Source organism: Heptranchias perlo, chromosome 1, assembly GCF_035084215.1.
Source record: "Heptranchias perlo isolate sHepPer1 chromosome 1, sHepPer1.hap1, whole genome shotgun sequence".
Classification (NCBI taxonomy): Eukaryota; Metazoa; Chordata; class Chondrichthyes; order Hexanchiformes; family Hexanchidae; genus Heptranchias; species Heptranchias perlo.
The window spans coordinates 109,712,076-109,990,874 of NC_090325.1; the positions used below are offsets into that span (position 1 = coordinate 109,712,076).

General features: G+C 44.8%; 1 long non-coding RNA gene across 2 annotated transcripts; it reads left to right on the forward strand.

Annotated features, from left to right (window-relative positions):
* The first annotated feature begins 36,690 nt into the window (after positions 1-36,690).
* Positions 36,691-179,225, forward strand: LOC137339191 (uncharacterized). 2 transcript variants are annotated; one of them, XR_010966623.1, is made up of 4 exons: positions 36,691-36,818; positions 86,417-86,683; positions 94,537-94,714; positions 179,156-179,225. It is a non-coding gene; the product is annotated as an uncharacterized lncRNA (long non-coding RNA). The 2 variants fall into 2 exon arrangements; XR_010966624.1 differs by lacking the exon at positions 179,156-179,225 and adding an exon at positions 117,572-117,652.
* Positions 179,226-278,799: the final 99,574 nt, after the last annotated feature.

Genomic DNA, 278,799 nt, shown 5'->3' on the forward strand with positions numbered 1-278,799 from the left:
TATGCAAGGCCATAAAGAGTCTAAACAAAGATAAGAGCCACCCCCCACATTCCAATGGTTGAGATCATTGCACATGGTCTTAACTGAGGTACATCAAAGAGACCTAGTATTGGATGAAGCCTAGCAACAAAGGGAATGATTGGACAAAAAGTATGACACTTTCCCCCAATTCTATGTCCCGTTGGTCAAAAACAATATAAAAAGACCACCTCGCAATGAGAACAGACACTGCAGTCAAAGAGCTTGAAAGAAGCTCTGCTTACAGGAAGGATGTCTGAAAAACAAAAACAAAAACAAAGACAAAGACAAAGACAAAGACAAAGACAAAGACAAAGGCCTCAAGACACAAGGAGCTGATCACCTTTGAACTGCCTTGATGCAAAACCCATAGTTTAAGGTATATATTGCATGATTTGCCTGATGTTTGTATGAATTGTTAAATCATTAAATAATCATGTTGTGAACTACTAAGTGTATAACGGGTAGAGTAAGGTCATATGTATTGTTTGATTTTTTTTTCTTCTTCATGCATGCTCGTATGAATTATAACAGCATTAAATAATTACTTTTGATTAATGAAATTACCGTGAGTATGACTTTCTTTGACTGACTATTGTCCAGGTTCAAGAATCACTGGAAAATCAGGTTTTCCCTAAAAAGCTAACTGATAACAGCTAAGTTACAATACGTAATCAGGGACTGTGACTCACCCATATAAACCAAAGTCTGCAGTACTCTGCAATAAAATCCAAATATGAGAATTTCAGTGTAGTGTATTTAAATGAAGTAAAAATCATCATCACTCTTGATTTCCAAACCTTGGCAATTCCACCAGTGTAGTGATAGGTGATGGTGTATATTCACATCAAGGGACATCCTCCTTATCCCAAAAAAAGCGGCTGAAACTAATCTTGATGAAAACAAGCCTTCACATAAGACAACAGTTGGATGTGACCCCGAAAATCTCTTTTGAAGAACCTGAAAAGCTTTAAAAGCTGAATTTTAGCAACTCCTCTGACAATGCAGCAGCCTATGTCAGCCTACAGCAGGACCTGGACAACATCCAGGCTTGGGTTAATGAGTACCAGATAATCTTTTTAAAAATTCATTCTCGGGATATGGGTATTACTAACAAGGCCAGCATTATTGTCCATCCCTAGTTGTCCTTGAGAAGGTGATGGTGAGCCGCCTTCTTGAACTACTGCAATCTGTGTGGTGAACGTGCTCATACAGTGCTGTTAGGTAGGGAGTTCCAGGATTTTGACCGAACGGCGATGTATGTCCAAGTCGGGATGGTTTGTGATATGGAGGGTAACTTGGAGGTGATGGTGGTCCCATGAACCTGCTGCCCTTGTCTTCCTAACTGGTGGAGATCGCGGGTTTTGGAGGTGCTGTCGAAGAAGTCTTGGCAGGTTGCTGTAGTGCACATCAACGCCTGGCAATGACCAACTCCAATAAGGGAAGAACCAATCACCTCCCTCTGACCTTCCATGGCATCACCATGGTTGTGTCCCCCATCGTTAAAACCCTGGAGGGTCACCATTGACTGGAAAGAAACTTAACTGGATCAACCATCGTGGCTGCAAGATTAGGGCAAGAAAATGGGTACTCTCCTGATCCACCAATGCTTCTCTTGCATGTACAAGGCCTAAGTGAGGGATTGAATACTCACTGCTTGCCTGGATGAGTGTAGCTGCAACAATACTTAATGAACGCAATGCCATCCAGAACAAAGCAGTCCACTTGATCAGCACCCCTCTGCCACTGGGGCACTGGCTGCAGTATGTACTATCTACAGTATGCACTGTAGCAAATCACCAAGCTTATTTCGACAGCATCTTCCAGTCCTGTGAACCCTATCACAAATAAGGACAAGGGCAGCAATGCCCTAGGAACACCATCACCTCCAAGTCACACACAATTTTGACTTGGACATCAACCCTTCACCATCACTGGTTCAAAAGCCTGGAGCACCATTGTGGGAGCACCATTGCTACAAAGACTGAGGCAGTTCATGGAGAAGGTCACCTACCACCTTCTCAGAAAAACTAGGGATTGGCAATAAATATGGCTTTGTCAGCATCTCCCATATCCTAAGAACATTTTTTTTTTAAAAAAGCACATTTGTTATATACAACTTCTTTAGGACAAACACTAAATCAAAAATATGTGTAACTGCAACCCTCAGAAACCATCAACTGGTCTTAAATCTTTACTACCCCAAGTTTGTGCTCAATCGTCAGTGGGGGAAAATGGTTCTGACAGCCTGTAGTTGTTCTTTCCAAGTGATATGATTGGCTTATATTGATAACCTATAATCCCAGTGAAAAAAGCTGACTTTTCTTGTGAAATGCTGGCAAGCTGACACATGGGTTGAAAAGCTGATGGTTGGCATGCATGAGATTGCCACAGGGCTTGGGGCCACATTAATGGGTGCCAGCAGCCACTGAACTTCTGGCCACCCTTGAAGTGAACACCATTTTTGTTCCTGATTTAATTGCTTTGGGAGTCATATGTCTCTTTCAAAGAAAATAGCAATTGGAGCCAAAGTAAAGCTTTGTGAAGCCAGTAAAGAATAATGGCCTTTTTACAAGGAAAGGGACATCCAAGAGTATATATTTTTTAATGTGGGCCTCCCTGAAGCCCCTGATAGAAATGAGCAATTAGCATCTGGGCTGCTCAGACATTCCAATGGCATTATGGGAAGGCCCTTAATCGTTTACAGAGGGTGTGGCATTGATAAGCCTTGCACACAGTCTGTGCACAGGCATCTATCATGGTAGATGCTTCCCACTCACCCTTATCGAATCGAGCATGCAGTAGGCCTCACATCCATGCCTAATTATACAGGACCAAGATCATTTGAAACAGTTTGACTGAAAATATATTAAGCAGATGAGACCAAAGCAGTCACTTCAATCTAATTTTCTTGTGTCATATAAAAATTTAAAGATCTATTTCTTTTTTGAAATTTTAAACAGAAAGAGAGCACTCTAAGTCTTAAACCTAGACAGTTTTATAACATTGCAAACAATCAAGAGCAGGTTGATCAGCTGTAGACAGATCTAAGTGATTGGGAAGTTGGGCTGATATATGTCAAATAAAATTCAGTGTTGACAAGTGCAAAAGTGATGAGACTAGGGAGGAAGAATAAACATTGGACTATAAACAAAATGGCATTAGTTTACAGGATACAGCACACATCATTGAAACTCTCTACAGAGTGTAGCAGCAGTAAATAAGGCAAATAGGATCTTTTTATATAGCACATGTAACAGGTTGTGATACTGTGCTTATACAGTGCATGCATTCATCCTCAGATTGGAGTACCATGTGCAGTTTTGGTTGCCATATTACAGGAAGGAAATCATGGCACTGGAAAAGGTGCAGCAAAGGGCTACCTGTCTGATACCTGACATCAGACACTTGAACTACAAGAAAAGGCTACAGAAGCTTCCCCCCAAGTCAACTGAAGTAACAGTTGTGACAGTGAACCTATCGGGCCTATTGGATTACTGTCAGCGTCCTGCGACATGGGGTAGTGTTGTGGATGGGTGGGAACGGGTAGCTGAAGTCTGCTTAACTCACTCCCTTACAAAATGGCAACTGATCATAAATTTTAAATTAAAAATATAACAAACTTTCTAATTTAGCAGAATCCTAAAGGTCGAATATTAGAAATTGTATATATACTGGAAAAGGAAAAATTTGGGGAAAGGGCGGGGAAGTGGGACTAATTGGATAGCTCTTTCAAAGAGCCGGCACAGGCACAATGGGCCGAATGGCCTCCTTCTGTGCTGTATGATTCTATGATTCTAAGCTGAGTTTGTTTCCAGTAGAGAAGAAAAGACTGAGAGGGAATCTTATTGAGGTCTTCAAGATCCTTAAGAGCATCAACAAGTTGAATCCTGAGAAACTATTTATCATGGCCCTGTTAACGAAGGGGCATGGGATGAAGCTCAGAAGAGGGAAGGTGACTGGACAGATCCGATATAACTATTTCAAGCACAGGGTGGTAAATGTCTTGGCAGACTGCCCAGCGAGCCGGTCAAAGGTGGTAACATTAGTCATTTTAAGAAGGAGTTGTACAGGCACTTGGTGAGAAAATCAACTGAGGGAAATAGTGAACTTTGCATTCTGTTTCTGAACTCTCGGGCTGGTCAGAGGCACTAAAATGATCCTTTTCAGTCCTGTACATTCCTTTGTTCTCATGTTCTTTGCATTTCTAATATGCTTTCTAACATGTTTTAGCAAATTCCTATACTTCTCCCATATTTTGGAATTCTCTACCCCCAGAGGGCTGTGGATGCTCAGTTGTTGAGTATATTCAAGACTGAGATCGATAGATTTTTGGACACTAAGTGAATCAGGGGATATGGGGATAGGGCGGGAAAATGGAATTGAGGTAGAAGATCAGCCATGATCTTATTGAATGGCAGAGCAGACTCGAGGGGCCGTATGGCCTACTCCTGCTCCTAGTTCTTATGTTCTTTCATTTTTTTCCAGTGGGCTTTGTACAATTTCCTTTCTTAGTCTCAATTTAATTGACCTATTCAATTGAAAGGATAATTAAAGGAATGGTGGGGTCAATTAGGGACAAAGAATGAACTCTTCTTGTGGAGGCAGAGGGCAGGACTGAGGTACTGAATGAGCACTTTGCATCTGTCTGCACAAAAGAAGAGGATGAAATTAATGTCACAGTGGAGGAGGAGGGAGTGGAGATATTGGATAGGATAAAAATAGATAGAAAGGAGGTGCTAAACAGGTTGGCATCACTCAAAGTTAACAAGTCACCCAGTCCAGATGGGATGTATCTTAGGTTGCTGAGGGAAGCGAGGGTGGAGATAGCAGAAGCTCTGACCACAATCTTGTAATCCTCCTTGGATATGCGAATGGTGCCAGAGGACTGGAGGATTGCAAATGTTACACCCTATTCAAAAAGCGGGAGAGGGATAAATTTGGTAACTACAGGTCAATCAGTTTAACGTCAGTGGTGGGAAAACTGCTAGAAACCATTGTCAAGGACAAAATTAATTCTCATTTGAAGAAGCATAGGTTAATAAGGGACAGCCAGCATGAATTTGTTAAAGGCAAATTGTGTCTGACTAACCTGATTTGAGTTCTTTGATGAAGTATCAGAGAGGGTTGATGTTGTATATGTGGACTGTCAAAAGGCATTTGATAAAGTACCACGTAACAGACTGTAACAGAGTGAGAGAGTTGTATCCAAGATAGGGGTATCACTTTAAGAGGTTGTTGACCTTTGATCACCTTTAACGACTCCCAGCCTTTACTGTCTTTAACAATTCCCAGCCTGTCAGTATAAAAGGCTGGGAAATGATTCTGTTGGAGTGCGGAGCAAATTGAAAATGATTACCAAGGTCTTTAATTTTCTTGGTTAAAAACAGTACAAAGAATTAAAGCAGACCTATATGCAGGATTATCTATACTTATAGTGAGGAAGGGTCTCTGGACAAGTGCGGGAGAGAGAGAAAAACTATGAGGGACAAGTGGTAAGCAGGAAGGTACTACCTGCCGCTGGCCACAATATTGTACAATGTAAGGACCAAATGTGGATGACTAATCCACACGGAGATGTGTGAAGCAGAAGGACCTAAGATAATACAGGTGACTGGTTTGATGTTGTAAGTAAAGACCCATCGGGGATGAATAAACTAAGCTGATTTGGATACCATAGACTGCGTATCTAATTCACTCCTGGGTCCTGGGTCAGTAACAGCCTGTTACATATGATGTCAGAAGTGGAATTGTGTCTCCAAGACAGAAACAGAAGAGACCAACTCAAAAATGGAAATGCTTGAGGAAATATTTTGAGCTGAAGATAGGGAGCAACAGGCTCAGTAAGATGAGATGAGGAGGGAGTCTGCTGGAAATTTTCAGGAGACCTCCAATTGGTATGAGGAGTTATGGAAGCCCAGAAATGGTTGCAGAGGAAGGTCTAGGAAGTCCGTCTGTAACAGTCAGGAGGAAAACGGCATCGACTGGGTCCTCAAATTGCAAGCCCAGGGGGAAAACACACCCGGAGCTCTGGGGAGGACCAAGTTCAGAGCCATCCAACTAGCCAAGGAGGTGGTGAGTCTGGAATTGCTCCAGGAGGAGTCGTGGTAGGTGGTCTCCCTACGGGCTCAGTTAATGGATGGGAAGAAGAAATTTAATCAGAAACTGTCAGAAAGTCTATCCAAGAAAGCAGTCTGATTGACGAATCTTTCCATAAGAAGAGTATAAAGACTAGCCTGCAGGAGAAGGGGCTGGATTGCAAGAAGCTTCAGGTGAAGCTGTTGGCCACCGAGGCATTGATACAAAGAGTACAAACCGAATTAAGTCAAGAGTAGGGAGAATGACCAGAAATGGAAGGGAGAGTGGTTGGAGGTGGAAACCAAATACCACCAGCTTTGGTCCAAGTTCAAATCGATGCAGCAACAGAAAGAAAAGAGCAGCAGAATGTCCAACTACAGGGCGAGGTCAATCAGCTCCACAAGAAGCTTCTGGAGACCGAGTGGCATTTCGGCGAAGTACAGGGTAGCTTGAAAGAGCAGAGACAGCTGTTGGGCGAGAAGTTGAAGGAGCATTAAGTGGCTGACCTGCAGCTACAGGAATAAAAGAGAGCGCTTCACAAAGAGGAGAAAAGTCAGCTAACCACAACCATCACCAGCCTAGAGCAGTCAGTCCATATGATGGTGGATTAGAAGGAGCTGCTCGAGCAAACTGTGTGGGTTCAGGAGGAAAGGCTGACCGGACAGCTAGACGTGTTGAAATAGAGATCATGATGCTCCACAACTCTCTGATGCAAAATGACATGGAGTTGGAGGAGGGGGAGGAGGAGGAGGAGGAGAAGAAGCTGAGGTACCAGCTGGCAGAAGACTCACAAAGCAAAGAGCGGACGGCCCAGCAAGCTGATCTCAATCTCTGCCTGAAGTTTGAGACCCTTGAGGAAACCCTGAGGGCCAAAGAGGATGCACTGCTCAGTTTTGAGAGAGAGATGGAAGCCGACAGAGAGAGCAAGTTGCAACAATCGGCTGTGCTGAAGGAAGAGTCGAAAAGGATTTGCAAAGAGAAGGCTTTTGTTGTCATATAGTACGAAATTTTGAAACAATATAAGACATTGAAGACTGAGAAGAAGGCTGAACTAGAGATGCTCACTAAACAGATTTGGGCTTTGGAAAGTAATCAGATGGGCATCGAAGATCTAGAGAGAGGAACGAGCTGGCGCAGAAGATGCAAGCGTTGGACATCGAGGTTGCAGAGCTGATCTCTTAAAACCAGAGTCTCCGGTCAGCCTGTGAAAACCACAACCATTTGGAAGAGGTGGCAGCTCATCACATGAAGCTGAAATGCCAGCTGGAAAAGATCAAGAAGGAATCCTCTGGGGTGAGAGGAACAAAGTGCAAGGGTAAAACCTGCAGGTTTGCCAGATGGACAAAATCAAGGGACAGATGCAATCTGCAGGAATCAAGGGGAATGGGGGACAGTTGCTTCAAGATGGAGGATGAAGCCAAATGCTTGCGGTTGGAAAAAGCGACTCAGTATAGCCGAGGAGCAGCAGCTGGAGCTGGTGTGGTTGAGGAGAAACCCAGAGAGACCCGTTCCAATCTCTGAAAAACCCAAGGAATGGGCTTCATGGCCACCACTAGAATTTGTTCACGATATTCTAGGATATCTAAGAGTACCTGAGGGAAGAATTCAAGGAGGAAAAGTCCAAAAATAAAACATCATCAGAGGCTATTAAGCACTGGAAAGAGAAAAAGAAGAAAGCTGCTCTAGACCAGAAGGACGGTCAGGTGGATATAATAGCAACCGAGGCTGTTAAGCAGTGGAAAAAGAAAAAGAAAAAAGTCAGCCCTAATGAGAGCGCTGAAGAAACGCAGAGGGTTGTCTCTGAGGTGGTAATATTATCAGAGTGCCCAGCGGAGGAGTCCTTTACTGAACAGTGAACTGAAATGGATTCCGCAGTCTCACAGTGGACTGAAACCCCTGTGACGACCGCAGAGGGCAACCATGTGCTGGAAGACTGGTGCCCTATCTCAAGGTAGAAATCGCTCAAGCCCCTGGCTTATTGCTGGCGATATGTAACAGTGAGTGTTGTATCCGAGATAGGGGTACCACTTTAAAAGGTTGTTGACCTTTGATTGTCTTAAAGACAATTGCGGCTGGAAATCATTAAACCACTCCCAGCCTCTGAGAAATGATTCAGTTGGAAAGAGGAGCTTGGAGAGGAAGGGTCGTTGGATGAGGGTTGTAAGCAGAAGACCCTAAGATAATGCAGATGATTTTCTGGTTTGATGTTATAAATAAGGACCCATCGGGGTGAATAAACTAAACTGGTTTGCGTACCATTGTCTGTGTACCTAATTCACTCCTGAGTCAGTAACAGCCTGTTACACGCTTATTCAGAAAATAAAAGTACATGAAATTAAAGGGACAGTGGTAACTTGAGTTTGTAATTGGTTACGGACCAGGAGGCAGAGAGTAGTGGTAGGGTCCTGGATGGATGGCCCTAGGGGTACATATTCACAAATCTTTGAAAGTAGCAGGGCAAGTTGATAAGGTGGTGAAGAAAGCATATGGTATACTTGTAAATAGGGGCATTGAATACAAAAACAAAGAAGTCATGCTAAAACTTTACGAATCACTGGTTAGGCCTCAGTTGGAGTATAGTGTACAATTCTGGACACCACACTTTACGAAGGATGTCAAGGCCTTGGAGAGGGTACAGAGGAGGTTTACCAGGAATGAGGGATCAGTTATGCAGAGATTGGAGAAGCTGGGATTGTTCTCTTTAGAGCAGAGAAGGTTAAGGGGTTTTGATAGAGCAAATAGGGAGAAACTGTTTCTGCCAGCAAATGGGTCAGTAACCAGAGGATATAGGTTTAAAATAATTGGCAAAGGAACTAGAGGAGAAATTACTTTACATAGAGTTGTTGAGATTTGGAACACACTACCTGAAAGGTGGTGGAAGCAGATTCCAAAGGAACTTTCAAAAGGCAATTAGACATGTACTTGAAGAGTACTAATTTGCAACGTTATGGGGAAAAAACTGCCGTCTGGGACTAAATTTGACAGCTCATTCAAAGAGCCAGCACAGGCATGATGGGCTGAATGGCCTCCTTCTGTGCTATATGATTCATCGATTTTGGAGGATGCTTGTTTAGCTTACACATTTTTCTTGGATATAGTTATCTTGTGTAGTCAGTGTAATTTTTTGCCCAATTTTCTTCAACTGAAATATCTTTCATTAATATTTCCCAATTAATTTATTTTGTTTTATTCCTTCAAAGTTTGCCTTAGAATCATATATTTTTGTTCCAGTTATTAATGGTGCTGATTATCTTAAATTTAATCAAGCTGTGTTCATTTGTTCCCAGAGATTCCATTATCATATTATGGATGCTAACCTAATCACTAGTAAGAAATATATCTAGATATGACCCAGTAGAATCCTGGACAAATTTGGTCAAAAGCAGTCTTGTTGGATATTGGAGTCTGAAAGGAATCACTAATTTCTGACAAACATTGTTTTCCATTTCTTTTTTCCCCATCTCTCTTAAAGGCACTGACTCATGCTGGAATTTTTTTTTATTCGTTCATGGGATGTGGGCGTCGCTGGCAAGGCCAGCATTTATTGCCCATCCCTAATTGCCCTTGAGAAGGTGGTGGTGAGCCGCCTTCTTGAACCGCTGCAGTCCGTGTGGTGACGGTTCTCCCACAGTGCTGTTAGGTAGGGAGTTCCAGGATTTTGACCCAGCGACGATGAAGGAACGGCGATATATTTCCAAGTCGGGATGGTATGTGATTTGGAGGGGAACGTGCAGGTGATGTTGTTCCCATGTACCTGCTGCTCTTGTCCTTCTAGGTGGTAGAGGTCGCGGGTTTGGGAGGTGATGTTGAAGAAGCATTGGCGAGTTGCTGCAGTGCATCCTGTGGATGGTACACACTGCAGCCACTGTGTGCCGGTGGTGAAGGGAGTGAATGTTTAGGGTGGTGGATGAGGTGCTAATCAAGTGGACTGCTTTGTCCTGGATGGTATCGAGCTTCTTGTGTGTTGTAGGAGCTGCACTCATCCAGGCAAGTGGAGAGTATTCCATCACACTCCTGACTTGTGCCTTGTAGATGGTGGAAAGGCTTTGGGGAGTCAGGAGGTGAGTCACTCGCCGCAGAATACCCAGCCTCTGACCTGGTTCGATCAGTGCTGGCAGTCCTCCTGTGTTTTACTAAAGTGCCCATTCAACATGTGTGAGCCTTGACAGCATGTGTTGGTAAGCTATTGAACCGCATTGAGCATCACAGCCAAGCCTAAACTAGTCATCACACATTGTACAGACACCCACTCAAGATCATTCACTGGATAGCAATTAGGCATAGGAATCCCACCAGATTTTGTTTCCCTGTCCCAAGCATAGATAATACTGTACAGTTGTGCAGTGCTGATTGTCAGAAAATCTTCAATTTAACCTCATTATATTCACTAGTTCCTAGGTTCTCTGCCATTTCTGGGAGATTCCAACTTGTCTTGTAAGACATCTTGTGCCATCAGGGACCATTGAGTCAGGGGCAGGAACTTCCTACGTTGGAAGTTCCTGCTCCGTTGGTTCGGTTGGGATCCAGCGTATCTGTGGAGACTGGTGTGCTGATTGAGTTGAGGCTTACCGGCTTACACATTAAAGAATGTGGGCCCCACCAACAGAGTCGTCCTGTCCACAATTTGTTTGACAAACCGGATCAGCCCCCTTGCACAAGGGCCAAGGAGGACATGGCTGGGGTCACGAGGTAAGGGGAGGCTACTAGGCAATTTCCCATTCCAACAGCAAGTGAACACTGGAGTTTCCTGCCCTGTGGGGGAGGTGGGCACTAGATATGCGCTCATAGTACCATTTGAGCCTGCCTGCCCCATGCAAATTAGGTGCCCTTCCACTGAACTTGTAGGCTCTGGTGGGGACAGAGCTGGAGGGCATTGGTGGGCATGATCTCAGCATAACCATTGGGATCCATCCCAACAAAATTCAGGGCCATTATTTTTGAATTCATTTACGACATCACTACAAACAGCGGCCTGAGCAATTTTTTTCCTCCATTATGTGCAGTCACTGCGCCAAGCAAATCAAGCTAAACTTGCATTGTTTAAATATGTTTGAAGTAAATGCATGAACTGGTATTTGTACCATATCACCAATGTCTAGTTATAATGGGATCATGTCCACATCCACTGTGTGTATTGAATTTGGTCTTGATTTACTGTGGAGGTGCTAATGTTAGAGTAGATTTCCCTAAGTTGTTTATGTTCTTTTTAGCTTTTGTGAAACCAATTGACCAGTACATTAATTTAGAATGAACTCTTCTTACTGAATTTAACACAGCTCCTAAAATGCTATTGAATTGCAATTCCAGTTAAGATGTGAGCAAAGCTTAATTTGAATCCTTCTAGAAATAAATCAGTGTTCCAGCCACCAATAAATGACAGTGTTAGTATGAATTTGTTGCTTGATGACTTGAGTTGAATATTAAACACTAAAATGTCTTTTTACCTCCTTGAGGTATTACAGCGGATTGGACATGCCTGTCCTAACAGATAGGGAAATGGTAGATGGCATAAGGGGTCCTGACAGCTAGAAGAAATAAATAAAATACTGTTTCTAGCTTGGCTTGTGCTGCGTTCAGTGTGTTGTCTTTGATGCATCTAACTTTCTTGGTCGATATGAATGGTGAATTTCGTGAACTACTTTCAGTTACTATTTGTATGAAGCTTTTTACTAGGTGGTGTTGAAGTAAAATACGCAATAGCTGTATTCCAACAACTAATTTTAATCTAATTGTAAGGAAGATATTCACCAATTTCTGCATGGCTGTGTTTATGAATTATTACTGTATCTCATCTTTTCAACCCCTTCATCTAGGTTTCTCAATTTAAAATAAAAACTCAGCAGTGTAATGTGGCAGTTAAAAACAGATAACATTGTATGATTTAACAAAGGAATTGATTGTCAAAGTAAACATTATTGAATCTGTACAATGAAGTAGTTGAAGTTTAGATTTTATCCAGTTCTGGTCTCCATACTTTTGATATTATCAATCAAGATTTTTAAGCTCCAGGGAGAAGATAGATCAAAGGTGCTTCAGTTGCTCTCATGACAGCAAATAAGGTTAAGAGGCTTAATACAAGCAGTGAAGCTAGTGAGATGAATTTAAGTTCTTTGTTCTGCATGTAAAACCGGAGGTCATAATAGCAGGATACTGAAAATAGGCAAATAAGGAAATTCTGCATTGATTCTGAAGAAATGGAAATACATAGAAGTTACAACAAGGAAACAGGCCATTCTGCCCAACCAGTCTGTCGGCATTTACCCTCCACGCAAGCAATTAGTTCTAATTACCCAACCCTTTTTCTTCTGCCTATCCAATCTAATCTGGAATGTTGTCCTAGTTTCTACCTCAACCACTAAACCTAGCAGGGAATTCCACATCTCAACTCTGTGTACAGAAATCTCTCCTACCTTCTGTTCTAAATCTTTAACATTTAATCTATGGCCCCCCCATTCAACCCCATAACTATTGGAAATAGTCTGCTTCTATCTAGCCTGTCCATGCTTTCATAATGTTAAATACTTCTTCTATCCTATCATCCTGTAGAAGGTGTAAAGTCACTTTGGTTTAACACTGCATGGAGTGTAAATCCAGTCTGGTATCAAGTATGGTTTATAAAGTGCTTAGGACCCCTTGATACTTTTTAAACCTACCTTCCCTCAACTGAAATGTTTTAGAGAACGAAGATTCTCTCCTCCCTGTACTCTAAACATTTACATTTTTAACTCTTGGAAGAGAGCTCGTCTTATGTGTGTATTGGGCATATGCAGAGCTCTCTGCTAAACAGGATAGTTAAAGGCAGCAACTGGTTCCCTTGGCTGGAAACTGAACTGCAGCTACCAATCTTGGAGTGGCCACCTATTATACACCCAGCCTGAATTTTTCTGTCCATTGAAGTCCATGAAATGGAATACTGGGCAGATTTTCTAATGAGCGGCTGATCGATCAACTCCAAATTTCCATCCCTGCTGAAGTTGAAAGTTACCCCCAAGGGCTCTTGAAGTTTACCCACAACCAGGGGTAAGGCTAACTTGCCAAAAATTCCCTGACATATCCTTTTCCCTTTTTAAGACAAGGATGTCACAGTAACACCCTCCAGTCCTTTTACATAATTCCTCTTTCCAAAACATTTTGAAAAGTTACTGTCAGTGCCTCCCCAACCTTCGTCAATATTCACACTCAAGTACAAGATAGCTCTTCCTGTAAGTGGTCACTACATTGACTATCTTTTACTGATATGTGTTTATAAAAACCCTTATTTTTCTTTTTCTTTTGATTGCCAGTCTTCTTTCATATACCCTCCAAGCCTTTCTATTCCCTTGTACACTTTTGATTACAAATTTTTGCCTTATTCCAATCTACCTTAAAGTCCCCCATTATTACAACTGTTCCCACTGTAAATCTTTCTAAATTGCCTACGAGTCTCATCCTTTCCTTGGGGGGGGCGGCGCGCGCAGGCAGTATCGGCTCCCCCATCAGACAAACCTGCTGGGAGCCGGATCCTGGGCCAGACGAGACCCAGAAGGTAAGTTGTTTTTAAAGTTATATTTCAGATTTTCTTGTGGGGCAGGAGTGCTGCTCTGAGCCTCACAAGGAAGCAATGGGCTTCCCTTGTGCTAGGCTACCCCTTTTTTATCCTCCCAAACCAATCGTGGCCAGACCCCACTCCTCCCCTTCCAATCACATCTACAGCCTTCCCCCCCACCCCCCCGACCCTTGTTCCCACGGGTCCCCAACTGCAGCCTCCTGCCACAAATTCCGCTCTTGCTCGCCAGCCAGATAGTCAATCTAGTTGGGTGTCGGGCAGGACTCTGCATACTTTTAATTAAATGAGGCTGTGTTGTTAAGATCAGCAGGGCCTCCATATCGCCGGCTTTACCAGGTTCTTTGCCTGCTACTGGGTTCCTCCCCGCCTCACTGTTAATATTGGGGACCATGTCTCCTCCCTTTTTTTTCTCCTGAAAATTAATTTCCCAATCTCACCTTGGCTGAAGCCAAGTTCCCATCAAGGCTACAACTTTCAAGTCCCTCCTTTCTAATTAGTGCTCCCAGTTCTCCAACTTTTATTTCTAATGCTTTGTACATTCACATTAACACTGCAACTCCAATCCATTCATATGCCTTAATTCGTCTCTTTTTCTCCCCCTTGTTCTTTCCTTCACTATCTTTCTGCTTACTCATTCTCCTATCTGCCCTAAGGTATGTCACTGGGGGTGAATTTCCATAGGGTTCTCCTGCTCATCCATCGTAACTTCAGTGGAAGAGCCAAGAAAATGCCAGAGATATAAAATTATGGCGAACGAGCGGTGGAACTCCTGCAAAAATCTCTCTTCAGCTTTCATTTTCCTCATGCCTCCGTGAAGCATCTGGGAATGATTTTCTGCACTAAAGGTGCTATATAAATGCAAGTTGCTGTTGTGTATATCAAACAATAATGACTTGTATTGCCTGTGTATACAGATGCTTGAGAAATATTCCAGGTAAGAAAGTCATAGCAAGGTATGCAAACCAATGTATGGAAACAAAATTGAAAAATAATAGTAACTTTTGTTCTCTGAATTCCAAAGGAAAAGTCTATGTGCTGGTACCATTGACATTATTAAAAAAAATTGGAAATGTCAACACTGATTCACTTCTGAATTGCTTTAGTTGTGCGCAGTGAATTTGTTCCTGCAGTCACGCTCCAAGGTGAGTAAGCGGATGGGGTAATGTTGCAGCATACGTAAGTAAGGAAGCATAATTTGCAGGCAGAATCTGACCTGCAAGTACTGCAGCATGTTTGCATTCATTTATTCTGATATGGTGCTGAGGTTAATGAAGTCCGAAGTGATATGGATGCAGCTTCTATATGAGGCAATACATCACCTATGCTTTATGGGAAGTGAATTGCAATAAATCTCAGTGCCAGAGTTGTCTTTTACCTTCCAGTGCTGTTCTAATCCTGTAATTAAATAAGTTTCTCTATTAATATGATAATATGTGCAAGGTTTATAAATGCCAGGGGGTCTTACATTCAAGCCTTATGAGAAACATTTTGTTGTTGATGCAGTAATCTTTGGTCAGAACAAGTATGAACTGACAAACAGTGCTTCTATCTGCATTTTAGGACAAAGGACTTCTACATTTTAGTCTACCAAATAACTGTCGTCACGGTTTTTTCTAAAGTTGTTCTGATTTATGAAATGTTTTGTATATTTTTCTAATTTTTTATATTGCATTTTCAGAAATAAGTCTTACAAATGTGCAATAAAATGAGGCATATTTTCTGACAGCTTAGACAATTCCTTTTAATGCTTGAAGCGATTCTGAGCATGATTCACCAGCCCTGATTTTTAAAGGAGGGGAGAGGGTGCAGGCACGTTGTGCGCGAGCCCCGATGCGGGCGGTGCACCTGGGGAGTTCGGGGACATGGAGGCCTGGCCGATATTAAAGGCCAGGGCTCATTACCATTCCTTTCATCGGATACCCACCTGAACCCGACCAGATACATTACCTGGCTGGCTGCAGCCGGGGTCCCATGGGATCGGTCCCTGGCAGTCAGGTGGGGGGAAGGGGTTGAGGATGATGGGGAGAGGGGCAAGGCTGAGGTAAGGGAAGCCCAAGGAGGAGAACTGTTGGACCACAAGGAAAACCAAACATAAGTTTAAAATTTACTTCCTAGGCCTCTCTTCTGGCCCCAATCCACCTCCCAGCAGGTCTGGCCTGACTGGGAAGCCACCACTGCTGCCCCGCTCAGGCCTCCAACTAAAATTGTAGATCGGGTCTTAATGAGAACCAGGCCAGCTTGGGGCAGGTGCCCTGCTTGTCTGCAAATATTTGGACCCGTCGTGAAGGCAGCAGGATTGGAGGGGGTAAGTCTTTCCTCTCATTTAACTGTCTCCTTCTCCCCCTCTTTTTCCCCAACCCCCCAAACCGGCCCAGTTTATGCCAGGTGGGGGGAGTTAAAATCAGGGCCAAAATGTTAGTCAATTGACACGCTTTCTAAAGAGTTACGTACTAGTCCACAAAACATTAAAATGCAATGTTCTAACTAATGTTCTCATTTACACTTCCTGTACTTAAATCAAAAGTGACGTGTATAGTCCTGACTGTGAAGTATCTGACTTCTGTGAGGATGATTGATTTACTGGGTGCTATAGTGCTTTGCTGTACTAAAATTAAATAGATGTTGAACCTCAATAAAATGGGTATGGTAAAAAACACAATCAATCACTTCTCTTTTAGGGCCATGAAATGAAGATCGTTTGTCAAATTTGGTGTTTAGCAGGCATGGTTTATGTTCTAAATTACTGTACATGTATTATTTATCAGGATAATGGTTTTATTTTGTTTTATTTGATATGAAATTCCTGGTTAATGTGGCCTTCCCCTTCAGCATAGATCATACTAAAACTTAGCTGCTTAATAAAGGGAGGGGGGATATGATTTTGATCATGACACCAGATGATGCCAAGGGACCTTTTCCTCTGAGCATAGAGTCTCTAAGTTTGGGTTAAATGAAGAACAGAAGGACAATTTATGAAAATGAATGCACACATACAAGCCAAAATGAAAACCTAGAGAACCAGCAGAGAAAAATTACATATTCATCATAGGATGAATTTAAAGAGATGAAGGGTAAATTGATTAGAAATACCAAATGAAATATGCATGTTAGCATAGGCATTGAATTAATCAGTGTTGACATGGAGATAAAATAGATGGCAACAAAGAAGGCTGCTATAATACATCAAATATCAAAATGAGTCATTTTTCTGGTTTCTATAAATTGATAAAGGAGTAGAATTCAGAATTTGTAAGATAAATATAAATTAGCAACTCTGGAAGATCATAGTTAGCCAGACAATGAATCTTGTGGTTGCAGTTGGAGTCTGCATTTGGATTTGGTAGGTGATTAGAGTAGTTTGGGGATTGAATTTGCACTCATATAGTCTTGCAAGTAAGGACACATCTGCCATACCACTTGTGCAATGGGCTTTTGTTGAAGTAATGGGGTGTGCAATCACTGCTCATTGCATTTTCTCCTCTCAAAATCGCATAGCATCTTCGATCATGTGGCACGAGGGTTATTGCTAACCCTAGAGAATCAACTTAAAAAAAGGTGTTGATGTAAGGAAAGCAGCACATCTAATGAGCATGGCTGCATCAAGCTGAGATTAATGCAGTGAAGACATTTTATTTTGTTAGTTGCAATAGTCATCTGGTGACATGTGACAAACCATATTAAATTTTAGCTACAGCAGACTAGCTTGTACAAAGTTTTATTTCTGAAAACATTTAGCGTATATATCGATTTAATGTAAAACCAATTCAATAATTTTCAGGAGATCTTCACAATCATTGAATCAAGTTATATTAGTAAACTAATGGCAAGAGGATTAGCCTAATGTTGACCGTAATTTAAACGTGGAAAGATTTAGTGAATCAACCAACTGTAAAGTTTCATATACCGGATACAAAATATCCTAATGGGCACAGCCAAAGGGTCCCTTTTACTGCCAAGAAAAAGAAATATTCTGCTCATATTGTGTTGTAGCCCTAGCTTTAGGTTTGGCGTCAGTTAATTGGGGATAGACAAATTACTGGGCATGTGATGAATGTATTTAGGTGGGAACATAAGTCACAATTGATTGGCTGAGTCAAACAGCCTATCTCTAGGTAATGGAAACTTTGAAAACTGGAGAGTAGATTTGCACTCCTGGCAAGTGCTACCTGTGATGGACGTGTATGTCGGGAGTTCAGGCAGGGAGGCCAATGGGCCCTACAGGATTTTCAAGCCATTAATTTTTTAGTGAGGGCTGCCCCTAGTACATACAGCAAAGGGTAATGGTCGATGGGTGTGTTTGTGACTGGAAGGCTGTTTCCACTGGGGTTCTGCAAGGCTCAATAATAGGTCCCTTGCTTTTTGTGGTGTGTGTGTGTATATATGTAAATGATTTGGACTTGATTTGGGGGCACGATCAAGAAGTTTGCAGATGATACAAAAATTGGCCGTGTGGTTGATAGTGGGGAGGAAAGCTGTAGACTGCATGAAGATATCAATGGACTGGTCAGGTAGGCAGAAAAGTGGCAAATGGAATTCAATCCAGAGATATGTGAGGTAATGCATTTGGGGAGGGCAAACAAGGCAAGGGACTACACAATAAATGGGAGGATACTGAGAGATGTAGAGGAACAAAGGGACCTTGGAGTGCATGTCCACAGATCCCTGAAGATAGCAGGACAGGTAGATAAGGTGTTTAAAAAGGCATACGGGATACTTTCCTTTATTAGACGAGGCATAGAATATAAGAGCAGGGAGGTTATGCTAGAACTGTATAAAACACTAGTTAGGCCACAGTTCTGGTCATCATGTTACAGGAAAGATGTGATTGCACTAGAGGGTACAGAAGAGATTTACGAGGATGTTGCCAGGGCTGGAAAATTTTAGCTATGAGAAAAGATTGGAGAGGCAGGTTGCTTTCTTTGGAATAAAGAAGGCTGAGGGGCGATTTATACGAGGTAAATAAAACTATGACAGGACTAGATAGAGTGGATAGGGAGGACCTATTTCCCTTAGCAGGGGGGTCAGTGACCAGGGGTCAAAGATTTAAAGTAATTGGTAGAAGGATTAGAGGGAAGCTCAGGAGAAATCTTTTCACCGAGGGTGGTGGGGGTCTGGAACTCACTGCCTGAAAGGGTGGTAGAGGCAGAAACCCTCAACTCATTTAAAAAGTACTTGGATGAGCACTTGAAGTGCTGTAACCTACAGGGAAAGTGGGATTAAGCTGGATAGCTCTTTTTTGGCCGGCACAAACACAATGGGCCGAATGGCCTCCTTCTGTGCCGTAACTTTCTATGATTTGTAAAATCTAGCCTTGTCTGTTTATATACCTCTTATAGTAGTCCCTTGCCTTTAAAGATGTCTATTGCTACATACAATCTACTGTAAGCAATTAACAGGATGCCATTTTAGAATATGTTCAACTGAATCTAACAGGAGTAAATGTTTGACTCAGCTAATCAGTTATGACTTATGTTCCCACCTAATTATGTTCATCGCATGCCCAGTAATTTGTCCATGCCCAATTAACTGATGCTAGGGCTACGACACAATATGAGCAGAACTGTTTATTTTTCTTGGGTGCTAAAGAAACCCTTTTGCTCATTTATTCCTAAATTCAACTCCTTTTTTGTAAACCAGTCTACAACACTCTTTAAACTTTTTAACCCCAATGAGATTGCATTCAATTTGGGTCAGGGCAACCCTAACTCCATGCGATTTTCCCAAGGTTTATAGTGAGGGCTAGCAAATTTATGCATGTTACGTCTTGACAATTGATTACAGCTTTAAACCCAAAAGAGAATTCTAGCCGGTCTTTATTACTTTGACGTGATTGTCATGCTCTTCAGTGCCGTATAACCCTGGGAGTATGGAAGACATCCTTTATTTGTAGGAGATGCTGACTTTTAGATGAGACGTTGAACTAAGGCCCGATCTTCCTGTTCAGGTGGACATTAAAGATGCCATGCCACTATTCAGAGAAGAGCAGGGAGTTCTTCCAACATTCTTCCCTCAACCAACACCGCCAAAACAGACTAACTGTTCATTTATCTCATTTGTTGTTATTGGGACCCTTTGCCTTGTTTTTCTCAAACAGGCGGTTGCTTTTGCGTACATGACAGCAGTGATTACACTTCAAAAGTAATTCATTGATTTATGAAGCACCTTGAGACAGTTTGCGAATGTGATAAAGCACTATAAAATAAAAGATCGATCTTGCTTCAGCCATGGCTCAGTGGTAGCACTCTTGCCTCTGAGTCAGAAGGCTGTAGGTTCAAGTCTCATTCCAGACACCTGAGCACATAACCCAGGCTGACACTTTAGTGTAGTTCTGAGGGAGTGCCACACCGTCTGCCCCCTTGGGTGGATGTAAAAGATCCCATGGTATTATTTCAAAGAAGAGCAGAGGAGTTCGCCCCAATATTTATCCCTCAACATCACTAAAACAAATTATCTAGGCATTATCACGTTGCTGCTTGTGGGACCTTACTGAGTGCAAATTGGCTGCCATGTTTCCTACATTACAACAATAACTACACTTCAAAAAACACTTCATTTGCTGTAAAGTGCTTTGGGATGTTTTATGAATGGCGTAATATAAATGCAAGTCTGTCTTTCTTTTTCAAATCAAGTGTGGTAATATGCATTCTCACACATTTCTCTATACATGCTTACTCTTTTGTTAATTTTTAAAATGCTTTTATTTACCTAATTAATTTTCAGTCCGAATATTGTGGCAGGAAGGATGGGAGTGATCTGTGCACAGGTGACAGAATTTTGAGTAAGAATACCATCAGGAAACACGTTGTGTAGACCTAGATTTCCTTGAAGGTTCTCCTGGACTTTTGTTTGAACTCTGTTGGGAATTTGATGGAACCCACCAGAATCATAGAAAGGTTACAGTACAGAAGGAGGCCATTTGGCCCATCGAGTCTGCGCCGGCTCTATGCAAGAGCAATCCAGCTAGTCCCACTCCCCCAAAAGAAAAAGGCAGGGACCCAGCTCCAGGACCCCATTGACTCTGGAAGTTCTAGGCAGACCTTATAATGGGTGGAACCTCTTACAAGGACAATGATGCCAAGAGCCAGGGATAGGAACTCCTTACACTGGAAGTTCCGCTTTAATGGCCCAAAAGGAACCTTGTATATTACAAGAGGTCAGCGCACTAAGATGAGGCAAACCAGCCTTCTGATGGCGCAAGTGGGCTCCACTATGGACATGGGGGCCTTCATACAAGGGAAGTGGCTAGGTTCCCTGGAAAAGTCACATTTTATATTTTTTTTAATAAATTGGATTAGGCCCCACACAGGGCTGAGAGGAAATGAATAGGTTCTAGGCCATCCCCATACAAATGAGGTGTCCTTTCACTGCACCCTCAACTTTGGCAGGGTCAGTGCTGGAAAGTGCGAGTGCGATCCCAGCATAACTGCCAGGATCACCGCACAAAGATTTTTGGGGCCATAGAATTGGTACAACACAGCACACTGGTTGAAATCTGATTGAATGATATTAGTAACAAGTGTGGGCTATGCCTTTGTTAAAATGGCATACAGAGGAATTGCAAACTAACATTAATCCTTTTCCTACTCATGTACTGGCTAGGCACAGTAGTATAACTTGCTTAAGGGCAGATTTTCTTCTTTTGCATTAGGGTGTTAACTAATCACCTTGGTAATTCCATGTATGTTTTCATAACTTTACTAATCTGCATATAGAAGGGAAAATCAGAGCCTGCCTAATTTTCACTCCTTTTAAGTTATAAGCCAGGAAGAAGATGGTTGATCTGAAGAAAGCTGTTAAGGTAAAGCTGCAAAACAGTTTTCAATGCCACAAAGTGCTGAACCATCTTGGAAGAAGTAAGATATTGCAGAAACTGAAATCTCAATTAATTCAACAGTAGTTCAAATATTGGCCATGACCACATAGCAATGACAATTTTTAATCACTGTAATCCCTTAGAGAGTGCTTTTCTCCAAATAGTTTCGTCATGAGAATGAAGGTTAGGGCTGGATTAAAATAATGAACATTCAAACAGAAAAAATATAACACATGCGAAATAGGATCAATTGTGACATAAAATAGAAAATGAACAAATGCTTCAATTTGACCTTAAGTCAAATGTTAGCAGACTATCTGAAATCTTACTGTGCAGACTTGCTTACAGCTGTATTATATGTCCCCACTGAAGCGCCTTAATTTTTTTTTCTCTCAGGAAATTCATTTGCATTTAAATGATTAGGAATAATTATAAAAAGCAGAGTGCTGTGGAGTTTGAAATTAGTTACTGTCTATGTACAACAGTGTTATTAATAATGCCATTTTGAAGATCTTTGGCGTCTCCAAATTTATTCAAATTAAATTCTGTCGAAGCACAACATGTTCTAGAATTATGTGACTATTATCAGTTTTAACACAAGGGGGAAAATGAAGTCATTTATATTTCTATCATGTCCTTACTGAACTTGGTTTACAACGCCCAAAGAGTTTTTCCCTTCTATATGTAGATTAGTAAAGTTATGAAAACATACATGGAATTAGCAAATTGTTCTCTAAGATCCTAATACATTTATAATATATCCCATTACAGTACAAATCCAATAATATAATGGCTGCCTTCAGGACTCATAGATTTTGTCCCAATTGTATTTAAAGATTCTGCAGGAAATCTTTAATCAGGTTTTTTTTTCTAATTAACTTTTGTATAAAAAAGCATTCGCTGTAAAATAAGGTTTAGCCGGGGAGGGGGGAAAAGAAGGGAGAGCAGAAGATGGGAAGCTATTGGGATGTCATGCCTGGAGAAACACATGGGGAAGATTTTCCTCCTTTTTGGCTTCAGTGCCAAAATACTGCCAAGACTGCACTTTCATTAGCCCTGGTGGCCTTGCTGTGGCCCCACCCAGTTTTCCTGGGTCCAACCCTTTGCTGATTGTGCATGGGCTCCCAGCACTATTTGCACCTGATATTGGAAATCAACCTCTGGGTTGGAAAGAAATTCAGTGCCATTGCAGCATTCAAGTGTCTGCAACAATAGAAAGTAGTAGGGCATCCATTCTGAATATTTGCTTCTGAATATTTGCAAGCTGCAGATGATGCCTGAAGCTGAATCATTGGGCAAGAGCTCCCAAGTTCACTGAGTGCTCCATGGAGGTTCTATTGCAGAGATCAGGAACAGGCAAGATGGACTACTTGAAGTTCATAAATGTACAAATGAGAATTTTAACTACTTATCTGTTTCTCTGTTCTTTTCATATGGAAAGAATGTCCAAAAATGCAATAATTTATGTTAACATCAAGCACTTAAGTCTATTTCATAGACAACAAAAACATCTCACTTTTACCTTATTGGTTATCAGGAAATAAATGTATCAAGGTGGAATCTTGTTGTAAATCTTCCACACAATCTGGTCAGGAGGGCAATGAAGTCCAGTGTGATGTCATCCCTGTTCTTACAGACGTGGGCTGCCTTATTTGGTTGCGTCCTACAGGAGTGTGTTCAACAAAGGAACCAGGCAAACGACCTCAGCTGATCATGTCTCTTGATTTGTTTGCTTGAATTAGCAGTTGACATTCAAGGCTTTCACAGGACATGCAAATCTTATGATGATGGAAAATAAGTCTCCTTGCTAACTCTTAATGTTGATAATTTAACTCCTTTCTATTTGAAGCAAAGAGCCACAGCAATGTGATGGAGTGCAAAGACTTCTTAAATCTGAGCTGAAGAAACAAAACATGAAAATAATCCCTGTGGGAGTATCAGGGACAGGCATGTGCCACCGATCAGAACTACTTAATGCTCTATTTATAGTAGAAAAAGGAGATTGGATTCATCCTGAAATTCAACCTGTACTCTTAAATTCCAGTGCTGTTGCAGAACTGAGAACACCAGCTTCTGGTAATTCTGAATCTAGTTCTCATGTGACTGTCAGCCAGTTGGACTCACCTACCCAGACCAGGCTAATTCCTATGTTTCAGTAATTTCCAATGCAAATAGGGATATGGGCAGAAATTACTCAAATCTAGCATTTTTGTACATATACCTGTATTTTCACAAGGGTGGTGTTGCAATAATTAGGAGGATAAAAGTAGTTCCTGCAATTCTTCAATATATTTTCCTTGCTCCCCCAATTGAGTCCTTGGTCCATACACTCAACCCCACAGTGTGCAGCTGAGCCATACAGACCAGGAAGGTTCCAGGTTGATTCCCCCATCTATGCTAAGGTAGCTAATCACCCAAGGCACTGATCTAAACATTGCAATTGATCTTAGTGCCCTGAGTTAAGGAGAACTAAGTCAACTTGGGTTCCCAATCCTGGTTGCTATCCAGCTCCCCAACCTGGAAATATGTATGTGTGGCTTTCAGGAGGCAGCAAGAAAGGTTCAGCTGTGATGCTTCCTGTGGTAAATCTCTTCTTGGCATTCAAGTGCCAGTTTTAGGAATGTCACCAGCCAGGTGCACACATCGAAAAAGTATTGGGGTGTGCAGCCCAGGATTTATGTCCGTTGATGGAAAATCATGAATATGCCCCAGTAACATTGAAGTCAATGGGAATCAGGGGGAAAACTCTCCAGTGGCTGGAGTCATACCTAGCACAAAGGAAGATGGTAGTGGTTGTTGGAGGCCAATCATCTCAGCCCCTGGGCATTGCTGCAGGAGTTCCTCAGGGCAGTGTCCTAGGCCCAACCATCTTCAGCTGCTTCATCAATGACCTTCCTTCCATCATAAGGTCAGAAATGGGGATGTTCGCCGATGATTGCACAATGTTCAGTTCCATTCGCAACCCCTCAAATAATGAAGCAGTCCGAGCCTGCATGCAGCAAGACCTGGACAACATCCAGGCTTGGGCTGATAAGTGGCAAGTAACATTTGCGCCAGACAAGTGCCAGGCAATGACCATCTCCAACAAGAGAGAGTCTAACCACCTCCCCTTGACATTCAACGGCATTACCATCGCTGAATCCCCCACCATCAACATCCTGGAGGTCACCATTGACCAGAAACTTAACTGGACCAGCCATATAAATACTGTGGCTACAAGAGCAGGTCAGAGGCTGGGTATTCTGCGGCGAGTGACTCACCTCCTGACTCCCCAAAGCCTTTCCACCATCTACAAGGCACAAGTCAGGAGTTTGATGGAATACTCTCCACTTGCTTGGATGAGTGCAGTTCCAACAACACTCAAGAAGCTCGACACCATCCAGGACAAAGCAGCCCACTTGATTGGCACCCCATCCACCACCCTAAACATTCACTCCCTTCACCACCGGTGCACAGTGGCTGCAGTGTGTACCATCCACAGGATGCACTGCAGCAACTCGCCAAGGCTTCTTCGACAGCACCTCCCAAACCCGCGATCTCTACCACCTAGAAGGACAAGAGCAGCAGGCACATGGGAACAACACCACCTGCACGTTCCCCTCCAAGTCACACACCATCCCGACTTGGAAATATATCGCTGTTCCTTCATCGTCGCTGGGTCAAAATCCTGGAACTCCCTTCCTAACAGCACTGTGGGAGAACCGTCACCACACGGACTGCAGTGGTTCAAGAAGGCGGCTCACCACCACCTTCTCGAGGGCAATTAGGGATGGGCAATAAATGCTGGCCTCGCCAGCGACGCCCACATCCCATGAACGAATAAGAAAAACAATTTACTACTATGCGCTCCTTCTGGGAGCTCGAGCTCATAATTCAGCTCTTGAGTCCTGTCTAGGCTTGCTCATGAAGAAAAGCCCAGAGGGCAAAGTACCTGGAGCCATGGAATCATGAAGCACTGGAGTGGAGGTAGGTGATAATATTGTAAGGTAAAATTAAGAAAAAAAGAACTGGTAGTCGAACAGAGACCGCAGTCCGTGAATCAGAATCATGGGGGGTAATTGTAATCTAACCCTCTTTTTGGCAGGAAATTGACAGGATTGGATCAACTGCCTATTTTACATTCCACCCGATTTTATACTTTCCATTGATTCTAATCCCATTAACCTGCCCTTTATATTCTTTCCTTTCAAATACTTGTCCCGTTCACTTTAAAACTGTTACCTCCAGGGCAATAGCCACTCATAGTAAAACATTCTGGCCCTGTATTTCCAGAGGGATTCTGCTGATTTCCTGCTGTAACTTTGGCAGAAGATCGGAGGAACTCCCAGTGAAATGGTGGAAATGGCTGAAATGCCCATTTATGCTGTTGCTGTGGGAGATCCACCAGATCAGGACAACCCCTGTGGAGATTCAGTGTCTGCGTGTTCTCCCAATCCTCTGAAAAATCTCACTTAATTTCCCCCTTCATTCTTCTGGTGATATACCTTCTTATACTGATCCCCAACTAGGGGAAACAATCTTTCATTATTTACTCTCTGAGACTTTTTAAATTTTAAATCTTTGATTCTCCCCTTGATGATCTATGTTCTAGTGAAAAATATTGTTAGGTAACAAAATGGTAAATGTGTGTGACTCAAGGTGGGGGGGGGGGTAATTTTAACCCCCAAGAACAGGTGGGTTGGGGGTGGATGAGAGGTTAAAATAACAGCTTTTTGGAGTGGGACCGCATCCTGGCTCCAACTCGCCCACTTCTGGGTTTAACCCAGGTAGATTTGTATGCATATGCTTAACAGACATCAGGAAGTCCCGCCCCCACTTAAAGCCAATGGGCCGATGCTTAAAGGGGTAATGCACCTCATTGAAATAGTTGAGGTACTTAATTCTTTGTGTATTGGAAAACTTAAATGAATTTTACCTTACCTGTTCTGGTTTCCCATCGGTTTTGATTCATGTCGGGTGAAAGCAAGTGGGAAAGGCTGAATCCATGAGTTAGTGCCTTTGTTGCACTGCTTGTGGCCCTCGAGGAGCAGGAATGCTTTTTCCAGGCCCAACGATTGGCTGCCCTCGCCACCTACCTCCGACTCTACACCTGACCTCCGATCTCTAAGTCGCAGCATCAGACTCCCCGATGTCCACCTCCCCGGCCCATCCGATCCCCGGCTGATGCCTGCTACCGCAGGCCTTCCTGCCCGACAGCCAGCCAGCCTGTTAAGGTTGCGATCTAAGATCGTGACCCGTCAACTTATCTTCTGGGTTTCGTACCCGAAAATCCAACCACCCCCACCCCCCCTCCCCACCCCGGCTCCCTTCCTGGTTCAAGGTCAAAATTCTGCCCATGAGCGCTGACTGCAGTACCATTTACATTGTGAGAGAGGCATCGCCTTGTTCTAAAATTGGATTGAGCGATTCTGACTGAAATCTCTGCACTCTTGCTGGACTTCACACAAGTATCGCCAGCTGACTTCACCCAATTCAGCAAGGTCAGCTTGTGAATATAACTAGAATAGGCTGCCTGTGAGTTTTTCTTGAGGGTAAGGAGCATTAAGATCAGCAGGGGCAGGATTGTAGGAAAGTGACAGCTCTTAAACATCAAACATTTTTTGGCAATGGTAAATCTGCAAGGACAGGAATGGAAGGTGGCCAAGGGAATGTGGCAGAACTGCCCGTTTTGACAAAGATACCTTGGATTCTTTCCTGTAAGAAAAGGGTAGCCATATTTGGGGTTGAGAGAAACCTTTCTTTGCTGCCCATTGCACAGCAAGCATAGCTGGAGTCATAGATCGAGGAGCAGATAAGTGAAAAGATCTCTGGCCTGAGGAAGTGTGCCAAGACAAGGGTGACCAGAATTTGCCAATCCTGAATAAATTTATGGTCCTAGCATACACAACGTGCATTTTGTATTCCTAACTTGGTGCAGCATCAGCAAAGGAACATGGGAAGCACCAATGCAATCTTTCACACTTGAACTTCCATGTTTATAAATCTTGGGGCTGGCACTCAAAAATATTTCTGCTTGTCGTGGCCCCAAATCAAACTGACAGCTGAGACTATTTGTATGATATTCTCTCTGCTCTTCTAGACGCTAAGAGTTATATGGCTTTAAAGGAAAAGACTGCCCATAACCACAGGAAAACAACAAGGATTGACATCTGCCCTCCCACCTGAGAGGTCTCAACAGAAATGAAGAAGTGGCCCTGCAAGTAACTCGAGTGGAGTTGATTGAGGGTGTGAGTCAAGGACAATTTACTGGCCTGTAGCCCAGCAAGGCTAGTGTCCTCTTCACCTTCAATCTCACTCATTGAGATCCAGACAGATTCTGCACAACAATAATATGGCACACATATGTGCACTTCCAGCACAAAGCATCAAATGCTAGGAGCAGATATCAGGAATTCAGGTGTGTAATTCCCTTTCGTGCCCATTCATACATTTTAGTTCTACCCCAGACTTCTGTCCACAGCTATTTCATACAGACACCATACTAACCTATATGCCTTTGCTCTTTATTTAGAGCTCCCCCTAAGATAATGCAGTTGGCACCAGACATGATCAGGAAACCCATCCATCTCATTAACACCCGAACACGCAGTTGATGTGCAGGCACCAGTTCGGATACATCCAGCTCAGGGGATTCAGATAGGGTCAGGAGGGAGCATAAGGTGAAGCAGGTGAGAGGAGTAAGCAGAAGTGGCAGCAGAGGAGGAGAAACAGTTGAACAATTACATAGAATTTATAGCACAGAAACAGGCCATTCAGTCCAACTGCTCTGTGCCAGTGTTTATGCTCCACACAAGCCTCCTCCCACCTTACTTCATCTCACCCAACAAAGGCCTAAACCCAGCTGCAGGCTCCAAGGCTCTTAACTTATGGGGTTTGTCTATAGAAGGGAACTTGGTAATGAACAGAGTCATTTTATGCAGTCCTTTGAGAATGTTTAAGCACTTTGCATGGTACACAGAAGGCTGACTGATTTGGCAAAAATCCACAGTGGTGAGTTGAAAGGATAAAAGAACTTGCATTTATATAGACTTTCAGGACATCCCAAACTGCTTTATAGCTAATGATGTACTTTTGAAGTGTGATCGCGGTTGTAGCAAAGGGAAACGCAGCAGCCAATTTGCACACAGCAAGATCGCACAAACAGCAATGAGATAAATGGCCAATTAAACTGTTTTAGTGATGTTGGTTGAGAGATAAATATTGGCCAGTACAATATTTATCTCTACTCTTCTTTGAATAGTGCCATGGGATCTTTTACATGCACCTGAGATCAGACGGGGTCTTTGGTTTAACGTCTTATCCAAAAGACGGCACCTCCAACAGGTCAGTGCTCCCTCAGAACTGCACTGGTGTGTCAGCCTAGGTTATGAAAGGATCTGATAGTGTAGAAATTTAATGCTATGGTCACCTTCACAGCCATGGGCAGAGCTGTGGTTTGGTGAAAGCTGTCCGAAGGTCGGGTTTGACAACAAGGCATAGAACATAAGAACATAAGAAATAGGAGCAGGAGTGGGCTATACGGCCCCTCGAGCCTGCTCTGCTATTCAATCAGATCATGGCTGATCTTAAACCTCAACTCCACTTTCCTGCCTGATCCCCATATCCCTTGATTCCCCTAGAGTCCAAAATTCTATCCATCTCAGCCTTGAATATACTTATTGACGTATATAGCTCGGTAACTGCCTCCCTTATGAAACATAGAAGATGCAAGTAGCATTTGACATTTCCAGATAGATATGCCTAGATTAAAGCACATGGGGGTATATTTTTGTGTGTCTGCTTCCATCGAGCAGGAGGAAGGTGCCTGGTGGAATTGGTGCGAATGACAATTTTCAAGGACAAGCTTCATTAGAATATTTCCAGTGAGCTGCCAGCACTGAACAAGTGCTGAGTGGGAGAGAATCCGGTGGCTCTGCCACGGAGCTGAGCAAGAAGTAGGATCTTAAAGTGAGGGAGGCAATCCTGAGGGTGGGGGGTGGGGTGTGGAAGAGAGCATGGATGGAAACAAGCAAATTGCTCAGCATGGGAATTCCTTTAGACAGTCATATGGCACTTACAGCGAGTGAGAGGATTTTTGTGAAGCAAAGAGGAGGAGCATTCCTGGCCCCACAAAAATCAGTGCCGTAGTATTTTTTATTATATTTACAGTGGCCTGTAGCATCCGCCCAGTCTAACATACGATTTGGATCCTTATTTGCATATTTAAGTGGGCTCCATCCATTTTCGGGTGGGAGTGCTATTCCCCTGTTTCCTGGCTCACTTCAAAATCATGTGGGGCTGGACGTTGGCAGGAATGGGGCGGTAAGTGCTGTGCCACAATTTTAGGCCTACAACTGTCCCATTCTCATCTGAAAACAGGAACAAAAATCAGCTGTATGGTTTCTGGGACATGGGCAATGGGTGTTAAATGCATCAGGCACAATCACACCTTCCTTTCTTCACTCCAGAAAAAACTTCCTTTTCCTCTTAGGAAGTGTCATAGGACTGCCTGAAGGAATTCCCATACTGACCAATTTCCTTGCTGCAAGTGAAATAGCAGTTGTCAGCAAGACTGTCGGGGAAAAAAGTTTTGCAATGCTGTGGAAAAATACCAAAGAGCAGCAGGAAGTAATGTAGAAAAGACAATATAGATACCCAAAAAGCAAAAACAAATCACATTAAACATTACAGGAAAAAAAAGTGTGGTACACACAAAAAAAATTCTAATCTAAAGACCTGATTTTAGGTTTATATCTAATATTTATCCATCATAAATTCAATTCCAAAATTACCTGATAAAACTGATACTGCAGCTGAGGTGTGATCCAGCCAGTTGCTTTTCCGTGCTTGGCACAGGGAACTCTTTATCTTCTCTGTACTCATGAGAAGCATTAACATAGGGCTCACCTTTAATCAACTGAGTCATGATCAGAGGGTTTCATTGGGCAGGTGCTGCTGAGGATGTAGCTAGGAACGAACATCATACTTTGTGAAAACAGATGTGAGCATTTATTATTTATTTGAAGTATTTTATTTATTTCTTCCAAAATCAGTTTGTTGATTAAACCTAAAATGTTCTGACAATGAACATTGTGGTTTGTTTTTAATCCAGTAAAGTACATATTTTACCAGCAGCTGATAAATTCATGGGGAAAAAAACCCTAAAATTAGGGGAATCTAATCATAAAACAAAAGTATTGGTGTGCCCTCTGGATGATTTAAAATAAATAAACATAGTAAATAAATATAAATGCTTGTATGTGTCACTATATTAGAAGCATAATCACAGGAATCATAAAATAGATGCAGGCACAAATATAAACATGACATTCTTCCAGCCTAACTGCTGCCATTGGAATGCTGAGCTTCAATTACAGTTTTGCGTTTCAGCATGAATGTGCTATAAGTTCCCTGTGCGTAAAACTTAAATCCTGTTCGGAACATTGAGACTGAAAATCTGTGGGCAGGCGCACCCAACATACCGACTGAGATGCGCCTGCCTGGAACCTTCGTCGCTGATCTCGCCACTGGAAGGGTCTTTTAATTAACGTGTATATAGCAGGCATCCATTCCACTAACCATGCATCTCAGGCCCCAGAAGGCCAGGAATTCCGGCCAAAGTCAGTCAATATGGCCCCCTCCCAGAAACAAACAAATATGCTGCCTATCTCACCCTTTGTAAAGGAACCCAAAAACTCTCTCAAATTTTGGGCCCACGTGCTTTGGTGGCTTGGTATGCTGATATCCTGATGTAAGGCCAGGCCCCCACATATCCAGGCCCCATCTTAATTTCTGGCCTTCCAGCGCACCCCTGCTGAAGTTACAGACTGACTATAATGGTCTGTACTTGGCTGTAACTATGATTGGCTGAAAACCCAAACAACCGCTTTGGGTTTTCAGCCCCAGCTGGAGGTACCGACACTAAATTGAAAGTTGAATTATAATTATTTATAACATGACCAAGTTGTCTTTGATGCTTTTGTGTCATTTTAGTCATGTTATCAATATGGAGATACGCAGATACGTAACACTGTTAGACACCAAATCAAAAATTATTATGACACGTGTAAATTCTAGCCTTCGTTGGTAAGCGATCAGTGGTATAGGTCTGAACCAGACTGTTAAGAACTTTGGCGTCCTGTTCAACCCCAAATTGAGTTTATGACTCCATATCCTCCCGATCATAATGACCACCTTAGACCCCCGTAATACTGGCTGCTTCTGCCCCATCTCAGTACTTCTGCCAACAAAAAACCACATAGTTGCCTTGGTCACCTCCAGACTTGATTCTCCAAAGATCTACTTGCCAGCCACCCATCCACAACCCTCCATAAACTCCAGCACATCCAAAGCTCTGTTGTTCATATCCTATCTCATACCAAGTCCTGTATGCCCATCATTCCTGAACTTGCTGACCTATATTGGCTTCTGGTACCTGAGTGCCTCAAATTTAAAATTCTGTCCTTTTGTTTAAGTCCTTCCATGGCTTCATCCCTTCCTATCTCTGTAACCTCGGCCATCACTACAACCCCCTCCCCCAAACTCTGGTATCTTCTGCAATCCCCTTACCTTCACCCCATCTTTGGTGGCCATGCCTTCTGCTGCCTAGGCCCCACTCTCTGAAATTCCATCCCCCCTCCTCCGACGCCCATGTTTAACCCCTCTGTCTCTCCACATTCTTCTCTTCCTTTAAAACCCACCTCTTTGATCAAATTTTGGTCAGTCCTCATAATATTTCCTTCTTTGGCTCGGTGTCTGTTTTCCTTACACCTCTGTGAAGCACTTTGGGATATTATCCCCATTGAAGGAGTGCTATAAATGCAAGATTGTTATTATTGTTGAACACCGGTGCTCTGTATGTACACAATACAAAACATCTCCTGGCACGTAAGAAAGAAAGAAATTATTAACAATTATTGCCCTGAACAGTGATTCCCTGGGGACTAGTGATTCATAAATAAATGCAGGTTCCTGTTATGCCCCTTACAGTTTTTTTGTGACTATTGGGAGAAAAAATTCTTTAAGTAATGGACTTCTGTTATCCCTGATGTTGAGGAGTATTGTTTATGTCAAAATGAGTACAATCCCCAGCACAATTTGAAGCTATGATCCTATGCACAAAAACCATTGTAATTATTTTTTTCTTGGCCACTAGCCTATCCATTCTTGAGAAAAAGCCACTTACTGTAATTTTTCTGCTTTATTCCAAGTTGTGCTTGCCAAAATGATGAAATGATTAACTCCGAATTGGAACGTGATTCCTGTGAATGCGCAGGATATAAAAACTTTGTACTTTGATTACCTGATCCCAATTGCAGGACGTTTAATGGAATATTTGTGGAAACTTTCCAGTCACCATCGATGGAAGCAACGGAACAGAACAGGCAATGTTGTAAAAATCTGTGGGAATCTATCTCATCAGATGTTCCCCTACTCTGTATCGCTAAAAAACAGATGAGAGCTTCATTTTAATATTTTAGTATATTGCAATGACATGCTTATTAACACACATTCAATTTCTCATGATTCTCACCAGGAATGTGCTGCGTCTTGAGTTTGTCTGCAACAAATAGGCCTTGGGAACAGGCCTGTTCAACATTTACAGGGGAACCCAACATATTTCTCCCGTAAATGAGGAAAAAAAATCCAAAAAGTAAAATTTATCTTTAAATATTTAATAGCATCAAGTTTAATAGGAGACTGTTCCACATATAATCTTTGGGGGAAGAATTTTTTTTCCAATTGCTCCAGGTTGGTAATTTTGTATGGTTCTCTCTGGCTCTATAATCATAGTTTAGGTAAAATATTTTTCTTACATGTACTTTGTCTATTCTTTCATTATTTTAAAGATCTGAATCATGGCTTCTTTCAACTTTAGTTTTCTTCATAGTGTAGAGTTTTGACTTCTAGGTGGGAATTTCAACTCCCGGGCAGGAAAGTGGCCTAATGAATGACCATCCAGTAATGCCAGCGGGAGGCCCAGCCGACTTTAATGTCCGGACCTCATTAACATGCCACTGGTCAATGTCCTGACCAATGTCGGTGGGAATTGGCAGAATGTCAGGCTACACAGACACTGTCCGCCAGGCCCAAGGTAAGTGCAGGGACCAGGGGTGGGGGAGGGTGAGGGGGGGAGGGGGGAGGGGGTTGGAGGAGGCTTTGGTGGGGGGGGGAATGGGGACGGAATGGGGAGTTCAGCACTTTGTGAAGGAAAGGGATGGGGAGTCTGGGCAGGGGAGGACTGCGCTGTCCTTGTGGGGCCCGGAAGAGCATTCCTGCTCCTCCTGGCGTTACAAAGGAAAGTTTAAAACTTGCCTAGAAAGACCTCTTTAGTCGGCAGACAAAGTTTCAGTTTTCATGGCTGGCCGCTGCGGGCACTTCACTTACTTCCAGGTAGAGATTGACATAATAGGACTCCAGTTTGCATAAATGTATAAGGCTCCCGCCTGACTTGGCAGGCATATAAGACGCCCAAAAAATCAGACATTTTAAAATTTCAGCTATTACATTACATAGAATGTACAGCACAGAAACAGACCATTTGGCCCAACAGGTCCATGCCGGTGTTTATGCTCCACACGAGCCTCCTCCCTCCCTACTTCATCTAACCCTATCAGAATATCCTTTTATTCCTTTCTCCCTCACGTGTTTATCTAGCTTCCCTTAAATGCATCTATGCTAGTCGCCTCAACTACTTCTGGTAGCGAGTTCCACATTCTAATCACTCTCTGGGTGAAGAAGTTTCTCCTGAATTCCCTATTGGATTTATTAGTGACAATATTATATTTATGGCCCCTAGTTCTGGTTTCCCCCACAAGTGGAAACATCTTCTCTACGTCTACCTTATCAACCCATTCATAATCTTAAAGACCTCTATCAGGTCACCCCTCAGTCTTCTCTTTTCTAGAGAAAAGTGCCCCAGCCCGTTCAATCTTTCCTGATAGGTATAACCTCTCAGCTCTGGTTTCATCCTAGTAAATTTTTTTGTACCTTCTCTAGTGCCTCTATATCCTTTTAATAATATGGAGACCAGAACTGTTCTGGTCTGCTGAGTGGGAATTTTATCCACCGTATTTTAATGCCCCCCCCCCCCACCTGGGTCCGGTTTCCGCAGGGCAAAGGGAGTTAAAAATCCCACCCTAGTCTGAATTCTGTCTGGTCCACCAGTGTCCTTTTAGAAGAGAGGGTCCCAAAGCTGTACAGAGTATTCCAAATATGGCTCTACCAATGTGTAATACAGGATTAAAGTAACCTGTTTTGTATTGTAATTATTCCCAGTACCTGATTATGATATGAAGAAAAATTAGATGATTGTCAATTAATTGAACAAAGGTAAACCACCCATCCCAGTGCTGCCTTTGCCATATTTAAATATGCATAAAGTAAAAACCTATACATAAACTAATGAAAAATATGTTTTGGAGATTACTCAGCTATTTAGGGTCCTTCAACAACTGGGCAAAGTGGATATGACCAGGCCACTGTTTTACAGTGACTAAATAAATCAAACTCCATTGTTGTTACATTTGATTCTGGAATTTTTACAATGTTTTGAGAATCACATTTCATGTTTCTGTCCATTTATAACTAGGGCCACTTGTTTATATTAACTAAAATGTCAAGTTCAAAAGCAACAATTTGCTTTTATATAGTGCCTTTAATGAAGTTGTCAGCCTTGGCTCAGTGGTAGCTCTCTCACCTCTGGAGGAGTAAGGAGGAGTGAGGCCATGAAGGAATTTGTCAACCAGGAAAGAGAATTTTGAATTCAGGATACTGGGGGATGGGAAATCATTGGAGGTCTTCAAGGACAGGAGTATTAGGGGAACGGGACTTAGCACGGGATAGAATACAGGTGGTGGAGTTTTGGACGACATGAGATTATAGGACTTTCTGGAATTTTTACTGGTATTTTGGGGATTGTATTTCATGGTTCTGTGCATTTTAATGTGTAAACTAGAAAGCAGTACCTTTGGTCATAATCAGTATCAAAATCTTTATCACTACATCACTTAAATGTGGAATATTTCCTTATTTATTTTCAGTGTCCTATATTAAAATACATGTAAACAAAAAGCAGTGTAATTTTGTTTTGGACTAGAATGATTGGATTTATACTGCAGCTCAAAATAAATGAAGTTGGCTATTGCTGAATAGGCTTCTCCAACCTCTTTTGATGTGTACAAGTAAGAGTGTTGGCAGTGCTTCTGATGCCTATTGAAATCAATAGGGAATGAAACTATGTCAGTTACTGCATTCTGATGATGTCACCTGCACACTGCTGCTGCGGTTCAGCCAGTGAGTATCACTGCAGAATTTTAAAGCCAGCCTTCATTTTTTGCACTATTTAGCATCTTCTGCTTTAAGAAATATTTGTTGTGGGCTGGCTCATCATGCAACAAGCGATAAGAGATTTGCAGCACTGAAATAAAAATAAGGCAGTAAAATCGAACCTGAAACCATTAACAACAATTTTTTAAAATTCTGATAGAGATTGTATTTTATGGAAAAAATTGCAGAAGCAATGCAAATCTTATTTGTTGCACAAAATTGGTGAACCAATCGGCCAAAATAAGCAGACTCACTGGAAGATCTGAGCAAAACAAGAGTTTATTCTTTCTAAAAAAAAAACTGAAGTTAACGTAAGCTGAAATTCTCCCCACTGTTTTCTCAGAGGCTTTGTCCGGAATCTCCCCATCACTTTTAATTATTGCTGAAATACTACACCCCAGTTGTCTCTTCCTTGATCTGAATTTTTCTTTACAAAAACCGTAGGCAGAATGCTGTGTCTAGCAGAGAACCTCTATTTTTGGGTGCAATACTGGAGTAAATAAAATGGAAGATTTGCTCCAGCTCAGTTGCTGAAGGTACTTTGGCTCCCCTCTAGCAGTAATGCTCGGCATTCACATTTGTGTTATGTAAAGCAGAAATGGTGGGAGCAATTGAAGGGGGAGATGTTGGTCAGCCATCTTAGTGCTAATTTTACAAGTCTTTTCCTCAAGCAATGTCATTTTAGTAAAATGAAGAACATCTCGTGTGTGTGTGTGTGTGTGTGTGTGTGTGTGAAGTGTTGCAATAGCATTATGAATTGCATTTTAAAAAATTGGTTCTATTCTCAGATCCCAGGTATTTCCCTGACCTATTTTGAAATGAGCCAATTTACATATCTGAGAAGCAGATGTGTTCAGGAACCCCCTGTGCCCTATACAATGTGAACCCTTCTGAACTTGCCAGTTACTTCTCAGAGTAATGGTAAAGAAATGAAGCAGAAGAATGTGGGAGCATCTTACAAGGTAGCATTACCACCAAGGGGTTCTAATGATGTCATGAAGCTGGAACTGATGGCAACTGGAAACACTGACCAAAAACATGAACTACTTTGAATTGGTGAGTTATCTCTCGTCTCTAACATGACAGAAGTCCATGTTGATCAGAATTTCCCCTCCATGTTATACAGACTTTTGCGTCATTACATAGAATGTACAGCACAGAAACTGGGCCAAGCCGGAGTTTATGCTCCACACGAGCCTCCTCCCACCCCTCTTCATCTAACCCTATCTGCATAACCTTCTATTCCTTTCTCCCTCATGTGTTTATCTAGCTTCCCCTTAAATGCATCGTTGCTGATTACCTCAACCCCAAGTTCCACATTCTAACCAATCTCCTGAATTCGCAATTGGATTTATTATGACTATCTTAGTTTTGGTCTCCCCCACAAGTGTAAACGTCTTCTCTATGTCTACCCTGTCAAACCCTTTCATAATCTTAAAGATCTCTATCAGTACCCCCTTCAGCCTTCTCTGGAAAATTAGTGTTATTGCTACCCATTTTCCACCTTCACTTTCAAATATGTCTGAAACAAGAAGACAACTGATTCCTGCTAAAGTTTAGATTTTTTAAAGTAGCTCTTCCAGTCCGATATTTTCTTATAATTAGCTGATTTCTGTTGTCCTAAATATTTGAGAGCGGTGGGAGGGGTCATAATTCCATTTACCGTACTGTAACTTATAGGAACATAGGAACAGGAGTAGGCAATTCAGCCCCTCGTGCCTGCTCCGCCATTTGATAAGATCATGGCTGATCTGTGATCTAACTCCATATACCCGCCTTTGGCCCATATCCCTAAATACCTTTGGTTGCCAAAAAGCTATCTATCTCAGATCTAAATTTAGCAATTGAGCTAGTATCAATTGCCGTTTGCGGAAGAGAGTTCCAAACTTCTACAACCTTTATTCACTAATTTCATTCTTATAACTTCTCTGAGAATAACAATGGGCATGATTTTATCCTCCAAGTTCGGGTGGATTGGGGGCGGGGAGACAGTGAAAATAGATGATTTTAGGAGCGGTGAATGAATCCCGGCTCCAAGCCGCCGACTTTTGCATTTGACCTAGATGCATCTGGGTGCGCGCACTTCAGGGAGCCGAAAGTCCTGCCGGCAATTAAAGCCGGTGGGCCGATATTTGAAGTGACAATCAAGAGACTTTAACTTGTTAAGGGGTTTAATTTTTAGTGTAATGAGGCAGGGAAACAATTTTAACTCTGCCTCAACATGTCTCCCGTGGCCTCTGGAAGACGCCATGGAAACGGAGACGAGTTGCAGCCAGCAGCCATTTGGACCTTAGGGAGTCTAGAACTAGAGGGCATAGTCAGAGGATATGGGGTCGGCCATTCAAGACTGAGATGAGGAGGCATCTCTTCACTCAGAGCGTGGTGAATCTTTGGAATTCTCTACCCCAGAGGGCTGTGGATGCTGAGTCATTGAATGTATTCAAGGCTGAGATAGATAGATTTTTGGACTCTAAGGGAATCAAGGGATATGGGGATCAGGCGGGAAAGTGGAGATGAGATCGAAGATCAGCCAAGATCTGATTGAATGGCGAAGCAGGCTCGAGGGGACGTATGATCTACTCCTGCTCCTATTTCTTATGTTCCTAAACCAGTGATTGACACATGTGAATAAAAGGTGAGTTTTTGCAGTAGGACAATCAGTTCTCTCAGACAAACCTTTGGCTGGGAGTTCTGTGTGTTTAGACTGAGATTTCTTTGTTCACATTCAGAATTCTTGTGTTCAGACATATTCACCTACATTTTAGACCCCCTCAGGATGGGGGGGGGGGGGGGGCGCAATGGATTTATTCAGCAGTACATCTGAGGAGGAGGCACATCACCATTCACAGCAGGCACGGTGTGCAATTCTGGGACTTGCAGCTCCACAAGACAGTGGTGCGCCACAAGAACCTGCAGAGAGGGGAACAACGGAAGGACGAGGTCGCAGGAGCCACTACCCACGTGAGAGGGTGTACCGACAGAGGCTGAGCTTCCTGGGCCTCTCCAAGGAGCAGGCTCAGATTGAGTCGCCAGGTGATCGCAGACATCTGCACGCTCCTTCATGAGAGCTGCTCCTGGCTGGGCCTGGTGGCAACGCATTGCCCGTCGCAGTTAAAGTCACCACTGTCCTCAATTTTTTCACCTCCGGATTCTGCCAGGACGTCATCGGTGACATCGCCGGGATCTCTCAGTCATCTGCACATAAGTATATACGACAGGTCACAGATGGCTTGTTTGCCAGGGCATCTGACTATGTCAACTTCCCCAGCAATGACATCATTCAGACTGCGAGGGCAGTGGGTTTCCACTCTCTGGTTGGCTTCCCATGGATACAGGGTGCAATTGATTGCACACACGTAGCAATCCAAGCATCTCCACCTGAGCCAGGACTGTTCATCAACCGAAAGGGATATCACTCCAGCAATGTGCAACTTGTTTGTGACCACCGGAAGAGGTTTCTGCGGGTGTGTGCCAGATTCCCTGGCAGCTGCCATGATTCCTGTGTGAATCCAATATCCCGGCCTTCTTCCAGGCACAAAACAGACTTAAGGGCTGACTTCTTGGAGACAAGGGATACCCCCCTGCAGACATGGCTCATGATACCTCTGAGAAACCAGCGAGGCACAGCAGCGATACAACAACAGTCACATCACGACCAGGCCTGTCATTGAACAAGCCATAGACTGCTAAGATATGTTTCAGGTGCCTGAATCGATCTGGGGTAGCCCTTCAGTACTCACCAGCGAGGCTGTGTAGAATAATAGTTGCATGTTGCGTCCTGCACAACATCGCTCAACAGAGAGGGTTACCAGTGGCTGAGGTTCCACGCACTCATGAAGCATCCACATCTGCCATCAACATGGAGGAGGACGATGGGCAACCCATTGGCAGAGCAGCATCTCACCTGGCTGCTCGTGATGCCAGGCAGTCACTCATATTTGATAGAATCTCATAAGGAGATCTGCAAAGTGAAGATAGTCAAATACTTAGACCATCTGGAACGATCACCACCAACACCCCCCACCCCCCCGCCCTTGCACAAAACATTCCTATAACCATCCATACACCCATTGTAAATGCACCCACAGAGTGGCATCAAGGCCCGCTGTTCGTGATGAAGCACATGAAAGGGCGCTTTCACAAAAGGGACTCAAGAATGGGCAAGACATGGCAGTGGTGGTGAGAATTAAAACATTTATTGTGCATCTAACAAAAACTAAATATAAATGAAAAACATGACATTCACTCAGACACCCTTGTACATACCCTTTGTGATTGGGAGGGGCGGGGTGGCAACGGGTGAGACACGGGAGCGCTTTGAGTGGAGTCCCCTATCGCCATCATCCCTCTCCTGGGCCAGGGCCACATCACTCCCACTACTCTGCTGGACAACAGCTTGGAGGACATGTGTGATGCCTTGTAAGGCCACTTCTAATGTATCTGTCAGCCTGTTTAAGGTGGCAGAATGTTATAGAGTTATACAGCACGGATAGAGGCCCTTCGGCCCATCGTGTCCGCACCGGCCATCAAGCCCAGTCTAATCTAATCCCATATTCCAGCATTTGGTCCATAGCCTTGTATGCTATGGCATTTCAAGTGCTCATCCAAATGCTTCTTGAATGTTGTGAGGGTTCCTGCCTCCACAACCCTCTCAGGCAGTGAGTTCCAGACTCCAACCACCCTCTGGGTGAAAAAGTTCTTTCTCAAATCCCCTCTAAACCTCCCGCCTTTTACCTTGAATCTATGTCCCCTTGTTATAGAACCCTCAACGAAGGGAAAAAGCTCCTTAGTATCCATCCTATCTATGCCCCTCATAATTTTGTACACCTCAATCATGTCCCCCCTCAGCCTCCTCTGCTCCAAGGAAAACAAACCCAATCTTCCCAGTCTCTCTTCATAGCTGAAGCGCTCCAGCCCTGGTAACATCCTGGTGAATCTCCTCTGCACCCTCTCCAAAGCGATCACATCCTTCCTGTAGTGCGGCGACCAGAACTGCACACAGTACTCCAGCTGTGGCCTAACTAGTGTTTTATACAGCTCCATCATAACCTCCTTGCTCTTATATTCTATGCCTCGGCTAATAAAGGCAAGTATCCCACATGCCTTCTTTACCACCTTATCTACCTGTTCCGCCGCCTTCAGGGATCTGTGAACTTGCACACCAAGATCCCTCTGACCCTTTGTCTTGCCTAGGGTCTTCCCATTCATTGTATATTCCCTTGCCTTGTTAGTCCCTCCAAAGTGCATCACCTCGCACTTTTCCGGGTTAAATTCCATTTGCCACTGTTCCGCCCATCTGACCAACCCATCTATATCGTCCTGCAGACTGAGGCTATCCTCCTCGCTATTTACCACCCTACCAATTTTTGTATCATCAGCGAACTTACTGATCATACCTTTTACATTCATATCCAAGTCGTTAATGTAGACCACAAACAGCAAGGGCCCCAGCACAGATCCCTGTGGTACCCCACTGGCCACAGGCTTCCAGTCACAAAAACAACCTTCGACCATCACCCTCTGCCTTCTGCCACTAAGCCAGTTTTGTATCCAAAGTGCCAAGGCACCCTGGATTCCATGGGCTCGTACCTTCTTGACCAGTCTCCTGTGGGGGACTTTATCGAAGGCCTTACTGAAATCCATGTATACCACATCCACTGCGTTACCCTCATCCACACGCCTAGTCACCCCCTCAAAAAATTCAATCAAATTAGTCAGACATGATCTTCCCTTGACAAAGCCATGTTGACTATCCCTGATTAATCCTTGCTTCTCCAAGTGGAGACTAATTTTGTCCTTCAGAATTTTTAATGTTGTTCATTCTGAGTCCACACGGCCGTTGCCAGGGCCCGAATGGACTCATCTACGAGCTGTGCTTGAAGTGCCATGGAGACTGTCATTCCCTCCATCGCAGACATTCCCACACGTACCTGCGCCACCAGTCCACCAATGCTGGAGGTGAACTCCTCCATCCTCTGTGCTAATGTGGAGACTGACTGTGGCATGTCTTTCAGTATGTCGTAAAGGTGCTGCTGTATCTCGATCATTTTCCTTTTCAACAATGGCCCCCCGGGGTTCAGCATCTGTGCCCAGCTAAGAAGAGCTTGGAGAGGAGTGCTCTCACTGACGCGGACTCTCCACAGCTGCCCCTGCCACCAGTGTTTGCTCGTGCTCACTTGTGTATGGTAACTCACCAGGTGATAACCCAACTAACTCTCTGTTAGGATGCACTGAGGTGTGAGTATCTGCGCTGGTGGATGGCACACTAAGATGTGACGGTGCACCCTCAGAGAAAGGGAGCTCCTCCTGAGAAATCGCCCTTGTCCACCTCTTCACTCCTTGAAGGCCCTGGAAGAGAACATACAACAATATTAAGGATCATTGCATAAGTAACGTTGCGATAAGCATACTGAGGTATGCAACAGGTCAATCATTGATAACATCAATTCATTTGTGTGATGGATGTTAAAGTTCTGTCACCAGACGTTTGTGGGGTGCCAGTCTTGGCATTCCCATTGGCCAGGCACTCCGTTCAGCTGATGTCCAAGGCTGTCTCTTCTGCCTCCGTGAGGCCACTATTTGTAGTGGGCCCCCTCCAGTCCGACTCCTCTCCTTTGCATTTTGTGCTCTCTTCTCCTACAAGAGGAGAAAGTACAAATGAGTGAGGGTGACGGAGTCATCCAATGGATGAATTGCTTTGGGTGAGGCTGACAATGAAACGGATGCATCAGAGGCTGACTACCAGACAAATTGATCACATTGCATTTGGATTGGGGTGAGTGGGAAAGGTGGGTGCACAAATGGGGAGGTGAGAAAGTGCACAGAAAGTGAAGATAAGTTGACAATGAGCTTTAAGTGAGTGTGAACAGTGATGTGATGGAGTAGGCTTCGCAAGGCAGAGTGTGAGGTAGGGGTGGGTGTGGGGGGGTGATGTGCACCACAGAATGCAGGTGAATCATTAACTACTCACTTTTTCTGACCTGGTTAGGTCATTTGAAGCGCTTCCTGTACTGTACCCAAGTGCGGGATACATTGCTGCCGCTGCTCATCTCCTCTGCCACCTCGAGCCAGGCCTTCTTGGTGGCAGAGGCAGGGCATTTCCTTCTATCCCCCAGGTACGGCATGTCCCTCCTCCTCCTCACCCCGGCCAGTCGCGACCCAAGTGAGGAGTCACTGAACTGAGGTACTAGCTTGGTCCTGTGCTGCTCCATCTCTTTAAATTCCGTCTTTCACTCTCAAAAGCCATGCTTGCATTGGCCCTTTAAATAATCCACCTCCCAGCACGTCGTTCGGGTGCGCAGTCCGCCCGCTGGCCAGCGTGGAGTCGCCAAACCTGGAAGCCACATTAAGGGCCTTCAATTAAGTCCGATCGCGTGCAAAAAAAGGTAGGAACATTTTTTCTGGGTTTCCCACGCACACATTGACCCCCCCTGCTGAGATCTCGCCGCCATGCTAAAATCATGCCCATTGTGTCAGCAAGAAGGCTTTTTGCCAGCGGAGACTGCTGGGAAAGGTGTATGACATTAATTACACTTCAGGAAGTGTGCTGACTGTGAGTCAGCAGGATCCCTTCTTTCCTTTTAGCTGACTGTACCCTGAACAGGCTTTGCCTTTTTTCACTGAAGATTAGATTACTTTTTTCAGCAAAACTACAGCTCCAGTTATCGGCCAATTTATTTTTAAAGGTTGCTTGCATTTTACTTTTTCTGGGTTTTTACAAAGAAGTTTCATAAATCAATTCCCAAAACAAGCCAATAGTCAGTGAAATCAAATAACGCACTAAAAAAATGTAGCTGTGTAACCATATGAATATCACAACATTGACAGAATTATTGTTTGGTTTTAAAGAATAAAATTTGTTATGACAACTGAGGCTTTGAATTAGATAATGATACGCAGTTAATGCTCGAAAAAGGAACTTTTCCTTCATATTGCAGGCCTTGACACATAATCCAGCCATCTCAAGTTGCACAAGCATCCGAGTGTTTCTGACTCATGGAGACACTGATGGGATCAGCAAATCTATTTCTGTATTTTCCTAGGATGTTACATATAGAATAACATTTGGTTTGGAATTTGTTACAAGCTTGCAACAGAATCGAGCAATGCTGAGCACATTATAAACCACAAAAGCGAAGCTGGAGCTGGAGCTGTTTATGAACGTCACCTGAGCCATGAGGTTATGTTAAAACCCGTAACTCACTTCAACACATAAGCCCTGATATTTAAGGGGAGGCAGGGAGGGTGTGGGGGAGGCCGAAGAACCTGACAAGGCCAGGGACACCGAGATCCTGCCGAACTTAATGTAGGACCTCATTATCATTTTTTTTGTTCCGTTTCCTGCCCGGCAGCCTGGCCAAACTGACAGCCTGGCCAGTGGCTGGGATGGAAAACCAGAGGCAGGAGGCTACAGCTGGGGATCCTTGGGGAAGGTCCCTGGCAATCGGGAAGGGGGAAGTTCGGCGATCGGGGCTGGGGGGGGGAGGGGGTGGTGGCAATCGTGGTAGACAGGAGAGAGAGGCTATCGAGGCTATGGTGGGGGTGGTAGGCAAATGTGGCAGGGGGGAAGAGAGAGGCCGCGATCGGCAGGGGTGAGGCCGAAGGCTTCCTTGAGAGGCCAGGGCAGCACTCCTGCTCCTTCTGGTCAACAAGGAGTGCTAAAAAAGGCTCTTAACCTGTGGAGCCAGCAGCTCCCGCCTTCCTATCACTTTTGAGTTTCCCAACACCTGGGAAACCCATACAGCAGCAGTGAATTTTAAATTGGGCTCCCAATTGCTTTGTGAGAGCTTGATTTAAATATGTTAATGAAGTGTCCACGGCGGGCCCCTCGGACAATACGAAATGTGGTGGGCGCGTGTGTGGTGTGTTGGTGTTCCTCGTATTTAAGTCTTTAAACCCCACCGACCCTCTCCCACCCGTCGTAGTGGGGTTAACATCGAGGCTATAATGTATAGTGAATTAGTTATTTCATATCATTTATGTTATTTTTATTCCGTACAGTGGGGCCGATTAGGGACCAAAAAGGAGATCGTCTTGTGGAGGCAGAGGGCATGGCTGAGGTACTAAATGGGTACCGTCCCTCTGTCTTCAGTAAAGAAGATGCTGCCAATGTCACAGTAAAGAAGGAGGTAGTAGAGAAATTGGATAGGATGAAGATAGATAAAGAGGAGGTACTTAAAAGGTTGACAATTGTAAACAATTTTACAACACCAAGTTATAGTCCAGCAATTTTATTTTAAATTCACAAGCTTTCGGAGGCTACCTCCTTCCTCAGGTGAACGATTTGGAAATGAAATCCTCGAAATGAAGTCGCATTTATAATTCACAGAACAAGCATTCATTTCCAAATCGTTCACCTGAGGAAGGAGGTAGCCTCCGAAAGCTTGTGAATTTAAAATAAAATTGCTGGACTATAACTTGGTGTTGTAAAATTGTTTACAATTGTCAACCCCAGTCCATCACCGGCATCTCCACAACTTAAAAGGTTGGCAGTGCTCAAAGTAGAAAAGTCACCTGATTCAGAAGGGTTGTTGAGGGAAGTAAGGGTGGAAATTGCAGAGGCTCTGGCCAGAATCTTCCAATCCTCCTTAGATATGGGAGTGGTGCCAGAGGACTGGAGGATTACAAATGTTATACCCCTGTTCAAAAAAAGTAAGAGAGATAAACTCAGCAACTACAGGCCAGTCAGCCTAACATCAATGGTGGGGAAACTTTCAGAGACATTAATCCAGGACAAAATTAATTGGCATTTGGAAAAATATGGGTGAATAAATGAAAGCCAGGATGGATTTGTTAAAGGAAAATTGTGTTTGACTAACTTGATTGAAGTAATAGCAATAGTTGATGAGGGTAGTGCAGTTGATGTTTGCATATGGAATTTCAAAATGCGTTTGGTAAAGTACCACATAATAGTCTTGTTAACAAAATTGAAGCACATGGGATTAGAATCATCGAAACTTACAGAACAGAAGGAAGCCATTCGGCCCATCGTGCCTGGCTCTTTGAAAGAGTTGTCCACTTTAGTCCCGCACCCCAGCTTTTTCCCCATAACCCTGCAAATTAGTCCTTTTCAAGTACATGTCCAATTGCCTTTTGAAAGTTCCTATGGAATCAACTTCCACCACCTTTCAGGTAGTGCGTTCCAGATCTTAACAACCCTTTGTGTGAAAAAATTTCACCTCACTTCCCCTCTAGTTCTTTTGCCAATTATTTTAAAACTATGACCTCTGGTTACTGACCAACTTGCTGGAGGAAACAGTTTCTCCCTATTTGCTGTGTCAAAATCCCTCATTATTTTCAATTACCTCTATCAAATCTCCCATTAACCTTCTCTGCTGTAAAGAGGCCAATCCCTGCTTCTCCAATCTCGCCACATAACAGAAGTCCCTCATCCCTGGTATCATCCTGGTAAACCTCCTCTGCATCCCCTCTAAAGTCTTGACTTTCTTTCTAAAGTGTGGTGCCGAGAATTATACACAATATTCCAGCTGAGGCCTAACCAGCGATTTGTAAAGGTTTAGCATGACTTCCTTGTTTTTGTATTTAATACCCCTATTTACAAAGCCAAGCATGCCATATGTTTTCTTAACCGCCTGATCAACTTGCCCTGCCACCTTCAAAGATTTGTGACTATGCACCCCCAGGTCCCTCAGCTCACGCACCCACCTCAAACCAGTACCATTTACATTATACTACCTCTCCATGTTGTTCCTCCCAAAGTGCACCTCACACTTATCTACATTAAATTGCATCTGCCATGTGTCTGCCCATTTCACCAGTCTGTCTATGCTGTAGATACTAAATTGGCCAAGGGACAGAAAGCAGAGTAGTGGTGAACGGGTTTTTATCAGACTAGAAGGAAGTGTGCAGTGGTGTCCCTCAGGGGTTGGTGTTGGGACCACTGCTCTTTTTGACATATATTAATGATCTGGACTTGGATACACAGGATGTAATTCCAAAGTTTGCAGATATCACGAAACTCAGAAAAGTAGTAAACATGAGAAGATTAGTAATGGACTTCAGGAGGACACAGACAGACTGTGAAATGGGCAGACACATGGCAGATGAAATTTAATGCAGATAAATGTGAAGTGATTCATTTTGGAAGGAAGAATGAGGAGAGGCAATATAAACTAAATGGTACAATTTTAAAAGGGATGCAGGAATAGAGTGTGGGTGTATGTACACAATTCTTTGAAGGTGGCAGGACAAGTTAAGAAGGCTGTTAAAAAGGCATATGGGATCCTTGGCTTTACAAATGGAGGCATAGAGTACAAAAACAAGGAAGTCATGCTAGACCTTTATAGAACACTGGTTAGGCCTCAGCTGGAGTATTGTAGCCAATTCTGGGCACCACACTTTAGGAAGGATGTTAAGGCCTTAGAAAGGGTGCAGAGGCGATTTGCTAGAATGGGACCAGGGATGAAAGACTTCAGTGACTTGGAGAGACTAGAGAATCTGGGGTGTTCTCCTTAGAGCAGAGATTAAGGGGAGTTTTAATAGAAGTGTCCAAAATCATGGGTTTTGATAGAGTAAATAAGTTTCCAGTGGCAGAAGGGTTGGTAACCACAGGACACAGATTTAAGATAATTGGCAAAAGAACCAGAGGCAACATGAGGAAAAAAAATTACGCGGCGTGTTGTTATGGTCTGGAACGCACTGCCTGAAAGGGTGGTGGAAGCAGATTCAATAATAACTTTCCAAAGGGAATTGGATAAATATTTGAAGGGGAAAAATTTGCAGGGCTATAGGGAAAGAGCAGGGCAGTGGGACTAATTGGATAGCTCTTTCAAAGAGCTGGCACAGGCACGATGGGCCGAATGGCCTCCTTTTGTGCTGTATCATTCTATGTTTCTATATCATAGATTATAGATTAGCTATTTTATGCCAGTTATATTGGTTAGGTTATATTTGCAATCTTGCCGTCCTATTCGAGTCCAATCTGATGTTTCAGCCTCATATCCTCTCCATCACTAAGACTGTCTACTTCTACCATCGTAACATCATACAAACATACGAATGATGACAGCCAGGAAAAGACCCTCTGGTCCATCCAGCCTGTCCCACACAATTGAGATACCTTGTGCATTTCAATATACACACTCCACCCCACCCAAAACCATCTGATCTCCTGGGAGAGGTGAAAAAACAGATAAAAACTCAGGCTGATTCGGGGGGAAAAAAAATTCTGGGAAATTCCTCTCTGACCCCCATGGGTGATCGAAACTACTCTAGGAGATCACTCTGACCCTGATAATTCTATGCAGTGCCTATCTTTTGTAAGATCTCCACCCCAGCCAGAAACAGGTCCAGCTCTCGCTTGAAGGAATTCAGCGAATCAGTGTCCACCTCACGAGCCGGCAGTCTGTTCCAGAGGTCCACTATTCTCTGGGAAATGAACCACCTCCAGACATTCAACCTAGATCTGATCGTCTACAACTTGAAATTGTGACCCCTGGTCCTCCCTAATGTATTTAGTTGGAACAAACTGTCAACTGGAACACAATCTAATCCTTTTATCATTTTATAAACCTCAATCAGATCACCCCTAAGTCTACGCTTCTCTAAAGTGTAGAATCTCAGCTCTTTTAGCCTATCTTGATAACTAAGATGCTTTCAACTGGGAATTAGTCTACTGGACCTCCTCTGCACCCTTTCCAAAGCCTCAATATCACCCACCATGTGAGGAGACCAAAACAGTGGCCTGGATTTTAACTTGGAGCCAGGAAGAGTGCGGGGGGTGGGGGGGGGGAGGTTTATCGGATGCGAAGCCCGGATGTGGGTCGGAATCTGCGATCGCAACTTAAGTGAAGGTTACAAAATTTACTTCCGGGTTTCACGCCCGGTAGCCACATTGACAAAATCGGGATCTTTGGGGGTTGGATGGGGTGGGAGGGGGTTGCCAGGGAGAGATCTGGATCTTTGGGGGTTCAATGGGGGGGGGGGGGTTGCATGGGGCGGGGGGAGGTGAGCATTCGGCCATTGTTGGGGAGGTGAGAAGTCGGACATCGGGGGGAGGTGAGAAGTCGGACATCGGGGGGGGAGGTGAGAAGTCGGACATCGGGGGGGAGGTGAGAAGTCGGACATCGGGGGGGGAGGTGAGAAGTCGGACATCGGGGGGGAGGTGAGAAGTCGGACATCGGAGGGGAGGTGAGAAGTCGGACATCGGGGTGGAGGTGAGAAGTCGGACATCGGGGGGAGGTGAGAAGTCAGACATCGGGGGGAGGTGAGAAGTCAGACATCGGGGGGAGGTGAGAAGTCAGACATCGGGGGGGAGGTGAGAAGTCAGACATCGGGGGGGAGGTGAGAAGTCAGACATCGGGGGGGAGGTGAGAAGTCGGACATCGGGGGGGAGGTGAGAAGTCGGACATCGGAGGGGAGGTGAGAAGTCGGACATCGGGGTGGAGGTGAGAAGTCGGACATCGGGGGGAGGTGAGAAGTCAGACATCGGGGGGAGGTGAGAAGTCAGACATCGGGGGGAGGTGAGAAGTCAGACATCGGGGGGGAGGTGAGAAGTCAGACATCGGGGGGGAGGTGAGAAGTCAGACATCGGGGGGGAGGTGAGAAGTCGGACATCGGGGGGAGGTGAGAAGTCGGACATCGGGGGGGAGGTGAGAAGTCGGACATCGGGGGGAGGTGAGAAGTCGGACATCGGGGGGAGGTGAGAAGTCGGACATCGGGGGGGAGGTGAGAAGTCGGAGATCGTTGGGGAGGTGAGAAGTCGGACATCGGGGGGGAGCTGAGAAGTCGGACATCGGGGGGGAGGTGAGAAGTCGGACATTGGGGGGGAGGTGAGAAGTTGGAGATCGTTGGGGAGGTGAGAAGTCGGACATCGGGGGGAGGTGAGAAGTCGGACATCGGGGGGGAGGTGAGAAGTCGGACATCGGGGGGGAGGTGAGAAGTCGGACATCGGGGAGGAGGTGAGAAGTCGGACATCGGGGGGACTCAGACTTTGAAGGGGGGTTCGGCCAATCACGGGGATCTGATTGCGGCAGGTAAGCTTGTTGGACCTGAAGGAAACACTCCTGCTCCTCCTGGTCCACACGCAGTGCAATAAAGGCACCTACCTGATGAACTGGTTGGTCTCTCCTTTTCACTGGCGAGATTCACGAGCCCCGGGAAACCCACGCTGGAGATGTTAATTTAAAGGTCAGTAAAATTCAAATTAAAAAGATCTAATTAACATCTCATAAGGACGTTAATTGCTCTGAAAACTACCTGCCCGCCTGAACTAATTAAGGTCCCGACTGTGGCGAGTAGGTTACTTGCACGCATCCAAACGTGCCTCTGTTAAACCTGGAAGTGGGCGCGTGGAGTCGGGTTGCGGTCGTGCAAGAAAAATCAATTATCTTAACCACCCACCCATCCCAACCCACCTGTTCTTGGGGGTTAAAACTCCCCCCAGTGTTCCAACTGAGGCCTGACCAAGGTCTTGTACAAGGACTAAATGCTTTGTCTTGTAGTCAATTGTTCTATAAATGCACCTCAACACCCTATTCATTCTAGCTATCACTTCACTGCATTTCTCATGAACCTATAGAGATCTACGCACTAGAATGCCCAGATCTCTTTCCTTCTCCACTTGCTTTAATGCTTTTCCCTGAAGGGTGTATGTATGTTGAGCATTTGTCCTGCCCACATGCATAACACTGCACTTTTCCAAATTAAACATAATTTGCCAGTCACAAGCTCAATCCCCCAACACATCAAGATCCACCTGAAGCAGTCGAGCATCGTCCACAGTCCTGATACTCGCACAGGTCTTGGTATCATCTGCAAATTTTCAGATTGTGCCCCCAACACCTACATCTAGATCATTAATAAAAATAGTAAAGAGCAACGGTCCCAGTGCCGATCCCTGCAGGACACTACTGGTAACCGGTCTCCAATCAGATCCAAATCCATCTATAAGTATTTTCTGTCTACGGCCTTCCAGCCAGTTCTCAATCCAACTCAATATATTACCACTAATACCGAAGAATTCGATTTTGTAGAGAAGCCTCTTGTGTGGTACCTTGTCAAAAGCTTTTTGGAAGTCAAAGTAGACAATGTCTACTGGGCTTCCCTCATCCACCATCTTGGTAACTTCATCAAAAAATATATTCATATTTGTAAGACATGATCTTATTGAATGGCGGAGCAGGCTCGAGGGGCCGTATCGCCTAAACCTGTTCCTATTTCTTATGTTTTTATGTTCTTACATCGCCCGTCTCCGACCCTGCCTCAGCCTATCTGCTGCTGAAATTCTCATCCATATATGTGTCACCTCCAGACTCAACTATTGCAATGCTGTCCTATCCAGACTCCCAACCTCCACCCTCCATAAACTTCAACTCATCCGAAACTTTGCTGCTTGTATTCCATCCTGCACAGTTCTGCTCACCCATCACTTCTGTCCTTGCTGACATACATTGGTTCTCGTTCCCCCAACACCTCCAATTTAACATTCTCGTCCTTATATTTAAATCCCTTCATGACTTTGTCTATTCCTATCTCTGTAACTTCTTCTAGCGCTACAACCACCACCTCTCCAAACTCTGTCTCTGGCCTCTTGTGTATCCTCCCTCCCTTCACCCCACCATTGGCGTTTGTCCTATCAGCTGCTTAGGCTCCACACTCTGGAATTCCCTTCTTAACCCCTTCTGCTTTTCCACTTCCCTCTTTTAAGACCCTCCTTAAAACCTACCTCTTTGACCAAGCTTTTGGTCACACCTCCTAATGTCTCCTTACTTGGCCTGGTATCCATTTTTTTAAAGTTATGCCTCTGTGAAGTGCATTGGGAAATTTTTCTACGTGAATGCGCTATATAAATGCAAGTTGTTGTTGATAGATAATGTATAGTGGGTTACTTTATTTAAATTATATCAATTAGGTTATTTTACATAATGTTTGGTTGTTAATTTTGTACTCACTGGTACTGTTTACAGGAGATATTACTTTTGGTGTGATTGGCCTGGATTTTCCAATGCTATCCCGCCTCAAGTCAGGTGGGATAGAATCAGAAAAGGCAGAAAATTGGGTGGCAAAGCCTGCCATTGCATTCTTGCCCCGGCCTTCAATTTTCCATTCCCCAGCTCACCCAAGAAAGCCATTATCTGCCCCTTCCTTGCCCAGTGAGGACGTGGGGCCCCAGCAAGCTGCCCCATTTCCCTGCCTTCTGCTTAAAGAGCTCGGTCTGTATATTTTAGTGAAGCATAGACTCTGGGGCGATTTGATCGAGGTTTATAAAGTAATGAATTTTAAACAGTGAATTTCACATCATCCCTTAATCTCCTCTGTTCCATTGAAAACTGCCCCATTTTTTCAAATCTTTGTTCGTATTTGTATTTCCTCGTACCAGGTCGCATCTTAGTGCATCTGTGCTGTTCCCTCTTTATTGCCTCAACATTGTTCCTAAAGTGTGGAACCTAAAACTGCACACAGTACTCCAACTGTGTTAAACTAAGGTTTTATATAGATTCTCCATTAAATCTGAACTTTTATAATCTATACCTCTAGCCATAAAACCCACCTCAATTCCATCAATTATAGATATCTGTGCAAACTGTACTGTGCACTACCCCCAGCTGAAAGGGCAGACACGCAACTTGCTCCCAAATATCCATTAATAGATGCTTTTATGTTGCATTAAAACCTGTGCTAGCAGCGTATGGGTCTTTCACAAGCATCTCCAATCCAAAAATAAAGTTGTCGGAATTTACTAAGACTTGCAATTGGGAAGCTGTGCCTTTAGCAGATTCTAGCAACTTTATTTTGGGGTTACAGATAGCTGTGTGAGATCTGCATATCATCAGCTGACATCATTATCACATATTAGTGCAACATTAAAGCAGCTATTGAAGTGTATGAAATTGATGGAATTGAAGGGGGCAATTTTAACGGGAAACTGACAGGATCAGGAGCAATGCCTGGTGAATTAGGTGCAAATTACCCCCGAAGTGTATGAAACTGACTCAAAACTGACAAATAACCCAAATTGTCTGATTGCAGATCATTTTGGACAATCAGTACCATTCAATTCTCATCTCTAATGACTGAAAGATGTTGCTTTATGATTAATTACTAAGATGTACGGAAAAGGAACTTGAGTTGACTTGTCCTTTGGTCTTCCTTCCCTTCCTGTGAAGGAGGTGCCTCTGCTCACCACCTCACTACCATAACACAGCAGTGATTGGTAATTCATGATGTGGCAAATGTAGCCTTGAACCTACATCCTACCAGTTCATTGGTGATGTATTTTTCTAATGCCAAGTGCCATCGTACCACACTAATAAATTTCATATCATTAATCTACTGATCAGCTTCAATAAAAATGATCAGAAAGCCATTACAGGAATAAATACAGAAGATGTATCACAGGCCCAGTACTGCCATTATTAACACCAGGTGAATTCCTCCTGTTGATAATTTTAGCAAGAAAGTTGCTGTGAGTACAAAGTGGGAAATCCCTTCATGGACTCCTACCAATTTTATCAACAAAATTATCGACTGGAGGAATTATAGCCCCCGAACCAGAGAAGTGAATATTGTCACTGCAAACTCATCAATGCACAAACATTCTGCATATCTGACAAAACAGTGAAATAATAATGAAAATGTTTCAATGAGGGTAGCCCAGCAGATCAGTAGTGTTAGACTATCATAAAGTTTTTTAAAAATACAATCAAGGTGTTAAATGTGACAATTTCAAGCCTACCCCCTATTAATGCAGCTTCTTCTCATATGAAAATAATAGTTTTCAGGAAGCTCTTCATTTAATTATAATAATTTGTCTCCTGTTTGTCACATGGTGTAAGCATGCTCTTATAAATAGAACATGGGCTCTCCCCTTCTGTGAACACTAACCGGTCTGTAATGACAACAGCCCTAAATTTACACACCTATGCTGAACCAGAGCCTATTTACATAGTAAACAAGGAGTGGCGTGTGTCATGATACCACGTTTTTATTTACTATATTCAGTTAAAATTAAAGCTTAAATGTATCAGTTATGTTTATATATTATCTAAGATATTTTCCTAAAAGCCTGCTAGTTTCTAATGAACATATATAATGCAGTCAGATTTTACAGTGAGAATGAATTTGAGCAACATCTGAGGGGGCAGTGGAAGTTCAGCTGGGGATGCATGTCAGCATGAATTGCATAAGATTAATTTTTTGAAGTGTGTTTGCACATGTTTGGATGAAGTTGAAACCTTGCCATGGGTGGGGAAAGGAAGGGTGTGAACTACATAATGGAAAACCCAACTGTAAAATTTAATCGTTACTGCATCTGAATGCAGTCCTCATTGGTAAGAAATGCAAACTGCATGATATTCATTGTTACAAACCAGCCTAACAAAAAAAGTTCACAATCTGCTTACCCAATGCAAAGCATTAAAAGTATCACATCTGCTCCATGAACAGTCATCTCTGGTGCACAAGAGCCACAATGAAAGTAAATGTTTCCTCCTTAGCCCTGAAATTATGCCATGGGATACTAGCATCCAAATCCGTAACATATTTGTTTAAAATTCCCCTCGCTGCTATTTTAGCTGGAATGTTCACCTTGTTAAAATAAACAGATACCTCTGCTAAATTCCCAAAGAAAGTTCAGGTGAATGACTCATATGTTAGTATCCCACTTTCAGGGCCTTTGTCTACTTACATGTGTTCTTAAATTGTTTGGACACAATGATGAAATTTGTATCGTACTCAGCCAACAAGAGGGAAGATTTCTGCTGCTTACTGTGGGGGTGATTCCAAGATTCAGCACTTCCAGTGGACAGCTGCACTTACAGGAAGCACCTTGTAGCCCATGATTTTTCATTTATTAAAAATAAGGGACAGAAAATCACCCACGATTTCCCAAAATGTACTCCCCACAAGTGCTGTTTTACAGTTGTAAACAATTTTACAACACCAAGTTATAGTCCAGCAATTTTATTTTAAATTCACAAGCTTTCGGAGGCTACCTCCTTCCTCAGGTGAACGATGTGGAAATGAAATCCTCGAAATGAAATCGCATTTATAATTCACAGAACAATGCTTGGTGATTACAGACAGTTTTTTCAACTGCCCGTTGCCAAGGCAATCAGTGTGCAGACAGACAGGTGTTCCCTGTCAGGTCTCAGAATATACAATGGGAATATACAATATACAATGGGAATATACAATGTTTTACAGTGGGAGTGCCAGATTGTGGAATCCTTTATGTGTTATCCATATAAACATAGCAGGAATATTTCCTGTGTTTGGTGTTTCTAGCAAAATCATTTAAACATTCTAAAAGAAACAGGTTTATGACTTTGCTTAAAAATAACTGTCAGAGGAAAGATTCCTGCTGTGTTTACAATATCGCGAATATATATATGCTCAGTCAGTGATAACTATCAGCTCTTTGCACCGTGCTGCTTATTCCTGCGAATGCGGATCAAGCTAAGAGATAATAGCACAAGAGAATCTTAGGTTATGTAAGGCATGAGTCAGAATAATTTCCCCAGATTCCAGTGTGCTCCAACCACACCCTCGACCTCACCCACCACAACCTACATCACCATATTTGTTGTGTAAACTCTTTTAAAGAGATATTTGTATTGTATTTAGAGAGTTTTCAGGTAGACTAACTCCCTGTTTATTGTGGCAAATGGAATTTAATGAGGACATGGGACTGCCGATTGCTTCCTGAATCCTTTCCTATTTGTCAGTATATAACAAATCTTGACCCTGCAGAATTCATGAAATCCACTGTTTCTTAGTTCTCACCAGTTCAAATGGAGAGAGGGCTCCACAATCAAATTTGCTGAGATGAAATGAATTAATATGCCAGACAGCCCACCAACCTCCCAACTCCCTGCTTCCATCTCAGATGCTTTTAAAGTGATTTAAACAGGACCTTATTCATGGCTCCTCTTTGAAAGGTGACCAGGAAAGAAGTGGATGGGCATGTGGGCTGGCATCAACCATGTTTTTTCGCTGCTGCTACCTGAGCTTTTCCTTCCTTTGTTGCCGAAACCTGGTTGGGTATAAATGGGACTGTTTTACTAACAGGTAGTGCATCACAAATGCAGCTCCAAGCTTAAACAAAGGAGCCTGCCCTAGTGACTCCATAGTTATCTGCACCACCTGGTGTGGTACTCACTCAGTTATAAAGAGGAGAAAGGTCCCAGGTTCAATCCCTGGTCTGTGCTGAGCTAGTTAAACTCAGCCAAGCATTAGTGCCACAATTGATGCAGTGTCTTCAGCGACGTGAGGGAAATGCTACCCAGGGTTCCTATCCATACATACGAACATACGTACATACGAATTAAGAGCAGGAGTAGGTCATTCGGCCCCTCGAGCCTGCTCTGCCATTTGATAAGATCATGGCTGATCTGATTGTGATCTCAACTCAACTTTCCTGTCTACCTACTATAAACTTTGACTCCCTTGTCAATCAGGAATCTATCTAACTCAGCCTTAAACATATTCAATGACCCTGCCTCCACCACTCTCTGGGGAAGGGAGTTCCACAGACTCACGATCCTCTGAGAGAAAACATTTTTCCTCATCACCGTCTTAAATGGGAGACCCCTTATTTTTAAACTGTGGCCCTTAGTTCTAGTCTCTCCCACAAGGGGAAACATCTCCTCAGCATCTACCCCTTCTAGTCCCCTCAGAATCTTATATGTTTCAACAAGATCACCTCTCATTCCTCTAAACTCCAGTGTATACAGGCCCAACTTGTCCAACCTTTCCTCATAAGTTAACCCCCTCATCCCAGGAATCAGTCGAGTGAACCTTCTCTGAACCGCCTCCAAAGCAATTATGTCCTTTCTTAAATAAGGAGACCAAAACTGCACACAGTATTCTAGATGTGGTCTCACCAATGCCCTGTACAACTGTAGCAAAACATTTCTACTTTTATATTCCATTCCCCTTGCAATAAATGACAACATTCCATTTGCCTTCCTAATCACTTGCTGTACCTGCATACTAACTTTTTGTGATTCATGTACTAGGACACCCAGATCCCTCTGTACCTCAGAGTTCTGCAATCTCTCTCCATTTAAATAATATACTGCTTTTCTATTCCTCCTGCCAAAGTGGACAAGTTCACATTTTCCCACATTATATTTCATCTGCCAATTTTTTGCCCACTCACTTAACCTATCTATATCCCTTTGCAGACTCCTTATGTCCTCTTCACAACTTACTTTCCCACCTACCTTTGTGTCATCAGCAAATTTAGCAACCATACATTCGGTCCCTTCATCCAAGTCATTGATATAGATTGTAAATAGTTGAGGCCCAAGCACTGATCCCTGTGGCACTCCACTCGTTACATCTTGCCAACCTGTTAGCTAACCAATCCTTTATCCATACGAATATGTTACCCCCTACACCATGAGCTCTTATTTTGTGTAGTAGCCTTTGATGTGGCACCTTGTCAAAAGCCTTCTGGAAATCCAACTACACCACACCCACAGGATCCCCTTCATCCAAATTGCTTGTTACTTCCTCAAAGAAATCTAATAAATTAGTCAAACATGATTTCCCTTTCACAAAGCCGTGTTGACTCTGCCTGATTGCATTGAGATTTTCTAAGTGCCCTGCTATAACCTATTTAATAATAAATTCTAGCATTTTCCCTATGACAAATGTTAAGCTAACTGGCCTGTAGTTTCCTGCTTTCTGTCTCCCTCCTTTCTTGAATAGAGGAATTACATTCACTATTTTCCAATCTGATGGGACCCTTCCAGAATCTAGGGAATTTTGGAAAATTAATACCAATGCATCTGTTATCTCTGTAGCCACTTCTTTTAAGACCCTAGGATGAACTCCGTCAGGACCTGGGGACTTGTCAACTTTTAGTTCTAATATTTTTTTCAGAACCCTTTCCCTGGTGATTGTAAATGTTTTACGTTCCTCCCTCCCTTTCACCTCTAGATTCACAATTATTTCTGGCATGTTATTTGTATCCTCTACAGTGAAGATGGACGCAAAATATCTGTTCAATTCATCCGCCTTTTCCTTATTCTCCATTATTCGTTCCCCAGACTCACTCTCTAGAGGACCAATGCTCACTTTACTTATTCTTTTCCTTCTTATATACCTGTAGAAACTCTTACTATCTGTTTTTATATTTCTCGTTTGCTTTCTCTCGTACTCTAATTTCTCCCTCCTTATTATTCTTTTAGTAATTCTTTGCTGTTTTTAATATTCTGTCCAATCTTCTGACCTGCCACTAATCTTTGCGGAATTGTATGTTTTTTTCTTTCAATTTGATACTATCTTTAACTTCCTTAGTTAGCCACGGATGGTATGTTCTTCCCCTAGAGTCAGTCTTTCTCACTGGAATGTATCTTTGCTGAGTGTTATGAAATATCTCATTAAATGTCGGCCACGGCATCTCTACTGACCTATCCCTTAACCTAATATCCCAGTTCACTTTAGCCAGCTCTGTCTTCATGCCCTCATAATTGCCCTTATTTAAGTTTAAAACACTAGTCTTAGACTTACTCTTCTCTCCCTCAAACTGAATGCGAAATTGAATTATATTGTGATTACTGCTACCTAGAGGCTCCTTTACAATTAATTAATTCTCTACATTAATTAATCCTATCTCATTACATATTACCAGATCTAGAATAGCCTGCTCTCTGGTTGGCTCTAGAATGTGCTGCTCTAAGAAACTGTCCTGAAAGCACTCTATGAACTCATCTTCCCGGCTACCTTTGCCAATCAGATTCTTTCAATCTATATGTAGATTAAAATCACCCAAGATTATCGCTGTTCCTTTCTCACAAGCCCCCATTATTTCTTCCTGTTTACCCGGTCCTACAGTGTGGTTACTGTTGGGGGGCCTATAAACTACTCCCACAAGTGACTTCTTGCATTTACTATTTCTCATCTCAACCCAAACTGATTCTACATCTTGGTCTTTAGAACTAAGGTCATTTCTCTCTATTATACTCATGTCATCCTTAATTAACAGAGCTACCCCTCCACCTTTTCCTAGCTTCCTATCCTTCCGAAATGTCAAGTACCCTTGAATATTCAGGTTCCAGCCTTTGTCATCTTGCATCCATATCTCTGTAATGGCTATCAGATCGTACATGTTTATTTCTATTTGAGCTGTCAATTCATCCATTTTGTTACAAATGCTATGCTCATTCAGATACAAAGCCTTTAGTGCTGTCTTTTTACTATTTTTGCAACCTCTAACCTTATCTGCTGGTGCACTCTTAAGTTTGCATGCTGTGTCCCTTCCTGCACTCTCTGATTATCATTTCCCTTATTGCTACGTTGCTCTCTTGCCTTATCTTCTTTCTTTAATTTATCACATCTTCCCTTACTTGATCCCTCGCCCCCACTATTTAGTTTAAAGCCCTCTCTACCGCCCTAGTTATATGATTCACCAGAACACTGGCCCCAGCACGGTTCAGATGAAGCCCGTCCCAACGGCACAGTTCCCACTTTCCCCAGTACTGTAGCCAGTGCCCCATGAATCGAAACCCATTTCTCCCACACCAATCTTTGAGCCATGAATTTAACTCTCTAATCTTATTTACCCTATGCCAATTTGCTCGTGGCTCAGGTAATAATCCAGAGATTATTACCTTTGTGGTTCTGCTTTTTAATTTAGGCCCTAGCTGCTCATACCCCTAAGCAGAACCTCTTCCCTCATCCTACCTAAGTCGTTGGTACCTACATGGACCACAACAACTGGATCCTCTCCCTCCCACTGCAAGTTCCTCTCCAGCGCAGAGCAGATGTCCCGAACCCTGGCACCAGGCAGGCAATACAGCCTTCTGGACACTCGTTCTCGGATTCAGAGAACTGTGTCTATCCCCCTGACTATACTGTCCCCTACTACCACTACATTCCTACTAACTCCCCCGGCTAGAATGGTTGTTCCTCTGGAAAATGCACATGCATGAGCATAGGTGTAGGCCCTTTCCACAGTCAAGCACTCACCATACAAGCTCACACATAAAGAATTGGATGAGGAACTGGAAGATTTCTGGCTCCTAAGGAACCATACCAGCATGAATCACTGCCTTCAGCAGAGGAAGGGAACAAAGGAGAGAAAATCTGGGTGGAGAGGGGTGGTGAAGTATTGAAGATTGCTTAAACACTGAAAATAGTTCCTCTTTAAACTTTGCTAAAAGTCAATCAGAATGTCCACTGGAGGTAATAATTAATTGAAACAGAGTACACATCTACACATTTGACATGAATGTATTTTTACCAATAGACATGACTATTGAAGTAATGATGGTCACATCACTGTGTGCAGTATTGTTTCCAATCCTGATAAGGTGGGGGTTTACAATACATTTTACCAGATGTCAATACTCCTTCTTTAATCCTCCAGGACTCAAATAAAACCCCAAATCCAGCAACAGGTGTAAATGAAGATCACAGAGATGAAAGGATAATGGCTCTGCTCCCTAACATCTAAACCGTTAGCAAGTGGTCCATATAGTTCACTGTATCCTGCCTACTTCAAATACTGATTGCACTCAACTAAAGCCAAGGTGCCCAGCCTTCAAGCTTTCTCTGTAAATCAAAATGCTTTGAATGTAGTTTTGACAAAATAGGGAGATTTCTGTATCTTACATTATACGTTTTTAGATAGGTTGAATCTGATTTAAAAATGACTTCAGCCAACCACATCTGTAAGGGAATTGCACTAGGACTGATAAAATGCGGTCCCAACACTGAGCCCTAGGATTGCTGCTCCTCAGGCACTTGCATGCACCTGTGCCCCACTGAACTGACTTTGTCCAAGTGGTACGGTCAGCTTATTTGAATATTTTTGCACCAGTCCCAGCAATTAATGAGCTGGTAGTACCTCATGGGATGGAATGTCAAATGCTACTGGCTAATGAAGGGCTGATAGCTGCTCTCAAGTGCCACCATTTTATTTAAAAATAAAAATGATTTGGGGTACAACAACCCCTTTCATGGATTGGTTATAGAGCACCAAATAAGCAAGGTGCAGGAAGAAAAGATGGCCTTGCTGGAAGGAGAGGGTCACTCAGGAGGAAAAAGCCAATTTTTTTCTTTGGTCATCCCCTGAAGTGCTCGCTTCAAATACGCACTGCATCTGGAGCCCCATTCAAGCGTTCCAGCTGCATTTTCAGAAGCCCCTAATTTAAATAAAAGTTGGGGTCATAATGAGCCTGGTGCACAGTAGGTGCACTGGCTCTGAGTGCCAGCACCCAGTGAGAGTCTGGAATACCAACACCGAGCAGCACGTTATCAGTCCCGTTGATTCTGTGACAGTGATGATCAGCACATGTAACTGTCCAGTGTATTAAAGAAGAAACATCTATCTTAGAGGCATTTTCTTTGTTTGCTTTGTTCAGAAATGAATTAAATAAAAAAATTAGTTTGTGACCAAGGCAGATAATTTGAAATGGTGAAGTATGTTAACATTTTGTGAAAGCTAGATTATGCATAACTAATCTAGTCAAGTTCTTTGGACAGAGTCATTGAGGTGATGGATAGGGGAGGGTCACTGGATCTTCAGAAAACATTTGATAGATTTCACACAAGAAATTGCTAGCTGAGGCTCGTGGAATTAAAGATAGTCTTGTGGCATGGTTGGGAAATTGGTTGGAAGGCAGGAGGAATGGAGCTGGGATAAAAGGGACTTTTTCAAATTGGTAATGCTGGAGCCCCAGCCTTTCACTATATATGGACTTGTGAATACAGGATAATATATCCAAATTTGCAGATACTAAACTAGGAGATGTGAATTGTGAAGAATATGCTTTCTTGAGAATCCAATAATAAAAAAAATGGAGAAAAAAATGTAGCTTTTTTCAGATACCAATCTTCTCTAATGATCTGCTGGAAAAAAATCAAAATCAACACACAAATGTCATTTGCTGGCTCAGAAGCCAATTCAATAAAGTAGACACAAATCCAAGAGCGCCCTTAAGCTCCACCTTCAGTTAGCTCCAGCAGGGAATCCTCCAGCTGCTGCTTCACCTGGCACTGACCCTGCTGCTTAGCCATTCCCATCCATAATGATGTCGTCCAGCTTTCAGGAAACTGCAGAATTTGAACCTATAAGATCATGTTTTCCTATGCTTTGTGCCCAGGGAAAGATTATTCCCTGGGCACAAAGGGTCTGAGAGGCACAGGCAGTAAGGACATGGACAGCTCAAGAAGGAAGTGCCCTATTTTCTTTGCAGGTTCAGCAAAGGGCTTTCAGGGCTGAAGGCCTCTTCTGGTTGGATCACAGCCAAAAGGCCCCACGATTACTGCTGTTGAAGCATGGAATGCTTTGTCACAGGAAGTGGTTGAGGCAGAAACCATTGCATCTCTTAAGGGAAAGTTGGATAAATATTTGAAACAAAGGAAGATACAAGGCTATGGAGAGAGTTGGTGCAATTAGTTTTGAATTGCACCAGCAAAGAACTAGCACAGACAAGGTGAGGTGAATGGCCTCCTCCTGCGCTGTAAACTTATATGGTACTATGGAAATTGTGAATGCCTCACATCCCTCCTTTCATCCCTTATTTTCTCCCCCAAATAACACAAAAAGAGAGGAATCCCCATTTTCAAAAAAATAATCTGAGAAAAATGAATACTGAAAATAACACCCAGCACAAAGCGAGAAAAATGCCACTTTGCACTGCAGTTCCAGGCAGCATTGAAATGCTGGCTTCCTATCTATTAGGAACATTGCCTATTTTATATGTGTGAATTTAGTGCACAGCACATTTCCAATGAGAATCACAGAAAATCGCCCACGTGCTAAAATGCATCCCATTGCAATGGATTTAAATATTAAATTGAAGCTCTTGGGGCAAAAATTCATCAGGCTGTGATACTGGCCCTCAGGTCAGGATTACGGCCACTGGTGCTTTTCAATGCTGACCTCAGCAGAGTATGTGGAGTTGGTGGAGAACATCAAATTAGCCTGGGAGCAGCTGGTGGCTGGGATGGTATGGATGGATTTTTGCCACCCATGTGCCCCAGGGGGCCCCACAATGTGGCATTGCTGACTGGGCTGGGACATGTCAGAGCCTTCTCCCCCCACTCCCCCCACCACCATAGAAAAGCAAGATCTTGCCAATGGGTCACTACATAAAAAAATGTTTTAAATAAATGACCTTTTCAGGGGTTCAGGCTTATACAATGTGGGCCCCACTTCTGCCATCCATACGACAGGTACGCCTCTGTCTTTTGGGTGTACCATCTGACATTTCATGAGGCGATGCATCCTTAGACCGAGTCCGCAGGAACTCCTGTCCTTGGGAATACCCACTCTGCCCCAGCTCCTCCGCATCACTCGACCCTTACAAGACCCAGTGGAAACCCCCTTATAAAGCCAACATATCCAGGTCCCATACCGGCAGCCTACTGTCACAGTTACAGTGGGAGTTTGCCAGAACAGCCAAGGAATTTCAGCTCCATTATCTGCTTTCGGCAAGACCTTCTTAGAGTCATCTTAAGGTTCTCCCACAGTGCTGTTAGGAAGGGAGTTCCAGGATTTTGACCCAGCGACGACGACGGAACGGCGATATATTTCCAAGTCGGGATGGTGTGTGACTTGGAGGGGAACGTGCAGGTGGTGTTGTTCCCATGTGCCTGCTGCCCTTGTCCTTCTAGTGGTAGAGGTCGCGGGTTTGGGAGGTGCTGTCGAAGAAGCCTTGGCGAGTTGCTGCAGCGCATCCTGTGGATGGTACACACTGCAGCCACAGTGCGCCGGTGGTGAAGGGAGTGAATGTTTAGGGTTGTGGATGGGTTACCAATCAAACAGGCTGCTTTGTCCTGGATGGTGTTGAGCTTCTTGAGTGTTGTTGGAGCAGCACTTAACCAGGCAAGTGGAGAGCATTCCATCACACTCCTGAACATTTATATAACACACTCCAGGGCATTTATATATAGGATGAAAAGTTGTGGTTCCAGCACTAATCCCTGGGGGACACCAACTGTCAATCTGAGAATGTCTCTTTTGTCCCAAGATTTTGCACCCTACCCTCAAACCAATTTCCTGTCTTTGCCACAAAGTTGTCTCCAATCCCACGTGCCTTCATTTTAACTCATAATCTTTTATGCAGAACCTTACTAAATGCTTTCTGAAAATCCATGTGAACGTTGTTTGTTAATACTTCATAAACCACCTCGGTGGCTCTGTTGGAGAATACTGTCCCATGTCAACAGCTGCTTTCATCTGAACAACAGTTTTAGAACAAAAAGTTCCTATTTCATAAAAATAATAATAAATAAGTGAAAAAAAGAAACTGGTGATGAGTTGATGATCATGGCTGGACAGTCCAAGCAATGAGAGGCAAAAACAGAGAATGGGTGATTGAAGTCTGCTCGCATGGATGCTCATAGTGCAGCATGAGTGGAGGCCTGACAGCAAGTGACCTATCTAACCCTAACCCAGGGAATGGTGAATGTCAGAGGATGGGAAGAAAGGAATGTTATGAGATTGAACTGAAACATTTTTTAACAAATCAGCAAAACTCCAAAGATAATAAAAATAAAGAAAGCCAAACTCCAGGGAATGGGAAGAAAAAAGTCGAAGAAAGAAAAATAAAGGAAGAACTTACATTTGTATCGTGTCTTTCAGGACCTCAGGACATCCCAGCAATGAAGTATTTTTGAAATGTGGTTATTGTTGTAATGTAGGGAAACTGGAGGGGAAACATAAACTGAAAAATAAAAAACAAAAATTCAGGTAAGGTAATATGAAACTACACTGCTTGGTATGAAGAATGAATCATACATTCCATAACATTAATTTCTTTATTAACAATTGTCAAGTGACAGAAAAGAATGAATACTCATCCATTGTAATCTCTGAAATGGAGGAATAACATGGAGAAATTTCACACAGGAATGCAGATGACAGATAAGATCAGTTAATATTTCTTTAATATATGTATATTCATAGTGTCATAGTATCATAGTAGGTACAGCATAGGAGAAGGCCATTTGGCCCATTGTGCATGTGCCGGCTCTTTGAAAGAGCTATCCAATTAGTCCCATTCCCCTGCTCGTTCCCTATAGCCCTGTAAATTTTTTCCCTTCAAGTATTTATCCAATTCCCTTTTGAAAGTTACTATTGAATCTGCTTCCACCACCCTTTCAGGCAGTGCATTCCAGATCATAACCACTCGCTGCATAAAAAAATATTTCCTCATGTTGTCTCTGGCTCTTTTGCCAATTATCTTAAACCTGTGTCCTTTGGTTACCGACCCTTCTGCTACTGGAAACAATTTCTCCTTTTTTACTCTATCAAAACCGTTCATGATTTTGAATACCTCTATCAAATCTCCCCTTAACCTTCTCTGTCCTAAGGAGAACAGCTTCTCCAGTCTCTCCACACAACTGAAGTCCCTCATCCCTGGTACCATTCTAGTAAATCTCTTCTGCACCCTCTCTAAGGCCTTGACATCCTCCCTAAAGTGTGGTGCCTAAAATTGAACACAATACTCCAGCTGAGGCCTAACCAGTGTTTTATAAAGGTTTAACATAACTTCCTCGCTTTTGTACTCTATGCTTCTATTAATAAAGCCCAGGATCCCATATACTTTTTAAATAGCCTTTTCAACTTGTCCTGTCACCTTCAAAAATTTGTGTATGTGCACCCCCAGGTCTCTCTGTTCCTGCACCCCCTTTAAAATTGTACCATTTAGTTTATATTGCCTCTCCTCATTCTTCCTACCAAAATGTATCACTTCACACTCCTTTGCATTAAATTTCATCTGCCATGTGTCTGCCCATTTCACCAGTCTGTCCATGTCATCCTGAAGTCTGTTACTATCCTTCACATTGTTTACTACATTTCTGAGTTTCATGTCATCTGCAAACTTTGAGATTATACCCTGTATACCCAAGTCCAGGTCATTAAAATATATCAAAAGGGCCAATAGTTCTAATACTGACCCCTGGGGAACACTACTATATACTTCCCTCCAGTCTGAAAAACAACAGGTCACCACTATTCTCTGCTTTCTGACCCTTAGCCAATTTTGTATCCATGCTGCCTTTGTCCCTTTAATCCCATGGGCTTCAATTTTACTAACATGTCTATTATGTGGTACTTTATCAAATGCCTTTTGAAAGTCCAAATGCACATCAACCACACTACCCTCATCAACCCTCTCCGTTCCTTCATCAAAAATCTCAATCAAGTTAGTCAAACATGATTATTCTTTAACAAATCCGTGCTGACATTTATTTACTAGCCTGTACTTTTCCAAGTGCCAATTAATTTGTCCCAGATTATTGTTTCTAAAAGTTTCCTCACCACTGACGTTAGGCTGATTGGCCTGTAATTGTCGAGTTTATCCCTCTTCCATTTTTTGAACAGGGGTGTAACATTTGCAATCCTCCAGTCCTCTGGCACCATCCCCATATCTAAGGAGGATTGGAAGATTGTGACCAGAGCCTCTGCAATTTCCACTCTCACTTCCCTCAGTAACTTAGGATGCATCCCTTCTGGACTGGGTGACCTTTCTACTTTGAGTACTTACAATCTTTTAAGTACCTCCTCTTTATCTATTTTTATCCTATCCAATATCGCTACTACCTCCTCCTTTACTTCTACAATGGCAGCATCCTCTTCTCTAGTGAAGACGGATGTGAAGTATTCATTTAGTGCCTCAGCAATGCTCTCTGCCCCCACAAAAAGGCTTCCTTTTTTTGTGTCTAATCGGTCAAACGCCTTCCTTTGACTACCCTTCTACTATTTATATGTTTATAAAAGATTTTTGGGTTCCCTTTTATGTTAGCTGCTAATTTAGTCTCATACTTTCTCTTTGCCCCTCGTATTCACTGTTTTATAACTCCTCTCTACTTTCTGTATTCAGCCTGGTTCTCTACTGTATTATGAACCTTACATTTGTCACAAGCCTCCTTTTTCTGTTTCATTTTAATCTCTATATCTTTAGTCACCCAGGGAGCTCTAGCTTTGGATACCCTTCCTTTCCCCTTCGTAGGAATGGGTCTACTCTGTACCCGAACCAACTCCTCCTTGAAGGCCCACTGTTGTTCAATTACTGATTTGCCTGCCAATTCTTGATTCCAATTCACCTAGGCAAGATCCCTTTTTAACTCACTGAAATTAGTCCTCCTCCAGTTTAATATTTTCACATTTGATTGTTCCTTGTCCTTTCCATAACTATTCTAAATCTAACGATATTATGATCACTGTTCCTCAAATGCTCCCCCACCGAAACATGCCCCACTTCATTTCCCAGAACTAGATCCAGCACTGTTTCCTTTCTCGTTGGGCTGGAAACACACTGTTCCAGAAAGTTCTCTTCTACACATTTCAGGAATTCCTCCCCATCTTTGCCCTTTACACTGCTACTGTTCCAGTCTAGATTGGGATAATTGAAGTCCCCCATTATCACTACTCTATACTTCTTGCATCTTTCCGTAATTTACCTGCAAATTTGCTCCCCTATCTCCTTCCCACTATTTGGTGGCCTATATTATACACCCAGTAGCATAATAGCTCCTCTATTGTTCCTTACTTCTAACCAAATAGATTCTGTCTTTACCCCTCAACTACATCATCCCTTTCCAGTGCTATAATAGTTTCTTTGATCAATACTGCCACTCCACTCCTTTCCTTCCTTCCCTATCTTTCCTGAATACCTTGTAGCCAGGAATATTAAGTACCCAATCCTCCCCTTCTTTGAGCCAGGCCTCCGTTATTGCCACTAGTCCCATGTGACAGCTTGAGCCTGCAGCTCACCAACCTTATTTACCACGCCACATGCATTAATGTATGTGCACTCCAAACTCATCTTAGTCTGCCTCGCATTTGCCCTCTGTCTTATCCCTCCTATTTCTGAACTCTTCTTTACTGTAGCGCTATTTATCCCTCCCAGTCCTCTGTGCACCTTGTTTCTCCTCTCTAATGTTTCATCCTGGTGTCCATCCCTTTGCCAAATTAGTTTAAACCCTTCCCCACAGCACGAGTTAACCTCCCTGCGAGGACGTTGATCCCAGCTCTGTTGAGGTGCAACCTGTCCATCTTGAACAGATCCCTCCTACCCCAGAACTGGTCCCAATGCCCCAGGAATCTGAAGCCCTCCCTCCTGCACCATTTCTCCAGCCATGCATTTACCTGTCTTATCCTACTATTCCTATACTCACTAGTGTGTGGCATTGGGAGTAATCCAGAGATTACTACCTTTGAGATCCTGCTTTTTAACTTCCTCCCTAGTTCCTGAAACTCTGACCGCAAGACCTTTTCCTTCCTATGTCATTGGTTCCCACATGGACCACAACTTCTGGCTGTTCCCCTTCCCCCCTAAAAATGTTCTGCACCCTCTCAGTGATGTCCTTTACCCTGGCACCAGGGAGGCAACACACCATGCAGGACTCACGTCGGCAGTTGCAGAAACGCCTGTCTATCCCCCTGACTATCAAATCCCCTATAAGAACTGTATTTCTTTTGCCCCAATGTGCAGCCGAATCTCCCACGGTGCCGTGGATTTCCTCCTGACTGCACTCCCCTGAGGTGTCAACACTGTCACTGGTTTTCAACACTGAATACTGGTTTGTGAGTGCCACACTCCCAGTGGACTCTGCACTGTGCCTGTTCCTCCCAGTCTGTCTGGTGGTCACCCGCTCCCTCTCCGCCTGAAAACTCTGTAGCTGCGGGGTGACCACCTCCTGAAACGTGCTATCCACAAAATTCTCAGCTTCCTGTACGCACTGTAGTGACGCCAGCCGCCCCTCGAGCTCAGAAACTCTGAGCTCGAACTCGAGCAGTTGGTGGCACTTCCTGCACATGTGGTTTTCCAGGACACACAAAGTGTTCTGGAGTTCCCACACGGCACAGGATGTGCATGCGACGGGCCCCAGCTGTCCTGCCATGTTAGCTAACAGTTATTTAAAATTGTTTGTGGAGCTTTAAGGCAATTTACAGTTTGTCTGTCACTAAAACACTGACCACTAAAAAACACTAACCAACCACTAAGAACACTAACCAATGAACTAAATACTTACTGACTTACCCTCGATGCTCCTCCTTGTCTTGTGACATCACTTTTTGACTTTTTCTTGATTTTTTTATTTCTCGCGCAGCTCCCTTTATTCTCCTCTCAGCCCCTTCTCCCGAGCTTTATTCTCCTCTCAGCCCCTTCTCCCGAGCTTTATTCTCCTCTCAGCCCCTTCTCCCGAGCTTTATTCTCCTCTCAGCCCCTTCTCCCGAGCTTTATTCTCCTCTCAGCCCCTTCTCCCGAGCTTTATTCTCCTCTCAGCCCCTTCTCCCGAGCTTTATTCTCCTCTCAGCCCCTTCTCCAGAGCTTTATTCTCCTCTCAGCCCCTTCTCCCGAGCTTTATTCTCCTCTCAGCCCCTTCTCCCGAGCTTTATTCTCCTCTCAGTCGCTTCTCCCGAGCTTTATTCTCCTTTCAGCCCCTTCTGCCGAGTTTTATTCTCCTCTCAGCCCCTTCTCCCGAGCTTAATTCTCCTCTCAGCCCCTTCTCCAGAGCTTTATTCTCCTCTCAGCCGCTTCTCCAGAGCTTTATTCTCCTCTCAGCCCCTTCTCCAGAGCTTTATTCTCCTCTCAGCCCCTTCTCCAGAGCTTTATTCTCCTCTCAGCCCCTTCTCCAGAGCTTTATACTCCTCTCAGCCCCTTCTCCCGAGCTTTATTCTCCTTTCAGCCCCTTCTCCCGAGCTTTATTCTCCTCTCAGCCCCTTCTCCCGAGCTTTATTCTCCTCTCAGCCCCTTCTCCCGAGTTTTATTCTCCTCTCAGCCCCTTCTCCAGAGCTTTATTCTCCTCTCAGCCCCTTCTCCCGAGCTTTATTCTCCTCTCAGCTGCTTCTCCCGAGCTTTATTCTCCTCTCAGCCCCTTCTCCCGAGCTTTATTCTCCTCTCAGCCCCTTCTCCCGAGCTTTATTCTCCTTTCAGCCCCTTCTCCCGAGCTTTATTCTCCTCTCAGCTGCTTCTCCCGAGCTTTATTCTCCTCTCAGCTGCTTCTCCCGAGCTTTATTCTCCTCTCAGCCCCTTCTCCCGAGCTTTATTCTCCTCTCAGCCCCTTCTCCCGAGCTTTATTCTCCTCTCAGCCCCTTCTCCCGAGCTTTATTCTCCTCTCAGCCCCTTCTCCCGAGCTTTATTCTCCTCTCAGCCCCTTCTCCAGAGCTTTATTCTCCTTTCAGCCCCTTGTCCCGAGCTTTATTCTCCTCTCAGCCCCTTCTCCAGAGCTTTATTCTCCTCTCAGCTGCTTCTCCTGAGCTTTATTCTCCTCTCAGCCCCTTCTCCAGAGCTTTATTCTCCTCTCAGCTGCTCCTCCCGAGCTTTATTCTCCTCTCAGCCCCTTCTCCCGAGCTTTATTCTCCTTTCAGCCCCTTCTGCCGAGCTTTATTCTCCTCTCAGCCCCTTCTCCCGAGCTTTATTCTCCTCTCAGCCCCTTCTCCCGAGCTTTATTCTCCTTTCAGCCCCTTCTCCCGAGCTTTATTCTCCTCTCAGCCCCTTCTCCTGAGCTTTATTCTCCTCTCAGCCCCTTCTCCCGAGCTTTATTCTCCTCTCAGCCGCTCCTCCCGAGCTTTATACTCCTCTCAGCCGCTTCTCCTGAGCTTTATTCTCCTCTCAGCTGCTTCTCCCAAGCTTTATTCTCCTCTCAGCCCCTTCTCCTGAGCTTTAAGATTATTCTGATCTTATGGGGGGATTTTAACTGGGACCAGGTTTCATATGGGTGAGCATTAAACCCCCACCAACATCATTAATTTGAGGCAAACCTCAACCTGCCAAAATGGATTTGTGATCTTGTCATCCTTTCAGATCAGAAATCTCAGTGCTAACATTTTCCCAATGTTCACAGTTCTAACATAACTTACCTACGATAGGGGCTGGCATTCTGCCCTGGGCTCATGCTCTGTGGCATCTTTGATAGAAATAACAGCATGGCTCTGTCAGTGATCAGAGACTACTTCTGAAGGTTAAAGTTTTTGTCACAGGGAGAATGTGTAAAAGGAAGAGAAGCAACAGCGGTGTAACATCTTTAATATGGCAGTAATTTGAGTTTAGAAGCATGTATTACCTAATTGTATAGAAATCGCTAATCATGATGTTGAAGTTAGACAGTGTTTATAACACACAAGTGCTTTCTGAAAAATATTTCACCCAGCGGTGTCCTCTGAGCTCAAATGAATTAAGCTCCACACACTTTATTTCCTGGAAAGGGAACAAAAAGAAATTTCCTCCAACAATTCACTAAATGTGTGTCGGAGGTGAGGGGGTGGAGCTGCAGGAAGTAGGGTGTGACTCCATTTTCCAACTGAAGAGATTCAGAATATCATTAAAATTGAGAAAACTGGCAGCTCAGCACAAAACCCACTCAAAATGCGAAGTGTTGTCTGCGCCCTTACACATAATTAAAGTGAGGCGTGGCCTTTGTGGAAACAGATTTGTTTCTTTGAAAGAAACCAGAAGGTTTGGAAGGCACGAGCACTCCTTGAAGAATAAGTGTTGTTGGGCATTCTGTATGGTGTTTAGTTATTAGAAAGGATTGGCTTTGTTGAAGTAGTTCACCATTTGTGCTAAAGCCTAAGCTTATGATGGTACAACCTGAGGGTGGAATATTATAGCAGCTAATATAAATGTGAAGAATGAGACAGAAAGGACCATGATTTTTTTCATCAGCATCCCATCGTTAGCACCTCCCTTTCAGAAGGTTGACGCAGTGCCCTAGTTGCAGCAACTGCCCTTGAATTTGCAAGTTTACATTTTCTCCCCCCCATATTATGACTCGCTTGAAACAGCCATACTCTGTCTGGAATGTGTGTACACATTCTGCATGTCTGTAAATATTCAAACAGGCAGGGTTTGGATTTTCTAGGTTTAGAAAGACTTCAATAAATCAGCTAACATGCGGTGGCCTTTTTGGAACTGCTGATGCAGCCAGATGCCATCAGCTCTCCCAACTGCTGCATTGACATTAAACAGTTAAGCCTTCATTATCGCATTGCAGAACCAATCTCTACAGTACATAGATGTAACAAAGGGTTTTTCAAAAACTAGCCATTTGAGTGTGGTTTTGAAAGAGAGAGGGACAGTGCCTGAGGACAGGTGATATACAATATGCCTGCCCATATTGTGATGATATTTCAATTATGAAAATACATAATTTGGTGTATTTTATTATTTGCACCATAGCAAAGCTGAATACCAAGGATGCCTGTTCACCCCTAGTGCCCAGGATTGTTATAGCAGTGGAGGGAGGTGTTTAACATTTAAAGCCTGGAAAGCAGGTAAAGTCATCTGCAAGGCGATCAATTGCAATGGGTTAGGCCAGAATTTGAAAAATGTAAATTTTTTTGGTATCCTTCAACTGGCAGTGCAGAGGCTGCAGGCTACACTATGCTGAGAAAGACCTCTGAGGCATGCTGCATCCAATTTCTGTGCCCACTCCATTTAGACTCCCTGACAGAGGCATGAAGAGTGTCTGCAGCATCATGCAAGATATACTGGCTGACATGAAAGATTTCATATGTGCAGTCATGTAAGATGGCTTTATTTAGATCTACCGTGGAGGGCATGGCACCTCAAGACCATCTACAGACTACCCTCCCTTCCCTATGAGAGATCATAAACACTGCCATGGGTTCTCTCAGGAATGTTCTAACTAATACTATGACCACTCTGGGCTCCAATGCCTGTCCTGGATGGGTTCTCCATGATAAGGCATTGGCTGGACAGAACTTTACAGTAGATCCCCAGTAAAGAGGTCATAGAATCATAGATTAATAGAATGATACAGCACAGAAGGAGGCCATTCGGCCCATCGTGCCTGTGCCAACTCCTTGAAAGAGCTTTCCAACTAGTCCCACTGCACTGCTCTTTCCCTATAGCCCTGCAAATTTTCCCCCTTCAACTATTTATCCAATTCCCTTTTGAAAGTTATTATTGCATCTGCTTCATCCACCCTTTCAGGCAGTGCATTCCAGATCATAACAACTCACTGCGTAAAAAAAATTCTCCTCATTTTGCCTCTGGTTCTTTTGCCAATTACCTTAAATCTGTGTCCTCTAGTTACTGACCTTTCTGCCACTGGAAATAGTTTCTCCTTATTTACTCTATCAAAACCCATCATGATTTTGAAAACGTCTATCAAACCTCCCCTTAACCTTCGCTGCTCTAAGGAGAACAACCCCAGTTTCTCGAGTGTCTCCACGTAACAGAAGTCTTTCATCCCTGGTACCATTCTGGTGAATCTCCTCTGCACCCTCTCTAAGGCCTTAACATCCGTCCTAAAGTGTGGTGCCCAGAAATGGCTACAATACTCCAGCTGAGGCCTAACCAATCTCCTATAAAGGTTTAGCATGACTTCCTTGCTTTTGTACTCTATATCTCAATTTATAAAGCCAAGGATCCCGTATGCCTTTTTAACAGCCTTCTCAACTTTTGTCCTGCCACCTTCAAAGACTTGTGTACATATACCCCCAGGTGTCTCTGTTCCTGCATCCCCTTTAAAATTGTACCATTTAGTTTATATTGCCTTTCCTCATTCTTCCTACCAAAATGAATCACTTCACACTTCTCTGCATTAAATTTCATCTGCCATGTGTCTACCCATGTCAGGTCCCATTTCAGATCCCTATATTTGCTGAGGAACTGTCCAGAAGTATAGAATCATAGAATCATAGAAAGGTTACTGCACGGAAGGAGGCCATTCAGCCCATCGAGTCCGCGCTGGCTCTATGCAAGAGCAATCCAGCTAGTCCCACTCCCCGCCCTATCCCTGTAGCCCTGAAAATGTTTTCCTTTCAAGTATTTATCCAGTTCCATTTTGAAAGCCATAATTGAATCTGCCTCCACCACCCCCTCGGGCAGTGCATTCCAGATCCTAACCACTTGCTGTGTAAAAAAGTTTTTCCGCATGTCACCTTTGGTTCTTTTGCCAATCACCTTAAATCTATGCCGTCTGGCTCTTGACCCTTCCACTAATGGGAGCAGTTTCTCCCTATCTACTCTATCTAGACTCTTCATGATTTTGAATACCTCTATCAAATCTCCTCACAACCTTCTCTGTTCCAAGGAGAACAACCCCAGCTTCTCCAGTCTATCCACATAACTAAAGTTCCTCATCCCTGGAATCATTCTAGTAAATCTAGAATCTCTTCTGCAGTCTCTCTAAGGCCTTCACATCTTTCCTGAAGTGCGGTGCCCAGAACTGGAGACAATACTCCAGTTGTGGCCAAACCAGTATTTTATAAAGGTTCATCATGACCTCCTTACTTTTGTACTCTATGCCTCTATTTACAAAGCCCAGGATCCCGTATGCTTTTTTAACTGCTTTCTCAACCTGCCCTGCCACCTTCAACGATTAGTGCACATATACCCCCAGATCTGTCTGTTCCTGTACCCCTTTTAGAGAAGGAACATAACAGGAGTAGGTATAGATGAGGGAGCTACCTCTTGAACCAACGTCATGTCTGCCTCACTCAACCCTCTTACTCAAATTACCCAAATTGAGTTAGAAAGCAGGCAAGGCCAGGCAGTCACCACAGTAACGGACACTGCTTTAGTAGTTGAAAGGACATCTCATGAGACTGACCAGTGGTATAGAGCCACCATTATTCCAAGAGTGATCCTTTAAGTCCCAGCAGGCAGCCACCTCATTTCTTCTTCCCCCTAGGCTAGTAGCCAGAAGGAACACTAAATTAGATGCAAACCATACACAGCCACCAATGGGGACACACCAAGGGAGAAACACTAATTTATAATACATAAGGCATTGTTAGGTCAGTAAATGTTTTGAATTCTATTTCCAATTTGTCGATTGAGTTCATTTATAATGGGGCTAATTCTGAACGAGGAGATGAATGATGGGCATGCATGGTAAATGAGGTCAAGTAGAAGATATTGGTGGGCATAGTATTGGTGGTCCAGTTCATTGGCAGGACTTCTTGGGCAGTGGTAACTTTTCATTTTAATTAAAATTGTTGTCAATTAGACTTTGCCAAATTTATCTTCTTGCCTGCTACTCTAGTGAAGTAACTGACTCTTCTGCCTCTGGCTCATTTCTCATCTTTACGACCTGCCTGACGCTCCTCTTCCACTTGCTGCTCGGTGATTCCTCTTCTCGGAACAAAACTGTGCAATATGCAGCTTACTGCTATAATTTTGGTTACTTTTGCAAGGTTATACAATATGACCTGTTAAGAAGAGGGATCCTTGCTTTAACATGCCTACGGAATGCTCTGTTTATGTCCTTGTGAAGCCATGCGCCTTATATTTTATTTCAGCTGAGGTTTTTGAGTTTTGGACTGATGCCATGAGCAACAGCTCAAAAGGATAAATTGGCCACTCAAGGTCCACCTGTTTAGATATTCTCTGAATTAATGGTGCCACTCTAGAATGTCATAGAATAAGTGCACTATGACTTTCCAGGGTAATTACATGATGTGGTGCTTATGGTCAAACATAACCTATACATTAATCAAAAGGAACCCCTTTCATACTCATAAAAGCTATAACCTTGGTGAAAGGAGCTTTTTGTGCTACATGGGTTCCATTGATGAGGATCTACACTCTAGGCATACTAAAAAGTGCAGAGTTGTCTCCTGCTGCTGGTGGCTTTCTGTGGTGGCTTTCTGGTGGCATTAGCCCTGACAAGCAAGACATCAGTGTTGTGATGCCTGCAGTACCAGACTGCAGATAGGACTGTAGGGTATGGCATACTTCAGCTCCTGCCTCCTGGTGAAGCATAGGCAGTGAAAACAAGTCTCTTTGGACATGCCCAAGTAATTCTGGTGGGGTCCATAGTCCCACATCCTTGGGTAATGATGGTTCACTGTATGCTGCCTCAGATGCAGAAGTGGCTGTCTCCACGCACTCTTGTGGACCTGCTTCGTGTCATCTAGCTTCCTGAGAACAAGAGAATTTCCCATAGGCATGTTTGTCCTACCAGTTTACCGTGCTTAAATAGACTTTAATTCCCTTTAATACTAGCAGATGAAAAGCCAAGAGAAATAAACCAATCAAAAATGCAAAAATAAAGTCAAAAATCCCCAAAAAGCAATTCACTAAATTAAATGGAGAAAAGAAACTCACACACCTTTAAGAAATTTACTCTCAAAGGCCTGGAAGTGATTTGGAAAATTTGCCCATTTATACAGGTCTTTAGCGATGACCATAAGAGATAGGAGCAGGAGTAGGCCATTCGGCCCCTCAAGCCTGCTCCGCCATTTAATGAGATCATGGCTGATCTGATTTTTACCTCAACTCCACTTTCCTGCCCTTTCCCCATGTCCTTGGACTCCCTTGCTGATCAAAAATTTGTCTAACTCAGCCTTGAATGTATTCAATGACTCAGCCTCCACAGCTTTTAGGGGTAAAGAATTCCAAAGATTCACGACCTTCTGGGAGAAGAAATTTCTCCTAATTTCTGTCTTAAACAGGCAACCCCTTATTCTGAGACTATGCCCCCTAGTTTTAGATTCCCCATGAGGGGTAACATCCTCTCAGCATCTACCCTATCGAGTCCCCTCAGAATCTTGTATGTTTCAATAAGATCTCCTCTCATTCTTCTAAACTCCAATGAGTATACCAATGAGTATAGACCCGACCTGTTCAATCTTTCCTCATAAGACAACCCTTCCATACCCGGAATCAACCTCGTGAACCTTCTCTGAACTGCCTCCAATGCAAGTATGTCCTTCCTTAAATAAGGGCACCAGAACTGTACGCAGTACTCCAGGTGTGGTCTCACCAGCACCCTGTACAGTTGTAGCATGACTTCCCTGCTTTTATACTCCATCCCCTTAGAAATAAAGGCCTATATTCCATTTGCCTTCCAGATTACCTGCTGCACCTGTATGTTGACTTTTTGTGTTTCATGTACGAGGACACCCAGATCCCTCTGTACCGCAGCATTTTGTAGTATTTCTCCATTCAAATAATATTTTGCTTTTTTATTTTTCCTCCCAAAGTGGATGACTTCACATTATATTCCATCTGCCAAATTTTTGCCCATTCGCTTAACCTGTCAATATCCCTTTGCAGACACTTTGTGTCCTCATCACAACTTGCTATTCCACCTATCTTTGTATCATCAGTCTTTCATTTCTGGGGCAAACCATGTGAAATGCCAGGTAGGTAAGAGCAATTGTCATTTACCTCATTTTGAAGGCTTAATGAGGTTCATTTGTGCCAGCAGCAAGAGTGCCCAACTATCCCAGCACAGCTTGGCGCCCAAAAAATGGGTTAATCCAGAGTAGACATAAGGCCCACTTGAGGGATTTTATAAACCCCCTCCATGTGCGTGCATGACTAGCACATACCATTGAAATATTTACTCCTAGATTTCTATATAGCTTTTAACTCTGTCACAATAATCACTTCCAAACAGCTTTGCTTTAAAATTTGACAAAACTTTTGAATAGTGTTTTAGAGATGCACAAATTGCAGGGCAAATTTTCCCCTTCGGTTACTGGTAGTTTTGTGAGCTGGGAGCACATATTAGAATATTAGGTACAAGCTGTCCATGTATTTACCCCGTTTCTTCCTTTATAGCATGAGCTAAATAAACCACTGCGCTGTATTCGTGCTTCTTAAACAACACTTCCACCTTCAGTGCCCCAGTGTAGAGTTTTGCATGTTCCCTTATGATTTCCCATCCAATGGAAAATTGTGGGGGATGCGCTTAAATTCTAGATATGGGTTTCAGTGTGTGAAACTCTGCACTGGGAGTGTTGAAGATGTGAATTTATCCTGTTGCTTTGATTACTCCCACTCCCCCCCCCCTCCACCGATAATCCGCTGATAAAGATAGTGGCCGTGAATTTTTGCAGGGTTTGCCCTGATTTCCTGCCATAACTTTGGTGGGAGATCGTCGGAACTCCAAGAGAACTGCTGTGAACGGCCGATTTCAGCCAATTACGCCTTTCATCTGGGAGTTCTGCCAATCTCCCACCGAAGTTATCGCAGGAGCTTGGGAGAACCCCGCAGAAATTCAGGGTCACTTAATGCTAGCTCTCCAAACTGGAATCTCTATTTTAGACAGTCTGATATAAGTGGATCCACTGTGGTTTTGAATACCTGTCCCAGCAGTGAGATATTGGCAACACTTACTAATTTTAATAACTTCTTTGTCAATGTATTTTTCCCAGTCCTTGAAATTCTAAATTCAATGGACTAGTTTAGCTGCTACGGTTTGTCATTACCAGTATCATCAGCAAAGTGCACTAGTCCATCTGGCAATGCTGCATCAGAGAGCCAGAGCTTCTGGATTATTGCACAGATTACCAAATGCTGCTGAAATGTATGTCAAGGACATCTGTGCATCAACAAGAACCTTGAAAGTCATTAAAATGGAGCACGAGCCAAACTGACTGGAGAAGGAAAGAAGTAGAACATTGCCTGTAAATAATTCACAAGGTTAATAACAAGTCAGATAGTTCTTTAACTAGCTTTTTACCTCTGGAGCAAATGCACACATAAACTCGAGAACTGGCTGGTATTGTGGCGTTTTTCAGCCTGAGTAAACAAACTGGGTGCAAGGTGGTGCAGTGATTAGGAAAATATGTTTTGATTGTGGATAGAGATTAGGAATCCAGCCAGAATCCTGCTGTGATTGCAGTGGAAAATTCCACTTGCCAAATCAGGTTACCAAGCAGGCATTAAGCAAAGTAACTCGCTGGTAAAAGCACTTACTCCCTTTGTTATTGATCATTCCCTGCTTCTTGCCCTCTTCATTGCCACAGATGCTTTGTTATCTGTTACCCCTTTCCCTATCCTCCTCTCCTTAACCCACTTCTCCTCACACCATCATATTTTGTTGTCTTAGGAATGATTTCCAAAGCTAGACTTTAAATTATAGTTTTAATTAAAGTTGACTTTGCGCTGTAGATTCTATGTAATTCGATGTAAAAAAAATCAAGTTAAAAAGTCATATCCAAGGTGTTAACCTTGGCTCAGTGGTAGCACTCTTACCATTGAATCAGGAGGTCATGGGTTCAAGCCACACTCCAGAGAATTCAGCACGTAATCTAGCCTGGCACTTCAGTGCAGTACTGAGGGAGTGCTGTACTGTTGGAGGTGCTTCTTTCAGTTGGGACATTAAATTGAGGTCTCTCAGGTGGAAGAAAAGATCCCAGGGCACTATTTGAAGAAGAGCAGGGGAGTTCTCCCCGGTGTCGTGGCCAAAATTTATCCCTCAACCAACATCACTAAAACAAAGTTCTGGTCATTTATTTCACTGCTGTCAGTGGGACATTGGCTATGTGCAAATTGGCTGCCGCGTTTTCTACATTGCAAAAGTGACTACATTTCAAAAATTGGCTGTAAAGCACTTTGGGACGTCCTGAGGCCATGAAAGGTACTATATGAATGCAATTTATTTCTTTACTTTCTTTTTTACTCTGCTTATCAAGTATCAGTTTAGACTTTTTCATTGCTCTTCTAATGGCTGTGAAGGCTGAAAAGAAAACTGGATCCCATATTTTTCTCTAACACCAAGAGAACAGCACTAACTACAACTGCACAGCAGTCCCTGCTTTTTTGAGGGTGGAAGGAGAGGGGGGGGGGGTGAATATAAGGCAGAAGAGGGGCTTATGTTGGCATATTAGGTGGAATAAACAAAAGAGAAAACAAGCCTCTGTATGGGTCTGTCATTAACAGAGAATCTCATTTAAAGCACTGTTTCAATAACGTGCCAACCTATCTAACCTGTTTTTGTAGATCTCGCCAAGATACTGATGTACAGAGGTTACTCCATACTGTAGCCTTGGTGCCTAATTGTTACGGCCAAGTGCACATTTGGATTAATGGCTGACATCATGGGGCGAGTTACTTAACTGATTAGCAACAATTGGGAATAAAAAAGTTGTTAGCTGTAAAATCCCCTGAAGTGAGTGCCTCTCAAGCAGTTAATGTATTTGATTTGACTGCGCACACAACTATAACACGTTATGGTGCCATCGCACTTCCGATTGCTTCAGGCCACAACACTTAAGCCAAACAGCTTGTTACCTGATTACTCCAGTCGTCCTGGAAAATTTTGCCCAGCCCTTCTTAAACCTGCATTCCTACAAACATTTTATAGTGCTCAGCTTTGTTAAGCAATCTTCTACATGTACTGGGTAGAATAGACATGTTGGCTGAGTAATATATCCCAGATCAAGATAAACATTTCTACCACAGAATGGGGGGTTTGCAGGCTTCCCCGTGGTGCAGAGTGCCATTGACTGCACTCATATTGCCATGCGTGCTCCAAATCTGAACTCAGCATATTCATGAACAGAAAGGGATTCCACTCCCTCAATGTGCAGCTGGTATGTGACCACACCCAGCGCATCATTTTTTAAAATTCATTCATGGGATGTGGGCGTCGCTGGCAAGGCCAGCATTTATTGCCCATCCCAAATTCACCTTGAGAAGGTGGTGGTGAGTCGCCTTCTTGAACTGCTGCAGTCCGTGTGGTGAAGGTTCTCCCACAGTGGTGTTAGGTAGGGAGTGCCAGGATTTTGACCCAGCGACAATGAAGGAGCGGCAATATATTTCCAAGTCAGGATGGTATGTGACTGGGAGGGGAACGTGCAGGTGGTGTTGTTCCCATGCACCTGCTGCCCTTGTCCTTCAAGTTGATAGAGGTCGCGGGTTTGCGAGGTGCTGTCGAAGAAGCCTTGGCGAGTTGCTGCAGTGCACAGCAGGCATACAATGAGAGCTATGCTGCCACATGGAACACATCACAGAGCACACCGTAGACATCTTCAAGCAACGCTTCTGCTGCCTGGATTGCTCTGGAGGAGCCCTGCCTTACTCAGCTGAATGGGTATCAAGATTTGTTATTGTAGGCTGCATGCTGCACAACCTCACCATTATGAGGGAACAGCCCTTGCCTCCGCCTATCCGGTGAGAACCTGAGCCAGAGGCAGAGGGAGAGGAGGAAGAGGTGGAGGATGAGGAGGAGGAGGAAGTGGAGGAGGAGGAGGAGGAAATGGAGGAACAGGCAGGGAGGCAACAAGGTAGACAGGCCCTGTCTGTCAGGGCTCTGTGTGATCAGATGATTAATGAGCGATACCAGTAACCTCAACAACACCTCCCCATTCACCAACAGTCCCACACTTCTCCCTTCCTCTCCCACATGACCATCAAATCATCCTCCTTATGATTACACATTGCTTCCTCCCTCAGCTCATAGCAGAAAAGACAACCAACACCAAATACAAATTCATAACCACATTTATAGATTTACACATGAAATGATTCAAATGAACTGAGACTATTCACCCCCGTACATTCCCTTAGTGTCTGTCGTTCGTGTGTCTTTACCTTTTCTAGTGCTCCTACGAGATGCATCCTCAGTGGCTGGAGCATGGGTGGTGGAAGGCTGCTGACCTTCAATTGAGGAGTGTGCAGATGGCCTTGGAGGATGACCTTGAGCAGCTCTGGGCCGGGAGGGCCCGGCTTCAGACTGCAACATCTTGGCATGGGCTGGAGCAGTCTGGCCTGGCTGGTTAACAGGCAACAGCAAGGGCACTGGCGGAGTGGCAGGGATGTTGTCATCCTGAGAGAGGACAGCAAGTTCGTCTTCCATGGCGCCACAGCAATCCTGGTGATCAGCTGGAGAACAGATTCCTGGAGTGCTGTGACGCACTGGAAGCCCCGTTCCACAGTGGAACCCAGAGCCATGATAGCAGCAGTCTAAGCTTCAAATGCAGCAGTCAGACCTTGGATGGCAGATGTTTGTGTGCACAGGAAACTGTGACATCGGTCAGGAGACACTGTATCATGGTGAGTTCCATAGGTGCGTTGATGGAGGTGACCACCCGTTCCACGTGGGAAAAGATGGGCTCCAAGCTCTGCGCAAAGCCCTGTGCCAAGTTGGAGCTGGACTCCTTCATGCCCCTTGACATTGTGCGCAGGCTTTCTGGCAGATTTCCCAGTGCATCAAGCATTTGGTTGTGTACGCCCATCAGTCTTCTTCTGTAGCCTGGCCCATCGAAGTGATTATCTGACTCCTCGGCAGCAGAACTAGCGAGCTGGTACCTGTGGTATCCGTTCCCTCCGCCCCGGCTCCTGTGCAGTTGTACCCGGTGTCTCACCACGTGCAGATCCTTCCTTTATTCTAGCCACCAAACTACGCGCAATGTCAGTCTCTGAGCTGGTGGCTGCGAGTGTAAGATCGAGTGACGGTGTGTCTGCATTATCACTGTCATCTTCCTCTTCCTCCTATGACTGTGCTGGTTCCAGTTCTTGGGTATCTGAAATGACAAAGGGACACGGGTTAAGTTGTGGTGAGGGGAGAGGAGAAAGTAAGACGTGCATGCTGACACCATCTGCAGCACGTGGGTCAGAAAAGATTGTGGGATGAGGGAGACGTGGGAGGCGAGAAGGAGGATTAGGTATGCAGAGACCCTCATCATCGATACCTCCAGCACCGCCAGTTGCCATGGCCGCAGTGACGGCCAGCCCAATGATCGACAGCACTGTCTCCTCCATGGGGGTGAGGACGTGTAGGCGGCCTGTTCTCCCCCAGTTCTTTCCTGCTGCCTCCTGTTGTGCACCATCTTCTCCTGCAGGAAAGAGGGAAGTGTATTGGTGAGTATCCTGTAAGAAGTTTGGGTGATGTGGCTGTCATGGTTGAATAGCTGTTAGTATGTGTGACATAGGAACCTGGAATAGGAGTAGGCCATTTAGCCCCTCAAGCCTGTTCTGCCATTCAATGAGATCATGGCTGACCTATGACCTAACTCCATAGTTTAGCCATACTCCATCTTAGCCCATATCCCTTAATACCTTTGGTTAATAAAAATCTATCAATCTCAGATTTAAAATTAACAATTGAGCTACCATCAACTGCTGTTTGTGGAAGGGAGTTCCAAACTTCTACCACCCTTTGCGTGTAGAAGTATTTCCTTACTTCACACCTGAAAGTCCTGGCTCTAATTTTTAGTCTATGTCCCCTAGTCCTAGACTCCCCAACCAGCGGAAATAGTTTCTCTCCATCTACCCTTTAGTTCCCCTTAATATCTTGAAAACTTCATTCAAATCACCCCTTAATCTTCTAAACTGTGGGGAGCACAACCCTAGTTTGTGTAATTGCTCCTCATAATTTAACCCTTAGAGTCCAGGTATCATTCTAGTAAATCTGCACTGCACTCCCTCCAAGGTCAATATATCCTTCCTAAGGTGTGGTGCCCAGAACTGAACACAGGACTCCAGGTGTGGTCTAACTATGGCTTTATATAGCTTTGGCATAACTTCTACCCCCTTGCATTCTAGTCCTCGAGATATAAAGGCCAGCATTAGCCTTTTTGATTATTTTCTGTACCTGTCCATGACATTTTAATGATCTATGTACATGGACCCCTAAGTCTCTTTGGACCTCCACTGTTTTGAGCTTTTCAATATTTGGAAGTTACTCTGATCTATCCTTTTTAGGTCCCAAGTGGATGACCTCACATTTGCCTAACTTGAAATCCATTTGCACAGTTTTGCCCATTCTCTTAATCTATTAATATCTCTCTGTAATTTTATGCTTCCATCTACATTGCTTACAATGCGGCCTATCTTTGTGTCATTGGAAAACTTGGATATGTGGCTCTCTATCCCGTCATCCATTCATTAATAAATACAATGAATGGTTAAGGCCCCAGTACAGATCCCTGCAGGACACCACTAGTCACATCCTGCCAATTTGAGTACCTGGTTGGTATAGTACTGGAGGCTGGCATGTCCAGTGAGATGAGGTGTACCAGCTTCTAGAGGGGTGTAAGTGGGCGCCACTGGTTGTTTCCAGGCCAATCTAGCAGCCTGAACCCGTGAAGAATGGTGACTTTTTTAAAAATATCTTGATTGCCTCCCCACCCTGACACAGGGGTCTGAAGTGAGGCCTAGGCGAATCCCCCACTCTCCTGATTTTCTAGCTGCATGGGGCAGGCAAATGCTGGAGATGTACCCATAGTGGCCCTTGTACCCAGTGGCTCCATGGAAATTAGGATCCTTCCCACTGACCCCGAAAACTCCCATAGTTAAAGCTGATGGGCAATGGCGGGTGCGATCCTGGAATACGTGCTAGAATCACGGCCCAAGAATTTCAGGGCCATTCTATTTATTCATGTTAAACAAGAAAGAAAAAAAGTGCCTTTCAAGGCCCGAGGATGTCCTTAAGTGCTTCACAGCCAGTTAAGTAGTTTTGAAGTGTAGTTACTGTTGTAACGTAGCTATGAATACTTTCATATGGAAATTCCTGTTAGTTTAATATCTAAATTTCACAATTTAACATGTGGGAATTCCATATGATCACTTTATGTGCACTGTTTTGTTCCACTTCCATAATCTACCAAACCACAATAAAGTAAAAGGAAAAACAATACAAAATAACTATACTGCACTGCACTCCAGTGGGTCACCAAAGAATATGTATTTTAATCCTACTGTTTGTGGCAACATAGGATTTCCTCAGTGCTCCTTACGGGAAGGGGTGGGGACAGGTAAATCCACTTCATTGTGCCAGTGCATGAGACGTGGCACAATAAGGGCACCTTGGAAGTTGTGATTCTATGTCATTATCTGTAATAGTGGATGAGCAAAAATTTCCTCCAATTAAATATTGGAAAGACCGAAGCCGTTGTCTTCGGTCCCCGCCACAAACTCCGTTCCCTAGCCACTGACTCCATACGTCTCCCTGGCCACTGTCTGAGGCTGAACCAGACTGTTCGCAGCCTTGATGTCCTATTTGACACTGAGATGAGCTTCCGATCACATATCTGCTCCATCACCAAGATCGCCTACTTCCACCTCCGTAACATCGCCCGTCTCCGCCCCTGCCTCAGCTCATCTGCTGCTGAAACCCTCATCCATGCCTTTGTTACCTCCAGACTGGACTATTCCAATGCTCTCCTGGCTGGCATCCCACCTTCCACCCTCCATAAACTTGAGCTCAACCAAAACTCTGCTACCTGTATCCTAACTCGCACCAAGTCCCGTTCACCCATCACCCCTGTGCTCGCTGATCTGCATTGGTTCCCGGTCCGGGAACGCCTTGATTTTAAAATTCTCATCCTTGTTTTCAAATCCCTCCATGGCCTAGCCCTTCCTATCTCTGTAACCTCCTCAAGCCCTATAACTTTTTGAGATCTCTGCGCTCCTCCAATTCTTGCCTCTTGCACATCCCTGATTTTAATCGCTCCACCATTCGCAGCCGTGTCTTCAGCTGCCTAGGCCTTAAGCTCTGGAATTCTCTCCCTAAACCTCTCCGCCTCTCTACCTCTCTCTTCTCCTTTAAGACCTTCCTTAAAACCTAGCTGCTTAACCAAGCTTTTGGTCACCTGTCCTAATATCACCTTATGTAGCTCAGTATTAAATTTTGATTAACAACGCTCCTGTGAAGTACATTGGGATGTTTTACTATGTTAAAGGTGCTATATAAATGCGAGTTGTTGTTGTTGTTGTTGTTGTTGTTGTTACTGTTGTTCACCCTAGATCTGATCTTCAAATCCTCTTCATTACCAACATTGCTTATTTCCACCTCTGAAACAGTGCCCATCTCTAACCCTACCTCAGCTCCTCTACCACTGAAATCCCGGGGGGTGAAATTGCCCTTCGGCATTAGTGCAAAACAGATGCTAGTGAATCGGCAGCCTCTTTTACACCCCGCCCGATTTCTTTTCCATTAGAAAATTGGGCAGGGTGTAAAACAGGCTGATGATTTGCTATCGACCATTTTGCACTACCACTGAAGACCAATTTCAACCCCATTATTCTCACTTTTGACACCTTTAGACTTAATGGGATAGATGTTGACTTTGTCTGTTAGTGTAAAAGGGGTGATAGCGAGTTGACAGCCCATTTTACATCTCTCCCGATTTTCATTTCCATTGAAGTCAACTCGCCCATTTTACATTATCGCACAAAGTCAAGATCTACCCCAATTACTCTAATGCCCTCCTTCCTGGCCTTCCATTCTCCATCAATTCCAACTTCATCAAAACTCAGCTCCCCAGATTCTGTCCCACTCATCCATCATCATCTTTCCCGGTGAGCTACATTGCTTCTCTGTCCCTCAACGTATTACATTTTAAATCCTCGTCTTCATTTTCAAACCCCTCCATGACCTGACCACATAATTGCAAACTCCTTCAGCCTTATATTCCTTCCCCCACAGCCTTCTGACTATGGCCCCTTGTATATCCGTTGTATCCCTTTGCCGCAGAGTCTTCAGCCATCTCAGTCTCACTCTCTAGAATTCCCTCCCTAAACCCTTGCACTTCTCCACTTCTTTTTCCTTATTAAAACTTTTTAAAACTCATCTTTTCGAACAAGCTCTCGCTCAACTCTCCTAATCTCTCTCTGTGTCTCTGTTTCTGTCCTCCCAACTATATTCCACCTCTGAAGATGTTTTTTACTGTTGCTATGTAAATACATGTTGTTGTATAAAATAAATTGGTGCCATGATGCTAATAATCTTTAGTTTTGACATTAGCAAAAATAACTCCTTTTACATTTGTACATACATCAGAAATTCGCCTGCAATTTACTAATAGTACAACTAAATTTTGAATACACAGTGAATATTCTTACTGGTGATTCCCACTTGATTAGAAGCAGGTCACTCACTCGGTGAGTTGACTATAAACTGTACAAATAATGGTAGTAGTGCAACTGCTTGTCCTCACAAACCAGTTCTTCTGCTTCTTCAAATTGCATAAATTTAGGAAGTGTGAAAATCAATTGTACTTATTCTACTTTCAGATCTCTGTGTTGATGGCGTGTGAGCTTCCCAGGACAGTGCACGCAAGACAGGCTGTCATGTGGTGCTACACAGAAGTTGTGGTGCTCCACATTCTGAGACAGTTATAAGAAGCTGTGTGCAAAATCTATGCCAATGGTCAAGAGGCCGCAGGAGGAAGCAGAATCTTCCCTCGAGGAGGTGTTTATTGCAGCTGGAGCATTTTCTTTTTTATTTACTAATTCCAAATATTCAAATACCCTCAATTTATGATCTTCTGATATTTGGACGTAAGTGGAACCATATGTACATTGATTGATTGAATAGAAAATTAATATCTTTTATAAAAAAAGAAGAAAAATAAGATTAAAACAAAGATGTCCTTTTTGGTCACTTTTAATATAAATGGGCCAAATCTTACGTTTTAAAATCCCAGTTCTGTACAGTAAAAGTATTTTTATTGATGAAATAGTGATAGCAGAATGTCTTTAATGATAAAGCACTTCACTTGGATTAGTTTATTGTCTCATTCTGTCAGAACAGACATACTCCCATGAATATAATTTGAGCAAATTCAATTCAGCAGGAAAATATTCCTTTTACCAGACTTTACCTATCTGCCTACCTAGGCTGTAATTCAGAATCTTTGAAATGAAACCTTATCAGAAGTAGAGATATTAACAGATTAAGCGAATGGGCAAAACTGCGGCAAATGGACCTCATTGTAGGCAAGTTTGAGTTACTTTGGACCTAAAAAGGATAGATCTGAGTACTTTCTAAATGGTGAAAAGCTTGAAATAGTGATGGTCCAAAGAGACTTAGGGGTCCTTGTACATAGATCATTAAAATGTCATGGACAGGTGCAGAAAATAATCCAAAAGGCTAATGGAATGCTCCCCTTTATATCGAGGAGAGAAACTATTTCCGCTGGTTGGGGAGTCTAGGACGAGGGGACATAGCCTAAAAATTACATCCAGAACTTTCAGGAGTGAAGTTAGGAAACACTTCTACATGCAAAGGGTGGGAGAAGTTTGGAACTCTCTTCCGCAAACGGCAGTTGATGCTAGCTCAATTGTTAATTTTAAATCTGAGATTGATAGATTTTTGTTAACCAAAGATATTAAGCGATATGGAGCTAAGGCCAGTTTATGGAGTTAGGTCACAGATCAACCATGATCTCATTGAATGGCAGTCCAGGCTCGAGGGGCTAAATAGCCTACTCCTATTCCTATTTTCCTATGTTCCTATATGGAAGCCTCGAGCTCTGATTTATAACCATTCAATATATACAGTTACTGTTTGCTCAGTGAGATGACACCATTAGGTATTGTTGGACCTGAAAGGTAATGTATAAAATTTTTTGTCCAATGATTTGTTAACATGTGATGCAATCACATTAATTTACATTGTGGAAATTGCTTTAAGCCTGAAATGGGTGCCCAACTGGAAGGCCCAAGGTTGGCCCAAAATTGGGCCTCGGGCTTCATTAACATTAGTTGGGCGAGCTGCCGGTGCTTGTCGGGCCTACACAGGCAGCTTGCCCATTTTATAAAGATGAATTTTGGGCCACTTCCTGTTTGAATTCCTCCAAACAGATTTCGATTCATAAGAACATAAGAACATAAGAAATAGGAGCAGGAGTAGGCCAATCGGCCCCTCGAGCCTGCTCTGCCATTCAATAAGATCATGGCTGATCTGATCCTAACCTCAAATCTAAATTCATGTCCAATTTCCTGCCCACTCCCCGTAACCCCTAATTCCCTTTACTTCTAGGAAACTGTCGATTTCTGTTTTAAATTTATTTAATGATGTAGCTTCCACAGCTTCCTGGGGCAGCAAATTCCACAGACCTACTACCCTCTGAGTGAAGAAGTTTCTCCTCATCTCAGTTTTGAAAGAGCAGCCCCTTATTCTAAGATTATGCCCCCTAGTTCTAGTTTCACCCATCCTTGGGAACATCCTTACCGAATCCACCCGATCAAGCCCCTCCACAATCTTATATGTTTCAATAAGATCGCCTCTCATTCTTCTGAACTCCAATGAGTAGAGTCCCAATCTACTCAACCTCTCCTCATATGTCCACCCCCTCATCCCCGGGATTAACCGAGTGAACCTTCTTTGTACTGCCTCGAGAGCAAGTATCTCTTTTCTTAAGTATGGAGACCAAAACTGTATGCAGTATTCCAGGTGTGGTCTCACCAATACCTTATATAACTGCAGCAATACCTCCCTGTTTTTATATTCTATCCCCCTAGCAATAAAAGCCAACATTCCGTTGGCCTTCTTGATCACCTGCTGCACCTGCATACTAACTTTTTGATCTTCTTGCACTCGGACCCCCAGATCCCTTTGTACTGCAGTACTTTCCAGTTTCTCGCCATTAAGATAATAACTTGCTCTCCGATTTTTCCTGCCAAAGTGCATAACCTCACATTTTCCAATATTGTATTGCATCTGCCAAATCTCCGTCCACTCACCCAGCCTGTCTATATCCCCTTGTAGGTTTTTTATGTCCTCCTCACTCTCTACTTTCCCTCCCATCTTTGTATCATCTGCAAACTTTGATATGTTACACTCGGTCCCCTCCTCCAAATCGTTAATATAGATTGTAAAGAGTTGGGGACCCAGCACCGACCCTTGCGGAACACCACTGGCTACAGGTTGCCAGTCCGAAAATGAACCATTTATCCCAACTCTCTGCTTCCTGTTAGATAACCAATCCTCCACCCATGCCAGAATATTACCCCCAATCCCGTGATTCTTTATCTTGAGCAATAATCTTTTATGTGGCACCTTGTCAAATGCCTTCTGGAAGTCCAAATACACTACGTCCACTGGTTCCCCTTTATCCACCCTGTACGTTATATCCTCAAAGAACTCAAGCAAATTTGTCAGACATGACTTCCCCTTCGTAAAGCCATGCTGACTTTGTCCTATTAAATTATGTTTATCCAAATGTTCACCGCTACTGTCTCCTTAATAATAGACTCCAAAATTTTATCCACCACAGATGTTAGGCTAACTGGTCTATAATTTACAGCCTTCTGCCTACTACCCTTTTTAAATAAGGGTGTTACATTAGCAGTTTTCCAATCTTCCGGGACCTTTGCCGAGTCCAGAGAATTTTGGAAAATTATTACCAAAGCATCCACAATCCCTACTGCCACTTCCCTCAAGACCCTAGGATGGAAGCCATCAGGTCCAGGGGATTTATCCGCCTTGAGTCCCATTAATTTACTGAGTACCAATTCCTTAGTGATTTTAATCGTATTTAGCTCCTCCCCCCCTAGAGCCCCCTGTTTGTCCAGTGTTGGGATATTCTTAGTGTCCTCTACCGTAAAGACTGAAACAAAATATTTGTTCAGCATTTTTGCCATCTCCATGTTTCCCACCATTAATTTCCCGGTCTCATCCTCTAAAGGACCTACGTTTGCCTTAGCCACCCTTTTTCTTTTTATATAACTGTAGAAACATAGGATAGCACCAAACATAGCATAGCACCAAAAGGGCCCTAATCAGTCAAAATTATATTCTCCAAGACTGTGACCATGATACGTTATCGCTCCTCGGCTTGCTCGACCTCTCTGCAGCCTTTGCCACGTTTAACCACATGATCCTGCTCTGTTGGCTCTCCTTCGTTTCCAGATTGATGGGACTGCCTTTGCTTGGTTCCACTGTTACCTGTACGATCATAGACGGAGCATCTCCAGCAATGGCTTCTCTTCCCACCCCCGCAGTGACATCTCGAGAGACCCCCCAGAATCTATCCTGCCTTCGTCATCGATATACTGCCCCTTGGCAACATCATCTGCAGACATAGGATGAGCTTCTACATGTACAGCAATGACACCCAGCTCTATCTCATGACCGCCTCTCTCAACCCCTCCACTACCTCTGTGCTGTCAGATTGCTCGTCTGACATCCAGGCTTGGAGAAGTTGCACTTTCATCCAAATAAAACACTAAATGGACTACATCTTTCTATGGAATTCCCTCCTAAACCCCTCCATGTTTCCACCTCCCTGTCCTCCTTTAAGACCTCCTTAAAACCCACCTCTTTGACCAAGCTTTTGATCACTCCTCTTAATATCTCCTTATTCGGCTTACTGCCCAATTTAGAATCATACAATTATAGAAAGGTTACAGCACGGATTGAGGCCATTGGGCCCATTGAGTCCGTGCCGGCTCTATGCAAGAGCAATCCAGCTAGTCCCACTCCCCTGCCCTATCCCCATAGCGCTGAATTTTTTTTCCTTTCAAGTACTTATCTAGTTCCCTTTTGAAGGCCATGATTGAATCTGCATCCACCACCCCCTCGGGCAGTGCATTCCAGATCCTAACCACTCCCTGTGTAAAAAGGTTTATCCTCATGTCACCTTGGGTTCTTTTGCCAATCACCTTAAATCTATGTCCTCTGGTTCTTGACCCTTCCGCCAGTGGGAACAGTTTCTCTCTATCTACTCTGTCTAGACCCTTCCTGATTTTGAATACCTCTATCAAATCTCCTTGCAACCATCTCTGTTGCAAGGAGAACAACCCCAGCTTTTCCAGTCCATCCATGTAATTAAAGTCCCTCATCCCTAGAATCATTCTAGTAAATCTCTTATGCACCCTCTCTAAGGGCTTCACATCTTTCCCAGAACTGGACACAATATTCCAGTTGTGGCCGAACCAGTGTTTTATAAAGATTCATCATGACTTCTATACTTTTGTATTCTATGCTTCTATTTATAAAGCCCAGGATCCTGTATGCTTTTTTAACCGCTTTACAACCTCCTTTACAACTCTGTGAAGTGCCTTGGGACATTTTTCTATATTAATAGCATTGTATAAATCAAGTTGTTTTGTAAATTTACCTTTTACTAGTTTAACTCTCTGTCCCCTTGTCCTACTCTCATGGTTTAGATTGAAATAATAGTTTGGATCAACTTTACTATGCTGTTTACTATTTGATATACTTTTACAGGGTCAGCTCTCAGTCACCTCCTTTCAATGCTGAACAGTCTTCCTCATACCTAAATCCTTGGGATTAGGGCTTAGTTTTATGTCTCTTCTCTGAACCGCTTCCAAAGCTTGAATGTCTCCCCTGTGGCTTGGTTACCAGAACTGGACACAGCTCTCAAAATATCATCTGACTTGCACACTATACAGTTTGAACATGACTTATACCCTATTCTTTGGGATATATGGTTCAGCACTCTACTATTGCTGTGCAGCGTTTGGACATGCTGAACATCGACTCTAAAACTCGTAGCATTTTTTAAGTTTACGCTTAGTTATTTCAACAACATTTATGGAGTACTTACGTTGCCCATCTTTTCTTCCTGTGTACCGTCTCCTCAGATTGGTATTATATGTGAATTTGACCAGTTTGAATTGCAATTTGTTGTTACTTTCACTCAGTAAATGGACAATGGGAAGGGAAATACAAGTTTTTTTTTCAGATACAACTACTTTGTTGAGCAATGCTTATTGAGATTTTTCCTTGGGTGAAATACGCTTTATGGTTTACCTCCTTACCAATCATTTCTTCCAATTAATTTCTCCTCTCCACTCCTGAAGCCATTTATTCCTGTGGAGTATGGTTCTATGTGCACCAATACCTCATCCAAGTGGCCATTCCTCATGTGGAACTTGGGCATGGTAGTGACGAATATTGTATGAAAATGGTCAGGGAGGCTTATTGACACTTCCTCACTCTGACTTGATTTCCCTCCTTCCCTCATAATAGGACCACTGCTGGCCACCCTTTCCTCAATCACTGTTTGGTCTCCCATCCCATTTCCCTCCTGCCTGCTCCTGTTATTACTGCTCCCCAGGACTGCCTAGTGGGAGGTCCCAGTAAGCCCAGGGTAGTGGCGGTAATGGCCCTGAAGTGCAGCACTAGAGGGAGAAGGCCTAATAGAGGACTCCTCTCTGCCCAATTTGTCTCCCTCTCACTTAGCTGTCAAGGTCTTAATCTCTGCGGAGGCCTACAAAGCTGCAACTTCTGTAGTTTCTGGGGCTTTTCTGCTCCTTTATGGTCTCTTGCCATCTCTTGTGCTACAGGAATGTCCCACTACAGTATCGCTGGAGTTTCCTCAGCACCGTTGGGCTCCCTCTTAGTGGCAGAAATCCCGCAGAAGCCCGCCATGCATGGTTAATGAACCTCGAATCAGGAAAGTTGGTTAGGGTTGCGGCAGTGTTGAAGGGCCAGGCAGAGGTCCTGCTCTGCCAGAACACTGCGGCTCCAAAGGAAAATCTATGTCAGGAAGTCAATGTCAACAGAATGTTTGACAATGGTGGGCATCACAAACAAGTCCTATCCTGTCTTCAACGAATGTCCATACTTTTCAAGAGGACTCATTGGATAATGATAAACAGCAGGAAGTCAGACTGAATTTTCTTTTCTTAGCTTAGTGGCATTGAGGCCATAGTAAGCAGGCCTTCCAATACCTCAGCTGAGAATCATTAACTCATCACAGACTAGGAATCATACCTGGAACCTCCCTAATGGCTTATTACCATGTCAGGCAATATGTTTACTTTCTTATTTTAAAAACGGAGGGGAAAAAAAAGCAAGGGCTGAGGACTGCGGTGTATTCGGGGTAAAGAGGAGGAAATAGAACAAGAGCACAGTGTTATGGAGTGTGACTTGTGGATAGGGCACAGTGTTGTGTAAGATGTGTGGATAGGACATAGTGTGCTGGAGTATGACGTCTGTGGATAGGTAGCCTAGAGGGAATTTCACTTTCTCCAAATTTCTAACTTAATCCACTGAAAAAAATCCAGTATAATATTTTTTAAATGACCTTGCACTCCCATTTGTACCAGTCACATGTCATTATTTAACCTTATTTTTTCCTTCAGTGTATTGTAAATGGCAGGACAAGCCCCATGTGCATTTGTACCGTTTCAATTCTACATCCTACACAAATGAGGTCTGAAACTGACCCCATAAAATCTGTAAAGATGTCACTGATACCAGAAAAGTGTCCCCCTCAAGCAAGTTGAATAGCATTTCTGAATGTTTAATGAGAGTTGATGTCCCAGTTTCTAGCAGGGTGCAGCAGCAGATACATCACACAGGCAAATGAAAACCTATTGAGGACTGGGTGCACTACATAGGAATGTGTTGTAGATGAGTGAAGGAGAAACGTGTGACCCCCAAATGTTGAAATCACAATGGACCGATATTTTCAGTCAGATGGTTTTAGCTTCACTATGATATCTAGATGTGTCCTGGCCTCCTTTCTGAACATATTCCACTCTCTTAACACATGGTGAAGGTCATATAAGAGATAAAATAGTCTTGGGGCTGATGAATGGCTCTAATATTTTTGAACATTGTGAAAATGAGTTGTTCTCCTTCTTGGAATGCCAAAAAATCTAATTTTATTTTGAAGACAGAATATTGCCTGGGAATCTCACCAGTCAGTCAATGATTCATGCTGTTCCATGCTTTACAAATCTCTTTGGGCCCTATTTTCCACTGAGTGAGCACAAGGTTTTACTGTATAAAAAGATAAATTAGATCCTGACCAGATAGATTATTTATTGCTGGGCAGAATGACCTACATACAATTCAACACTGCCAAGAATGTGGCTCCCACTTGTGGTAAAGGTAAGGGGAGCCATCCTGCTCCGGTAAGAAAATTAGGGGCAGTTTGTTAAAATAAATATGTTGGAGTATATTTTGTTCTGGATGTTAACATTAATGTGATCATAAATGGGATTAAATTGGTGAGCAAGATGGCAACTCAACAGAATCATCTTCCATTATTACTGTTGGTCAGTAAACGCATTTGATAAGAAAATCAATTTAGAATGTGTTGTGTAAAATATATAAATACAAATTGCATTGTTTGTCTTAGAATATAGGGATAAATTTAACAAATTTGAGGCTTTGTTGCAAAGCTTTACTTACCAGAAGCACATATTGGGAACGAGGCACTGAGGTCAGTGAACACCACAGGATTATCCAGTCTACTGCTGAATTTCCGATGTATGCTCCTGATGGGTGAAGCTCCATGCTGTAAGTGAGAATTCGTAAAATTTACCCTCGTATTTTTGTTTGATCATATAAATCATACAGCCAATAGCTACTGTAAAGGAGCAATCCAATCAAGGTATGAGATTAACCAACATTCTTTTTATATATAAAGGTATTTTTTGCAATCAAGAAATCAAAGCATCAAGTTGAAAGGGAAAAATGAAAAGACAACAACTACAACTTAAACATAGAGCTATTTTAACATTGCAAAACACCTCAACGAGGAGGGATTCGGATACTGAGAAGGAATTGGGAGAAGAGTTGAAGAGACCAAAGACGAGTTCAAAGAGGTAGGTTTTGAGGAGGCCTTTGAAGTTGGGGAGAGATGTAGTAAGGTGAACGAGCTAAGGAAGAGAACTCTGGCAAACAGCGCTGTGATGGCTTTAGGGCCATGCCACTGGTAGTCGAGTGGAGGAAGGGAGGGGATGTACAGTAATTCAGAGCTGGAATGCAGGGCTGGAGGAGGTAGAATGGTGGAGTAAGGCCTTGGAGAGGTTTATGATCAAGGATGAGGATTTTGAAATCAATGTATTGGTGAATGGGGAGCCAGTGAGGTTGGGATGGACTTGGATGATTGGTGAGTGGGATATGGGATAGGAGCAGGTAGTGGAGCTCTGGCTGAGTTGGAACTTGTATAAACAAGGTAAATCAGCAATTAATAATTAGGCGATGCCAAACTTCAGTTTTAAAAGCCTAAAGACTGTAGGAAAAGAAAGACTTACATTTATAGAGTGCCTTATCACCTCTCTGAAAAACTTTGCAAAGCACTTCGTTCAAAAATAAGTATGGTAGTATAGTGTACTGGTTATAGTACTAGACTAGCAATCCAGAGGGCTTGAATTCAAATCTCATCATGGGAAGTTATGAAATTGAATTCAATAAATTTGATAAGATGTGGGCTAGCAGCAGAAAAACTGCTGAATGGTCGTAAAAATCCAACTGGTTTTAATATCCATCAGACAAAGGACCCTGTCACCCCTACTTATTCTGGACTACATGTGACTCCAGTCCCACACTATATGGTTGATTCTTACTATCCTCTGAAATGACCAACAACCATGCTAAGTAGAAGGCCAACCAAGCACCTTCTCAGAGCAACAAGGGATGGACAATAAATGTGGTCTTGCTCGCATTGCGCACATCCTGAGAATAAATAAAAAGTACAATTAATTTATATCGTAGGCCAGTGCCTGTTGTTATGCAGGCAAATGCAACAGCCATTTTGTGAGGATAATAGAAAGAAAGACGGCTCCCAGGACTCTATCAATGTTACTCTGATCCCAGCTCGTGCCATATTTCTGATTTATCCTCCCTCTCTGTGCACTGTGCTCATAGACTCCTCACAACATTATGACATTACATGATTCTTACTGCTCAGTGGTACAATGTGATGGGGCTCTGACGTGCCATGCTTCCAAGTTATTTCAAGCCAATGGGCAAGAACTTGTGTAGAGCAGCGTGGCAACGCTCGCCACAGCTCCTGTGAATTAAATTAACGAGTGTATTTACTCCGGGCTCTGTGGCGTCGACTTGCTTGATTTTGAACTTTTAAAAAATTGTGCGCTATCAACTCAGTCTGAGCAGCATAAGTTAATGCACATGGAACAGTCTGTGAAAATAGAAGACACACCCTCAAAACCTGTCAGGAAGAGAAGTCACGCCCACAAGCAGGCGAGCAGACTTCATTCCTTTAAAGTTAGTATTCTGGAAGTCATTGTAAATAAAAATGTCCAGATAACTGTTGTGTACAGAATGTTTCCACTTAACTAATTGTGTCTTCTATTAGAGTTTGCTTTAACACTCATGCTGACTGACAGGTTGTTTGCAGAGATACATCATTTGTCTCTTGGTCAGAATAGTCTTCTGCATCTGGTTGCTGCTGTCTGTCTTCTCCTGTCAGCTCTATGCCAAGACCCTTTTGCAGGACAAAGTTGTGCAAGACACAGCAGGCAATAATAATTTTGGACACCTTGGTCAGGCTTTACTGCAGCACTCCCTGTCAGCAGTCCAGGGATCTAAACCTTTGTTAAAGGGTGCTGATGTTGTGCTTCACCAAGACCCTGGTAATAGCATGTGTCTCATTATGTTACTCTTCCTTGGATGTCTCTATGCAGCAAGTGCATTACCTTCAACTCCCACAAGTGTCCATCCAGTCTTCATGGCTCGTGATATAATCGTGCACGATGAATGAATCATGATAGCCAGGCATTCATGTACATTATTATGTACCTATGTTCACAGACCAGCTGCACATTCATGGAGTAGAACCCCTAACTGTTCATTGGAGATAGGAGCCTATATGGCCGCATGTGCAGCATGTTTTGGGCACGTGGGCCTAGAAATTGGATGGTGCCTCACCCATTTTTCAGGTGCTCAAGCCTCCAATATGGTGGGTAGGAAGTGCATGCTCATTATGAGCCAGAAGTGTGCCACCCGCCATATTGGTATAGGCAAAAAAATAGGCGTCCAGGTCCTTACCTGATCGTGGAGCCGGGAGGAGCAGGAGTGCTCCTCCCAGGTCCACATTCAAATCACGCGGGCTGCTGCTGCCCACTGTTCCCCCCCTCCTGTCCACTGATCGCGACCGCGGCCCCCCCCCCCCCCGATCCCGGCCATTGCTACCCTCCCAGATCTCGACCTCCATTTGCTGCCTCTCTCTCAATTGCCCTTCTCCCAGTCACCCCCTTCCCAGTCACCCCAATCTCCCAGTCGCCCCCCCTCTCCCAGTCTCCTTTAAGGATTTAACTAAAGACTTTTGCCAGAAATGCAGCGGCCCAACCTTCAAGAAATCATCGAGGTCTCTTCGCCGGCAAGCAGCCTGGGGTCACCCACTAGCTGTCCGCAGCTTGCCAGTTTGATGATAATGAAGCCCAAGGCCCAAAATCAGGTGCACCTTGGGCCTATTCCATTCAGGCACAGTGATCATTCTCAACGCCCCCTACATGCCAGGTATCCTCTCATGGCAGTTGGAGTCCTTTCTTTTTGAGGTTGCTGTCACCCTTTTTCCACCGGGCATGAGGCCTGAAAATTCAGCCCATAGTTTTCAGCCTATAGCTCTTACTGAGGAAAAGTACGTCCAGTAGAGCCTCACTTAATAATACAATAAGAAGAATCAAGTGAAGCGTGTGTGAAGATTGAAAAATTGCACTTCTATTCCCAGCAGACACATGTATACGTAGAGATGTTGTTTTTGTCTCAAGCAACCAAATTTCCACTGTATCTTTTGGTGGCTTTGCTTCAACCCCCTGTAGTTTCATATCCTTAGGGACAAGGTTTACTGTGGCAATCAGTATAGGCAGTTGTCAGCTGCTCTCCTCGACTAGGCCTCAGCACTTTGTGCAAAATCCAAGATTGGTTTCAGTAACTGTTTTGTTAGTGACAGATACGCTTTATCGTACAACGCATATGGTGGGTTAAATTGGTTATCCCCCGAAAACAGGCGCTGGGATCGCGGTGCACGATTAACCCCGCCCGTTAGTTGCGATGCAGGCAGCACGTAACATACGTGCTTGCCTGATGATTTCAATGATTGCTGCGTGCAGCCAGCACTACCTGTGCTGCTGATTGGCTGCACGCACCAGCAGGGGGCCCCGATATCGGGAGTGACTGACACTACTTAAAGGCAGACTGCACCTCTTAAAGGAGAGGTGCACTGTGGCCATAAGAAGTGCTAGAAATGCTTTGGGAAGTGAACCTGTGGTGGAATATACTGAGGAATGGCTGCGCTGGTGAGCGAGCGGCAACAAGGTTCTCGGACGGTGCACTAAAGGCCTTGGTGGAAGAGGTGGACAGAAGGATGGGCATCCTATATATGCAGGGGGGCAGGATGCCCTCCAGAAATATGCTCAAGAGGCAGTGGGAGGCTGTGGCGGACGAGGTCAATGCCAGGAGCATTACTCCACACACATGGATGCAATGCAGGAAGAAGTTCAAAGATTTGACACGAGTGGTCAAGGTGAGTGAGTTCAACCAGCCTCATTCACTGCTCCCCGTCCCGACACCTCCTGTCACCCACCTACCAACAAACCTTTTCAATCACTACTCAACCCTATAAATCAGATGCTGCATCTCACCCTCACACATTACCACTGTTGCAAGCTGCACACCCACAACTCACAGTTCACATACACTGGCAGCTATTCAACCATGACAGCCACATCACCCAAACATCTTGCAGGACACTCATTGACACACTTCCTGCTTTCTTGCACGAGAAGGTGGCGCATAACAGGAGGCAGCAAGAAAGGACGGACAGAGGACAGGCACGCCTACATGTCCTCAACCCCACGAAGGAGATGGTGCTGGCCAACATTGGGCGGGCCATCACTGCGGCCATGGCCACTGGCGGGGGTGCTGGAGGTATCGATGATGAGAGTCCCTGAATACCTAATCCTCCTTCTCACCTCCCATGTCTCCCTCATCCCACAATCTTTTCTGGTTCACGTGCTGCAGATGGTGTCAGCACGCACGTCTTACTTTCTCCTCTCCCCTCACCACAACTCAACCCGTGTCCCTTTGCCATTTCAGATACCCAAGAACTGGAACCGGCCCAGTCAGAGGAGGCAGAGGCAGACGACAGTGATGATTAAAACATACCGTCACTCGATCTTACACTCGCAGCCACCAGCTCAGAGACTGACACTGCACGTAGTTTAGAGGCTTGGATAGAGGAGGGATCTGGTGAGAACTGGGCGCAAGTGGGCAAGAGCCGGGGCGGGGGGAATGGATACCACAGGTGCCAGCCCACCGGAGGGTGAGGTCGCTCACTAGTTTTGTTGCAGAGAAGTCAGATGATGACCTAGATGGGCCAGGCTACAAAAGAAGGCTGATGGGCCTACACAACCAAATGCTTGGTGCACTGGAAAGCCTGCCAGAAAGCCTGCACACAATGCCAAGGGGCATGGAGGAGTCCAGCTCCAACTTGGCACGGGGCTTTGCGCAAAGCTTGGAGCCCATCCTTTCCCACATGGAACAGGTGGTCACCTCCATCAGCACACCTGTAGAACCCACCATGATGCAGCATCTGATGACCAATGTCATAGCTTCCATTGCAGCACAAACATCTGCCATCCAAGTTCTGACTGCTGCATTTGGAAGCTCCGACTGCTGCTATTATGGCTCTGGGTACCACTGTGGAATGGGGCTTCCAGGATGTCATAGCAGTCCAGCAATCTGTTCTCAAGCAGATCACCAGGATTGCTGAGGCGCCACCCCTGGAGAGTGGCATTGACCTGTTGTCCTCTCTCAAGGTGACAGCATTCCAGCTCCCACCCCTGCCATTCCGCCAATGTCCTTGCTGTTGCCTGTTAGCCAGCCAGGCCAGACTGCTCCAGCCCATGCCAAGATGTTGCAATCTGAAGCCGGGCCCTCCCGGCCCAGAGCTGCTCAAGGTCATCCTCCAAGGCCATCTGCACATTTCTCAGTTGAAGGTCAGCAGCCTTCCACCACCCATGCTCCATCCGCTGGCGATGTATCTCGTAGGAGCACTTGGAAAGGTAAAGACACACGAGCGACAGACACTAAGGGAATGCACAAGGTGAATAATATTAGTTTGTTTGAATCATTTGATGTGTAAATTTATAAATGTGATTATGAATTAATATTTGGTGTTGGCTTTCATTTCTGCAATGAGCTGAGGGAGGAAATTTGTTTGCCCTAGTCGAGCTTGCAACGCACAAGCTCCAACTGGTATTTTCGGGTCTTAACCAGTCTAACCAAAGGCCCTTAAGGGATTGCTGGGGGCTGCTAAAAAAAAGGCACCAAAAACTACCAAAATTTCTTTTTTTGTGGAGTTGGAAGGAGTAGGAGTGCTCCTCCCACCTCCACAAAACAACTGCAAAATAAATTTGTTGCACAGTCATTGGAACACGAAGGGCACTAAATTGGACCGTGTAGCGCCCGTTGTTTCGGTGCTACACGGCCTCTCTGACATCCAAGATGGCGTCATGGATGCACACGCACGTTTCCCGTGTGACGTGCTCTGGACGTCATCCTCCTCCACTTCCTTCTCCATCTCTTCCTCCTCTCTCTTCTGGCAGCTTGTCCTGCTCTGCGTGACCTCTCTTCATTCTCCCAGTCATGTTCAATTCCCAGGGGAAGCCCTGGCAAGCCACCCATGTCTGGAAGCAACCTTGTTCAGCATACTATTTTAAATGCCACTAACAGTACTGCAGGACCAGCCTGACCACACTATAATATTGCAACTTTCTCCAAGTATAGGAAACTTCCACAAGCGCCTACAATTGTACCAGCAGCCAGAATAAATAATCCAGCAACTAACCTGTAACTCCTGCATGCTCCCTTTAAATAGTGCTGGTGGGGGGATCCTTCTTGCCCTTTAACTCCTCTTCAGCTGTGTGCAGTTAGGACAGTGCGTTGGCTGGAGCAAGGAGTTCGAAAATGCAGCCGGCTGCTTCAATCAGTGTTGCACACTGATTTACGTCATAGTCTCTTTAGTCTGCATGCTGTCAGTGTTCATTAGGTGCGCATGCACAACCACCTTTACCAAGATGGCGTCCTGCCGTTTTCGGGGCTTGGAATCTGCGTAGCGCCTACAAAACAGGTGCTGTGTGGCCCAATTTAGCTCCCCACAGTCTCTAGAGCAACGGGCTATTATGCTCTGAGAGCTATTTTGTGACTTGGAACTAGTGCCAATGACGTCAAGTAAACTAGTTTATGTAGGTCATGAATAACATTGAACACATTTATATTTTCACTCTTTTTTCATTTCACTCTTTAACTTGTTTTTAGTAACATAAAGAGCTTAGGTATATAGGACGTAAATTACTAATTGTATACACTAGGGGAGTTAAATTGGGCCATGTAGCACCCGTCTTTTAGGCACTACACGGCCAGCTAAGACTCGAAAATGGAATCCCAGACTTCTGACATGAAGTGCGCAGGACGTCATCTTGGTGAAGGGGTTTGTGCCCGTGCCTAATTAACACCGGCAGCATGCAGAGTAGGGAGATCATGATGCAAATCAGTGTGCAATGCTGATTTGAAGCCACATTTTGCAAATCCGCACTCCAGTCAACCCCCTGTATTTACCTCACACAGCTGAACACGATGTGAAACGGCATGTAGGTCTCTCCACCACCGCTATTTAAAGGGATCATGAAGTACTTACAGGTTAGTCGCTGGATTGTTTATTCTGGCTGCTGGTGAAATTGTACATGTTTTTGGAGATTTCCTATAGTTGGCTAAAGTTGAAGTAAGTATTCTACAGGAAGTGGTCTGGATGGTATTGCAGTACTTTTTGTGTCATTTAAAACATTGTGCTGAAAAAGTTGCTTCCAGACATGGGTGGCCTGGTAGGGCTTCCTCTAGGAATTGAAAATAACTAGGAGAATGAAGAGAGGCCACGCAGATTAGGACAAGCTGCTGGAAGAGAGATGAGAAGCAGGAGGAGGAGGAGGAGCAGGGCACTCAGCAGGAGGCCATATCCAAGGAGGGTCACCAGGGACCAATTCTCTTATCGCAACTTCAGCGACGACCAGTGCATCAAATGTTTTTAGTTCACTAAAGAGGTCATGACTGAAATCTGTCAACTGCTGCAGCCACAACTACAGCCTCAAAACAGGACATGGACACCATTGCCTGTGGCTGTCAAGGTGACCGTGGCTTTTAACTTTTATGGCTCTGGGAGCCAGAGCCATTTCAGGCTGCTGCTGGAGATATAAGCAACATCTCACAGTTTGCAGTGCACTGCTGTTTAAGGGAGGTCACTGAGGCTCTCTATACAATGAGAAACACATTCATCTCATTCCCTCTTGCCAGAGACAAGCAAGAGGAACGAGCACAAGGTTTTAAGCAGATTGCAGGCTTACCATGGTACAGGGTGCCATTGACTGCACACACATTGCCTTCCATGCTGCTCATCTGAACTCAGGCATCTTCATGAACAGAAAGGGATTCCACTCCCTCAATGTCCAGCTGGTGTGCGACCACAGGCAGCGCACCATGCAGGTCAATGCCCACTATCCTGGCAGCAAACGTGATTCTTTCATTCTGCGACAGTCCTCTGTTCCACCTGTATTTGAACCAACACGGCAAGTCAAAGGCTGGCTACTGAGCGACAAGGGTTATCCTCTCATGAAGTGGCTCATGATTCCAGTCTGGAACGCACACAGCAGGCTTACAATGAGAGCCATGCTGCCACAAGGAACATTATAGAGCACACTATCGGCATCCTCAAGCAATGCTTCTGCTGCCTGGACCGTTCTGGAGGAGCCCTGCAGTAGTCAGCTGAACGGGTTCAAGATTTGTGGTAGTATGGTGCACAACCTGGCCATTATGAGGGAACAGCCCTTGCCATCATCTATCAGGCGAGAAGCTGAGGAGTATGAGGAAGAGGAGTTGGAGGAGGAGGAGGAAGTGGAGGAGGAGGAGGAAGTGGAAGTGCAAGAGGAAGTGGAGGAAGAGGAAGAGGAAGGGAAGCTACAACGTAGACTGGCCCTTTCTGCGCCTGTAGATTTGATCTAATCTAATCTACGTGATCAGATTATTGATGAACGATACCAGTAACCTCAACTACACATCCACATTCAGCAACAGCCCCACATTCCTTCCCTTTCCTCTATCACTGACCATCACATCCTCCTCTTTCTGATGACACATATTGGTTCCTCCCTCAGTTCACCACAAAAATAAAACCACCACCAAATGCAAATTCAAATCCAAATTGATCAATTCAATCATTAAATAATGCATTTAAAATGAGACTATTCACCCTTGTGCATTCCCTTAGTGCCTGTTGTTTGTGTGCCCTTACCTTTCCTAGTGCTCCTAAAAACATGAGAACATAAAAAATAGGATCAGGCTGCTCAGATTGACCCTGCGGTGAACAAAGGATAGCATGAAATTTTAGGTTTAATATTGGGCCTATTATTAGAATGTCGGGAGACACTTCTGACACAAGGTGATCTTGAATTTGGTTGGGCCACAGTTGGAGTATTTCATGCAATTCTGCTCACCCCATCATCAGAAAGATATTAGAGCTGTGGAAAGATACAGCAAAGATTCACCATAACAATATTAGAAATGAGAGGTTTAGTTATGTAGAAATGGTCAAGAAATTAGGGCTCTTTTCCCTGGAACAGATATAGTTAATGGAGAATCCAATAGAGATTTTCAAAGTAATGAAAGGGTTTGAGAAAATAATTAGTGAAAGATTTTTTCCACAGGTTGGCAAGGGATATAGAGATCTAAATTTAACATTGGTACAGCTGTTTTATGGACCAAAATCGAGAACAACAATATCCAGTTTAGCAGCGCAGAGGCCTGCGCCTTGGGTTTCCCAATCCTTCCGGAATGACCAGGCGTTTCCCAGAATTGGGGGTTGTTCTCCTGAGTGCTATCTCCAGCAGCCTGGGAGATCAGCAATTTAAATTTCCTGCCTCAGTTAAAAGTGGCATCAACTGGGGAGCCTGACCACACCTTGTGCAGTGCAGGAGGATTCTGGCTATGGTTTCAGGGTGAATATCTGCGGGTTATAGGATTACTACTAGTTACAGGTCGGATATCGGGGCATTACACCTATTACTACCAGTTACATATAGATTATCAGTGAATTATTGTATTACTGTTGGTTATGAGGGGAATCTGAGTGTTACCTGGATTGATTCCTGGGATGAGAGTGTTGTCCTATGAGGAGAAATTGAGGAGAATGGGCCTGTACTCTCTGGAATTTAGAAGAATGAGAGGTGATCTCATTGAAACATATAAAATTCTGAGAGTGCTTGACAGGGTAGATGCTGAGAGGCTGTTTCCCCTGGTTGGAGAGTTCCCCTGGATTTTAGTAAGGCATTTGATAAGGTCCAACATGACAAACTGGTCAGAAAGGTAAAAGCCCATGGGATACAGGGAAATGTGGTGAATTGGAACCAAAATTGGCTCAGTAACAGGAAACAAGGTAAAAGTCGATGGATGTCTTTGTGAATGGAAATCCATTTCCAGTAGTGTGCCACAGGGCTCAGTGTTGGTCCCATGCTATTTGTGGTATATATTAATGATTTGGACTTGAATGTAGGGGGTATGATTGGAAAATTTGCATATGACACAAAAATTGGCCGTGTAGTTGATAGTGAAGAGGATAGCTGTAGACTTCAAGAAGATATCAATGGGTTGGTGGAGTGGGCGGAAAAGTGGCAAATGGAGTTCAACCCGGAGAAGTGTGAAGTAATGCACTTAGGGAGGGCAAACAGTAAAAGGGAATACGCAGTAAACGGGAATATATTGAGAGGGGTAGAGGAAGTGAGATACCTTGGAGTGCATGTGCACAGGTCCCTGAAGATGGCAGTACGGGTAGATAAGGTTGTGAAGAAGGCATACGGAATGCTGTCCGTTATTAGCCGAGGTATAGAATACAAAAGCAGGGATATAACGATGGAACTACATAAAACGCTGGTAAGGCCACAGCTGGAGTATTGTGCGCAGTTCTGGTCACCACATTACAGGAGGACGTAATTGCTCTGGAGAGAGTGCAGTGAAGATTTACAAGAATGTTGCCAGGGCTTGAAAATTGCAGCTACGAGGAGAGATTGGATAGGCTGGGGTTGTTTTCCTTGGAGCAGAGGAGGCTGAGGGGTGACTTGATTGAGGTGTACAAAATTATGAGGGGCCCAGATAGAGTAGACAAGTACCCGTTTCCCCTAGCAGAGAGTTCAAGAACTAGAGGGCATAGATTTAAGCTGATTGGCGGAAAGATTAGAGGGGACATGAGGAAAAACTTTTTTACCCAGAGGGTGGTGGGTATATGGAATTCGCTGCCCGAATTGGTGGTAGAGGCAGGGACCCTCAACTCTTTTAAAAATTACCTGGACCTGCACCTAAAGTGCTGTAAGCTGCAAGGCTACGGACCGGGTGCTGGAAGGTGGGATTAGAATGGGCACCTGGTTGTTCTTTGAGCCGGCGCGGACACGATGGGCCGAATGGCCCCCTTCTGTGCTGTGTCTTTCCTATGGTTCTATGGTTCTATGGATAGTTTAGAACTAGGGGCATAGTCTCAGGATAAGGGATTGGTTATTTAGAGAGGAGAAATTTCTTCACTCAGAGGGTTGTGAATCTTTGGAATTCTCTACCCGAGAGGGCTGAGGTTGCTGAGTCATTGAGTATATTCAAGACTGAGATCGATAGATTTCTGGACTCTAAGGGAATCAAGGGATATGGAGATCAGGCGGGAAAGTAGAGTTGAGGTCGAAGATCAGGCGTGATCTTATTGAATGGTGGAGCAGGCTCGAGGGGCTGTATGGCCTACTCCTGCTCCTATTTCTTTTGTTCTTATGTTGCCACTTTACTATTAGTTATCAGTGCAATTCCAGTGAGTCACCATTAGTTACTGATGGAATCAAGTTCCTCCTACCTCTGGTTTCCCCTCTTCCCCGCCCTCGGTTTCCCCTCTTCCCCGCCCTCGGTTTCCCCTCTTCCCCGCCCTCGGCCTCCCCTCTTCCCCGCCCTCGGTTTCCCCTCTTCCCCGCCCTCGGTTTCCCCTCTTCCCCGCCCTCGGTTTCCCCTCTTCCCCGCCCTCGGTTTCCCCTCTTCCCCGCCCTCGGCTTCCCCTCTTCCCCGCCCTCGGTTTCCCCTCTTCCCCGCCCTCGGTTTCCCCTCTTCCCCGCCCTCGGTTTCCCCTCTTCCCCGCCCTCGGTTTCCCCTCTTCCCCGCCCTCGGCTTCCCCTCTTCCCCGCCCTCGGTTTCCCCTCTTCCCCGCCCTCGGCTTCCCCTCTTCCCCGCCCTCGGTTTCCCCTCTTCCCCGCCCTCGGTTTCCCCTCTTCCCCGCCCTCAGTTTCCCCTCTTCCCCGCCCTCGGTTTCCCCTCTTCCCCTCTCTCGGTTTCCCCTCTTTGCCTGCTCACAGATAGCCTCCTGGTTCTTGGAACTTGACGCCCTTCAGCAGCTGGCACGAAACCACAAGCAAATATATTCAACTACAGGTAAATGCAATAACATTTGTAGATATCATGTGATCAGGTATCACATGGTCAGAATGTCATGTGATCAAACCTCTAGGAATGCCTTGAACCAGAGTTGGCAACCCTACCTGAGCCTGATCTGCGTGGAAGCTCGGGCCACAGATAAATTGGTCGGGGCCTTTTTTAGGCGCCCCTGACAGCTGCCTGAAATGAGCACAGGCCTCATTTCAATATTGATATCAGGCTCTTGCGCCCATTTTAGACTCAGACTACTAAATTTGTTTGCCCTAGTCAAGCTTGCAACGCACAAGCTCCAACTGGTATTTCCAGGTCTTAACCAGTCTAACCAAAGGCCCTTAAGGGATTGCTGGGGGCTGCATAAAAAAAAGGCACCAAAAACTACCAAAATTTCTTTTTTTGTGGAGTTGGAAGGAGTAGGAGTGCTCCTCCCACCTCCACAAAACAACTGCAAACTAAATTTTTTGCATAGTCATTAGAACATGAAGGGCGCTAAATTGGATTGTGTAGCGCCCGTTGTTTCGGTGCTACACGGCCTCTCTGACATCCAAGATGGCATCTTGGATGCGTACCCACGTTTCCCGCGTGACGTGCTCTGGACGCCATCTTGGTATAGGAGTTAGCACATCCGCAAATACCGAACGCTGGGAGCATGTAAAGTAGGGAGAAAATGCTTAAATCAGTGTGCAACACTGATTTAAAGTAATAGACACCATTTTCAACCTTAATGCTCAACTCAATGCACAGTCTTAACCCTGATCATCTGAATGTGTCTTACAGTGCCTGAAGGTACCCCCACCAGCGCTATTTAAAGGGGCCATACAGGTGTTGCAGGTTAGTTGCTGGATTATTGCTTCTGGCTGCTGGTGAAGCACTCTTTTCTTACTGTGAGTTCCTGGACTACATTTGAGAGTGGGTTGGCAGGTACTGCCTTACGGGTCGGAAAGTTATAACCATGGTTGAGTAACATTCCTGCCAACCATGGGTGGTCTGCGAGGTCTCCCGCTAGGCATTGAACATGACTGGGAGCATGCAGAGAGGCCACGCACAGCAAGTCAAGCTGCGAGGAGATGGAGAATGAGGAGGCGCAGGGCACTGAGCAGGAGGCTCCACCCAATGAGGGCCTTCCGGGACCAATTCTCTTACCGCAATATGATCGAGGAGGATTGCATCTGACGTCTGAGGTTCACCAAGGAAGCCGTGGACCGAGATCTGTCAACTGATGTGGCCACAACTGCAGCCTCAGAGCAGGGCGAGGACAGTATTGCCTGTGGCCGTGAAGGTCACCGTGGTGCTGAATTTCTACGGCTCAGGAGCATTTCAGGCCTCTGCTGGCGACATGTGCAACATCTCACATTATGCAGTGCACTGCTGCATAAAGGAGGTCACAGATGCACTGTACCAGATGAAGAACAGGTTCATCACCTTCCCTCTTGACAGAGACAAGCAGAACGAGCGAGCATTGCTGGCTTCCACCTGGTGCAGGGTGCCATTGACTGCACGCACATTGCTCTGGCACCACTGCCACTCTCCCAGGGTGGCGCCTCAGCAATCCTGGTGATCAGCTGGAGAACAGATTGCTGGAGTGCTGTGATGCCCTGGAAGCCCCGTTCCACAGTGGTCCCCAGGCCCATGATAGCAGCAGTCTGAGCTTCAAATGCAGCAGTCAGACCTTGGATGGCAGATGTTTGTGCTGCAATGGAAGCTGTGAAATCAGTCATCAGATGCTGCATCATGGTGGGTTCCACAGGTGCGCTGATGGAGGTGACCACCCGTTCCATGTGAGAAAGGATGGGCTCTAGGCTCTGCGCAAAGCCCTGTGCCAAGTTGGAGCTCCAGTCCTCCATGCCCCTTCCCATGGTGCGCAGGCTTTCTGGCAGGTTTTCCAGTGCCCCAACCAAATGGTTGTGTACACCCATCAGACCTCTTCTGTAGCCTGGCCCATCGAAGTCGTCATCTGACTCCTCTGCAGCAGAACTATTGAGCGACCTTGCTCTCCGGCGAGCTGGCATCTGTGGTATCCGTTCCCCCCACCCCGGCTCCTGCACACTTATGTTCGGTGTCTCACCACATGCAGATCCCTCCTCTAACCTAGCCGCTAAAGGACGCACAGTGTCAGTCTCTGAGCTGGTGGAAGCAAGTGTCAGATCGAGTGACGGTGTGGCTTCAGTGACCCTCCCCCCTCCTCCTCCTCCTCCTCCTCGGACGGTGCCGCCACGTGTTCTTGGGTATCTGCAATGACAAAGGGAAACAGGTTGAGTTTTGGAGTGAGGAGAGGAGCAAGTAAGACATGTGTGCCGACAGCATCTGCAGCACATGAGTCAGAAAAGATTATGGGAGGAGGGAGACGTGGGAAAGGAGAAGGAGCATTAGATATGCAGAGACCCCATTCATCGGGACCTCCAGCGCGGCATGTTGTCACGGCTGCAGCGATGGCCCACCCAATGATCCGAAGCACTGTCTCCTCTAGGAGGGAGAGAACCTGAAAACGTGCCCGTCCACCCTCAGGTCCCTTCTGCTGCCGGCTGTTATGCACCACCTTCTCCTGCAAGACAGAGGACAGTGCGTCAGTGAGTATCCTGCAAGGTGTGTGGGTGATGTGCCTGTCGTGGTAGAATAGCTGTGTGACTTATGAGTGGTGGTTGTGTGGCCTGCAAGTGTGGTACTATGTGCGGGTGAGATGCAGCATGCCGAGTGCAGCATTACGTATGGATGGGCTGTGTTTGTTAGTGTTTGGGTGACTGGGGGTGTGATGCGTGGCACAGTGGTACAGTTGGTTGGATGTGCCACTTGACACTTGCATTCACTCACCTTGACCACTCCTGTCAAATCATTGAACTTCTTTCGGCACTGCACCCACGTGCGTGGTGCAATGCTCCTGATGTTTATTTTCTGTGCCACAGCCTGCCAATGCCTGCCAATGCCTGCGGAGCTGCGGTCTGGAGGGCCTCCGACCACCCTGCGGGTACATGTCGGCTCTCTTTTCGCCCACGCCTTCCACCAGGGCCTCCAGAGCATCATCAGAGAAGCGTGGAGCCCTCTCTCGTGCCGGTCCTGCTATTCTCCATCTGGCCAACTATTGGCCATCTTTCCCTTCTCCAAGTAAGCTGTGTACCTGCCATTTGAAATGTCCACCTGCACCTTTAAGAGGTGCAGGCTGCTGATGATGTGCGCTGTGCACACCCCATTTCCAACTTCCTCATTCTTCGTGCAGCCTCTCAGCAACGCGGGTAGCGCTGGCTGCAGGGAGATATCATGATAATTAGCAGGCAGCATGAAGTTTGCATGCTGCCTACGTAGGGTCCATCGGGCGCGGGGTACTAGCACATCATGCTACCCCCACCCGAAAACGACCCTTAACGAATTTTTCCCCTGAAATGCTTTAGCAGAAGTGACTACTTTGATTTTCTTCAAGGGTCAGAGATGAGTTTCTCAGAATTTCTCCTAAATTGCTCTTAGTTATTTTTTCTCTGATTTTTGCCTCTCCCAGGAGATTGCAGGCCAATCTTATATCTGGCTGCACCATTTATGGATCAGATGACCTTTCCCTATCCTTTCTGTATGTATGTATTTCAAGGGAATTGGATAAGTATTTGAAAATGAAGAATATCAAAGGATATGGAAAAAGGATAGATGAATGGGATTAGAATGGATAGCCCCCATTGAAGAACTACCACTGGCACAGACTCAATGGGCCAACTTGCTTCCTGTGCTGTAATTTTATTTGATTCTATAATATGAACTGCTGAAACCTAAGGCTTGGATTCATGTTTCTCATAGATAAACACACACTCTGGACTCTGTGAGCAGTTCCTGTCCTGGAGCTGATTGCTCAACTTTAGGAGATTGTCTTTATCTGCAGGTTCATTCACTTGAAACTTTATCCCTGTAAAGGTTAATAAATTGCTGCAATCCAACAGCATTGGATTCATCACTTTCATAAATATTAATATCGATATAAGGTCTGTGTAGCTCTGATGAAAAGTCACATTATACCAGCACAGACAGCTATAGTGAAATACATACACTGAATGTCAGAATAAATAAAGTAAAAAATCTTTCTTGTGCAATCTTTTGAGGTGATTGCAAAAGAGATTACGGTAGCTCTCATTTTATAAGCTCATTTGAAAAGGTAAATGAATTGCCTATTAATATCCTTTACATAGGAACAGGAGTAGACCCTTCAGCCCCTTCAGATTATTCCACCATTCAATCAGATCAGGGCTGATCTGTACCTCAACTCCATTTACTTGCCTTTCCTCCATATCCCTTGATACCCTTACCCAACAAAAATCTATCGATGTCAGTCTCGAAAGTTTCAATTGACCCAGCATCTACAGCCTTTTGGTGAAGAGAGTTCCAGATTTCTACTACCCTTTTTGAGAAGCCTACAAATAGCATCTTACTGATCAAATATAATTCTCAATATACATGTAATAAAGCTCTCTCTCTCTCTCACTCTCTCTAAAAGTTATGTTATATACGTGCCAAAACCTCCACCTCATTCAGTGGATTCTCAGTATTCTGCCATCCACCCCAATCCCAACCATCCCACACCCCGCAGCTAATGGAAGTTAGCAGATAATCAAGAACCCCCCTATATTTAGTCTGACATTGTAGCGGGATGTAGGTTGGACTACATGAAAGAATGCATGCCGGGGAGATCAGAGGCACCAGAAACAGACTACCAACCAATACCTGTCAATCTACCACTACACTATCTACTGGCCCTGACACACCTACTTGACAATGACCATGGATAAAAGATTCTGCAGGCTCCAGGTCAGCAGTGGACCACTTGCAGAACAATTTCACTGCTGCTAAGACACCTACAGCCAACCTGGACCAGAAGAATAGCACTTGTCAGGGTCTGGCATACTCAACTTTTTGGATTCTGCCTCCTTCCAGATTAGCAAAGGAATCATTTGCACTATATGCCGATGTACTGGCCAATGATGTATAAACAAAGTGATTGCTGCTTCTGTCGGCACAGTTTCATTTAATTTTTTACTGACTAGCACCGTGACATAGCTGTCCAATGTCACCGTACTGTTGTATTTCCTAAAGCACAGGAATTTCTTTATGGTCTCCACAATGTTCTTGCTCCTCCTCCGCCAGTTACTCCTCAACTTGTATGTCTTGATTACATAATTGCTTCTTCTGGTTCATGGGCAGCTATGCTGCTGCTTGCAAACATTAGTGAGAGGACGCAGCATGCTGGCTTTTCCTGGCCCACTGGCATCGCTGGCAAACTGCTGTTCCAAGCCTACAGCAAAGGGAGAAATGTTACAGTGCTGCTTTCAAGAGATACCATCAGAGCTCACAACATACTAAATGTGTGCTGTTTGTGTGTGTGCCTGCATAACAGTGATAAATACTTACAAACTGGATGATACCAGTCTGTAGCTTAGGAGAGGCCTGCGGATTCAGCAAACCGTGGATGGTTTCATAGACAAGGTTGTCCAGAGTAGCTTCCTCAAATGGAGTCTAGAGTTTGTCATTTTGAGCTCTCCTACAGTTGAGGTGTGTTGACCTATATTAAGTGTCATGTTATCATGCATGCAGAGAAGTAGTTTTGACATGTTGTAAGTTGAAAGAGCACAAAAAGAATGGTAGATATGCTGAAGCTGCAACCCATCTTTGATCTCATTAAGTGACCATGCATAGTGCTTTTATGTATGAAGCCTTTGAAGATGTGAGTGTGACAATTTTTCCAATTGTAAGTAACAGCTGTAATATATGCCCTATGGGTATTCATGGTCAGAAACAAAGAGGGGAATTTCAATCCCCCAGGATGGGCAGGACAGTGGTGGAGCGGGGGGGGGGGGGGGGGGGGGGGGGGGGGGGGGGGGCTTAAATTGTGAAAAATGGGAAACCCGATCCATCCAGCTGCGAAGGTGCCAACTTCCGGTTTAACTGGGGCGGGTGAGTAACCTGCTCTCAACAGGCAAGTCGGCAGTTATAATATTTAAATGAGGTTCCGTGGCTCAGATTTTGTCAGCAATTTGGATTCAATAGCTGTGGGCGAGCTTTTCCAGGGCTCAGGAAATTAACAGCTAAAGGGAGGCGAGAATTGTCGGATCCAGCAGCTAAGTGCCGGATCCAGCAGCTAAGTGCTTTTGTAGCATTGCTTGTGCGCCAGGAGGAGCAGAAACGCTTCCCCCGGCCCCCCTCCCCGTGATCGACTGATCCCCTCCCCGCGATCTTCGGACCCTCCTCACAATCCGATCTCCCTCCCGGCGATCTTCGGACCCTCCCCACAATCCGATCTCCCTCCCCGCGATCTTCAGACTCTCCCCCACAATCTTCAGACCCTCCCCCATGATCCGATCTCCCTCTTCACAATCTTCAGACCCTCCCACATGATCTTCAGCCCCTCCCCCACAATTCAATCTCCCTCTCCACAATCTTCAGACCCTCCCCCACGATCCAATCTCCCTCCCCGCGATCTTCAGACCCTCCCCCACGATCCGATATCCCTCCCCGCGATTTTCAGACCCTCCCCCACAATCCGATCTCCCTCCCCGCGATCTTAAGACTCTCCCCCACAATCCGATCTCCCTCCCACGATCTTCAGACCCTCCCCCATGATCTGATCTTCCTCCCCCCGCGATCCCTCCCCCGCTTAATCTCTCCCTCCCCGCGTCTTCATCCCCCCCGTGATCTCTCCCCCCACCGCGATCTCTCCCCTACTACAATCTCTCACCCACGCAATTTCTTTCTCCCCACTGCGATCTCTCCCCCCGGTGATCTCTCCCCCCCGCGATCTCTCCCCACCGTGATCTCTTCCCCCCGCGATCTCTCCCCCCCACGATCTCTCCCCCCACCCCGCGATCTCTCCCCACCGTGATCTCTTCCCCCCGCGATCTCTCCCCCCCACGATCTCTCCCCACCCCCGCGATCTCTCCCCACTGTGATCTCTCCCCCCCGCATTGTCTCCCCTACCGTGATCTCTCCCCCGCGATCTCACCCCCCTGCAATCTCTCCCACTGCAATCTCCCCCCACCCCGCGATCTCACCCCTCAGCAATCTCTCACCCCCATGATTTCTACTCCACCACAATCTCTCCCCCCCCCCCCCCCCCCCACCACTGCAATCTCTCCCTTCTCTCTCCTCTCGTTTCCTGGCTGCAACCTTGTACGGCAGGCTTTCTTGCCTGGTAGCGGCCAGCCTCTCAATCTGGCCGGCTGCTGGGCGGGAAACTGTGTACAAAAATTCTAATGAGGTCCTGCTGCTAAATTCAGCATGGCCTCCGCCTTCCCCATATTTCCGGGCTTCCTGGCTGCTGACAGTGACCCTTGCTCCCTCTCCGTCACCCCGTAAATATCAGGGCCAAAATGTCTATTAGGTTGTGTGAAGGCTTGTAATGGGCCAGCAATAAATGTGCAACAGGTTTTCCAGCAAAGCTTTATGTCACACATGCAAAGGCCTTGTACATGGTGAATTATACTGTTGGGCAGGCTTTCCTTGGAAGTTTCTTTAATGTGGCCCATCTTCTTTTGCATCTGTTTCTGTGTCTTGAGGGTAGTGTGCACAGCATTAGGCATAGCTGCCATTTCCTGCCAGGCATATTATACTGCTGTCCTCTGAGAGTGCCATGGAGGGCAGTGCATCAATGTTATTCAGCTGCTTGTCCATCTCACCAACCATCAAACAGGTTTTCCAGTGCAGCAGTGTTTTAGCACTTGCCCACAGACTCCATTGTTTGCCTTTACATATATTGTGGCAGCCAATGTTTGCCCTATACAACCTTTATAAAAGCTTATCCTAATATATATCCCCATATATATGGCCTGCTTACCTTACTGTCTTCCTTTATGCTTCCCCAGGATTACACTTGCACTCAATTTTGCATCTCCCTCTTTTGGTGAACTTAAATTTGTTCCCTCCCATTACTGACTCAATAACCAATGGAAACAATCTATCACTATTTACCTTAAAACCCTTCCTAATCTTGAACATAGGAACATAGGAACAGGTGTAGACCATTCAGCCCCTTGAGACTGTTCTGCCATTCAATCAGATCAAGGCTGATCTGCACCTTAACTCCATTTACCCACCGTAGTTCCATATCCCTTGATACCCTTACCTAATAAAAATCTATCGATCTCAGTCTTGAAAGCTCCAACTGTCCCAGCATTCACAGCCTTTTGAGGGAGATAATTCTAGATTTCCACTACCCTTTGTGTAAAGAAGTGCTTCCTGATTTCCCTCCTAAATAGTCCAGCTCTATTTGTAAGATTATGTGCCCTTGCTCTTGATTCCCCCATCAGAGGAAATAGCTTCTCTGTATCTACTCTATAAAATCCTTTAAACATTTTAAACACCTCAATCAGATCACCTCTCAATCTTCTATAGTCAAGGGAACACAAGCCAAATTTATGCAACCTATCCTCATAACCCCTGGTATCATTCTGTCGAATCTGCGCTGTACCCCCCTCCAAAGCCAGTATACCTTTCCTGAGGTTTGGCTGAATACAGTACCCCAGATGGGGTCTGACCAAGGTTCTGTACAACTGAAGCATAATTTCCAACCCTCTGTAATCCAGCCCCCTTGAGATAAAGGCCAACATTCCATTAGTCTTTTTGATTGGTTTTTGTACCCGTCTCTTAACTTTAAATTATTTGTGTAGGCCTCTATCAGGTCTAGTAAAAAAGACCTAACTTCTTAAGTCTTTCTTTATAACTGTTTCTCATCCCTGTTAACACCCTAGCAAACGTACACTGCAACTGTTCTATCATTTTTATATCCTTCTTATAATGGAGTGCTCAGAATACTCAAATTGTGGCCTAGCCAAGGTCTTGTAGGAGTTCACCATTACCTCTTTACTTTTGAATTCAATGCCTCTAGAAAGAAAACTAAGGATCCTATTCGCTTTTTTCTGACCTTAAGGACAGCAAATTCTACTAGGGACAGGACATCCAGATAACAATTACTTATCCTGCTAGATCGAAAATCCAGAAAAATCCATTGAAACTACTCAATTGGATTTTAGCAGAATTAAGCAAAACTAAGCCTGACTTTCTTGATTGATTTTGCAGATAATTGAGAATGCAAAAAAGCAGGAATGTGGACAATCAGGGTTCTACTGCACATGACTAATTTGACTCTTTACATATTTGTTTGATGAATTTAATAACTTGCAAAGTACATGAATTACCAAACCAGCTGTACAAGACGTCATAATATAGGGTTTCAAAAATAGAAAATCAAATTCACAGTATTCAAATAAAAGCAGTCACAACAATTAAAGCCACCAGCTTCCTTTTTGCAATAAGCTTGTCACTTACTGGAATGAGTCTTTTTGGCAGATGGCCATTGTTGATAAAGCACCTGTGTAAAGTTTACCATGCAAACACTGCAAAAGGCCAGGAGAACTGTTCCTTTCCCCAGAGACAGTGCTTTGCATTACACTGCATTACACGAATGTGTCCAAGCGACAGTACTGCTAAGCACTGCTCCAATTCCAATTAATAGCACTGAGAGCTTTTGAAAGCATCTCTGTTCACTTGGGGTATGAAGTGTGGGGTAATTTCACCACCAGAAAGGCAAAAGTGGCGGCTATTCTTTAAGATTTCCATGTGATCGTGTACATACAGCATGCTTGTGAATGTAATGTTTTTAATAAATATATTGAATAATGTTTTCACATTTTTCTTTAATTTAGCAGAGTTACCATTAAATGCTGGTAAAAACACTGCACTATCAGCACAGAGAGGAGCAAGAGGGCATGGGGTTGTTAATTTGGTGCCACTAACTTCACCATCGCTGTTATAGTGGCAGAAGTTTGGCACTGTTGGGTCTTTGAAATGCCAGGTTTATCTTGACTCAAGCCCTGCCTAGTGGGAAAGAGGAGCCAAACAACATGTTTATTTGACTCTGTATGCTTCTATAAATAGGGTTTCAGAATATCTGAGTGCACTCTAAAGAAATGAGTTCATTTTAGTTTCACTTCTGCTCGTAAATGTGGTTCCATATTCTTACAATTCATAGAAAATTGCATTAGGAAATAGTAAATTCAGGTTGTATTTAGTTCATATATTTGTTAATGATAACATCCCACAAATTATTGTTGTGGTTATTCCAAGAGTGAGCTATTTCTTATGTTTTTTAATGGGTCAGTCTTCAAGCAAAGGATTTGGCAAATTTTGGAGTAGAAATTTATCTTGGACGATAGCAAATTGGCTGCTCATATTACACTCTGCCCAATATTGTTTTCCATGACTTCAATGGAAAAGAAAATCAGGCAGAAGTAAAACAGGCGGCCGATTCGCTATCCCTCCCAAGATGAATTTCTATCTCTTTGATTTCACTTGGAAAAGAAAAAAGCCAGAAGACCCTTGCCTTGTATTTGTCATTATACCCCAGAGTCACTGTATATATTTTGATGCGATTTATATCATCACATTGTGTAGTAACAAAAAAAAGGTGGTGATTTAAAGAGACTAAAATCTATTAGAAATATGAGTCCCTTGTGATAACATTCTATGAGATTATAACGGCATCTTTCGCAGTCAATTAAAAGATGCTCAAAAAATTGAAATAATCTGCTGAAATTAGTAAGAGCTTAGTAATGGAAGTTGTGTGAATTTGAATTTTGATGATGTTAGAAAACACACACAGGCTGAATGTGTGTAATTGTCAAATATGAACATTCAATTTTAATAGAGATAAAAAGAAAAACTGGAAATCGGAATTAAAAATAGAAAATGTTCAAAATATACAGTGGGGGGATTTTCATGTCCCTACTGCCCTGTTTGCACTTCAAAAGGGGGCAGTAGTGGGAGTAAAATAACATGACTGGTTGAAATGCTGACTTGCTGCTTGGTTCCCACACATTCTGATTTTCGGGTGGACCTCGATCTAGGTGGCCAGAGCGCCTGCCGGAAACAGGAGGGGGCCTCATTAATAAAAGAAAATTGGGAACAGATGATGCAGTTACCACCCCCCCAATGATATTTTCATTTCTGGCCGTGTTTCTCTTGCCAGCTCCTGCTCCCGTCCACAAACCATGGGTGGTACAAGTTGGGAGACCAACATTTCTAACACTATTTAAATGGATTATCAGCTGCTTTTAGGTAAAACTGTAGAAAATTTTGGGAGACATTTTATATTACATAGTGTTTTTTTTCCTACTTAGACGATTTCAAAATGCTCATGGTTGCAGTAGAACGATCTGAACTCTTAAGGGGTTTCTGGCATCGCACTTTTTTCTTCACAGGAGTCCTTCTGGGAATTCCACTCTGGCAAGAAGACAAGGAGGAAAGGCAACAATAGGAGGAAGAAACAAACAGAGCTGCAGCTGCAGGGAGAACAAATAGAAGGCGGCGAGCTCAAAGGAATCCTTACCCTCCCAACAGAGTTTATAGGCCCAGGAAAACATACTTGCAATTCTCTGAGGAGCAGTGCATAAGGACGCTTTGTTCCTCTAGAGACACTGTCATAGAGTTGTGTCACCTCCTGCAACAAGACCTGCAAGCCACTGCCACAACTAGCACACCTTTGCCTGTTGCAGCCAAGGTCACTGCTGCCCTAAACTTCTTTGTCGCCCGCTCCTTCCAAGCTGCCACAGGGGATATCATTAATATCAGTCAGTCGGCAGTTCAGCTTCTATTAAGCAGGTGATTGATGCTTTGTTTTCTAGAGCAAACATTTTCATAATTTTCCCCATGGACAACAGAATGAAGCAGGATAGTGCTCTGGGATTTGCACAGATTGCAGGCTTCCCCCAGGTCCAGGGTTTCATTGACATCAGCCCTGTTGCCCTGCAGGCTCTTTCACATGACTCCACTGCCGTCATGAATCACAAGAGCTTCTACTCCATTAATGGGCAACCATTGTGTGATCACCAGCATCACATCGGGCAAGTTTGTGCCTGTCTTCCCAGCAGCTGCCACGACTTGCTTATATTGCGGGAAACCTCCATCCCCCCCACTCTTTGCCCTGCATAGCAAATGAGCGGCCGGCTGCTTGGAGACAAGGGCTATTCCCTGCACATTTAGCTCATGGCTCCTCTCAGGAACCCACATTCAGCATCAGAGCTGTGCTTCAATCAGATCCATGGGTCTGAAGATCATGAAGCCCCTATCCTTTCAATCTCCAAGACTGCACAAGGTGGAGGAGATGGTTGAGCCCAGAGTCTGCATTGACATCCCTGAGAGATGCTATTACCGGTGCCACAGACACCTGCAAGGAGTACCCAGTTGCAGAGCCCATTGGGTTGACTGCACGCTCCATGGTTGACTGTAGCATGTTGATGCCACATGCCAAAAACCCTATACAAGCTGCTAGTCAACTCCTTGACACTCTCTGACATGTTGCGGAAGCTCCCTGGCAGGTGGTTCAATGCAATTGCTGGTACACATAAATCATCTTTCATTTAGAGGCTAGGCTCATAGTCTACTTCTATGTCCTCTTCAGCAGAGCTAGGACATGAGCTGGCCCTGCAGTGAGCTGTTTCCAGGGCCATCTTTTCTACCTGTACCTGCTTCTGCTCACTTGTACTCAGTAAATCACCAAGAGCAGACCCCGCTAACTCACTATCTATACTATGTGGGTTGCCAATTTCCGTGCTTGCACTTAGAAGTGTAAGAGTGGTTGATGGTGCATCTTCTGGAGGGATCTCCTCCTCAGTCTGTGTGACTGGAATGCCGAGTCATATGATGAATCTAGAAAAATGGAGAAGGATGTAGCTGCTCGGGTAACCAGTAGCAGATGTGGCAGTGCCTTGTGCCACCAGGCTGTCATGATGAGGTGTGAGTGAAAGAGTTGAGTAGAAAAAGAAAAGGAAGGAATGATGCCCAAACGCCCTGCTGTGCCTGGCCTCCAGCCTGGCCAACTCCAATGCTGCGTGCCCTCTCTGTGCCAATGATGTAGATGGCAGCCTCTTCTATTGGTGTCTGTAAAGTGGCAGGATCTCCTCCTGTTCTGGCAGTCTTCCATCTATTGTGTGCCAGCTTCTCCTGCAAGAAGAGTGAAAGCAAGAAGAGTGAAAGCAAGAGTAAGACATAAGTTAATATGTGCCCTGTTTAAGAATTTTAAAGATATCTCAGATAGTTTAGCATTAGTTTGGCTGATGACAGGAAGAAACAGCAAGTGTGGACAAGAGGGAGAAGTTGTTGTGAGGGCAGAAGTAGATTTTGAAGGTGTGAGTGCAAGTAGAAAGGAGGTGCAGTGATGTTTTTCAGCTGACTTGAAATGGGGAAGAGAAGGATTGATGGCACTAAGGCTAAAGTAGGGTCCTGCAGGGCTTTGCAGAAAGTGTGAGGGATGTGAAGAGGAGTCTTACTTCGGCAGTCCTGGCCAGATCACTACATTTTTTCCTGATGGCACTGACATTTCCTGCCACATTTCTCTATGCCTGCTGACTAATTTGTCTTGGCACCCGTCGCCCAAGGTCATTTGGTCAATTGGACCTTCATCAGAAAACTTGGGGACCCTAGTCGAAGTCATCTTGTCTGCTACTGCACAATCTTGTTGCCTACTATCCACCACTGTGAAAAGCACCTATCCTTTAAGATATTGCAGGATGCCTTTAAGTAGCGACTACCCTGTCGGATTTCCCAGCCCCCAATTAGGCAAGTTGCCTATAGAGAACACTTTTCACGCTGGCAGCTTGACGATTTACGTTAAATTAGACCTGGCCACGAAAATGGCATGAGCCCTATGCCAATTCCTTTGGGTGGGCGCAGTGCATGCCTCACCCCGTTGCCCACCTGATATGTGCTTGAGATGAAAATTACCCCCAATATTTCTGTCAGTATCTGAAAAGAGTAAAGAAAGGTTAATGTTTTAGGGGCACCTTTTGTCAGAATTCTCATTACAGTGTGATCCCAGCACACCTTCCCCTGCCTCTCTGCTTTCTGGAGGGACTGTTGCCTTCGTACCACCCTTTCCCAACTATCCACTACTGGTTGCTCTTCCGGAGTGCTGCACTGTCGGAGGTGCCGTCTTTCAAATGCAACGTTAAACTGAGGCCCTGTCTGCCCTCTCAGATGGAAGTAAAAAATTCCATGCCACTATTTTGAAGAAGAGCAGGGGAGTTCTCCCTGGTGTCCTGGTCAATATTTATCCCTCAACCAACAACACTAAAGTAGATTATCTGGTCATTTATCTGATTGCTGTTTGTGAGGCCAAGCTGTGCACAAATTGGCTGCCACATTTCCTACATTACAACAGTGACTACATTTCAAAAGTACTTCATTGGCTGTAAAGTGATTTGGGATGTCCTGAGGTTGTGAAAGAAGCTTTCTAACTGCAAGTTCTTTCTTTTTTCTTTCCTATGCAACTGCAGCAGATGTAATACCTGTCCATTCATTTCTTCCCAAACCATAGTCTGGGGGCCCAAACACTCTTTCTATTGAGACAGTGACTTGCATGTACTTTTTCCAGTCTAAAATACTGTGTTGTTCTCATGGTGCATTCACTTCTATTGTGAGGAGACCACATTCCACCGATTGCATGCTCACCCAATGGAATCGGCGTGGGGCTCAAGATATTTTCATGGCCAGGTCAAATTTAAATTAAATTGGTGAGCTGCCAGAGTGAAACGGGTTCCCTATAGGAAGCTTGCCCATTGGGAGGGAGGGAAATCCTGCAGGGCAGTCGCTACTTAAAGGCATCCTGCAACACCTTGCAGGGAAGGTGTTCTTTCACATTGGTGGAGGACACCACGGGCTTGATTTTCGCACCCACGATCGGGTGCGTTGGTGGCGGGGGCGTTGCGAAAATCCGGGATTCCCGGGGCGGGTCTGGTGGTACTTCAGGTCGTTTACAGACCTGATTGACCTGATATTTTAGGAGGGGTGGGATTTTGAAATTAACTGAGACTGTTTCCCGTACTGGGGGAAACACTCCCAGTTCAAATGGATGTGTTGCAGCCATCAGCCTGTGGCAGCTACAAAGGTTCATTTGACAGGAGGGGGGGGGGGAAACCTCACTCATTGCAAGTGGCCACTCTTCACTTTGGACAAAGTTTGGCCTCCACCACCCTCCCCCTAACAATAAAATTCACCAACTTGCACACTTACCCCGGTGTCCAGACACATTTACCTCCCTTGCGGACCCCCTCAAATGCACATCTTCCGGATGGGGGCCGCCGTAGCTGCAGTCATGACCTCCTCGGAGGACGAACAGCATCACCAGCCTCACCGGCCACGCCGTGCACCTCTGACAAATGGAGCTCCACAACACAGTGCTGTGACACATCCACCTGCACAGGAGGAGGGAGGGCAACTGCAGAGAGAGATGAATCGCAGAGGGCACTACCCTCGCCACAGGGTCCACAGACCGAGGCTCAGCTTCCTGGACCTCTCTGAGCAGCAGTGCACACGGAAGCTCAGAGTCACTCGACATGTAGTCGTGGACATCTGCAGCCTCCTTCATTCCGAGCTGCTCCTGGCTGGCCCGAGCACCATCTTCTTACCTGTCGCTGTCAAAGTCACCACTGCCCTCAACAACTTCTCCTCCGCATCCTTCCAGGGTGCCACCGGGGACATCGCCGACGTCTCTCAGTCGTCAGCACAAAAGAGCCCTGCAAATACACCTACACCCACTCTGCAGTGACACAATGGGTGGCATCAGTTCTAGGTCTTCATAGTGATCCTCAGGAAAGGGCATTATTGCACAAACCAGACAAGATTCGCAAAGACGTGGCAGTAGTAGTGATAATATAATGTTATGTGAGTTGATCAGAAATTAAATATAAGTAAACACCATGACAAACCCTCAAACAGCCTTGTGCATCCCCTTCATGCTCACAACACGTTTGCCTTAAGCTTCCTACTGCACATATGTGATGCATGCCCTGTGGCTGCAGCACAGGTAGTGGCAGGTTGAGTGAGGCTGACTGTGAAAGAGATGCATGAGAGGGTGAGTATGAGATAGAGCCATGAGATTGTATGAGGATTGGGTTGAGTGGTAGTGGCGGGATGAGTACTGGCGAGGTGAGTAAGTGCAGGTAAGATGAGGATGAGTTTTGAGTGGGTGTGAGGGGTAATGTGATAGAGTAGTGTTGGCAGAGAAGATGGAGATGTGGGGTGGGGGCGGTGATGTGGCAGACGGAGGGGAGGGGAGGGGAATGAGTAAGTGTATTCACTTCGGCTGACCTACTTAGGTGATTGCAGCGCCTCCTGCACTGTATGCAGGTGCGTGATATGTTGGTGGTGCAGGTGACCTCCTCTGCCACCTCGAGCCAGGCCTTCATGGTGGCAGAGGCAGGCCGCTTCCTCTCGCCCGCCGGGGGGAGGATCTCTGTCCTCCCCCTCCTCCTCACCCCATCTAATGATACCTGGAGTGAAGCATCATTAAACCTGGGAGCAGCCTTCCCCCTGGGCTGCTCCATGCTGTAATTTTTCCTATTTTCTGCAGCATCAGTCAGTGGAGGACTGCCCCTTTAAATAGGGCTCCTCCAGCTGACAGATCTTGTCCGCCCGCCGCGCAGCTTACCAGCGGGAAACCCGGAAGCACAGGTAAGTGGATCCAATCAGCCTGCGATTCCGTGCGGAGCACCCTGATTTCACCGGGCGCGTTACCCACGCGCCCAGTCGACCCCCTGCTGAGAACCCACCGCCCTGCTAATATCAAGCCCCACATGTCAATTGGGTGACTGCTTTGCTAAACATTTTCATTCAGTCTGAAGCATGTTCTCTTTACCGTCCAGTGGTTCACCACTTCAAGCCCCCTTCCCATATCACGCCCACCTCTCAAACTTTGTCTCTTACACTGCTCCAACTGCATTCAGTGCAAAATTCAGGAACAGTGACTCATCCTTTTCCTGGGCACTCTGTTCTGAACTTTAGCTTTAGCAATTTCTGATCTTAGCTGCCTCCCTCTTTTTCTTACCAGATTTTTGTGTTCACATTCTACCATGCTCCCCTCTGTTTTACTCACCTTTTATCTTTCTAATATCTTTTCACACTCTGACTGAGATGACATTTGGATATCACCTAACATTTTTCACCCTTTTCTAGCAGTTTCTAGAAAATTATTTTTATTTGTAACCATTTCTGGCACACTGGTAGTACTACAATAAGGTCAAAGCAGTTTGGAAATAATTTGAACTAAAACAATACAATAGAACAAACAAAAGGATTATATTCCTCATCCATTCCCACAGTATGTTTAAAAATGACTTTAGACAAGTCAGATTTAAAAATAGATGTTGTAGGACATGTTGCAGAAATTTTCATTTGTCAAATACTAGCTTTAGAAATCCAAACAATTGCTCTCTATTCTTTGTGTCTTTCTTGGAACACTTTCAGGCAAAAAGAGGTTACAGTTTTGTGGTATTTCATTGCCACTGTTCTGTGGGCTTAGATGGCAATTTCTCAGTCCAGTGGGAATAAGCTCTGAAGCATATTGTTTCAGATCAAACACTAGTAATCAGCGGTGGTGACTGTTGGTGGTCCCAAAATTCATTCAAAGTTGTCTTCCATGTTCCACTCTGATACTGACCCACAGAATAAACTGTCTCGAAAATCCCAGTGAACTGCAGGTGAATATTCGCTTCTGTGAAAGTCTGTGGAATTCAGAGTTGTTCCTCCTCGTCTGGTCTCAGATCAAACGGCCCAGATTTTGAATGCACTGTTGCAAATGATTAAAATGTAAACCAGACATCAAAGAGGTAATTTTACAAATTTGCACAGTCAGCGTGGAACCTTGCTCAGCGGGAATGTGAATTCATAAAATTACCCCTTAGAAGTTCAATTTTTTTAAAATAGAAGTCTGTTTTTTCGACTTAATTCTATGTCCTATGACATTAATTACTAAGCTGATTACAAGTTTTCAATGAGTTTTCACCAGGAAGAATGAAAGAAAGAAGAACTTTAATTTATATAGGGCCTTTCCTGACCTTAAGACTTCCCAAAGTACTTCACAGCTAATGAAGTACTTTTTGAAGTGTAGTTACTGTTGTAAATGGATGGAAGCACAGCAGCCAATTTGTGCACAGCAAGGTCCCACAAACAGCAGTGAGATAAATGACCAGATAGTCTGATTTTTAGTGATTTGATTAAGGGAAAACTGTTGGCCAGAACATCGGGAGAACTCCCCTGTTCCTCTTTGAATATGATGTGGAGATGCCGGTGATGGACTGGGGTGGACAAATGTAAGGAATCTTACAACACCAGGTTATAGTCCAACAAATTTATTTTAAAATCACAAGCTTTCGGAGATTATCTCCTTCGTCAGATGAATGAATGAAAAGGTTCTCAAATCGCATATCTTATACTATGTTGGGACAGCATCACACCAATCAAAAGGTCCCAGTACACTAGATATACATTGTGTCTATTACACAGGCAGGCCTGTGTAATAGACACAATGTATATCTAGTGTACTGGGACGTGCTGTTCTCCGTGACTGGCCTGTTTGAATAACAACGACACCTTTTGATTGGTGTGATGCTGTCCCAACATAGTATAAGATATGCGATTTGAGAACCTTTTCATTCATTCATCTGACGAAGGAGATAATCTCCGAAAGCATGTGATTTTAAAATAAATTTGTTGGACTATAACCTGGTGTTGTAAGATTCCTTACTTCTTTGAATAGTGAGATCTTTTACATCTACCTGAGAGGACAGACAGGGCCTTGGTTTAAAGTCTTATCTGAAAGACAGAATCTCCAAAAGTGCAGCACTCCCTCAGTCCTGCACTGAAATAGTACATGTACTCAAGTCTCTGGAGTGGGGCTTGAACCCATAACCTACTGGCTCAGAGGCATGAGTGCTACCACTGAGCCAAGGCTGACATTTCAATAGCAAACAAAACATTTGAATTTATATCATGATCCATTCCCTGCCCCAAACCCACTCTAACCCTTGTTTGGTTTTGGACTAGACAAAAGATGGTGACACTTGTGAATCCAAGGTCTCTCACACATGTGAGCAAGTGCCCATGTTATTTATTGCCAAGGGGAAATGTCCTACGTTTAAATAAAAACAACTGTTGTTTCAGCTGGCTTCCCTGACACGAGGTGATTTAGAGCAGACATTTGACTGACAAAAACCCTGATCCCTTAACAGGGAAACAGATGCCACCTCCATGGATCCCTAGTAGCTGCTGAATAGTGTGTCTGCAGAAGTGTCACATCCCAATCATGAGAGCAATATTTATTCTGTGTTGTAATTACCTCATAGAGCTCCTAAATCTATTTAGGATATCATGGTGCTAGTTTGACAACAGGAGATTATGAACCATGCTGGAGAACCATGTTATTATCTGCTAAAATCAATCAGTAATGTGAAGGTATAAATAAATTAATTTGTATAAGAATGAAAACCAATTGCAAACATAACCTTTCTAACAGCCTGAGTGTATAATAAGGTTTGATATTTGAAAGTAAAGGTCCTGTTCTAACATTAATGAAATCAATAGTTGAGCTGTTGTTATTGTATCAACTATTACCACGATCTTGCCATAAGTCATGAATTCATCTTCAATGTTATTTTAATTATTTTAAGTTTTGGTATTTACCTCTTTGATTTCTTCTCCCAAATTACCTGCAATACAATCCGCCCACATCTATATAGTTGCTATTGACAATACACCTTTCCTGATTAATTTTGTCTCCCTACCACAGCTGATTTTGCCCAAAATTACAAACTGCTCCCAAGGGGAGCACAGGTATCAATATATATCACTAAAGGCTGGGATTTGAATTCAGGTCTCCCGCTTCAGAGTCTAATAGAACAGTCAAATCTTGCTTCATCTCAAAGTCATTTCAGTAAAATGTGCAGGAATGAATTGCAGTGAAAAATATCTGAAGCAAGTGTTCATACATTTTTTTTTATTCGTTCGTGGGATGTGGACGTCGCTGACAAGGCCAGCATTTATTGCCCATCTCTAATTGCCCTTGAGAAGGCGGTGGTGAGCCGCCTTTTTGAACTGCTGCAGTCCGTGTGGTGAAGGTTCTCCCACAGTGCTTTTAGGTAAGGAGTCACTGAATGAGATGAGTCAGTTTAACCCTTTAAGTACTGAGTATAATTCATGGCTTTTTGATTGTTCTTTTTACATACATGATTTTGTCATAGAAAAAATGTTTGCCTATTTTTCTCTGATCTTGATGAGGGGACTCATGCTGGTCTGGCGTTGCCCCAGTTGAAATATAACTGCCAGCATTGCAAAGTGAACTTTTTGGTCTATGCCACTATAGTTTCAAAAAATTCCAAAATTTATGTTTTTACTGTCAGTAAAAGACTGGCATAAGAGTTTCCTCTTTATTATTAAAAATTTCACAGACTAGTTATCTGAGCTGTGCAGTATAACTTGGTACTGCTGGCTCACACTGCTTTAAAAGCAGGTATCTGCAATATAACTACAACATAATGCTATAGTGTTTTCTACAGCAGCCATTTATTAGGAAGCTGTGATTTAGTGGATGAAAGCACTCTTCTGTCAAGTGGGGCACATATTGCTGCCTTGTCCACCTGAAATGCAGCAATAGTCTGTCATTTAATACTCCATCTTGTGGCCCTGCTGGGAAGTCGAGACAAGCTTATGTGGAACAGCCAAGCACAAATGTTGGCTGCTGCTGGAATATAAACTCACTGAATGGGTAATCTAGATCTTTATTTGCATCTACATACTGGTATCATGTGCTAATGCCCTCATTTTCAATGGCCTGAACTTTTAAATAAAAGCAATCATCATACTGTATCACATCTCCTCTTATCCTACCATTTAATGTCATAAGACTTTATGGAGCTGATTTTCACTGCTTCCGCCAGGCAGGAATGAGGCAGTGGCGCTCCGAAAATCACGACGCTGAACTCACCGCCCCATTCCCGATCCGCCCGCTGCCATTTTGTTTGGGGCCTTCACAAGTTTAGCCCAGGCACCTGCCAGAGGTAGGTGGGAGCCTCCTTCTAGTATTCAAATTGGGTCCTATAATGTCAGTAGGACCCTAATGCCATTTTCACACCAAAAAGTGGAAGTAACGCCCAGTGCTGGACCCACCCTGTAGACTAGGTGGTATAGGCAGGAAATGGCCATTTTAAGTGCTAGTTAAAGGGACATTCACCTGCAAGTATCTTTCTGGAGAAAGAGGAGGAGCAGCAGTAGCAGGTGGGGGAACCGCAGGGAGCTACAGTTGGGACTGTTAGGAGTCCACAAAGGAGGAAGGCTGTTTGCAGGTGCCCTTGTCCTGTCTGTAGGGTCTATAGGCCCAGAGTCACCCAGTTTACTGAGAAGCAGTGCTGTCACCAACCTTACAGCAAGACCTGCAACGCACTGACCCAATTGGCCCTACATTGCTTATGGCAGCAAAAGTCACTACGATTCTCAATTTTTAAAATTTTGGACAATTTCCAGGTTGAAGCAGGTGACATCTGTAATATTAGTTAGACTGCAATCCATGCCCGCATCAAGCAGGTAATTGAAACCCTCATCTCAAAAGCCATCCAGCATATCACGTTCCCCTTGGACTCCAGGAACCAGCAGGGAATTAGGATTTGCTACCATAGCAGACTTCGCCCAAGTTCAGGCTGTGATTGACAACATCCATGTAGTCATCGGGGCACCTCCCAGTGAGCCGGCAGCCTCATGAACAGAAAAGGCTTCCACTCCCTCATGTTTAGCTGGTAAGTGATCACCACCAGCACATCATGCATGTCTGAGCCCGCCTTCCTGGCAACTGTCATGACGTCTATATACTGTGATAGTCCTCCATCACCCCCATTCTTTGATCCCACAGAACATATCAGAGGCAGGCTGTTTGAGGATAAGGGCTACCCTTTTACACCTGGCCCATGACACCTCTGTAAACCCCATGCTCACTAGTTGAACAGAAACAACCTGAGCCATGGGACCGCTAGACCCATCAGCCAGCAGATCATTGGACTGCTCAAACAATGCTTTAGCTTCCAGGACAGGACTGGGTGCTTTCTGCAGTACAGCCCACAAAGAGTCTCCTGGATTGTGGTCATCCACTGCATTCTGTACAACTTGTTGTGCAACGGACACAGCAAATGGAGACTGCACAGCATGAAGACCTTCCGCCATCTGAAGAGAAAGACTCGATGGCAGCAAAAAAAGATGGAGCAGAAGCTGGAGTGCAACACCAGCCTGCAGCCAGAGCTCTTTGGCAAATCGATCGACTACTGCTTCCCCTTGCCCCTCCCCCACTCCTGCATTAACAGTCCTGACCACCATCTCCCCCACTCCTTTCACCCTGCAATAAAGAACTTTCAAACTCTGACCAACAACGATATACATGACACCTGACATTGAAAGTCAATAGCTACCACATGGATGATCATGTGAGAGCCCTTGAGACGCTCATGGTCGGTGACCTCTAGGAGCTCAGTGCTCTCACTGATCTGAGGGAGACCAGACTGTAGGAGATATGTGATGCAATTGAAGCTCCTATTAGTACATTCCCACAGCCTTTCGAAGGTGGTGGAGATGGTGGATCAAAGAGCTTGAATGGCACCAATTTGAGTTTCAATCAAAACTGCAAGAGCTGGTGGTGCAGTCCTGTACAGAAGGCCCGGCTACAGCATCCATAAAAGTGACCACAAGCTCCATGGTAGACTGCAGAGCGCTGATGCCCTGCACCAGAATGCCACACAATGGAACAGACTCCTCCATACTCTCAGATATGGGACTGCAGCTCCTATGTGGGTAATCCAACGGCCCGAACAATTGCTGGTGCGCAGAAAGCAGTTTTCTTTTGAAGGCTGGGCCCTGAATGATGGCATCTCTATGCTCTTCAGCAGAGCTAGGACCTAAGCTTGTCCTCCGACAAGCCATCTCCCAGGATGTCCTTTCTATCAGCTCCTGCTGTTACTCACTACTGCTGAGTCATTCAGTCTGCGCAGACCCCTCTAACTCACTATCTATAGCACCCAGGGTGCAAAGTTCTGTGCTGGTGCTTCTTCTGGAGGTTTGCCCACTCTGAGTCTTCTGCTACGGAATCTGAGTCAATGGATGGACCTAGAAAAGGGGGAGAGGGAACAAGGGTTGGTATGACACAGAAAGGTTAGGCAGGAGCAATTAATTTGCAGGGCTATGCAGCACCAAGTTGCCATGCTGCCTGTATATGCGATTGCTTGAGGACAGAGAAAAGGTACGAGAAACAGGCAGACACCCTGCAGACAGCAGCCTCCTTGAGCTGCCTGCGCCAAGGATCTGCAGAGCTTCCTCCTTGATCTGCGTGAGCACCTGAATGGAGGCTTGCCTTCCCCTGGTTCCGGTCCTCTCCCGTTTACTGTGAGCCAGCTTCTCCTGCAGAAAGAGAGGGAGAAAATTAGTGAGTGGCTGTTGTAAAGAATTGTGCAGATGTGTGAGGCATCTTCATATAGTGTGCACGAGAAGCAGCAAGTTGTGAGCAGGATGGAAAGATGGTCATGTGCAAGAAAGTGGCTCCAGTGTGAAATGTGAAAGCAGTTAGCAGAGGAGTGAAATGCTTTTGATTTGTTACCAGATAAAAGTAGAATGCCGTTTGTGCCTGTTGTGAGGGCAATAGCAACAGGTGAGTGTGATTAGAATGAGAAGAAAGGTTGGTGTAGTTTCTCCTTGTGATTGAAGGAGAAGTATGATGAATGGGGCAGGAATACAAAAATAGAGCAATATAAGCTAAAGGGTACAACTCTAAAAAGGGTGCAGGCACATAGAGATCTGGGGGTATCTGTGCACAAATCGTTGAAAGTGGCAGGGCAGGTTTAGAAATTGGTTAAAAAAACATACGGGATCCTGGGCTCTATAAAGAGGCATAGAGTACAAAAGCAAGGAAGTTATGATGAACCTTTATAAAACATTGGTTCGGCCACAACTGGAGTATTGTGTCCAATTCTTGGCACTGTACTTTAGGAAGGCCTTAGAGAGGGTGCAGGAGAGGTTTACTAGAATGATTTCAGGGATGAAGGACTTCAATTACGTGGATAGACTGGAGAAGCTGGGGTTGTTCTCCTTAGAGCAGAGAAGGTTGAGAGGAGATTTGATAGAGGTATTCAAAATCATGAAAGATCTATACAGAGTAGATAGAGAGAAACTGTTCCCATTGGTGGAAGGGTCAAGTACCAGAGTACATAGATTTAAGGTGATTGGCAAAAGAACCAAAGGTGACATGAGGAAAAACCTTTTTACACAGCGAGTGGTTATGATCTGGAATGCACTGCCTGAGGGGGTGGTGGAGGCAGATTCAATCATGGCTTTCAAAAAGGAATTGGATAAGCACTTGAAGGGAAAAAATTTGCAGGGCTACGGGGAAAGGGCGGCGGAATGGGACTAGCTGGATTGCTGTTGCAGAGAGCTGGCACGGACTCAATGGGCCGAATGGCCTCCTTCCATGCTGTAACCATTCTATGATTCTATGATAATCCTGATTTGGCGCGAGTAGGGTGGATTTTTGAGTGGGTCCCATCTATGCTGTTCCTGTTCCAGGAACGCTAGAGTTTTCTGCGGGAGGGGGGAGTTGGGTGGGTGGGCGTGGGGGTTGGGAAGTCAGCTGGTTTTTGAGTCCGGCCCCTTGCAACCTGATGTCGGGAATGGAGGCAGGTTAATGTGGAGCACTGGAATTCCTGCCAGTCCCATCTCTGGCGCCCCCAACGTATGTACGCCTACAAGAGGCAAACATTCAGTATTTCACCATGCTGAAGTGGCGAAGGCCAGTTTGCGTCCTGCAAACATGAATTTTAGAAAGGCTCAGTGCCTCACATTAACGGAGGTTCAGGGCAAGCCATGGAGATAGCAACTTGGGCCAGATTTTGTACATCTCTCCACCTTCTGCTGGACCTGCTGGCACTGGATCCAAGTGGCTGTCCTCTGCTGTAAGTTCTCCCCCAACTAGAAGACGTCCCAGCTGTGCTGATACTTGTGTGGGCACCCACTATGTGCTAATTGCACGACCTCGGGAATTCCAGTAGGTTCAGGTACGGAAGTCGTGGCAGAATGGAAGTCTCGCTTCACCATAGGTCCAGTGTTGGAGCAGGATCATGAGATTTTAGACCCAATGTCTGTTAGTATTTGTTAGAAAAAAGCACTTTCCTTTTCCGAAATTCAATTATAATCAATAGAAGAGCATCAGCCTTGATAACATGAACTCACCCACCAGGAGCATATATTAGAGTCATTTCAGTAAAGTCCCGTGTCGTTGGTGGGTTTTCGTATTAACCCACAGGTATTGGAAAATCGCAGTGTGCTGCCTACCATTTCCCATCCATAGAAATCAATGGACAGAAATCTTTCCGATAAGCACTTGTTGTGCATAACACCCTATCGGGTCTTACAAGATTTGCCCGATTGGGAACTGGGGCGTATGCCCCTAATGGATGGAAAATTGAGATTAGAAGTTGCACCCCAAATTTCTGATACGTGTTCCCTGCACCGAGAGCTTTAACTTATGAAATTACTCTATTATATGAATTGTGTAATTTATGCAGGATATTTTGTCTAAAAAAAAGATCAAAATTAGATGGCTCTTGTTAACAGCTAAGATATATTCAGGTGTTTTTTTTTTCTCTCAGCCAATTTTGTATTCAAAACTTAACTGCTATGCAAAATTTCTGTTTCTTTGCCAGATGCCTCATTAGCTTTATATTAGACTTATATTAAGCAGTGATTCTAATTGGTGTTATGCCTGCAAAGACAGTAGAATAACAGGGGACACTTAGACGATAAATGAACTACAGAAAATAAACAATGCTGTCACTTTACATTTTCTTTGGAGGATATCTTGATTTTGTTTTGCTGTTCCTCCTCTGCACTTTAAATCACCAGCATTGTCTTTCTTGTAGAAATGAATACATATTTTTGTATTACTGGTGTCTGATATAATTTAGCTGGAGCAATCTGAAAGCTGTGGCTTATTTTATAATCACAGTCTAAGCCTAGAACCTACAAGAACAGCTGTACCATTAACTGTGAAACCAGTTACACTGACAGTGCATGACTAAAATCACACTCAGCAGATTTAATAACAGTAACCTAACTCTAGAGGGGCTCTTCTACCTTAACGTTGTGTATTGCCATCTCATACGAACAGGAGGCTGATGCAGATCAATAGTCCAACATCACAGTTACCAGTAAAATGGCTTCCTTGCCTATTTTAATGTTTTATGAACAAAGGACTAGTGTGGTATTGATACAAGTCAAACAGCTGAACAGTTCACCCCAAGATACCCCTTCCTGTCAAAAAAAAATCGGTCTTTGTACCAATTGTACTGTTTCATAACAATGGCAGATAAATGGCTTATTCAAATCTGATATTTCCCATACATAATACTAAAAGTTACTTAAGTGCAACTGAAGGTTTTTAAACAATGCACTCGTACATAGGTATTTTTCATCATAACTGTGGCATTTGTTATTAAGATCAGTTGGTAACAAACAAGAAGAGTTCAGAGCTTAAAAATGTGGGAGGACGGTTTTCTTGACCTTTGCCCCTGGAGAACATCCATTCCTTGGGCATAAAGGTCAGAAAAGAGAAATGAAGGCCCATTATATACTACGTCTCTGCCCTTGGATTTGCGAGCATCATTTTTCAATATTTTTCCAACATCTTTCCACAGAAAGGATTTGTAAAAGAGCTATATTTAAATATGGGGGTGTATTTCCTTGGAGGTTCTCCTAATCGTCTGCCATAACATTGGCGGAAGAGCCTTGGAAACCCCAGAAAAATGGCATAAATGGCATTTATGCCGTTACTCTAGGGTTTCCATGGCTTTTCTGCCAAAGTTGTGGCAGATGATCAGGAGAACCTCTGTGGAAATTCACCCTGTGAGTGTTTAAGAAAGTGAATCTGTTTCTTCACACCCACCCTAATTTTAAAGACCTCTATCAGGTCTCCTCTCAGTCTTCTCTTTTCTGAAAAAAAGGAACAAATCCTGCTCAATCTATCCTGATAGTTGTATCCTCTCAATTCTGGTATCACCCTTGTAAATATTTTTTGCCCTTTCTACAGTGCTTCAATATCCTTTTTGTAGTATGGAGACCAGAACTACACACAGTACTCCAAGTATGATCTAACTAAGGTTCTATATAAATTTAACATCACCTCCCTGCTTTTGTATTCTATTCCACTGGAAATGAACCCCAGTACATTGTTTACTACCTTTATGGCCTTATCGACTTGTGTTGCTACTTTTAGCAATTCATGGCCTAGAAATTCAGTTGTGCAGCACTTGTTTTTTGGGTGCTAACCAGCCGACTAAGCCCACTACATGTTTCCGGCTGGAAGTGCACGCCCGCCATATTGGGAAAGGAGGTTGCACTAGTGAAAGGAGTACTTGCCAGCAACATTGAAAGTCAAGAATAATTTATGTAAATTAGTGTCCTGCACTTCTTGCAGGGCCCATTCTCGATTTTCAAATGCCACAAGCTTCACTCACCACGCGCTGAACTCACACAGCACAACGTGGCACTAACTGGCAGGAGGGCCAGTTTAATTTTCCCTTGAACGATGTAATGATCTCTGCCTCAACATTTCCTGTAGAAAAGTATTTCAATCTCCAACAACCCTCTGCAGAAAGAAATTTCTCTTAATTCCTCCCCTCACTTTGTTAGTGATAATTTTAAATTGATGACCCCTTATCACTGATTCCCTAACCGGAGAAAGTAATCATTTCCTATTCATCGTATTAAAACTCTTCATAATTTTAAAAACCTTTAAACCTCCTCTTAGTCTTCTCTGCTCCAGTGGAAATAACCCCACTATTTCAAGTCTCTCCTTATAACTATAGTTTTTCAACCCTGGTGTAAAATTGGTGAATCCACTTTGTATGGCTCTATGGCTTCATCATCCTTTCTATGATGGGGCTCCTAAAACTTCCCTGTCCCTTTAAGATTCCATCGTGCAATTCCTGCTCCCCACAGGCAAGTTTCCAACCAGAGGCGTTTCTGACAGCTGATATTATGATGAGGCTGACCCTGTAAAGTACAATGGGGTCACTGCTCATGAGGTCAGGTGGGCACCCTACTTCCTGTCAGGATTGGGCCTGAGTGGAAACTCTAATCCACCTGGGGTAACTTTACGAGACCATGCTCCCGACGGGAGCCTCGTTCTTCAACAGCCATGTCAGAAATTTAGGAGCAGTGCTTGCCCAAACCTCAGATATGTGCTGCAGGCGGACGAGGATTCCTGCCAGAAGCACAGACTCATAAAATTACTCCCATAGGGACCAAAGAACAACACATGAATACTTGTTGTAATATTTGAAGCACTATTAATTGATAGCTCAGTATAGTATTACTTTGAGGTTAGTTGTGCACTGTCCTACATTATGCACTTCTTATTGGATATGAAGAGTCACGGATTCTTATTTTGAGTCATGGGGGTAATTTTTACCCCCAGGTGTGTTTGGATGTGCACGCGCAACATACACCCGAAAGCCCCTTCGCCACTGAAAGCCGGCGGGCCGATATTAAAAGGGCCAGTTCAGGTACTTGAAACACTTGAGCTACTTAACATTTTGTGGATTCTGCAACAGAAACAAATTTAACTTGTCCTGAACGTGTCTCCAGTGGCTTCTGAAACACACCATAGAAACGGAGGCGAGTTGCAGCCGAAGCTCATTTGGCCCTTTAAACCAATGATTGGCATGTCTTTATAATGGCAGGTAGTCACAGACATCTGCACCCTCCTTCACGAAGAGCTGCTCCCGGCTGGATCTGGTGGCCATGGATTGCCCATCGCAGTTAAAGTCACCACTACCCTCAATTTCTTCACCTCCGGATCCTTCCAGGGCGCCACTGGTGACATCACCAGGATCTCTCATTTGTCTGCACATAAATGTATACAACAGGTCATGGATGGCTTGTTTGCCAGAGCATCCGACTACGTCAACTTCCCCCGCATCGACATCAGTCAGTCTGAGAGGGCAGTGGGTTTCCACTCTCTGGCTGGCTTTCCACGGGTACAGGGCGCAATTGATTGCACACACATAGCAATCCAAGCACCTCCACATGACCCAGGACTGTTCATAAACCGAAAGGGATATCACTCCATCATTGCGCAGCTGGTGTGTGACCACCGGGGGAGGTTTCTGCAGGTGTGTGCCAGATACCCTGGCAGCTGCCATGATTCATTCATTTTGCATGAGTCCAACAGCCCTTAAGTCTGTCTTCCCCATAGAAGATAGACTTAAGGCCTGGCTCCTTGGAGATAAGGGATGCCCCCAGCAGACGTGGCTCATGACACCTGTGAGAAACCCCACCAACGAGACACAGCAGCGGTACAACCAGAGTCACATCACCACCAGGTCTGTCATTGAACAAGCCATAGGAATGTTGAAGATGCGCTTCAGGTGCCTGGATCGATCTGCGGGAGCCCTTCAGTACTCACCAGCGAGGGTGTCCAGAATAATCATCGTGTGTGGTGTCCTGCACAACATAGTGCAGCAGAGAAGGTTACAGGTGGAGGAGGTCAAATGCGCTCATCAAGCATCCTCAGCTGCCGGCAACATTGAGGAAGAGGATGAGGAAGAAGAGGAAAATGAAGATGGGGAACCCATCACCAGAGCAGCGGCGCACATGGCTGCCCGTGATACGAGGGATTCCCTCATCTCTAACAGGTTCTCATAATGACTTGTGCAAATTAAAGACTTTGAAATACTCAGGCTGCCTGGAAGAACCATCACCACCAATCCCCCCACCCCTCTGCACAAAACAGTCCTTCAACCACGCATACACACGTTGCACATTCGTCCAATGGGTGGCACCATGTCTTGTCATTCATGATGAAGCACATGAAAGGGCGAATTCACAAAAGGGTCTAAATAATGGCCAAGACATGGCAGTGGTAGTGATAATTATTACATTTAATGTGACACAACCAAAAAGAAAATATAAATTAACAACATGATATTTCGTCAAACACCCTTGTGCATACCTTTGGTGAATTACAATTGCTCAGCCTTTCTCTTCCTACCATTTCTACATAGTGCATCCGCTGTGGCTTCAGCAGAAGTAGTGGCAGGCTGCTCAGATTCCTGTCCTAACTGCTGAGATGCTTTCAGCCTTCGACCTCTGGGTTTTGGAGCCCTTGAGGGCCCTGCCAAAGACTGTTCTATTTGCACCTGTGCAGGGGCAGACTCGGCCATCGGGAGAGGAGGCAGTATTGCAAGTACTGGTTGAGGGGTGGGGGCAATGGGTGAGACGTAGGAGCATTTTGAGTGGAGTCCCCACTTCCATGTCCCCTTTCACCATCATCCCCCTCCCGGGCCAGCACCACATCACTCCCACCACTCTGCTGGCCAGCAGGCCATTGAGCAGATGTGCCACATTCTAAGGCCACAACTAAAGTATCTGTCTGCCTGTTTAAAGCGGCAGACATGTTGGCATCCAGAGAACACGCGGCCGTTTTCATGGCCTGCATGGACTCATTAGAGAGTCGTGCTTGAAGCTCAATGGAGACTATCATTCTCTCTATTGCAGACATTCCCGCACTTACCTGTGCCAACAATCCACTAGTGATTGAGTTGGACTCTTCCATACTCTTTGCTATTGTGGAGAGTGTGCGTGGCATGTATCCAGTATCTCGCAAAGGTGCTGCTGAACCTCTATCATTCTCCTTCTCAATGATGGGTCCTGGGATTCAGCATCTGTGTCCAGCTGAGCAGAGCTTGGAGAGGAGTGCGCCCCCCCCATTGCAGACTCTCCAGTGCTGCTACCAGTGTCTGCTCTTGCTCACTTGTGAGTTGTGAATCACCAGGTGACAAACCAACTAACTGTCTAACAGGACCCACCGAAGTGCCAGTATCTGCGCAAGCGCCTGGCTGTATGTCCTGTGATGGTGCACCCTCAGAATGAAGGAGCTCCTCTGAGGAATCACCTTCTTCCATCTCGGCTGATTGTTGTTGAAGGCGTGAACGCCCTGGAAGACAACAGAAACCAATATGGATTATTCAATGGAAAAGTGACAGTCTTTCCAATGACCAGAGTGAGGTGGGAACAGTTCAACCATTGATAAAATCAACTCATCATTTGTGTGAAAGATGTTGAAGTTCTGACACCAGCCATCTGCGGGTTGCCAGAATCTCCATCTCCGATGGATAAGCATGCAACGATGCGAACGATGTCCATGGCCTCCTCCTCTGCATCTGTCAACTGGACTATTTATGGTGGTCCACCTCCAGTTCTACTCCTCTCCCTTGCGATTTGCCCTCTCTTCTCCTACAAGGGAAGAAGAACAGACCTGTGAGTGACTGAAGGTGACGTAGTCGCCCGATGGATGCACTGCTTTGGGTGAGGCTGACAATGAAACAAATGCATCAGAGGGTGACTGTCAGACAGATGCATCACATTGCATCAGGATTGGGGTGAGTGGCAGTGGTGGGTGCACAAATGGGGAGGTGAGGAAGTGCATAGAAAGTGAAGGTTAGTTGATGCTGAAAATTAAATGGGTTTGAGGAATAATGTGATGGAGTAGACTTGCCAACACAGAGTGAGAGGGGGTAGGATGCATTTCACAGGATGTGGGTGAATCAGCAAATGTACTCACTTTTCCTGACCTGGTTAGGTCATTAAACTGCTTCCTGAACTGAACCCAAGACCTGGGCACCGTGCTCCTGCTGCTCAGCTATTCTGCCACGTCCAGCCATGCCTTTTTGGTGACAGAACCGGGCTTCTTTCTCCTATCACTGGGATAAATTACCTGCCTCCTGGCCCTCACTGCAGCCAGTACTACATCTACAGAGGCATCAGTAAATCTAGGCGTTGCCTTTCTTCTCCTGGACACCATTTGTCCTTTCTCCTTTAAAATCCATTGATGGACTGGCCCTTTAAATAGTGGGCTTTAAATCGGGTGCGCAGTTGGCCCACTGCACAGCTTGGAGATACGAAACCCAGAAGCCAAGGTAATTGCGTGCAATCAGGATACGATCGCAGATTTAAACGCATTCACTTGGCCTCCGGGTTCCCCACGCGCAAATCCACCCATCTGCTGACTTCCTGCCACCATGCTAAAATCATGCCCACACTGAATGCCCTGTCAGTTTGTTTGCATGAAGATTAATGGAACATATCAGTCATGCTGCAATTTATTATTTGACGAAAATAGGCAAATGTGTTATTCAGAACGTAGAAGAAGTACTTTGTTCCTGCTATGCTGCTTCCCATGCAGATACCTTAAACTGGTAAGCAGTTACCAAGGGCACTCGTTTGAAGCAAGGCTTTGGTTGCTAGAGAGCAAAATACCAGCTACACATTCATTATCCAGCCCAGCAGTGATTTTTCACCTGCAGCTCATACTATATTGTCAATTGGAGGAAATTTCCCCTGTGATCTTTGAACATTAAAAAAAAGCTAAGTTTTTCTTTCTGGGACAGGAAATGGGGTGGAAGTGAAGGGATCAACAACAAAACCATCCCTCCCAAATGTGAGTGTAGGAACTTGTGTAGTGAAGGCTTCGTAGAATATTCTTCCAGTCCATTTAATTAACTGAACAGCCAGAACTAATCATTTGCTTGGTTCATTTTACATAATGTTTGGTTGCAAATAGCAAAAAAACAAAATCTGAAATAGAGGAAAGCTTGCACCTACTGGATAAGCTGCTTGGCTGTGTGCCAAGATTTTTTAAAGTGGAAATAGGAAGAATAGGCAGAACACTTAGATCTCAATTTTGCTCCATTACACTGGGAAAAAGAAATATTATTTACCTTTAAAGAAAATAGAATTGGCCTCTGAGCCTCTAGTTTGCCATTGGTGAATCCTGACAGCGTGGGTCTAGGAAGCTCATATTTGGGTATGTGAGAAGAGCTGGACTGCAAAATTAAAGGGTAGCAGTCAATCAAGTAGGCAGGACATTAATGAAACATATCTAACAAAAATGCTGCAAAAGAAATGGGGTCGATTTTAACCCTACCCGCCCGATGGTAACCAGCAGGGGGGTGGGTTAAAAACGAGTAGGTTAGTTACCTGCTCAGAACTCAACCCTTTCCCATCGTTTTCGATTTTAACCTGCAGGGCCTCATGAATATATGCAAATAGGGATCCTATTATGTCAATAATACTTTACAGCTTCAACATAGGAACTTCATCACCCTTTACAGATTTGGCAATATACGGTAGATTTTCTTAATTCTTGCCAGTGGTGAGCATGTATTGGAAAATCATGGGTAACATCATGGGAATTCCTACATGACTGCCAAAGGCAAGGTGCCCCGTGATAGAACAGACGAGAAAAATTCCCCCATTATATCCATTCCCATCTAAAAAATGGTTGACGAGAGTACGGTCGTGCACCTTCATTGTCAGATTTATTTTTTGACTTAATTTCGCAAAGATGTTAATCTGATCTTTTGCACCGATTTGATAGCTATTTTTATAATTGCAATATGGGACTGGGGAATGAAGCTTTTACTATTTCTCTTTAGTTACACTTTGCAGTAAACAGTGGAGCAACTCTCCATAATATGGGGTGCGGTCAAAATTGGGTTTGGCTGTGATGCACACTGTGATTGAAGAGCTCACTGACACTTAGTGGGGAACCTGCTCCAGCTAGATAATTTCCAGCCCACCAGAGGCAGCATGAGGCCATGGCGATTTTAACTGCTGGGCTTCATATAAATGTTGCCAGTTCACTCCAACCCAGAACGGGCATGAAGGGCGCAGAGCTGCTGCTGGCAGGCAAAGATCAGTTGGCTCTTGGTCGCCCGCTGGCTTCTGGATAGGTGGCAAGGAGAGAGTTTCGGAGGGGTCTTGTGGGAAAGAAGGATGGGGGGTGGGGGCGGTTGCAGGGGGAGGTCATGGCTTTCCTTCTGGGCCCATGAGAAGCATTCCTGCTTCTCCCAGCCCCACAAAGGAAAGAGTTAGACTTACCAGAAGGGCCTCTTGTATCTTCAGACCAGCTGCAGTCCTGCTTCTGCCTCACAGGCAAGCAGTGGCAGCTTCGCTGCTCAGGCCCCGATTAAAACAGCACCAGGGTCCTATTTGACGCAATAGGACCCCATTTGCAGAAATTCATGAGGCCTAATAATATAGTTCATGAGCCTGAAGAGTCAAACTCCCCCACAAAAAGCTAAAAGGAGGAACAAATTATGGAATAAAATGTTGTTTTCAACATTTCTGGCCGAGAGCTTCCTGTGCCATGAGGGCTACCAGGAATGGATGGAAAATAAAGGGGGGGGAGGGGCGTGCACCAAATTCCGAGCACCAGGAACACTGAGGTGAAAATTTACCCCTTCGGGTTTACACTTGGGGTAAACTTTGCAAGACCTGACACACAGCGGGGTGGAGGTGTCAAAATTGTGGGCAGCATGTCCATAATATTATGATCTCCATTGGCTGCATACAAAGCCTTGCCAGCAGCACAGGGTCTTGCAAATTGTGTCCTTTATAGCGTGGTAAAGATGTGTGTCTGTTGGGTGGGTGACCTTTTCTTTTAATGCGAATTTGCTTAAATAGTGGAATGCCATTTGAATTTCTTTACAGATGGGAATGTTTTAATTCCAGGACTTTTAAAAGTTTTTTTGTTAGCATGTGATGAACAATGGTGTCATGAAATCAGAAAGGAGTCATTGATAGATGTTAATACTTGGAAACTTGGCATCGCATCAACATAGTGTAACAAGGGAGGAAACAGAATACTGCATGAATTTCCTCAGGAAAATTTTCAGAGACTCCAGTCCCGGCGCAGAGTCTTACTTAACAGGAACATGGAAAGGAGAATTGGACACAGGGGTCAGCGCAATAAATTGGCGGCACTCCCAATTTTCTAGTTGCTAGTTTAAAAACCAGAAAATTTAGAGAATTGGGCCTGCTGACCTTTGTGCCTGATTCTCCTATCTTCATTCATGCGAGCAAAACTGCACACTGGGAATAGAATCTTGCAATTTATCAGTCATTAAATGAATGACCAGAAAGTCTGGAGAACTCCAAACTGGGCACACTGACATCTGCACCCACACACTCTTAGTGAGTGAGATTCTGCACTCGAAGCAGATACTCTGAAAATTGAACACCTTTCTCCACCCATTTATAGTCAATGAGCAGAAAATGTAGTCCAAAGATCTATGGATTGATTACGTGATATCTGGAGCCCACAGCTCTGCTGCATATTGAGTGGTGATGCCCTGAATATGCTCAGCGCCTGACACTCAGTGCGTGCCAAAATGCAACCCAGAAGTACTTACAACCCCGAGAACTTGCGGAATTGTTGGGGGTCATTTTAACCCCCCGGGAACGGGAGGGGGGGTTAAAACTTTTAAAAATCGGTAACCCGACCCCAATCCAACTCTGGTTTTAATGGAGGGGGGCTGGGGGACGGGTCCATCCTTAAAATATTTTAAAGAGGCCGCTTGCCTCAAATTTAACACGTGTTTCCAATTAACTTCTGGGGGTCGGGTTTTCCAGGCCTTGAGAAATCCGACAGCTGAAGGGAGGCGAGAACGGCTGAATGGAACAGGTAAGTGCCTTTCCAGCACTGCTTGTGGGCCAGGAGGAGCAGGAGTGCTTCCCCCCAGCCCACCAAGTTTAGCTGCTTCCAACCCTGCGATTGGACCTCCGATGTCCGACCCCCTCCCCCATGCCCAATGTCCGACTCCCTCCCCCATGCCTGATGTCTGATCCCCCTCCAACCTCCGATATCCAACTCCCCCCCGACCTTCAATAGCCAATGCTTCCCTCCCCCGACCTCCGATATCCAACTCCCCCCGACCTTCGATATCCAACACTCCCCCTCCCCCGACCTCTGATGTCCAACTCCCCCCTGACCTCCGATGTCCAACTCCCCCCCCCGACCTTCAATAACCAATGCTTCCCACCCCCGACCTCCGATATCCAACTCCCCCCCGACCTCCGATATCCAACACTCCCCCTCCCCCGACCTCTGATGTCCAACTCCCCCCGACCTCCAATATCCAATTCCCCCTCCCCTGACCTTCAATATCTAACACTCCCCCTCCCCCCAGCTCCGATGTCCAACTCCCCCCCACCTCCAATGTCCAACACTCGCCCCCGACCCCCGATGTCCAACACTCGCCCCCGACCTCCGATGTCCAACACTCGCCCCCGACCTCCGATGTCCAACACTTGCCCCTGACCTTCGATGTCCAACTCACTTCCCCCCTCCCACAGGACTTCCGATGTCCAACACTTGCTCCCGATCTCTGATGTCCAACACTTGCCCCCGACCTCCAATGTCCAACACTCCCCCCCCCCGACCACTGACGTCCAACTCCTCCTCCCCCAATGCCAATCTCCCTGACCCCCTCCCGATCTCCTCCTCCTGGCCCGCGATCTTATCCCCGCCCCTGCCCCCGATGTCTTCCACGGCCCACGATCTCTTCCACCCTCTCCCCCTCCTTCTTCTCTGCTCCCCAGCTGTGGCCTGATGCCACAGGCCTTCCCGCCCGACAGCCAGCCAGTCTTTCAATCTGGTTGGCTGCGGGTGGGAAACTGATTTCAAAAATTTGAAACAGGTTAAATTCAGCAGGACTTCCGGGAAACCCATAGTTCTGGGTATCGCCCCCGCCCCCTCTCCGCCTCCCCCTTATTATCGGGGTCGTTGTGTGCCAGGCTCATTAAGGCCTTAAAAAATATGTAACTTAAGGTTAGACTGCACTATGCCTCTGTGAAGGGCCTTGGGACATTTTTCTCTGTTAAAGGTGGTGGTGAATGTAGGAGTAGTAGTAATGTGGTCAGAGCACCTGAACTGCACTTCAAAAGCTCAGATCCTGCTCTTGTATAAAAAAGGTGTTGCAAGGGAAGCTCTTTCCCTCATGTTGGGTCTTTGGTTTTACCCAATGGTCTGATTCATTTAGACATGCAGTGAGAACCTACTGTGTATTTTGCTGTCCTACCAAAGTCAAACTTATTGTCAGATTCTTAAAGCTGACTCCATCTACCAACTCTGTGTTTCCCCAGGGATCTTTCATCTTGAGTTGCCGATATGTGTATCCCAATGTATTTATAAACTTTGAAGGATGAGAAAAAAATGAAGACTTGCATTTATATAGCATCTTTTATGACCTCAGGACGTCCCAAAGCACTTTGCAGCCAATGACGAACTTTTTGCAGTGTAATCACTGTTGTAATGTAGGTAACATGGCAGCCAATTTGCGCACAGCAAGATCGCACAGCCATGTGATAACCAGATAATCTGTTTTAGTGATGTTGGTCGAGGGGTTAAAAATTGGCCAGGACACCAGGGAGAACTCCCCGCTCTTTGAAATAGTGCCATTGGATCTTTTGCTTCCACCTGAGAGGACACATGGGGTCTCGGTTTAACATCTCGTCCAAAAGACGGAGGTTCTGAGGGGTCGTGCCAGACGGACGTGTTTGCACTTTAGATGCTGAATTAGAACCTTATGCTACCACCTGTGTCTATCGGGTCATTTAATCTGAAGTGGACATGTGCGAAGATACCTGCATGCGGAGAGTACAAGGCCATTACAGAAAGGTGCGCATCCCTGCAGCCAGAGCTGGAAACTTCTTTCGTGACAGGGATGGGTCTGTCAGTGACTATGAAGGTCTGCATTGATTTTTTTTTACAGTTCGGGGTTTTTGAAGCAACAGATGGAGATATCTGCCAAACCTCCCAACCTGTTATGTTCAGTTGCATCACTCAGGTCATAGATGTCCATTTTGTGTAAACTAATTTATTTTCTCATGGAAAAGAATTCATGATTGAAACTATGATTCAGCTTAGGACCTTAGCTCCACTACAGAGGGCCATGGAGTGGCCACGGTCTCATGGTGATCTGCAGCTCATTCAGACAGTCATGCAACTCTGCAAAGAAGTGGGTTGTGGACTACTTCATAGATGCCCTCAAACTGCACAGACTGTGTGGCACACTTTCAAATGACCTTGTGAACTGCTGATGCTGAGCTACCAAACTGCATTTGTAGGCAAACCCTGTCAGATCCAAATCTGCAGCTCAACAGCTGAAGGACCCAGTAGGTTAGTAACTCTTGCAATTCCGCCAGTACTGTGCCTCACCAAGTTCTTCCTCCTGCACCTCAATAACTGACCCTACCACAGTGGATACTTGTTCTGCTTATCACTTAAGGAATAGTTGATGCAGGATGGTTGAGGCTAGTCACTGGGCTCAGCATCACCTTCTCTCAGAAACCCAGAGGAGCAGTAAAAGAACATTTTTTAGAATGCTAGCTGTAAGATGCCTCTTGAAATTGAGCTTTACATAGCAAGACAGTCTAGTGCATAGTTCTATAGCATATGCCTGTGTGAGTGGAAGTGAATAAAGAGATAAAGTATAAAAAGCAAAGGATGATAATACCTTTGAGTTTGGGGAGGCCTCTGACTGCTCCTCCCCAATTCCCTCTATTACCTCCATGCCCACAATTTCCATAGATCTCTTCTCATAAGGAGTTAAGGGCCACATCCTAGGGGGCTTGTCTCCTGTTTGCATGTGCTGGCACCGGTCACGTGTGGATTTCTCCTGCAAGCACATAGAAAAGGGGCATATGCTGGAATACAGAACAGGATGCAGAGTGCCTGGTAAATCATTGGCATGCTTGTACATTTGGAATGTAGATGAATAGCAGCCAGAGTGCATTGTCCCTCTGTGATGGTCCACCTAACTTACAGTGAAACGCCATCAAGATATCTTGACAGCCTACAATGATAAATTATGCAAAGTGTGAGCACCCTTACCTTGGCAACCAGGCATCGAAAGTAAATTTCTTTCTCACTGACTGGTTCGGTGCACTGGTAACAAAGCATTAATTCATTTGGCAGCCTCCATCCAGGGTGCTCTGGTGGTACTCTTGACTGGATGGCACCTCTAAACTCCAGAATGATCTACCCTCCTTTGTAGCATCTGCTGCAGAAGCAGCATTTTTGAATGGTGCTGTTCTCTACATCTTGTGCCTGCCAGTTTGCAAATTTGGAGGCATTTTCCCTTTAAGAGCTGCTTGCACCACACATTCCACCCTTGGAGCTCTGTGCATGTGCAGCACGTCATGTGGCAGGGGTGTGCACTTTTATTGTAAAGAACCTACCTGCAAGGCCAGCTCATTGCAGTGCAGGTGTGCACTGCACCCAAGGAGCAATGGTCCCACTGTCATTATCAGTCTGCCAGAAAATAATGGGCATTTCTGCAAAGTTGAATTTTACCCAATATAAAGATTGTGTGTATATGTGAGTTTATCCATTTGTGTTTGTATTTGTGTGTGTTTTTGTGTGTGTGTTTTCATGTTTGTGTGTGTTTTTGTGTGTGTGATTGTGTGTATGTGGTGCTAGCAACTCTTAAAGGGGAAATGCCTCCAAATTTGCAAATTGACAGAAACAAGATGTAGAGAACAGCACCATTCAAAAGTGCTGCTTCTGCAGCAGATGCTACAAAGGAGAGTAGATCATGTGTATTTGTGTGTGTGTGTGTGTGTGTATTTGTATCTGTGTGTGTTTGTGTGTGTCTGTATGTTTGTGTCTGTGTGTTTGTGTTTGTGTAGTGGGTGGGAAGACGCCTACAAATGTCCCCTGGTTTCATTAAACTATTAAGTTTCAAACAATTTTACCCACAATTCCTGCTACCAGAAGCATCTGGGATTTTTGGTAACCTTCAAATGATGGATTAGCAATGTCATTAACTGGAGCATCACATAATAATCCTAACAAGTAGATTCATAATTAAACATTTCTTAAATGTAGTCTACCGGCTAGATGCATCACAACATTTTTAAAAAAGCAAACTCAGAAATAAAATTCCACTCTCTTAGGTCAGCCATGCATAAGCATTATTAATTTTGCCTGTGGATGAATGCTGGCAAACACTGTCACAGCATTGCAAAGCTGTGCAGGGAAGAACAAAAGGATGAAGCCAAAAGCAAATTAGAAAATATAAATCAATCAGGAGGGTCCAAAACAACTTGTTTACAACCCATTCCACATTCTGTCATCTCATTAACTGTCAGTATTGTAATACACCCTCTGCATTTTGAGTGCTGAGTACCATTCTTCATCATATAATGCTCATTACTAACTATTAGGTGAAGCTTTTTTTTTGCAGCAGATTGAAAACTTCAAAATGTAAGAAATCTTTTTTTTTAAAAAGGAGGAAATAATGGCAGCTGTCAGTGAGGTGAAATTTGCATATATTTGCATAACAGATGTACAGTAACATGTCTGTGACAGACAATGGTTGAATATTAATGATACAGACTTGAACATCATTTGCGTAAATGTTCTCTATTGAGCATTGAAGCCGGTGTGCTATTTGCAGAAGACAAAAGGGCGCTAAGAAGAACAGATGCACCAGACACATCCGTGCATCTTAATTTATAACTTTCCAACAAAAAAAGACCTTGCAGTTTCATTGCTGATGGTAATAACAACTTTTTCCCTGAGTTTCAGAGGAAGTGAATGTTTGTTTTGCCTTTTGTCGTGCTCCAGTGGGTGCCCATGATGATTTAAACAAACACATGAATAATCATTACGTCCAGTTTATCAGACTCAGATAAAAGGTTTCCTGTTGCAGTTGCATTAAAACCTTCAAACAGATCGTTGCCTGGCGATTTTAAAGTAAATGAATTCTGCTGCAGACTATCATTTGAAAGTGCAGCGATTAAAAGTACACTTTATTACATTTGTACAGCATAAAGGACATTTGTAGCACAGGTGGTGAAGGTTGTAATGTGCCTATGTTTACCAGTCCTTCTGTTTGGTATAGTACTGAGCAGGTAATAGCCTGAAGGCACTAGCCTTAAACATGTTGCAGCCACTGAAACAGACAGGTAGCACTAATAGATCACTGATCAAGGAGAAGCTTTTGGGGTTGAGGGTAGACTTGGGCATTTTCCTCGCTTTGCGCTGCTGGCAGAAAGCATCGCCTGCCGATAGCAAATATTGGAAATCGGGTTGTGAATTGGGCATGATTCTTTGACCATATAAAAGTGACAGTCAGAAAATCATGCACAGATCATGGCCATACTTCTGATATGTGCTACTGGCAGACATATCAGAAGCAGGAGGTCAGAAAATTACCCTTTTAAATGTAAGGATTCGACATATTCAAAACATTCTGCAATCTGCCCAAAATATAGAAGCCTTGATTTTCAGTGGGCTACAATCCCCGTTAGAATTGTGGCTGGATGAATTTTCCACCTATCCATTGGTACCAGCGCTGACCCGTTGTAAGTTTCCAGCTGAGCACCGTTTACAGGATTTGGCCAAGCTCCAGGCAGTGGGAAGTCCTCTCTTTGGCAGCTCATCCATTTGGAGACGGGAAATGGGTATTACTACAGGTATTAAATGCCTGAAGCAGCTTAAAGGTGGGCTCCGATAGCCCAATTCACATTCTGTCATCTCATTAAATGTTAACATTTTAATACACCCTCTGCGTTTTGAGCACAGCACTTTGTTTTGGAGAAATTTCTCAATCTAAGTATGTTGTAGTGGACTGTTAGAGGACACAGAACCCTCAGATTTGCAGTTTATGATTTGGAAGTGCTTTTGCTGGAAGTGAGGGAGAGGAGGGAGACAATGTTTTGGACAGACAATGTTTGGAGGGCACCAAAGAGAGCAGCTCAGAGCCAGTGAAGGAATATGGCTCGGGCAGTTAGTACCGAATTAATGACCCCACGCACTACCACTCAAGTCAGGCAAGGTAAAAGGAGTCAACCACACCATCTAAGAATGTACCCTATTTTTAATTTGTCATTGTGATTTGGGTACATTTATTGTCCATCCCTCGTTCTACTGAAAATTTCCCTTCTCCTTGCAGTCTTTGGGCTTTTTCTTTAGTTTTATGTTGTCCCTTACCTCTTTTATCGTCCATGGCTGTTTTTATTTGGCAAGTAGAGCTCTTGGCCCCAGGGGTATAAACTGGTTCTGTAGAGCACTTTCGCCAGAGGACAGAAGTGCAACATAGCTGGCAAGAGGTGTCAGCCAGGGTTAAGGTTGTGAAAAAGCATACAAAAATGAAAAAAATAGCACAGATCCTGGCAACTGGGAGATATACAAAGAGTAGCAATAGGTGTCAAAACAGATATTAAGAGCTACAAAAAGGGAGTGTGAAAAGAAACTTGCAAGGGATATCAAAATCAACACAAAAAAATTTACAATTATATTTGGAAAAAGAGGATGGTTAAGAGCAATGTGGGCCCCTTAAAAACTGATAATGACCATAATGTAAATGAAAATAAGGAAATGCGGACATATTAAATAATTACTTTGCATCAGTATTTACCGTAGAGGAAGAGGATGGCATGCCGGACAACCCAAGGATACTAATTTTGAATCAGGGATGGGGACTCACCATAATTAACGTAAGCAAATTAAAAGTAATGAAGAAAATAATGGCACTAAAGAGTGACAAATACCCAGGACCAGATGTTTCCATCCCAGGATTTTAAAGGAAGTAGGTGAGAACATTGCAGAAGTCCTAACTATAATCTTCCAAAGTTCTCTCGTTTCAGGAACCATTCCTTTAGATTGGAAAATTGCACATGTCACTCTGCTATTTAAGAAAGGTGAGAGAGGGAAACCAAGGCATTATAGACCAGTTAGCCTAACCTCTGTTGTCGGGAAATTACTAGAGTCTATAATTAAGGATATATTGTAAACAATTTTACAACACCAAGTTATAGTCCAGCAATTTTATTTTAAATTCACAAGCTTTCGGAGGCTACCTCCTTCCTCAGGTGAACGATCGTTCACCTGAGGAAAGAGGTAGCCTCCGAAAGCTTGTGAATTTAAAATAAAATTGCTGGACTATAACTTGGTGTTGTAAAATTGTTTACAATTGTCAACCCCAGTCCATCACCGGCATCACCACATCACAATTAAGGATATAGTGATTGAAGACCTTGAAAATTTTCAGCTGATCCGAGAGAGTCAGCATGGATTTGTAACGGGTAGGTCATGCCTGACGAACCTGATTGAATTTTTTGAAGAAGTGACTAAAGTAGTGGACAGGGAAATGTCTATGGATGTTGTTTATATGGACTCCCAAAAGGCAATCGATAAAGTCCTTCATAAGAGACTGTTAGCTAAAGTTTAAGCTTATGGAATTGAGGTCAAATTATTGACCTGGTTAGGAAATTGGCTGAGTTGCAGGAGACAGAGAGTAGGGATAATGGGCAGGTATTCAAATTGGCAGGATGTGACTAGTGGTGTCCCACAGAGATCTGTGTTGGGGCCTCAACTATTCACTCCATTTATTAATGACTTAGATGATGGGATAGAGAGCCACATATCCAAGTTTGCTGATGATACAAACTTAGATACAGGTAGCATTGTAAGCAGTGTAGATGGAAGCATAACATTACAGAGAGTTATTAATAGAGTAAGTGAATGGGCAAAACTGTGGCAAATGGATTTCAGTGTAGGCAAGTGTGAGGTCATCCACTTTGGACCTAAAAGGGATAGATCAGAGTACTTTCTAAATGATGAAAAGCTCAAAACAGTGGAGGTCCAAAGAGACTTAAGGGTCCATGGACATAGATCATTAAAATGTCATGGACAGGTACAGAAATTAATCAAAAAGGCTAATGAAATGCTGGCCTTTATTTCTAGAGGACTAGAATGCAAGGGGGTAGATGTTATGCCACAGCTATACAAAGCCCTGGTTAGACCACACCTGGAGTACTGAGTTCAGTCCTGGGCGCCACACCTTAGGAAGGATATATTGGCCTTGGAGGGAGTGCAGCGTAGATTTACTGGAATGATACCTGGACTCCAAGGGATAAATTACGAGGAGAGATTACACAAACTAGGGTTGTATTCCCTGGAATTTAGAAGATTAAGGTGTGATTTGATCGAAGTTTTCAAGATATTAAGGGGAACTGATAGGGTAGATAGAGAGAAACTATTTCTGCTGGTTGGGGAGTCTAGGACTAGGGGACATAGCCTAAAAATTAGAGCCAGGACTTTCAGGAGTGAAGTTAGGAAACCCTTCTACACGCAAAGGGTGGTAGAAGTTTGGAACTCCCTTCCGCAAATGGTAGTTGACGCTAGCTCAATTGTTAATTTGAAATCTGAGATTGGTAGATTTTTGTTAACCAAAGGTATTAAGGGATATGGGGCTAAGGGGGGTATATCGAGTTAGGTCACAGATCAGCCATGATCTCACTGAATGGTGGAACAGGCTCGAGGGGCTAAATGGCCTATTCCTGTTCCTATTTTCCTATGTTCCTACAAGCAACACACAAAATGGCTCCTCAATGTGGTATCCTCCCCAGGGATACCTTCCTGCATCTCCTACCGCCACTTGTAGAGTGGTGGTAATTATTTGGGGCAGATTTGGGATAGGAGATGGGAGAGAATGTTGGATGGATTAGTCACACTCCTTGACCCCAGTGAGGCAGGATAGGCTCCCATTTGGCCTTAAAGAGGAATGCGCTTTTTTGGAAGGATAATTCAGGTGCAGGTTTCTCGCAGTGGATTTGAGGTGGTAATTGCTAAGAACTCATTTTACTCCATTTACTGCCCCAAGTCCATCCCAAAATGGGCAGTAAATGAGAGGAAAATCAAAATCCACTTGTGCCTGGAAGCTGAGCAACACAGGGGATATTTTCCAGTCCTGGTGCTAAAGCAGGCTTTGGGATTGGCCTAACTAATTATTAATGATGATCTCCTGATCTCCTGATTCATATTGGGCCTGTCACTGGGACTTTACCAAAGATAGTGGGGTGTAGTATGCATCAGCGGCATTTAAGGAGTGCTGTTACAATTGAAGGAGTTGTGATTACTTAAAGGTAGGTGGCTGCCTATGGATTCAAAATTTTTGCAGTCTTTACAAAGTTTGTAAAATTTAAAAAGTATGTTTCAGCCTTTCCAAAGACTATAAGGGGCAAAATAAATGTAAAGACAGGAAATGGAGTGTGTGGGCAAGTGATGTAAGGTGCAGAACCCAAACCCTCAGTCTGATGGCTCAGTGGAGGTGCTGCTGCATGAGGTGGGTATAAGGAAGATTGCCATGTTTAACACTCCAGAGCACTCTCGCCAAAGGACAGCAGTGCAGTGTGGCTGGCAGGAGGTGGAGGCCAGGTTAAGGTTGTGTACAGTACCTGCACTACCTGGAAACAGATGCGGAAGAGGATGGTGCACCTTAAGATAGCTGGGGCTACCCAACAGTCCATTTATCAGGTAGATGTGCCAAGTGTGCATACCATGAAGTGTTGCATGTCAATATACAAAGGAACATAGGAACGTAGGTACAGAAGTAGACCATTCAGCCCTTCGAGCGTGTTCCACATTTACTGCTGACCAATGACTCACACAACCTTATTGCCCCATCTTTGCTTATCATTGACACATTTAACAGGAGGCTTGATGCATACATGAGGGAGAAGTTTGCAATACTTTGCTTTCACTAAACCAATATTCCTCCTGTTTTTATAAACTTTTGTGCGTTCTGTTTGCTCCCTCTCTCTTTAGGACTATTCTGAGGGGTGACTTGATAGAGATCTTTAAGATAATGATAGAGTTTGATAGGGTACGTACAGAAAATGTTTCCACTTGTGGGGGAGTCCAAAACTAGAGGTCATAAATATAAGATAGTCACTAATAAATCCAATAGGGAATTCAGGAGAAACTTCTTTACCCAAAGAGTGGTAAGAATGTGGAACACACTACCAAGGAGTTGAGGCAAATAGAATAGATGCATTTAAGGGGAAGCTAGATAAGCACACAAGGGAGAAAGGAATAGAAGGGTATGCTGATAGGAGTGGTTGAAGTAGGGAGGGAGGACACTGGTGTGGAGCATAAATGCTGGTATAGACCAGTTGGGCCGAATGTCCTGTTTCTGTGCTGTAGACTTAATGTAACTCGATGTAACTCGAAAAATCTTTGAACCCCTCCCTCCTACCCACACTGTTTACAGCTGAAGGGAGATCGGGACCAAACAAAGACTGGGGCGGTCCCAATACTTCCCTGATAAGGATGAACCTTGGCTTTGCCAGAAAGGACTGCTACCCACATGTACAGAACAATGTTATATAACTGCAAGCATCACGCAATTTTGCAATGCCGTATGTCCTTTATAACATTCCATAACCTGATAAAGTTGATCAGTTTTGTACAGCTCACTGATAATAAAATCATGGGGTAAAAATCTTGTTCGCATGCACCAGGGCAGCAGCACACACTGAGCTTGGGGGCATGCTGCTCGGAGTTTTCTAAGGGAGCAATGCTGGAGGAGCAGGAGGCCCATGCTGCTCTGTGGCACAAGCCTCATAAAACCTTTGAAATTTACATAAATTAGGGAGGGGCTTCCCTGTACTGCACTTTCCAGTGGTTTGCTTCACCAGTACCAGGTGATCGCTGTGCACTTGTAGCACCACTCAACAGGTGCACAGTCACCCAGAAGTGACTTCCTGCTCCACTGATAGCTGAGTCTCTCCTTTTGGTGACTATTGTTGAGGTTTTTATTTTACTTTTTGGAGTTTATTTGCATTTATTTAGGAGCATTTTTTATACCGTTTCAGTTTAATTTTTAAAAATATTTTACTTCCATTACCACCTACTAGTCACGAGAGTTCCATAGTAGTGTGTAACAATACATTCGGGAAAAGGAAAAACAAAAACAAAATTAATTTTTTAATTTTTAAAAAGTATTTTTTTAATGACCAAAAACTATTAAAATAAGGAGTAATGAGACTCCACATTTTTAAAAGTTAACTTTTAGTTGTCTGGCAAACATTAAGACTTACTGTTAAAATTGAATTTAGACCTGTATTTTTAAGCGTACCTGTTTGGTGGTGTAATAAGTTACTTTCCAGCTGGGCAGATAAGCAAGTTTGCACTTTTTCAGTGATTTCTCTGATTGCAACAGGCAATATACCTTTAATTCAAAGCTGTCATATCGCCAGTGAACCAGCAGGAGCAAGTTCCAGATTTCTGCGTTTCAGTGCGCATGTGCGAATGCTGGAACTTGCTCCTCCTATTCACCACTAACAACACTGTTGTGCTCTCCGTTATTTCGCGAGCGATTTCTGCCCCGTTATTTTATTCGAGGTGCACTGTATCAGTGTAAGTTGTTGAATTAATAATCAAGAGTGTATTTGCAAATAGAGACAGCTCAACATAATCTATATTTATTGTTGTGCCCTTGGGCTCAGCTTTTTCTGTCTTTACAATCTGAACAAGTTACACATCTACTAAAGAATAATTAAACATGCTTCATTATTCTTTTCCACAGTAAGTAAAAGGAAAGAACTTGCATTTATATGGTGCCTTATCATGTCCTCAGCACTTCCCAAAGTGCTTCACAACTAATAGTTGCTTTTATGTAGACAAATATGACACCTAAATTTCACAGTTTGTCCCAGTGATGAATAACCAGTTAATTTATTTTCTTGTTGGTGATGGCTGAGGAATGAATATTGGCCAGATAACCGGGAGAATTCCCTGCTCTTCTTTGACTAATATCATAGGATCTTTAACATCCATCTGACTGGCAAACAGAGCCTCAGTTTAGCATCTTAATCCATAAAAAACAGCACCTCTGACAATAAAGAACTCCCTCATTTTTGCACTGACTTATCAGCCTAGATAATTTGTTGAGTGGGACTTGCACTAGCAATTTTTTGACTCAGTGTCAACAGTGCTACCAGCTGTGCCCAAATTGTGTTCAGTCAAGTTGGGCTCAACACAGCTGCCATACAGTTATTTACACTAAGTGTTGAGGATATCTGCAATGAATATGGAAGATGATTATATTAAAATACTAGATCAAAAATCATATAATAAACAATGTTGATAAGAACTGCACACATATGAAATGTGCACTTATAAATTATTTCTTTTATACCTTAGTGCTGCACCTCTCACCTCCGTCAGTGCTCTGTTGAAACTTTGAAATTGTTTTCTCCCTTCACAGACTAGCTCAATGGTCTGACTGTGGGTAATGAACCCAGTCTTTGCGTTTATCCCTTCATGAGCAAAATTGCTCATTTGCCTTAATTGCCCTTTAACAAGGATTTAATAGTCCTTAACAAGCATTTTATTCCTTTTGGTGAGCTATCTTGAAGGAAGAACTGCTTTGGTTGCAATGTGAAACCAAATCATGAACATGTTCTTTTTGAATGCATTAATGATGTCGCTACAAACAGCAACCAGACACAGTTTCACCCCACACGTTTTAGCATGGCAGCTGGCGCTGAGTGGTGAAAATAACTTAGTGATAGTTATTTCTATTACTCTTGCACATCAACTGTTAAATCTAATTTTTCATTAAACTTAAAATTAATGGGTGGAAAATCCTGCGGGTTCCACTGAGCCCCTACTCCCAATTTTCATTCCAAGCATGCAAAGCTTGGCACTGGGAACGCAAAAGTACAAAATCTACCCATATAGCTCTGTGAGAGAGCAGAAAGGGTGGCAGGACCATCTGCATCATGGATATAGTACCATACACAGATTAGAATTAGATTGTTAAAACAATTGATAGTTTTAAAAATGTATTCAAGAGAGATAATGATAAGTAATAATTGAACAAGCTGTTTTCGGAACAGCACAATTTCTAAAATCACCCTGATTGCTAGCCCTGACCTCTGCTGGAAAATATGTGGAGCTTGGATGAGTACAGGATCAGGCTCAGCTGCGACGCCCCTCACAGTCAAATAACCTGATGACACCCCTGTCCGTACAAGGAATGGCCACTCAGGTGAGCTACACTGGTACCCCTAGAATTCTACCTAGCAAGAGTTAGTGCCTTCAGGAAAGGAGAGAAAGAGGGTGGGTGAAAGGCGAGAAAATTGGAAAAGTAATAAAAAGAAATCAGTCATTTTAAAGATCACAAAGATAAATACAGATGAGGGAGGCCATTCAGCCCATCTAGCTCATTCTTCTATTAAAACGTATGGTTTACTGCAGGTACATGAAGACGCACTTCCTGACATAAGTCTCTATAGTGACTTATAATGAAGAAAATATTAATATTCCTGTAATTTTAAGTAAAATAGGGCTTGATATTAGTGAATGCAAAAACAAGCACAGTTTATCATGAGCCCAGTGTTTTCTGAAAGTTAATTGCTTGGGAATATATCAGGCAGGTAGAATACACAGGAACTGAATATGAGAAGTGTCAAGTCAAAGTAATTACATTTTTGGATGTGGATGTGGAACAGGATGTGCTGTCATCTTTGATAAAACTGCAGTGCCCCCTCTCACTGTTGCAACATTAAGGAGCTTGTACATAAATAAAGCTTTTGCTCATCTACAAAACACATAATGATGTCTGATTTGTATCTGACAAATTGGATCTGATTTTATTTTTAGCACATGCAGATGTAATCTTTCCCTCTGAGGATCCTTTCGTATGTCTAACCATGAATGCATCATCTCGACCTTCCGAGTCTATATTTAGGATTGACGTAGTGAGGGAGTGATATTGATGCTGATGGCATAAAAATGATACCCTCGGGTAATGACAAAGTGGCTGCAGAAAAGAAGGCTGTACTCCCTGTATCCTCAATGGAAAATCTTTCATCTCATCTACCACTAAAAATAACAAAGTGATTTTCACGGCTGACCCGTCAAACACTCCTTCAGATCTCAGCTTAAACACCAACTGGCAAAAGGCAGTTCACAGCAGAAATCTAGTGTAAAATTCTTAAATTTTAACTTGCAAAATCTTCAAAAGGAAAGTAACACACTGTGTGTTAAAATCTGTTTCATATCACAGTGATGTATGCCATAGCTTCACATTCAACAGTAACTTGCACAGCACATACAGCAGAATATTATTATGGGAACGATGGGCCTTCCATCATAACGTGGCACGGCAAGGAGCAGAGAAATGTTTCAAGCAGAAGTCATATTGAATTGCTCAACTGTAAAAGACTTGAATCCTAGAGACCTGCTGATTTTTCAACAAACTTTGACCAAAACATTGGCCCTACTGAATAAAAATTGGAAAAAAAAGTCGGTGTACTTTGAAATAATCTGATTGAGAATAGGTAGAGGGATGTTGAAAATTTGATATTGTTCAATTTGTGATGACAGCATGATCTCTATGAAACATTTTGTACGCCATCACAATTGAGAACATATGTTGCTGTGAGAAAATGCATCGATGGGCACTTGACCTTGAAATGGACATCAATACTTTGGATAGAGTTTAGAGAAGAACAACAAGGATGGTTTTGAGATTTAGGGCTTTGAGCTATGAAGATGGCCTCACAGACCACTTATTTCACTTAAAAGATCAACAACAACAACAAACAAACAAACAAACAAACAACAACAACAACAAGCATTTATATAGCGCCTTTAATGTAGTGAAATGTCCCAAGGCACTTCACAGGAGCGTTATCAAACAAAATTTGACACCGAGCCACATAAGGAGATATTAGGACGTGTGACCAAAAGATTGGTCAAAGAAGTAGGTTTTAAAGAGCGTCTTAAAGGAAGAGAGTGAGGTAGAGAGACGGAAAGGTTTAGGGAGGGAATTCCAGAGCTTACGGCCTAGGCAGCTGAAGGCATAGCCGCCAATGGTGAAGCGATGAAAATCGGGAATGCGCAAGATCAGGGAGGGACTTTTAATTTACCTAGATGCATGGGTAATGTAGATGTAAGGAGATATTTGACTTAGACAGTAATGACAGAATATATGTATGCAAGTACAAAATTATCAAGCATTGAGCAAAGTTAGTTTACAAATCCCACCATGGTTTCACCCCACACTAGCTCTGCAATCTGCTTTTCCACCTTCCAACTCTGACTCCTACACATCCCCCCTCCTTTGGCTTCAGTCTTGGTGGCAGACCCTTCAGCTCTATTGGCCCTGCTCTCTGGAACTCTTTTCCTAAGCCCCTCCACTTCTTTCCCTGTCTTTAAAAGCTTCCTCAAAGCCTTTCTTTTCTACATTGCTTTTCATCATCTCCCAAACCCTTCTGTTACACCTCACCATCCATTTCTCATCTGTGAATTGTCTTAGGACATTCATAGAATTAAAGGCTCTATAAATGCAAATTGTTGTTATTGTTGCTGTAGAGATAGGAGGATTTCTTTTTCTCACAGTGTAGTAAATATATTGATTAAACTACCCACAAAAAGCAGTTAATGCTAATTACTGCCTTTTAAAAAGAATTGATAAATATTTGGTTAAGGAAGAGATTGAAGGTTATAAGAATAGATATCGATATGAATGATCAAACTGGTCAGTTCAGGAATGCAGGAATTTTCCAGGACTGATTGGCAGTCTAACATTTAATGAAGGTTTGAAAAATAGAGTGTACATAAAAAAAATATAAAATTGGTTAGAAAATAGGATGTCCAGAGGCTAGGGATAAAATTCAAAGAGATGTACAGAAATTTAGCAGCAACGTAGATGAATCACGTGGCATTTAATACTGAGAAATGCGTCATATACATATTGGTAGTAAAATGGCAAACGTGATTACAAAATGAAAGATATGTCATTAAATGAGATGATTTAGTCTGGGTATAATAGTTATCAAACAGTGAACGTATTGTGACAGTGAATGTCATTAGCTGGAAAGACCAATAAAGTGTTGGTATCTAGAAGTTTATTCATAGACTATCAATCCAATGAAGTAATACTGACATTCTACAAAGTACGAGTGAGATCACACATACACACTTGTGTCAATTACATTTGCAAAAAGATAGAAATAGGCCAAAAGAACTCGGCAAAGGCAACAAAAATTAATCCCAGGTTTTCGATCACAGAACTATGAAGAGAGAAAAGGGAAGCAAAACTTTTCTCATTGGAAAATAATAAGAGGGATACAATAGAAGTATTTAAAATAAGGATGGAAATCAGTAATCTGGTTGCAGAATAGGAGGAAGCGAGTTTGATTCAGAGCTGAAATCGCAAATTAACTTTTTCACACTCATGGATAACTTTCCTGATTTAATACTCTTAGAGCAGAGTTTTGCAAGGTGGAAACACATATCAGGAATTCGGATGCTGAGGGCAGTGTGTTCAATTTGTGGCCCACTCAATTTTCCATCAATTAATTTTATTGCAGCATGGAGGACCCCCCACCAGTGCTATTTAAAGGGATCATGCAAGAGTTACAGGTTAGTTGCTCAATTATTTCTTTTGGCTGCTGATGCATTTATATGTGTTTTTGGAGGTTTCCTATACTTGAGTAAGGTTTCAACACTCTACAGGGAGTGGGCTGGCTGGCTGACAGGCAACAGCAAGGGCATTGGCGGAGTGGAAGGGGTGTGAGCAGGAATGCTGTCATCCTGAAAGAGGACAGCAGGTTCATGTTCCATGGAGCCATTGCAACTTGCTGCCTCCTGTTATGTATCACCTTCTCCGGCAAGAAAGAGGGAAATGTGTCAGTGAGTGTCCTGCAAGATGTTTGGGCGATGTGGGTGTCATGGTTGAATAGCTGCCAGTGTGTGTGACCTGTCAGTTGTGGGTGTGCAGCTTGCAACTGTGGTAATGTGTGAGGTTGAGATGAAGCATCTGATTGGATGAGTTGCGTACTGATTGGAAGAGTTTGTTGGTAGGTGGGTGACGGAGGATGTCGTGCGTGGAGCAATGGATGAGGCTAGTGGTGCAGTTGGTAGGGGATGCCACTTGACAGTTGAACTAACTCACCTTGACCACTCGTGTCAAATCATTGAACTTCTTCCTGCACTGCATTCATGTTCTTGGAGCTATGCTCCTGGCATTGACCTCCACCCCACATCCTCCCACTGCCTCCTGAGCATATGTCTGGAGGGCCTCCTGCCCCCCGCAGATATAGGATGTCCCTCTTTCTCTCCATCTCTTGCACCAAGGCCTCCAGTGCATTATGAGAAAACCTTGGTGCATGGTCTCTCGCAGGTTGAGTCACCTTGACAAAATGTCTTCCAAAGCAATCCACTTCCTGACACCAATTCCATCACCTCTCCTTTAAAAGGTGCAGGCTGCATTTAAGTAGCGCTAGCTTTGTATATTCCAGGTATTTTTGGAATGGTATTTTCAGAAAGACCTTATAAATCTTATAAGATCTTATATATTTTAAACAGAAAGATCTATTTTCTCCTTCCCCAATCGTACTCATAAATGATCATAAATAAAGCGCAAATTAGCAGATTTAATTTTAAGAACTGTTTTCATTGTTTAGTTCAGCAGTATGTTCATGCAATAAGTGGAGACATGGACATATCTCTTGATTCACGCTGCACATCCATCAGTCATAGTGAAATGCAGTGATCAGCAACCGTTAGGACAGGTCAGTTTATTGATTGACTAGTTGGTGTTATTTTGATATTCATCAAAGTTTTTACTCATATATGCTGCGAAATACGTTGGGACCCCTGCTGATGCGTGCAGGCAATGAACAGTGCAGGTAGCGCTGGCTGCACACAGCAAGCATTTAAATCAGCAGGCAGCACAAATTTTGCATGCTGCCTTCATCACAATGAATGGGCGTGGGCTAATCGCGCACTATAACCTCAAGGCCCGTTTTCAGGGGTTATCCCATATAACCCCCTCAGTCTAGGATGAGTCACAATTTCCCCCAGTTAACATCAGGAAGACCAAAACCGTCGTCTTTGGCCACCGCCACAAACTCTCACCACCAATTCCATCCCGTTCCCCAGCCATTGTCTTAGATTGAACCAGATGGTTTGCAACTTCAGAGTATTATTTGACCCTGAGGTGAGATTCTGACCTCATAATCTGCCTATTCCCACCACCATAACGCCACCTGCCTTGGTCCCTGCATCAGCACTTCTGCTGCTGAAACTCTCATTATTGCCTTTATCACCTCCAGACTCTACTATTCCAATACTCCCCTGGACGGCCTCCCATCCTCTACGTTCTGTAAACTTCAGCTCATCCAAAACTCTACTGTCCATATCCTACCCTGCACCAAGTCCCGCTTACCTATCATGCCTGCCTTTACGTAAGAACATAAGATATAGGAGCAGGAGTAGGCCATACGGCCCCTCAAGCCTGCTCCACCATTCAATAAGATCATGGCTGATCTTCGACCTCAACTCCACTTTCCCGCCCGACCCCATAGCCCATGATTCCCTTAGAGTCCAAAAATCTATCGATCTCAGCCTTGAATATATTCAACGACTGAGCATCCACAGCCCTTTGGGGTAGAGAATTCCAAAGATTCACAACCCTCTGAGTGAAGAAATTTCTTCTAATCTCAGTCCTAAGTGGCCAACCCCTTATCCTGAGGCTATGCCCCCTAGTTCTAGACTCTCCAGCCAGGGGAAACAGCTTCTCAGCATCTACCTTGTCAAGCCCTCTCAGAATCATAGAATCATAGAATCATAGAAGTTTACAACATGGAAACAGGCCCTTCGGCCCAACATGTCCATGTCGCCCAGTTTATACCACTAAGCTAGTCCCAATTGCCTGCACTTGGCCCATATCCCTCTATACCCATCTTACCCATGTAACTGTCCAAATGCTTTTTAAAAGACAAAATTGTACCAGCCTCTACTACTGCCTCTGGCAGCTCGTTCCAGACACTCACCACCCTTTGAGTGAAAAAATTGCCCCTCTGGACCCTTTTGTATCTCTCCCCTCTCACCTTAAATCTTATATGTTTCAATGAGACCACCTCTCATTCTTCTAAACTAGAGAGAATATAGGCCCATGCTACTCAATCTCTCCTCACAGGACAAACCTGTCATCCCAGGAATCAATCTAGTGAACCTTCACTGTACTGCCTCTAAGGCAAGTATATCCTTCCTAAGGTAAGGAGACCAAAACTGTACACAGTACTCCAGGTGTGGTATCACCAAAGCCCTGTACAATTGCAGCATGACTTCCTTTCTCTTGTACTCCAATCCCCTTGCAATAAAGGCCAACATACCATTTGCCTTCCTAATTGCTTGCTGTACCTGCATGCTAACTCTCTGTACGAAGACATCCAAATCCTTCTGAACACCCATATTTAGTAGTTTCTCACCATTTAAAAAATATTCCGTTTTTCTATTCTTCCTACCAAAGTGAATAACCTCACATTTCCCCACATTATACTCCAACTGCCACCTTCTTGCCCATTCACTTAACCTGTCGATATCCCTTTGCAGACTCTTTGTATTCTCCTCACAGCTTATTTTCCCACCTAGCTTTGTATCGTCAGCAAACTTGGATACATTAGCCCCTTCATCTAAATCATTAATATAGATTGTAAATAGCTGAGGCCCAAGCACTGATCCTTGCGGCATCCCACTAGTTACAGACTGCCAACTTGAAAATGACTCATTTAATCCTATTCTCTGTTTTCTGTCCGTTAACCAATCCTCTATCCATGCTAATATATTACCCTCAATCCCATGAACCCTTATCTTGAGTAACAACCTTTTGTGTGGCACCTTATCAAATGCCTTTTGAAAATCCAAATATACTATATCCGCTGGTTCCACTTTATCTACCGTGCTAGTTACATCCTTAAAAAAATCTAATAGATTTGTCAAACACGATTTCCCTTTCATAAAAGCATGCTGACTCTGTCTAACCATATTATGATTTTCTAAGTGCCCCATTACCATGTCCTTAATAATAAATTCCAGCATTTTCTTGACTACTGGGGCCCGATTTTACCAGGGGTGCGGGTTCCTGGCGGGTGGGCCAGCGGGCGCGGTGAAATTAGTGGGTTTCCCGCGCGATTGTAGCAGGCAACCCACTAATTGGATTCACTTACCTGCTCCTCCGGGTTCCCCGCTGCTGATCTGCACGTCGGGCGGGCTGCGCATGCGCAGTAAGATCTGTCAGCTGGAGGCGCTCTATTTAAAGGGGCAGTCCTCCACTGACAGATGCTGCAAGAAATAGCAAAGATGACTGCATGGAGCAGCCCAGGGGGACGGCTGCTCCCAGTTTAATGATCCCTCACCCCAGGTATCAATACATGGGGTGAGGAGGAGGGGGAGGACAGAGATCTTGCACCCGGCGGGCGGGAGGAAGCGGCCTGCCTCTGCCACCAGGAAGGCCTGGCTCGAGGTGGCAGAGGGGGTCACCTGCGCCACCAACATATCGCCCACCTGCACACAGTGCAGGAGGCGGTCCAATGACCTCAGTAGGTCAGCCACAGTGAGTACACTTACTCATTCCCCTACACTCCGTCTGCCACATCACTGCCCCCACCCCACATCTCCTTCGGCACTACTCTGTCACATCACCCCTCATACCCACTCAAAGCCCATCCTCATCTTAGCTGCACCTAGTCACCTCGCCAGTACTCACCCCACCACTACCACTCAACCCAATCCTCATACAATCTCATGGCTCTATCTCATACTCACCCTCTCGTGCATCTCTCTCACGGCCAGCCTCACTCAACCTGCCACTACCTGTGCTGCAGCCACAGGGCATGCATCACATATGTGCAGTAGGCAGCGTAAAGCAAACGTGTCGTGAGCATGAAGGGGATGCACAAGGGTGTTTGAGGGTTTGTCATGGTTCTTACTTCTATTGAATTTCAGAACAACTCACATCACACATTCTATTGGCACCACTACTGCCATGTCTTCGCGAATCCTGTCCGGTTTGTGCAATAATGCCCACTCCTGGGTATCACTATGAGGACCCACAACTGATGCCACCCATTGTGTCACTGCAGAGTGGGTGTAGGTGTATTTGCAGGGCTCTTTTGCGCAGACGACTGAGAGACATCGGCGATGTCCCCGGTTGCACCCTGGAAGGCTGTGGAGGAGAAGTTCGGGAGGGCAGTGGTGACTTTGACAGCCTCAGGTAGGAAGATGGTGCACGGGCCAGCCAGGAGCAGCTCGGCATGAAGGAGGCTGCAGATGTCCACGACTACATGTCGAGTGACTCTGAGCCTCCGTGTGCACGGTTGCTCAGAGAGGTCCAGGAGGCTGAGCCTCGGTCTGTGGAACCTGTGGCGAGGGTAGTGCCCTCTGCGACGCATCTCTCTCTGCGGTAGCCCTCCCTCCTGCTGTACAGGTGGATGTGTCACAGCACTGTGTTGTGGAGCTCCACGTGTCAGAGGTGGACGGCGTGGATGGCGAGGCTGGTGATGCTGTTCGCCCTCCGAGGAGGTCATAACTGCAGCTACAGCGGCCCCCATCCGCAAGATGTACATTTGAGGGGGTCCGCAAGGTAGCTACATGTCTCCGGACCCCGGGGTAAGTGTGCAGGTTGGTGACTTTTCTTGTCAGGAGGAGGGTGGTGGAGGCCAAACTTTGTCCCAAGTGACAGAGTGGCCTCCTGCAATGGGTGAGGGTCTCCCCCACCACCTGTCAAATGGACCTTTGCAGCTGCCACAGGCTGACAGCTGCAACACGTCCATTCGATCTGGGAGTGTTTCCCCCAGTGTGGGAAACAGTCCCATGTTGATCCAAAATCCCACATAGTCCCTTAATCAGGTCAGTCAATGACCTGAAATAGCTAAGTAAATACACTCAAGTGGCATCCCGCTGGCATTAATTGCCTGCGGGATTCCCACCAGCGGGGGCTGCGCGCGCACGCCGGCGCGTCAGCGGGGAACCCGGAAGTGGGCGGGATCAAGGCGGGATCCGTTCGGGATCCTGGATTTCGCTATTTTCGAGGCCCCCCCGCCGGGAACGCACCCGATAGCGGGTGCTAAAATCGGGCCCCTGATGTCAGGCTAACTGGTCTGTAGTTCCCTGTTTTCTCTCTCCCTCTTTTCTTGAATAGCGGTGTTGCATTTGCTAACTTCCAATCCATTGGGACCATTCTAGAGTCTAGGGAATTCTGAAACTCACAACCAATGCATTCACTATCTCTGCAGCCAGCTCTTTTAGAACCCTCGCATGTAGGCCATCAGTTCCAGGAGATTTGTTGGCTTTTAGTCCCATTAATTTCTCTCGTACTTTTTCTTTACTAATATTAATTAATTACTTTAACTTCCTCACTCTCATTCGATCCTTGGTTCCCCACTATTTCTGGTATGTTTTTTGTGTCTTCTACTATGAAGCCAGATACAAAATATTTGTTTAACGTCTCTGCCATTTCCTTATTCCCCATTATAATTTCTCCTGTCTCAGCCTCTAATGGACCCATGTTTACTTTCACTACTCTCTTCCATTTTACATACTTGTAGAAGCTCTTACAATCTGATTTTATATTTCTTGCTCATATTCTATTTTCTCCCTCTTTATCAATTTTTTGGCCTTCCTTTGCTGGTTTCTAAAACTCTCCCAATCCTCAGGCTTACTACTCTTCTTGGCAACATTATAAGCCTCTTCTTTTAATCTAATACTATCCTTAACTTCTTTAGTTAGCCACGGATGGATCACTTTTCCCGTGGGTTTTTTATTCCTCAATGGAATGTATATTCGTTGAGAATTCTGAAATATTTCTTTTAATGTTTGCCATTGCTTAACTACTGTCATATCTTTTAATCTAATTTCCCAATCAACTTAACCAACTCACCCCTCATTCCTATGTAATTGGCTTTGTTTAAGTTTAAGACTCTTGCTGACCTGCATAGCTCCCTGTCCCCCAATACCTCCAATTTAAAATTGTCATCCACGTGTTTGAATCCCTTCATGGCCTTTCTCCTCCCAATCTCTGTGACCTCCTCCAATCCTACAACTCACATCCGAACTCTCCATTCTTTTGACTCTGGCCTCTGGTGCATCACCAACCTCATGTCACCTCTGATTCTTTTGCCAGTCAACTTAAATCTGTGTCCTTCGGTTACCGACCCTCCTGCCACTGGAAACAGTTTTTCGTTATTAACTCTATCAAAACTGTTCATGATTTTGAACACCTCGATCAAATCTCCTCTTAACCTTCTCTGTTCTAAGGAGAAAACTTCAGGTTCTCCAGTCTCTCCACATAACTGAAGTCCCTCATCCCTGGTCCCATTCTTGTAAATCTCTTCTGCACCCTCTCTAAGGCCTTCACATCCTTCCGAAAGTGTGGTACCCAGAATTGAACACAATACTCCAGCTGAGGCCTAACCAGTGTTTTATATTTAGCATAACTTCCTTGCTTTTGTACTCTCTGCTTCTATTTATAAAGCCAAGGATCTCAAATGCTTTTTTAACAGCCTTTTCAACTTGTCCTGTCACCATCAAAGATTTGTGCACATACACTCCCAGGTCTCTCTGCTCTTGTACCCCCTTTAAGATTGTACCATTTGGTTTATATTGACTCCTCTCATTCTTCCTACCAAAATATATCACTTCACACTTTGCTATGTTAGATTTCAGCTGCCATGTGTCTGCCCACTTCACCAGTCTGTCTATGTCCTCCTGAAGTCTATGTCCTCCTGTCTATGTCCTCCTGAGGGCAATGCGGTTGATATTCTGTATATGGACTTACAAAAGGTGTTTGATAAAGTGCCACATAATAGGCTTGTCAGCAAAATTGAAGCCCATGGAATAAAAGGGGCAGTGGCAACACGGATACAAAATTGGCTAAGTGACAAGAAACAGAGAAGTGGTGAACAGTTGTTTTTCGAACAGGAGGAAGGTGTTCCCCAGGGATCGATACTAGGACCACTGCTTTTTTTGATATATATTAATGATTTGGACTTGGGTGTACAGGGCACAATTTCAAAATTTGCAGATGACACAAAACTTGGAAGTGTAGTAAACGGTGAGGAGGATAGTGATAGACTTCAAGAGGACATAGACAGGCTGGTGAAATGGGCGGACAACTGGCAGCTGAAATTTAACGCAGAGAAATGGGAAGTGATGCATTTTGGCAGGAAGAATGAGGAGAGGCAATATAAACTAAATGGTACCATTCTAAAGCGGGTACAGGAACAGAGAGACGTGGGGGAATATGTGCACAGGTCACTGAAGGTGGCAGGACAGGTTGAGAAAGTGGTTAAAATTGCATACGGGATCCTGGGCTTTATAAATAGAGGCATAGAGTACAAAAGCAAGGAAGTTATGTTGAACCTTTATAAAACACTGGTTCAGCCACAACCAGAATATTGTGTCCAATTCTGGGCACCGCACTTTAGGAAGAATGTGAAGGCCTTAGAGAGAGTGCAGAAAAGATGTGCTAGAATGATTCCAGAGATGAGGGCCTTCAGTTACGTGGATAGATTGGAGAAGCTGGGATTGTTCTCCTTAGAGCAGAGAAGGTTAAGAGAAGATTTGATAGAAATGTTCAAAATCATGGACGGTTTAGATAAATTAAATAAAGAGAAACTGTTCCCATTGGCAGAAGGGTCAAGAACCAGAGGACACAGATTTAAGGTGATTGGCAAAAGAACCAAAGGTGACATGAGGAAAAACTTTTTTATGCAGTGAGTAATTATGATCTGGAATGCGCTGCCTGAAAGGGTTGTGGAAGCAGATTCAATTGTGGCTTTCAAAAAGGAGTTGGATAAATACTTGAAGGGAAAAAAATTGCAGGACTAAGGAGAAAGAGCGGGGGAAATGGGACTAACTGGATTGCTCTTACAAAGAGCCGCATGGGCTCGATGGGCAGAATGGCCTCTTTCTGTGCTGTAACCATTCTATGATTCTAAGTCTGTTATTATCCTCCTCACTGATTACTAATTTGATTAAATCTTGGCCGCTTTACTTGCTCTTGGTGCTCCCAGTGCAGCGTTTCTTTGATAGCAGCAGTGCCTGCATATTAGGCAACACCCCGCCCTGAGCGACGGTCACCCTCCCAGCAGCTTGTTGAGCTCCTTGTCATTGCGGACGGCCAGCTGCAGGTGTCTGGGGATGATGTGACACTCCTTGTTGTTGCGGGCCGCGTTGACGGTCAGGCTTCCAGGATTTCAGCGGTCAGCCAGATTGACCGGGGCTCCAGTACCCACAAGTGAAGCATAATTCCTCTTTCTCAGGAGCGCGTGAACACAGCCCACGGGGACTGCAGTCCAGCCCGGAATGAGCAAGACTTGGCCTTTTTTTTCATTCATTCATGATATGTGGGCGTCGCTGGCGAGGCCGGCATTTATTGCCCACCCTAATTGCTCTTGAGAAGGTGGTGGTGAGCCGCCTCCTTGAACCGCTGCAGTCCGTGTGATGAAGGTTCTCCCGCAGTGCTGTTAGGAAGGGAGTTCCAGGATTTTGACCCAGCGACGATGAAGGAACGGCGATATATTTCCAAGTCAGGATGGTGTGTGACTTGGCTCGAGCTTTACCGCTGGTTTTTCATCTTCCAGATAGTTCCGCAATCCCACAAGCACTTTCATAAAGAATGAATAAATCGTCCCGCACTCACACTTCTTCTGCCTTGTGGAGTAATGATAATGTTCAGGAACAGGAACTGTAGCTGAATTATGCTCTCCCTAGACTAGAGACACTGAGGGTAATTCTGCTAGTTTAGATCTATGCACTCAGCACAGACCTGGGATTGTAGCTGGGATCTTTCTGATCTGTATGGCTCAGTAGCATATCAAACAGTGCCTTTTACAATTGAGCCACAATAGAATTTTTAAGCAAACAAGTATGCATTTTAAGATATGAATTGGATCATCTTTCCAAAGCTCTGATGTAGAAATATGATCAAAGCACAAACCAATTATCATAGAGAAAGGAGCTGTAGCAGGAAATTCCAGGACATGATCCTTAAGCTCTTATGTTTAGTGATGATCAGTACACACTCAAACAATAATTCTTCAGTGTTTCCTGTATCAAGGCACATTATCTTACATCCACAATAAACACTACCTGCTAATCTTTACCCATGTACTTCATTTCTCTAGGTCCTTTTGAATGCTTTCAATCTCAATTACATTGATCTCCCTGACCAGAAAGCTTGGTGTCATCAACAAATTTTACAATATTGCTAGAAGGGCCCTCCTACATATCTTTTATGAATAGTGTGAAGAGCAGTTAACCCAGAGAAGACCCTTGCAGGACTCCATCAAGAATTATCCCCTCCCCTTACACATTAGCATACCTGGAATTTATCCATAGTATTTACTTGAGCAATTAAAATATATATTTTGATCCTTCTTTCACAAGGTAGATATGAAAGAAGACAGCCATTTGGCTTATCTTAGCTTGGCTATCCAGAAAGAATCTAGATTGACCTCATCATAGCATCCAGCTCTTTCTTGAATAATTTCAAAGATTTTGTCTACTACCTGGAAGTCCATTCATATGTTGCTCACTCTTTGTCCAAAGCAGTTGCTTCTGATATTAGTCCTAAATTTACCTTTTGCTAGTTTGAACCTTGCCCTGTTGCCATGAGTTAGTTTTGAAGTAATGTTCTGGATTTACCCTTTCAATACTGTATATTAACTTATATACCTCTTTGAGGTCCACTCTGAAATGCTTCTTTTCAAGGCTGAAAAGCTAAAGTGTTTTTGGTCTTTCTACATAACTCTTAGGAATCAGTCTAAGGGTTTTCCACAGCGCAGAGAAAAACCCTTAGACTGATTCCTAATATAATGCTGTCATAATACAAAATATTTTTGTCAGATCGTTATCCAAATATATTTTGCCATATAAGTGCCATTGCTATATCACGTTCCAAGTTTACATGTTAAAAATGGCCACTTGGGTGGGTACCAGAGGGCTACCACCACCCATAGAATCATACACCAGAATTAATCATTTACCTTCAGGAGAACTCGGGAGATAAATAAATGTAACTGTCTTCGTAACTGGAAAAGCACAAGTGGTCACACCAACTGCTGGGTTGGTTGAAGTGTTCACTGCTCCCTACTCGTATGTCATAAGATAATTTCTCACTGAAGGCTGTTCATTGGAGAGTTATAAGTCTTCAGGTTGTCAAGGGCAACAGAATGGAGACAATTGATGCTCACATTACAGAAATGACCGTATTGTTCAATACTATGCTTTCCTAACAGAGCAATGTTTTAGGTCTTCAGCTTTCAAAAGTAATCAAGATTTGTACATATTGTACATATTCTGCCAATATTCTGCTGTTCCATCAATATGATGTGGTTTCCAGTTATACTGGAATATGATTAGACTACATTTTAACAACAGAAGGAATTTCATTGTAATGGCTAATTAACAGGTCTGATTTAATTTCACATAGGTAGGAATAATATAGCAATTAAACTTGCAGACTGCTTATTTTCTGTGACTCTGAGATCCCTTCGATCAGTTAGATGTTCTAGCTGGAGTTGCATCAAGTACAGAGTACAATGACACAGCAGTAATCAGTCAACGGCTATTTTTAATGGCACTTTTATCATCGTATCTGAAGCTAAAACACAATTAATTTACCCACTGATTCAAGTTCTCTGCCTAGAATTTGAGCAGTGGCCTCAGCCCTCTGCCTGAATGTTAAAGAGTTCATTATTATTACCTTCAATCCTGTTCAACTTGGTACACAGGTGCTTATTTGATGCTATAATATAGAATAGAAATACTACATGATTTAATGAAGTTATTTTTACATATATACATTCTCGGGATAAGGGCATCACTAGCAAGGCCAACATTTATTGCCCATCCCTAGTTACCTGTGAGAAGGAGGTGATGAGCCTTTTCCTTGACCCACTGCAGTCCATGTGATGAAGGCACTCCCACAATGCTGTTAGAGAGGGAGTTCCAGGATTTTGACCCAGCGATGATGAAGGAACGGTGATATATGTTGAAGTCAGGATGGTGTGTGACTTGGAGGGGAACTTATATGTAATGGTGTTCCCATACACTGCCGCCCTTGTCCTTCTAAGTGGTCACGGGTTTGGGAGGTGCTGTCAAAGAAGCCTTGGTGAGTTGATGCAGTGCATACTGTGGATGGTACACACTGCAGTACACACTGCAGCCACCGTGCGCCGGTGGTGAAGGGAGTGAATGTTTAGGGTGGTGGACCGGCTGCCAATCAAGCGGGCTGCTTTGTCCTGGATGGTGTCGAGTTTCTTGAACGTAGTTGCAGTTGCACCCATCCAGGCATGTGGAGAGTATTCCATCACACTCCTGATTTGTGCTTTATTGGTGGTAGAGAGGCTTTAGGGAAACAGGAGGTGAGCCACTCACCGCAGAATACCCTGACTCTTAATTGCTTTAGTAGCCACAGCATTTATGTGGCTGATCCAGTTGAGTTTCTTTAAAGAAGTTCCGTGCCTAATTGAAATTACTGAAGTGCCAGAACCTGACTCAGCTACCTACGAACATACGAATTAAGAGCAGGAGCAGGCCATTCGGCCCCTCGAGCCTGCTCTGCCATTTAATAAGATCATGGCTGATCTGATGGTGACCTCAACCCTACTTTCCCCTCTACCTACTATAACCTTTGACTCCCTTGTTAATCAGGAATCTATCTAACTCAGCCTTAAAAATATTCAATGACCCTGCCTCCACCACTCTCTGGGGAAGGAAGTTCCACAGACTTACGACCCTCTGAGAGAAAAAATTTCTCCTCATCTCTATCGTAAATGGGAGACCCCTTATTTTTAAACTGTGGCCCTTAGTTCTAGTCTCTCCCACAAGGGGAAACATCCTCTCAGCATCTACTCCTTCAAGTCCCCTCAGGATCTTATATGTGTCAATAAGATCACCTCTCATTCTTCTAAACTCCGATGTATACAGGCCCAACTTGTCCAACCTTTCCTCATAAGATAACCCCCTCATCCCAGGAATCAGTCGAGTGAACCTTCTCTGAACCGCCTCTAAAGCAACTATGTCCTTTCTTAAATAAGGAGACCAAAACTGCACGCAGTATTCTAGATGTGGTCTCACCAATGCCCTGTATAACTGTAGCAAAACATCTCTACTTTTATATTCCATTCCCTTTGCAATAAATGACAACATTCCATTTGCCTTCCTAATCACTTGCTGTACCTGCATACTAACTTTTTGTGATTCATGTACTAGGACACCAAGGTCCCTCTGTACCTCAGAGTTCTGCAATCTCTAACCATTTAAATAATATACTGCTTTTCGATTCCTCCTGCCAAAGTGGACAAGTTCACATTTTCCCACATTATATTCCATCTGCCAAATTTTTGCCCACTCACTTAACCTATCTATATCCCTTTGCAGACTCCTTATGTCCTCTTCACAACTTACTTTCCTACCTACCTTTGTGTCATCAGCAAATTTAGCAACCATATATTCAGTCCCTTCATCCAAGTCATTGATATAGATTGTAAATAGTTGAGGCCCAAGCACTGATCCCTGTGGCACTCCACTCGTTACATCTTTCCAACCTGAAAATGACCCATTTATGCCTACTCTCTTTTTCCTGTTAGCTAACTAATCCTTTATCCATGCTAATATGTTATTCCCTACACCATGAGCTCTTATTTTGTGAAGTACCCTTTGATGTGGCACCTTGTCAAATGCCTTCTGGAGATCCAAGTACACCACATCCACAGGATCCCCTTTATCGACGCTGCTTGTTACTTCCTCAAAGAACTCTAATAAATTAGTCAAACACGATTTCCCTTTTACAAAGCCGTGTTGACTCTGCCTGATTGCATTGAGATTTTCTAAGTGCCCTGCTATAACCTCCTTAATAATAGATTCTAGCATTTTCCCTATGACAAATGTTAAGCTAGCTGGCCTGTAGCTTCCTGCTTTCTGTCTCCCTCCTTTCTTGAATGGAGGAGTTACATTTGTTATTTTCCAACCTGTGGGACCCTTCCAGAATCTAGGGAATTTTGGAAAATTAATACCAATGCATCTACTATCTCTGCAGCAACTTCTTTTAAGACCCTAGGATGAAGTCCATCAGGACCTGGGGACATGTCAGCTTTTAGTTCTAATAATTTTTTCAGAACCCTTTCCCTGATGATTATAAATGTTTTACGTTCCTCCTTCCCTTTCACCTCTTGATTCACAATTATTTCTGGCATGTTATTTGTATCCTCTACAGTGAAGTTGGTAGCAAAATTCATCCACCATTTCCTAGTTCTCCATTATTGATTCCCCAGACTCACTCTCTAGAGGGCCAACGCTCACTTTACTTACTCTTTTCCTTTTTAAATACCTGTACAAACTCTTACTATCTGTTTTTATATTTCTAGCTAGCTTTCTCTCGTACTCTAATTTCTCCCTCCTTATTATTCTTTTAGTCATTCTATGCTGTTTTTTATAGTTTGTTCAGTCTTCTGACCTGCCACTAATCTTTGCGGAATTGTATGCATTTTCTTTCAATTTGATACTATCTTTAAACTTCCTCAGTTAGCCACGGATGGTACGTTCTTCCCCTAGATTCTTTCTTTCTCACTGGAATGTATCTTTGCTGAGTGTTGTGAAATATCTCATTAAATGTCTGCCACTGCATCTCTACTGACCTATCCCTTAACCTAATACCCCAGTTCACTTTAGCCAGCTCTGTCTTCATGCCCTCATAATTGCCCTTATTTAAGTTTAAAACACTAGTCTTAGACTTACTCTTCTCTCCCTCAAACTGAATGCGAAATTGAATCATATTGTGATCACTGCTACCGAGATGCTCCTTTACAATGAGGTCATTAATTAATCCTGTCTCATTTACACATTACCAGATCTAAAATAGCCTGCTCTGTGGTTCGCTCTAAAACGCGCTACTCTAAGAAACTGTCCCGAAAGCACTCTATGAACTCATCTTCCAGGCTACCTTTGCCAATCAGATTCTTCCAATCTATATGTAGATTAAAATCACCCAAGACTATCGCTGTTCCTTTCTTACAAGCCCCCATTATTTCTTCCTGTTTACCCGGTCCTACAGTGTGGTTACTGTTAGGGGGCCTATAAACTACTCCCACAAGTGACTTCTTGCCTGTATTAATTTAGTTTTTAAACTCAGTAGCGTTCAATTTTTTTAATTGAAATATATTCTGCCTAAAAAAACAAGCATAGCAAAATCTAAACCACAGTGGCTTAAAGAGAAGGATAGAAGAAACATAAAAATAAACAAAAATATTTCAAAAGATTCAAGAAAACAAAAAGTAGGGAAGTTTGGGATTATCACAAAAGGCAACTGAGGAAATCTAAAGAAAGAATTAGAAAATAGAGAAATAAGGAGATAAATTGCAGAGGATAGCAAGAGGAACTCAAAAATGCTTCTATAATAATAGAAGGAAGGTCAACAAAACAGTTGGTCCATTAAATCAAAAGCAAAATACTGTGGAAACAGAAAATGCTGGAGAAGCTCAGCAAGTCAGGCAGCATCTGTGGAGAAAAACAGAGTTAACGTTTCAGGTCGGAGACCTTTCACCATTAAAGATGAATTGGGTAAACTATTAGCCCAGTCTATCCAGTCCCACACCAATGTGGGTTGACTCTTAATTACCCTATGAAGTGAACTAGCAAGCCACTCAGTTGTATCAAAAACCGTTACCTAAGGTTCAGGAGGAAGGCCCACTAGGCAATAAATGCCAGCCTTGCCAATGACACCCACATCCCAAGATTAAATTTTTTAAAATTACAAACGATCACGAGTTGGCAAATATAATGAATGGATTCTTCATATTATTTTTCACAATGCAGGACTGTAGACAATTCCAGTCGTAGTAAACAAGGATAATTGATTCAAAGCACATATAGAAGTTAGTAAAGAATATGTTATCTGGAAATTAAAAGGATTAAATATTCCCAAAAGATTCCAGGCCAGATGGGATACATCCCAGAATCCTCTATTTATGAAGATCTGTTAGTTGATCTACCAAGCTGCTAGCAGCATTTTGAAGAGATCAAGCCATGAGAATGACAAGACGAATGAAAATGGAAATGTTTGTGTTTTCACAATTGTAAACAGCTCTATTCTCTGAAGACTGTACATTTTTGAAAATGCACTGCTGATTTATTTACCAAAGTAGGATCGGTGAAGAGTAAACACTCTATTATCCTTTTAAAATTACCATTATGTTTAAAGATGCATATCTCTTTTTTTTAAGTTATCTACTTAATTTGAAGTTGAGTTTATATTTTCAGACTGTAACCTCCAGTCATCTCTTTTACATTTCTTTTGATTTTTTAAATTATTATATGCAGGGAATTGTATGTAGATTAAACCAGGAACTGTGGAGGAGCAGAGTGATTTTGGGGTCCATGTACAGAAATCACTAAAAACTAGTGGACAGGTACAAAAAATAATTTAAAAGGCTAACGAAATGTTAGCCTTTATCTCAAGGGGGCTGGAATACAATCGGGTGGAAGTTATACTACATTTGTATAGAGCTGTGGTTAGACCCCATCAGGAGTACGTTCAGTTCTGGGCACCGCACCTCAGGAAGGATATGTTGGCCTTGGAGGGGGTGCAGCACAGATTCAACAGAATGATACCGCGACTAAAAGGTTAAATTATGAGGACAGTTTGTATAGATTAGGCTTGTATTCCTTAAGTATAGAAGATTAAGAAGTGATCTAATTGAGGCGTTTAAATTTGATAGGGTAGATAGAGAGAAACTATTTCCTCTGGTGGAGGAGGCATAACCTTAAAATTAGAGCTAGCTTGGTTCAGTGGTGATGTCAGGAAGCACTTCTTCACACAAAGGGTAGTGGAAGTATGGAACTCTCTCCCCCAAAAAGCTATTTTTTTATTTTTTTATTTATTCGTTCACGGGATGTGGGCGTCGCTGGCGAGGTCAGCATTTATTGCCCATCCCTAATTGCCCTCGAGAAAGTGGTGGTGAGCCGCCTTCTTGAACCGCTGCAGTCCGTGTGGTGAAGGTTCTCCCACAGTGCTGTTAGGAAGGGAGTTCCAGGATTTTGACCCAGCGACAATGAAGGAACGGCGATATATTTCCAAGTCGGGATGGTGTGTGACTTGGAGGGGAACGTGCAGGTGGTGTTGTTCCCATGCGCCTGCTGCCCTTGTCCTTCTAGGTGGTAGAGGTCGCAGGTTTGGGAGGTGCTGTCGAAGAAGCCTTGGCGAGTTGCTGCAGTGCATCCTGTGGATGGTGCACATTGCAGCCACAGTGCGCCGGTGGTGAAGGGAGTGAATGTTTAGGGTGGTGGATGGGGTGCCAATCAAGCGGGCTGCTTTATCTTGGATGGTGTCGAGCTTCTTGAGTGTTGTTGGAGCTGCACTCATCCAGGCAAGTGGAGAGTATTCCATCACACTCCTGACTTGTGCCTTGTAGATGGTGGAAAGGCTTTGGGGAGTCAGGAGGTGAGTCACTCGCCGCAGAATACCCAGCCTCTGACCTGCTCTCGTAGCCACGGTATTTATATGGCTGGTCCAGTTAAGTTTCTGGTCAATGGTGACCCCCAGGATGTTGATGGTGGGGGATTCGGCAATGGTAATGCCGTTGAATGTCAAGGGGAGGTGGTTAGACTCTCTCTTGTTGGAGATGGTCATTGCCTGGCACTTATCTGGCGCGAATGTTACTTGCCACTTATGAGCCCAAGCCTGGATGTTGTCCAGGTCTTGCTGCATGCAGGCTCGGACTGCTTCATTATCTGAGGGGTTGCGAATGGAACTGAACACTGTGCAGTCATCAGCGAACATCCCCATTTCTGACCTTATGATTGAGGGAAGGTCATTGATGAAGCAGCTGAAGATGGTTGGACCTAGGACACTGCCCTGAGGAACTCCTGCAGCAATGCCCTGGGGCTGAGATGATTGGCCTCCAACAACCACTACCATCTTCCTTTGTGCTAGGTATGACTCCAGCCACTGGAGAGTTTTCCCCCTGATTCCCATTGACTTCAATTTTACTAGGGCTCCTTGGTGCCACACTCGGTCAAATGCTGCCTTGATGTCAAGGGCAGTCACTCTCACCTCCCCTCTGGAATTCAGCTCTTTTGTCCATGTTTGGACCAAGGCTGTAATGAGGTCTGGAGCCGAGTGGTCCTGGCGGAACCCAAACTGAACATCGGTGAGCAGGTTATTGGTGAGTAAGTGCCGCTTGATAGCACTGTCGACGACACCTTCCATCACTTTGCTGATGATTGAGAGTAGACTGATGGGGCGGTAATTGGCCGGATTGGATTTGTCCTGCTTTTTGTGGACAGGACATACCTGGGCAATTTTCCACATTGTCGGGTAGATGCCAGTGTTGTTGCTGTACTGGAACAGCTTGGCTTAGAGGCGCAGCTAGTTCTGGAGCACAAGTCTTCAGCACTACAGCTGGGATGTTGTCGGGGCCCATAGCCTTTGCTGTATCCAGTGCACTCAGCCGTTTCTTGATATCACGTGGAGTGAATTGAATTGGCCGAAGACTGGCTTCCGTGATGGTGGGGATATCAGGAGGAGGCTGAGATGGATTATCCACTCGGCACTTCTGGCTGAAGATGGTTGCAAACGCTTCAGCCTTGTCTTTGGCACTCACGTGCTGGACTCCGCCATCATTGAGAATGGGGATGTTTGCAGAGCCTCCTCCTCCCGTTAGTTGTTTAATTGTCCACCACCATTCGCGACTGGATGTGGCAGGACTGCAGAGCTTTGATCTGATCCGTTGGTTGTGGAATCGCTTAGCTCTATCTATAGCATGTTGCTTCCGCTGTTTAGCATGCATGTAGTCCTGAGTTGTAGCTTCACCAGGTTGGCACCTCATTTTTAGGTATGCCTGGTGCTGCTCCTGGCATGCTCTTCTACACTCCTCATTGAACCAGGGTTGATCCCCTGGCTTGTTGGTAATGGTAGACTGAGGAATATGCCAGGCCATGAGGTTACAGATTGTGGTGGAATACAATTCTGCTGCTGCTGATGGCCCACAGCGCCTCATGGATGCCCAGTTTTGAGCTGCTAGATCTGTTCTGAATCTATCCCATTTAGCACGGTGGTAGTGCCACACAACACGTTGGATGGTGTCCTCAGTGCCAAGACAGGATTTCATCTCCACGGGGACTGTGCGGTGGTCACTCCTTCCAATACTGTCATGGACAGATGCATTTGCGACAGGTAGATTAGTGAGGACGAGGTCAAGTAAGTTTTTCCCTCGTGTTGGTTCGCTCACCACCTGCCGCAGGCCCAGTCTGGCAGCGATATCCTTCAGGACTCGGCCAGCTCGGTCAGTAGTGGTGCGACCGAGCCATTCTTGGTGATGGACATTGAAGTCCCCCACCCAGAGTACATTTTGTGCCCTTGCTACCCTCAGTGCTTCCTCCAATTGGTGCTCAACATGGAGGAGGACTGATTCATCAGCTGAGGGAGGACGGTAGGTGGTAATCAGCAGGAGGTTTCCTTGCCCATGTTTGACCTGATGCCATGAGATTTCATGGGGTCCAGAGTCAATGTTGAGGACTCCCAGGGCCACTCCCTCCTGACTGTATATCACTGTACCGCCACCTCTGGTGGGTCTGTCCTGCCGGTGGGACAGGACATACCCAGGGATGGTGATGGAAGAGTCTGGGACGTTGGCTGAAAGATATGAATCTGTGAGTATGGCTCTGTCAGGCTGTTGCTTGACTCGTCTGTGGGACAGCTCTCCCAATTTTGGCACAAGTCCCCAGATGTTAGTAAGGTGGACCTTGCAGGGTCGACTGGGCTTGGTGTTTTGCCGTTGTCGTGTCCGGTGCCTAGTGGTCCGATGCCGGGTGGTTCGTCCGGTTTTATTCTTATTATGACTTTTCGTAGCGAGATTTTACAACTGAGTGGCTTGCTCGGCCATTTCAGAGGGCAATTAAGAATCAACCACATTGCTGTGGGTCTGGAGTCACATATAGGCCAGACCAGGTAAGGGCGGCAGGCTTCCTTCCCTAAAGGACATTAGTGAACCAAATGGGTTTTTACGACAATCCAGTAGTTTCATGGCCATCATTACTGATACTAGTATTTTAATTCCAGATTTTTATTTTAATTAATTGAATTTAAATTCGCCAGCTGCCGTGGCGGGATTTGAACTCATGACTCTGGATTTTAGTCCAGGCCTCTGGATTACTAGCCCAGTAACATAACCACTATGCTACCGTACCCTGGCTAGTTCAATTGAAAATTTCAAAACTGAGGTTGATAGATTTTTGTTAGGTAAGGGTATTAAAGGATATAGAACCAAGGCGGGTAAATGGAGTTAACATGTAGATCAGCCATGATATAACTGAATGACAGAACAGGCTCGAGGGGCTGAATGGCCTGCTCCTGTTCCTATGTTCCTAAATTGGGATTATCATAATTTTTCTTGATTATGCACAGAAATTTTCATATATTGTACAACAAGAACATGCATTTATATAGCGCCTTTAACGTAGTAAAACATCCCAAGGCGCTTCACAGGAGTATTATCAAACAAAACTTGACACCGAGCCACATAAGGAGATATCAGGACAGGTGATGAAAAGCTTGGTCAAAGATGTAGATTTCACAGAGCGTCTTAAAGGAGGAGAGAGTGGTAGAGAGGCAGAGTGGTTAAGGGAAGGAATTCCAGAGCTTAGGACCTAGGCAGCTGAAGACACGGCTGCCAATGGTGGAGTGATGAAAATCAGGGATGCGCGAGAGGCCAGAATTGCAGAAGTACAGAGATCTTGGTGGGTTGTAGCGCTGGCGGAGATTACAGAGATAGGGAGGGGGGAGGCCATGGAGGGATTTGAAAACAAGGATGAGAATTTTTAAATCGAGGCGTTACTGGACCAGGAGCCAATGTCGGTCAACGAGCACGGGTGATGGGTGCACGGGACTTCGAGTGCGAGTTAGGATACGGGCAGCAGAGTTTTGGGTGAGCTCAGGTTTACGGAGGGTGCAAGGTGAGTGGCCGGCCACGAGAGTTTTGGAATATATTATAGCTGGATTATTGAAATTTTTATCATTTAAACTGGCTATTTGGCTACCTGAAAAGAGTTAAAGGATCATTTTTAGTGATGCATTATGAGTGGCTAAACTCTTTCATTGACATTATTGAATTTGTAATAGATGATGTGAGACATAATAAAATCATGTGCCCCAATGTGCTGCAAAAAATGACCAAAAAAGCTAATTGAAAAAGAAAATATTGCCCTAGTTAAAGTACATTGGATTCAATATGGGTGAGAAGTGATTTGCATGGAGAGGGTCAGGTATTCCTTGAAACTTGTTTGGTTAAACTGATAGCTCTATTTACAATTGTATGGACAATTAAGAGTTTTCTAATTATTGATATAGATAACAATATTGACCCCACTTAATTGCTCTTCTTACAGTTTCTTTGAGGCTTTATCTATTGTAAAACAATCATGGATAATTATTCTGTCAAGTAATCTCACACAATTATTTTGTCTATTAACTTTCAATCTCTGACTTTATTTTGTTGAGAAACCAAGATGAAGGATCAAGCTCTGTAGTGAAGGATACAACCAAGGTTGAAAAGAGTATAAGAGATAAGGTAAATCATAAAGTAGTGATTATCTCAGTTTAAAATATTTTAAATAAATAAATTTAAAATGAATAAAATTAAATCAATTGATATAAAGGGTGCATGTCATATATTAAATATCATGCCATTTCTCTGAAATAGTTCAGTGTCATTTTCAAATACTATTCTGTATGATATTAAAAATGATACCTTTGAAGCTCGTTTCTCAACAATCTGCACTTAATAAAAGCTTGAGATGCCAATGATAGACTATGGATTTTTTTGTTTGTTTTAACACTCAAGGACAAATTTGTGCCTCGAGCATGGAAATTCATGTGCTGGGAATGATATTAGAACTCTGGACATGGAAGTCAGCAAGTCCCCCAGGATTTTCCAGCCCATTTAATGAAAGGAAAATCCTGCAAAACCCACTTAGCCTCTGCACCCAAAGCCATAATATATGTTCCCAGCATGCAAAGCTCTACCTCAGGGCAGCAAATTCATAAAATCTGCCCTCCAGTGCCAAAATGATACACATCCTGGTTGGTATAGCACAGTCAGATGCTAAGTAAGATTTCCTCTGCACCAACAATATGATTACTCCAAAGTCAGATGAGTGCTCTTTTTGCACCATGTAACAGCTCCATTTCCCTCGCCAACCATCCTGTGGCATTCCTGAAAAGAGATTACAACTTTAGAGCCAATTATTGGCAGTTTTTGTACTATGGACATGTGTCCGGTAGTAGATGAGCTGAGACAGCTCAAACTCGTTACAACTAAATCAATAGTTACCATTAGAGAGGTGCCGTTCATCCCATCAATCTGGACTGTATTCCAACTTAGATCCCAAAGGTGAAAGGACACTGCATTACACAGAACTCCACCAGCCCCCTCCAGTTAATAAAAGTTTTAGAGAAAATAAATCTTTTGAAATTTGAAAGAGTTTGTTAGCAATTCGTTTTGCAGTAGGTATTTGTTTCCCATCTGGAAATTTTAAGAATGAAATCAATGGAATGAAAATCAGACGGATTCTATAATGGACAGGCAATTCACTCCACCAGATTACTGCCCTGATAGTAGAGACAAAAATTCACCCCAGGATATTTTTGAGGTCAACTTTTCCCAGATGACTTGTCTGGTGTTGGTAGTTGTAACTAAGTCGATCCTTTGTATTTGACTCAGTAATCCAATATCAGAGACAGCCAGGTCCACAGTGCTCCAGGCACTGCGTTTGATGGACCAGCCAGCCTGGATCAGTGAGGGACTTGGAGGGATAAACTTGCCACTGGATGTGTGAACTTCTTCCCATTCATCTTCAATAGTACAAATACCCTAACGGGGAAGGTTGATTTTTTCTGGACAAACAGCTTGTCGGTGTTCTGTACTGGTGAGCTATGTGGTTTTAACTAATTAAATGCCAACAGTTACACTATGCATATTCAAGGTGCCTAAGCCTTGGCTATTACCAACTGCACCTGCATTCTCCAGACTTAGCTAAGTTGGGTGTGCACTCCATACCAAGCAACAGAAAATTTGTTTGTGGATTTCTCAATGGTTTTGCTTGGATGGGTTTCCACACATATTAGTTAATGATAAAAAAAAGTTATGCATTTCTTATTACAATTCAAAGGGATAAATGCCAATATAAGTCAGAGAATTGGAGCTCAAATCTGTATTTCAGTACTCTGATTTTTAATACTAAAATTCGATTTGATTTTATTAACTGTACTAATGGAGAACTAAATACTCCTGTGGTGTTCTCTGCTCTCCCTCCTTAGTTGCTTTTCATAATACAGAGCAGACTGTTGGTAAATTCAGTTTCTAAGTCCCTGCAAAGTTTTGCGTCAAAATATGTTTCTCCTATAGGAATCTTTTGCAGTCTTGTTCTTTCTAGGGCTATTTTTGCCTGAAGCAAGCATGAGTAGCTCGGTTCTCCACCCTGATGAGGCATTCTTCTCTCACTGTGCTCTGTGGGATGTTGTAATCTACGTACTGGATGGTACTTGTGTTCTGACATGTGGCTTGTGGATTCTTGGAGTGTAGCAAAATAGGGCAGTAATCCTATTACATCTGTTACCTTGGCTCCGTCTACAGAAATGTTATTTTAAAGTCTACAAATTGCCAAGGGTTTTTAAGGATCACTTCTTCTGCAGCTCATTATCTCAGGTTTTTATTTGTCACAACAGTGAGCTTTTCAATTCCTGGTGGTCATTATCTCCATTTCTTAGCTGCAAAATGATTCTTGCATAGAAACATATTATTTGGAGACTTGTCGCATAGAGGCAGTTCTTCCATTTAAGTGAAAATTCTGCTGAATACATGACTGAAATTGTTTGAAAAGGCAAAACAAGCTATTTGATTGAGAATACCAATCTTATCAGCTCAGGCAGTAAAGAAGCCCGTACAACAATATTTTTTCACTTTCAAAGAGTGGGTGGGTTATTTTTATCCCTAAAATAACCATGGAAATCATTGCCAACTGCATTTAAGAACATAAGAATTTTTAGGAACAAAGCCTGGCAACCCCATACCTATTGGATAGATCAGTCACACCAACCCTGTCTTCTCACTATATCCCTCAATTTCTTCTCTTACCAGAAACATACCTAATTGCCTTTTGAATGAAATATGCAGCCCACTTTGTTGGCCTTTGAGTAAAAAAGTTCCACCTGATTTTCCTGACCAAGAGGTGAGAGGGCATGATGAGTTGAGATGGAGGTTGAAGTTCTGATGACACATAATGACATCCTGATCATATATCTGATTATTGCGCCTTGATTCCTGCCTGCCGTAATTAATTCTTTTAAAAAACAGGTATTCCCATTGCTACTGCTCAGTGTAAAAGGCAGAAGTAATTTCAAAGTGTCACAGTGGTTAAAACGACTGCTCCTGGCAAATCCTTGTATTTAAATCATTTGGCTTCATTTTTTGGTGTTTTTTCTTGGCTATTTCCTGACTAGTAAACATGTACCTTTCCTCTTCAGCTGTGTGGCCTCCAGTTTTTAGGACCCTTACCCATTCCACACAGGGTGCTAATGCATATCATTTTGGGAAAACCCCTGTACTGGAAAAAGATGAGGAGAAAGTACAGTGCGAACATAGACTGGTCAGGTTGCACAGGAGGCAACAAACAACCACCCACCCTGCCAATGGAATTACCAAGTCTTTTCTGGCCCTATATATCACCCAGGAGCGGTACATGAGGAGGCTCCACTTCACCGGAGAAGTCATCAGGGAACTGTGCCTTACACTGAACCCTGGCTTGTACACCAGTTCTAGCATGCTCACTGCACTCCCACTGTGCTGGATATTTATGCCATGGTTTCATTCCAAGCTTGTTCGGGGGGATATTTTAAACATTTGTCAGTTGGCTGTCCACAAATCTCTCAGGCAGGTCCCTGATGCTATGTTTGCTCAAGTAAGCCAGTTCCTCACCTTCCTTCTGGACACTTGGCATCAGCATGAGAAGGCCATGCAATTTTATCAAGTGGCAGGGTTCCCCAAGGATGAACAGGTTATAGATGGTACATACATCTTCTCTTCGTCAATCTGGTTGTTTACATTGACAGGAAAGGCTACCAGTCCCTCAATGTCCAGATATGTGTGACTATCAACATCGTGCCTTGTAGCTTCCTTTATAGTACGACAGTTCACGATTTCATCAATCTTTCAAGCAAGAAGTCAAGTGACTGTTTGGATCCTGGAAGATAAAGGCTGCCCTCTGCTGCCTTGACTAATGATAACTATATTGTTTACCAGGAGAAAAGTATAGTCCTTTTGCAATAAGGTCCATTCTGCAACCAGGTTTATCACAGAGCACACAATTGGAATGTTGAAGGCATGCTTCAGGTTCTTAGATCTGAGGGTGCTCTGCAATACAATCTGGCTTGAGTCTCAAGGGCAGTGGTGGTGTGATAAATGCTGCACAACTTTGCATTGCAAAGAGCCCTCCTCATGGAGGGCCTGGGAGAGGAAGAAAACCCAGTGCTGGTGGCAAGGAACCATCTTATTCTGGACACTTTCTTTTGAGAGCCACATCAACATAAATAGCCCGGTCAACAATGTCCCTCTGACCGTCCCAAATATTACATAGAATATAGGAATGTGCAGGACCAGAAAAGTGTGGCCTATCTGAGAATTTCCTGGATTGTACGTTCCAGGAGGTGGTCACCCCACAACCACAGAAAACTCAGGACAATAAGTGGGTGGTCATCCAGCAGGGTAGGAAGAGGTAGGCAGTGCAGGAATCCTCCAGGAAAGTGCCGCTCACTAACCGGTTTTCGGTATTGAATCATAGAATCATAGAAAGTTATGGCACAGAAGGAGGCCATTCAGCCCATCGTGTCCGTGCCGGCCGAAAAAGAGTATCCAGCTTAATCCCACTTTCCAGCTCTTGGTCTGTAGCCCTGTAGGTTACAGCACTTCAAGTGTATATCCAAGTACTTTTTAAATGAGTTGAGGGTTTCTGCCTCTACCACCCTTTCAGGCAGTGAGTTACGGACCCCCACCACCCTCTGGGTGAAAAAATTTCTCCTCAGATCCCCTCTAATCCTTCTACCAATTCCTTTAAATCTATGCCCCCTGGTCACTGACCCCTCTGCTAAGGGAAATAGGTCCTCCCTATCCACTCTATCTAGCCCCGTCATAATTTTATACACCTCAATTAAATCTCCCCTCAGCCTCCTTTGTTCCAAAGAAAACAATTCCAGCCTATCCAATCGTTTCTCATAGCTAAAATTCTCCAGCCCTGGCAACATCCTCGTAGAGCTCCTCTGTACCCTCTCTAGTGCAATCACATCTTTCCTGTAATGTGGTGACCAGAACAGTACGCAGTGTTCAAGCTGTGGCCTCGAAGGAGTGCAGTCCGGAGCATGGCACCATGGGGCAAAGGACTGCATGGGGGGGCACAGCGAAGTGTAGGAATGCACTGGTTACAGGGGATTCGATAGTCAGGGGGACAGACAGGCGTTTCTGCAACCGCCAACGTGAGTCCCGCATGGTGTGTTGCCTCCCTGGTGCCAGGGTAAAGGACATCACTGAGAGGGTGCAGAACATTGTGAGGGAGGAAGGGGAACAGCCAGAAGTTGTGGTCCATGTGGGAACCAACGACATAGGAAGGAAAAGGGATGAGGTCCTGCGATCAGACTTTCAGGAGCAAGGGAGGAAGTTAAAAAGCAGGATCTCAAACGTAGTAATCTCTGTCAGGAGCAAATCCAAGGCACTGTGGGAGATTCAGTTGCACAAGGGGGCAAAAGAAATGCAGTTTTTATAGGGGATTCGATAGTCAGGGGGATAGACAGGCGTTTCTGCAACTGTCTACGTGAATCCTTCATGGTGTGTTGCCTCCCTGGTGCCAGAATAAAGGACATCACTGAGAGGGTGCAGAACATTTTGAGGGGGGAAGGGGAACAGCCAGAAGTCCATGTGAGAACCAATGACATAGGAAGGAAAAGGGTCAAGGTCCTGCAGTCAGAGTTTCAGGAACTAGGGAGGAAGTTAAAATGTAGGACCTCAAAGGTAGTAATCTCTGGATTACTCCCTGTGCAGGAAATGGTGCAGGAGGGAGGGCTTCAGATTCCTGGGGCATTGGGACCAGTTCTGGGGCAGGAGGGATCTGTTCAAGATGGACAGGTTGCACCTCAACAGAGCTGGGATTAATGGCATCGCGGGAATGTTAACGAGTGCTGTGGGGAAGGGTTTAAACTAATTTGGCAGGGGGATGGACACCAGGATGAGACATTAGAGAGGAGAAACAAGGTGCACAGAGGACTAGGAGAGACAAATAGAACAACAGTAAAGAATAGTTCAGCAGTAGGAGGGATCAAACAGGGGGCAAATGCGAAGCAGTCTAGGATGAGTTTGGAGTGCATGTGCATAAATGGACTTCGTGTGGTAAATAAGGTTGGTGAGCTGCAGGCTCAAGTCGCCACATGAGACTATGATATAGTGGCAATAACAGAGACCTGGGTCAAAGAAGGGGAGGATTGGTAATTAATTTTTTTTTTATTCGTTCATGTGATGTGGGCATCGCTGGTGAGGCCGGCATTTATTGCCCATCCCGAATTGCCCTTGAGAAGGTGGTGGTGAGTCGCCTTCTTGAACCGCTGCAGTCCGTGTGGTGAAGGTTCTCCCACAGTGCTGTTAGGAAGGGAGTTCCAGGATTTTGACCCAGCGACGATGAAGGAACAGCGATATATTTCCAAGTCGGGATGGTGTGTGACTTGGAGGGGAACGTGCAGGTGGTGTTGTTCCCATGTACCTGCTGCACTTGTCCTTCTAGGTGGTAGAGGTCGCAGGTTTGGGAGGTGCTGTCGAAAAGGCCTTGGCGAGTTGCTGCAGTGTATCCTGTGGATGGTACACACTGCAGCCACTGTGCGCCGGTGGTGAAGGGAGTGAATGTTTAGGGTGGTGGATGGGGTGCCAATCGAGCGGGCTGCTTTGTCCTGGATGGTGTCGAGCTTCTTGAGTGTTGTTGGAGCTGCACTCATCCAGGCAAGTGGAGAGTATTCCATCATACTCCTGACTTGTGCCTTGTAGACGGTGGAAAGTCAGGAGAGGGGAGTCAGGAGGTGAGTCACCATCCGCAGAAAACCCAGCCTCTGACCTGCTCTTGTAGCCACGGTATTTATGAGGCTGGTCCAGTTAAGTTTCTGGTCAATGGTGACCCCCAGGATGTTGATGGTGGGGGATTCGGTGATGGTAATGCCGTTGAATGTCAAGGGGAGGTGGTTAGACTCTCTCTTGTTGGAGATGGTCATTGCCCGGCACTTGTCTGGTGCGAATGTTACTTGCCGCTTATGAGCCCAAGTCTAGATGTTGTCCAGGTGTTGCAAGCTCGGACTGTTTCATTATTTGAGGGGTTGCGAATGGAACTGAACACTGTGCAATCATCAGCGAACATCCCCATTTCTGACCTTATAATGGAGGGAAGGTCATTGATGAAGCAGCTGAAGATGGTTGGGCCTTGGACACTGCCCTGAGGAACTCCTGCAGCAATGCCCTGGGGCTGAGATGATTGGCCTCCAACAACCACTACCATCCTCCTTTGTGCTAGGTATGACTCCAGCCACTGGAGAGTTTTCCCCCTGATTTCCATTGACTTCAATTTTACTAGGGCTCCTTGGTGCCACACTCGGTCAAATGCTGCCTTGATGTCAAGGGCAGTCACTCTCACCTCACCTCTGGAATTCAACTATTTTGTCCATGTTTGGACCAAGGCTGTAATGAGGTCTGGAGCCGAGTGATCCTGGCGGAACCCAAACTGAGCATCGGTGAGCAGGTTATTGGTGAGTAAGTGCCGCTTGATAGCACTGTCGACGACACCTTCCATCACTTTGCTGATGATTGAGAGTAGACTGATGGGGCGGTAATTGACCGGATTGGATTTGTCCTGATTTTTGTGGACAGGACATACCTGGGCAATTTTCCACATTGTCGGGTAGATGCCAGTGTTGTAGCTGTACTGGATAGGCTTGGCTAGAGGCGCAGCTAGTTCTGGAGCACAAGGCTTCAGCACTACAGCCGGGATGATATCAGGGCCCATAGCCTTTGCTGTATCCATTGCACTCAGCCGTTTCTTGATATCACGTGGAGTGAATCGAATTGGCTGAAGACTGGCTTCTGTGATGGTGGGGATATCGGGAGGAGGCCGAGATGGATCATCCACTCGGCACTTCTGGCTGAAGATGGTTGCAAACGCTTCAGCCTTGTCTTTTGCACTCACATGCTGGACTCCACAATCATTGAGGATGGGGATGTTTACGGAGCCTCCTCCTCCCGTTAGTTGTTTAATTGTCTACCACCATTCACGACTGGATGTGGCAGGATTGCAGAGCTTTGATCTGATCCGTTGGTTGTGGAATCACTTAGCTCTGTCTATAGCATGTTGCTTCCACTGTTTAGCATGCATGTAGTCCTGTGTTGTAGCTTCACCAGGTTGGCACCTCATTTTTAGGTACGCCTGGTGCTGCTCCTGGCATGCTCTTCTACATTCCTCATTGAACCAGAGGTGATCCCCTGACTTGTTGGTAATGGTAGAGTGAGGAATATGCCGGGCCATGAGGTTACAGATTGTGATGGAATACAATTCTGCTGCTGCTGATGGCCCACAGCGCCTCATGGATGCCCAGTTTTGAGCTGCTAGATCTGTTCTGAATCTATCCCATTTAGCACGGTGGTAGTGCCTCACAACACGTTGGATGATGTCCTCAGTGCGAAGACGGGACTTCGGCTCCACGAGGACTGTGCGGTGGTCACTCCTACCAATACTGTCATGGACAGATGCATTTGTGACTGGTAGATTTGTGAGGACAAGGTCAAGTAAGTTTTTCCCCCGTGTTGGTTTGCTCACCACCTGCCGCAGGCCCAGTCTGGCAGCTATGTCCTTCAGGACTCGGCCAGCTCGGTCAGTAGTGGTGCTACCGAGCCACTCTTGATGATGGACATTGAAGTCCCCCACCCAGAGTACATTCTGTGCCCTTGCTACCTGCAGTGCTTCCTCCAAGTGATGTTCAACATGGTGCAGGACTGATTCATCAGCTGAGGGAGGGCGGTCGGTGGTAATCAGCAGGAGGTTTCCTTGCCCATGTTTGTCCTGATGCCATGAGATTTCATGGGGTCCAGAGTCAGTGTTGAGGACTCCCAGGGCCACTCCCTCCTGACTGTATATCACTGTACCGCCCCCTTTGGTCAGTCTATCCTGCCAGTGGGATAGGACATACCCAGGGATGGTGATGGAAGAGTCTGGGACATTGGCTGAAAGGTATGATTCTGTGAGTATGACTATGTCAGGCTGTTGCTTGACTGTTCTGTGGGACAGCTCTCCCAATTTTGATTCCAATCCACCTGGGCAAGATCCCATTTTAACTCACTTAAATCTGCCCTCCTCCAGTTAAGTATTTTATGCTGCATTGTTTCTTGTCCTTTTCCATAACTGTTCTAAACCTGATGATATTATGATCACTGTTCCCCAAATGCTCCCCCTTTTAAACATGCTCCACTTGCCTCACTTCACTCTCCAGAACTCAATCCAGCACTGCTTCCTTCCTCGTTGGGCTGGAAACACACTGATCAAGAAAGTTCTCTTCTATACACTTCAGGAATTCCTCCCCATCTTTGCCCATTACACTGGGCACAAGTCCCCAGATGTTAGTGAGGAGGACTTTGCAGGGTCGACGGGGCTTGGTTTGCCTTCGTCATGTCCGGTGCCTAGTGGTCATCCGGTTTTATTCTTATGACTTTTTTTAGCAAGATTTTACAACTGAGTGGCTTGCTAGGCCATTTCAGAGGGCAATTAAGAAACAACCACATTGCTGTGGGTCTGGAGTCACATATAGGCCAGACTGGGTAAGGACGGCAGGTTTCCTTCCCTAAAGGGCATTAATGAACCAGATGGGTTTTTACAACAATCCGGTAGTTTCATGGCCACTATTACTGATACTAGTATTTTAGTTCCAGATTTTATTTAATTAATTGAATTTAATTCATTGAATTTAAATTCCCCAGCTGCTATGGTGGGATTTGAACTCATGACTCTGGATTATTAGTCCAGGCCTCTGGATTATTCGTTCAGAAACATAACCACTATGCTACCGTACTTAATATTCCTGGCTACAAGGTATTCAGGAAAGATAGGGAAGGAAAGAAGCAGTATTGATCAAAGAAACTATTATAGCACTAGAAAGGGATGATGTCATTGAGGGGTCAAGGACAGAATCTATTTGGTTCGAATTAAGGAACAACAGAGGAGCTATTCACTACTGGGTGTTTACAGTAAGCCACCAAATATTAGGAAGGAGATAGAGGAGCAAATTTGCAGGCAAATTAAAGAAAGATGCAAGAACTATAGAGTAGTGATAATGGGGGACTTCAATTATCCCAATAAAAGCTGGGACAGTAACAGTGTAATGGGCAAAGATGGGGAGGAATTCCTGAAGTGTATAGAAGAGAACTTTCTTGATCAGTGTGTTTCCAGCCCAACGAGGAAGCAGTGCTGGATTGAGTTCTGGAGAGTGAAGTGAGGCAAGTGGAGCATGTTTAAAAGGGGGAGCATTCGGGGAACAGTGATCATAATATCATCAGGTTTAGAACAGTTATGGAAAAGGACAAGAAACAATGCAGCATAAAATACTTAACTGGAGGAGGGCAAATTTAAGTGAGTTAAAACGGGATCTTGCCCAGGTGGATTGGAATCAAAAATTGATCATCAAAACAGTAATTGAACAATGGGAGGCCTTCAGGGAGGAGATGGTTCCGGTACAGAGTAGACACATTCCCACAAGGGGGAAAGGAAAAGCATTGAAAGCTAGAGCTCTCTGGATGACTAAAGATATAGAGATTAAAGTGAAACAGAAAAAGGAGGCTTATGACAAATGTAAGGTCCATAATTGAATAGAGAACCAAGCTAAATGTAGAAAGTACAGAGGAGATATAAAAAAAGGCAATAAGAGGAGCAAAGAGAAAGTATGAGAATAGATTAGTGGCTAACATAAAAAGGAACCCAAAAGTCTTTTATAAACATATAATAGTAAAAGGGCAGTCAAAGGAAGGGTGGGACTGATTAGGGACAGAAAAGGAGATCTTCTTGTGGGAGCAGAGGGCATGGCTGAGGCACTAAATGAATACTTCTCATCTGTCTTCACTAGAGACGAGGATGCTGCCATTATAGCAGTAAAGGAGGTAGTAGTGATATTGGATAGGATAAAAATAGATAAAGAAGAGGTCCTTAAAAAGTTGGCAGTACTCAAAGTAAAAAAGTCACCCGGTCCAGATGGGATGCATCCTAGGTTACTGAGGGAAATAAGGGTAGAAATTGCAGAGGCTCTGGCCATAATCTGCCAATCCTCCTTAGATATCGGGGCAGTACCAGAGGACTGAAGAATTGCAAATGTTACACCATTGTTCTTAAAAGGGATAGGGGATAAACCTATCAATTATAGGCCAGTCAGCCTAATGTCGGAGGTGGGGAAACTTTTAGAGACAATAATTTGGGACAAAATTAATTGGCATTTGGCAAAGTATGGGCTGATAAATTATAATCAGCAGGGATTTGTTAAAGATAAATCACATTTGACTCACTTGATTGAGTTCTTTGATGAAATAATGGAGAAAGTTGATGAGGGTAGTGCTACATAGTAGATTTTTAAGCAAAATTAAAGTCCATGCCATTAAAGAGAGAGTGGCAGCGTGGATACAAAATTGGCTAAGGGACAGAAAGCAGAGAGTAGTGGTGAACGTTTGTTTTTCAAACTGGAATGAAGTATACAGTGATGCTCCCCAGGGACAGTCTTAGGCCCACTGTTCTTTTTGATATACATTCATGACCTGGACTTGGGTATAGAGGGTATAATTTCAAAGTTTGCAGATGACATGGAACTCAGAAACGTAGTAAATAATGTAGAGGATAGTAACAGACTTCAGGAGAACATAGACAGACTGATGAATGGGCAGACACATGGTGGATGAAATTTAACACAGAGAAGTGTGAAGTGATGCATTTTGGTAGAATCATAGAATCATAGAATCATAGAAGTTACAACATGGAAACAGGCCCTTCCGCCCAACATGTCCATGTCGCCCAGTTTATACCACTAAGCTAGTCCCAATTGCCTGCACTTGGCCCATATCCCTCGATACCCATCTTCCCCATGTAACTGTCCAAATGCTTTTAAAAGACAAAATTGTACCCGCCTCTACTACTGCCTCTAGCAGCTCGTTCCAGACACTCACCACCCTTTGAGTGAAAAAATTGCCCCTCTGGATCCTTTTGTATCTCTCCCCTCTCACCTTAAATCTGTGCCCCCTCGTTATAGACTCCCCTACCTTTGGGAAAAGATTTTGACTATCGACCTTATCGAGAGGCAATATAAACTAAATGGTACAATTTTAAAGGGGGTGCAGGAACAGAGAGACCTGGGGGGTATATGTACACAAATCTTTGAAGGTGGCAAGACAAGGCTGTTAAAAAAGCATATGGGATCCTGGGCTTTATTAATAGAGGCATAGAGTACAAAAGCAAGTAAGTTATGCCAAACCTTTATAAAACATGAGTTAGGCCTCAGCTGGAGTATTGTGTTCAATTCTGGGCACCACACTTTAGAGAAGGTGCAGAAGAGATTTACGGAATGGTACCAGGAATGAGGGACTTCAGTTATGTGGAGAGACTGGAGAGGCTGGGGTTGTTTTCCTTCGAGCATAGAAGATTAAGAGGAGATTTGATTAAAGTGTTCAAAATCATGAATGGTTTTGGTAGAGTAAATAAGGAGAAACTGTTTCCAGTGGCAGAAGGGTCTGCAACCAGAGAACACAGATTTAAGGTGTTTGGCAAAAGAATCAGAGGCGACATGAGGAAACATTTTTTTTACACAGCGAGCTGTAATGATCTGGAGCGTACTGCCTGAAAAGGTGGTGGAAGCAGATTCAACAATAACTTTCAAAAGGGAATTGGATAAATACTTGAAGGGAAAAAAATTACAGGGCTATGGGGAGTGGGACTAATTGGATAGCTCTACCAAAGAGCCAGCACAAGCACGATGGGCCAAATGACCTCATTCTGTGCTGTACCTATGATAGCATATATCAGTGTCTAGGAAATATCATATCCCGCAATGTCTGTCGTACCCCTCTATCAAATTTTTCTATCAAAGTTAACATGATGCCCAGAATCTTCTACGTTGGCAAATAAACCAGCCCATTTATGACAGTTCTGTATTTTTCTAGGAAAAAAAGGTGGAGAAAAATCAAGGAAAATTGAGCGGAGAGGCTGACCACTTCATTCCTGGCCTGAACTAGATTTTCCTCCCCCTGCCCCACAGGGAAAGCCGCCACTGCCCCGTTCAACACCTATCATTACAAAAGAGTATAGTTTCTCACTACTGTGTCTTCTCTTGGTGCCAATATGTGTTGTTCTACATCCTATGCACATTCTCATGTTCCTACCTAAGTGCTATCCAAGAAACCAGGAGCATATGAAGCAGCTGGTTGTTGACTATCTTTAATCACAAGATTATAAAGTATTTACAAATTAGGAAGTTATTTGGCCCATCATAATTCATCCATTCAGAATGACCGCCCATTGCAGCATCTAATTGTTTCTTAAATGATTCCGAAGTTTTCACATCCACTATTCTTTGGCATTCCTTCCCTTTGTACTCATGCTTTGTGAAGAACAGTTTTCTGATATCAGTCTTAAATTTATCTATTACTTATTTGAACCTGTGTCCCTTGCCCGACTCTAGCAATTTACTTTAACATAGTCTGCCACCTTTACCTTTTCCATGCTGTTTACTATCTTACCTTTATAAGATCACCTCTCAGACAACTCCTTTTAAGATAAAAAGTTCAGGTTTCTCCCATCTTCTCTCATAACTCAGTCCGCTATTACCAGGGATCAGCCTCATGGCTCTTCCCTGTACTTCACCTATGCTTGAATTTCTCCCTTCCTTATCTGCTGGAGTCATACCTAGCACAAAGGAAGACGGTAGTGGTTGTTGGAGGCCAATCATCTCAGCCCCTGGGCATTGCTGCAGGAGTTCCTCAGGGCAGTGCCCTCGGCCCAACCATCTTCAGCTGCTTCATCAATGACCTTCCCTCCATCATAAGGTCAGAAATGGGGGTGTTCGCTGATGATTGCACAGTGTTCAGTTCCATTCGCAACCCCTCAGATAATGAAGCAGTCCGAGCCCGCATGCTGCAAGACCTGGACAACATCCAGGCTTGGGCTCATAAGTGGCAAGTAACATTTGCACCAGACAAGTGCCAGGCAATGACCATCTCCAACAAGAGAGAGTCTAACCACCTCCCCTTGACATTCAACGGCATTACCATCGCCGAATCCCCCACTGCTGAATCCCCCACATCCTGGGGGTCACCATTGACCAGAAACTTAACCGGACCAGCCATATAAATACTGTGGCTACAAGAGCAGGTCAGAGGCTGGGTATTCTGCGGCGAGTGACTCACCTCCTGACTCCCCAAAGCCTTTCCACCATCTACAAGGCACAAGTCAGGAGTGTGATGGAATACTCTCCACTTGCTTGTATGAGTGCAGCTCCAACAACACTCAAGAAGCTCGACACCATCCAAGATAAAGCAGCCCGCTTGATTGGCACCCCATCCACCACCCTAAACATTCACTCCCTTCACCACTGGCGCACAGTGGCTGCAGTGTGTACCATCCACAGGATGCACTGCAGCAACTCGCCAAGGCTTCTTCGACACCACCTCCCAAACCCGCAACCTCTACCACCTAGAAGGACAAGAGCAGCAGGTATATGGGAGCAACACCACCTGCACATTCCCCTCCAAGTCACACACCATCCCGACTTGGAAATATATCGCCGTTCCTTCATCGGCGCTGGGTCAAAATCCTGAAACTCCATTCCTAACAGCACTGTGGGAGAACCGTCACCACACGGACTGCAGCGGTTCAAGGCGGCGGCTCACCACCACCTTCTCAAGGGCAATTAGGGATGGGCAATAAATGCTGGCCTCGCCAGCGACGCCCACATCCCATGAATGAATTTTAAAAAAGTACTGGACACAGTACTCAAGGTGCAGTCTGACCAGAGCACTGTACAGTTTGATCATGGCCTCCGAAGATTTATATTTTACTTTGTTCCTGAGATGGACCAATGTAAGATGCATCTTTGGTGCTGATGTGAGGAAAGCCTAGCTCTGGTCTGTTTTTGCCGCGTGCGCAGGTATCTGGGGGGGTTGGACTGAGTGCGCACTGGACCTGCTATCATGAGAGAAGCAGCATCATGTGTGTTTTTTCCTGCCATATCATTGATACTGGGCTCAAGTTTTGCAAGGCCACTAATCTGTGGGATCAGAGATCAAATGGAATCTATCAGACCCCTGAAACCCTGTGAGTTAGTTGTCCGTAGCTCATCCCAAATGTTTCAAAGTTGTCTCCAATTGGTCATCCAAGGCCTCAATGTCAGAAGTCTGAGCAGCCAGGTACAGGCAGACCACTGCAGTTCTGCCTAGAACTGCCGTATGCTCCAGGCTGGCCTACATTACTGCAAAGCCATCCCTCATGGTGACACATATGTTAGTTGTGGACTCCTCCAATTGGCCTGACAGGTGCTGCACATTCTGGGACACTGTCCACAGTGTTTGCATGTAGGTGTGATACTCTGCAAGTGTCCTTCTTTTAAAAGCAGGGCCTAAGAGATTGTGGCCCACAGGCACTTGAGCTCAGGATTGTTGTCTCCTGACCTTTTGCTCAGAAACGTCAGGTTTTTCATTCCCCACACCCCACTCCTCCTGCACACTCATGCTTGTTGATTCAATCTGTGTGCTATCCACATGCTCACATTCTACGCTGACCCCACGCCCACTCTCAGGTACACATCTTTGGGCTGGTGGTTGGCAGGGAGAGAGTGAGTGACTGTGTGGGCGATGCTGTGCTGGCAGGGCCTGAAGTAAAGGGGCCAGTCAGATCTTTTTCCTCCTATGGTTCTACATGCTGTTTTATCCAGAGGAGAAGAGGAAGACGATGTAGAATGGATAACTGAGGAAGAGAGTTCTCTTGTCATTTTCAGAAGAAGGAGTAATGAAAGGTTGCTTGCAGGAAGCTTAGGTTTACGCCTGCATAATGAAATAGACCAGCAACAGAATGTCAGGATGAACCTACAAATTGCGCTCACACTTTTCTGTCACTGACTTCCTCTTCCCTGCATCTTTTTTTATTTGTTCATGGGATGTCGGCGTCGCTGGTGAGGCCAGCATTTATTGTCCATCCCTAATTGCCCTTGAGAAGGTGGTGGTGAGCCGCCTTCTTGAACCGCTGCAGTCCGTGTGGTGAACGTTCTCCCACAGTGCTGTTAGGAAGGGAGTTCTCGGATTTTGACCCAGCGACGACAAAGTAACGGCGATATATTTCCAAGACAGGACGGTGTGTGAATCAGAGGGGAACGTGCAGGTGGTGTTGTTCCCATGTGCCTGCTGCCCTTGTCCTTCTAGGTGTAGAGGTCACGGGTGTGGGAGGTGCTGTCGAAGAAGCCTTGGCGAGTTGCTGCAGTGCATCTTGTAGATGGTACACACTGCAGCCACAGTGCGCCGGTGGTGAAGGGAGTGAATGTTTAGGGTGGTGGATGGGGTACCAATCAAGTGGACTGCTTTGTTCTGGATGGTGTCGACCTTCTTGAGTGTTGTTGGAGCTGCACTCATCCAGGCAAGTGGGGAGTATTCCATCACACTCCTGACTTGTGCCTTGCAGATGGTGGAAAGGCTTTGGGGAGTCAGGAGGTGAGTCACTCGCCGCAGAATACCTAGCCTCTGACTTGCTGTTGTAGCCACATTATTTATGTGGCTGGTCCAGTTAAGTTTCTGGTCAATGGTGACCCCCAGGATGTTGATGGTGGGGGATTCGGCAATGGTGATGCCATTGAATGTCAAGGGGAGGTGGTTAGACTCTCTCTTGTTGGAGATGGTCATTGTCTGGCACTTGTGTGGCATGAATGTTACTTGCCACTTATCAGCCCAAGCCTGGATGTAGTCCAGGTCTTGCTGCATGCGGGCTCGGACTGCTTCATTATTTGAGGGGTTGCGAATGGAACTGAACACTGTGCAATCATCAGCAAACATCCCCACTTCTGACCTTATGATGGAGGGAAGGTCATTGATGAAGCAGCTGAAGACGGTTGGGCCTAGGACACTGCCTTGAGGAACTCCCGCAGCGATGTCCTGGGGCTGAGATGATTGGCCTCCAACAACCGCTACCATCTTCCTTTGTGCTAGGTGTGACTCCAACTGATGAAGAGTTTTCCCCGATTCCCATTGACTTCAACTTTACTAGGGCTCCTTGATGCCACACTCGGTCAAATGCTGCCTTGAAGTTAAGGGCAGTCACTCTCACCTCACCTCTAGAATTCAGCTATTTTGTCCGTGTTTGGACCAAGACTGTAATGAGGTCTGGAGCTGAGTGGCCCTGGCAGAACCCAAACTGAGCATCGGTGAACAGGTTATTGGTAAGTACCGCTTGATGGCACTGTTGACGACACCTTCCATCACTTTGCTGATGATTGAGAGTAGACTGATGGGGCGGTAATTGGCCAGATTGGATTTGTCCTGCTTTTTGTGGACAGGATATACCTGGGCAATTTTCCACATTGTCGGGTAGATGCCAGTGTTGTAGCTATACTGGAACAGTTTGGCTAGAGGCGCGGCTCGTTCTGGAGCACAAGTCTTCAGCACTACAGCGAGGATGTTGTCGGGGCCCATAGCCTTTGCTGTATCCATTGCACTCAGCCATTTCTTGATATCACATGGAGTGAATCGAATTGGCTGAAGACTGGCTTCTGTGATGTTGGGGGTCTCGCGAGGAGACCGAGATGGATCATCCACTCGGCACTTCTGGCTGAAGATGGTTGCAAATGCTTCAGCCTTGTCTTTTGCACTCACGTGTTGGACTCTGTCATCATTGAGGACGGGGATGTTCACAGAGCTCCCTCTTCCTGTTAGCTGTTTAATTGTCCACCACCATTCACGACTGGATGTGGCACGACTGCAGAGTTTTGATCTGATCCGTTGGTTGTGGGATCACTTAGCTCTGTCTATAGCATGTTGCTTCCACTGTTTAGCATGCATGTAGTCCTGAGTTGTAGCTTCACCAGGTTGGCACCTCATTTTTCGGTATGCCTGGTGCTGCTCCTGGCATGCTTTTCTACACTCCTCATTGAAGCAGGGTTGATCCCCTGGCTTAATGGTAATGGTAGATTGAGGGATATGCCAGGCCATGAGGTTACAGATTGTGCTGGAATACAATTCTGCTGCTGCTGATGGCCCACAAGGCCTCATGGATGCCCAATTTTCAGCTGCTAGATCTATTCTGAATTTATCCCATTTAGCATGGTGGTAGTGCCACACAACACGTTGGATGGTGTCCTCAATGTGAAGACAGGACTTCATCTCCACAAGGACTGTGTGCTGGTCACTCCTACCAATACTGTCATGAATAGATGCATCTGCGACAGGTAGATTGGTGAGGACGAGGTCAAGTACGTTTTTCCCTCATGTTGGTTCCCTCACCACCTGCTGCAGACCCAGTCTGGCAGCTATGTCCTTCAGGACTCGGCCAGCTCGGTCAGTAATGATGCTACCGAGCCACGCTTGGTGATGGACATTGAAGTCCCCCACCCAGTCTACATTCTATGCCCTGCTACCCTCAGTGCTTCCTCCAAGTGGTGCTCGACATGGAGGAGGACTTATTCATCAGCCGAGGGAGGGCGGTAGATGGTAATCAGCAGGAGGTTTCCTTGCCCATGTTTGACCTGATGCCATGAGATTTCATGGGGTCCGGAGTCAATGTTGAGGACTCCCTCCTGACTGTATATCACTGTACCGCCACCTCTGGTCGGTCTATCCTGCCAATGGGACAGGACATAGCCAGGGTTGGTGATGGAAGAGTCTGGGACGTTGGCTGAAAGGTATGATTCTATGAGTATGACTATGTCAGGCTGTTGCTTGACTAGCCTGTGGGACAGCTCTCCCAATTTTGGCACAAGTCCCCAGATGTTAGTGAGGAGGACTTTGTAGGGTTGACTGGGCTTGGTTTGCCTTTGTCGTGTCCAGTGCCTAGTGGTCCGTCCGATTTTATTCTTCCCAGCACTTACAGATCTTCTTCAAAGTGGATCAGAGACTTGAGGTCAGATGGTCCACATCTTGTGGTTTGCTTCTCCCTTACATCATGGGCTGCCTTCTCCTAGAAGAAGAATGCAACAATGGAAAAGGCCTTTGGCAGGATATGCAATGAAACACAGGTGTCAGCAAGCAGAGCAAGAAAGAATGATGACAAATGCTGGAACCGACCTGTGACATCCCAGGTGAGGCTTTCAAGGGGGAGTATGCATGTACGGCAGTGAGGGACGGTTCATTTGGAGCATGTAAAGGTGCTTGCTGACATTGATGTACACTAATAGTTCACTACTGAAGCCTTGGAACACAGTGATGGTAATTTGTGAGGAACTGACACATATGATAGCACACTGCATTCTTGTAAGCTGTGGGTGACTCCTGTTAGCTTGGTTGCTCTAATCAGGTCATTAAACTTCTTCAGCATTATACATCCATCTTAGAAGTCATTGCTACCTCTCTCATTTCCTGAGAATGCTTTAAATGGCCTCCTCTGCCAATCTCAAATAGGCCATTCCTTTTATGCCGCATTTCCTACATGAGGATTTCCAGTTTCTGATCCAAAATATTGGCCTCATGGTACTTCCAACATGTACTTTCTTTTGTGATGCACATAGGAGGTGCTTGGTGTTACAACTAAATATTTTGGGTCCTGCCTGGCCCTTTAACTTGCTGCAGAATTTTGAATCCTGCAGCAGCATGCGTTTTCTATTCCTTGACCTCCCCCTCCTTCTTCTGGTCCAAACGCTGAAATAGTGGCAGGACTCCTGATGTGAGCCCGCCCATCATTATTCAAATTAGCTGACCCCAGAAAATCCACTGGGTCAATACCAAACACGTTGGACAGGCCATTCTCAACAGACTTCCGCCAGCATTACGGCCACCGTAAAATCCTAACTCTTATTTTTTTGAACAATCTTCCTGGATCAACTTTGCCAATTGCTTCCACGGGGGACTTTCCTTTTCTCATAAGAAATTATTTTTTAATGTTTTTTTTGGTGGATTTTAACATCCACCAATTAAAAAAAATGTGTTTTTCTGTCAGTTGAAACTCAGGTTCAACAGCAGGCACAAAAGAAAACTGAGAAATCATGATGCATCTTAATAATGCTGCTTTCACACTTCTAAGTGGCATCTAAGCTGCCATTTCATCAGTACAAATGGTGAATATTTCAGCTATCCAGCAGTGGATGACACAAGAGAGAGCACAATTATGCAATTATGGCTCACTGACCACTCTGCCAGAGCCAGATTTACCGACCAGGATAGGTAGGTGATAGTAGATGGTACACTTCAGAAAGTAAATTAGCGAGACCCCGCTCCTAATGCAGACTTTTGTTCAACTGGAGTGCAGATTGGAGAATGGCACGTGCAGGTCATTGCACCTGATTTACCACCCTTCTGATTTTCCAGCCATCAAAATCAATTGACTCCAAGCCAGGGGCAGAGTGTCACAATTTTGTGGCATTTTTTTTGATGTCGCTGGTTAGTCGACTATAATAACAAGTTTATCTAAACAATAAACGAAAAAAGGAATTCACCGTGTGGAGCACTTTCAGATATTTCAACATGATAAAAAGCTACACAAATGTGAGCGTTATTATTATTCATTTTTGTTATTGTTATTCTAATACCAAAGACAAAGAGTGTGACAAAACATAACTTGGGGTCCAATGCAATGAGGATCTAGAAGAAGGTTCAAAAGAAGCTCACAGCATGAAAAAGACTCCCAAGGTAAGATTACAATATTACTGTAAAATATCAAGAAAGGATAGACATGGTATGATGGACATATTTATAGATTAGAAATTTAAAGGGCTTGACACTGCCTGAATTTCAAACTGCCAATTTACCCTGCTGTAATCCATACTGCTCTTATCATTAAAGGCAAAAATGGCACCTAATTGGAGGGCAAGAACCACAACAGGTGGTTGAGCCTCCCAGGAGGGACGATTAACTACATTTGAGAACAGGCTCGTTCGACTAATTGGGAGGGAGTCTTTTGAAGGCATTAGGTCTGAGGAGGTCAAAGAAGCACACGGGCAGATGCACAGACCAAGTGGAATGTACCATACTAATTGTCTATTCTATGATTTGCTACGTCAATGTGATTGTGTACACTTTTTGAGACGAAGTATTAAAAGGTTCATGTAATGACAATACAATACCCAAATGAACAAATGTGCTTATAAAGTCAGGAAAATGTCCCCTCTGCTAACATCACAGAGCAAGAAGAAATAAGTGGCCTGCAGTACCAGCAGCTCAAGAACAGTCTGCATAGCAACAACTGTTACCATAAAGCACCAGCACATTTACCGATCCTCCCAACATTTTTTTTATTCGTTCATGGGGATGTGGGCGTCGCTTGCGAGGCCAGCATTTATTGCCCATCCCTAATTGCCCTTGAGAAGGTGGTGGTGAGCCGCCGCCTTGAACCGCTGCAGTCCGTGTGGTGACGGTTCTCCCACAGTGCTGTTAGGAAGGGAGTTCCAGGATTTTGACCCAGCGACAATGAAGGAACGGTGATATATTTCCAAGTCGGGATGGTGTGTGACTTGGAGGGGAACGTGCAGGTGGTGATGTTCCCATGTGCCTGCTGCCCTTGTCCTTCTAGGTGGTAGAGGTCACGAGTTTGGGAGGTGTTGTCGAAGAAGCCTTGGTGAGTTGCTGCAGTGCATCCTGTGGATGGTACACATTGCAGCCACAGTGCGCCGGTGGTGAAGGGAGTGAATGTTTAGGGTGGTGGATGGGGTGCCAATCAAGCGGGCTGCTTTATCCTGGATGGTGTTGAGCTACTTGAGTGTTGTTGGAGCTGCACTCATCCAGGCAAGTGGAGAGTATTCCATCACGCTCCTGACTTGTGCCTTGTAGATGGTGGAAAGGCTTTGGGGAGTCAGGAGGTGAGTCACTCGCCGCAGAATACCCAGCCTCTGACCTGCTCTTGTAGCCACAGTATTTATATGGCTGGTCCAGTTAAGTTTCTAGTCAATGGTAACCCCCAGGATGTTGATGGTGGGGGATTCAGCGATGGTAATGCCGTTGAATGTCAAGGGGAGGTACTTAGACTCTCTCTTGTTGGAGATGGTCATTGCCTGGCACTTGTCTGGCATGAATGTTACTTGCCACTTATGAGCCCAAGCCTGGATGTTGTCCAGGTCTTGCTGCATGCGGGCATGAAATGCTCCATTATCTGAGGGGGTGTGAATGGAACTGAACACCGTGCAATCATTAGCGAGCATCCCCATTTCTGACCTTATGATAGAAGGATGGTCATTGATGAAAGAGCTGAGGATGGTTGGGCCTAGGACACTGCCCTGAGGAACTCCTGCAGCAATGTCCTGGGGCTGAGATGATTGACCTCCAACAACCACTACCGTCTTCCTTTGTGCTAGGCATGACTCCAGCCACTGGAGAGTTTTCCCCTTGATTCCCATTGACTTCAATTTTACTAGGGCTCCTTGGTGCCACTCTCGGTCAAATGCTACCTTGATGTCAAGGGCAGTCACTCTCACCTCACTTCTGGAATTCAGCTCTTTTGTCCATGTTTGGACCAAGGCTGTAATGAGGTCTGGAGCCAAGTGGTCCTGGCGGAATCCAAACTGAGCATCGGTGAGCAGGTTATTGGTGAGTAAGTGCCATTTGATAGCACTGTCGACGACACCTTCCATCACTTTGCTGATGATTGAGAGTAGACTGATGGGCCGGTAATTGGCTGGATTGGATTTGTCCTGCTTTTTGTGGACAGGACATACCTGGGCAATTTTCCACATTGTCGGGTAGATGCCAGTGTTGTAGCTGTACTGGAAGAGTTTGGCTAGAGGTGCGCCTAGTTCTGGAGCACAAGTCTTCAGTACTACAGCGAGGATGTTGTCGGGGCCCATAGCCTTTGCTGTATCCAGTGCACTCAGCCGTTTCTTGATATCACGTGGAGTAAATCGAATTGGCTGAAGACTGCCTTCTGTGATGGTAGGGATATCGGGAGGAGGCCGAGATGGATCATCCACTCGGCACTTCTGGCTGAAGATGGTTGCAAATGCTTCAGCCCTGTCTTTTGCACTCACGTCTTGGGCTCTGCCATAATAGAGCACGGGGATGTTTACGGAGCCTCCTCCTCCCATTCGTTCTTTAATTGTCCACCACCATTCACGACTGGATGTGGCAGGACTGCAGAGCTTTGATCTGTTCCGTTGATTGTGGAATCGTTTAGCTCTGTATGTAGCTTGTTGCTTCCGCTGTTTAGCATGCATGTAGTGCTGTGTTGTAGCTTCACCAGGTTAGCACTTCATTTTCAGGTGCACCTGGTGCTGCTCCTGGCATGCTCTTCTACACTCCTCATTGAACCAGAGTTGATCCCCTGACTTGTTGGTAATGGTAGAGTGAGGAATATGCCGGGCCATAAGGTTACAGATTGTGATGGAATACAATTCTGCTGCTGCTGATGGCCCACAGCGCCTCATGGATGCCCAGTTTTCAGCTGCTAGATCTGTTCTTAATCTATCCCATTTAGCACGGTGGTAGTGCCACACAACACGTTGGATGGTGTCCTCAGTCTGAAGACGGGACTTCGCCTCCACGAGGACTGTGCAATGGTCACTCCTACCAATACTGTCATGGACAGATGCATCTGCAACAGGTAGATTGGTGAGGATGAGGTCAAGTAGGTTTTTCCCTCATGTTGGTTCGCTCACCACCTGCCGCAGGCCCAGTCTGGCAGTTATGTCCTCCAGGAATCGGCCAGCTCGGTCAGTAGTGGTGCTACTGAGCCACTCTTGGTGATGGACATTGAAGTCCCCCACCCAGAGTACATTCTGTGCCCTTGCTACCCTCAGTGCTTACTCTAAGTGGTGCTCAACATGGAGGAGGACTGATTCATCAGCTGAGGGAGGACGGTAGGTGGTAATCAGCAGGAGGTTTCCTTGCCCATGTTTGACCTGATGCTACGAGATTTCATGGGGTCCAGAGTCAATGTTGAGGACTCCCAGGGCCACTCCCTCCTGACTGTATATCACTGTACCGCCACCTCTGGTGGGTCTGTCCTGCCGGTGGGACAGGACATACCCAGGGATGGTGATGGAAGTGTCTGGGACGTTGGCTGAAAGGTATGATTCTGTGAGTATGGCTATGTCAGGCTGTTGCTTGACTAGTCTGACTGTGGGACAGCTCTCCCAATTTTGGCACAAGTTCCCAGATGTTAGTGAGGAGGACTTTGTAGGGTTGACTAGGCTTGGTTTGCCTTTGTCGTGTCCGGTGCCTAGTGGTCCAATGCCTGGTGGTCCGTCCGGTTTTATTCTTATTATGACTTATTTTAGCGACTTTGTACAACTGAGTGGCTTGCTAGGCCATTTCAGAGGGCAATTAAGAATCAACCACATTGCTGTGGGTCTGGAGTCACATATAGGCCAGACTGGGTAAGGACGGCAGGTTTCCTTCCCTAAAGGACGTTTAGATAATGATGTGGATAAGGGAATACTGGATGAAACACAGAGGAGTTTGGGCTGATCAGGGTCAAATATGTTCAGGGTGGAGGTCTGGTGTGCTGCATGTCCTTCATGACTTGCATCAGGATACAAATCTTATGGGACTTGCTCTGTCAGAGGATGTTAGAACACATGGATATTGTTGAGCAATATGTACTGGCTTCAGTTCACTTGAAGAACATATATAGACAACCATAAAGGAGGTATTCAAAGAAATTCAGCTGTTCTATGCTCATAGAGATCAGAGGGCCTCATTAAAGCATCAACCCTGAAAATCCACGAGACGTGATCCCAGTGTTATGCAGGATTGTGCCTGCTGTTACCCTCCCAATGCTGCCCCCGCCAGAGTTTGTGGCGGTCATTGGGATAGCATCTAATTCGCATGAGGTAGGCGGGTGCAAGTGCCACTGCCACCGTGAGTGGATCTCCAGCACCTGCCTGCGCCATGCAGCTTAAAAGTCCCACGACTGCCCACCATTGGGGATGGGTTGCTCGGGCCCTGCCCCCCCAACCCAGAAATGTCCCCTTTCCCCCCCCCCCCTCCCCCATACGATGAATTTAAAATGAATTGTCCATGGGGTTAGATTCCACATGTACTCTGATGGCACTCCGTTCCATCTCTCCCCCACCTCTCTCGATCGCTCTACTGGCTTTGTGTTGTCAGGCTGCTTGTCTGACATCCAACCTTGGATTAAGTCTTAATTTGCTCCAGCCAAACATTGGGAAGGTTGAAGCCATAATTTCTGGCCCCTGCCACAAACTACCTACTCTTGGCATTGACTCTAACCCCCTCCCCAACCACACTGTCATGTTGAACCAGACTGTTTGCAACCTAAGCTTCCTGTTTGACTCCGAGCTGAGCTTCCGACCCCACATCCTCTCTATCATAAAGACCACCTCCTTCCACCCCTGTAACATTGCCCACCTCTGCCCCTAGCTCAGCTCATCTGCTGCTAAAATCCTCATCCATGCCTTTGAAACCTCCAGATTCAACTATTCCAATGCTCTCCTGGCCGGCTTCCCATCCCGCACTCTGTGAATGTGGCTTGTCCAAAACTCTGCTGTCCATCATATGCCACATCAGGCCCCATTTGCCAATCACCCCTGTCCTTGCTGAACTACATTGGCTCCTGATACCCCAATGCTTCAAATTGAAAATGATTGTACTTTTCTTTAAATCCCTCCATGGCCTCGATCCATCTTGTCTCCACAACCTCCTCAAGCCCATACTCTTGTGCATCCACCAATCCCTTTGCCCCATTTTTGGGGCAAAGCATTCAGCCATCTGCGTCCTACTCTCCCGAATTCCCTCCCTGAAGCCTTCTGCCATTCAACCTTCCTTACCTCCTTCAAAACTGCCTCAAAACCCATCTCTGTGACCAGGCTTTTGGTCACCCTTCCTAAATTCTCTTTTCCTGACTTGGCACCCATTTTTCTTAAGTTTGCCCATGAATCACCTTGGAATTTTTTTTGCATTAAAGGCACTATGTAAATGCAAGTTGTTGTTGATTATTAATGTCACTCCTTATATTTCCCTGTGGATGTTGACTGCTCTAATATAAATGCTTTGGATCTGACAGCCTCCAGTTTTCCCTTCTGACTGATCTGATTGGTTCATTTTGACAACTTCCCAATCCCTGTGAAGAAAGGAGATTATTTTCTTGTGAGAATCTGACACCTGGGTTGAAAAGTTGATGTCAGCTACGGTTGTCATGTTTGCAGAATTCATGCCGGCTCCCCCAGAAATCCCGCCAATACCCCAGTGTACGGTCAATGGCAAACACCGTATCAGGCTCCACACTGGTGTATCCAAATCACAATCAATCTGACAGCAATCAATTGCCATTTGGAGAGCAGAAAACAGGAAGGGACCAAGAATCGAACATCATTCCATTGGGGAGGATGCAGGCCGATCTGGCCTTACAGCACTTAGGCCAGATCGGCCTGCATCCTCCCCAATGGAACAACAAACTGTTGTCCCACAATTCCGTTAGTTCCATGGGGCGGGCAACCCAGTAATGCCATTACTGGTGTGGGCACACAGCCCTATAGTTGAAATTAGCTTGTCCATAAAATTTGGTACATGGCCAGGGCAAGGACACAAGGGTGGTTGGAAGTTCCGCCTCAACGCATTTCCAGTGGCAGAACACGGTTTCCAGAATTTCTACTCCATAAAGTACCTGCTCTCAAACATTACATGCCCTCAATCACCACATTTATTCAAACATTACATGCCCTCAATCACCACATTTATTCAAACATTACATGCCCTCAATCACCACATTTATTCAAACATTACATGCCCTCAATCACCACATTTATTCAAACATTACATGCCCTCAATCACCACATTTATTCAAACATTACATGCCCTCAATCACCACATTTTCTCAAACATTACATGCCCTCAATCACCACATTTATTCAAACATTACATGCCCTCAATCACCACATTTACTCAAACATTACATGCCCTCAATCACCACATTTATTCAAACATTACATGCCCTCAATCTCCACATTTACTCAAACATTACATGCCCTCAATCACCACATTTATTCAAACATTACATGCCCTCAATCACCACATTTATTCAAACATTACATGCCCTCAATCACCACATTTTCTCAAACATTACATGCCCTCAATCACCAGATTTACTCAAACATTACATGCCCTCAATCATCACATTTATTTAAACACTGCATGGACTCAAACACTGCAGGGCTGAATTTTCTGGGTGGATGCTGTTTGGTGGCAATGTATGCACTGGGAAGGAATTTTACATTGAGATTTCCTGTTGGCCCTCATCGGCATAATGAGGGTGGCCTTTGAGCACATGTAGAGCTTCTCTATTGGTGCAGAGTTCCCAAATGTTAGGAAGTTTGAGCATACGTCAGGCCTTAAAGGTCAAGCCTGATTAAAGGGGCCTGGAGCAACAGGAGACAAATTGGAACAATTGCTGAATGTTTACTGGCCATGGGGTTCTTGGAAGAAGGTAAATGAGTGTCTTGGCTGCTGTTGATAGTTTGGAAATGTTCCATATTAAAGGTGCTTGATGGTTTTGATTAAAATCAATTAGGAAAGAAAACAGCAACTATAAAATTAAATTATCAAGGAATATAAAAAGAAATAAAGTATTCTACAGGCACATAAATAACAAAAGAAAAATCAGACTAGGGATAGGGCCACTGAGGGATGCACAAGATAAACTCACAGGTAAGGACAACGAAATGGCAGAGATATTGAATAGTTACTTTGCCTCAGTATTCACCAGGGAGACTAACAAGGTGGGCATGACATGAGCAGAAGAGATCAAAAAAGACATAAAAACATTTAAGATAAAAAGGGGAGAAATAATTGATAAACTAATCAAACTTAGAGAGGATAAAACCCTGGTCCAGATGGATTGCATCCACAAATATTAAAAGAAGTTAGAGAAGAGATAGCAGAGGCATTATTACATATATATAAAAATTCATTAGAAATAGGAATAGTGCCAGAGGACTGGTGGACAGCTAATGTTATTCCTATATTTAAAAAGGGAGATAGAACAAGTCCAGAGAACCATAGACCAATTAGCTTAACATCAGTGGTAGGAAAGATAATGGAATCTTTACTCAAAGATGTGATAAAGATCTAAAAAATGAAAATATGATAAAGAATAGTCAGCACGGATTTCTAAAGGGAAGATCATGCTTGACCAACCTTATTGAATCCTTTGAAGAAGTAACAGAAAGAGTAGACAAGGATAATGTAGTAGATATAATATATTTGGATTTTCAAAAGGCCTTCGATAAGGTACCACATTGTAGACTCATGACTAAGGTCAGAAAATGTGGAGTCAGGGGACAGGTATCAAGTTGGCTATAAAACAGAAAACAGAGAGTGGGGGTTAAGGGTACTTATACAGACTGGCAAAAGGTGGGAAGTGGTGTTCCACAGGGATCAATGCTGGGACCACAGTTGTTACAATTTACCTTAATGATTTGTATTCAGGAATCGGAAGTACAATTTCAAAATTTGCGGACGACACCAAATTGGAAGGATGTAATTAATACAAAGGAAGAATGTGTCAAAATGCAGGAGGACATTAATAAACTTGTAGAATGGGCATGTAATTGGCAAGTGAATTTCAATGTAGATAAGTGTGAGGTGGTGCATTTTGGTAGGAAGAATAAGGAGGCCATATACTACTTGGATAATAAGAGTCTAAATGTGATAGAGGAGCAAAGGGATCTAGGGGTACAGATACACAAATCACTAAAAGTAGTGACACAGGTTATTAAGGCCATAAAAAAGGCAAGACAAGCACTGGGGTTCATTTCTAGAGGAATAGAATTGAAAAGCAGAGAAGTTATGTTAAACTTGTCTAGAACCTTGGTTAGACTACAGTTGAAGTACAGTGTATATTTCTGATCTCCATATTATAGAAAGGATAAAGATGCATTGAAGAGGATGCTAAAAAGATTCACAAGGATGATACCAGAACTGAGAGGGTACACTTATCAGGAAAGGCTGAACAGGCTGGGGCTTTTCTCTCTAGAAAAGAGAAGGCTGAGGGGTGACCTGATAGAGGTCTTTAAGATAATGAAAGGGTTTGATAGGGTAGACGTGGAGAAAATGTTTCCGCTTGTGGGGGAGTCCAAAACTAGAGTTCATAAATATAAAATAGTGGCTGATAAATCCAATAGGGAAATCAGGAGAAACTTCTTTACCTAAAGAGTGGTAAGAATGTGGAACTCACTACCACAAGGAGTAATTGAGGCAAATAGCATAGATGCATTTAAGGGGAAATTAGATAAGCACATGAGGGAAAAAGAAGTAGAAGGGTATGCTGATAGGGTTAGATGAAATAAGGAGGGAGGAGGCGCGTGTGGAGCATAAACACTAGCATGGACCAGTTGGGCCGAATGGCAGGTTTCTGTGCTGTAGTTTCAATGTAGCTCGATGTAAAATGCTTTAAATGTATTCTTGAGTGAAGTATGCCCTTGAATGTAAGTGCTCTTTTTAGATTTTAAAATTCCAACCCTTTATAATGTTCTTCTGCCTCTCTGGCAGGAGACGATGGCAGAAACAACAACCACTTGCATTTATATAGCACCGTTAATGTAGTAAAACGTCCCAAGGTGCTTCACAGGAGTGTTAGCATACAAAATTTGACACCGAGCGACATGAGGAGATATTAGGACAGGTGGCCAAAAGCTTGGTCAAAGGGGTAGGTTTTAAGGAGTGTCTTAACAGGTGGAGAGAGAGGTAGAGAGGCGCAGGGGTTTAGGGAGGGAATTCCAGAGCTTATGGCCTAAGCAGCTGAAGGCACAGCCTCAAATGCACATAGCATGGTAAATAAGGTTGATGAGCTGCAGGCAAAAGCCACCACATGGGACTATGATATAATGGCATTAACAGAGACCTGGCTCAAAGAAGGGGAGGATTGGGAACTTAATATTCCTGGCTACATGGTATTCAAGAAAGATAGGGAAGGAAAAATAGGAGTGGGGTGGCAGCATTAATCAAAGAAACTCTTATAGCACTGGAAAGGGGTGATGTAGTTGAGGGGGTCAAAGACAGTGTCTATTTGGTTAGAATTAAGGAACAATAGAGGAGCTACTATGCTACTGGATGTATACTATAGACCACCAAATGGTGGGAAGGAGATAGAGGAGCAAATTTGCAGGCAAATCACAGAAAGATGCATGAACTATAGACTAGTGATAATGGGGGACTTCAATTATCCTAATGTAGACTGGGGTAGTAACAGTGTAAAGGGCAAAGACGGGGAGGAATTCCTAAAGTGTGTACAAGAGAACTTTCTTGATCAGTGTGTTTCCAGCCCATCAAGGAAGGATCTAGTTCTGGGGAATGAAGAGGGCAAGTGGAGCATGTTTCGTTGGGGGAGCATTTGGGGAACAGTGATCACAATGGGCCAGATTTTGCTCTGAAAATAACGGCGAGGCTAACAGGGCTCACCGTTATTTCAGTGCACCTGGTAGAGCAATTTCCGGCAACCACACATGCGCAGTCAAACGTGGAAATCCGAAAGTTCCTCTACCAGATGCCCTGCTCCTCCGTAAGCTTCACGAGATCTGCATCTCGACGGCTGACTCACCATTAAAATGAATGCAACAGCATGAAGTTCCTCTACTGCCCTGATGGAAATGAAATAACCTCACCAATGAATGATATGTCAAGTTTTTAAAGTCTAAGCAAACTTTTAATGGCGTGGTAAGTCTTAATTATTGCCAAACAACCTCTCTGGCATTGAAAATTAACTTTAAAAGTGTGGAGTCTCATTCCTTCTGATTTTAATTGTTGTTGAACATTTTTTTTGAAAGTTTAATTTTTATTTCTTTCATTTTACTTTTATTCTTTTATCTCTGTCTCTTAATTCAATATTTCTTTCCCTCTCTTTATTTCACTTTCTGTACCTGATTTGACATTGAATTCACTATTTTAACTTACACTTCTTGGTTCTCACTCTGCATGGCTTATTGACATGTTTCAGTCTGTTTGGTTAAGGGGATAGACAGCTGCTTGCCCCATACACATAGGTCACAGAGGCACAGGAGAGGGCGCTGCATTGGACTGTCCGTCCGATGAGAGCAACTTGTAATCCAAAAGCCCATGGAAAGTCTATGGGCAAGTGCAAGTCTACCGAACGGCAGGCGCCATTCATTCACCGCTCAGAGCAAAATCTGGCCCGTTATCATCAGGTTTAGAATAGTTATGGAAAAGGACAAGGAACAATCAAGTGTAAAAATACATAACTGGAGGAGGGCTAATTTCAGTGAGTTAAAAAGGGATCTTGCCCAGATGGATTGGAATAAAAAATTGGCAGGCAAAACAGAAATTGGACAAAGGGAGGCCTTCAAAGAGGAGATGGTTCGGGTACAGAGTAGATACATTCCAACGAGGGGGAAAGGAAGGGCATCCAAAACTAGAGCTCCCTGGATGACTAAAGATACAGAGGTTAAAATGCAACAGAAAAAGGAGGCTTATGACAAATGTAAGGTTCCTAATACAATAGAGAACCAAGCTGAATACAGAAAGTACAGCAGAGGTCCAAAAAGGGGAATAAAAGGGGCAAAGAGAGGGTAAGAATAGAAAAACATAAGAAATAGGAGCAGGAGTAGGCCACGCGGCCCCTCAAGCCTGCTCTGCCATTCAATAAGATCATGGCTGATCTACTACCTCCACTTTCCTGCCCGATCCCCATATCCCATGATTTCCTTAGTGTCCAAATATCCATTGATCTGTCTTGAATATACTCCACGACTAAGCATCCACAGCCCTCTGGGGTAGAGAATTCCAAAGATTCACAACCCTCTGAGTGAAGAAATTATTCCTCATCTCTTTCCTAAATGGCCGACCCCTTACCTTGAGATTATAACCTCTAGTTCTAGACTCTCCAGCCAGGGGAAACATCTTCTCAGCATCTAACCTGTCAAGCCCTCTAAGAATTTTATACGTTTCAATGACATCACCTCTCATTCTTCTAAACTCCGGAGAATATAGGCCCATTCTACTCAATCTCTTCTCATAGGACAACCCTCTCATCCCAGGAATCAATCTAGTGAACCTTTGTTGCACCCCCTCTAAGGCAAGTATATCTTTCCTTAGGTAAGGAGACCTAAACTGTACACAGTTCTCCAGGTGTGGTCTCACCAGAGCCCTATATAATTGTAGCAAGACCGCTTTGCTCTTATACTCCAACTTGCAATAAAGGCTAATATACCATTTGCCTTCCTAATTGCTTGCTGTACCTGCATGTTAAATTTCTGTGATTCATGTACAAGGATACCCAAATCCCTCTGCCTACCAACATTTCTTAGTCTCTCATCTTTTAAAAAATATCCTACTTTTCTATTCTTCCTATCAAAGTGGAAAATTTCACATTTCCCCACATTATACTCCATCTGCCACCTTCTTGCCCATTCACTTAACTTGTTTATATCCCTTTGCGACCTCCTCACAGCTTACTTTCCCACCTAGCTTTGTATCGCCAGAAAACTTGGATACATTACACTCGGTCCCCTCATCTAAGTCATTGATATAGATTGTAAACAACTGAGGGCCAAGCACTGATCCCTGCGGCACCCCACTAGTTACAACCTGCCAACCCAAAAATGACCCGTTTATTCCAACTCTCTGTTTTCTGTCCATTACCCAATCCTGAATCCATACTAATATATTACCCCAATCCCATGAGCCCTAATTTTGTGTAACAACTTCTTGTGTGACACCTTATCAAATGCCTTTTGAAAATCCAAATATACTATATCCACTGGTACCCCTTATCTACCCCATTAGTTACATCCTCAAAAAACTCTAATAAAGTTGTTAAACATGATTTCCCTTTCATAAAACTGTGTTGACTCTGCCTAATCGTATTATGATTTTCTAAGTGCCCTGTTACTATGTCCTTAATAATAGATTCTAGCATTTTCCCTACTATGATGTCAGGCTAACTGGCCTATAGTTCCCTATTTTCTCTGTTCCTTCTTTCTTGAATAGCGGGGTTACATTTGCTACGTTCCAATCCATGGGGACCGTTCTAGAATCTAGTGAATTCTGGAAGATTAAAACCAATGCATCCACTATCGCTACAGCCATGTCTTTTAAAACCCTAGGATGTGATCCATCAGGACCAGGGGATTTGTCGCCTTTTATTCTCATTAATTTCTCCAGTACTTTTTATTTACTAATATTAATTACTTTAAATTCCTCACTCTCATTAGTCCCTTTGTTCCCCACTATTTCTGGTATGTTTTTTGTGTTTTCTACTGTGAAGACAGATACAAAATATTTGTTTAATGGCTTTGCCATTTCCTTATTCTGCATTATAATTTCTCCTGTCTCTGCCTCTAAGGGACTTTCGCTGATCTATCCCTTTTTACATACTTGTAGAAGCTCTTACAATCTGTTTTTATATTTCTTGCTAGTTTACTCTCACATTCAATTTTCTCCCTCTTTATCAATTTCTTGATCATCCTTTGCTGATTTCTAAAACCCTCACAATCCTTAGGCTTACTACTCTTTTTGGCAATATTGTAAGCCTCTTCTTTTAATCTAATACTATCGTTAACTTCTCTAGTTAGTCACGGTTGGATCATTTTTTCCCGTGGAGTTTTTATTCCTCAAGAGAATGTATATTTGTATATTCGTTGAGAATTATGAATTATTTCTTGAAATGTTCGCCATTGAATGAGAAGTATGAGAATATGTTAATAGCTAACATAAATGGGAACCCGAAGGTCTTTTATAAGCATATAAATGGTAAAAGGGTAGTCAAAGGAAAGTTGGGGCAAATTAGGGACAAAAAAGGAGATGGCATGGCTGAGGTACTAAATGAGTAATTTGCACCTGTCTTCACTAGAGAAGAGGATGCTGCCAATGTCGCAGTAAAGGAGGAGGCAGTAATGAGATAAAAATAGATAAAAATGAGGTACTTAAAAGGTTGGCAGTACTAAAATTGAACAGTCACTCGGAGTGGATGGAATGCATCCTTGGTTACTGAGGGAAGTAAGGGTGGAAATTGCGGAGGTTCTGGCCACAATCTTCCAATCCTCCTTAGATTTGGGGATGATGCCAGAGCACTGGAAGATTGCAAATGTTACACCCCTGTTCAAAAAAAGTAAGAGGGATAAACCCAGCAACTACAGGTCAGTCAGCCTAACATCGGTAGACAATAATCCGGGACAAAATAAATTGGCACTTGGCAAAATATGGGCTAATAAATGAAAGTCAGCAGGGATTTGTTAAAGACAAATCATGTTTGACTCACTTGAATGAGTTCTTTGATGCAGTAACAGAGAGTTGATGAGGGTAATGCTTTTGATGTTGTGTATATGGACTTCCAAAAGGTGTTTGATAAAGTACCCCATAATAGACTTGTAAGCAAAATTAAAGCCCATGGGATTAAAGGGATACAAAATTGGCTAAGGGACAGAAAGCAGAGAATAGAGGTGAACGATTATTTTCAGACTGGAGGGAAGTTTACAGTGGTGTTCCCCTGGGGTTGTTATTAGGACCACTGCTCTTTTTGATATATGTTAACAACCTGGACTTGGGTATACAGGGCATAATTTCAAAGTTTGCAGATGACACGAAACTCAGAAATGTAGTAAACAATGTGGGACTTCAGGAGGACATAGACAGACTGGTGAAATGGGCAGACATATTGCAGATAAAACTTAATGCAGAGAAGTGTGAAGTGATACATTTTGGTAGGAAGAATGAGGAGAACCAATATAAACTAAATGGTACAATTTTAAAGGGGTGCAGGAACAGAGAGACCTGGGGGTGCATATACACAAATCGTTGAAGGTGACAGGACAAGTTGAGAAGGCTGTTAAAAAAGCATATGGGATCCCTGGCTTTACAAATAGAGGCATAGAGCACAAAAGTAAGGAAGTTATGCAAAACCTTTATGAAACACTGGTGAGGCCTCAGCTGAAATATTGTGTTCAATTCTGGGCACCATAGTTTAGGAAGGATGTCAAGGCCTAAGAGATGGTGCAGAAGAGATTTGCTAGAATGGTACCAGGGATGAAGGACTTCAGTTATGTGGAGAAACTGGAGAAGCTGGGGTTGTTCTCCTTAGAGCAGAGGAGATTTAATAGAGGTGTTCAAAATCATGAACGGTTTTGATAGATTCAATGCGGAGAAACGGTTTCCAATGGTAGAAGGGTCGGTAACCAAAGGATTCAGATTTAAGGTGATTGGCAAAAGAACCAAAGGCAACATGAGGAAAAAAAAATTATGTAGCGAGTTGTTATGATTTGGAATTCACTGCCTAAAAGCAGATTCAATAGTAACTTTCAAAAGGGAATTGGATAAATAATTGAAGGGAAAAAATATACAGGGCCTTGGGGAAAGAGCACGGGAGTGGGCCTAATTGGATAGCTCTACCAAAGAGCCGGCACAGAAACGATGGGCCAATTGGCCTCCTTCTGTGCTGTATCATTCTATGATTCTATGATTCTAACTTTGAAAACTCCAAGTAAGGTCACCTTGAAATCTCTTTCCTGAAAAAGAAATTCATAAATCTTCTCTCATAACTTAAATTCCCAGTACCCAGAATCTTGACAGGGCTGCAGGTGTTATTAAGCTGAATTGTCAAAATGTTGGTAATGCTGTTCACAAAATAGAAAAGTTAAGGCAAACATGGAATTTCAGTCTATCTTCATCAGCTAAATCCCAGAGGGGATGTTGCAAATGAAGATAGAAGAGAATCAATTAGATTGCCACTTTCGTTGTGTAAAAAATAAATGTGTTGCATCTGCAGACATAGGCTTAGCTGAGTGACTGGTGTATGATCACTCCATCACCAGTGACAGCAATGAATATATTGGACTCGTCTTCATTTCTCTGCAAATGTGTTGCTGCACTTTCCACAGATTATGAAGTTCCAAGATGAGTCTCTTTTGAAGATAGTTGCAGATTGATGCCAGGTAATTATTTTTCAGTCGACATGATGCCAGAATATATATCTGAATTGTTAGCACAGTACTTGTGTCTTGGACATGCCATTGAACATGCCAGCCTTTTCTGGAAATACTCTTTTGATGTGAACCATCAGTGCAGGGAGTAAGGTCTCCCAATCTGTTGGAAAATGCACAGATCTCTAACACATTGTGAAATTTAGTAGTATATGAAAACAATAGTTTATGAAGTTAATAATGTGGCTGATGCCGATAATGCAATTGAGCATCAGGTTCAAGCGATCCAGATTAGCGGGCCCTTAAATCTTAGGCCTGGAAGTGCATGGGCAATGAAAGCCTGCACACCCAGTGTGTGCTGTGCTCATAAGGCCCTGAAAATTATTAACATGAAGTGATGGCCTCATAATACAATCAGAGCAGCTGAACAGTGTGCCAGTCACTCAGTGCTCATATAAAATAGGCACTGGCTGGTTCAGCCATGCTGGCTCCTCTTCTTAAAGGGAAGTCAGCTTGCTGGTTGTTATGATTAAATTACTACAAATTAATACAGTAATTTGTCAGTTTATATGTCACTTTTTTTGGTTTCACCACTGAAGCAATCCACACCTTATTATAGTTGCACCCCATTTCTCATCTGTGGGTGGTTGGCAATGTAACTCTAATTATCACCACCTATGTTTAGAGGACAAGGCAATTGTACCTGGAGATGTCTGATGGGATCTGCATGCATCAAATTTTACATATGCATGTTCCAGATGTGGAGCCCTGTCTGCTGGGAACAGATATAGTGACATTGGCATCATGCTTGTGATTTCATAATATACACTCCCAGTGGGCGAGGCTCTGCAGCCTCAACATCCCAGCGTAAATGCCACAACGCACTCACCTGTGATGTCCAATACTGTCCCGCCATAGTTTGCAGGGTCATGGGAAGGTCATCCTACTTATATACCCAGATGGGCATCCAAGCCACTAAGGGCACATTTCAGGCATTTGCCATCCTGAGGAGGCTGGAAAATTTGACATTGCTGGATCTAGGAGGAATTCTGCCCCTCCCCCCTCCCCTTGGAAAGACGACCCATGTTCATCCTTGTACAGGAGGTGATAGATCCTCTGTTGAAATTGTTTTTTTGCAAATACTAGTTGATCTCCCATGGCAATTGATGATTTTCATCTCCCTACTGCCTCATTTTGGGGTGGTAACCAGACAGTAGAGACATGGAAATCTGGCAGATAAAGTTCCGACGGATTCTTGCTTGTTTTAGGCACCACTCGTTCATCGGGTCGTGTCTGGGGCGGACATCTTAAGCTCCTGCCCAGAGAAGCTGGGAACATCATCACCGTATGTAGAAGGGGGAAGGGAAAGACTTTGTGCCATTTGCAGGACCAGGGACATGCAGGATACCGAGTCTCCAGCCCCCAGTGAAACCTGGCGCGGGATAAGATCTAAAGGCGGAAGAGCCTTTAAACGGTTCATATGTTTAAAGATAAGGGCTAATGGCGTTCACCATTATTTATAAGCAAATTGCACAGCATCTTCAGGCGAGGGCAGATGCGTGGTTAAATGCAGAAATCCAAATATTGCTGTCCGAGATGTGCTGCTCCGCTGTTAGCTTCGGGCAAATGAGATCTCGCTGTCTACCTCACCATTGAACGGCGTGAAGTTCCTGTATTTGCGACGGTAGACACAAACTAAACTCCCCACTGAAAGTTAAGTTAAGTCATTTCAAGTCTAAGTGCCCTTTTAATGGTTAGTGTTCATTACTGCCAATCAAGCTCTCTAGCACTGAAAATTAACTATTACAAGTGTGGAGTCTCGTTCCTTCAGGTTTTAATTGTTGTTGGAGATTTTCTTTTTAAATTTAAAACTAAATTTGTTTTTTAGCTTTTCCTTTCTGTCTCTTTTTTCTCTCTCTCTTAATCCATTATTTCTTTCCTTCTCTCCATTTCTCTTTCTGTACCTGATTTGACATTGAATTCACCCACTCTAATTTACATTTCCTTCTCAGTCCTTGTGCTGTTAATTTCACAATCCTTCAATCTGATTGGTCAAGGAGATACCCAGTTGCTTGCCCTGTTCACTCAGGTCCCAGATGCCCTGTAGAGCTCGCCGCACACTTTCCATCTCGCGCTTCCAGCAACTTGCGCTGCAAAATATCATGGCGACTAAACGGACAAGGACAAGTCTAACTAATGGCGGGTGTCGTTCGTTGGCTACCTACAGCAAATTCTGGGCCAATATGCCTTTAAAAGGAACAAATAGCGTAATACTGCAGATGCTGGAAATCAGAAACAAAAACAGAGAGAAGCAGAACTTCCTCAAGATAGGCACTGCTGGAAGAGAAGTAGCAGCGAACTGTACAATATGTTCTGACAAATGGTCCATACCTGAAATGTTAACTTTTTTTTTTATTCGTTCACGGGATGTGGGCGTCGCTGGCGAGGCCAGCATTTATTGCCCATCCCTAATTGCCCTCGAGAAGGTGGTGGTGAGCCGCCTTCTTGAACCGCTGCAGTCCGTGTGGTGATGGTTCTCCCACAGTGCTGTTAGGAAGGGAGTTCCAGGATTTTGACCCAGCGACAATGAGGGAACGGCGATATATTTCCAAGTCGGTATGGTGTGTGACTTGGAGGGGAACGTGCAGGTGGTGGTGTTCCCATGTGCCTGCTGCTCTTGTCCTTCTAGGTGGTAGAGGTCGCGGGTTTGGGAGGTGCTGTCGAAGAAGCCTTGGCGAGTTGCTGCAGTGCATCCTGTGGATGGTACACACTGCAGCCACAGTGCGCCGGTGGTGAAGGGAGTGAATGTTTAGTGTGGTGGATGGGGTGCCAATCAAGCGGGATGCTTTATCTTCCTCTCTACAGATACTGCGTGAGCTGCTGATTGTTTCCAGCACTTTCGGTTTTTGTTTTAGAGGCTGTTCTTGTAGTTCTTTTTTGTTTCCAGTTGGCACTTGTGCTTTCATGAGCTTTAGTGCCAAATCATCATCACTATCATTCTTCCTGTGCCGTTGAGGTGTGTAAGACAGCAACTAATCAACACTATCCAATTCTGTCTTGGGTTTTGCCATCAGGTCACGTAGTTTCAAATGTGCTACAGGTGTATCCGTTTTTATTATGTGGTATAGAGCTCCTCTTGGTTGAACTCTAACTCTATTAGCTTGTGGCTTCCAATTCCATGTTTGCTTAGGGATCATTGGGGGTGAAACTGGTCTAGGCCAGTAACACGAAACAAGCTCATAATGAATCAGCAGCTTGTTTTATATCGGGCCAGATTTTCTTTTCTGTTGGAGAGGATGGGGGAAAAGAGGGGGAAGAAGGAGGGAGGGAGGAGGGAGTATGCAGGGAGATGGAGAGGGGGAGCAGGAGGTAGGAGAGGAAGATGAGGAGAGGGAAAGGGAGAAGGGTGGAGTAGGGAGGGGGCTGTAGAGACGGGAGGGGAGAGGGAGGGGAAAGGGGAGGGTAGATGGAGGGGAGACTTGGGGGAGGAGGAGTGAGGAGGTAGAGAGGGGAAGAGAAGCAAGGGTTGGAAGGGAAGTAAGAGTGAGGAGACGGGAGGAAATGCAACTGGTGGGAATCAAAGTTTTAAAGAGTGGGGCTGCACAGAAACTTCAAGACTGAAGTTTTAACATTAAAGGGCCAATTTTCCAAATGCACAGTCCTGGCGTGGTGCTTCTCCGCTTGAAGCCCATATTGGGAAATCATCAGCATGCACCCCACAACTTCCCATCCATTCAAAAAAACAGACAGAGAATCATGGACAGCACGCCTGTGATTTCTCACTGTGAGCTTCCCAAATATCTGTGCGATTCCAGGAGTGAGGATTTGGAAAATTGGCCCTTAAAAAAACTGATCAGCATTTTTATGCTGATGAGTGGAGCAGAATTTATGGGGTGGATCTTGACTTTGTGTGATAGCGTAAATGGGTAATAGCGCGTCGGCAGCCCGTTTTACATCTCTTCTGATTTTTATTTCCGTTGAAGTCAATATAAAATAAAACTGAACATGGTATCAGACAGGCCTTGGGCTTCAATGGGGAGGCCGAGATGCCCCCTGATTTACAACTCCTGGCCCCCCGTTTTTCAGGCGCAAAACAGATGGCCGTGAGTTGAATTTCTCCCTTGGTGTGTTCAGAACAGCAGAAAAAGGCAGAAGGAAAAGGAAAACAAAAATCAGTGTAACTATAAGTCAATTTACCCAGAGGTTCTTAATAAAATACAAGGTTTTCTGTTATGATCAGGTTTCTTGCTTGTTAACGCTATTTTATCTTTAGAATATAATTTCTGACAACCACGGATAAAATGCAGCACTGTGCCTCCCGAACCTCAAAAGAGAAAACAATAGCAAATAGGCCCAAAACTAATATCACGCTTGCACACTTTCCAATTTAGTGATGCTATCTCTCCCAGTAAACAAACACGCTGTTCCTAGTATTGTTCAATATAGAGGGAGAAGTTACACAAGGTCATTAGAGGTTAATAGTGGATTATTCAAGCGGCTTGTGCGTGGGGACTTGCTGATTGATTCTGCTTCCTCGTTTGGAATCCTGCTGTGTCGCCAGATGAGTAATGATGCAATTCTTCTCCGTTCACTTTCAATTTAAACTGGGAAGGTAACCAATGAAATCTCGCCAGAACTCGAGGGAAATCAGCTCATGACCACCGCTTCTCTGCTGATAAAAAGTTACGAATGAAGAAAAGAGAAAGGAAATATTATTTCACAGTGGTACATAGAAGTAACAACTTGGAATCAAGCCACCTGGCTGTGAAATAAAACCTCCACTAAAATTAACGAGTGGATGATTTTCTTGGTGGGTGAGGCTCCCCACAGGAGCACAGAAGTGGAAAATATGCCCAAAGTTAGGGCGGGCGAGTGGGAAAATCCTGTAGATACTCATCCCCATCGTATTTTAACCATGAAGGAAACAGGAGAGAATATTAATTGAAGCAGCGTCTAAAATTTAAAGAAGAACTTAGTAAAAACAGGAAGCAATAACCCAGCTCAGATGGTGAAGGTCAGATAAATGTAAAATTTCATATTACATAATAACTGCGACTTTTAGTTTGCTGGGAAAATACCCTTTTTGTCCCTAGAGTCTGGTTGTTCAATATTTGTAGCTGGCAGTGTTGGATTAACCTCACTGAAATCACTTCTGTGGCTCAATAAAAGTTGGCGGTGGTGAAACTGGCCAGGAGCGCAAAATGGGTGGATAGCGAATCAACAGCTGGTTTGACACTGCGCGCGATTTTCTTTTCCAACGGGCTGCCGATTGACTATGCGCCCATTTCGTTTTACTGGCGTGGACCAGTTTCACCCCCGTTGTCTCAATTATGTGTGACTGACTCCTGCACTTAATTATGAGAGGGAACGAGAGAGTGACATATCTGTGCACTTAAAAAAAAAGGTACTAAAACAGCTGCCAAAACACAATGCAGAATATCTGTGTGGGGATTGCCAGTTTCATCGTAGAAAGTGCAAGTACCAGTTCTTTCTCCCCGTAACATCTCTAAGATAAAGAAACAATCACTGGGTTTCACTAATGTTAACAGCTGAAACTTATGGGTTAACTTACAACTTCTGTACTCCCGAGGATTGCCTTCCCCAGTAAGAAAATCATCCATCCCTTGATTTTAATGGATAGAAAATCATGAGCTGTGCCTGTGTGATTTTCTAAGATGAGCTCCTGGGGAGTGAGGCTCTGAGCTGAGAGTGCCAACGCAGAAAATTTACCCAACAATGTGCAGATTCAGATAAATTTATAAACTACAAGATGATTCAGTCTCCATGCAGCAACTTTGCAATTTTGTAACATGCTCCAAGCTATTTATTACAGCATTGGGAAAAGCAAAGCCATTATCTTCGGCCCCCACCACAAATTCTGTTCCCTAGCCACCGATTCCATCCCCCTCCCTGGCCACTGTCTCAGGCTGAACCAGACTGTTCGCAAACTCAGCATCGTATTTGACCCTGAGATGAGCTTCCGACTCCATATCATCTCCATCACAAAGGTTGCCTCCTTCCACCTCCGTAACATCGCCCGTCTCTGTCCCTGCCTCAGCCCTTCTGCTGCTGAAACCCTCTTTTATGTCTTTGTTACATCCATTCAACTATTCCAATGGTCTCCTGGCTGGCCTCCCATCGTCCACCCTCCATAAACTTGAGCTCATGCAAAACTCTGCTACCTGTATCCTAACTCGCATCAAGTCCCATTCCCCTATCATCCCTGTGCTCGATGACCTACATTGGCTCTTGGTCCACCTACGCATTGTTTTTAAAATTCTCATCTTCGTGTTCAAATCTCTCCATGGACTCACCCCACCCTATTTCTGTAACCTCCTCCAGCCCCACAACCCTTCATGATCTCTGCGCTCCTCCAATTCTGGCCCCTTGTGCATCACCACTTCATTCGCCCCACCATTGGCGGTTATGCCTTCAGCTGTCTAGGCCCTAAGCTTTGGAATTCCCTCCCTAAACTTCTCTGCCTTTCCACTTCTCTCTCCTCCTTTAAGACGCTACTTAAAACCTACCTCTTTGACCAAGCTATAGGTCACCTGTCCTGATATCTCCTCCTTTGCCTTGGTGTCCATTTGTGTCTGATAACGCTCCTGGGAAGCACCTTGGGACATTTTTACTACATTAAAGGCACTATATAAATGTAAGTTGTTGTTGCGTTCCCCAAGCTTCCCGGACTATAATTACACCAAAATTTCCTGGAAAATTGATTCGACTATGGTGCAGTGAACTCAATGATGAATCATGGACTGTGGCCAATGTCTTACCCCGCAGATCTACCACATGGCACTAAAAAGCTGAGAACAGATGCCATGGGGGTAATTGTAACCTCCCGGGTGGGCAGGGGGGAGGGAGGTGGGACGATGGGGTGTTAAAAATTCAAAAATGGGATACCCAACCCCAACCCACCTCCAACTTCTAGTTTTAATGGAGGTGGGTTGAGGGTGGGGGACCAACTTGCTCTCTGGAGGCAGGTCCCTAATTTAAATATTTTAATCTGACTGGCTGCCGGCTGGGAAATGGAGACAAAAAATTTAATTCAGGTCTTGTCATTAAATTCGCAGGACCTCTGGGAAACCCGTACTTCTGGGTTTCCCGGCCGGTACACCTCCCCCCCACCACCCCACCCCCGGCCCGTAAATATCGGGGCCCATAACTCAGAGTGAGGCTTGGCATTGGGAGTTAAGTGAGCTGTCTGTTCTGTAATCACCTTAAATCAACTTTCAAAAGTTAATTTTAGTTAAAAATTGTTGTAAAACATTTATAAATTTTCAGTGTCCAAACATTCCCTTTTCCACAGATATGTCACAGAGCCAGGAAGAGGCAAAGAAAAGGGCCAGGAACTTTGTGGATGAGGATCTGTGGGTCCTGCTCGATGAGGTAGACCAGCTGTATTTAATGAAATTGGTTGTCCTGTGAAAAAGGACACCCATGACTTGATGTACACAAGCCCTCGCAGCTCCTTGGCTAATGTTACAAAGGTCTTCGGTGCCTGACTGGAAGGAACCAGTCACAGAAATTGAGAGCCGTGCTCACCTTCATTGCCACTGACAAGGCCATGGGGGAGGTAGACCGCGGTTTAAGGTCTTCTAGCAGCATTTCGCAGAGGAGCCAGTTGCTTCTTTGACGAACCACAGTTTATGCACACACAGCTCCTCCAACAATGTCTCGAAAGATATTGGCTCGCTGTACATTTTCTGTGGGGCAGGGGGTTGTAGCAATTTTGTTGTAGTCTCCATCTATGGTGCTCACCTGCCATCTATTGTGCCTCCTCCCTCTGCTCCTCCTCCTGGTTATCCGTGATAGTCAAGAATTGGGGAATGCCCAGTGGATAGGCCATTACAATTCTTTCATTTACTTCCTTTCCCTACATTACAACAATTACTACACTCAAAAGTACTTCATTGGCTATAAAGCGCTCTGGGATATCCTGAGGTCATGAAAGGCGCTATATAAATGCAAGTCCTTTCCTTTTCTTTCTTTGTAACGCTTAGAGAGGGATCCCGGAAGTGTTGTATTCTAACACTCACAGGACTCTGATTGCCAAAACTGAGGGAATCAGTAAAGAAAATCTGACAATTTCCAGAATGCAGGGATGAGGCTGGACAGCTTTAATGGTCCCTTTGTTGTCCTCCCAGGCTGAGAGTCATGTGAGGGCCCTAAATCACGCCAATACCAGGTCACCTGCGCCATTATTTTTCAGCGTAAAACTGGTGTAAATCCAGAAAATTCACGATTGACATCGACTGTAATAGTGGGAGGAGCTATGATAATAAACCTTTTTCGGTTCCCAGGAAATTACGGCGCAGCACAAATAATGGCATAACTCACTTTCACCATTATTTCCTGCAACATCTACGCAGAAATAATGGCGCACGCATTGATGCACCATTACTATAGCGCATGTTTCCAGCAAATTCCAGGCCAATATCAATAGCGCAATGTCAGAAGACAGATTCTAGAGTGTGTCCTCACTAAAATATGTCATGTTAAATATTACAACCCACGTTCTCAGGTAAATCTAGTTTCACTACCAGGTGTACAGGATGAGTGAACAGCTAATATTTGTCCTGTCCGTTCAAATGACAGGTCTGTTGGCTTGACCTAAGGTTACTTTCTGGACTCAATTTTCAGAAAATGTGCAATGTAAATATTTGGACTAAAGCATGCAGTTTATTTTTTCAGTGTCTTTTGTGCTGTCATTGAAAATGATACAAATGTATGTTGCATTAATATTGCGATTTTGTGTGGATGATTTTTAAAAATTGTATATTAGTGACTTAATAACAGGATAGAGCAAGAAACCACTGAAACAAGGACACATGTCACACAAAATTGACCCTGGTGGTTATAGAGAGTACAGAAAGTCCTGGAGAAATTGTATTGGGTACCAACATGACAGTCACAAATTTTATGTAGCCTAAAACATCACTAACTCTGGGCATTTAAGAGATAATTAGATAAATACTTGAAGGAGAGACATAGTAAAAGGCACATTAAAAGAGCAGAGAAATGGGATTAGAGAGGATAATTCCAATATGGAGCTAGCACCAGTACAGGCACGATGGGCCAAATTGGCTCCTGTATTAAAATTTCAATGATTCTATAAATAATCACTAACCATGTATTTAAATTTCTGTAAAAGGGCAGAGTTCTTAGTGAGAACAGTGAAAAAGGAAGAGAATGCCACAGGGAAGTGAAACAGGTGCCAATTTTCTTCCCCTTCCACCATCTTGGCTTATTAACAAAAGCACACCCAAAATGGGCTCCACCTGACTTGGCCAGAATCCACCCATCTATCAGCCCAACATAACTCAGGTTCAGGCCTGCTCCTTTGGAGGGCCTTATGTCTGGAAATTGGGGTAGAAATCCAGCCATTGCTGCAGGTCTGAGAGACATGCAAACAGTAGCAATGTCTGCCAGCTGTGGGGCTTCTGGCAGCAGTCCAAAAATGGCAGCCTGAAGGGTTTCAGCCTTGAAGATGATGTTGGGTACGGTCGTGCTTCAAGATTTTTGCCTATTTGGCTTAAAAGATATTACAGGTTAATTTATATTATGATATTTCTGCAAAGCTAAATTCAGGCCACTAAAGGGTACAATCTAAAGGCAGTTTAGGAACAGAGAGACCTGGGGTATATGTCGTTGAAGGTGGCAGGGCAGGTTGAGAAAGGGTTAAAAAGGCATATGGGATCCTGGGCTTTATAAATAGAGGCATAGAGTACAAAAGCAAGGTGGTTATGATGAACCTTTATAAAACACTGGTTCAGCCACGACTGGAGTATCGTGTCCAGTTCTTTAGGAAAGATGTGAAGGCCTTAGAGAGGGTGCAGAAAAGATTTATTAGAATGGTTCCAGGGATGAGGGACTTCAGTTACGTGGATAGACTGGAGAAGCTGGGGTTGTTCTCCTTAGAGCAGAGAAGGTTGAGAGGAAATTTGATAAAGGTGTACAAAATCATGAGGGGTCTGGACAGAGTAGATAGAGAGAAACTCTTCCCATTGGCGGAAGGGTCAACAACCAGAAGGCACAGATTTAAGGCGATTAGCAAAAGAACCAGAGGCGACATGAGGAAAAACTTTTTTACACAGCGAGTGGTTATGATCTGAAATGCACTGCCTGAGGGGGTGATGGAGGCAGATTCAATCGTGACTTCCAAAAAGGAATTGGATAAATACTTGAAGAGAAAAAATCTGCACGGCTGCGGGGAAAGGGCAGGGGAGTGGGACTAACTGGATTGCTCTTGCAGAGTGTTGACATGGGCTCAATGGGCCGAATGGCCTCCTTCTGTGCTGTATGGGGGTAAACACCCAGCAACATATAAGCTCTCTGGGAATGTTGATAAGGTCTATTAGCTGGGGTATAAATAAAGTAATTAAAAGAATTGTGTACATCACAATATTATATTACTTGAGATAATGGAGGGAGTTTTAGTACACTGAAGAGAGGCTCACACCTATAATGTCAGATTGGTTTCACTCATTCACAATAGGTGATCTATCTGGTCAGACTTTGCGCTTCATGGTGGAGACCCAGCGTCTGAAAGGAGTTCAGCATGACCAGAGAATGGTTTGTTTGTCCAATGGGGCCATTGCAATTATCCTGGAATTGAGATAGAACAACAGGCTCTCTGGTGGTGAGCAGTGCAGGCCCTAAGAGCAGACTGGGAGGAGGTGGCAACTAGTGTGGATGCTACCTCCTGTATAGAGCAAAACTGCAAGCAGAACGAGATGATTAATGACCTCACCACGTCACTTAAGGTGGGAAAACTGGCCATAACCTTCCATTAATGCAGTGCACTAAGCATGTATGACATTTACAGTGTCTTAAATTGCCAGGGAGGGCTGGGACTTGATATTTCCAGATTAATTCCTAGATCTCCTGCTGGACTTATGGTCCTGGAAGGGCCACGGATGTACACACCAGCATCTATTGTCATCTTATGCTGGGCGTCTAGAAACATAGAAACATAGAAAATAGGAGCAGGAGTAGGCCATTCAGCCCTTTGAGCCTGCTCCGCCATTCAATACAGGCGTTTCTGCGGACGCAACCGAGACTCCAGGATGGTATGTTGCCTCCCTGGTGCAAGGGTCAGGGATGTCTCGGAGCGGCTGCAGGACATTCTGGAGGGGGAGGGTGAACAGCCAGTTGTCATGGTGCATATAGGCACCAACGATATAGGTAAAAAACAGGATGAGGTCCTACAAGCTGAATTTAGGGAGTTAGGAGTTAAACTAAAGAGTAGGACCTCAAAGATAGTAATCTCAGGATTGCTACCAGTGCCACGGGCTAATCAGAGTAGGAATGACAGGATAGATAGGAGGAATACGTGGCTTGAGAGATGGTGCAAGAGGGAGGGATTCAAATTCCTGGGCCATTGGAACCGGTTCTGGGAGAGGTGGGACCAGTACAAATTGGACGGTCTGCATCTGGGCAGGACTGGAACCAATGTCCGAGGGGGAGTGTTTGCTAGTGCTGTTGGGGAGGGTTTAAACTAATGTGGCAGGGGGATGGGAACCGATGCAGGAAGTCAGTGGGAAGTAAAGTAGTGACAGAAACAAAAGGCAGTAAGGGAGAGTGTACAGAACATGACCGGAAAGATGGTCTGAGAAAGCAGGGCAAAGACCAAGGGAAGTCTAGATTAAACTGCATTTATTTCAATGCAAGAAGTCTGATGGGCAAGGCAGATGAACTCAGGGCATGGATGGGTACATGGGACTGGGATGTTATAGCTATTACTGAAACATGGCTAAGGGAGGGGCAGGACTGGCAGCTCAATGTTCCAGGGTACAGGTGCTATAGGAAAGATAGAGCAGGAGGTAAGACAGGAGGAGGAGTTGCGTTCTTGATTAGGGAGAACATCATGGCAGTAGTGAGAGGGGATATATCCGAGGGTTCGCCCACTGAGTCTATATGGGTAGAACTGAAAAATAAGAAGGGAGAGATCACTTTGATAGGATTGTACTACAGTCAACGGGAAATTGAGGAGCAAATATGTTAGGAGATTACAGACAACTGCAAGAAAAATAGGGTGGTAATAGTAGGGGACTTTAACTTTCCCAACATTGACTGGGACAGCCATAGCATTAGGGGCTTGGATGGAGAGAGATTTGTTGAGTGTATTCAGGAGGAATTTCTCATTCAGTATGTGGATGGCCCGACTAGAGAGGGGGCAAAACTTGACCTCCTCTTGGGAAATAAGGAAGGGCAGGTGTCAGAAGTGTTAGTGAGGGATCACTTTGGGACCAGTGATCATAATTCCATTAGTTTTAAGATAGCTATGGAGAAGGATAGGTCTGGCCCAAAAGTTAAAATTCTAAATTGGGGAAAGGCCAATTTTGATGGTATTAGACAGGAACTTTCAGAAGTTGATTGGGAGAGCCTGTTGGCAGGCAAAGGGACGTCTGGTAAGTGGGAGGCTTTCAAAAGTGTGTTAACCAGGGTTCAGGGTAAGCACATTCCTTATAAAGTGAAGGACAAGGCTGGTAGAAGTAGGGAACCTTGGATGACTCGGGAGATTGAGGCCCTAGTCAAAAAGAAGAAGGAGGCATATGACATGCATAGGCAGCTGGGATCAAGTGGATCCCTTGAAGAGTATAGAGATTGCCGGAGTAGAGTTAAGAGAGAAATCAGGAGGGCAAAAAGGGGACATGAGATTGCTTTGGCAGATAAGGCAAAGGAGAATCCAAAGAGCTTCTACAAATACATAAAGGGCAAAAGAGTAACTAGGGAGAGAGTAGGGCCTCTTAAGGATCAACAAGGTCATCTATGTGCGGAACCACAAGAGATGGGTGAGATCCTGAATGAATATTTCACATCGGTATTTACGGTTGAGAAAGGCATGGATGTTAGGGAACTTGGGGAAATAAATAGTGATGTCTTGAGGAGTGTACATATTACAGAGAGGGAGGTGCTGGAAGTCTTAACGCGCATCAAGGTAGATAAATCTCCGGGACCTGATGAAATGTATCCCAGGACGTTATGGGAGGTTAGGGAGGAAATTGCGGGTCCCCTAGCAGAGATATTTGAATCATCGACAGCTACAGGTGAGGTGCCTGAAGATTGGAGGGTAGCAAATGTTGTGCCTTTGTTTAAGAAGGGCGGCAGGGAAAAGCCTGGGAACTACAGACCGGTGAGCCTGACATCTGTAGTGGGTAAGTTGTTAGAGGGTATTCTGAGGGACAGGATCTACAGGCATTTGGAGAGGCAGGGACTGATTAGGAACAGTCAGCATGGTTTTGTGAGAGGAAAATCATGTCTCACGAATTTGATTGAGTTTTTTGAAGGGGTAACCAAGAAGATAGATGAGGGCTGTGCAGTAGACGTGGTCTACATGGACTTCAGCAAAGCCTTTGACAAGGTACCGCATGGTAGGTTGTTACATAAGGTTAAATCTCACGGGATCCAAGGTGAGGTAGCCAATTGGATACAAAATTGGCTTGACGACAGAAGACAGAGGGTGGTTGTAGAGGGTTGTTTTTCAAACTGGAGGCCTGTGTCCAGCGGTGTGCCTCAGGGATCGGTGCTGGGTCCGCTGTTATTTGTTATTTATATTAATGATTTGGATGAGAATTTAGGAGGCATGTTTAGTAAGTTTGCAGATGACACCAAGATTGGTGGCATTGTGGACAGTGAAGAAGGTTATCTAGGATTGCAACGGGACCTTGATAAATTGGGCCAATGGGCCGATGAATGGCAGATGGAGTTTAATTTAGATAAATGTGAGGTGATGCATTTTGGTAGATCGAATCGGGCCAGGACCTACTCCGTTAATGGTAGGGCATTGGGGAGAGTTATAGAACAAAGAGATCTAGGAGTACAGGTTCATAGCTCCTTGAAAGTGGAGTCACAGGTGGATAGGGTGGTGAAGAAGGCATTCAGCATGCTTGGTTTCATTGGTCAGAACATTGAATACAGGAGTTGGGATGTCTTGTTGAAGTTGTACAGGACATTAGTAAGGCCACACTTGGAATACTGTGTACAGTTCTGGTCACCCTATTATAGAAAGGATATTATTAAACTAGAAAGAGTGCAGAAAAGATTTACTAGGATGCTACCGGGACTTGATGGTTTGACTTATAGGGAGAGGTTAGATCGACTGGGACTTTTTTCCCTGGAGAGTAGGAGGTTAAGGGGTGATCTTATAGAAGTCTATAAAATAATGAGGGGCATAGATAAGGTAGATAGTCAAAATCTTTTCCCAAAGGTAGGGGAGTCTATAACGAGGGGGCATAGATTTAAGGTGAGAGGGGAGAGATACAAAAGGGTCCAGAGGGGCAATTTTTTCACTCAAAGGGTGGTGAGTGTCTGGAACGAGCTGCCAGAGGCAGTAGTAGAGGCGGGTACAATTTTGTCTTTTAAAAAGCATTTGGACAGTTACATGGGTAAGATGGGTATAGAAGGATATGGGCCAAGTGCAGGCAATTGGGACTAGCTTAGTGTTATAAACTGGGCGACATGGACATGTTGGGCCGAAGGGCCTGTTTCCATGTTGTAACTTCTATGATTCTATAATACGATCATGGCTGATCCTCTATCTCTATACCATATTCCCACTCTCTCCCCATACCCCTTGATGCCTTTTGTGTCTAGAAATCTATCTAGCTCCTTCTTAAATATATTCAGTGACTTGGCCTCCACAGCCTTCCGATAAATTGTAACCAATGACAAATAAGCACAATGTTTATGTCATGTGCAGTGCTGTTGCTTCCTCTACTATGTATTGTGTGAATGTTGGCAACTTGAGTTGGGATGACATTGGGATGACTCTCATGCCTGTTTGATAGCCAACCTATCACTCTTGCTAAGTAATTTCCTTGTGGAAGGACTAAGTGTGTTGGCTGGCTGCAGGATTTCCTTGGGGTGTGCAAAGCAAGGGCACTGCATGTGAGTCAGCTGTATAGGGGATTGCTAGTTGAATGGTGAGGCCTGCTTTCAGACACCTCCTCTTTTCCCTGGTAGACTCGGAGTGGCGGGGAGGGGGCAATCAAAATCACAAATTGTGTGTGTCTCTCCCTGTGTCCTTGCAGTAGGGTCTGCAGATAAAACTGCCTGTAAAACTGACTTCTACACTCTAATTCCCAGTGGCCCAGCAATTTTCTCAGTACTGCTTCACGTTCATAAGATTCTTTGATTGGCGGGGTGGTTGTGGTGGGGGTGGGGGCTACTGAAAGTAAAATAATTGATTTCATTTCAGACCAGGTGGGGGATGAAGATCCTTTAAACTATCTTAAACTGAGGATCTAATTGGGGATAGGATCCTTTGCAGGTCAACATTATTCTTGGGAGAATTAGAGAGAAGAGAATATTGATGAGGCCCATAAAAGTGTTGCCTATGTGCTGCGTACATAATGATGGGTGGTCATGTGGCTGAACAGTACCTTGTTGGTCTCTTGCTTGCTTCTTGAGGTTTAGTGATGTTGAAAAGTTTTGTGGCTAAAAATAAAAACTGAAAGGCACCTGGTAAAAAACAATTTTTAAATCAGCAGTGAAAACTTCAAAGGTCATTAAGTATTGCACAACAGCATCCAACCTAACACTGTGGCAATTTACGCTAATTGACTGACATCCAATTTTAAAGCTTAAATACTCAGATTTGGTGCTCCAATAACAGAGGATGTACATTTCTTAAATAGCTGCTAAAATCATTTGCCTGCGATTGCTAATTAAATAAACAAATTAATAAACTTGTTGACAAGAAATGGCTGTTTCAGTTTTCACAGTGTCAATGTGGTCTCGATTCTGAGTTTAATTTCCAAATCTAGCTGTCTGATCAGCTCATTTCTTTTTACATTGGCGTGATTATCCACCTTAACCCTTAGTCTACCAGAATGTTTGCAGGACAAAGTCTTGCGCAAGACATTGGGTGATAACTTTCAACTATGGCAGGCATTTAAAACTGGCAATATCAGATCACCCATCCATTATACACATCGCCTGATATTCCTTTCCATCGATTTCAATGGAAAAAATAATCGGACAGGGCGTATAACAGGTAGCCAATCAAATAACGCCAGTTGTATCACATGCCAATTGTAGAGCTCAAGTTTTGCGATCAAATGAAAGTGTTCCCACTACTGGGCCCTCTCTCTCCGAAAGGGGGTTCAGCGGGCCTTCTGTCAGTACCCCAGGGACAATGCCACCCTTCTCTTGGCAGTTCCTGGGGTCAGTGATAGTAATGGTGGAAGGCATGGAAATCTGGCTGCTAGCTGGGCCCCACCTTCACACCGTCACTTACACGAGGCGGGGTATTGAAGGGCCAGCTGGCAGCCTTACCTGCTGGGGTAGGGGTGGGGTGTGTGGGGGGGGATCTTGAGGTCAGCCTTCCCACCCAATTTTCCCATATTTTTTGCCACTATGCGGCCTGAGTAGGGGTGATATAGCAGCGGAAAATCTAAGCTAAAGGTGCACTTGTTGGACAATCTTCATGAAACAAAAGAAAAATAGATACAGGCAATGATGGTGTCACTTTAAAAACACTACCCAAAGAGTGTTACTGACTTAAACAATAAGCCAAGAAGAACCTCTGGAAAGGTATTTGCAAGTCTTAGGTGGATGAGCTGAGCCAGAATAATAACCTTCTATCATTCTAAGATTAGGGGCAGTAGCAGAGCTAAAGCTGACACAAATAGGGAAATAAAATCCTGGTCCTGGTTTTTATTGACGTTACTGACGGTGACAGAGCTTTGGATCCAGTGGTCACTGAAATAACCCTCAAGGATCCACCAAGCAATTGTGAGAAAACTTCAGGTAACATTAACAGGACCTCAAAAAGATGGCACAGCTGAACGTGAGCCATAATAAACGTTTGCAAAGCAAGGGCAAAGGTGGAGCTATACTACAATTTAGGTTCTTGTTGTTGGACTTACTTTTATATCTCCAGTGTCATGATCGAGTAGGGTAGTCGCCTACTGAGTCCTTGGATTCTTGTAAGTTATTTTTTAACATGATCAATTATATTGTGACATCAAGTAAAAATAGCAACCACATGTAGGTTAACAGGACCTGAGTGGCAATAACATATCACATAGCAAATAAAAACTATTCATTGTTCATGGTATATTCTAAAGAGGATAGCCATTAAAACCATGCAGCAAACTTTAAAAAAAGACTTGCTCAGATCATGCAGATTCGAAACTAATATGTTTGTGAACATGTCATATCCAAGAAGATGATTCGATCACAGTTAATTCCTCTGAAGAAGGCACCACCATCTTGTCTGAGAGGGACAATTAAGATGATAAGGAAGAATCAGAGGATGTCTCATATAACTAATATCATATGAAATTATTGCAGAGGTAATAATCTTTTTCTTACTGTGATAAAAATGACAGCATAGATTTTTTCACTCCTAGAGCCTAAAGCCCTGATTTTAACCCCCGCGCCCGACAGGAATGAGGTTAAAATAGGGACAGAGTATTTACCTCTCCAATCGCGTTGCACTCCCACCAGCCTCTATTTTAATTCCTGGGTTCACTCCCATTATTATTTATTGTTTTTGATAGCATAATCAAATCCATTTGCATAGATAATAGAGCCTTTTGTGTCATTTACTCTGTAAGCCAAGGCTCACTGTTACTGAATTAAACCTCTTTCACATTTGACTTTTAATAAAATCACAGCGAGCTAATTAGTTTTTTTCACTCCCCACAAACTGAATTGTTAACAAATGTAAAACTCAGTGTAATTCCTGGTACTAAATGAATTGTTAAAAAAAATGGAAATTCATTCTGTTCCTTTGAAGAGATACTCCAAAAGCCACAGAATAAGACTCACTGCAGCAAACAATATGTTTCCTGAATCTGATCAATGGAGTCCGAATGCTTCCACTGTAAACGGTTGTTTCCATTAACAGGGTACCTGTCAGATGTGTGCACCTTACTATCGTCTAAAGTGTGCTAGACTCCCTTGGGCTCACTGCAAGAAGTATTTTGGAATTGAATAAAATCAACATATTTTTAAGAGTTCACTTATAGCTAGTTTTATATTTATTGGAATGTAATTTTTATAATTATTTGCATAATATAAAGAATTATTTTGTGAACAATTCCTTTAAAGTGATAATGTTTTCATTGAAAATTATTTTCCAAAGCTTTTTTGATTTCTTTTACAAACACCCAATACAACTGAAATGCATCATTCCATCAGAATTCCAATGTGGAACCATAGGTGTGGTATAGGTTTGAACTTATATCCCACATTTAAAGGACATGCAAATACATCTGGTCAAAGAGACCAAAATGTTAACTCGAGGAATGCACACTCCAGGTCAGGAGCCTCGTCTGCCAGGAGTGGATATTTGGAGCAGGGCCCCACTTTCCCAACATGGGCTTCTAGCGGATGAGCTTCCTCTGGAGCACACAATTGTAAAATCAGGCCCTATAAGGTCATCACTATGAAAATGATGCACAGCTGCTCCAGCTGTTCTCCCTTTCAATAACAAAAGCAGCACCTTTTGAATGAATATTTTGGTAAATTCTGACCACCTGTATTTGCATTCTCCTTTCACTTCTGAAACATAAGCCTAAATTTTCCACAACTGGTGTAGTTTATACCTGAATAGTTATTGTCAGGTTCAAATGGAAGTGTGCACCCAATTTTCTGAGGTTAGTTCATTTGCATAGCCTCAGGTGCAGATTTGGACAGGTGCAGGAAGAACACTGTGCGACAGTGTAAAATGAGTGATAGTGAATGTAATGAGAGATGTAAAATTGGCTGCTGATTCGCTTCTAGTATGGAACTGGGGGTCACTGATATGCCACCAGCCTGAAGACAATCTTGGGTGTCTTGTTTGTGTTACAATGGTTTCATCTGTGAAGCTCTTGGAAGAAGTGAGTGCAGTAAGGCTTTCAGCTGTAAGTTGCAGATTCAATGGGCCCGATTTTAGCAGGCCTGCGGGTTCCCGGCGGGTGGTCCTCCGGGAGCGTGGAAAACGCGGACGGTTAATTGAGTGCGCCCCCCGCGCGATCGCGGGATAATTGATTGAATTAAGCCGTGGTTCCGGGTTCGCCGCACCCCAGCTGTGCGCCGGCGGCCTGCGCATGCGCATTGACACCAGCGCGATGGTGGAGCTCCACTTAAAGGGGCAGTCCCACAGAGCCCCCCCTGAATCCAGCACCAGGAAGCGGACCATGGCGCAACCCAGGGGTAAGGCTGCGCCCCGGTTTTCCGACCGCGCGCTGCAGCTCCTCCTGGAAGGTGTGCAGAGGAGGAGGGACACCCTCTTCCCGAGGGACGGACGGAAGTGCCCTGGCTCCGTAACCAGGAGGGCATAGGGAGAGGTGGCGGCGGAGGTGAGCAGCAGCTCGAACACAAGCAGGTCTTGGGAGCAGTGCCGCAAGCGATTCAATGACCTCACGAGGTCCGGCAAGGTGAGTACACGAACGCCCCCCCCCCCCACCAGAACCCGTCTCGACCATCACGCCAAACATCCCACAACCCCTTCTGCATAGCCACCACAGCGCTCCCACAGCAATCCTCACAGCCACTCACTCACCATCCTCACCGTGCCTGCACTGACCCACCATCCCCGTCCCCACTGGAACACTACCACACGCCCCAACCCCATGCAATGGGACGGGCATGTGGCACACGCATCCTCCCATCCATCCGCCCCAGGCGCAACCCACCCACACCGATGCTCCAGGCGTCTCACTATGCAATCTGCACGTACTCACGCATCTGTGTTTTGCCTTTACAGGAGAAGAGATGCAAGAACGCGCGGGAAAGGGACCGCACTGGAGGGGGCCCGCCGCACGTGCTCGAGCTCACGGACGCCGAGGCGGAGGCGCTGGAGCTGAGCGGAACGCAACTGTGCCTGTCGGTGGGCGATGGCGAGTCTGGCGCTACAGCATCGGCCGGTAAGGGACAGCCGACACTCAACACTCATGATCGCGAATGACCTTAGCATCACCTGCCATCTGGCGCACCGCGACCTTTGTGCACATGCCTCATAGTGCCCTCTGTTCCCTTGCAGGGCCGTCTGCGAGCGCTTCGTGTGAGGAGGGCGATTCCTCAGAGGACATGCCGGTCTCTGAGGGTGCATCGTCACATGTGAGCCAACCATCCACCAGCGCAGAGACACACACCTCGGTGGGTCCCCCTCGCCAACTAGTTGGAGCTGCACTTGGTGAATCACCGCGCACGTGTGAGCATGAGCAGACCCTGGTGGCAGGGGCAGCCGCGGAGGGTCCGCGTCGGTGGGAGCACTCATCTCCAGGCTCTGCTCAGCCGGACGCAGATGCTGAACCCAGGGGGCCACCAGTCAAAAGGAGAGCCGTCGAGGGGCACCAGCTAATTGCCGAGGTACTGGGAGAGGTGCCGCGCGCATTGTCCACAATCGTGCAGGCGATGGAGGAGTCCAACTCCTGCATGCGGGCATTGGTGGCGCAGCCACAGGAGGGTACCGGCGACATAGTGTCGCGGGTAGGTGCGGGAGCATCTGCGGTGGAGGAGAGGCTGGCCTCCCTCGAGCGTCACGCACAGCTCAACATTGAGTCCATCCAGGCCCTGACAACGGCTGTACGGATTCAGGGTGAGCAACATTCCGCCGCCATAAACAGGCTGACGGATACACTAGGGGTGGCCTTGCAAGGCCTCACACATGCAATCCAAACTGTCGTCCAGCAGGGTGGAAGGGGTGATGTGGGCCGAGGCCACGAGAGGGATGATGGTGACCGGGGACATGGAAGTGTGGACGCTACTCAAGGCGCCCCCACGTCTCACCCGTTGCCCCCCTCTCAACCAGTACCCGCAATGGTGCCTCCTCTCCAGGTGGCCGAGTCTGCCCCTGCACAGGTGCAGGAGGAGCAGTCTGTGGAGGTGCCCTCACGGGCACCGAAACCCAGGGGCCGTCCGCCCAAAGCATCTACCCGGTCAGGGCAACAACATGAGCAACCTGCCACTACCTCTGCTGGAGCCACAGGGGTAGCACCACGTAGGGGTACCCGGAAAAGAACTCCAAAGGCGTTATAAGCACAAAGGGAATGCACCAGGGTGTCTGTTAATTTGTACACTTTTTGTTTATAGTATTGCACCTTGTAGATATTAAACACCGTCGTTCTCACCACTCCTGCCACCTCTCGTCCATTCTTCCGCGGCCTGTGCAATAGGTGCGTTCCGTGTAGCCCATCATGACGGCAAACACCTGCTGCCGCCCATTGGGCACACTACTGTGGGTGCAGGAGTACTGGCAACACTCTTCAGTGGAGGGGGCTGGTATGGCCCCTCGCATGTGCAGGTGAGGAGATGCGAACGCCTCGCACTGTCTGACTCGAGGAGAACTGTTGACATATGAGTGCCTCCCTGGCCCGGCGAGCATCCCGGTGAGTCGGGGTTCGGCGCATGGGTCGTCCATCATCCTGTGGCGCGTCCCCCTCCTCCTCCTCCTCCTCCACCTCCACCTCCTCGTCCTCATCGCCGTCCTCAATGTGGGTGGCGGGTGTTGATGGGGCCTCCTCCAGCGGCACCCCTCTCTGTTGGGCCATGTTGTGCAGGGCACAGCAGACAACTATGATTCGTCCCACTCTGAATGGTGTGTATTGGAGCGCTCCCCCAGAACGATCAAGGCACCTGAAGCGCATCTTGAGCAGCCCTATGGTCTGCTCAATTGTAGACCTGGTAGCAGTGTGGCTGTCATTGCTCCGGCTCGGTGATGGGGTTCCTCAGAGGCGTCATGAGCCACGTGTGTAGGGGAAGCCCCTTGTCGCCGATGAGCCAGCCGTTGCCCGCGTTGGGTGCATGGAAGATGGGCAGGACGGTGGACTCCCTGAGGACGAAGGCATCGTGGCAGCTGCCGGGGTATCTGGCGCACACATGTAGGAATCTCTGGCGGTGGTCACAAATGAGCTGGGCGTTCATGGAGTGATACCACTTCCTGTTGATGAACAGCCCTGGCTCATGCGGAGGTGCCCGTATTGCGATGTGGGTGCAGCCGATTACACCCTGTACCCATGGGAAGCCAGCCATGGCATGGAATCCAACCGCCCTCTCCATCTGGCTGCGCTCGTCCATGGCGAAGTTGATGTAGTGCGAGGCCCTGCGGAACAACCCATCGGTGACCTGCCTTATGCACTTGTGTGCAGACGACTGACAGACCCCGGTGATGTCCCCGGTGGCACCCTGGAAGGATCCGGATGCGAAGAAGTTGAGGGCAGTGGTGACTTTGACGGCGACAGGTAAGAAGATGCTGCTTGGTCCATCCGGGAGCAGCTCGTCGTTCAGGAGGATGCAGATGTCGGCGACTACCTGGCGAGTGACTCTGAGCCGACGTATGCACTGCTCCTCGGAGAGGTCCATGAAGCTGAGCCTCGGTCTGTACACCCTGTGCGGAGGGTAGTGCCTCTTGCGACGCATCTCTCTCTGCGGTTGCCCTCCCTCCTGCTGTGCAGGTGGGTGTGCCACAGCACCGTGTTGGGGGGCTCCACGTCTCTGAGGCGGACGGCGTGGACTGCGAGGCTGCTGGGGCTGGTCATGCTGTTCGTCCTCTGAGGATGTCAACGCACCACCCATCTGGCAGGTGTTGGTCTGAGGGGTTGTGCAGGGTAGGTAGGTGGTTCCTCAAACTGGGGCTGCGGTTTCACGTCGGTCTGTCCTCTGGCTTGGCGGGGGGTGTTGGAGGGCAGGGGTTGCCCTATGTGACGCGTTGGCCTCCTGCGTGGGTGAGGGCTCTCCCCCCCCCCCTGTGGAGTGCACCTTGGCAGCTGCCACAGGCTGCTGGCTGCAACACGCCTGGTTGGAGGGAGACTGTTTCCCCCAGTGTGTGAAACAGTCTGAGCTGAAGGTAAAATCCCACACTTCCTGTTATGACAGCTGATTCAGCTCATTTAATGACCTCAACAAGCAAGGTAAGTACACTCAAGTGGCATCCCGCTGGCTTTAATTGCCTGCGGGATTCCCACCAGCGGGGGCCGCGCACGCAGCCCCGCATGTCAGCGCGGCACCCGGAAGTGGCCGGGACCGCGGCGCGATCCGGTCCCGCACATGGAAATTGACATTTTCGAGCCCACCCCGCCGATAACGCACAGGGAACCCGCTACTAAAATCGAGCCCAATGTGTGCATTGCTGAAGTATGGGTATGAGTAAGGCACAATGAAAGAGCTGTAATATTGAATAAGGGCTTAGCATGGACAAACAGCAATTATGGAACAGGTTGACATGCAATCATGGACCATCTATTTGATACATAGTATGGTTGAGTTGCATTATCTTGTCAGGTTCCTAAAAATTTACCACGTTCTCCTGCATCTATTCCTATGTCTTGTCGGTATTTAAGACAGCTAAGCCTGGCCAGCATAATACGCGTTGTCTTGTTGGGAGAGTGATCTAATATTGCCAAACAGAAAAACTACTCCTCACACCGTCCTTCTGCAGCAGGATTCCCAATTCAGCAACTACCAAACAGCACTGTCCACTCTACCAGTTGCCCAGACTCTATTTTGTGTCCCCATACACAACAACAACAACAACAACAACAACTTGCATTTATATAGTGCCTTTAACACAGTAAAACGTCCCAAGGTGCTTCACAGGAGCGTTCTCAAGCAAAATTTGACACCGAGCCATATAAGGAGATATTAGGGCTGCTTGGTCAAAGAGCTAGGTTTTAAGGAGCGTCTTAAAGGAGGAGAGTTAGAGAGGTAGAGAGGTTTGAGGAGGAAATTCCAGAGCTTAGGGCCTAGGCCACTGAAGGCACAGACGCCAATGGTAGAGCGATGATAATCGGTGATGTGCAAGAGGCCAGAATTAGAGGAGAGCAGAGATCTCAAAGGGTTGTAGAGCTGGAGGAGGTTACAGAGATAGGGAGGGACGAGGCCATGGAAGGATTTGAAAACAAGATGAGAATTTTAAAATCGAGGCATTGCCGGACTGGGAGCCAATGTAGGTCAGCAAGCACAGGGGTAATGGGTGAACGGGACTTGGTGCGAGTTAGGATATGGGCAGATTTTTGGATGAACTCCAGTTTACGGAGAGTACAAGATGGGAGCCTGCCCAGGAGAGCTTTGGAATAGTCTAGTCTAGAGGTAACAAAGGCATGGATAAGAGTTTCAGCAGGAGATGAGCTGAGGAAGGGGCGGAGATTGGAGATGTTACATAGAATTACATAGAAAGTACAGCACAGAAACAGGCCATTTGGCCCAACAGGTCCATGCCGGTGTTTATGCTCCACACGAGCCTCCTCCCTCCCTACTTCATCTAACCCTATCAGCGTATCCTTCTATTCCTTTTCCCTCATGTATTTATCTATCTTCCCCTTAAATGCATCTATGCTAGTCACCTCAACTGCTCCTTGTGGTAGCGAGTTCCACATTCTAAACACTCCCTGGGTAAAGAAGCTTCTCCTGAATTTCCTATTGGATTTAATAGTGACTTATATTTATGGCCCCTAGTTCTGGTCTCCCCTGCAAGTGGAAACATCTTCTCTACTTCTACCCTATCAAACCCTTTCATTATCTTAAAGACCTCTATCAGGTCGCCCTCATCTTCTCTTTTCTAGAGAAATGAGCCTCAGCTAGCTCAATCTTTCCTGATAGATATAACCTCTCAGTTCTGGTATCATCCTAGTAAATCTTTTTTGCACCTTCTCCAGTGCCTCTATATCCTTTTAATAATATGCAGACCAGAACTGTTCGCAGATGTTACAATTGTGGAAGTAGGCGGTCTAAGTAATGGAGAGGATATGGGGTTGGAAGCTCAGCTCGGGGTCAAATAGGTTGCTGAGGTTGCAAACGGTCTGGTTCAGCCTCAGACAGTGGCCAGTTAGAGGGATGGATTCGGTGGCTAGGGAACGGAGTTTGTGGCGGGGACCGAAGACAATGGCTTCGATGTTCCCAGTATTTAGTTGGAGGAAATTTCTGCACATCCAGTGTTGGACAAGCAGCGTGACAAAACAAAGGGAGTGGAGGAGTCAAGAGAGGTGCTGGTGAGGATGTCGTCAGTGTACATGTTGAACCTGAAGTTGTGCTTTCGGATGATTTTGCCGAGGGGCAGCATGTGGATGAGAAATAGGAGGGGACTAAGGGGGACTCCAGAGGTAACGGTGAGGGAGCAGGAAGAGAAGCCATTGCAGGTGATTCTCTGGCTACGACTGGATAGATAGGAATGGAACCAGATGGGCGCAGTCCCACCCAGCTGGACAACGGAGGAGAGACGTTGGAGGAGGATGGTGTGGTCAACCGTGTCAAAGGCTGTAGACCGGTCGAGAAGGATGAGGAGGGATAGTTTACCATGGTCACAGTCACATAGGATGTCATTTGGGCCTTTGATAAGAGCCGTTTCAGTCCTTTGGCAGGGTCGGAAACCTAGGGTTCAAACATGGAGTTGAGGGAGAAATGGGCACGGATTTGGGAGGCAACAACATGTCCAAGGACCTTGGAGAGGAAAGGGAGGTTGGAGATGGGGGCGATAGTTTGCAAGGACTCAAGGGTGGGTTTTTTGGGGAGGGGGTGATAACGGCAGATTTGAAGGGGAGGGAGATGATATCTGAGGACAGGGAACTATAAACAACATCAGCTCACATGGGGGTCAGGAAGGGAAGTTGGGTGGTCAGTAGTTTGATGGAAATAGAGTCAAGGAAGCAGGTGGTGGGTCTTATAGACAAGATGAGCTTGGAGAGGGCATATGGGGAGATAGGAGGGAAACAAGAGAAAGATGTGAGTTCAGGACTAGGGCAGGGGGCAACCTTAGGGGAAGTTTGACTTGGTGGGCTCAGGTAAGGGAGGATAATGACAGAGGCAACTGAATGGATGGTCTCAATCTTAGTGACAAAGAAGTCCATGAGCTCCTCGCACTTGTTGTTGGAGGTGAGGGTGGAGAAGGCATGGGAGAGGGGTTTAAGAAGACAATTTGGCCGACCGCCTCTTATCTCTCACACAGCCTCTGGGAAGGCTGACTAGTATTTAGTTCGGTATCATCTGTAGATTTTACTCCATGGTAGCATTCCTGCCTCTGAATCAGAATGTTATGGGTTTGAGCCCCACTCCAGACCGTCCTGGTGAGCAGAGACAAGAATTCCAGTCTCTAAATACTGGATTGACTCCAGCGGGGTACTTGTTTCAAATGGAAGCCGAGTAGAAACCCCACTTCACATAACGGAACAATCCTTCAATCCAGTACCCATCCTATAATATGATAACACATCAACCCTCTTTGCCCCTACCTGACTGTGCCAATAGTCATTACCTGATTAAATAAGTCAGCATCAAATAAGTGCACCCTTTCTCTTAGGCATTACCTGAGGGCCAGTATCTGGAAAGGCATTTGGCTGGCTTCTACAAAAGGGTAATGGAACTGGTGGGCCCTGCTCACATGGGAGCTGGCTCTTGGCAGGGAGCTGCTGCTGGCTGCATCTCTGGAGCTTATTCCTGGGCAGCCTGGTGTCACCTCCTATGATCCACTATCATAGTTTTGAGAGGGATAGACCGGAGGCCTGGCATGTGCTGCTGTCCTGAGAGATGGCAGTATCAGGCTGATTGACTCATGGTGCTGCTATTTCACTGGGCCATGGATCAGTGTCCCAGTGAAATGCCAATGGCTGGAGTCAATCTGCCTGATATTGATCAGCAGAATGGCTGCTCTAATGGTGGCTATCGGATCCTGAAAGCCCTGAGAGACTGCAGTATTCATCACACCATCATGGGCTGGAAGCAGGTTCACTATTCTCTGCCCTACTGCCACCAGTGTTGCAGTCTAAAGCTGCTTCTTAGGTAGGAGTCTGCTGTCGATTCCAATGAATCTGCCACATGTTTCATTGATGTCTGTAACAAAGACGAAACTTCCCTGCTGTCTCCTCAAATAAAGGCGGTAGACTCAAGAGTCACCTGTCAGTTACTGCACATCTTCAGAGTCTGACTTCAGTGCCTGCATGTAGGCGTGATGTTCCTCGAGCATTCTTCTTTTGAGGTGAGGAACCATGAGGCCTGGGCCCCATAGTTCTGAAGCCATGGGGAGTCTTCTCCTCGGCCTCTCCTGGGAAGGTAGAACATCCTCATCCATTCCCCACTCCTTCAGCTCCCTCATGCTCTGTGATTCATTCAGTGCCACATCCTCACTGGCACTATCCAGTTCCAAGCAGGTGAAAGTAGCTGAGCTAATGCATGGGTGTGAAGAAGTAAGTGACACAGGGATTGAGTTAGAAGAGATTGAGCAGAGGAACATGGATAGGAGGTTTCTTCTAGACTTCTTGGGTGGCATTTATTCAAAACTTATCTCCTTCATCTCCCTCTTCATTATTATTCTCCTCATCTTCCTCATGGTTCATGAAGAAATAATTGTGTCTCCGTTCCTCTTCCTCCTCCCTATCATCACCATTATCTTTCTCTTCGACCTTCTCCAGTGCCGCCCATTGATGTGATGATGAATCTGCAGGAAAAGATGCTGAACATTAGCCGCTTGGGGTTAAGAAGACAGAGAAGGAGGTGGACGCTTGTCGCTATGTGGTTTCTTCACGGAGGTACCAGGTGACAGTGTAGATTTTCAGCCGCTAACCTGATGCTGGCACTGTGCTCCTGACTTTGCTATCTTCCATGGGGAGAAGAGTGCCTTTCCATAGGTTCCATGGCTTTCTCCTTGTAGTCTGTGAAGTGCTTCAGGTTGGGATGCCCCCTTCAGTGATCGGTCTCTTGGGGGCATTGAGTAAATTAGGTGAAGTTGAGGACTGAAGTAAGAGATGTGGTGGTGCCACTGTGTTAAAGTGGTGGAAAGGGTTTTAGGGTTGTGCATGCAATGCATTGCTGTTAGGGGAGATGAGTAGCCATATTGTAAAATCTCCAGTTAGTACACCCTTTTAACCAAGGTACATTGCGAAGGGTTGGTTGTACAGCTATTACTTTTAGAGGATGAACACTATGGCTGGTGCTTAGGGTGCCCAAGGAAGCAAAGGGATAATGGCTTGTGTGTTACCTTGCCTGCTCCACATCATGCCCAGATCAGGTCATTGAACATTTTTGCAGCACTGATCTGCAGTTATGGGGGTGAGAGAGTTCAGTGCCAATTGCACCTCCATCCATGTGACAAGGGTGACCTTTTTGGCAGGTTTCCTGACATGGACCTCAGCACTCTGTCTCTCCAGTGTCCTATTTCATGGAGGAAGTTTTGCAGATCATGAGATTGTGGCACCTTCTTCTCCGCTTCTGTGTCAGGGCCTTGTCCTTCTATGACTGCCTCTATCAGGTTCTCCTGTATTAGACATTCTTGGTGGCACACAAACAGTCATGAGACATCAAGGAGGGAGGGGTGGGTGGGAAGTGGCTAGTCAAGGTGCTCCAGCCATCATGTTATGGGACAGACTTGATGGATCAGCTGATCTTTTTCTGCTCGTCAATTTCATATGTGCATAAGTCAAGCTGGCTGACAGTCAATTCAATGAGCCAAGTGCTGCTCCTTACTTACCTGCTGTTCCCCCAACCTTCTGCTGCAACCTTCAGCCAGAACTGGCTTTTTAAAGTCTGTACTCTATTCTCCGTGTATCCCAGCAGATTACTCCCATTTTACACAGATTTTATGGCAATTACTATTCCTATGGATATGCAAATAAGCTGACCCAGAAAATTCTGATTTGATACCTCAAAAGACCATCGACTGGCACGACTCATTTTCCATTGGCATAAATGTGGTGCAACTCACTGCATGGAATTTCTAGGCAATTATGATAATCTCTGAGACTAATACCAGGCTGAATATGAACACCTGAACTTTCTTAGGGGTTCTCTCAATCCTTCGTTAAGTTCAGCGGCAAGTTCAGAGAAAACCCCGTTTACGCATCCATCCGGGGTTTCCACAGATCTTCCACCAAAGTTATGGCAGTCGATCGGGAGAATGTCCAAGGAAGTTCCTGGTGTTTAAATTTCTGCAAAGGTTCTCCTAATCTCCTGCTGTAGTTTCAGTGGAAAATGCTGTTTATGGGATTTATCCGGGGTTTCTGTGGACCTACTGCCAAAGTTACGGTGGGAAATTGGGAGAACCATAGAATCGTAGAAAGTTATGGCACAGAAGGAGCCCATTCGGCCCATCATGTCCGCGCCGGCTGAGAAAGATCTATCCAGCTTAATCCCACTTTCCAGCATTTGGTCCATAGCCCTGTGTGTTACGGCACTTTAAGTGCACATCTAAGTACTTTGAGTTGAGAGTTTCTGCCACTACCACCCTTTCAAGCAGTGAGTTCCAGACCCTCACCACCCCTCTGGGTAAAAACATTTCTCCTCAGCTCCCCTCTAATCCTTCTACCAATTACTTTAGATCTATGCCCCCTGGTCACTGACCCCTCTGCTAAGGGAAATAGGTCCTCCCTATCCACTCTATCTAGTCCTGTCATAATTTTATAGACCTCAATTAAATCTCCCCTCAGCCTCCTTTGTTCCAAAGAAAACAACCCCAGCCTATCCAATCTTTTCTCATAGCTAAAATTCTCCAGCCCTGGCAACATCCTCGTAAATCTCCTCTGTACCCTCTCTAGTACAAACACATCTTTCCTGTAATGCAGAAATTCTCAGCTGAATAGTCAGGAGGTTTTTGTCCTTTACGACACAGCACCTTTAAAATGCTGCTAGTTACAGCACTTGTGATCCCTGTACATAGTTCTTGTTTATTCAGCAGATTAACACTAAAAGTACAGATTACATCAAACCTCTTTGTCATTGGGAAGGACGAACAATGGAACAGCCAAGAACCATTCTTATGACCTGACATCATGCAAACATAGCAAAATGTAAATTCCAGGATACAATGATCTAAATTATCATGACTTGCTTTATTGTTTTAACAAAGACTTGAAAGATGTTTGCCATTTTTTAATAAAGACAGTGGGGTTGAAATCTGTCTTCATTCAAAGAAAAAGAAAATTGGGGGGACTGTAAAACAGACTGCCGATTCGCTATCATCCATTTTGCACTACTGTCCAAGATGATTATGGGATTCTCCTGGTCTCATGCCTGAACTTCAGCGGGAGATCGGCAGATCCTCAAAAGAAACAGCAATAATGGCTGTTTTTGTCCTTTTATGCCAATTCCCTAGGGATTCCACCAATCTCCTGGGCGTAACGTTGAGGGTCCAACAGAACCTCCAGGGAATTTTAGAATCAGTGACCCTTGAAAAGGAGAGAATCACCAAAAAAATCTCCAATGTTAAACCTCTAACATGTTGTATTACATTAATTTGTGTCCTCTAGCTTCATGGTGTTTTTTAATTCATTCTCAGGATGTGGGCAAGACTGACAAGGCTGCTTTTATTGCCCATCCCTAGTTGCCCTGAGAAGGTAGTGGTGAGCCTTCTTGAACTGCTGCAGCCCTTGTGGTAATAGTGCTCCCCTAATGATGATAGGTGGGTAACTTCAGGATATTGACCCAATAATCATTAAGGAACAGCGTTATACATCCAAGTCAGGATGGCATGTGACTTGGAGAGGAACTGGGAGGTGATGGTGCTCCCACAATTATGCTGCTCTTGTCTTTCTCGGTGTTAGAGGTCGCAGGGGAGGGAATTGTGTTGAAGTAACCTTGGTGAGTTCTGCAGTGCATCCTGTAGATCATACACACTGCAGCCACAGTGCACTGGTGATGGACGGGGCGGATATTGAGTTCAATGGCAGGAGCAGTGATCAAGCGAACAGCTCTTTCCTGGATGTTGTCCACGTTCTTGAGTGTTGTTGAATGCATCCTGTTGAGCATTCCATCACATTCCAACTTAAGCCTTGTCGATGGTGGCGAAGTTTTAAGGGGTCAAAAGATGAGAAATGTGTTGCAGAGAACCCAGGCTCTGCCCTTTTCTTGTAACCACCGTGTTCATATGGCTGGTCCAGTTCAGCTTCTGGTCAGTGGTGATCCCCAAGATGTTAATGGTGGGGGATTCGGTGGTGGTGGCGGTATCATTGAAGGTCAGGGGAGGTGGATGGACTTTCTCTTGTTTGAGATTGTAATTACCCGGCACTTTTATGTAGTGCAAATGTTACCTGCCACTTCTCAGCTCAAGCCGGAACCATATCCAGTTCCAGCTGTAGGCTAGCATTGGTTGCTTCATTATCGTGAATGGAGCTGAACACGTTGAATCATCAGCGAACAGCCCCACTCTTGACCTTATGATGGAGGGAAGGTCATTGATGAAGCAGCAGAAGATGGTTGGGCTGAGGATGCTTTCCTGAGGAATTCCTGTAGTGATGTCCTAGGCCTGTGATGTTTGGGCTCTGACAACTACAACCATCTTTCTTTGCATCAGGTATGACTCTAGCTACTGGAGGGTTTTTCCTTTGACTCCGATTGACTTCAGGTTTGCTTGTCCTCCTTGGCGTCATACTCGTTCAAGTGCTGCTTTTATGTCGAGGGCAGCTACTCTCACCTCTCCTCTGTCATTCAGCTATTGTGTCTATATTTAGATCAAGGCTGTGATCAGGTCTGGAGCCGAATGGTTCTGGCAAAACCTGAACTAAGTATTAATTCATTGGTGAGTAGATGGTACTTGATATTACTAATGATGGCTCCCTTCATCACTTTACTGTTGACTGGGTGGAGAAGGCTGATAGGCCAGTAACTGGCCGGGTTTGATTTATTGGGGGTGAAATTAGTCTTTGCCAGGAGTGTGAAACGGGCTCTTAGTGAATCAATAGCCTGTTTTACATCACACCCGATTGTCTTTTCAATTGAAGTCAATGGGCTGCCGATTTGCTATAAGCCTATTTTGAACTATTGGCGAAGACCATTTTCACCCCCATCCCTGCTTTTGTGGAGAGTACATACCTGGGCAATTTTCCATATTGTCAAGTAAATGCCAGTGTTGTAGCTGCACTGGAACAACTTGGCTAGAGAGCGGCTAGCTCTAATGCACAAGTCTTCAGCACTACAGCCAGAATGTTGTCAGGCCCAGCGCACTTAGCCACTTCGTGATGTCACATGGAGTGAACCGAATTGCTGGCACTCTGGTATCTATGTTGTTGGGGACCTCGGACGGAGGTCAAGTAGGATCCTTTCAGTACTTTTGGCTGAAGACACTTACAAACATTTCAGCTTTGTCTCTTGTGCTCACGAGCTGAGTTCCATCATGATGGGAATGTTCATGGAGCCTCCTCCACCTTATAGTTGCCTGGTTATGCACCATGTTTCTCGACTGGATGTGGTAGAGCTACAGAGTTTTGCTCTGATTTGTTGGTTGAGGGATTGGTTAGCTCTGTCTCTGGCCTGCTACTTTTGGTGTTTAGCTTGTAGGTTAACTAGATTGACATCCCATCCACCACCCTAAACATTCACTCCCTTCACCACCGGCGCACTGTGGCTGCAGTCTGTACCATCCACAGGATGCACTGCAGCAATTCGCCAAGGCTTCTTTGACAGCACCTCCCAAACCCGTGACCTCCACCACGTAGAAGGACAAGGGCAGCAGGCACATGGGAACAACACCTCCTGCACGTTCCCCTCCAAGTCACACATCATCCCGACTTGGAAATATATCACCGTTCCTTCATCGTCGCTGGGTCAAAATCCTGGAACTCCCTACCTAACAGCACTGTGGGAGAACCGTCACCACACAGACTGCAGCGGTTCAAGAAGGCGGCTCACAACCACCTTCTCAAGGGCAATTAGGGATGGGCAATAAATGCTGGCCTCACCAGCGACACCCACATCCCATGAGCGAATAAAAAACAAAAGATTTGTACCTCATTCTAAGGTATGATTGGTGCTGCTCCTGGCACACCTTCTATACTCCCCACTGAAGTAGAATTGGTCTCCTGGCTTGATGGTGATGCAGGAGTGAGGAATCTGCCAGGCTATGAGGTTACAGATTATGGTGTATACAGTTCTGCTGCTGTTGATGGCCCACAACACCTCATGGCTGCTATATCTATCCTTAATCTGTCCCACTTAGCACGGTGGTATTGTCACACTACAGAATGGAATGTATTCCATTGGTGGAAACGAGACTTTAGGGTGGAGTTTCCTAGAATCTAGTTGGCTAGATTGTGTGTTTTTATCAGTGCAATCCACCCGAAGTGTAAAAGATGGTGGAAAATCACAGAAAATCAAGCGTAATTTACGTCAGGCGTAAATCGAGTTTCCCCCATCCTTAACGTTGGATCAAAAATCATTGCGCCCGAAGCCAGCCCCACCCACAAAACAGGCCACGCCCCTAGATCAAAATAACAAGGATGGCGAGTTTCTGCCGATTGCGCCCGTTTGCGGCCGTTCAAATTAGGCGCACAGGCACTAGTAGACAGGTTTTAAATGTTTTTACATTAATTTACTAAGAAACTGACTAGTGTACACTAATGAAAGTAGTTAATGTTTCAGTCTAGTTTTTTAAAATCATTTTCAGTAATTTAAAATTAGATTACTCACAGGTGGAGGACTAGACACTTCTACTAAAAATGCTTATTTTTTCTGATGGACCCATTTTCAGCTGTAATAATAAAACTACACCCGGTTACCACTCTTAAATACATCGATGAATATGTGGGAAATGTGGCAGCCAATTTGCACACAGCAACGTGCCACAAACAGCAATGAGATAAATAACCATATCATCTGTTTTAGTGATGTTAGTTGAGGATTAAATATTGGCCAGGCCACCGGGAGAACTCCCCTGCTCTTCTTCAAATAGTGTCGTGGGAACTTTTACATCCACCTAAGAGGGCAGACAGTGCCTAATCTCATCTGCAAAACGGCACCTCCGACAGTACAGCACTCCCTCAGTACTACACTGAAGTTTCAGCCTGGATGAGTGCTCAAGTCTCTGGAGTGGGATTTGAACCCATGACCTTCTAAATCAGAAATGACAGTGCTACCATTGAGCCAAAGCTGACACTGGGCAGATGACATCATGGACAGGTAGGTTGAAGAAGACAAATTCAAGTAGGTTACTTCCTCGTGTATGTTCCCTCACCACCTGCTGCAGGTCCAATCTGACAGTTATGTCCTTCAGGATTCAGCCTGCTCAGTCAGTGGTGGTACTACTGAGCCACACTGGATGGTAAATATTGAAGTCATCTACCCAGAGAACATTCTGTGCCCTTGCTTCCGTCAGAGCTTTCTCCAAGTGGCATTCAACCTGGAGGAGTACTGATTAATCAGTTGAAAGGGCGGGGGTAAGTTGGTGATCAGCAAGATGTTTCCTTCATGGGGTCCGGAGTCAATGTTTGAGGACTCCCAGGGCTATTCCCACCTGAATGTATCTTACTGTACCCACCTTCGAGGCTTGTGGGAAAGGACATACCCAGGAATGGTGATGGAGGATTCTCTTTCTTTTAAATTCATTCTCGGGATATGGGCGTTGCTGGTAAGGCCAGCTTTTATTACCCATCCCTAGTTACCCATGTGTCATGTGACTGATGGATATGATTCTCTAAGTAGGACTATGTCTATTTCTTGACTAGTCTGTGGGCCAGCTTCCTCAGCTTGGGCACCAATCCCCAGATGTTGGTGAGACAGACTGGGCTGAGACTGCCTTAATCTTACACTGATAGAATGCCTGTGTTGTTACCGATAGATCCATCTCATTTTCTTTCTCTCATTGAATTTTGTAGTGACTGCTTACAACTAGGTGGCTTGATGGTCCACTTAAGACGGCATTAAGAATCAACTATATTGTATTGTAGTATCATGGTATGTCACAGCACAGAAGGAGGCCATTCGGCCCATTGTGCTTGTGCCGGCGCTTTGAAAGAGCTACCCAATTAGTCCCACTCCTCACTTCCCTGGTCTTTCCCCATAGCCCTGTAAATTTTTCCTTTCAAATATTTATCCAATTCCCTTTTGAAAGTTATTATTGAATCTGCTTCCACCACCCTTTCAGGCAGTGCATTCCAGATCATAACAACTCGCTGCATAAAAAAATGTTTCCTCATGTCGCCTCTGGTTCTTTTGCCAATCACCTTAAATCTGTGTCCTCTGGTTACTGGCCCTTCTGTCATTGGAAACAGTTTCTCCTTATTTACTCTATCAAAACCGTTCATGATTTTGAATACCTCGAACAAATCTCCCCTTAACCTTCTCTGTTCTAAGGAGAACAACCCCAGCTTCTCCAGTCTACGCAAGTAACTGAAGTCCCACATCCCTGGTACCATTCTAGGAAATCTCTTCTGCACCGTCTCTAAGGCCTTGACATCCACCCTAAAGTGTGGCGCCCAGAATTTAACATAATACTCCAGCTGAGTCCTAACCAGTGTTTTATAAATGTTTAGCATAATGTAAGCAGCGCCACAAATTATGGCAGCAGTGCGATTCAAACCCACGACCCCAATAAAGAGTGCAGCCTAAATCTAGCACCTTAGACCACTTGGCCACACTACCATACATAACGAGCTGCCAGAGGCAGTAGTAGAGGCGGGTACAATTTTGTCTTTTAAAAAGCATTTGGACAGTTACATGGGTAAGATGGGTATAGAGGGATATGGGCCAAGTGCAGGCAATTGGGACTAGCTTAGTGGTATAAACTGGGCGACATGGACATGGTAGGATTTGATCACATAACTACTGGGTTGTTGGATCAGTCCCATAACCACTAAGCTACTGTATGCTGAACTATAGGCATCTAAATTGTAATTTTGGCATAATCTAGTTACCACTGCCTGATTTAACTTCACCTCTCTCCTACTCTTTTCAAACTTCATCTCATCATGATTCTTGGCCCTAGGTTTTTCAATAAAACATTATTCAGGACTAAAATCTTCTACATTATTATGCATGTTTTAAAATTATTCTGCTGTAAGTGGGAATGCTTTCTACTATAAAACCAGAACTGAATGATTTCACCTGAAATGCTAATCTGTCGTCCTTTTTTAGAGGCATTCATTTTCATTTTTTAAAAACTTCCGTTTTCCAGCATTCACAGCTTTTCTATTTATCTCTAAGAATATCTGTGCTGGCTGATACCTCTTTAACTTTTTTAATTTGACAATGACAACAAGGGGTTAATATGTCAGTTGGGTACCTAGCCTACAGTAACTAGTGAAAAATCATACTGATCTAGGGTATCATCAGCGGTGTTTTACTCCTTTCTTTGCATCGGGCCTTTTAAAATATTTAGTACAGCAAAGGTGACTATTGACCTTGTATTCCAGTTCAGGATGAAGGAGCATCCAGCACCACTATTAGAGACTGGCCCCTTGCCTTTGTGTTAACAGCCAACTGTCACCTTTCTTCACGTCAGATAGGGAGATAGGACTATTATACCTTGTCAGGGCTTGTGCAGCTCCATCACACATCAGAACATTGCAACTTAAATTTTCTTGATGCCCAGAAATCGCAGGGGGCTTGACTGGATCAGAGCCATTCATCTCTGTCGACACTTAAAATTAAAACAGAACAGGTATATCTCCCTCTGGCTGCACCGGACCAACTAATAGAGAATTTCTGGATATAAAGCAATGCCCTGGAACAGGTAAATGAGAAGCTGTTGATAGAAGGGGAGGTGGAATGTTTCAGAAAACATCGTTCACCCTCACGCTCATTTAATGCATTTGTTGCAAGGGCCTTGAGTGTCTTTGTCAAACACAATCTGATAAACCACAGTAATTAATTATTTACAGAGGACACACAATATTTTTCCATGAGGTTTGTGAAGAATGAGTGGTATTCCTGGCAAATGTAACAGACAGTACATGGCAAGGTCATTTCTTTCCTAATGTGCCCAGATAAGACAGTAAACAATGATGTTGCACAATTACATCTGGGATTTTTTTTCTTCCCATTGGGTTGTAACAATAATGAAGTAAGTAATCTCTCTTATTACTTGGTTTCACTTTAGAAATGATTACAAGGGTATTGTTATATGGGAAGTGAAACTCCTGCCAATTGAGAGCATTGTGATCCGGGATTAATCGTTCCCTCCAGACAATTAAATTATCAGAAATTATAGAAGTGGCAGAGAGTCGATAAGCTGTTGGTGATGATCTGCACCGGGTCACCACTGAATATAAATCAGGTCATTGTGAAATAAGGAATGAAATGCAGACGAACCAAGTATATAGAAGAATAATCCCTTAACTAACTAATGGAGACGGGGGATATAATAGACAGCCTTTTAACGATGTCCAGGCACAACCAATTCTACTATTGCTACATGATAGACCACAAAAAATAATGTGGTAAAGATACAGGGCATATTATAATGCGATTATATACTATTACTGCAGAGCTGATTTGCTATATATATTTATGAATTAATTGTACTGAATGTAGTGTCCATTGAATATTTGAATCCCTTTTGTTGAAAGTGGGATCTTTTAGCATTTTTCATCAGAATGAAGTTCTGAAATGTATCACAAAACAATGACATGCACTAGCTCTGAACTTTACTGTTCTGCCTGGAAACAGAAAGAGAGCCATTAAAAGTACTCTGAAGTATTAAAATCTTCAGCAACAAAAAAACAATAGTAACAACATCCACTGGTGCCAGGAATTTCCTTGGGGTTTTCTCCCGATCAGTTGCCATAACTTTCACAGAAACTCATTTAAGCATCTACCCCACCATCTCCCACCAAAGTTACAGCAGCCAATTGGGAGAACTCATCTTCTGACAAGGGGAAAGCCAAAGAAGACAAAGGTTCTATTAGAAGGAACAGGGGGTTTTATCAGGCAACTGAGGAACACCTGATCCAATGTGGGAGAAGTTATGGACTTTTGCTATCATGTCTATCACAACATGGCCTGAAAAGTTTGAAACACTGGGACTCCTTTTACCAAAAGAAGTACCCATATTACTACAAGCATAATGCCACCCATACATTTCACAGGTTAAATGCAGTGGCAATGCACATTTATGATAACTGCAGAATTTCCTGTTTTTTGCAAGCAAAAGACTCCAGTTGCCTACCACCCCCTTAATGACCAGCATTGTCACGTTACAGAGCTTTTCAGGCAAGTTCATCTTCTGGAACATTCTGCTCCAACAATGTAACCACATAGTCACCCCGTTGCCATGGTAACTTTTTCAATGTGGTCTTCATTTTTATCTTAGTTTTTTATTAAAGGAACATTATTGTCATGAAGAGATATTTGGCAGACCTTTTTTTGTTTGCTTAAAACACATGACATAAATCATGTCGAAACATATTATTGTATCGCATACGTTTGATACCATTATGATGGAAATGATGCATAGTTGTTCCAGCTCTTCTCTCTCCTCAAACCAAAAAAAGGTTTGTCAAACACTCTTTAATAAAGACAGCAGTCCCTCTTTAAAATCAAGATTAAATCTGTAATATGATGATATGATCTCATTGTTGGCTATGCCATTGTACCCGTCACTTTGTATAAACATGGCAAAGCAAGACATTTTAAACTAGAAACATTGCATATTTGAAGGTCACACAGCTCAAACAGAAAGAAACAAAACTGCAAACTACAGATGTTAGATATAACTCATTTTCTCTAGCAGCTTAAGAGTCCAAAGCAAAATGAATTCTGGAAAGTTTCAATCCAGCTTTTGTGGGTGAAAATCCACAGCCCAAAAATGGCCACAATTTAATGATAAATGGGATTAAGTTGGCAGTCTCGCACAGAGAGGAAGCAAGGACATTGAAATGTCACATTGGTGCAATAGGGAAGCTTTTCTGAGGATGTCATTAGGGTGCATTATGGGAAGATTTTCTCTGGTTGCTGTTAGTAGAGAAATCATAACTATGATCTTTATACTCATGTTTATGATTTTGCTACAAATAGCAAATGAAGGAAATCTTCCCTCATTGCTCTCCCAGATTAAAGGAAGTTTTGCTGACATCCGGCTGTACTATACCTGACCTGTGAATATTCAATGCTAATACTGGGTTCCAAAAAGAGCAAAATATTCAGTTCACCAGCAATACTACCCCTCAGCTTCAAAAGTACAATTTTTTTTTTAAAGTTAAAAATTTAGAAAATATCTAAAATTAAACTTTTTATCTAACTGCACAATGGTGCAGGCACATGGGCCTCGAAATTGTACTATGTAATATTAGTATACAAATGCATTAAGACGATCCATGAAATTCTTTTGTCTGCTGTTTTAACAAATAGATTGACCTACTTAAAGTAAATGGGTTAATACCTTTATTACAAAGCAGGCAGTGGAATATCATATAAACACATTAATGCATTTGTTACTAATATTACACAATGGAAGTACAACCTCAGAATTTGTTGGCACAATTATGCATTTCCTGATTCTCGAAAGATTCTCCTGATTCTCCAATAATAATTGTAATGGACAGTGTATTTTTAAAGTGTCCTTTATCAGGGTAAACACTGACTTCCAGCGCCCAGATCCCATTCCCACTATTTGCAGGTCAGATGTGTTGTTAACATCACTATATGCCAAACAAAGTCAACATTTTTTGTTTCCACATAAACAGAGGATGCTTACCATGCTTCACGTAACCACGCCTGTGAATGTCACATGACCATTGTAATGAAGGTCAAACATTCCTAAAAAAAAAGCTGCTGAAAATGAAAACAAAAAAAAATACACTGCGAAATAAAATCAATAGAATTCAATATTTTTGTCGCTAGAAATTGATATCACTTAGTGCACAAGTAACAAGATACATTTTCTGATTCTGAGGGCACTTGCTGGAAACAAATAGGAGTACTTGTACTGAGTTTGTATACTCCCCATATGAGTGAAGCAACATTGCATTAAAGACGAAGAATATTAACTTCAGAGCATGGACTTGTTGGCCAAGAAATTGTTTTATGTTGGAAACCAGCACGGTGGTAGCACACATATAATGCACAGCTGAAGACATCGGCCCAAGGCTTGGTCAAAATTGGGCCTTAGAGCTTGTTTTCATATAACCGGTGAGCTGCGGACTACAATCAGGCATCATGATTCAGCTTGCCAATTAGTGACTTGTCCAAATTGTCCGCTCGGACCCCGAACTGGCCCGCAGGCCACGGGGAATGGGAGAGGTGAACAGGAGGGGGCGAGCTCAGGATGATAGTGGCCCTCAGTACTGTTTTGGAGCCTTTAAAAAACGCTCAGCAGTTTATGCCAAATTTGGCAGAGGGGGTCCTAAAACAGATGTTAGACCCCTTTGGGAATTGGCAGCTGCTGGGCTTCCTGGGGACATCAGGCTGTCGAGAGCAGACTGGAAATTGGTCCCCTCAACTCAAATTTTTTACCCAAAAATGGGTGCAATGGGAACCAGTTTCTCCCCTCATATCACAAAGTAGTTTTACTGCGTCGTATATATTTACAGTAATTGCTTCTTAGCATCACTGCATCTACCACTGGTGTCTCTCTGTGCTGTTCTTAAATCTATACTGGTGCTGCACTGATGGGATATCTGATTTCCAAGTATGCCTGTCGTGCTTGGCTGAACCTCTTGGGACCATGATGGCCCTTGTTTCAGGGATTCTGAATTCTGGGAGGTCTCTTCATCAGGCTGTGTCACCACTGCAGGTGGTGGGAAGTTGGTCCTATATCCTGACACCCACATGAGAAGCCATCTGCGAGGGGAAGCTGGCTGGAAAAGTCACATGAGCTGTCATAGGAGAAAGGATGGCATCATGAAGGTTGATTCTAATCATGCCACTTGTGCCTGGTCCTGGATCTGAGGTCAGACCTGATGGTATCAGTTAAATCCTGCAGATCCTGAGCATCAGCACCTCAAATTTCCCAGATGCCAGTTCCCATCATTCCTTTCAAACTGTCCCCATAAGGCCTTAGGACCAGTGGTCAAGCCATCCATATGGGATGCACTGCCTGGTCTAGAAGCCTCGTTGTCATGGGGGACATATGCAGATGTTTGTGTTGCTGTCACCGGCTACAGGTGGTGCTGCACTGTGTCAAATCATCCTCGGATACTGGCAATGAGGATCACATTAGACTCTAATGTGACTCCTGCCATCTGTCTCAAATCCTCCGTGCTAGTCCTTAGTGTCTTCATATGGTCATCAAACATCCTTCATTTTAGAGCAAGACTACAGGCTCGGAAGCCAAGGGTTAATTTATGCGGAGCCTCCACTCACTACTGCGAGATTCCATTTTCACCTTTAACCCCTCCAGCACTCTTGTGAGTTGTGTGTCACTCATTGAAAAACCTTCATCAGAACTATGTACTTCCCTCTGGGTAGACTTCTCTGGGCCGATGAGTGGTTTCTCTGGCACCATGATGGTAATTAATGGAGGAGTGCCGCACAGATAAAGAAATTGCAAGGAAGGATCAGGGGGAGCAGCTAGCTTATCTTGGCTGCTCTGGTAAGGTTGTTAAACTTCTTTCTCTATTGCAAAGGAGTCACTGCCACAGTCCCCTCCCTCCACAAAGTGCGTATCACATTCTTGGCGTCTAAGACCCCTGACTCCAAACAGCCCATTCCTCCAATCTGGATCTCCATCATAAGGACACGCAAGTCCAAGCCCATGAAGTTTGTCACTGTTTTTTTGATCTGGTTGCCATCCTTGTTGCCCAGATTATCTGCTTCTCCCAGTGCTGTCTTTGCCCCCTTTAATCTGCTGCAGGTTTTATATTCCAGTCTCTATCTCTCCTCCAGGTATTTTCGACTAACATCTCAGGCTATTTTTAAGAACATACATCCCTTCTGATACAAGAAATGACTGTAGACCATGACTCGAAATTTTGATGGTTTGGTCGCACGTAAATTTAACGGATCTAACTGTGGAGGAGGGAGTGGAATTTGGGACTTCAGAGGATATGCCAGTTTTATTAATTGGTGCTGGCATCAGGCCTGAGCAATTTTAAAACCAGAGCATCATTAGCATGCCACAGGCAAGCCAATTCTGGGAGGCCGGCTCCAATGCTGAGCATGCCGATAGTTGGAACCGCGGTGGGGGTTGCGGGGTGGGGTAGCAGGATGTGATCCCAGGGGGAGCTTTAACAGAGGCAGCAGGCCAAAGGTTTTTTTTGCACATAGAAAATTGAGGGTACTTACTGGAGTCAAGAGGAGGGAATTTACACAGCACTCAACTGTGGGAACTGATACACAGATGATCATACAATGTTGCATGCTATCACTGTGAGGGCAACATTTTCCACTGGATAATAGTTTTGGATTTATAGTTTTGCCAGCACTGCCTCTAAAATTCAATGCTTTTGGAATGCTGATGAACTGGTGGATGGTGGTGAGAAGCAGGTAGTGATTCTACTGATCATACAGCCATGGAAGTTTACAGCATAGAAGGAGGTCATTTGGCCCATCATGTCTGTGTCTGTGTCAGCTCTTTGCTAAAGCAATCCAGAACTAATTACACTGCTCTTCCCTTTCCCCATAGCACTGTATCTTCCTCTGATTCAAAACTTTATCCTTAAAAGATGCAATGGTCTCTGCATCAACCATTCTGTGTGGCAAAGCATTCTGTGGTCCAACAACTCTCTGCAGAAAGAGATTCCTCCTAACCTCACTCCTCACTCTCTTAGTGACAATATTAAATTGATAAGCCATGATCACTAACTCCCAAACAGAGGAAATTATCATTCCTTATGCACCCTATCAAAAAACTTCAACATTTTAAAAATCTTGATCAGTCTACTCGTATCCTTCTCTGCTGAGGTGGAAATAACATCTTCCATTAATTATAGCTTTGTGTTCCTAGTATCCTGTTGAACCTATGCTGGACACTCTCTGTGGCTTTAGTGTCCCTTCTATAATGGGGTTCCCAAAACTGCACACAGTACTAATTGCCTTGTACAAGTTTATCATTAACCCTTGTACCATATGCCCGTATTCATGGCCCAGGAGAATACATGGCTTTCGTGTGGGGTGGGGAGTGTATATATTGTGATGCACAAGGCATCGCAGTTGTGTGCGACAGGCTGGATGGGCCAGTGGGTCTTTTCCTGTCCCTCATTGTTCATATGTTCATAAAACTCAAAACGCTGTTGGCCTTTTTTATGGCTTTATCTAAATGAACTCACTCTCCCATAGAGTTATATATTTGAACTCCTAGATCTTTCTGTTCATGCTCACCCTTCAGCTTCTTTCCTTTGAGTTAATACTTCCATTCCAATGTTTTTCTTCCCAAAATGTATTACCTCATAGTTCTCCACATTATCTTGCATCTCCCACACTGGTAACCTGTCTGTGCTGAAGTCTTTCATAATCCTCCTCACTGTTTACCAAATCCCTTATCTTTGTGTCATCAGAAGATTTTTAATTGTGCTCCCATGCCCACATCCAAATCATCTTCATGTATTTTCTTTCTTTTCTTATTGAGAACAATAGTGAACCCAGCACTGACCCGTCAGATACACCATTTCCAACTCTTTACCAATCTGAGCAACACTCATTAACCCTAACCTTGTTTCCTGTCTGTCAACCAACTTTCTATCACTGCTGCTATATTTCTCTTATAACATAAGCCTGATTTTTTTTCTAGCAAGCTTCGTATGAGACACCTTATCGAACACCTTCTGAAAATCCATATACACTACATGTAATGGATTCCTTTCATCTATCCAATCTCACTTTTTCAAAAAATGATTAAAATTGCCAAGCACAGCTTTACCTTTAACAAATCTGCGCTGACTGTCCTTGATTATCGCTGCTATTTCTAAATGCTGGCGAATGTAATCTCATAAACAGTCATTTTTTTATTTGTATGTACCATATAAAACTGAAGTTCTATCCCATTGAAGTCAAGGCTTCAGTTTTATTTATTGTGCTTACATCCTAGATACATGAATTATCTGGCTTTATCTCCGTGGGTAGCTGGAATTTTGTTTTAAGAACATGGATTTATAGTTCTGACAAAACTTTGTCTTGGTTACTGACTCAGTCTCTCATCTGAGGTTCAATGGTAGCTCTATCCCAATGTTCAGAGATAAATGGATATTAGAAATATGGCATAACTCATAACCACAGGTAAAAAAAAAATAACAATACAACTGGCAGTAGTACCTCTGTGCCAGCCCAAGGGAATATCATGCCCCGAACCACCACATGTATCCGACTAATTAACATAACTAGCTTGACACAAACCTACAATGGCAATTTCTATTTTAAAGTCAATGGAAAGATAAATCGAGCAGGTGCCTGATCTGATATCACTCGTTTTATGCTCCTGCTGAAGTTGAAAGTTCCGGCCATCAGGTCTGTTTCACAGATACAGGTCACCGACATATATGATCATGTTTCTGCGGACAGATACCATTTAAACATTAATTGAGTGCTAACCATTTCTCTTCGTGAGGACTTTCACTTACGTACCATATGTGACTCTTTGCACTTGAGGGTAAAAGCTGTGCTTCACATCCTGATGATGGCTCATTTCCACAAAAAAAATGATGACAGTATTGTCCTTGGCAAACATAGTGGTTGTCACTTCCTTAATACATGCATTCACTGCAAACTGCTTAACCTGACAGAAGTCTGTTAGAGTGTCTTAGAAGGATCTGATAACAAGAAAGCTTCATACTGTAATAATCTTCAGTTCTATGGGAAGAGCCATGCCTAATCCAGATGTTGTGTACAGGTCATTGTGCAGCAGATGACACAACGCTGCGGCAGCCTGTTTTGTCAAGTGGAGGCGGTGAGGACAGGTCTCCTCTGACATGTCCAGGTATAACTCCACGATAGTGAAGGGTGTGGTAAGAACATGTCAGGTATCATTGCACCTACAATTGTTGACCAGTCACAAACTCCTCTCCCTTATTTCAATTATGCAGCACATTTGGAATCTCCAAAGGAATGCCCATCCTTATATTTTTGTGAGGTGCGATGTCGAAGCTAGCTGTGACCAAAAATAATAAAGAAAAGTATTGGTTTGCAATATCCCAAAAGTGTGAAAATGAAGGCCTACCCAACAAAAAACTGACTAATGTATGGAGAAAATGTAGTTATGGAAACATGAACCCACAAAACAAAGCTTCAAAAAAACAAGTTTTCCCTTTAAGAGGCCTGTTTCAACAGATGAGTTCCCAGGACTCCCATTGTACCCAACTTTTCTGAGCAAGGTACATGTTGTGGGAGGATTCCTGCTGGAACTTGCAAAATTCAGAGACAGTCAATTTAACATTGGCTTTAAATATTTTAATGAGACTGCACAAGCTGGCCGTGCAATTTCATTATTTCATCCCAAATCGCCCCTCATAAAATTGCATGCTGTGCACTGAGATCATTAACTTGGGTGTCCAACGTTGCACAACCAATTAGATGTGCAAGGTTGGGCACCCAATTTAATGATCTCAAAGCACAGTGTGGAAGCCCTAGGTGGAAGCATGGGGCCTTGCAAAATTTATTCTTGGATGTAATGTCTGCACATGTTTGCTTTTCATTGGGGGTCACTGCTCAGTGATTAGAAGCACGGTGCTTTTCACCCATTGTAGCCCAGAGACAATGAGGTCAGTTGTAGTGCAGGATTTCTGCATTGTTCAATACTCAGTGTCACAGTTATATGAATGGTGTCACAAAGGACAACTAACTTTGTGTTCACAATGTTTTGCTGATTTCACAATGGTAGTGTTCAGTTCCATTCGCAACCCCTCAAATAATGAAGCAGTCCGAGCCCGCATGCAGCAAGACCTGGACAACATCCAGGCTTGGGCTCATAAGTGGCAAGTAACATTCGCGCCAGATAATTACCAGGCAATGACCATCTCCAACAAGAGAGAGTCTAACCACCTCCCCTTGACATTCAACGGCATTACCATCGCCGAATCCCCCATCATCAACATCCTGGGGGTCACCATTAACCAGAAACTTAACTGGACCAGCCATATAAATACTGTGGCTGCGAGAGCAGGTCAGAGGCTGGGTATTCTGCGGCGAGTGACTCACCTCTGGCTCCCCAAAGCCTTTCCACCATCTACAAGGCACAAGTCAGGAGTGTGATGGAATACTCTCCACTTGCTTGGATGAGTGCAGCTCCAACAACACTCAAGAAGCTCGACACCATCCAAGATAAAGCAGCCCACTTGATTGGCACCCCATCCACCACCCTAAACATTCACTCCCTTCGCCACCGCGCACAGTGGCTGCAATGTGCACCATCCACAGGATGCACTGCAGCAACTCGCCAAGGCTTCTTCGACAGCACCTCCCAAACCCGTGACGTCTACCACCTAGAAGGACAAGTACAGCAGGCGCATGGGAACAACACCACCTGCACGTTCCCCTCCAAGTCACACACCATCCCGACTTGGAAATATATCGCCGTTCCTTCATCGTCGCTGGGTCAAAATCCTGGAACTCCCTTCCTAACAGCACTGTGGGAGAACCGTCACCACACGGACTGCAGCGGTTCAAGAAGGCGGCTCACCACCACCTTCTCAAGGGCAATTAGGGATGGGCAATAAATGCTGGCTTCGCCAGCGACGCCCACATCCCATGAACGAATAAAAAAAAAGATGAGTATTGATTGTATTGGTAAGTTGATGTTGTGGAAAGAGATGCATTTCTTGCATCCTACAGATGTAACAAATCTTATTCAAGCTCTAAGGACATGAGTATATAATTTAGGCTGACACTTCAATGCAGTGCTGGGAGAATTCTGCATTGCTGGAGGTGCCGTTTTTCGGAAGAGATGTTAAACCGAAGCTCTGTCTGTCCTCTCAGGTGGTTGTTAAAGGTCCCATGGCACTATTCGAAGAAAAGCAGTGGAGCTCACCTGGTGTCCTGGCCAATATTTATCTCTCAACCAACACCTCCAAAAAAAGACAGATTGGGGATGAAATTGGATAGAGTCATCCTACAGGTGCAAATTAGGCATAGGGAATGATCTCTATGCTGGGACAGGTAGGCCTAAGGCACACTCGATACTGGGCTTCGGGCCTCATTTAAATTAGTCCGGCGAGCTGCGGACACCTGCTGCTCAGCCCTAGGCAGCTCGCCAGCTCAGTGAATTGAACTCGTGTTGCTTCACAATGCAGTGCTGTCAGTCAGTCCGCCCATGTCAAGCTGCACAGTATCACCCGAGCTCTTACTTTGTTTTTAAACTTCATTCTTTGTTTGAATTCATGCTGGAAAAGACCAAGGACCACAAGAAAAAAAAAAAATTTTTTTGTCTTTCCTTTCTGGAGCAGTTATGAAGCTTTTTCTTCATAAGCCAGTTATTTGTAACAGTTCCAGACAGAGTGATACATGGGTAGGCAGGGGAAGCTGGATGATGAATCCTTTCAAGGTTCCCGACAAAAAGAATATTGCAGATTTAGATTGTTTATTACCCCATACACTCTTTGCACTCCTAATGCTGATGTGAAATTATTTGCCATTTTGTTCACATCTGCCCCCACAACTACAATCCTCATCTTAAAAGCGTACCAAGTATTAGTTTCACTAACATTGTCCTTGCATAGCATAAAATCTCTCTGGTATTCTCCTCTGACAGCAAGTAAGCCCCCACATCAGTTGTGGTCCAATCGCGGGGTATAATACCACGTCTACCATCATGATGTCAAGGAAGCTGGCCATGTGTGTATCATTGTCCACCATGGTACCCACCAGGTGAAAAATTACATTGAAATACAATAAACTGAACACAGAAAAAGATAAGAAATTGCTAAGCTTCAAGTGATTATGGAGAGTAATGCGGTCCAGAGGTTGTTCTAAAATAGTAACATGCCTTGGGAGAACATTGGGGGAAAAATTGGACAAGGGCCATTTTCGGGCTGGGGTAGTGTGACGCGCTAGTACCCCACATCCAATGGCCCCGATGTGAACTTCGTGCTGCCTGCTAATTATCATGATAGCTCCGTGCAGCCAGTGTGAACTACTGAGAGGCTGCACGGAGAATGAGGAAGTTGGAAATGGGGCATGCACAGTGCACATCATCAGCAGCCTGCACCTCTTAAAGATGCAGGTGCACATTTTAAATGGCAAGTACACAGTTCACTAGGATGGCCATGAGGATGGCAGGACTGGTGCAAGAGAGGGCTCCATGCTTCTCCGATGATGCATTGGAGGCCCTGGTGGAAGGGTTGGTTGAAAGGAGGGCCAACATGTATCTGCAGGGTGGCAGGAGACCCTCCAGACTGCAGTTCCGCAGGCATTGGCAGGCTGTGGCGCAGGAAGTCAATGCCAGGAATATGGCACCACGCACATGTGTGCAGTGCCGAAAGAAGTTCAATGATTTGACAAGAGTGGTCAAGGTGAGTTAATGCGAGTGTCAAGTGGCACATCCAACCAACTGCACCACTGCTCCATGCATCACACCTCTGTCACCCACCCACCAACAAACGCTGCCCATCCATATGCAATGCTGCATTTGGCATTCTGCATCTCACCCTCACATAGTACCACACTTGCAGGCCACACGACCACCACTCACAGGTCACACAAACTGGCAGTTACTCAACCACGACAGGCACATCACCCACACACCGTGCAGGATACTCACTGACACACTGTCCTCTGTCTTGCAGGAGAAGGTGGCGTATAACAGCCGGCAGCAGGAGAGACCTGAGGGTGGACGGGGACGCTTACACGTCCTCACCCCCTTGGAGGAGACAGTGCTTCATTGGGTGGGCTGTCGCTGCAGCCGTGACAACATGCCGCGCTGGAGGTCCCAATGAAGGGGGGTCTCTGCATATCTAATCCTCCTTCTCCTTTCCCATGTCTGCCTCCTCCCATAATCTTTTCTGACTCACGTGCTGCAGATGCTGTCAGCCTGCATGTCTTACTTGCTCCTCTTCCCATTCCACAACTCAACCTGTTTCCCTTTGTCATTGCAGATACCCAAGAACACGTGGCGGCACCGTCCGAGGAGGAGGAGGAGGAGGAGGGGGGAGGGTCACTGAAGCCACACCGTCACTCGATCTGACACTTGCTTCCACCAGCTCAGAGACAGACACTGCACATCGTTTAGAGACTGGATAGAGGAGGGATCTTCACGTGGTGAGACACCGGGCACAAGTGCGCAGGAGCCGGGGCGGGGGGAACGGATACCACAGTACCAGCTCGCCGGAGGGTGAGGTCGCTCACTAGTTCTGCTGCAGAGGAGTCAGATGAGGACGTTGATGCACCAGGGTACAGAAGACGGCTGATGGGCGTACACCAACAAATGCTTGAGGCACTGGAAAGCCTGTCACAAAACCTGCGCACAATGAGAAGGAGCATGGAGGACTGGAGCTCTAACTTGTCACAGGGCTTTGCGCAGAGCTTAGAGCCCATCCTTTCCAACATGGAACGGGTGGTCATCTCCATCAGCACACCTGTGGAACCCACCATGATGCAGCGTCTGATGGCCGATGTCGAAGCTTCCACTTCAGCACAAATCGATGTAATTAAAGGTCTGCAAGCTACAGTTGCTGCTCAGCCTGCTGCAATGGAAGCTCAGACTGCTGCTATCATGGCTCTGGGGACCACTGTGGAACGGGGCTTCCAGGGCGTCACAGCACTCCAGCAATCTGTTCCCCAGCAGATCACCAGGATTACTGAGGTGCCGCCCCGGGAGAGTGGCAGTGGCGCCATGGCAGTCAGATCTGCTGTCCTCTCTCAGGATGGCAGCATTCCTGCTCCCACCCCTGCCACTCCACCAGTGCCCCTGTTGTTGCCAATCGGCCAGCCAGGCCAGACTGCTGCAGCCCAGGCCGACTTGGTGCAGTCTGAAGCCGGGCCCTCCTGGCCCAGAGCTGCTCGAGGTCGTCCTCCAAGACCATCTGCACCCTCCTCCATTGAAGGCCAGCCTCATAGGAGCACTAGGAAAGGTAAAAGCACACAAACAACAGGCACTAAGGGAATGCAGAAGGGTGAATAGTTCTGTTCTGTTTGCATAATTTCATTTATTCATTGATAAATGTGACTTTGAATTTGCGTTTGTTGGTGATTTTTATTTGTGTGATGAGCTGAGGGGGAAACCAATGTGCAATCAGATGGAGGGCGATTTGATTGTCTTGTGGGGGCGGAAAGGTGGGGAGTGTAGGACTGTTGGTGAGTTGGGGGATGTAGTTGATGATAGCGGGCATGGATCAGGCGAGCACACAGAGCCCTTGCAGGCAAGGCATGTGATTCCTGTTGCATCCTTGCGTCTTCCTCCACTTCCTCTTCAGGCTCCTCCCTCTCCTCCTCCTCCTCCTCAGCCTTTTCCTTCTCGTCCTCCTCAGCCTCTTCCTCCTCAGCCTCCTCCTCCTCCACCTCTGGCTCAGGGTCTTCTCCGATCATTGGTGGCAAAGGTAGATCCCTCATGATGGCGAGGTTGTACAGCATGCAGCATGAATCTTCCCATCTGCTTAGCGGAGTATTGCACAGCTCCTCCAGATCGGTCCAGCCAGCGGAAGCATTGTTTGAGGAGGCCTATGATGTGCTCCACGATGTTGCATGTGGCTCTCATTTTAGGCCTGCTGTGCATGTGTGCGTGGGATCTTGACCGGAGTCATAAGCCATGGCATGAGGGGATAGCCCTTGTCGTCCAGTAGCCAGCCTTTGACTTGCCGAGCCTGGTGAAAGATAGCTGGCACATTGGTCTGCTGCATGACAAAGGCATCGTGACTGCTCCCAGGGTAGCGGGCATCGACCTCCATGGTTCGATGCATGTGGTCACACACCAGCTGCACGTCAAGGGATGGAAGCCCTTTCGGTTGATGAAGATGATCGAGTTGATATGCGGGGCACGCAGGGCAATGTGAATACAGTCAATGGCACCCTGCACTATGGGGAAACCAGCAATGCAAGCAAACCCCAGTGCTCGATTGTTCTGCTTGTCTCTGTCAAGAGGGAAGGTGATGAACCTGTTCCTCATCTCGTACAATGTGTCTGTGACCTCCCTTATGCAGCAGTGCACTGCATAATGCGAGATGTTGCACATGTCGCCAGCAGAGGCCTGAAATGATCCTGAGACATAGAAATTCAGTGCCACGGTGACCTTCACAGCCACCGGCAATGCTGTCATTGCCCTGCTTTGAGGCTGCGGTTGTGGCCGCACCAGTTGACAGATCTCAGTCACGGCTTCACTGGTGGACCTCAGGCGCAATCCTCCTCGGTCATGTTGAGGGAAGAGAATTGGTCCTGGAAGGCCCTCATTGGACAGGGCCAACTGTGCAGTGCTCTGCGCCTCCTCCCTCTCCTCGCAGCTTGACCTGCTGGGCGTGGCCTCTCTGCATGCTCGCAATCATGTTCAATGCCCAGCAGGAGCGCTAGCACACCACCCATGGTTGGCAGAAATGTTGTTCACCCACGGTTGTAACTTTCTCAACCGTAAGGCAGTACCTGCTGAACCACTCTCAAATATAGTCAAGGAGATCTCAGTAAGAATGGAGAACTTCAAAAAACACTTCCTGTTCCACCAGAAGCTGGATGCAATAATCCAGCAACTAACCTGCAACACCTGCAGGCCTCTTTAAATAGCACTGGCAGGGGGGTCCTCCAGGTACTCTAAGACACATTCAGGTGTACGTGATTAAGACTGCGTGTTGAGTTGGACAATAAGGTCCACTGATTGCACGCATTTTTTTTATTCGTTCATGGGATGAGGACGTTGCTGGCGAGGCCGGCATTTATTGTCCATCCCTAATTGCCCTTGAGAAGGTGATGGTGAGCCGTCTTCTTGAACCGCTGCAGTCCGTGTGGTGACGGTTCTCCCACAGTGCTGTTAGGAAGGGAGTTCCAGGGTTTTGACCCAGCGATGATGAAGGAACGGCGATATATTTCCAAGTCAGGATGATGTGTGACTTGGAGGGGAACAGGCAGGTGGTATTGTTCCCATGTACCTGCTGCTCTTGTCCTTCTAGGTTGTAGAGGTCGCGGGTTTGGGAGGTGCTGTCGAAGAAGCCTTGGCGAGTTGCTACAGTGCATCCTGTGGATGGTACACACTGCAGCCACGGTACGCCGGTGGTGAAGGGAGTGAATGTTTAGGGTGCTGGATGGGGTGCCAATCAAGCAGGCTGCTTTGTCCTGGATGGTGTTGAGCTTCTTGAGTGTTGTTGGAGCTGCACTCATCCAGGCAAGTGGACAGAATTCCATCACACTCCTGACATGTGCCTTGTAGATGGTGGAAAGGCTTTGGGGAGTCAGGAGGTGAGTCATTTGCTGCAGAATACCCAGCCTCTGACCTGCTCTTGTAGCCACAGTATTTATATGGCTGGTCCAGTTAAGTTTCTGGTCAATGGTGACCCCCAGGATGTTGATGGTGGGGGATTTGGCGATGGTAATGCCGTTTGAATGTCAAAGGGAGGTGGTTAGACTCTCTCTTGTTGGAGATGGTCATTGCCTGACACTTGTCTGGCACGAATTTTACTTGCCACTTATGAGCCCAAGCCTGGATGTTGTCCAGGTCTTGGTACATGCAGGCATGGACTGCTTCATTATCTGAGGAGTTGCGAATGGAACTGAACACTGTGCAATCATCAGCGAACATCCCCATTTCTGACATTATGATGGAGAGAAGGTCATTGATGAAGCAGCTGAAGATAGGTGGGCCTAGGACACTGCCCTGAGGAACTCCGGCAGCAATGTCCTGGGGCTGAGATGATTGGCCTCCAACAACCACTACCATCTTCCTTTGTGCTTGGTATGACTCCAGCCACTGGAGAGTTTTCCCCTTGATTCCCATTGATTTCAATTTTACTAGGGTTCCTTGGTGCCATACTCGGTCAAATGCTGCCTTGATGTCAAGGGCAGTCACTCTCACCTCACCTCTGGAATTCAGCTCTTTTGTCCATGTTTGGACCAAGGCTGTAATGAGGTCTGGAGCCGAGTGGTCCTGGCGGAACCCAAATTGAGCATCGGTGAGCAGGTTATTGGTAAGTGCCGCTTGATAGCATTGTCGATGACACCTTCCATCACTTTGCTGATGTTTGAGAGTAGACTGATGGGATGGTAATTGGCCAGTTTGGATTTGTCCTGCTTTTTGTGGACAGGACATACCTGGGCAATTTTCCACATTGTCGGGTAGATGCCAGTGTTGTAGCTGTATTGGAACAGTTTGGCTGGAGGTGCAGCTAGTTCTGGAGCACAAGTCTTCAGCACTACAGGTGGGATGTTGTCGGGCCCCATAGCCTTTGCTGTGTCCAATGCACTCAGCCGTTCCTTGATATCAAGTGGAGTGAATCGAATTGGCTGAAGACTGGCTTCTGTGATGGTGGGGATATCGGGAGGAGGCTGAGATGGATCATCCACTCGGCACTTCTGGCTGAAGATGGTTGCAAACGCTTCAGCCTTGTCTTTTGCACTCACGTGCTGGACTCTGCCATCATTGAGGATGGGGATGTTGACAGAGCCTCCTCCTCCCGTTAGTTGTTTAATTGTCCACCACCATTCATGACTGGATGTGGCAGGACTGCAGAGCTTTGATCTGATCTGTTGGTTATGGAATCGCTTAGCTCTGTCTATAGCATGTGGCTTCCACTGTTTAGCATACATGTAGTCCTGTGTTGTAGCTTCACCAGGTTGGCACCTCATTTTTAGGTACGCCTGGTGCTGCTCCTGGCATGCTCTTCTACACTCCTCATTGATCAGGGGTGATCCCCTGGCTTGTTGGTAATGGTAGAGTGAGGAATATGCCGGGCTATGAGGTTACAGATTGTGCTGGAATACAATTCTGTTGCTGCTGATGGCCCACAGTGCCTCATGGATGCCAAATTTTGAGCTGCTAGATCTGTTCTGAATCTATCCCATTTAGCACGGTGATAGTGCCACACAACACGTTGGATGGTGTCCTAAGTGCGAAGATCGGTCTTTGTCTCCATGAGGAATGTGCAGTGGGCACTTCTACCAATACTGTCATGGACAGGTGCATCTGTAACAAGTAGATTGGTGAGGACGAGGTCAAGTAAGTTTTTCCCTCGTGTTGGTTCGCTCACCACCTGCTGCAGGCCCAGTCTGGCAGCTATTTCGTTCAGGACTCGGCCAGTTCGGTCAGTAGTGGTGCTACCGAGCCACTCTTGATGATGGACATTGAAGTCCCCCACCCAGAGTACATTCTGTGCCCTTGCTACCCTCAGTGCTTCCTCCAAGTGGTGCTTAACATGGAGGAGGACTGATCCATCAGCTGAGGGAGGACGGTAGGTGGTAATCAGCAGGAGGTTTCCTTGCCCATGTTTGACCTGATGCCATGAGATTTCATGGGGTTCGGAATCAATGTTGAGGACTCCCAGGGCCACTCCCTCCTGACTGTATATCACTGTACCACCACCTCTGGTGGGTCTGTCCTACCGGTGGGACAGGACATACCCAGGGTTGGTGATGGAAGAGTCTGGGACGTTGGCTGAAAGGTATGATTCTGCGAGTATGGCTATGTCTGTCTGTTGCTTGACTGGTCTGTGGAACAGCTCTCCCAATTTTGGCACAAGTCCTCAGATGTTAGTGAGGAGGACTTTGCAGGGTCGACTGGGCTTGGTTTGCCTTTTTCGTGTCCGGTGCCTAGTGGTCCGATGCCGGGTGGTCGGTCCGTTTTTATTCTTATTATGATTTTTTGTCGCGAGATTGTATAACTGAGTGGCTTGCTAGGCCATTTCAGAGGGCGATTAAGAATCAACCACATTGCTGTGGGTCTGCAGTGACCCACAGGCCAGACCGGGTAAGGACGGCAGGTTTCCTTCCCTTAAGGACATTAGTGAACCATTATTTTCTTCCTTCTTTTCATGCTTGCAGCATTCAATATTTGTGCATGCGCTAACTCCTATACCAAGATGGCGTCCGGCGCACATCACGCTGGAAACGTGCATGCGCAGCCAAGATGCCATCTTTGAAGATGGAGAGGCCGTGTAGCGCTGAAACAACGGGTGCTACACGGCCCAGTTTAGCGCCCTTAGTCTCTATTTGTTTATTTATTAACAACATTGTAATCATAGTGGGAAGATTTCCTACGCTCAATATTTCTAGAAAAATTGTCAAAACATTCTAAAAGGATATGATGTTGTTAACACATAGCAACCAGAGGAAACTTTCCCATCTTTGGATTGATGTGACTACTAAACTTCTCAAGCATTGCTCTCATGGTTAACAAGGGTAGTTTTTCTGAGTCCAGACCGGTGCATGGTATCAGCGCGTATCAGAAAATTGCAGGCAGTGCACCTATGATTTTCCGATAAGCGTTGATAAAGGTGAGTTACCTCGTTGCAGACATGAGCTCACACAATCTACCCCATGATGCCATCTCAATGCCTAAATGTGTTACTTGCATGAAACACTCCAGGGTGTTTTGATTACCTAGAATACATCATGTCAATATGGGGAGGGGGGAGGAATCATAGACCAAGAGTTCCATTTAAGAAGGAGGAAGGTTATCTATTGCACTTTAGTTGTCAAATTTTGTCAGACATGAACATTTTTGTGTCACATTTAAAAAGAAAATGAGAGAAAGAAAGCCGGGATCTGATTTTAACCCTCAGCGGGTGGGCAGTTAAAATTCTCCATATTACTTACCTGCCCTGGAGCTGCCGGGAGCTGACAGTTCTGGATTTTAACCTGCTCCACTGAGCAGGCGGCAAGGTCACCCATCCAATGCCAACAAGGTCATTCTTTACATATGCTTGTCAGGTCCCGACGGCCTCATCAGGACAGGACTGCATTTTTAACTGGATGGCCTGAGGGGGAACCTGTGACTTTCCACCCAGGTGAAGACAGCAGGGAAGAGGAGCCAGGGCCAGAAGAAGTTCAAACAGCTAAGCTTTTCTTACTTACGCAGGAGTGCTCCTCTGGGCCCCACGAGCAAAGCTTAGGCTTCCCCTGCCACAAACTTCCCTCCCTTCCTGAAAGCGAGACCCCTGTGAGATGGCCCTGGAAGCCAATCCCACCACTTACCTGGTGTCAGCACGCAGCCTCAGGGCCGTCCGGTATTCCATCGCTTCCTGACGAAGCCCCGCCCGGAATAAGTGGGAAGTTGGTCGGCAGGAATTAAATGAGGAGTTAAAATAGCCCGGGCCTCATTTCTGGAGCGGAGGCGAATTTCCATCTCATCTCGCTACCCACCTCCCCAAAATCTGCCCACAGTTAAAATCGGTGTCCTAATCATTTCCTGTTGATTTCAGAGAAACTTCCGCAGCAACAGAAAATAATTGACTTCAAGATGTGCAATCAGCCTCCATTGACTTCAGGATGTTCCTGTTTACAACAATGACACCTTGTGGCCTTAAAGGAATGAGTTAGGTAACGCATCGGCCTGGATATTAACTCGGAGCCGGGAAGTAAGGGTTTCCCACACATCGTGACGATTTTAATGGTGGGACATCTTTAAAATATTTTCAACAGGTTTTGTGCCCGACAACCAGCCAGATTAGCAGGCTGGTTGTGGGAGAGAGAGAGATCAGAGTCTTCGGGGTTTGGAGCGGGGGGGGGGAAGTTGGACATCGTAGCGGGGGTGTGGGGTTAGAGCGCATCAGACATCGTGTGGGGGTGGGAAGGTCGGGCGATCATGGGGAGTTTAAAAGGTAAGCTTGGTGAACCACGGGGAAGCACTCCTCCTCCTCCTGACCCATAAGCAGTGATTCCCGTGGCCCGAGAAACAGGTGCTGGAGGTGCTGGAGGCATTAAATTCGTAGGTCTCTTAAATTCAATTTAAAATCATCTAAATATCATCTCATAATCAGGTAAATTGCTCCGATAAGTACCCGCCCGCCTGCACTGATTATCGTCCCGCCTCCGGCGAGTAGATTACTCCCTCGCAGCCATACATGCCTCCGTTAAACCCAGAAGTGGACGCTTTGGAGCTGCGTTGCAGTCCTGCTGGAAAATTATATTATTTTAACTTCGCACCTGCCCCCAACCCACCCATTCTTAGGAATTAAAATTCCCCCCATAGCTTCACTTAGCAACGTAATAATAGATAACATCGTATAATTTTTTTTTTATTCGTTCATGGGATGTGGGTGTTGCTGGCGAGGCCGGCATTTATTGCCCATCCCCAATTGCCCTTGAGAAGGTGGTGAGCCGCCTTCTTGAACCGCTGCAGTCCGTGTGGTGAAGGTTCTCCCACAGTGCTGTTAGGAAGGGAGTTTCAGGGTTTTGACCCAGCGACGATGAAGGAACGGCGATATATTTCCAAGTCGGGATGGTGTGTGACTTGGAGGGGAACGTGCAGGTGGTGTTGTTCCCATGTGCCTGCTGCTCTTGTCCTTCTAGGTGGTAGAGGTCGCGGGTTTGGGAGGTGCTGTCGAAGAAGCCTTGGCGAGTTGCTGCAGTGCATCCTGTGGATGGTACACACTGCAGCCACAGTGCGCCGGTGGTGAAGGGAGTGAATGTTTAGGGTGGTGGATGGGATGTCAATCAAGTGGGCTGCTTTATCTTGGATGGTGTCGAGCTTCTTGAGTGTTGTTGGAGCTGCACTCATCCAAGCAAATGGAGAGTATTCCATCACACTCCTGACTTGTACCTTGTAGATGGTGGAAAGGCTTTGGGGAGTCAGGAGGTGAGTCACTCGCTGCAGAATACCCAGCCTCTGACCTGCTCTCGTAGCCACTGTATTTATATGGCTGGTCCAGTTAAGTTTCTGGTCAATGGTGACCCCCAGGATGTTGATGGTTGGGGATGCAGTGATGGTAATGCCGTTGAATGTCAAGGGGAGGTGGTTAGACTCTCTATTATTGGAGATGGTCATTGCCTGGTACTTATCTGGCACGAATGTTACTTGCCACTTATGAGCCCAAGCCTGGATGTTATCCAGGTCTTGCTGCATGCGGGCTCGGACTGCTTCATTATTTGAGGGGTTGCGAATGGAAATGAACACTGTGCAATCATCAGTGAACATCCCCATTTCTGACCTTATGGTGGAGGGAAGGTCATTGATGAAGCAGCTGAAGATGGTTGGGCCAAGGTTACTGCCCTGAGGAACTCCTGCAGCATTGTCCTGGGGCTGAGATAATTGGCCTCCAACAACCATTATCATCTTCCTTTGTGCTAGATATGACTCCAGCCACTGGAGAGTTTTCCCCCTGATTCCCATTGACTTCAATTTTACTGGGGCTCCTTGGTACCACACTCGGTCAAATGCTGCCTTGATGTCAAGGGCGGTCACTCTCACCTCACCTGCATCTGGGATATGAAACGACAGTCTCTGATTCTAGGTGAGCACCACTACAAGAGATCCTCTGGTAGTACCAAAATCAACTGAATGTGTTGAAAATAAATATTCTTAACAGATATAATATGCAGGCGTTTGTACTCAATTATATTCCAATGCGTCTAAAGAATTGGAATCATTGCTTGCTTGTATTCTCAATTATTGCATTCAATTTTAGGTGGATGCACTTTATAGATGAGTTTTATGGGAATAATTCCAAATGATGGATCAGTCATCCCTTTTCGATGAACTATGCTTAATTCCTTACAATTTGAAGTGCTTTGATCTTTATGAAGCTGTGGCTGGCATTAATGCAGAATTGAGTCTGAGTCACCCACACAGTTTTTATCTGAAATTGCCTCTAAAGCTTTTAACGGTGAAAGCTACAATGAATTGAAAGATAGATAGGTAGTCAGAAGTAGAATCAATACATTATTCCTAGCAGTCCTTCATTTTTTTCTATTTTGATCAAGCCGCAACAAAGGAAAGAGAATAAGTTAATCATCTTTCATAATTTCCTATCTGCTTTGCACATATAATCGATGTGGGATTATAAATAAGATTAAGTGGAGTTTGCAGCAATGACTGCATCTATTACAAATTGTCCCACCATTTTACTTAATGTCAGTATCTTTACCAGTCAGCTTGTTAACCAGCTTGTTAACTAGTGTGTTACCAAGCAATAGAATATATAACTACTGACCTGAAGTACACCCGTCCTTTCTTTTGAGACTATGGGGATACATTTCCTTACCGTTTCCAGTGCATTAGAGGTGGATAAAATGGCATAGGAAATTTTTCTGAGTGAACAAAATCAGGTAAAAGGTGTTTGTGCTCGTTGTATGCCTTTAACATGCTTCCCCTGGCTGTGACTTCCCAAGATTTGCCTGCTGAGCCCTCAAGGGACTCATTTGCATATGACAGAGTGAGAGCCAGGGGCCGAGAAGCTCACAGTTTCCTGGCCTTGTACTGCTACTGCACTCTCCAAGTGGGATAATTTTGACTTTGGGCGATAGTATAAAACATGTGATATCGATTCAGCTGCCCGTTATACATCTCTCCTGATTTTCATTTCCATTGACTTTTTTTGGAGGTGTTGGTCGAGAGATAAATGTTGGCCAGGACACCAGGAGAACTCCCTGTTCCTCTTCAAATAGAGCTATGGGATTTTTTACATCCACCTGAGAGGGTAACCAGGGCCTCAGTTTAAAATCTCAACTGAGAAACGGCACCTCCTACAGAATTCTCCCAGCACTGCACTGAAGTGTCAGCCGAGATTATGTGCTCAAGTTCCCGGAGCTTGATTTGTTATATCTGTAAGACGTAACAAATGCTTCTCTTTCCACAACATCAACCTGCCAATACAATTAAAACTCATCTACCATTATGAAATCAGCAAAACATTGTGAACACAAAGTTAGTTGTCCTTTGTGACACCATTCACTATCATCCAATGTAAAAATGATCCCCTCTGTAAGTTATACTGAGATACATGAGATGCAGCAGGTGCCAGGATCAAGGTGGGAATGAGAGGATCAATTTTCACTCCCTTTGACTTGCGTTAACGGCCTCAAAATGGGGTCGGTAACCGGCGATGTGGTCAGCGCCATTTTAAAAGGGGCCTACCTCTGGGTGTCCAAAGCCTCCGCCTGTTTTGGGCAATAGGCCCCTTTTAAAATGTAAATCAGGGTTCTATGATGTATACAGGACCCCGATTGCCATTTTAGGCAGGAACTGGTTGGAGCTAGCTCTGGTGATAGGTCATGTAAGAATTCTGGGAATTCTACCTTTGCCCTGAGAATGTAAAACTTTGGCCATTGACCAAAATCCTAAGATGGAAGGATGGGTGAGAGGTCACCAGACGAATCAACAACACACACAGTGGAATGTGGGAGAGTTACTGCTTCAGGCATGTCTCTGTTTTAATGCAAAACCCACAGCAGGTGGTCAACAATCAGCACTAATTCGAGAGGCAGTCGGCCATTGAGAGAGGCAACTGCTCCAAACATGGCAGGGCCATGCCTTGGTTCTGGTGCAAAACCAATCATCACTCAGGACGTGGGATGGAAAGGGAGCCTTGTGTGGCAAGTGCTCGACGATCGGAATGAATTCAAAGAACAATGGCCCATCGAGAGAAGCAATTGCAACATGATGAGAGACCATCAAAAGCCATCAAGGACTCATAAGGACTTTGTAAGAACTGTTTAATCAGACATGAAGTGCCTCATTTAACGATGGAGACCATTGTAAGAGAGGGCTTTATAAGTGGAAGCTCGAAACCCCTCTTTCTCTTGTTTTTTGCTCTCTTGTTTTGCTCTCTTGGTTTGCTCTCTTGCTCTGGTTCCTTCCAGCAAAACCAACAAACCCGACGTGAGAGAACCGGTCAGCCAGACCTGCAAGTGCAAAGGATTGGTGAGCCTCGACCATACGTGTGTGTGTGTGTGATAGGTGTCTCCAGGGTCCCACCAACCTCTTAGTTTAGCGGGATAAAGTACTGTAGTGGGTGTGTGTAACTACTCTGTAGGACCGTTTTTATCGTTATTTTCTTCGTGTTGACGGTATAATAAAACCAACATTCCAATTCAATTCAAGCACCGAGTTTGTGTGTTCTCTGTGCTATTTGGCAACATGATCCATCACTGGGTGCGTTAGCATAAGTCCCGTTTTCCTGAACCCCCGATCCGTGAGGTATAAGTATTCCTTGGCTAGACCGGGGACCAGATATCTGCACCGATCAATAGGGTGAGAACAATCCCAAAACACCCTACAGTCAGGATCTGACTTTGGATTCAGGTTGAATTTACACTATAACTTCAGCATCAGTGCAAAGCCAAACCACTTCACTATGACACTACAATTATAGTGTGAATGCATCCTAAAATGTTTTATACTAATGCAAGGAGCACTTGGTAGTATTAGTACTCTTTTTTTTTATTTTATCTGAGTCATGTAGCCTTTTTCGGATCATTAAACCTTCTCGTATTCTTCAGTATTCCTGGTAATATAGTACATTTTATATTTATTCATTTGGTTATTTTATCAGCCCAGACAATATGACGACTAAATGATACAGTTAATTTTATAGGAGACCCATTAATATCCTCGTACACTTAACCTTTAGCCTGCTGAAGGCCTGTAAATCCATTTGAATGCTGAGTAGAAATCCATGACTACGGATTAATGAATTCCTTAACCCCAACCTTTGAACTATTCTTTCCTAAAACATTTGTTCATCTTGTGGCATTTACTACATGTGGAAACTAAGCCAAACTTAACAGAGGTCAAGTAGTAAATTTTGATTGTTAAAGTGGTAAATTAAATTTTCATCTAACTTTGCTAGGAAGAATAGAAAAGCAGAATATTTCTTAAAAGGTGAGAGACTAAAAAATATTAGTGTCAGAGGGATTTGGGTGTCCTTGTACACGAATCACAGAAAGTTACAGCAAGCAATTAGGAAGGCAAATGGTACGTTAGCCTTTATTGCAAGGGGTTGGAGTACAAGAGTAAGGAAGTCTTGCTGCAATTATATAGGGCTCTGGTGAGACCACACCTGGAGCACTGCGTACAGTTCTGGTCTCCTTATCTAAGGAAGGATAAACTTGCTTTAGAGGTGATGCAACGAAGGTTCACTAGATTGATTCCTGGGATGAGCGGGCTGTCCATTGAGAGATTGAGTAGAATGGGCCTATATTCTCTGGAGTTTAGAAGAATGAGAGGTGACCTCATTGAAACAAATAAAATTCTTAAAGGGCTTGACAGGGTAGATGCTGAGAGGCTATTCACCCTGGCTGGAGAGTCCAGAACTAGGGGGTATAGTCTGAACATAAAAGGTCGGTCATTTAGGACAAAGATGAGGAAAAAGTTCTTCACTCAGAGGGTTGTAAATCTTTGGAATTCTCTACCCCAGAGGGCTGTGGATGCTGAGTCGTTGAGTATATTTAAGACTGAGATCAATAGATTTTTGGACACTAAAGGAATCAAGGGAAGCTACAATTCAGGACTACATGCATGCTAAACAGCGGAAGCAATATGCCATGTACAGAGCTAAGCGATTCCACAAACAACGGATCAGATCAAAGCTCTGCAGTCCTGCCACATCCAGTCGTGAATGGTGGTGGACAATTAAACAACTAATGGGAGGAGAAGGCTCTGCAAACATCCCCATCCTCAATGATGGCAGAGTCCAGCACGCGAGTGCAAAAGACAAGGCTGAAGTGTTTGCAACCATCTTCAGCCAGAAGTGTCGAGTGGATGATCCATCTCGGCCTCCTCCCGATATCCCCACCATGACAGAAGCCAGTCTTCAGCCAATTCGATTCACTCCACATGATATCAAGAAACGGCTGAGTGCACTGCATACAGCAAAGGCTATGGGCCCCGACAACATCCCACCTGTAGTGCTGAAGTCTTGTGCTCCAGAACTAGCTGCGCCTCTAGCCAAGCTGTTCCAGTACAGCTACAACACTGGCATCTACCCGTCAATGTGGAAAATTGCCCAGGTATGTCCTGTCCACAAAAAGCAGGACAAATCCAATCCGGCCAATTACCGCCCCATCAGTCTACTCTCAATCATCAGCAAAGTGATGGAAGGTGTTGTCGACAGTGCTATCAAGCGGCACTTACTCACCAATAACCTGCTCACCGATGCTCAATTTGGGTTCCGCCAGGACCACTCGGCTCCAGACCTCATTACAGCCTTGGTCCAAACATGGACAAAAGAGCTGAATTCCAGAGGTGAGGTGAGAGTGACTGCCCTTGACATCAAGGCAGCATTTGACCAAGTGTGGCACCAAGCAGCTCTTGTAAAATTGAAGTCAATGGGAATCAGGGGGAAAGCTCTCCAGTGGCTGGAGTCATACCTAGCACAAAGGAAGATGGTAGTGGTTGTTGGAGGCCAATCATCTCAGCCCCAGGACATTGCTGCAGGAGTTCGTCAGGACAGTGTCCTGGGCCCAACCATCTTCAGCTGCTTCATCAATGACCTTCCCTCCAACATAAGGTCAGAAATGGGGTTGTTTTCTGATGATTGCACAGTGTTCAGTTCCATTCGCAACCCCTCAAATAATGAAGCAGTCCGAGTCCGCATGCAGCAAGACCTGGACAACATCCAGGCTTGGGCTCATAAGTGGCAAGTAACATTCGCGCCAGACAAGTGTCAGGCAATGACCATCTCCAACAAGATAGAGTCTAACCACCTCCCCCTGACATTCAACGGCATTACCATTGCCGAATCCCCCACCATCAACATTCTGCAGGTCACCATTGACCAGAAATTTAACTAGACAAGCCATATAAATACTGTTGCTACAAGTGCAGGTCAAAGGCTGGTTATTCTGTGGCGAGTGACTCACCTCCTTACTCCCCAAAGCCTTTTCACCATCTACAAGGCACAAGTCAGGAGTGTGATGGAATACTCTCCACTTGCTTGGATGAGTGCAGCTCCAACAACACTCAAGAAGCTCGACACCATCCAGGACAAAGCAGCCCGCTTGATTGGCACCCCATCCAGCACCCTAAACATTCACTCCCTTTACCACCGGCGCACTGTGGCTGCAGTGTGTACCATCCACAGGATGCACTGCAGCAACTCACCAAGGCTTCTTCGACAGCACCTCCCAAACCCGCGACCTCTACCACCTAGAAGGACAAGAGCAGCAGGCACATGGGAACAACACCACCTGCACGTTCCCCTCCAAGTCAGACATCATCCCGACTTGGAAATATATCGCCGTTCCTTCATCGTCGCTGGGTCAAAATCCTGGAACTCCCTTCCAAACAGTACTGTGGGAGAACGTTCACCACACGGACTGCAGCGCCTTCTCGAGGGCAATTAGGGATGGGCAATAAATGCTGGCCTCACCAGCGATGCCCACATCCCATGAACGAATAAAAAAAATATGGGGATAGGGCAGGAAAGTGGAGTTGAGGTAGAAGATTATCCATGTTCTTATTGAATGGTGGAGCAGGCTTGAGGGGCCGTATGGCCTACTCCTGCTCCTATTTCTTATGATCTTACGTTCTTATGGCTGGCTTGAATGACCTGTAGCAATAAATTACAATCTGAAAAGGCAGAAAACATCATTCTTATGGCACAGTGGTAAATATGTACATAGAAACATGGAAACTTACAAAATAGGAGAAGGAGTAAGCCATTCGGCCCTTTGAGCCTGCTCCGCCATTCAATATGATCATGGCTGATCCT